The 288,358-nt window shown below is 36.3% G+C and overlaps 2 protein-coding genes and 1 long non-coding RNA gene across 5 annotated transcripts; 1 reads left to right on the top strand and 2 right to left on the bottom strand.

The window, feature by feature from the left end:
- Positions 1–104,236: 104,236 nt before the first annotated feature.
- On the bottom strand, positions 104,237–226,335 carry LOC147915186 (uncharacterized). Its single transcript, XR_015554492.1, has 5 exons — positions 226,084–226,335; positions 223,847–223,943; positions 146,033–146,099; positions 120,269–120,342; positions 104,237–104,640 (listed from the first exon to the last, which is right to left on the bottom strand). It is a non-coding gene; the product is annotated as an uncharacterized LOC147915186 (long non-coding RNA).
- A 161-nt stretch (positions 226,336–226,496) lies between these two features.
- Positions 226,497–236,186, top strand: TTC14 (tetratricopeptide repeat domain 14). Of its 2 annotated transcripts, XM_004424689.3 has the most exons (12): positions 226,497–226,657; positions 227,130–227,254; positions 227,360–227,559; positions 228,516–228,600; positions 228,763–228,892; positions 229,210–229,365; positions 229,786–229,857; positions 230,525–230,644; positions 230,749–230,871; positions 232,911–233,028; positions 233,973–234,082; positions 234,890–236,186. In XM_004424689.3, exons 1-12 carry the CDS (start codon positions 226,497–226,499, stop codon positions 235,806–235,808), a joined length of 2,319 nt encoding a protein of 772 aa, XP_004424746.1. In that variant the 3' UTR covers positions 235,809–236,186. The 2 variants fall into 2 exon arrangements, 1 of the variants encoding a protein (XP_004424746.1); XR_015554491.1 differs by lacking the exon at positions 234,890–236,186 and having other exon boundaries at positions 232,911–233,547; positions 233,973–234,883.
- A 2,112-nt stretch (positions 236,187–238,298) lies between these two features.
- On the bottom strand, positions 238,299–281,784 carry CCDC39 (coiled-coil domain 39 molecular ruler complex subunit). 2 transcript variants are annotated; one of them, XM_004424688.3, is made up of 20 exons: positions 280,959–281,783; positions 274,116–274,235; positions 271,990–272,136; positions 270,700–270,858; positions 269,852–269,944; positions 269,631–269,759; positions 265,692–265,883; positions 262,955–263,058; positions 262,522–262,654; positions 259,739–259,933; positions 258,617–258,781; positions 255,679–255,816; positions 253,822–254,030; positions 246,982–247,105; positions 243,512–243,671; positions 242,986–243,092; positions 242,047–242,187; positions 241,722–241,901; positions 241,479–241,564; positions 238,299–239,869 (listed from the first exon to the last, which is right to left on the bottom strand). In XM_004424688.3, the coding sequence occupies exons 1-20, from the start codon at positions 281,046–281,048 to the stop codon at positions 239,710–239,712; spliced, it is 2,832 nt and encodes a 943-aa protein (XP_004424745.1). In that variant the 5' UTR covers positions 281,049–281,783; the 3' UTR covers positions 238,299–239,709. The 2 variants fall into 2 exon arrangements, with proteins under 2 accessions (XP_004424745.1, XP_087296099.1); XM_087439973.1 differs by lacking the exons at positions 262,522–262,654; positions 262,955–263,058 and having other exon boundaries at positions 280,959–281,784.
- Between the last annotated feature and the right edge of the window lie 6,574 nt (positions 281,785–288,358).

Genomic DNA, 288,358 nt, shown 5'->3' with positions numbered 1-288,358 from the left:
CAGGAACTTCAGCAGGACCGTTACACTAAAGAAATGATGCCCAGTGGAGGTAACAGGTAGGCTCAAAGGAAACAATGGTGCCTAGGGGACACAGAGGCTGTGTCCACCCAGTATCAGCAAACTGCAGAGATTTCAATGTCCAACAGGAGGTGGTGAGGCATCTTCCCCCAGTTTTCTAGGCAGAGGAGACCAAAATGGCATATGTGCAAATTATTATTGGGTTTGGTTGCATATTAGAGAAAACTTGACTAACAGTAGTTTAAACAGATAATAGTGTATTTTTCTTACACGCCAAGAAATATGGCATGAAAGCTAGCTGCCGCAATGGTTCAGCCACTCAACCATGACATCAAGGATGCAAGCTTTTCCAGCTTCGTGTTCTGCCATTCTTAGTAATTCAGCTCTCATCCTCACTCCTATAGCTCATGATCGCAATACGGATGCTGACATTTAGACACAAGATTCACATCTAAGCCAGGAATAAGGGAGAAGTGAAAGAGACCATAATAGAGTGTGTCTCTTTCCAATGGGAAAGCAAAAGCTTTCTCAGAACCACCCCAGAGCATATTTATCCTTGGGTCTCATTGGCTGCAGCAGTGTCACATGACCACTCATGGCTACTGGAAAGCTCGGAGAGCTAGGAACAGATCAGCCATAATTGGCTTAGACTAATCAACCACCCATCCCTGAGACTGAGTATATCGCCATTCTGAACAAAGTCAGGATTCTGTTAGCAACGGAGAAAGGGAAAATTGGAGTCAGTGGGTAATTAAAAGGGTATGCCACTGCCAGGTATCATGGGATGGGAGGTAAGTGGGAAGCAAAAGAAGAAGTAAACAGTGGCCATCATCTTGTAGCTGACAGGACCTATCTCTGAGCACACACAGAAGACATCCACCAGAAGTATCCTAGGGAAAAAATGTGGGCAAGAGGAAAGACTTTTAGATGGTAAGTGATCGACCCTATAATATAGGTTGGGCAAGACTCCTGAATATATTAGTTCTTACCAGTACTGGGCCATAAATTAAACTCAGGCTATAACAGAGAAGATACAAACAAAAACCAGTTTACATGAACGTAAGAGAGGAGGCTCTAAGTTTATCCAGGGCAGGGATAATAGTCACATTTCCTCCTTCCCACCACACTGTTGTGCCTGCCTGAGAATTTTCAGTTTCACTTTGGTTTGAACTTTAGATCCAAAGACTGCTGATAATGTTAGGATATTCAGTAAAGTACTCATTTTGAGGGTTTGGGCTATTTGGGGATCAATATAAAGAAAGAGGAAAGATTCATTTATTCCATTTGTAAATTTGGGATAGGAAATACCAAATCTAGAGGATAAAGAACATAGCCAAGTTGTTTTTTCTCCCAATATCAGAGTCGCCATCTATAAATATATTTTTCACAACTTGAAATTAGAAACAAAAAGAAAGGATGTTTTGAGTTTTTAATTTTCTAGGGTAGGTACATTCTTTCAAAGTTATTTGAGGATGCATGTTAGTAAAATTGAAAGTTGTTCTGGAATATGAATGTTTTGATCATGAATGGTTGTACTGACCAACAAAGTTTTAGTTTTACTTTCATCTCCTACTGCCTCAGTTTCCTGCTACTTTGAGGTAGATTAGTAGGGACTCCTTCTGTTGTAAATTATATAAACACTATTTATAGCTTAAGTGCAAGAAAAAAAAGAGTCTATTACCTCACACAAATGGAAGGTCCACAGCTTGAGCCAGGGTTTCTCTCTATTCATCCAGCCCTCATCTCTTTTTTACACTATGTTTTGACTTCATTTTCTCCTTCTTCAAATGGCCCTTCCATGTAGCCAAAGAGGATGAATGAAATCAACTCTAGTTTACGGTATCCTCATAGCTCTTGATCTGAGAGGAAGAAAGTCCTATTTTCTCCCAATGTCCCCATATCACATAAAAGGGAAGACTCTGATTGGCTCTGTTTGGCTTATTAATCCATCACTGAAGGAGGGAGATATACTATTCTTATTGAATGAATCTGGATATTGAGCTCAGACCAGTGAGTAAGGGGAGGGGGCAGGGTTCAGCCCACCTAAACCATATGAAAAGGAGGAGTTTCCCAAAGGGAAGAATACATGTTAGATTAAAAACAAAGCAAAACAATAACAGCAACAAACAGAGGACTGCTCATGGGGCAAATTAGTATTTCATGGAATCTAACAATTAAAAATATATAGGTATTGTTTATCTTTTGCCTAACTTAAAGAGAATATAATTGCAGTCATCATCAGAAAGTCCTAGAAAAACTATGAAGCCATAAAAGACTCTCACTAATTTAGATCAGGTTAGTGTAATAATAATAATAATAATAATAATAATAATAATAATAATAATATCTACTAGCACTGAATGGCATTCTGGGCCAAGCATTATATTAGGCACACTATTTTTCTTCCATGCAATCCTTAGGGCAATTACATTTTTCAAATGAGGAAAGGGAGGCTTAAAGAGGCTAAGTTCCTTAAAGTCATGAAGCTAGCTAGCGGCAGAGATCTGGTTTTAAACGCCTACTCTTTACAATAAGATTCATTATCATGAACCATGAACTGGTTGAAATCTGTTCATGTTGTCTGAGATGTTCTGAAACATCCTGAAATTGTCCTGTTGTTTTCAAGGGCATAAGCTAACAGCTAGAGAAATGTTACTCAGCAGAAGTCTTTGGTCTCTCTCTTTACTTTATAAATTTTATTTTATATTTATAAACTTAATAAATATATGAGAATGACTGGTAACTACCATAAGACTGTCCTTTCTCTAAATTAATACTTAAAGTATTTGTTTCCTTAAATAATTTAAACAACACAAGATTAAATTGTACTATCTTTGATAACATATTTGTTAAAATTGATCTCAGTCCTTGTCTACACTTTCACAAATTTGAAATTAATAGAAAGCAAATTAATGTGTTTTTCTCTATTAAGAGAACTAAAAAATAAGCCAATTTCTTCCTTTATTAGGGTGTGTACAGTGAAGTGTTAGTAGAGTCTTGTGTGGAGATATTTGAAAAGATTAAAAAGGAAATTACAAATTAGAAAGAGTTCAACATTAATCTATAAGACATTCTGCTGTTTCTCAGAGCTTCTTTAGGGTCATCATTCAACAATTGACAAATATATATTTGCTAGTTGTGTGTCAGGCATTGGAATAGGAGTTGGGAACCCAATAAGTAAACATATGGGATCCCTGACTTCAAGGAACTTAGAGTCTAGTCTGGGAGATAGATGAGTAGACACATAATTAAACAGAGTGTGAGGAGTGCCAAGCTGGGGTACACACCATGGGCTATGGGGATCCCTAGAAAAGGCTCCTAGGACAACTTAGGTGATCAGGATTGGGTTGGGAAAGTAATCAAGAAATCTTCTTGGGAGGCTCAATGAAGTGAGTTGTGAAGGATAAATATAAGCAGCATATGACAAAGGGAACAGAAACTGAAAGCTTCCAAGCACAAGAGGCAGTGTGTGCTAGGCACCTATCACCTAGAGGAGAGGCAGATGGAGGAAGGAGTAGGGTGGTTAAGGTATTTAGAAGCCTAAAAACAGTTCAGTATAATTTATGGTGGAATGTGGTGGGGAGACAAATGGGGATTGATGGGAAAGACGCATTTGAGTTCCTTCCCACCAATACCAGTAAATAGCATTTTTGAACCCCACTTGCCTATAAGTAGAGAGATTCTACCATCTAAAGAAACAGTAGATAGCTACAAATGTGGAGAACAGCTGCCAACTAAACCAGGCAGGATTATAGGACCACACTTCCCAAAGAGGAACAGTGTTCTGGATAAGGCCGAGGGCAGGGAAAGGCAGAGCTGTTTCAGAATCCTTGGCCTTCTCCTCTCTGACAAGAAATTGTGTTAGTACCCCCGGAAGGCTATTAATAGAAATCTCTAATGAAGAAGGAAAAAAAAGACAGAATCACACGTTTCCCCACCGTACTTAGGGGAACACAGTGCTAATGCCCTCTTGATATAAATAGAACTCTTTCAGAAATAAAAAGTACTTTCATGTTTATGGGAGATTGTGGAAGAGAATCAGACATCTTTAAGACTATGGCCATACTTACAATTAGTAGATTAAACTTTAAGAGGATTTAATTGATATAAGAATGTCTAATATGTAAAGAAAGAAAATATGTGGGAAAAAGTATCTGACAATGAGTACTTCCAGATATGTTCCATGCCATTGTTCCACTCGTGTGACTTGTTCCAGAAATATATTTAAGCCAGTAATAGGAAATTATAGCCACTCCATCTTGGACTGGCCCAAACCACCTTCTAGTTCTTCAACAAGATTCCTGGTATTCAACATTTCTGAGGCCCACCGTTCCCTGAAAACACAAATGGATATGCTCCCCCGGTTGATATTCTTAACACTCTTTCTTGGATGTGATTTTGATACTTGGTGCCTGTCTTGCATACCCCACTACTGGCGAGAAGGTTAAAGATGACCTCGATATAGGATTTATTCTGGACAAGTAAAATCCTTTCCTCCTCCTCTCCTTCCTCAAGAGGAAGATTAGACAATCAGATACGACTAGATGTCTGGTTTCACCATGAAGCAGGTTGCAAAGGTGGCATTAATAGACCACATGGCTACAGAGAGTCCCTGGTTCTCAAAAAGACTGCACTCAGAAAAAACTTTCTTTAAAAAAACAAATCAGGGGCCGGCCCGGTGGCGCAACGGTTAAGTGCACGTGCTCTGCTTCTGTGGCCTGGGGTTATGAGTTCGGACCCCGGGAACGCCCGGTTGCACTGCTTGTCAAGCCACGCTATGGCAGCGTCCCATATAAGGTAAAGGAAGATGGGCATGCTTGTTAGCCCAGGGCCAATCTTCCTCAGCAAAAAAAGAGGAGGATTGGCATCGGATGTTAGCTCAGGGCTGATCTTCCTCACAAATAAATAAACAAACAAACAAATAAATAAAAACAAATCAATCTGACTTTGTGCAGACCCAAGCGTTCTTCTACCCTCAAAAGTGCCTTGCCCATGTTAATCTCCCACTGGGTACAAACCACAAAGTGAGTAAACTTTCTGAGCAGAGAAAAAAGCATTCAGTGCTCCCTTTCGAAGTACACAGATGGGGTGTGAAAAGAATTCTTGCAGAGTACAAAAAACACTAACCATAAAGGAAAAGATTGATGAATTGGGCTACATTAAAATTAAGAATTTCTGTTCATCAGATGACGTGAAGAGAGAGAAAAAGACAAATCACATACAGGGGGAAGATATTTACAAAACATGTAACTCGCAAAGGGCTAGTATCCAGAATATGTAAAATACTCTCACAACTCAATAAGTAAAGGGGTAATTGATGAAATAAAAAATCGGCAAGACACTTGAAGAGATATTTCACTAAAAAGGATATACAAAGAAAAATTAAATGTATGAAAAGATGTTCAACTTAATTAGGTATCAGAGAAATGTAAACTAAAATCAAATGAGATACCATCACACACCTTCTGGAAGGGCTAAAATTAAAAGGACTGATAATAATATGTGCTGCTGAGGGTGAAGTACAGATACATACACTGCTGATAAGAACAAAAATTTTACAACCACTTTGGAGTGCTGTTTGGTAGTATCTATCAGTACATTATGACTGTAAGTATGGACTATGGTCTAGTAGTTCCACTCCTACATACATATCCAACAGAAATGCACACATATGCACACAAAAACCATGTATAAGTATGTCTATGGCAACATTATTTGTAATAGCCCTAAACTGAAAACATCTCCAAGGAATTTAAAAATTGTGGTATATTTAACAACATGGTTAAATTGGACTAATATTATGTTGATGGGAAAAAAAGCCAGAAACCAAACAATAATAATAAAAAAACCCAAAAAGGGAAAAATTTATCTATAGATTAGATATTAGAAATTAGGATAATGATTACTATGGTATGAGTGGATATGAGAGGATATGACTGAGGCTTCTGGTATGACTGGGTGCTGGTAATATTTTATTTTGTGACCTGGTGGTGCTTACATGGGGTGTTTATTTTGTGATAACTTATCTAGCTATATATTTATTTGTATTTTTGCTGCATATATATTGTACTTTAGTAAAAATGTTTATTCTTAAAAAGAGCACAGAAGTAGCTTGACCCTTAGTTGTTATTTAAATAATTCCCTGCACTTCTGCCATTCAATGCTCACTTGCCAAATCTGGTCGTGTTTGCAGTGCTGACAGAACTAGAGCAGGAGAGAGAATCCCTACATAGTCTGGCCTGCAGCTAGTTGGGACTCCTTGACCTTCAGGGGGAAGGTGATGGTTAGCTGTCAAATTAACATCTATATTTTTAAACCTTAACATATAAAAAGGGAAATATGGCTTAATTACATCCCTAAATGAAATGTCATCAATGGCATGGTAAAGACATCGATGCTGAATCTTTGTAAAATAAAAATTGCTTGACAATGTGAAAATATATATAATTTTGCCGCAGAATGAAAAGTGTCACAATTTTCCAGAACTAAGTAGATCAAGAATGTGTGTGATATCAGGGAAATAATTGGGCCCTGGTGGGATTGAGCTCCGGACAAGGCAAACAGTCTGCTTCCTAAAATAATTTTCATGTCTCCAAGGTAACATCACATAATCAGTGCTGGTTTTTCCATAGCATGCTTAGCATAGCAAAAATATAAACAGATTGTTCTAGTTTACAGATGAGACATTTAAAGAGCTTAAATTTCTATCTACTCATTTAGTTATGAAAACATAAATTATTAGATAAAAAGGCTGAATTCAGAGACTGCTTATCACCTTCAGGGTCAAGTCATACGGTTCAGCATGGAATGTGAGGTTCATCACCATCTGCTTCTTGCAAACTTCTCCATCTTCTCACCTTCATGTCTTCCCACTCCGTCCTCTCTTGACCCTTTTCGTACTCCAGTAGTTGCTAACTACTTCTAGTTCCTGAACATTTGCTCCTCCAAACTCCCAGGCTTTAACTCTCTGCATTGACAAGCCCTTCCCTTAATTATCTGCCTGGAAAGTTTCTATTCATCCTTCAAAAACTTCCTCAGTCTCAGAGATTAATCATTCCTTCCTCTATTCTAACTTCAAAGTGTTTCTGTTTCCATCGTTGATCCTCTGACAGTATCTTTTTTCCCTTCCCTCCTTCGATATTTGGAATTCCTTGAAGATAGGGATTATATTTTATGCATCTTTATACACCAACTCATGCTGTTCCAACAACTGGAGCATGGAAAAATGCTAAAAAATATTTACTGAAGGGAACTAAAAAAACTTGCTCTTTCACAAGCAATTCGCTGAAGAAGAAATTCAAATACCCAATTAGCATATTAGAAAATCCCCAATCTCATTATTATTTAAACAATTTAAAGTTGAAATAATATACATTATTTTCTTCCTTAAAGTTAAACCCTTAAAAAAATTATAATACCTGGGCTGCTGCTGATATGCTCAGTTTGTTACTTCTTATGAACTTTAAAAAAGTTTATAAACTTCAACCTGTAAATATATGACTAGATGTCTACTCTTATGAGACAATCAAACAATGTGGGTATATATTTATGCACTAACATATATTTCCAGTGTTATTTATAATAAAGAAAATGGAACTTTGACAAATGGCCACACATTAAGGGAATAATTTAATCCCCTTAAATAATCTGTGTGATACATCTCTACGACGGAACATGGTGCTTTACACTGTGTTTAATGACATGGAAAAATGCTTATAATATAAAGTTACCCAAAAAAATGAAATATCAAAATGCATATGTATACACAGTATCATTTTAATTATATAAAGAAAACTGTTGATTAAAAAATTAAAGGGAAAATATACCAAAAAGATAGCAGTGGTGCCTCTAAGGAGTGAAGTTAAGAAAAATTTTTTCTGCTTCCACATACTTTCCTCTAGTTCCTAAATTCCTATAATAATCTGGCAATCAGGAAAAAAACTGACCCTTCCAATTATGCTTTCTTATATATAAATTAAAAACACAAAACAAAACCCTTTTCAATTCAAGTAAACTCTGGATAGGGCATCCCAGATTATTAATAATTTTAAAACACAGTTTCTATTTTAAAATCATTTTTTATTACTCTCCAGTGACCAGTGACTAGAATTGGTCACTAAAAGGTGGAGCATTTCCCAGAGAAGAGAAGAACATGAATCAATAAATATTTCTTAAGAATGTGGAACCAGATGGTGGGACAAACTCTCTCACATATTTCCTTAGTTAACTGCCATGGAAATACTACAGAGCAGATAATATTATCCACAAGTTGATGGTTGTCCAAAATCACTCTAGTGTGTGACAAAGTCAGATTTTAATTCCTTGACTATCTGCTAAGAAAAAAGTCTTGTTCATTCTATTGCAATTAAATAACACTCTAAGCAAAATAAGAGTTCACAGCCTGCTTTAATGAAGAGATAAAAATTATTAGTAGTGAGTCATAAAATTTGCTTACTTAAAGCTTTTTATTAAATGGATTTAGTTTGCTCCCTGAATCATAATTTACACAAATCTTTTCAGCAAGGGAAACCCCAGCAGAGAAGGAATGCCTTGAAAGCAAGGACTGTGTTATTGGTGTTGTGAGTTTGTCATCCTGAGCCCAGCCCGGAGTCAGAGGCAACTGTAGGGACCCAATAACAGCTTCATGAAGTAAATTAATTAGATCTTTCAGCAGGAACTTAAATCTTTCCAAGACCAAATTACCCCAAATTTCAAAATAGGACAAACTATATAAATGTGGTTTTACTGTGTTTCCTCATGCTTACTTTTGTGAGCATATTTCTTAACCATGAGAGTGGGTTTTATTGTCAAGAGATAGGTCTCCCTTAAGATTTTAGTGCAGCCATTAAAAACTCTCTCTTTCAAGATCTATGAAAAATTACAACATCCCATTTTAGCAGCCAGGATTAAGGGCTATTGAATTTAGTCTCTTCTAGAAACACTTGTTCATTGATTTTTGTGGCCATTACTACAAACACTGTCTTGTCAGGGGCACCTGGAAGTGACCAAGATTTCAAAAAAACAATTCTAGATAAATGTGAGCTTTGAGAACTGCCCCTTTGAGCCAGCTTTGGGTACTGTGCTGCTTTTGATAAAGATTACTGGAATTAAAGCAGAGCCCAAGATATGATTTGATGGCCAAATTCTCTTCAGAATCAAAGTTTCTTCCTCTTTCTAGGAAAACAACGCTTTGAGGAATATTTCTAAAAGGGGAAGGGGGAAAACATGTCTTGAGCTCCTACTATGAACCAGGCACTGTATATACATTATTGCATTTGGAGTCACAAAACTCCTATGAGGTAGATATCCCTCTTCTCATATTGTAGATGAAGAAACTGAGACTCTAAATGTTAAAGCAATTACTCAAGGACTCACAGCTAATAAAAGGTTGAATGGGGTTCCGGAGCTGTTTCTTTGCTTTCAGATACATTCTCTGTCCTCTCTCTGCCCTACTTTCTACTAGAGGGAATTACAATTCCTAGCTTCCATTGTTGTGGCTTCTGGATATATTCAGCCATAGGGTGAAAGGGTTGGGATCTGGTGGAGACTGGGAGGTCACAGAAAAGAGGATAGTCCTCCCTCTCTTGCTTTGCCTGGGCTAACCATTCCAGAAGCAGCTCCTTGGTGGCTCCAGGTCTAACAGGTCTAGCTATAGTTCTAGCTCCCATTAGATGGCCTCAGTTTGGGGCTCTGATAATCCACCACTTCCCAGCACTTCAGCCTTAGGGGTTATTGCTTCTGCTTTTTGCTCATCTCTGAACTGCCTGCCCCGCCCCCTCTCCCATCAGCTTTTCAGCCCTTTCATCAACTGTATAAAATTTTCTACTTTAGGGGCTGGACTGGTGGCATAGCAGTTAAGTTCGTGTGCTCTGCTTCGGCAGCCTGGGGTTCACAGGTTCGGATCCCTGGTGCGGACTGATGCATCACTTGTCGAGCCATGCTGTGGCGGTGTCCCACATAAAGTAGGGAAAGCTGGGCATGGATGTTAGCTCAGGACCAATCTTCCTCAGCAAAAAGAGGAGGATTGGCAACAGATGTTAGCTCAGGGCTAATCTTCCTCACAAAATAACAAAAAAAAAATTTCTTCATTAAAGCTCTTTAGCATTGAAAAAAGAAAGAAGGAAAGAAAAAAAAGAAGGAATGAAAGAAAAGAAAGGAGAGGAAAATAAAGGAAAGAAAGGAAAAGACAAGACTAGAAAAGAAAGGAAAGGAAAGGAAAGAAAAGAAAAGAAAAAACACGATAAGACCTGGGTTGGTTTCTCTGTTCCTGACACATCCTGACTGATAAAGATTCAAATTTGAGTCTGTTTGATGTTTTTGCCTAGCTCTCTCTTCATGATAGTACACTGCCATCAAAAAGGGGATAGTTTTTTTAAAGGATGAATGTGTGGTCACACATTAACATATGACAAGAATTTCTGTCTTCTGACTCCATTTCATTTACCCCTTAGGGTACCTGAAGGTTACTGTAAATATTCAATAAGAACTTGATTACCTTTCTACCTTGGTCCCAACATAGACACAGATGAAAAGAAGTTAATCTTGTTAATTTGCTGTTTTCTTGTTTAACCTAAGGAGTAACTCAAGGGTCACAAGATTTATGAGCTTATTTTGCAGAAGAAAAAGAATGCCTTTAAGGAAGTTATGACCATCAGATAACCAGCCCCCAGCTGCCACAGATGCCCAGAAGTCTGGTTGCCCAAGGGCTCGTCTGGAGTGAAAGGAACATGGACTTCACCTTTGTTTCTCTGAAACCTCACCTTCCAAGCCCCATAACTCTATAAAAACCCCCTGCTTTATTCTTTTGTTAAGGCAGATTTGAGAGATCATATCCTGGGGCCGGCCCCGTGGTGTAGCAGTTAAGCACTCGCCCTCTGCTGCTGGCGGCCTGGGTTCGGATCCTGGGCGAGCACCGATGCACCGCTTGTCAGGCCATGCTGTGGTGGCGTCCCATATAAAGTGGAGGAAGATGGGCACAGATGTTAGCCCAGGGCCGGTCTTCCTTAGCAAAAAGAGGAGGATTGGCATGGATGTTAGCTCAGGGCTGATCTTCCTCACAAAAAAAAAAAAAGAGAGAGATCCTATCCTCCTGCCTTCTTGTTTTGGCCAATTTGAATAAACCTTTCTCCATCTCCAAGCACCGATGTCTCAGTGACTGGCTTATTGCGCATCCGGCACATGAACTTGAGATTAAGAGGTTTAGTATCACCCTGACTATGTAATGTCTTGTCACTTTATGCATTTTTTAATAGTTTTATGTAACTGGAAACTATTATTGACACAGCTATGTTCAAAATATGTTTGTGTATAAGTTAGCTACTGCAGGATGGGCTGGATTTTGGCAGAGAAGCATATGGAGCCCAAAAAGTATGCCACATAACTATGGATTTTAATATTTTATTAAGACTCATTTCCCTTTGACCCACCAGTCCTGTAATTTGTAATACTGTAAAAAGCTGAACCTGAAGCTTTTGCTTCATGTTGTGAAAAAGAAGACTCAACATTCATAATTGTCTAACCCACAAGCAGTCTAAAACTATTTTCTCCAAGGTTTAGAATGCTTTCAGGTAAGTGAAGATGCTCCTTTTCCTGAAACATATGAAATAACCAATTTGTTAAATGAGCTGGACTCAGGAGAGTGCCAGTAGAAACCAATCTTATTTTCCTTCCCCTTCAAACCACTCAGCAGCCTGGGTTTCCCCCACTGTTAGGATGATACATTCCCCACGTTCCATAGCTTTTGTAATCACTCTTAGATGATACACAGATACTTTCTTTGTTTTTGTATTAAAAAACTCAGATAATCCACTCCAAGTCTAATAATAACCAAATCCTTCCATTAATTAATTTAACAAATATTTGCTGAATACTTGCTTACCTGGTAGTATTCTAGGCTCGGTGGTTACAGCAGTAAATAAATCAGACATAAAACTTTACCCTATGCAGTTCACATTCTGGTGGGTAGATAGACAATATACACACGATAATTAAGCAAAGTATATCGTATGCTAGTGATAAGCGCTAAGGGAACTGAATTTTACATAGGTTGAAGAGAAGGGGACTTTTCAAAGTTTTCAATACCTCACTCCCAGCTGCTGACCATGCTTTCTATTTTCCTGAGAAAATTGAAGCAATAAGAAGAGAATTTCCACAACCTCCCACCACTACATCCACCCATCTACTCACATCTGTGCCCATATAATCTGCCTTCTCTCCTGTTAATTTGCAAGAACTGCCCACGCTCGTACACAAATCCAACCCCTCCTCTTGTGCACCAGACCCAATCCCCTCTTGCTTACTCAAGAACATTGCTTCAGTTGCTCTCCACTCTCTTTCCTGTGTCATCAATTTTCTCTTGCTCAGTAGCGTGTAAACATCTCTCATCTTAAAAATCCTCTTAGAGTCCACTTCTGCCTCCAGCAACCACCCCATTTTCTTTTAGAGCAAAACTCCTCTCCTTGTCTATACTCTCTACCCTCAACAACTCTCCTGTTTTCTCTAGAGTCGCTTCATATGGGCTTTTGCCTCCACCACTTCACTGAAATTGAAAGATCACCAACAATCTTCATGTTGCTAAATACAACGGTTACTTCTCAATCCTCATCTTACTTCCCCTTCACCACGATTTCACAAAGGTCACCAGGTCACCTCCTTAGAACACATTCTTACTTGGCTTCCAGGACACCACACTAGCCTGCTTTTCTTTCCACATCTCTGGAAGTGCCTTCTCAGTCTCCTTTGTTGTTTTCTCCTCATCAACCCATCATCTAAACATTGGAAAGCCTCAAGTCTCGGTCTTTGAACCTCTCATTTTTTTCTACTTACACTCACTCCCTGTTATCTCATCTAGCATCATGGCTTTTTATACTACTAATATCCTGAAGATGCTCAGATCTGTATCTCCAGCCTTAAATTTTGCTTTATTTAATTTTGAAGGGGATAAAATTCTTTTTTCATTTTTACTTATACTTTTCCCCAGATTTCTTGAAATATAATTGACAAATAATATGGTATAAATTTAAGGTGTACAATGTGATGATTTGATACATGTATATATTGTGAAATGATTATCACAATAAAGTTAGTTAACACATGCATCACCTCACATAGTTACCTTTTTTTTTGTGGTGAGAACATGTAAGATTTACTCTCTTAGTAAATTTCAAGTATACAATATAGTATTATTAACTATAAAGTAATATAGTCACCATGCTGTACATTAGATCCCCAGAACTTATTCCTCTTATAACCGAAACTTTGTACCCTTTGACCAACATCTCCCCATTTCACCCAACCCCCAGGCCTAGCAACCATCATCTATTCTCTGTTTCTATGAGTTTGACTTTTTTAGAATTCACATATAAGTTAAATCATATAGTATTTGTTGTTCTCTGTCTGGCCTATTTCACTTAGCATAATGCCTTCAAGTTTCATCCATGTTGCAAATAGCAAGATTTCCTTCTTTTTTATGGCTGAATGGTATTCCATTATATATATATATACCACATTTTCTTTATCCATTCAATACATATACCACGTTTTATTTATCCATTCATCTGTTGATAGACACTTAGGTTGTTTCCATATCTTGGCTGTCGTGAATAATGCTGCAATAACATGGGTGCCTTATCTCTTCAAGATAATGGTTTTGTTTCCTTTGGATATATACACAGAAGTGGTATTCCTAGATAATATGGTAGCTCTATTTTTAATTTTTTGAGGAAGCTCCATACTGTTTTCCATAGTGGCTGCACCAATTTACATTTCCACCAACAGTACACAAGAGTTCCCCTTTCTCTGAATCCTTGCCAACACTTGTCTCTTGTGTTTTGGATAATAGCCATTCTAACAGGTGTGAGGAGATATCTCATTGTGGTTTTGATTCGTATTTCCCAGATGATTAGTGATGTTGAGCATCTTTTTATTTACCTATTGGCCATGTGTATGTCTTCTTTGGAAAAATGTCTATTTAGGTCCTTCGTCCATTTTTTAATTGGATTATTTGTTTTTTGCTATTGAGTTGTATGAGTTCTTTATATATTTTGGGTATTATTCCCTTATCAGATATATGGTTTGCAAATATTTTCTCTTATTTGGTAGGTTGCCTTTTCATTTTGTTGACTGTTTCCTTTGCTATACAGAAGTTCTTTAGTTTGAGGTAGTCCGACTTGTTTATTTTTGCTTTTGTTACCTTTGCTTTTGGTGTCATATCCAAAAAATAATTGCCAAGACAAATATTAAAAAGCTTTTTACCTATGTTTTCTTCTAGTTTTATGGTTTCAAGTCTTATGTTTAAGTCTTTAGTGCATTTTGAGTTAATTTTTGTGTATGGTGTAAGACAGTAGCCCAATTTCATTCTTTTGCCCATGGATATCCAGTTTTCCCATCACCATTTATTGAAGAGACACTCTTTTCTCATTGTATGTTCTTAGCATCCTTGTCCAAGATTAGCTGACTGTATATACAGGGGTTTGTTTCTGGTCTATGTGTCTGTTTTTATGCCAATACCATACTGTTTTGATTACTGTGCTTTGTAATACAGTTTTAAATCAGGAAGTGTGATACCTGCAAGCTTTGTCCTTCTTTCTTGAGATTGCTTTGGCTATTCAGGATTTTTTGTGGTTCCATACGAATTTAGGTTGTTTTTTCTATTTCCTTGAAAAATGCCTTTGTAATTTTATAGGCATTGCATTGAATCTGTAGATGGCTTTGGGTAGTATTGACCTTTTAATAATATTAATTCTTTTGACCCATGAACATGGGATATATTTCCATTTATTTGTGTCTTCTTCCATTTGTTTCATCAATGCCTTATAGTTTTCAGTGTAGAGTTCTTTCACCTCTTTGGTTAAATTTATTCCTAAGTATTTTATTGTTTTCAATGCTATTGTAAATGGGACTGTTTTCTTTACTTCTTTTTCAGATAGTTCGTTGTTAGTGTATACAAATGCAATTGATTTTTGCACGTTGATTTTGTATCCTGTAGCTTTACTGAATTTATTAGTTCCAGCAGTTTTTTGGTAGAGTCTTTAGGGTTTTCTATATACAAGATCATGTTATCTACAAACAGAAACAATTTAACTTCTTTGTTTCTGATTTGGAAGCCTTTTATTTCTTTTTCTTGCCTAAATGCTCTGGCTAGGATTTCTAGTACTATGTTGAATAGAACTGGTGAGAGTGGGCACCTTCAGCCTTAAATTTTAGATTCATAAATCCAAGTGCCTATTCAACATCTCTACCCAAATGCCCAATAGACATCTCAAAACTCACATGTCTATATCAGAGTTTCCTTCTCCATCCCAAAATGTTCCAATTAAAGTTTTCTTCTCACTCTACCTGCAGGCCTGTTTGAAGGGAGGTGAGGATATAGTTGGCTTCTCTTCTTTCCTCATTCTACCTCCTCCTCACTCCCTAGCTCCACTCTAGGATTGAACAGGATAGAGAGGAGAGGGAAAGTGGCAGGAAAGATCTTCCTTGACCATCATGTCTCTTGTTCTGTATTCAGAAAATTTAGTATAATATTTCATGATAAATTTTCAAAAAGAAAATGAATGAGGGGATAGAAGATGAAAAACCAAGGAACTACCCAAGAAGTTACTTCCACAATTCATGTGAGACATAACAGTGGCCTAAACTAACAAATAGTCATATGAAGAGATAAAAATGAAGAGGTTGGTGAAGTTCTCAGGCAGTAAGTTAGCCAGGAGGTGATGATTGGTTGGAAATAAAGAGTGAAGGAATGAAAAAAGTCAGAATGATTTCAGGTTCTGACTTCAGAGTCTGGGTGGATACTAGTGACATTAAGATAGAGAATACATGAAAAGCATACAATTTTGGAGAAAGAGAAATAAATGGTTCAATTTCAGCTATATTGTAAGCTCATGTCTAATATATATTAAGAAGAAAATTGAGAAAGTGTTCATTTAATTTAATTACAGATGATATTTTTTGATATTTTTTTAAAATGTGAAAGAGAGCATGTAGCTATAAGAAAATTAGTCTGCACAATAATACGGCTAGAGGGCTGAAATTTTGCATCGAACCAAACTAAGGACCATCAAATACAGAGTGGCTCCATTTCCTACTCTTGATGGAAGAAACACACTTGAAACAAAAACACACACCATTCTCACAACATTGTCTTTATATAGCTGGGGGAAAAGGAAATCCATTGGTTGGTATATTTTGTTACAGAAATAAAGATGAGGGGTGGCCTGCCCACAGTTACGACCTTTTAACAACTACATGAGGTTTCATGCCTTTCTGTAACGCCAACCCTTGAATAAAACTGGCATCTTCTCCTTATAAATCTCACCCACTCCAACCCCATCCCCCACAACTGACTTTCAAAGAAAATGGTATGTATTTAGGGCACTCAGTGAATAACAACAAAAGTAATACCAGTGTGCCTTCCTGACAACAGTAGTTTGGGGGGCTTTAGGGCCAGTGAAGCCACAGAGAAGCTGAGCTAGAGACAGTTTTGCATCCTGAATCATTATCAAAATTGTGAGCTAAATTCTGATTGCAAAATCTTTATTACTGTGATGTTACAACAATCCAAAAAGAACACAGCTGGATTCCCAGATGACAGGTGGAGCTTACAATTTCTGGCTGAAGACTCAATTTTGCAGTTATAAATCGTGCAAATTTGATGTGGACATCACTGTAAGAGGATACATGTGGAACCCCACTAGGTTATTATTACAGTGACATTTTTCTGGCAGTAAGACTCACTTTATGATTAGAATTTAGCAGCATATGGAGACCCCCCTATAGGGAAACTTCTCCACACAGAAACTTTCTGGAATTTGATTAGCTTAATTTACTGAAATTTTAGTTTTTAGTTATGGTAAACAACAGCAGCATTAAAACCCTACAATTTGGCCCCAGCCTACATTTCCAGTTTTAACTCTTTACTTATCTTCCTCAAATTCGCACTTCAGCTGAAGTCTTCTGCTTACTGCCCTCTGATCCTGGATTGCATTTTCCTCACCCTGTTCTATCTGCTTTCCTTTCCTAAGCCCTTTGAGATCCAGCTCAAATCCTGACTCTTCTTCCATAAAACGTTGCTTGACCTCTATAGTTTGAAGTGAATCTTACTCCTTTTGAATTCCTATAATAAATAGAGTAAATTAGGGTAAATTTTTGTAAATGGTAACACACATAACAAATGTTTGATATATTATTATGACACTTAACATCTCATAACTCTATTGGAAAATTTTTTCTGTTTATGAATTTATATTCACCTTCTGTTTCAGGGGACCTCAAGACTACCTTACTAGAACGACTCACAGAACTCAGAAAAGCTGTTATATTCATGGTTGCAATTTACTGCCATAAAAGGATAAAGATTGAAATCAGAAAAAGCAAAAGATGCATAGGACAGAGTCCAGGAGAAACCAGGTGCAAGCTTCCAGTTATCCTCTCCCATTCGAGTTGTACAGACAGCACTTAATTCTCCCACGAACAATGTGTGACAACATGTATGATGTATTGTCAACCAGAGAAGCTCACTAGAACCTTGGTGTCATAGGTTTTTATTGGGGGTCAGTCACGTAGGTAGTCCATGGTTATATGAATGACCAAACTATTCAGTCTCCAACCTTCTCCCCACCCCTAGAGGTCAAACTGATACCACATGGCCTAGGGGCCCAGGAGAATAAAAACAGGCATTCACCATAAATTTCATGGTTAGCATAAACTATCTGGTGTGGTCCAAGGTCTCAGGTATACAAAGATACTCTTTGCAGGCAGGATGTTCCAAGGGCTCAGAGGTTGTCTTCCAGGAGCTGGTCAAGGGCCAGTCCATTCTCTGGAATGTGCAGGGTTTGAACATGCCAACATCACTAAGTTATCCTTCTACTACACATCTTGTTTGGTGATATTCAGCGCTCCAAGCATATATTATGATTCTTGGGTATCAGTGTAAAGCAGGACCTACATCTTCTCCTTTAGATTTAGTTATTACTCAATAAATATTTGAATTTTTAAAATCATTATATATCTCCTATTCATTACACTTCATATACCAAATATATTGTTCAGCTTTTATTATAGCTTTTCTCTGCAGAGTAACATAGAGAAAGTTGATTCTTGGCCAAAGTCTCCCCTTTATCCTGATAACATATTTCTATAGATATTTTACCTAAGATCATGCAGCTAGAACTACAAAGTGACATTTTTCAATAGAAAGTGGGGATATGAAATGTGTATAGCATCCATTTGCATTGTAAAACTAGAAGAAATAAGTTTGAAACCTCAGCTGTTTCTATGAGGCCTGATGAGTCCCCCATCTACTTAGAATAATGGGCTTATATTGAATATTGCATATATATTTTGATATTTATGTCAAATGCAAAAAAAGGTAAAAAAAAAAAACACAATTCACACCCATCATAAGCAGCCACAGTTAATATTTTTAAAGTAAGAAAAACAAAAAGACCAGAATGATTAGCTTTATGGAAACAAACATGCTTTAGCTAAGAATACTATTATTGAAGAATATCAAATGAGATTCATAGCTGGAGAGTGTCTGGGGTGAGAGGCAGAGTAATATCATGATAAGAGTATGTGACTGTGTATCAGGACTCCTGCTATGACAGGGACAATGTGGTGTGTTCACCACATCTGTAGGAAGACCATATTTCCCAGCTGTCCTGGCAGTTAGGTTGTGACCATTTGACTAATTACTTTGAGTGGAATCTAACAAGTCACTTTCAGTCCCAGGCAGTTAAAAGCAAGTGGAGGCTACATGTTCCATAGGGTGGGACTGCTTGACCTCTACTAGACCTTATAAAATAAGAAATAAACATTTGTTGTAGTAAAGCCACTGAGTTCAGGCCATTTGTTATTGCAGCCAAGCTTAGCCTGGCCTGGCTATTGTACCTGGATCATAGTAACAACTCTGCAATTAGCAGTATAATCAAAAGCAAGATGCTTTAGCTCTTTAGCCTTTAGTGTACTGAAGTATAAAACACATAGTTTAGACCAGCTCTCTCTAAGGTTCCTCTTAACTTAAATGCTCATGCAATTGGTTAAGAGCAGAGGCCCTGTAGGTTCAATTCCTGGCTGTGTCACTTACTGTCTGTGATGTTAACCTCTACCGTCTTTATAAATTAAAATGAGGATATTAATGCTTAATGCAGATCATTGTTTTTTAAATTGCACACAGAAAGCATTTAGCCTGGCATATAGAAAGAATTCTAAAAGTCAAGAATTAACAATTATATCCATAACAGTAATAAGCACAGTGTTAAAAGAAGTTTATAAATGAACTATAATTTTTGTTTTCTAAACATCCTTGACTCAACAATGACATTGTTAATTGTAGTAAGTACCTTTTATATCCATCATTCTTAAACTTTTTCCTAACAAAGAAAGGATAACAAAGTCGGCCCCTCCATTATCGTCCTACATTCATGTTTGTGATACCAAAACAATGAGAGAACTTAGTTCACTATTGTTCATGGAACTCTTAGAGCATGAAGCAAAAGCAAAGAATGTTCTGCTGGGGTGTTCCATAGTGTCAGCACCGGTTTTGATGATAAAGAGAAATAACAAAAGGTTTTCCCCAGGGTGCTACTCCCAACTATGAGACTTAGAGTCAATTTGAATTTCTTTGAATATATCTAAAAATGCCTGGTTTCTATCTGAAGAGTAAGTTCATTGTATCTTTGAAGCAAATATGTAAATATTAATATACCAATTATGTATTAACAACTTTTTAAAAAAATTTAAATGCTGAACAGGTAGTGAGCAGGATGATCTGTGGTCTACTGGGCATCATTGCCCACCCCTTTCTACATCTCCTCTGCATCACAGATAAGATGTCAAAACTACATTTCCCAGAATCGCTAACAATCTGAGTCAGATTCTGACGATGAGAAACATTTAGACTAGATTTTGAGTGGAAGAGAAGCCAGTAATCTCTGCTGGCAGTGTGAGCAGATGCTGGAGGCTAGCAGTGGCCTCTGGACAAAGCCCAAAAAATCATCAACTTCAAGACCTCAGTTGGAATACTTAAAGTAACATCCGTTTTTCTGATTGAAACCTGACCAATATAGACAGTATTTGTAATATTAGTGAAGAACCTAAGATTTTCTTGGAACCACTTACAAAAATAGATTAGGAATAAAAATTTAAAGCCTATTAGAAGATTAGAAAATTTTCAACCCTTTCTCTTAAAATACATTTTGAACTATACTCAAGAAATTTTATTTGATTGCAGTTTAATTCCCTTTTGATGGTATATAATGTTCTTTCTTTACCTTTCTTCCTTTTTAAGCCTAGTGTTATTTTTGAACTATTGTACAGACTCGTAAAATGAACCTGGAAACAACGAATACCCAACAATAGAAAATTTAAATTATCTGTTATAAATTGTATTTGGCCTGTTTTTACAGATTCTTAAAGGTGCCTCAGCAGTGATAGGGTACCAAAGAGACTAATTTTTAAAATTTTTTCCTAAGGTCCCTTAGATCTGCAAATTAAATCAAGAAACATGTATTGAGCACCTATACTGGTTTTGCTCTCTAGAAACTTAAAATTCAATCAGCAAGAAAAACACAAGCACAGAAATGTAGAAAACAATAAAACATATTTAAACAATACTTCAAGACAACAGTAAATAAAATGTTGCAAGGTAATGGATGATTCATTGCTCACATTACCTACCAGAAGACTCAGAGAGGCTGTAGGGTCCTTCCACACACTCTTCCTCTGCCTTGATATTATCAGCGCTAAATATCCTGTGGCCCTTCTCTAAAAGTTCTGCTCAGTGTCTTGGTACAGGGTACTAGCAGAGCTCATCATGACAGAAGATGCAAAGCCAGCCAGGCTCATAGCAGTAATTGTTAGTTAATGATATGACAACTCTGTCTTGCCTAACTGTCCTCTCTTTCTGTACCTTTTTATAAAGGTATACTGCAGGATCTCTAGGTCTTGTTCAGCTGTTAATTACAGGCAAAGACGAAGAGGCAAGAAACCTCAATTATAAACAGAGAAAAAAATTAATCTGTTTGCATTAGTGTGGGTGTTAATATTGCACAAGAAACTATGACTGAGGAACCATGATCACCCTACAAAATATTTCCAAAGGGCATGAGATGTTACAAGGAGAGGTCTTCAATGGGCCATATGTCGATGATTAAATCAAACATGTTCAAGACACAGAAATCACCTACATATTAATATCCTCTCTCATAGTTAATTTCTCTTTTACCTTTAATACTTCTATTTTGTACTTTGCATTGAGTGAGCCTTGACCCTATGGACAGAACTTCACTTGTTAGTGGACTGCAGAAGTCACCCTTACTACATCACAGGCTGAGACAAAGGGTTAAATTAAAAGAAAAGGAAAACAAAGAAGCTGCCCTAGTTACTCCAACTCAGCTGATTTCCCTTTATCCACATACTCAAGGCACTTTGTATGTCCATTTATCCTTTCTAATCCTTAATGATATGGAGTATATTTATTCACTGAATATGGGGACAAGCACAAAAGTTCCTTGAGTTTTTCCCCAGTTATGTACTCCTCCCACCTGCTAGTTCCATCCTTAAGTCAAATTCCAAAAGTAATCCAGATTTCAGGAAAGAGGGAATTTGGCTTGATTCCAATTGTCTGGGTCTCACCATCTGGTAAGTAAATAATTAAATAGAAGATTTGCAATTCATTCTCTACCATTGACAGAGGACACCTCCAGGAAAGAAAAAAAGATGACCTGGTCAAATATCCTTGTAAACATGCTAAGGCTAATGACTCCTAGCAAACAAACTAATGGCATTTGCTAGCACAACAGTCCTCATCTATAGAAAGATATATCTGTTATAAGATTATTTATGGTAAACATACCTGCAATCTGTGGATTTATAGACATGGCTTCCTAGAAAATGTCATATAAACTATGTAACTATCTGAGTATAAAATGGAGGTGTTCCATGATCCAAATAGCTCTTCCTCCATAGTGACTTAACTGCACACCTCGTTGGAGACGTCATATATTAATCTGGGCCCAGGGAACATTCTGATGCAGCAAATAAAAGGACCCAGTAAGGTGCACTGACTATTTCAGATCTCTCCATGTTTCACCTATGTCTCATGAGTACTTGTGTCCCTGAAATCACAAGTAAAACTTATTCCTGGCCGAAATCTCTGATTCATGTATCTGATTTGATAATCCAGTTCTTGGTTTTATCTCACCATCCAATCATACTTTTCACTTCTCTGCCGCTAGCTTTGAGCCCAGCCCTGAAAAAAGTATTCTACTTAATTCCTGGGGACTCTGACCCTGCTCTTATCTCAGCTCTGCTAACTAGCTTTTCCCTGGTTTTTGTCTCCTGAAACCCTCTCTTGATAAACTTGTTGAGGACCTCAGACTTTGCAGGACCAAGTTGTTGCATTTTTCACACCAGTTTCTCCCAGAGATTTGAGTTTTGTCCCACAGCCTAGCACAATGACTATCAACTTTGTATCTGTGGAAAGACATGACTAGTTTGGCTTACATGTTTGGCTCTAAGAATAGCACTCACTCCTGAAGTTTGTGGGCTCTTCCCATCCTTTGTATCTCATGTTGTACCCACATTGGATTCCTTAAATGCTGAATCCTCCAGAGGACTCTGCCAAACTATAGGTATTATGTTCTGCTGTCTCTTCAACACCTGTGGCTGGCCTTCTTCCCCACTAGATAGTAAGAGTAATTCCAGATTCAGCCCGCCTTAATCTGCCACTGTTCTTTTATGTGACAGGAACCATATCTTACAATTAATTTATATCCCACCTAGTCCACAGAACACATGATACTCAATAATTGCCTATGGATAGAGAGAAGATAAGGAACCCACATAATGACTACAAATTACTTATACCCTCTATGCAACAGGCACAGTGTTGAGGAACATTACTATATGTAATTTTAAATCCTCAAAAAATACCCTGAAAATGGACCATCGTTTTAGTGATGAAGAAAATGAAATTTAGAAACGTTACCTTTTTCCAAGGCTTTCCAGCTAATAGAGCTGAGATGCAGAGACAGGCCTTTCTGGGTTTAAGGCCCATACTTGCTCATGACACTACAGTGTCTCCATTTGCATTATTCTTTATTTGATTATCCTCCAATTTTCTCCAGGAGTTAAGGTGAAGTAAAGGAACTTTATCAATTGAGTGTTGAGAATTCAACAGAAGCAAGCAATGATTTGATTTACGATATGAAGAAAGATGGCACAAGACACCTGGGATCTAGCAGCAACAGAGGCACAGAAATCACTTCATATTAATTTCTTTCCTACTTCATTTAAATTCCTTGCAAAGAGGTTCTCACCATTGTTCAAATTGCTTTGTTTCCTCTTTATTGTTTTCTAACACAATAAAAAAAATTCAGTCTAATCATGGGCCACATGGTTTTCATTCGGAGGGTCCAAATCAGGAGAAGTCACATAGCTCTGGACCCACCCTAGAAAAATTATTTACAATTATTTACACTGGAATCCTGTCAGTAATGGATTTTCACACTCATCCACAGAACCTAATTCAGAGGCTCCTTAAGTGAGAAGTTCTATTTTTACATTTAACCACTGAAGAGAAAGCATAGTTGGCAGAAATATCTTAAAAAATGAACATGAAAATGTGCTGATCATTAGTTAAACAAGAGCATCTACCTTTTAAGGCAGATAAATGTAGAAACCCATCTGCCCCAATCCTTCTGGGGTCTTTGAGCAACCCCAACTAATTTAAGTCACTAGACAATACATTTTGGCACTAGATCTTAGTTTCCTGAATTTTATATATATATATTTCAGTGCACAGGAAATGTGCATTAGGTGCTTAATAAACGTTTCTTAACAAATGTGTGTCAACTAAAGTGAAAATATCTCTGCCTCTGGAAGAAGAAAGGAAAAGGGTGGAATAAGTGAGAGAAAGAAAGAAGGTAACAAATGACCTCTTACAATTTCTCTTTTTTCTAAGGTTTCGCCGCAACTATTTGATATAATTCATTTATCCAATGAACATTTAATACCTACTATGTATTCAGAGGGGAGTAAGATGTGATAAGAGAGACATCATCTCTGTCCTTTGGAAACTTACAGCCTATTGGGGGAGATAGTCAATAAGCAACAGCAAAGATTAAAAAGGAAAGTTCTATACAGGAAAAGCAAAGGATGCTATGAGATCATCTAACAAACAGACCTACTCTAACATGGAGAGTTTGGGAAACCATCCATTAGAAAGTGACATTTAAGCTAAAAAAAGTAGGAATTAGTCAGACCTCAAAATCTGGTAAGGAGGCTGAAGGAGATTAAACAAGTATCTAAGTAACATTTGAACTTTTATGAACAGTTTAACTATATATCCTTAATTTAAAGAAAATAAAAATTGATACAAATGTTGCACCCTTCTTAGATTTGTTTTTATAGCAGTATAGCAATTCTGAAACTTTTTTGTGTGTATCATAAAACAGAACAATTAAGTAAACATATTGATGTTAGGAAACAAGTTTCTTACTGCAAAAGGAGATACAAATGGAATAAAGGTAATAAAAAAAGAACGCTACGGAGTTTGGATTGCAATGAGAAACTTCAGTATAAATGTGTGTGTGTGTGTGTGTGTGTGTGTTGTGAGGGCTGAGTGTGTGTTTTTTAGTTTTCTTTGCTGAAAGGAAGCAATGAAATCCACTAGCAAGGAGCACAACTAACACATAAATCTCTATTTCTAAATGCCTTTCCACACTAAAAGGATCTAGAGCTCCTTTGAAAATATGGAAGTGCTCAAAAATAGGGGGACCTGATAAAGGGACCAGGAACCACTTTAAAGAAGCCCCTACTGGCCACATCTGGAGCAATTTAAGCTTCAAACTAAAGACAATCACCCATTGAATAAAATAAGAATTCATGACTCCATGTTAATGATTAGACAGACAGACAGATAGAGAGAGACAGAGAAACAGAAGAGACAGAAAAGGTGTTCCTTACAATAGACCACCAGCTAATAAATATAGAGATAACAACAGAGTTAGAATATTATCATTTTTACAATCACAATACATGTAAAACCTTCACTCAGGCAAAACTAATAACTGGCTGCTAAATATAAAGCCTTTGAAGGTAAGGGCTACTGAAAAGAGGAAGAACCAGCACAGGGTCTTGCACCTGGTAGAATTTATATGTATATAAATTATATATATAATTTTATTTATATATATTTATGTATATATTTTTATTACACATATATTTACAACTATTAATATATTATAAATATACAAATATATATTTGTAGAATTTAAACTTATCTGTCAAAGAAAAGCCCCTGAAAGAATGCCCTTGTTTTCCATCCATGAACTGACACAGGAGAAGGACTGCGCCTCTCTTCACATGCCACGCTTCAGTGCAAACCCAGTGGCCAAGTACCAAGCAGGACCATTTGTTCTGTTACACAATATAGGCACAGAGCCCAGGGCCTCTGAGCTTTTCAAGGGCTTACACAAACACTGGAGACATGAAAAATATACATGCATCGGCCTTAAAATATGAAAAGGAGCAAAGTCTAAATCTATAAATATTTAATTAAATATTTAAATAAATTATGTCAACTTCATTCTTAGAGCTCACAAACATTGTCTTTATATTTGAAAGCAATATTTAGTTTAGACTCTCTCATTTCATTAAGAATTCCCCAGTATACACAATTATTGTGAAGAAATCAAAACTAATCTTATTTAAATGAATTACTTAAAACTCTTACTGCTTCTATCATCTCCTGTAGGGTTTCCTTGCATGTAATGATGGCATCAGTCAAGATAGGTAAGGTAACATGGATGGATGAACATTTAATTTATGCACAGTTAAGTCAGTGAAGAATACAAGGTCATTAGTAGCCAAGAAGTTTCTAAGCATGTAGGCCCCAATTTAACCCCGACATAATATCCCAAATTCTCACCCTCATCCTTTGCTGCATAAACCCTTTCCAAAAGCCCAAGAACTTCTTTTCAGACTGTGGGGACGGGTAGGGGGTGGGCAGGTTCATGTGTGGTTCTACCTCAAATTATTAATTTTGTTATTTTCAGGAGGGCATTTCTCATTATAATAACACTATCATGATATAGGATTTAGTTACCAAGGTAGCCAGAAGGAATGATTGTGTAGCTTATTCTTCATTAGCCTCTCTCTTCCACTTGGTCAAAATCCAACTGTGTTCTTGGTTTAATCTTCTTGTGATGGCAAGAACACTACAGTTTTCAGTTTCCTTCTCCTTATTTTGTGTGTTGTTAGATATTTCCACCCTACACACTTTTCCTTGAATTTACTAATAATGCATTTTATTTTACCTATCAAGCCTTGATACCCTTCTCTTCTTCAATGTAATAAACTCTCTTTTTGACCAATTTTGCCATTTTACAGTAGCCAATTTCAAAATCAAAATTTGTAATGTTTTTCAATTTTACTGGTAAAATTATATTTAATATGGAATGTGAATGTATGCTGATATTTTGATATGATGCAGGTTTGGGCTTCTAAAGTAAGAGTGCCTAGGGTCTACAAAGGTCTTTAAATGGCCCTGAAGCTAAGGAGTCAGTTAGAAGAGTTCATACAGTTATTCAACAATTAGTTGAGAATCTATTACATTCCAGAAACTCTATTAGGTGTTATGGGGCATACAAATAACTGTAAAATACTACTTATGTCTCTTAGGAGCGAACAATATAATTGGGGAGTATGGAAGTAACTGACTACACATTCACCAATCTTTGTTCTCATTCTTTAGCACATCACTAAACTGCTATCAGAGCACCCCTACAGTTAGATGGACATAGGACTGAGTTTGTCTAGTGGAATGTGGGCAGAAGTGATGCATACCACCTCCATACTTGGCCACTAAAACCTCATTGGAATATCATCACTCTCTCTTTTTTCTTAAAGTGTTGACTGGATGTGGAGGATCCAGTGGAGGCTTCTGAAGCCCTTGGGGATAGTGGTTACACTAAATGGAATGAGCCTGGGTCCCTGAATGACTGCGTGGAGCAGAGTCTTTCTCTCCCACGCCTATATACTGTAAAAGGAGCAAGAATTAAACTTTGGTTGTTTATACTACTAAAATTTGAGGCAGTTTGTTACAACAGTTAGCATATCTTGAATAATATTGGGAGATTAAACTTAATCTCACACAATTTCAGTTTTTAAAAACTGTTGTTTAAACAATACAGAAGTTCAAAGCACTAGGAATAATTTCAGTTTGGAAGGGTGAAATTAGGGACAGTCGTTCTAACAGGGTAATACCTGAGTCAATTGCTGATGGATTGTCACAGTCCCCACCACATACAAATCTCCCCACCTTATTTCTCCTCTCTCATCCTTTTCTTGAATGTGTACCTTCCCATTTCATTTTTCTTTCTTTTTAGCCTTAGTTTTCCAAGTGTCTGAAAATCATCTCCACATACTACACATTTTATCTATCTCTTTAGGTTTAGACTTTTAAATTTACAATCATCTTTTTATGCAGAGAATATTAATTCTGTTCATTACATATCACTCCCATTTACATTTATTCTTAACTGTTGTATAAAGTCCTCTAGCGCCTACAAAGCTTTGCTCACATGTATTGTTTGAGTTATTTTATGTATTTAAAAGACAGACATTTATTGAACACTAACTCTATCATGTACCAATCTAAGGGAGAGCTAGATTATAGGAATTAGTTTAACAGTTAAAGACATGAGCTTCTAGGTCACATTTATTTCGAGTTTAAATCCTTGTGCTACCACTTACTATGTGATCTTGGATAAAATATTTAAGCCTTAATTTTCTTATCTCTAAGGTGGCAATAATGATATCTGCCTGCTTCATAAAATTGGTATATGGCTTAAATGAAATAACATATATGAAACACCAAGTTTACAATAGGAACTTGATGAATAGTAGTTACCAATGTTATTATTATTACCATGGTTACAATTAGTATTAACACAGCTGAATTTTTAAAATCCCTGCCCACAAGGAGGTCAGCATGTAGCAATGACCCTATAATTAGTCAAACTCAATAAAACATCATTACTCCTATTTCTTGACTAAATATTATGTCTAAACCTTTAGAAGTTCTCTGTAATCTTATAATCCCAGAGCAAATCAATCAAGTTGAAGTCATTTGTTTTCATAAACAGTTCAATTTCTTTTAAGTCTATAATTTTGCAATATTTTTATAGCTCTGGTCCATTGTATTATTCTTCTTTCTGGTGACACTATGATTTTAAGTGAAGAATTGCAGTGGAATGACATTTTTCATCATTGTTTTAATTTTTTTAGAGATAATAAATATGGTAGGCATAGATAGATTAATATCAGAGTGTGCTTAAGAGTGCCTATCTAAAAATATATCAATCACCTGCTGTATTCTGGCCAGGAATTTGGAAAAATGTCTCTTGACTCTGAATGCTAATTAAAGGCTTAAATTACGATGACAATTCTTAAATGGTTTCCTTGCCTTCTTTCAATTCATCCTTCACTCCACCTTCTTAGTGATCTTTAAAAAGGCAAGTCTGATCACATGACTCCCCTGGTTACTCTTTCCCTCCTTGGTCATAAAGTCCCCGTGACTTTGTATAGCACATAAGGCCTTCCATTAGGTAATCTCACTCCCCTTTTCAGTTTCATTTTCCTCCATATTTCTCCAACGTCTCAACCAGATGGAACTATTTGCAGTTCCTAGAATATATAATGCTTTTGCTCAAAATGTTTCTGTCTAGAAGGCCTTTCCCCTTGTTTGCCAAATAGCTACACGGATTGCAGGACTCAATTTAAGTCACATCTTCTTTTTGAATTCTTTCTGTACACTTCTATTCCTTTCATCAAGTAGAATTGCACTCGGATGCATTTGTGCCCAATTGTTCCCTGTAATAACTTATTATACCCATTTGTGTTTATATCTGTCTTGCCTACTAGACTGTTGACATTATGAAGGTAAGGTAGGGATTCCTCCAAGGAATGAACCTTGGTGGATCCTGCCTAGATGAGCATTTCATGGCTCTAGACCATACCTCTAGCTTGTCATGCTCAGTATGACATAGCAAAGGGAAGAGACTTAATGCTTAAGGGCAGGGCCTTGGAATGAGACTTTGGTTCCAGATCTGCCATTTATTAACTGAGGGGCCTTCACCAAATTACTTAAGCTTCTAAATTTCATTTTCTCATCTGTAAAATGAAGATGATAATAATAATACATCCTCACAGTATTTTAGGCAGGATTAAATGAGGCATTGCCTAGCACTCAACGAATATGATTATATTATTATTATTATTATTATCCTTTCTGTGGCTATATAATTTGTTTTAGAAAAATAAGAAAATGCATACATTGTTTAAAGAGTGACATATAAATCCATTTGGAGGAGTAAATTTTTTTCCTGTTTTAAATGCAGCCAAAGAAAACCTAGTAATTTTATGACAACCTTTTCTAATGTACAGGATTCGATTTTTCCATTTGAGCTTAAAGTAAGGAATATACCCCCCACCCCCCACCATTAGTTTGATGTAAATTTAGATTATGAGACACATTCTTTTACCTGATGTTGGATTTCCAGTCTACTAAATTGGTCACTTCATGACATATTACTTTTCTTTCTTCTTCCCTCTACCTAGAATTACCTTTCCCCCCATAGTTAACACTCCTTCTCGAAATTCAGCTCAGTGGTTATTTCAGCTAGGATGTTTTCCCACCATCTCCATCATTATGATTTTTTTTATCTCTTCTCTGTGTCCCGTAGCACCATATGTATACTCCTATCATAGCATTTATTGTTGCATTGGAATTGTCTGTTTACTTTTCTGTCTCAACTAGACTACCTATTCCTTGGGGCAGGGACCGTAATCTTCACATTCCCAGATGAGCAGCATCAACATAACTCTTGAAGACTTCTTAGAAAGATAAATTCTTGGCCCCACCCCAATCCTACTGAAACAGAAACTCTGGGGGTGGAGTTCAGGAATCTCTGTTTTAACAAGCCCACCAGGGGCTTCTGATGCACACAAAAGTTTGAAAATTTCGGCTCTACAATAATGAGAGTGAATAATCTACAACTACACACAACAAAATGGAAGAATTCACAAATATACTGTTAGTGAAAGAAGCCAGACACAAGAAGAGTTTGTACTGTGTGTGTGTGTGCGTGTGTTTGTGTGTGTGTGTATCCATTTATATACATTCCGAAAAACAGGCAACATTAATCATTGTTATCAGACTGTAGCATAGGTGGTTACCCTTGGTTAGTCTGGCTACATAATTTGCAGGGCCTAGTACAAAATGAAAATGCAGGGGCCCTTATTTAAAATGCAGTCCTTTAAATACTTTCCATATATCTTGGGCTCTAGAACTTTTACTCTCCCAATTGTCTACTGTGGGATATATTAACTTTATCTTTAGCATCAAAATTATTTGTGGTGCATTGATAGCAACATGGAAGGAAACTGGAATCATGGAAGGAAAGTGATCCATAGAACAAGAAAGAATTTGGTAGAAACTAATAAATGCTCAATAAATGCCAAATCTTGTTTTATTTGAAACAGCAGAGTATAAAGCAACTTATCTAAAAATCCATGAAGTACGTGCAGCCCTTTGATTTTCTGCTATTATATAGCATAATATATTATTTTACAGGGCTTAATAGACATAGTCTTGTCATTCTTGTGCCAGACATCTAGGACAAACAGTAACTGCAAGAATTGGAATCCTGTGTGTGAAAGTTAGCAAGAAATACAGCCATGTTTCCAGTAGAAAATGTGTCAGTAATCAGTAATTTCCAGAGAACAGGTTTTATGAGGGAGAAAATGGGAGACCACATTAGCACAGGCATCATTTTGAGGCTAAAAGAAGATGCCAAAAGGAGAGAGAAGGAAATGAATCAGCTTCTTCTACATATTTTTCCACAAGACCTTTCAGGATTTAAGCATACTAATATGCCCCAGGCTCAAAGGATAACTTACTTTCAAAATCATAAACACAGAGAGCTGTTTGCATCTGAGAGAAGCCTGTCACAGCAATCTGGGGTGTGACATATTTGCCTGAGATTGGTGTTCCCTCAGGGGAATAAAAAGATGCTATAGTTGTGAGAATTAAGAAGACATCAGTCTCCTTGAACAGGCAGCTCTAGGCTGGTATCTTTTGGGGCAAGGTAGGGGGAACCTTTATATTCAACCTTTAAGATTCCTGAAATGTAAAGTGTATTAATGATAGGAAGTGTGTATTCTTTTGGATTGTCCTTAAGGCTCATAATTATGCAACAGAGCTCTTTCAGAAAAGACATGTGACTGGACAAGGACTATCTGTATTTTGAATCCTAATATAATAAAAATATGTCCATTAAGTCCTGCAGTTAGAAACATTGCTTATTTCATCCTGTGAGATACACTGCCCATCAAAACAGCTCAATGGCATCTTTCTTCATCATCGTCATCATAATTATCTACCCATCAAGTGGTGCATATTATAAATACAATTGTTTCCTAAAAAAGAAGCCAGTCTACATGAACAAGATACAGACACACACAATCTCATGTATTTTAAACAAACATTGAAAAACCAAATCAATTTATGCCAATAGTTGCAAGAATGCAATGTCATGATTCCAGCCCTTCTCAATCTGTGGAGGTAAGGTCCTAGAATTCTAACAAATGGATATAATTCCGTGAAAAAGAACTCATTGATAAAATGAAATGCTGCATGTCTCAATTTTCATGGTAGGGAATATTTCTTTTCTTTAGTAAAAAAGTAAAACTCTTTATCATCTAATTATCTCAGTGTTTTTGCAGTACCAGGTATATATTGATTATTTCAATAAATCTCCAAGGTCCTTTGTGCATCTAAGTGAAAACCTCATAACTATTTGTACTTTAGTTAATGTTCAGTTTATTAAAATCATGTATCTGATAAACAAAACTTTGGAAACCAATTTTTCAGCATTTAAACATTGATTACAATTTGATTGTTTCTGTACAAAATTGCAATTACAATTTAGCATAATTGATTCTTTTGAGTACTTCAAATCCCTCCATACCAGACGACACACACAGAGGCAATAATTACAAAATGTGTTACTAAGTATGCAATTAAATTTATTCTAAAATATCAACACTGTGGGTTTAATTCATTTCTTTACTTTATGTGTTATACCTTCCTGCTGTACTTACCGTAATAACTTCCCAGAGTTTTGGCCTATTTTGACACTTTCCCAGGTTTGCCATAATTTCAACAGAACAGTCAAGCGCACAGGTTTTTAATGGATTGTTTATTGTTTAAGTTAAGGGACTTGATTTCTTCTCTCAAGATGTTTCAACTCTAAACTTTTAAAATCCATACTTTTCACACAGGTTTTGTGCAACTTGATGTCTTTTCCTAAAGGGTGCTTAAAAAAATATTTTTATTGTGAAAATTTCAAAGAGAAAAATGTAGCAAGTACCACAACCCCTCATATACCCATTCCCTACCTTCAATATCCATCAATATTTTGCCATAATTATTTCATCTCTTCCCTCCCTCCCTTTTTTCTTGAATATTTTAAAGCAAATTCAAGACATCATGTCATTTCACCCTTAAGCACTTCAGTATGCATCTAAAAAGGAGGAGGAAATACAACCTGTATGCTATTATCACAGCTAATAAAGTTAATAATTCTTTGCTAGGATCAAGTCCCAGCCTTTATTCAAATTACCCATTACTTCATCTTATTTAGTTTGTTCAAATAAGTATCAAAACAAATCTACTCACTGTATTAATTAGGTCTTTTAAGTTGTTTTTTAGCCTCTTTGAATCTAGAATAGTATCTTTTTAATTTTCATTCCTCTGACTTGTTGAAGAAACCACTGAGTTGTCCTCTAGAACATCTGCAACATGTACATAATTGACTGTTTCCTTGTGGTGTCGTAGAAATGACTGGTTCCTTCTCTTCAGATATTTCCTGTCGATTAGAAATTGGTGCTAAAGGCTTGATTTGATTCAGATTCAATATTTGAGGTGAAGAGGCTTAAGAATACTACATAGGAGGTGCTGTCTCCCTAACATTGTACCACATCAGAAGGCACATTGGTTACTTTAATTTTAATGGTGCTGAGATTAATCAGCGGGTTAAGAGATTGACCAGCTTGATTCCCTTCACTGTAAAGCTCTCCATCAACATTTCACCCAATATTTCTAGCATCTATTAATGAGCATTGCCTAAACAATTGATTTCATTAGTGTTTGCAAAGTAGTGACTCTGTAGTTCTCTTATCCTTCTGTATTAATTAGCTAGAATCTTCTGAATTCCTTTATTCACAGGCCTATGTAGTTACACTGAAATAAAATTTATTTAAAAAGGCAGGATAAATGCCTATATCTTTCTTTTTAATTACCAATATTTAAAATAATGGGTTGATGTCCAATATTTCCAAGGAGCTTGGTACGTTTCTTTTCTTCATTCCTCCTCCTCCTCCTCTCCCCACCATTAGAAAAATGGCTTCTTTACATTCAATATGATATAATCAATTGCTGTCTTAACTTTGGCCAAAAGGAGTCTCTTCATGTTGGCTCCTGGCTTTTTTTGACATGACCACATTAGTCTTTGATAGCTTCTTTGCTTTCTGGCACAATAAGATATCGCGTGTTCATCTTGAACATTTCCTGCCCCATATATGGAATCAGCCATTTTCCCCAAGAAGCTCTGAATCCTTTTAGTAGAGGAATTTCATTACTATAATTTAGGCATTCTGCATGATCATTGCTCCTGGGTTGTCTTACTTCCATCCCTTTTCAGTGGATGCAGTTGAGAAATATTTATTTTTTATAAAAGGAGAAAAAAAATCATGAGTTCTGCCTAATATTTCCAACTGAAATTTAAAGCCACAGAATTTGTACTTAACATCATTGATTCTCTCTCAGTCTCTCCCTCTCTGAGAATCTTGATTCCTAACAATATTAAATAATTACTTATTTGCTTCTTCCTATAATATGCACATATATGTATATGCATATAGTCAAAATAACATCATTGATATTATCACTAACAATAAATACCTTGACTATAGTTTGAGATTTCTTTGCACTTTACAGTCTATAGTCAAAATGCTACATTTAAGGTCAGTGCAATAATTACTTTCTCTGGATGGTTATGTTACAAAATGTACTTTTAAATTCTCACTTTGCAAGATTTACTATAATCCATTGTCCTGTCCTAATATGTGGACTTGTGTTGTTAACATTATTAAATTTTTATATACTAATCATTATTATTTTCATTAGCAGGGCCATTTAGAGGTTGTGTCTCCCAGGAGATGGGGATTGTGTGAGCTTTAGCCATTAGTTCTCTTCTTTAGCTCATGGGGCTAATTTATCATCTTGAACACACTGTTAAGCCCTGCTCCTCCCTGGTTATTGTGTGTGATCACTGATGCTGATTCACAGCTCAGTTTCCTTCCTGACTGGTTATAATGTGTGACCACTGGCACTGACCAGTCCTTGGTGTAATTGCCACTTTTACCAGGATTGTACTCATAGTTCCCTGTGTTTGGATGGAAATAAGTACTTACTATGCTTCATAAACAGATGTACATTAAGTAGAACTCACAACACACACAAATGTATTAGCATTCCCCAACATTTAAAAATAAATAAAAAATCAAACATGCCCTATTCCATTCCCTCTTCTTTCTTTGGTACAACTATGTTTTGTATATTTTATATTATTACGAACTCATGGCCTTATACAGACTCAACTTATTGCAATTAACCACAATTATCATCATGGTATTTTGATGCTTCTACTATCACAACTTTGTCCTTTAAGCACTGCCACAATATCCTTTAAAATGTCCTTGTTTTCTGGCAACAATTTTTTCCAGAACTATCTAAATTGTTCTTCCCCTAAGACCAGGAATAAGCTATCCTACAGAGTCTTGGTTCCTTTCAGAGGAGAATAATATTTCTAACAGATACAATCTCTCCTCTACCCTTTCCTCTTAGCTTTACCATTCCAGTTACCACCAGCACCATTTCCAAAATGCTACCATTCTGTTTCTCTGTGCCTGGGGGCTTTTTCTGGTGGCTGGGTTCTACTTTCTGATTGGTAGGCTGGAAGTGCCAGAGAGTTGACATTACCTGGGAGCAGTGTTCAACCAACGACTCATGGAAGTTGGGTATAAATACTCCAACTCCCTCTTCCACAGGTAAGATAATTCTGAAGCTTGAATTCCACACTGACTCCCAGAGTTCCAAGTTACCAGCAGTAATAACTTGTAAGACGTGTACCCTCTATCAGCTTCCTTCCCTTTCCTATTTCATTTTTTTATTCCTCTCTTTGTACTGGAATCTTTGCCTCAGTGCCTGCTTCTGGACCAACCTAGATTACATATTAGAGATCAAAACCTGGACACCTGAGTACTGATGGTGGACAAAAAAGTCCCGCTGCTGGGGCTGTAGTGACAGAGCTGGAAAATACATGTCCTTTTTCACTGATTAACCCTGATTTTATTTTCCAGTTTAAACTTTTATGTTGTAAGACTCTACCTTTCTTACAGTGTGCGGTTTCACTGACTGATAAGACTTTCTTCTACTTTAACAATGGATTGTTAATAGATGTCTGATGATGCCAATGTGATGATAATGATAGAGATAATATCTATGACCTAAAGAACTAAACTTTTTCAAAGAATTCATTTAAATTCAACTAGCATTTATGAGTGACTTATGTGTCAAATACTGGGCTAAGAGCTAGGAACACAAAAGTAAAAAAGTTGACATGAGTACATAAATTAGATATTTGCCTGTCAGAAAGTTGGAGAATTAAAAAGGCCATGTTTTGACATTTATAATCCTATAAAGGTCACATTTTCACACAAAAATGATTCTTTTGTATTTTAAAAAAAAAAAGAAGAAGATGACTATTTAGGAGAAAGACAATAGTGTTATTTTTTTCCATACTTAGAGATAACTTATGGTGAGGGACTTTCTTATCCTGTCTCAAATCTTGTTAAAATCCTCATTAACCTTAGAAAAAGTATTTTTTATAGAAGATGCTAAATTGAGTTCATAATAAATAACAATACATAACTTCCATTAGCATTTCAAAAAAATTCAGTCCTGTCAAAAGTGTTTCTCTACTTGAGGGCTGTGTATTTTAAAAACTGCTGAGGAGCAAGTTTTAGGTGTAGACTAAACTGAATTGCAAAGTATGCAGAGCAACTGTAAATTCAACACTGGGGCATTTAAAAAATATATTTGTGCTGATTATTCAGTTACAAAGAGGAAAGCATACATTTCTTCTAGCTTACTTCCAGGCAATATATAGAAATACATAACCATACATAATTCACTAAGGAACATATTCAGAATGAAACGTCTAGATAGGAGAGGGTCCTCATTTCCCTATCCTAGTCTTAAACTTCTTTTATACTTAAACTTACAATTAATTCTTCTAATTATTGGAATCTTCTGTGGTGTTTACTTTTCAGAGAAACGTCACTTATGGCTGAAACACTTTGATTCCTGCCTATTTTCTGTTCCCAAGAGATATTCTTCTTTTCTGAACCTCTTATCATTTCAGTACTTTGGGAAACAGTATGTGCTAGCAACAATTCAGAAACATCTTTTATTGCCCTTCCCTCAAAATGATGCTTACACATGTCAGTTTAAATAAATTAACATTTGACTGATGCATTTGGCAGTAGCAACAAATTCAGATGCCAATACATGGACTGATTCCATCAGAAAATACAGTGTATTCTTGTGTTTTCATGCTGCTAGTAAGCATTAAAAAGTGGTAAGATCTTGTTTTTTCTTGTTCTCATTTTTCACAGTGACATTCACAGGCCTATACCTACTGTCCTAATAAATATAGATGAGTTTGATATTATATATTCCACACAGAAATGCAGAAATAGAGGAAGAGTAGAAGAGGCATTTTCCTACTCATCAAGATATGAGTATCCGTGCCTCATTTTTTATATTTACCCTTTTTTCTCCTTGCATTACTTATTTTTTTCTCAAATAGAATTTAGTTTTTAGAGCAGTCTTAGGTTCACAGCAAAACTGAGTGGAAGGTATAGACATTTCCTGTATACTCGCTGCCCCTACACATGCTTAGCTTCTCCCATTATCAACATCCCCCACCAGAGTGGTACATTTATTACAACTGATGAACCTACATGGACATGTCATTATCACACAGAGTCCATAGTTTACATTAGGGTTCACTCTTGGTGTTGTACATTCTATGGGTTTAAACAAATTTATAATGCCTTTTCAAGAATGTCATATAGTTGAAATCAGACAGTATACAGCTTTTTCAGTCTGGCTTCTTTCATGTAGTAATACGCATTTAAGGTTCCTCCATTTCTTTTTATGGCTTGATAGCTCATTTCTTTTTAGTGGAATAATATTGCATTGTCTGAAGATACCAAAGTTTATCTATCCATTTACCTACTGAAGGACATCTTGCTTGCTTCCAAGTTTTGGCAGTTATGAGGAAAGCTGCTGTAACATCTGAATACAGGTTTTTGCATGGATATAAGCTTTCAATCCTTTTGGGTAAATACCAAGGAGTGTGATTGCTGGATCAAATGGTAAGAATATGTTAGTTTTGTAAGAAACAGCCAAACTGTCTTCCAAAGTGGCTGTACCATTTTGTATTTCCACCATCAATGAATGACAGTTCCTGTTGCTCCACATCCCTGTCAGCATTTGGTGTCATCAGTGTTCTGGATTTCGGCCATTCTAATAGGCATGAAGTAGATCTCATTGTTGTTTGAATTTGCATTTCCCTGATGACATATGATGCAGAGCATCTTTTCATATTCTTATTTGCCATCTGTGTATCTTCTTTGGTGAGGTGTCTGTTAAAGTCTTTGGCCATTTTTTAGGTTTGTTTTCTTGTAGTTGAATTTTAAAAGTTCTTTGTATATTTTAGATAATAGTCTTTTATCAGATATGTCTTTTGCAAATATTTTCTCCCAGTCTGTGGCTTGTCTTTTCATTCTCTTGACAGTACCTGTTGCAGGGCAGAAATTTTTTAGTTTAATGAAATCTAGCTTATCAATTCATTCTTTCATGGATTATGCCTTTAGTGTTGTATCTAAAGTCATCACCAAACCCAAGGTCATCTGATTTTCTCCTGTTATCTTCTAGGAACTTTAAAGTTTTGTGTTTTTAGGTCTGTGATCCATTTTGAATTAATTTTTGTGAAGAGTGTAAGGTCAGTGTCTACTTTCATTTTTTTGCATGTGAATGTCCAGTCATCCCACTACCATTTGTTAAAAAGACTATCTTTGCTCCATTTTATTGTCTTTGCTCCTTTGTCAAAGATCAGTTGACTACATTTACCTGGTCTATTTCTGAGCTCTCTAGTCTGTTCTAATGATCTATTTGTCTGTTCTTTCATCAGTACCACACTGTCTTGATGACTGTAGCTTTATAGTTAGTTTGAAGTCAGGTAGCTTCAGTCCTACAACTGTATTCTCTTTCAATATTGCATTGGCTATACTGGGTCTTTTGCATCTCCACATAAACTTTAGAATCAGTTTGTCAATATCCAGAAAATAACTTGCTGGGATTTTGACTGGGATTGTGTTGAACCTATATTAAGTTGGGAAGAATTGACAGCTTGACAATATTGAATCTTCCTGTCCATGAACATGGAATATCTTTCCATTTATTTAGTTCTTTGATTTCTTTCTTCAGTTTGTAGTTTTCCTCATATAGATCTTGAACATATTTTGTTAGACTTATAGCTAAGTATTTCATTTTTGTGGGTGCTAATGTAAATGGTATTGTGTTTTTAATTTCAAGTTCTACTTGTTCATTGCTGGTATATAGGAAAGCAGTTGACTTTTACATATTAACTTTGTATCTCACAACCTTGCTATAATTGCATATTAGTTCCAGGAGATTTTTTTGGTCACTCTTTTGGGTTTTCTACATAGATGGTCACATCATCTTTGAACAAAGACAGTTTTATTTCTTCCTTCCCAAACTGCATACATTTTATTTCTTTTCCTTATCTTATTGCATTAGCTAGGAATTGCTCATTACTTCTTCTATCCCTTTTCCTTTCTAAAGATCAATTTGGTGAGGAAACAATTGAAATTATTTAGGCTCTTGATATAAGAGAAACAAAATCTAAAATTTCATTTCAGATTTGAAAAGCTTTTTGAAGTTCTTATTGCCCAAAAATATTTCTAATATCATATTAAATAGAAACTTAGACTGAGACCTAGTTATAACACAAATTAGGGTAAATAGATGGATGACAGACATAAATCTACTGAATATCATCATGAATCTAGAACTTTAGAGATAGTAAATATATAGCATGCAGGCTGTCATTTCTCCATCCTGAACTCCTGGCGGACATTGTTAATCAAACTCATCATTCTTACCTGCTGAATTTAGACAAGGCTTCTGCACAATGTTCCCAGTAGCACCAATCCCTAGGCCAAGACTTGTTCATGGAATGAAATTATTTACCATCCTTGAAGTACAATGTAAACAGTTTACAAAATAAATTTTGATTCTTCTTAATTCTCAGAGTATAGCTCAATTAGAATAAAATGAAATATGGAAGAGTTATAAAAGTAGCGCACATTTTTCCCTGCATTCTAAAATTGTAGAGATTGCTGTAGCTTTTGAGTAAAAATCTTCTGAGTTTCTTCCCTGTCCTAATGATGATAAGAAGTGAAAGTAACCCAACCCCAAACTGGTAAGAGCCATAAATAAACTATTTAGTAAGTGTACATATAATGAATAAATTGCTTTTCCTAACAACCCATGCAATGACCATGGATAATGTTATCTCAAGCCAAGTTTAAATCTCTGGGCACTGTAGATCATTCTGAGCAGAGCTAAAGTGATGTTCCCATTTATTTTTCTTCTCAGGTTTCTATGGAAACACCTTTTAAGGTGGCCTTTGCCAGAAGAGAATATTTTGTTTTATTTTTAAATAAAATGATAACAAATGCTATTTACCTATGCAAAGCAAAAATTCTTTATAGATTTCTGAATCCAGGCTAAAATATGATTTCATCATTTGTTTGTCTCCCAAGAAAGTCAAAGTTATAGAGTCAACACTATTTAGGGTTTGCGTGTATGCATTTGAGAAGAAAATTATTCCTCGTTCTTCAGTTCAGGAAATGTATTATTTGTTTTGTTACACTTATGAAGCTACTCTATATTTTCACGCAAAATTCCAGACAATACACATTTTAAGGCATGGCAAATTTCACAAACTCTGATAAATTTTCAGTTCAATTAAGTTTGACTTTTAATGGTTCCTATTTATTCTTAACATGGAATCTATCTTTAATAAAAACAAAACAAACACAAAACACACATAAACACCTACATGCACACAGTTGTCTATCCCAGCTATAAAAATAAGGTCCTCTTCTGGGGTATAAACTGAGCACCTATGTAAAGTAGGCTAGTTCTCTTAAGAAAATGGCATTTTCAGAATAAAGGGTTTATGTTCATTCAAAATTTTACTTCCTAGAATTTCAAAATCAAATGAAGAAGTCTATGTCTACCTTATCCATAGCATTCAGGTATTTTTATTTAGATATTAATCATGTCCAGTATCAGCCTTGGTCTATCCTCCCTAAAAAAATCTTGTTGGTCAGTCTACAAGTAGCATACCCCTTCTGATCATTTTAGTTGTCCTTTTCTTGAGGTCCATTTACTAGACTTGTATACAATATCTCAGATGCAAATGGACAATCACTTTATTCAAGAATTAGGACAACTTCTGTTAGAAAAACAGAAGAAAAGTGGAATGTGAGGTAAGAAACACAGAAGCCTGCATCTACATTATTATGTCTAACATTGAGAATGTCAAAACTGATTAATCAAGAATAGCAGAATAATTACATTATTTAAATGTATTAAAATAACACTAGAGGGACACAGACAGAGGCATAGAAGATGGCTGCCTCTTAAGCAGGATCAGAGAGAAGGGAAAGATTGAGTCAGGAACTGCTCTTATTATAAGCTTCTTAGTACTACTGTACTTGTTAGACTATGTACACATACTATTTTGCTAACAACTTTAAAAAGTGAACTGGCATAGTAAAAGTAGGGGAGGAAACTCATCTGCTATTTTTGCCCACATAAACAGATATGTTAGGATATGTATCAATTGACAAGGATATTCAATTCATAAATAATACAAGGTCAAATGCAAAATGGATATTTACATTGTCCTCCTTCTTTCAGTTACTTTTTATCTTTTAATTTAAACATGTTGAATAAGACAAGTTTTCTCAAGAAGCCACCTTACTATATTTTTTTCTATGCAGAAAAATATTCACCTATCCCTCCTTTGGATTTTTGTCCCAAGCCATCTCTCTATCTATAGCAAACGTTTGTCACTCACCTCCCAATCCTACGGTAACTCATTTTCCATAAATCCATTTGCCTCCTCAGAGAACTCCAAAGAATTAGGCATAATTTCTCCTTATTGTTATATTTATTTAAATTTATTAAATATATACCTATTTAATATTTCTCTCAATTGGCTATACTTATATAAATGCTTTTAAACTAATCCTCCCTGAAAACTCTACCATCTTGCTCCATGAGGCATACTTGTATTTCCTTCACCATTTTTTACCAGTAAGTGTTCTTTGTAGAAATGGTCAACCTTTCTCTCATTTGCCTGTATGCTGTCATGCCTCACTGTTTTGCTCCCTTTGCAGCCAGGCCTTGTGTGGCCCACTTCTGTGCATCCTCTCAAAGATTCTGCATCCACAGCACTGATCTACAGCTCCTGTGACAGTGTCTTCAGTCCTCTGTTGAGGGCTGTGCCTCGGGATAATGTAAACTGTCACCCGTCCATTGTAACCTCACAGTAGGTAGCAATAAAGAATCAAAATAAATTAACCTCAGCCTCTATGTGCTGCAGTACATTGTCCAGAAGTTGTTCCTAATTCCTTCTTTTCATAAAATTTAAAGACAGCATAACACCAGCAGAGCAAACCGTTTCACCTTTATCCCCACAGCTAAAAATACGTGACCCAAATGTAGGTTTAAAATTGAGAAAATGAACTTTCTTTCAACTGGGATGGTTGAAGTTTTTAAGACACAGTAACTAGTTGTGAATGTGATAGGCTTCAAACAGGAGATGAGAAGTCAAAATCTTTCATAAAATAATTTTTATTACAGAAACATCAGTCTGGTCCATTAAAATGCAATATATGAAAAGCCAATTTACAAAATAAATTAGGTATTGTTTTGCAATACAAAACACTTTCATTATTTGAAAATTTTTACTCCAAAATTGTTTTAGAAAATGAGTTCCCTAAACATTTAAGATTTTCCTCTCCCTAGATCATTGACCACTCTAACTACTTTGACCAAGAGGATAAAAGACAGAGAATTCTAAATCTATTTTATTGTGAAGCATTGCTAATTGAAGGCACTAAAAAAAAATCCAGTTGCCAAAATTAAATTTACACAAATTTTTAACAACACAAGTTATTGTATAAAGCAGAGGACACAGATTTGTCCAAAAGTAGACAACTAGTCTTTTTTTCCCTCATCTTTCCCTCTTTCTTCCTTTCCTGTCTTTTTTATTTTTCTTTTTTGAGACAACATTTAAAATTTCAGAGCTATCACGTAAAAATCTGGACTCCTGGCTTCTCCTCAGAAAAATCGGAAGATCTGGCAACTCATGTTTCTATTGGCAACTAGTTGAATAGCTGAGTTCTCTTTTCTGTACACCCTGAATACCCCAGTTCTTAGAGGCTCCTTCATACACTATTACATGCCAGATCCAGCCAAATTCACTCATTTAAATTACCGTCTTAATGTCTATAGGCATTTATTTGATTTTGTGAACACTAATTTCCTAAATAAATTAGTTATGGTACTCACAGATCATGATTTTAATAGTTGCAGGAAGTTTTAATAGTTACAAGAAATCCTATTTATTGGCGATTTAATTGATCAATCAACAAATCATCCATAAATGTTAATTTTATATTTAAATTGATAGTGGCAGAAATAGAGCTCTTATGTAGAGCAAAAATAAATAAGTAAATAAATTGAACTTTTGTGTAACTCAATTGAAAACCAAAACTAGCCAAACAGTATATTTCCTTGTTTTACTACTAATCTGATATACTGTCCTCTGGATTAGTCGCCTAGGGCTGCCATAATAAATTACCATAAACTTGATGTCTTAAAAGAACAGGAATTTATTCTGGAGACTAGAAGTCTGAAATCAGGAGCTGTCAAGGCCATGTTCCCTGGAAGACTGTATGGGAGAATCCTTCCTTGCCTCTTTCAACTTCTGGTGCTTCCTGTTGTTCCTTGGTTTTGCAGTAGAACTCCAATCTCTGCCTTTGTCTTCACATGCCCTTCCCCTCACTGTATCTGTGTTTCTGTGTCTTTTTTCTTATAAGGATACTAGTTATTGGATTTAGGATAAACTCTAAATCCATATCAAGTCACCTTGAGAGCCTTAACTTGATTACATCTACAAAGACATATTTTTATGTATTTTATGTATTGGAAATCTATTTCCAAATAAGGTCACGTTTATAGGTATGGGGAGAGGAGGGAAGGGGTTAGCACTTGGACAGATCTTTTTTGAGGGTTACAATTCAGCTCACTACATACTGATTTTTCACAGATTTAAATAAATTTGTGGCCCATTTTGGTTTAAGTATCTCAGCTCTAGTCACTTTCCAATTCAAATTCACATATTTAATAAAGTCAAGCTATAAATATGAAGTTTTCCTTTGGTTTCAAAACTAGGATCTCTGCTGAATTATAATTAGTTGCATCTAATAAGCCAGTTCTAAGCCACAAGACTAAGCTAAAGTAAAAGAAGGCTTATCATTTAAGCCACAGTTTTTAATTCAGAGTACTTACCACTTTTCTCTCTTTGACTGGGGTTTCTCAAGATGGGTACTTGGCCCCTGCAATGCATGATGGAGCAGCTAATGTGACTTTGACTCTGTGAGAACCAACTGATAAGTATTCAGGAATTCTGAAAGCTAGTAGTAGCTTGAAATTGGCCATACTAGTAGTATTTACATCACAAAATTTGGCAAACACTACAAATTAGGGGTCCTACTCCCCCGAGAACCTGCTGTTAAATAATTGCCAGCACACCACTGCCTGCACGTTATCAAGTGGTCCACAGATGGTTTGGCAGTTTCAGAAGAAAAAGTAATTATTTAGTTTTGCTCACCTACATTTCATACATGTGAAATGCAAGGTTAATTATTACTTTCCCCAAAATACTGTTGCTTTTTAATCATTATTATTTCCTTAAATGATGTTCAAGAGCAACAAGGATAGCTACAGTCAAAGTTAAGGTGAATTAGTCTCAGCTAACGAACTTTCACATCATTTGCATAAAGCTAGCATTTTAAATTGTTACAGTGTTGTATCTACAAAAATAGATCAGTGACTAAAAGTAATTCAGAAAAGTATCAAGTAACAGCAAAAAGGGTAACAGAAAGGTTTCAGTTCAGAATGTCATCAGATGTATGAACAGTACGCTAGTGCAAATGTGGAAATTGAAAGTGTGTGCACTCTGACAAAGATTCTATAATGATTATTTGCAAATAAAAAACACAACTACAAATACCTAAAAAGTAGACTTTGTTAGCCAAGAGATCTAGTCACCTCTACCCTTCAGCGTCTTGTCTACTATGAGACTTTGTGAAACTAACAAAGTAAAGAAGCTCTCCTATTTTCAAAGACAGCACTGTGACCTTTCTAGTAAACCAATTACCTTTTACCAGCAAAAATGCGTAACAATGTTTCCAGCATGAAATGATTAACTTTATTATCAGCTTTTGTTAACTTTGTTAATTAACTCTGTTAATCAATTTAAGGAGATGTGACCAAAACCACAGAGGCATCATTCACATTTAAACTCCTCATAGGAAAAGGGATAGATGTTCTGTTATTACTGGGAAGCTTGTTAAATTAGCTACAAAGTTAACAAGTATCACATCCACAGGGAAAGCAGAATGAGCTCTAGGTAAAATTCCTTTATCAAATGGCACTATTACATGTCATTTAATATTAATTACATACAGTGTGCGGGAGCAAATGCTGCGACATGCTCCTTGTAAGTAAATGTGCACTCGTATCAGAACTGATAATGCAAACCGTGTGTGTGTGTGTGTGCGTGTGCGCGTGTGTGTGTGTGTGCACAGGAAGGAGGAGTACTGCTGACAAATAAAGAAATTGCACCCAAATGCCAGACATCATACTGCCTTATTCATAGAGAACTGCTGGCAGTCACCAACCTACCTTCTCATCTTGACTCAGTATTGAAGGAAATGATTCAAATTGCAAATATGGTCTAATTAATTCAACAAACTTTTATTGTATGTGACAGGCACTGATTGTGGGGGCTGGGAATACATCAGGGATGAAAGCAGACAAAATATTCTGTCTCATTTAGGTGTGTGTGTGGGTGTTTGAAGGGAAACAGACAATAAACCAAATAAATAAGTGATTTAAGTAGTTGCTATTTGACCTACAAAAATGACAATTTCATATAGTTCAACTTAATATTTTAGAAGATGATAAATATCATAGATATAAATAAAGCAGGGCAGAGGGAGAGAGAGTTTTGGGATGGAGTGGGGGTGAAGGAAAGGGCAGTGGGAGGTAAGGGAAGGATTCACTGGTATGACCTTCTCAGTGAGCTGTGCAAAGAAACTGACAGAGAGAACAGGACTACTTTCCCCACTAAAGAATGCTAGCTGTTGAAAGAACTATAAGTATTTCTTCATAAATTCATACCAGAAAAGATGGTTTACTTCAAGTGGCTTGCTCAAGCTATATGTTTCAAAGATATGTCCTGTATCTTGAACAGCCTGAACTTATCACCTTTGGCCAAAATGATACAATTTTGATATTGAGATTAGGGATATCAGGATTTCTTAAGAAGACAAGTGGTGGGACAAGCAATTTGACTGCCAAGAGTCCAATGCTTGCCAGAGAAAGAAATTGGGCCTGTTTGTAAACCAAATCCCTCAATAGAGTATGGGTTATACTTTCAAAGCTGAGTACTACATAAAGAGTGGATTGGAAAACCACTGGCTACATCTCCCAAGTTGAAGCTTTCAGGGTTAGTTAACCTTGCCTACTTAGCAGCTTTCAGAATGCTCAAAGTAGACTTCAGTGAAAAATTTCCTCATATTTCTGGATCTATATGCAGTCTGAAAATCTGGAACTATATGACAGTGCCAACAAATACTTGCTGCCATTTCCAAGAGCCTATAATTATGATGAAAGAACTCAAGTTAGTAGAAATAAAGACAAAGACAGGGAACCAACACCATACAGAACATGACCTATGGCTGCAGCCTTCATATTAAATAAATACATTCGAGTAAAATGTTGTGAACAGCATCATCCTTCTCACAGATTTGATAAAGGTTGCAGTACAGTGCTTGGTTAAGGGCTCAGGCACCAAAGTCTGGATTTTGAGTCCCATTTAACTAGCTGCATGGCCTTGAACAAGTTATTTAACCTTTCCATGCCTCAATTTCCATCTGGGAATGAGCATAATAATGCCAACCTCACAGGGTTAATGTGACTATCACATGGGTTAATATACATAAAAAACTTAGTGCCTGGTATGTAATAAAGTGCGTTAGAGCTTGGTATGCAATAAGAACTATATAAGTAACAAGACCTCCCAGGTTGTTGTGATGACTTGATGTATTTGGAAACACAGCAACCAATGAGAAGCACTATGTGTATGTAAAAATCTATTATAGCTGAAAGACACTATGTGTATGTAAAAATCTATTATAGCTGAAAGACATGATAAAATCCAGCAGTATAGCATAATATTTTTATTAATTAACTGCCTGATATGCTTTTAAAATAGGCTTTTCATACATTTTTGGCTGTACACTCTTTAAACACCTCTTGATATGATAACGGTTTTATAATATAATTTTTTCATAGTAAGTAAAAAAAATTCAGACCTTCCTCTAACATGATTGATTAGAATTTTTTTTTAAAGGTAATTTAGAATAGTTTCTTTTAGCTTCACAATTTGTTTTTGGCAGTGTCATGTATATTTTTGGAATTATTGTCATATTTGAAAAAACCCTATCAAGTGTCTTTCCTATGTGTGCTCTACAATCTCAGAGCATTTCATGTTTTCCAGTTTAGAGACTAAGCTAACATATTCATTGACTTAGTGATACCCATTGATCAGTTTGTCCTAAAATTATGTTATCTTCATCAATTTCAGTACTTATATCAAATTAAAATATTAAAATATTTTCCCAATGTGTTCATGTGATGCACTCCTCTTCATTATTTGGGTTATTAAACAATCCAAAAGTCTAATTCATTGTTTCTACTCAAAATTTATCCTGGAAATTTATCCTAAAGTGGGATGGCTAGCAATAACTTATTTATATAAGAAAGTGACCGCAAGCCACATAAATATATTTCACAAAACTGAAACTAAATGTGTTCTCAACTCAACTTACCTTTAATTGGATCCCAAAAATAACCCTGGCCACTCCAATGCTACCTGATACTAGAAGTGTGACAGAGGAGAAGTCAGAGTGGAAAGAGACAGTAGTCTTGACCAATTGCTGTTGAAATATCTCATTTTTTAAAAATTTAACAAAACTTTTGACTATGTGAACACGGGCTTGGGCCCCTTCTAGGATTTTTGGAAAGCTCCCATACAGATGAAACTTAGTTTCATTAGCTTCATAGCAAATCCCTCTCTGAAGATTTAACTCATCTACCAACTAGAAAAATAGCTCTCTCACCTTACTACTTCCAATGGCCTTGGCAGCAACCGATACATTCAGCTCTGGATAAATGTTTGGTGAATGAATAAAATAGATTGCACTATGATTAATATAATTAATGAGAATTCAATTAGTCATGTGGTAATAACAATATAAAAGATATTTTCAATATACGAGACAAAGCAGTATGATGTAATGGTAGAGCATGATGATGGAGCCAGGATCTCTAGCTCCATCATATAAAAGCTATGTGTTTCAACCTTTTCTGTGCCTTGGTTTCCTCTTCTGAAAATGGAGATCATACTAGTAGCCTACCATGTAGGGTTGTAAGAATTAAATGTATTAATGCATGTAAACTGGTTAAAGAGTCTTAACACATAGTAAGCATTTGGTAAGTGTAGCTATTTTTCTTTTTCAAATGAAAACCTTCCCTCTCTCTTTCCAAAAATGTTTTAATGTAGCATAAACAAAATATAATTCAAAGGTTAAAATACAATTAATGCCTGGGATAGTCAAAATGATGTGTAAATTAAGAATAAGAAAAATAATAAAGCCAGGGATGAAATCAGTACATGAAATGAAACATGTCATATGACACAAGTGTTCCTTATACTTGAGTGAAGCAGGGAGCAAATCCGGTTCTATGAACCCTGTAAATCAGCCCAGTCTGCTGAAGAACACCTTTAGGATATTGCAGCAGCAGATTTTCCTCAATCTGTCCTGCTATTTGGCAAAAGATGCTGGCAAAAATTGTTAGTACTTAAGTCATATATTTCTCCATCTTTCTCATCCTCTTCAGATTTTACATCAGGGAGAAACACTTGAATTAGTCAAGTGTTCCCGAGGGAACTCTGCTCCTCAGTGATTGGCTAAGATCTATCAAGCGGGTGCTAACAGGGATTGGGCATGCTGGATTGGAATGAAAGGAATACTTCTTTTCTACTTCATTTCTAGGTCTTCTTGTGATCCTGTAGGACTAACTGAATATGAAGTCACAGGACCAGAAGAAATGCAGAAAAATGGGCATCCAAACCTAACATCTCTCAACACTTTCCTTTGCAAAATAACGATGGGAAATCTTTAAAGGTACTGTGTGTGATCGACTAGTAAGGATAAAGAGTTTTAAAATTTTATAAAGCCCTGCAGGTTTTCATTGTGCTAACCCAAAGCATCTTCAAAAGCTGTAACATATTTGCTCCCAGAATTATAATTCTCTGCTCTGAAAAAGAAATTGAGGCAATTCCTAATGTATCTTTTTATTATTGTTCCTGTTTCAAATTCTCTTTAAAACGAGCCTCTAAATGTTAGTGCCTCCTCTAAGATAAAAGTCCCCAAGTACCACTTCAAATTTGATGTTTTCTAGTAGAACTTATAAAGAATATCTACCTTCCACTTGAATTACCACTTCAGTTAAGCCTGTTAATGTAAATTATGGTACTCTTTGGAGCCACATAGATTTGCTGAGTACTATTTAGCTGCAGAAAGAATATGAGCTATTCTTGCAGGAATTGATCAATGAAAATAATTCCATCATGTTTAGTTTTGAATTAGTTATTCATGTTATATGCCTCTAATGGAAATCAGGATGCCAATTCTGGATTTTTTGGTTGTATTTATAGGCATTCTGAGAAAAAGATTTTTTTAAAAATTTCTCAGATGATTTTCATGTCCCAACACTAAGAGAAGTCGACTATAGGAACAAAACTTTTAGGTTTCTTTGGAATTAATAGCAACCATAAACACTGATTTTTACCAGCACACCATAAATGAAACACATTTTTTTTTTGCGAGGAAGATCAGCCCTGAGCTAACATCCATGCCAATCCTCCTCTTTTTGCTGAGGAATACTGGCCCTGGGCTAACATCTGTGCCTACCTTCCTCCTCTTTATATGGGACGCCGCCACAGCATGGCCTGACAAGCGACACATCGGTGCGTGCCTGGGATCCGAACCCAGGCCGCCAGCAGCCGACCGAGCGCACTTAACTGCTACGCCACGGGGCGGGCCCCGAAACACATTCTTAATATAACTTTGCCTTTTTTTGAAATTTTTTTGAATTTTTAAATTATAGTAAAATATACAGAACATAAATTTAGTCACTTAACCATTTTTAAGTGGACAATTCAGTGGCATTAATTACATTCACAATGTTGAGCAATCACCACCATATTTCCAAAACTTTTTCATCACTCAAAACAGAAACTCTGGGGCCAGCCCAGTGGCATAGTGGTTAAGTTCACGTGCTCTGCTTTGGCGGCCCAGGGTTCACAGGTTCAGATCCCTGGTGCGGACCTACACACCACTCATCAAGCCGTGCTGTGGTGGCATCCCACATACAAAAAATAGAGGAAGATTGGCACAGATGTTAGCTCAGAGCCAATATTTCTCACCAAAAAATAAATGAATGAATGAATGAATGAACGAATGAACAAAGGAATAAATAAATAAATAAATAAATAAATAAATAAATGGGGCTGAATGCCAGCTCACCAAAAAAAAAAAAAAAAAAGAACAGTCACTCTGTAACCATTAAGTAATAACTCTATTCTTCCTCTCCTCCCCAATCCCCTGATAACCTTTTTTTTTATTTAATAAATGTTTATTAGATGACTAAATGAATGAATTAAAAACCATTGGAGGGGGCCGGCCCCGTGGCTTAGCGGGTAAGTGCGTGCGCTCCGCTGCTGGCGGCCCGGGTTCTGATCCCAGGCGCGCACCGACGCACCATCCCCTGATAACCTTTAATTCACTTTCTGTTTCCATGAATTTGCCTAATCTAGAAATTTCATATCAGTGCAATCATATGCTTGTACTTTAGTTTGGCCTATTTAACATAGTGTAATATTTTCAAGATTCCTCCAAGTCATAGCATGTATAAGAACTTCATCCCTTTTATGGCTAATATTCCATTCTCTATATATACTACATTGTGTTTATTCATTCATCTGTTGATGAATATTTGGGGTGTTTCCACCATTTGCCTGTTGTGAATTAGGCTGCAATGAGCATTGGCATACAAGTATTGTTTGAGTCTTTGCTTTCAGTTCTTTGGAATATATACCTAGTGGTGGAATTGCTAGGTCATATGGTAATTCTATGTTTAACTTTTTGAAAAAATACCAAACCATTTTTCACAATGGGTATAAAATTTAACATTTCCATCAGCATTATACGAGGGTTCAAATTTTCCATATCCTCACCAATACTTGTTATTTTCTGTATTTTTAAAATTATTATTATAGCTACTCTAGTGGGTATGAAGTGGTACCTCATTGTGGTTTTGATTTGCATTTCCCTAATGACTAATGATGTTGAGTGTCTTTTCCTGTGTTTATTGGCCATTTATATGTCTTCTTTGGAGAAATACCTATTCAAGTCTTTTGCCAATTTTTAATTGAGTTGTTTGCCTTTTTGTTGTTGAGTTTTAGTAGTTCTTTATATATTCGGGGATATTAAACTCTTATCATATATATGATTTGTAAATATTCTCTACCATCCTGTAGGTTGTCTTTTCACTTTCTTGATAATGTAACTTTGCCTTTTTAAGAATAGTATTTAAATTTTTCTTTTCTTTCTTTTTTTTTTTTTTGGTGAGGAAGATTAGCCCTGAGCTAACATCTGTTGCCAATCCTCCTCCTTTTGTTGAGCAAGATTGGCCCTGGGCTAACATCCATGCCCATCTTCCTCTACTTTTTACGTGGGACGCCTGCCACAGCATGACTTGATAAGCAGTGCATAGGTCTGCACCAGGGATCCGAACCTGTGAACTTTGGGCCACCAAAGTGGAGCACATGAACTTAACCACTACACCACTGGGCCAGCCCCTAAATTTTCTTTTTGAGATAAAAGAGGATATGAAAGTATTTAAAATACTAATTATAACAGTTATTGAAAATGCTATAAAAGAAATAGATTGTCCTTTCAATTGATTCATTATTCTTAATGTGGAATACATTAATTAACCTGGTTTCTCATATGTATAAATGAAAGCTGGCTTTAATTAGAGCTATTTCTACAATAAAGAGTTTTTTAGAGTAAAAAGGATGGCATTAGAGGAAAAAGTGAACATTTGTTTGATTTACAGAACACTTTTTTCACCTATGCCTGAGGAATCACCTACTTGATTGGAGTTAGACAGTATTGACTAAAAGAGGCTCTGTTATATTGGAGAAGAGAATTGTATAAGGTTTCTTGGAAAGAGACTATATTAAGCCAGTGAATTCAAGAGAATATGCATAGGTTCGTAATATATTGTGGAAAATAAGAAATGATCAAGAAATTGAGTTGTCAGGGCCGGCCCCGTGGCTTGGTGGTTAAGTGAGCGCGCTCCACTGCTGGTGACCCGGGTTCGGATCCCGGGCGCGCACCGACGCGCTGCTTCTCCAGCCATGCTGAGGCCACGTCCCACATACAGCAACTAGAAGGATGTGCAGCTATGACACACAACTATCTACTGGGGCTTTGGGGAAAAATAAAATAAATAAAATCTTTAAAAAAAAAAAAAAAAAAAAAAAGAAATTGAGTTGTGTCCTCATTGTTGGGACCACAAAAGTTAGATGAGCCAAGAACACAGCTGGAATTTACCCAAATGCACAGAGCATATAACTAAGACCAAAATGTGCAAGCTCTACTCCAGGTTTTTTGCTATGAAACTCCCTTCCCATATTAATGATATTATAAATGAGAAAAGCCACCAACACTCGCAGTTTATAGGAATCAGGGATGAAGCTAGCTCTATATCAGAAGGACTGGGCAGAAGTTTAAACAGAGACAAAGGAAGGAAGAGGCTCTTAATTGTAGATGAAAGAGATCATATTGAACCTGTATGCTGAAGAGCTTCATCTTTATTAGAAAATGTTCAGTAAAATCTTTTCGAAAGCATGGAGAAAAGAATTAACCAGAAGTATTGTAAATTACATTAGGAAAACAAGCCCATAAAACAGAAAGCTGATGAAGAGTTATGAAAGCCTTCATAATATCACCCCAGAATCAAAGCCTCTTCTCAGTGAGTTTTGAGAAAGTAGAAATGCAGCCAGACTTGAGAGGATCAGTGGTGTCCAGAGCTTTCAACCATTCCCAAATGCAATGTACCCCTGAAAAGTGCACAGCATGATAGCATCCTAAAAGCATTGTCATTTGAAAAATGAATGCAGCAGAACCTGACACTTTGACACAGAATTTAAAATTGGGGAAGTGTTTTCTAGAGAATGAAACTTTAAAATGTTCTTTTCCGTATCACATAAAGGAACAATCCCTCTCAAATAATTCTCTAAAATATATATAAGGCATCTGTCAAATCATGCTCCAGCTAAAGGTAGGATAAGAAATCATAAATATCTAACATTTTATTCTTTGGGGGTCCTGAGGGCAAAAGAGCATCCACACTCAAGCAAATATACTCATGGTAAAAATCTTTGCATGGTTAAAAAATATAGTAACCCAAAGAAAGTGGAAGGAGGATGTTATCGATACCAGCAGGGTCTGAACCCAGCTAAGCCGTCAAAATGTCTTGTTACAAGTATGTGTATATGTAGCAAGTATGCATGTCATCTCAAAGAGCAAATCCCAATATATTCCAGAATACATGAATTTTCAAGTTTTCTTCTGTGAGAGGAAGAAGAATCTTTTCAAACAATCATGTAGTCACCAATAAAACAAAGGATAAACCCAGCAACTAAATTAAAATGTTGTGCCTGTAGGTGTATGTGTATGCATGTGTGTATGTGATTAATACAGCCATTCTCCCCACCACCACATCACTGCAATACGTATGTAGCCCCAGTGCTCTTTTTGTGTTTACCGGATATCGTTGCTTACTTAATGTTGTTGCTCTGAGATGATGAGGAAAGACTATATCCCTATGAGCAGTTGGTGAGTCTCTCCTACTCCCTGAAAAGCAGTAAGATTAGTTCTGAGACAAGAAGCTGATTTTTGGAAGATATATCTCTAGGTCCCACACTTCTTGTTTCAACTTGATGGAACCAAATCAAGATTAAGGACACTCTTAGATGTTGGAAAAGAAACATCTAATGACACTTTGAGACAAAGACTAGTCAAGAACACTCTGGAGTAGGTCACAGGCTGAAGAGAGATAAGAAGCCAGATTTATGAGCCAGGTTATCAACTTACACATTACCAGCTCCATCTCCTCCACTTGTGTTTTCCCACGTGGTTGGTAAACCTGTTTTTTTTATTTTTTGTGAGGAAGATTGGCCCTGAGCTAACATCTGCCAATCCTCCTCTTTTTGCTGAGGAAGACTGGCCCTGGGCTAACATCCACGCCATCTTCCTCTACTTTATATGGGATGCCGCCATAGCAGGGCCTGACAAGTGGTGTGTCGGTGTGCACCCGGGATCCGAACCAGCGAACCCCAGGCCGCCACAGTGGAGCGCGCACACTTAACCGCTTGCGCCACCGGGCCAGCCCGGTAAACCTATTTTTGAATGTTACTTCCTGGTCTACACAAGAATGCAAGCTCCATGCGGGCAGGGGTGTTTGCCTGCTTTATTAACTACTGCATTCTCCTATGCTTAGAATAGTGCCAGAGCACACTGGGCAATTAGCAAGTATTTGATGAAGCATGACTGGGTTCATCGTGTTACTGGGAAATTAGGGAAAGTTTCCATAGTCATACTTTGATCCATATTTTAGGGAAACAACATTCCTGAGACCAGAGGGTGGGGGTGAGAAATCTTTAAGGAGAAATTAAATCTGGGGGGAAGGAATCACGGCTGTAAGATACAGCCATTCCTCTCTGAAGCTGGCTTTGATTTGTTAAGGCAGCTTTGTGATTGGAGGCAGGGTGAGGGCAGCAAGTGGGTGAGCTCTTAGAGCTGCATTATACAAGCATAATCAACAGTACACGTCAGAAAAAAACTGGGGAGAAGAGGAGAGAAGCAGCTAACTTTAGTCCGGGTGGGGCTCAGGAGACCTTAGATATGTTTATACTCCTAATCTAGATGCTAGGGGAAAGTAAAGAGACACTGTGTTAGGCCCTTCATATACGCCTTCCCATTTAATCCCACAGTAACTCTGTGAAGATAAATGAGATGGTACTTTACTAAAAAGAACACAGATGCTAGAGAGATTAAATAGCTTGCATTAGGTGGTAGAGCTAGAGAATGATTGAGCCTGGATTTAAACTTGGACCTAATTTCAGGGTCCACTTTTGTTACTCCAGGACTCAATATCTTCAGTCTTCCTAACTCTCCAATCTTACACTCTTAAGGTTTTGATCCTTTATTGCACTGATAATAGCAAAATAATTGTTTCAGCCTAGGAATGTGCTGTCTCTGAATTATTATTTTGTGTTTGCGTGAGGTATATGGGTATGAATCTCTGCACCAAGGAAAATTACTGCTCAAGATGTAAGATTAGAAAACAAAACCAAAAATAGACTGTCCAGAGAAGTGAAGAGGTTGCCCTCAATGTCAATTTTTAATTAGAACTGATAACTTATTTAACAAACTCTTCCTTTCTTATGTGCTTTCTAAAATGTTCTTCCATAAATTTAACCTTAGAAAAAATCCAGATTTTTCTGTGTATCTTTAAATGCCTTTGCTAGCCTGTGCAAAATACTTTCTGTGTTCATCAAAGATTCATTCTAGGGAGAGCAATATATCTTGGGGCTATGTACTTCTTTGTATGACTATATTCTTGGGATGCTGCTGATTAACACAAGGAAATTCTACCATTGAATCATTACAACAGGGAGGACTTTGTGTAATCTTCCTTTGAGTCCCCTTTTCATGGTTTATTTGTTTTCACCCAAGCTGTTTCTTCCCTATACATGTCTCTTATCTTCTATTTTCTTTCTTTTTCTATCTTCTATTTTCAGGTGCTTTAATAACAGAAAAAAGTATCTGGGGCACTGACTTTTAAGGCTATTGAAGGATAAAACAATTGGGTATGTAATAACAATGGGATATCATGACTAATTGCTGGCTCTGGAATAAAAATGAAGTTCCAAGAAAACTGAGTTGAAAAATCCTCTCATAATTAATATGAAGAATTTAATTTGGCTATGGATTTGACTCTGTCTCTAATTGTCCAATACCCATGGAAATGAATTTGAGGATTGGCGGACATATTTATTGAGGACCTGCTGCATACCAGATGCTGTGCTAGGAAGTACTTTACATATGCTAGCTCATTACTCCTGACAACAGCTCTGCAAAGTCGTTATTACTTTTATCCTCACTTTATAGTTGAGAAAATTGAGCCTTGGAGAGATTAAATAACCTGCCCCAAATCACACTACTAGAATTTGTCAGAGGTAGGATATGAGTGAGTCATGCTCTAAACTTTTGCTTTTCATTTCCATAGGGAAGAACAGTGTTTTAATTAATTGCATCTTTGAATTCCATCATTAATAACTATTTGTTGAGCAAGTTACCTGCTAAAAATATCACGTCTTCCTATGTACAACAGAAATGTACAAATAGAAGTCATTTTCTAATATCTCAAAATTTCCCCCTTCCTTTCTTTTGTCCTTTTTTTCAGTTGTACTAAGTTGTTTTTCTTTTTTAAAAATTGTCAAATGTATACAGAAGTGTGTATAAAATGAATATGTATAGTTCAAAAGATCATAAGACAATGAATAACCATATATCTAGATTAAGAAAAAGAACTTTACCAGCACCTCAGGAGTCCTTTCTGGGCTCTTCCTTAGTCATAATCTTGTCTTTCCCCTACAGAGGTTACCACTCTCTTCTGTGTTAATCGTTCTTTTGTATTTCTTTTTCATTTGGCACCCAAAATACCCTTAAACATATTTTATTCCACTTTGAACAAATTAATCACAAGAATAAATCTGCTTCTGTAAGAAAAGTCATTATGGCCACAATTAGAGAAGGTTCCCAGGAGAAGACAAACTGAACAGAGTTTCTGGGGCATAGTCTGACTTCAGACAGGGATCTCTGGGGAAATTAGTAGACAAGTTGATAGATAAATGTAGAAAATACAGAGTTTATGCCAAATGGACATCTGGAAGACTTGAAGTATATCCAGGGATAGGACAAATGGAAAAAGTTAGCTCTGTATTTTCTACTTCAAGCTCACCATGGTCTACTTCCAGCTCTCAGGAGCATATCTAAGAAAAACACTTCTGTGGAGTAACTCAGGTGATCATACCTGACCCAAGTAGCAGTTTGGGAAGGAAAGTAGAAATTTCATCAGCACACCGTCTGCACAAGATAAATACAGAATGCTCACTTGGACATTCTGTCCTAGGTTTAAAAGTATATATAGTGGCATCAGAGCAAATATTTCAGTTTCTGCCCACCACAAGAGAGACAGAGTTTGAAATTTGAGTCCTGCCAAGTTATAAAGTCTTGGTAAACATCTTGGGTTTTCCATTGACATCCCAGAATGGCCACATTTTAGGAATGCAAAGTAAGCCCCAAAACTAAAACATTTGCCCTAAAACTAAGGGCAAAACCTAAACAGACTCTCATGAAGAAAGCATAAAGCCAAACCTCTATGGATTCAAGTTAACTGCTGCTAGAACAAACCACAACACTCTTCAGAGGAAGATATCAAAATTAAGTGTCTTTATAACATATCATCTGTAATGTACAATATACAATAAAAAATATCTAGACATGCGAATAAACAGAAAAATGTGACACACAGACCAAAGAAAAATCAGTCAATAAAAAGAGACCCACAGAAAACCAAGAAGTTTGTAACTAGCAGATGAGGACTTTAAAATAACTATGATGACTATGTTTTCACATATAAATGAAAAAATTTCTATAGTGGGAGAAGAACTGGAAAATTTCAGGAGAGACTGAAAAACTGCTTAAGAATAAAATGAAAATTCTAGAACTAAAAAATACGAAATATAATATAAAAAATGTATTGAAAAGATTAATAGTAGATTGGACACAACAGAAGAAAAGATCAGTGAACTTGAGCACAGCTCAGTAGAAATCATCCAAACAGAAGCAGAAAGAGAAGGAGAAACAAAAAAAAAAAGCCTCAGTGACATGTGAGGCATTATCAAGCCATCTAAAATATATGAAACTAGAGTCCTGGAAAGCAAGGAGAGTGAAATGGGGCCAAAAAATATTTGAAGAAATATTGACTAAAAATGTTTCAATATTTGATCAAAAACAGCAAACTACCAACCCAAGAAGTTTAGCAAATCTCAGGAAAGATACTCATCCACTTGAAGAAGACTTCTATGTCTTTTGCAAAATTTTTTATAAAAGATATGGACCACTGTCTTATTCAATATACTTATCATACAGAGGTATGACAAAAATAGTTCTAAATATTTACCATCAAGAAAAAATGAATGTATATTTCTATTTTTCAGGTTAAGATTATTCCCACCGCAAACACTTTAATATTTTTTGCTTTGTCAGGAAACTCAGAGCTGGATATAATGGACACTTGTAGCAACTAAGTTTTTGCTATCCATATCCTCTTTCTAAAAGCTTTTCTTCTGTGTTTTAGTTTCTTCTCCCATATTTCATGCGTGTTTTATGTTAGAGAGACTCCATAGCAAGTGGTATTTGGATTTAACCAGACCTGGATAGGAATTTAATCCTTAGCCTTCTTCACTGTGTGACTTGACTCCTCTGTGCCTTAATTTCCTAATCTGTAAAATGAGGGTAATAAGAATACTGCTATTGCTTACCTTACAGCATTGTTGGAGAATTAAATTATAAAATGCATGTACAGCCCATACATCCTGGTACACAGTAGGATCCCAGTTAATGCAGGCTATGGCTTAGTCATCTCAAATAATGTTTGGTAGTAGCTGTCATGTTGAACATAAATTACCAACAATAAAGTTCATTCTAGTACAAAGCAAATATTTATCTAAAGACACAGTAATATGGGAAATTATTAAATTAATGAGAGATTCTCAATCCTTATCTCTTGAATAAATACTGGACCAACATACATTATGGCCTGAAATGATCCACTAAATTTCTGGGCAAAAGGAACAGTGTATACAGTGGACACAGCACTTGCTCATAAAATAATTGACAGAAAGTTAACATAAACAGGACCTTAGACATCTTTGGGTAAACCTCTCCATTTTACTGCTAGGAAAATATACCAATTTTGTGTATTTTTAATGCACTGGATCTTTAAACTTCATAATTTTTGCTATTTCCTAGAGTTCCACATTGCTTCTTGTGGACCCTAGTTTCCAGTCTCGAATTCACTGGTTTTTAAAAATAGCTAAATCTGAAGGAAGTTGAGTATTTGTAAAATAAGAATAATAGTATCTTTCCTGCCTACCTCACAAGTTCTTATGAGGAAATATTTTAGGAAAAAGTATATGCAAATGGAAAACTAATTCTCATTATTTTTCTCTAGCATTTCTTTTCATCAGCAAACCAAATCCCGGTATTGATCTTCCTAGACAATGAGAGAGTTCCTATTTCACAAAATATAAACTATTTACTTGGTTTAATTTTAAAAGGACAAAACCCAGGAAAAAAGACTATCACGGAATACCTTTATCTATGCTTTTTTTAACTATGAAATGAGCTTGAAACAACTACTATTTAAAGCCTGCATGTGGGGAACAGTGCATATAACGGACACAACACTTGATGTTTTGCTAGAATAGAGGTATGTTTTCTGGTGCCCAGAAAAACTGGTAAATAATAATAGCTCTACTTTGATAAAAAGAAACCAGCAGATAACAATGATCCCATTGTGCTTTTAGTTCTCTTTCCACGTATAAATGGATTGCTTCTTGGTCCATACTCTTTCCTTTTACCTTTCCAATAGCCTCTTATACACGCATTGAACAATGCTGTGTGATAGAACAGAAGAGACGGATTAGCTTACTTTCAGATGCAAGCACTATCTGGATAAGCGTTTGCCAACATAAACATAAACCATCTTTTTCTAAGTATGAATTGCTAAAATTTATTTATTAGATTTTAGAGATGCCCTTTATGATTCATATCACTTCAGAGCAAAAGACGTTTTTTAAAAAGAACAAGCGTTTATGTTGAGAGCTTCCACCTATGTGCCTAGGGACTCCAAAATTGATAACTCTAGACCAGATCACACTTCTGAATGCCAGACCCCTAGTGCTTTTCAGATTCAACATATACAATATTAAATTCATCATCTTTTCTTCCCATCCAAGCCTGCTATTTCCTCTATATTTCTTATCTTGGATTATTCCCACTATTATTGTTTTATTAATCTCTTAATGGAACTGTTGTCTTTTTTTTGGCTTTATTGAAGTATAATTGACAAATAAGAATTGTATAGATTTAAAGTGTACAACTTGATGTTTTGATATATGTATACATTGTGAATTGATCACCACAATCAAGCTAATTAACATATCCATCACCTCTCATAGTTACCTTCTTCTTTTTCTTTTATTCTTCCTTCCTTCCATCTTTCCTTCCCTCCCTCCCTCCTTCTTTCTTTCCTTCCTCCCTCCCTCCCTTCCTTTCTCTTTCTCTCATCTCTACTTTCTTTCTATTTTTGTGGTGAGAACACTTAAGATGTACCCAATTAGCAAATTTCAAGTATACAGTACAGTTATTAACTGCAGTCACCTTGCTGTACATTATATCTCCAGAACTTATTCTTCTTGCATAACTGAAACTTTGTATGCTTTGACCAACACCTCCCCATTTCCCCCCAACCCTGCCCCAGGTAACCACCATTCTACTTGCTTTTTCTATGAGTCTGACTATTTTAGAGTTCACATATAAATGAGATTATGCAGTATTTGTCTTTCTGTGTCTGGCTTATTTCACTTAGCATAACATCCTCCAGGTTCACCATGTCATCACAAATGGCAAGATTTCCTTTTTATTACGGCTGAATAATATTCCATTTTATATATATATATAGACTACATTTTCTTTATCCATTTATCTGTCAAAAGACATTTAGGTTGTTTCCATATCTTGGCTATTGTGAATAATACAATCACCTCTTAATGGATCTTCCTTTCTCTTCATCCCAATACATTATCCATACTGTTCCAAGGCTGATCATTCCAAAACATTAATCTGATCACACAAAACTCCATTGTTTTGAAGCCCCCAATGATTCCATAATACCTATAACAAGAATCTAGTCTCTTTAGTATGATATGTGAGACCCAGTGTCTGGCCTTCTTCTTAACTTTCCCAACTTCAAAATCCTGCACATACTTTGTGTTTCAGTCAGGCTAAACTATTAAAGTTCCTCAAATGGCATACTGTTCCATGCTCTCCTGTCTTTGCACATAGTTTTCCCAGTGCCTAGAATGCCTTTCCCATCTCTCACACCACCTACTCCAACATCTGCCTACCAAAACTTTTACTCATCTTTCCAGACTCAACCCAAACTTTTATCTACTGTGAAGCCTTCCCTGATGTGCCAGAAAAGAAAACTTCCTCCTCTGAGCCACTTTAAGATCTTGAACAGAACATCCTTCTATTATTGCTCTTAACACATTATATTGTAATATCTTTTCACATGATTGTTTCCTTTTTCTAGACCTGGAACTCCTTAGGACAAGAAATGTGTATTATTTATATTGGTTTCTCAGTACTTAGCCGATGCGTTGCATAAGTCAGTCCACAGTATTTACCGAATACATGAGTAAATGAAATTTTTTTAAAATGCCACTTACATAAGAATAGCACTTTCATATACATTTTAACCCTCACCAGAGCCCTGGGATATCAGTAACTCGTGATCACTGTTGTTAGAGAGGGCAGCGGCCCTAATAACAGATCAATATGAAAGAAGTTCTCTTACATCAGGTCTAAGTGTCCAGTGGATGGGTACTGTGATCACAGCTGACATGGCTCAGTGAATAATTTGATACGCTAAAGTAACTGCTGTTACTCCACTTCAGGTTTGATTTTACAGCGAAGTCTGTGTATGTGCTGCACATAGATATTTTTCTTTTCTCAAGAAAGAGACTACTAGCAGCCTGAGGTGAGGCTCCCTCCTCTTCCCAGGATGTGGATCACACTATATTGACATTGCTTGTTCACTATGCAGTTTCCCCCACTGCTCGTGATGTCCTGAGGAAAAGAACTACGCCGTTTTCATCTCTGTATCCCCAGCACTAATCACAGTGCCTGGTGTTTAGTGGGCTCTAATGAAATGTTTTTAGAAAAAAGGAGGGAGTAGAAGGAAAGAGTGCAGGAAGGGAGGAGGGGTAGGGAAGAGAAAGAAAGCAGTCATGCCTGCTTGCTAAAGTAAGAAATGTAAACATTTTTCCCATTTTGCAGATGAGGAAACAAAAGAAAAAAAAAGTGTCCAAGACTACCTATGGACTGATTCACCGGTAACGCTGAGACAAGAACTCAATTATCCTGTCTTAGAGTCCAGAAAGCACATAATCTGGCATCTGGAAAGGAGCAGGCACCCATAAATTGATATCTCTCTTCCCCTTTCCATTGAGACTCTCTGCCCTCTGATAAAGCCAGCTGTGTAGAGTAGTTTTTTCTAATTATTCATTGAATAAAACCCAAGCTTTGCTGAGTATACTCAGAGAGATTTCAAAAGAAATACCTTATTTACAGTATCCTTCGAAAAATTATTTTCTGTTTTCTTGTTCTTCCTCCATTACCAGTCCATCCTTGACTGGTAACGTAGAGGATAGAAAAGTTCTAAAACCAATAAACTGAAAATCGTGAGAGGTCAGTGGAATATATTTCCACTAAAGCAATTTATAGGAAATGAAACCTAGTTACCTTCTTTCTCTGGCTATTATTCTTTTTAACAGTTAAGAAATTTCACATTTAAATTATTGGAAAACATTGAAATTATGTTTCAACAATACTTAGAGACCACATTTTCTTCCCAGACACATTTGCCCACAACATTAGCCTCCCATTTTACACCCTAGAAAAATGCCCCTTCTCTGGGTTCCCTAGCACCCTCTAACAATACATTTACTACATTGTAATCATCTTTTAATCTATTGATTTTTTTCACTAGTTTTTGAGCCCCTTGAGAGGAGGGAAATATAGGCACTATAAAATATTTATTTGAATCAATGTGTATGTATGTGAATATTTAATTTTTCGAATTATGTGACAAAATTACCTTCTCATTATACCATATCTTCTCCTCTCTGACCCTATTTCCTCCTGGACTGTAGCTCTCTTATATTACAGACTATGAATGTGTCAGGAACATAAGCGAGTTGTCAGTTACTTGTATCATAGCAGCATGATTCCAATCATATAAGTCTATTTTGAAACCTATAACACCTAGTATGTAAAGTCTGGTCAAGTAAGAACACATCTAAGTGCTCCCTGTTCTAGTTAATTTTGATAAAATAAAAAATTCCCAGTAGCTCCATTTATAACAAGTTCAAAATTAAGAAAGTAAAATGTGGGGCCAGCCCGGCGGCATAGTGGTTAAGTTTGCATGATCTACTTCGGCGGCTAGGGGTTCACCCATTCGGATCCCGGGTGCGGACCTACGCACTACTCATCAAGTCATGCTGTGGTGGCGTCCCATACACAAAATAGAAGAAGAGGGGCACAGATGTTAGCTCAGCGACAATCTTCCTCAGTAAAAAGAGAATACTGGCAACAGATGTTAGCTCATGGCCAATCTCCCTCACCAAAAAAAAAAAGAGAGAAAGTAAAACGTAAGATGATGACAATAGATAACTCATATTTACCAGCCCAGGAGCCACTTGATTTTTATTTGGAGAACTGCTTCCCAACTCTGAGATCATATAATTTTCTCAGGTTGGCCCTACCTCTGCACTTCAAGGGATTTCATGGGACTATATGACCCAGGCCCAGGAATCAAGCACTAACTATGGTGATTACTTCAGGGAAGAGCTTGGAACCACATTAATGCAAACACAGCCAATCATGGGAAGTGTGTTGGGATGATTATGAAAGAGAAGCTCTCTTCCTGCAGAGGTTGCTAAGAGGATGGCATATATTCTGAAAATGGTGGCCCTTACTGAAGGAGGGAGGGACTTGCCTTAAAATGGGGCCAATCATGAGTAAGACAGAGAGCAGTAATGACATTACTTGGACCTTTGAATATAGCCATACATTACTTTTCAGTTTTGGAAGCCAACAAATTCTCCTTTTTGCTTGAGCTATTTAAATTTCTATAACTGCAATCTGAAGAGTTAAGGCTAACAAAGTTATGGCTTTGTTAGAATTTATGAAATAAATTGAATAGTATAAATCTCATCAGCCCAAATTTCTGGCCAGTTGCTAAATATTATTTCACTGTATTTTTCCTGAATATATTTCATTCATTGTAAATATTCAAACTCACTAATGTATGTCCACCATTTGTAACCCCAACTCTAAAATACTGCCCTAGCCAACTAGAAATAATCCTTCATATTACTGAACTCTTAAAAAACCTTACCTCTAGGAAAAGATAAAAATACTTTCAATTTTCCAAGTATTTATATAGTTGTCTTATTTAGACCAAACTATTATGATTCAGCCAAGTTTTAATTATCCACTTGAATTGTTCCTTGAATGATAAATGATGGAACATTAGACTGTTTCCTTATTTCAATTACTTTGTATTGTAATTATCAAATCAAAATTTTAAAATCAAAATTTATTTAAATCTCATAATTGTATTAGTATTGTAATTACTCATTCTCACACTTAATAATTTTAGTTTTACTTGTAACTTAAATGTAATTTCATTGTCTATATATGAGTTGCTTTGACCTTATTTATGTGTTCATGAATAGTTTGTGATTTCCCAAATACCCATGGAAAATAACTAACAAACAACTGTATCTTTATCTAGTTTTTATACAGTTCCTATTTTGGTGAACCAAGGTGGACTGTTTTAGTATTTGGGTTGTATCTGCACTACAGCTAGATGATTACACTACAGCTAGATTACCTGAAAGGTAAATCTTACAATGAAAATCATTTAGAACTCATATCATCTACATAATTTGCTTCATTATATCAATCCAGGCTCACTTTCAGCAACTCTGTACCTCAAACCTTATACCCAACAAACACCAAACCACTTGCATTTCCTAGCACATACCATGTGTTTTTATGCTTTCTTGCCTTTGGACGTATTCTTCCTTCTATTTGTAATGACTTTCTATCTTTTGTCCACCAAGGGAATGCTTATCTATCTTTCAAGTCTTATTTTAACTATTATCCTCTCAATGAAACCTCCCAGACATCCCCTTACTGTCCAAAGCAAACCGATCATTCCTACCTCTCTGCTAGCACTGAACCTGTCCTGTCTCTATGATTATACTCATCCCTATTGAATTATTTGTTTGACTGTCTCCTCAATCAAAATATGAGCTCTCTGAGGGAAATGGACCAGATCCCATAGATCATTGTATACTCAGAGGCTAGAATGTACCTGGTAATATAGTAAATACTCAATTTATGTTTGAAGAATGAATGAATACATGAATTCATATAGACAGCAAAAGTAATTAATGTATATTTGAGTCATTCAACAATCACCTAATTTTAGTAAAATGTCTTTTATATTAATCAATGTCCTAATTCTATTTCATAGAAAAGTTTTAAACATAAAAATGCGATGTCTGAGCAACTTTTCAATGCAGTTTTGGATTTCAATGGCAGAGTTTGAACTAAAATCCATTAGTTAAGTTTCCAGCTGAGAATGGTATTTTTTGGCTGGAAAATTTAAATGGCGTATGTTTAAGAAGTAGTATGGGTGGTATGGCAGATAATGTAAAAAGATCAAGCATAGTTTCCAAAACAATTAATATATGAGATATACTGGCAAAAAAAATTCTTTAAGCTTACGGAAAGATAGAAATATATATCACACTGAAAAGATAAAATAGTAAAGAATCCATATCTTAAGACACTGCTGCTAGAAAAACGGCACACTTGTAGGTTTCATTTAAAGGCCACAAAAATAGAAGACTCTCCGAGTCAAAAGACATTAAAATAGAAAATGTAAAAATTTCTGTTTCGTCAATTACATAGATGATTGAATGAAGAGATGCATGTTCTGACTCATCCATGATCCATGAGGCAGCCCCATAAAAATGTAGAACCCATGTTTCTGGCTACCTATTCCATAGAAAGAATTGAAATGTTAGATTTACCATGTTTTCTGTCACTTCTATATGATTCAGAAACATTTATGTTGCCCTTGCTATTGAGTAAACACAACTAGGAAGAATGGACTATTTTGTTATTTTAAAATAGTCCTTTTCATATAATATTTCATAAAGAAACAAATTTCTGGGAGTTAAGGCAATGTTTATACTTGACAACAATAGTAAACCATGCCAATAACGTGGTTGACTTAGTATACCATGAAATAAAGGAGCAGGGTACCATTGTCCAATGCTAAAGCTTTCTGATTATTAGAATAATCTATGGCACACTTTTCTGCCTTGTATCTAGTTGGCCATAGCATGTCTCTAGAATTCAGTCTTTTCCAATTAGTCATTCATGTTGTTAAACTAACCAGGATTAAAATAGAAACAATTTGAGATTCAAGAGAAGGAGAAAATAGAATAGGAAGAAAGTTTCTTTCAGTTTAAAATTTTTCCAAGTTTACATACAGCTTTGTCTAATGGTAGAAGCAATCTCAATCAGAAACATTATTTTCTCCTTCGTTCATTAATTTAGGTGATGTACATTTAGCATGGCCACTAGCTGGACATTGTCCTATGTTTGTAAGGGAAAAGGAAATGATAAAAAAAAAAATGCCTTTACAATACTAAGAAGAGTTGCTCTACGCAAACCATAATACTAAAAACTACCACAGATCACCAATAGTTATCATATCTCACCAGTTCTACTATATGCTAAATGATTTTCATACAGTCATACACCACTTAACGATGGGAATATGTCCTGAGAAATGCGTTGTTAGGAGATTTCACTGTTGTGAGAACATCATAGAGTGTACTTACACAAACCTAGATGGTATAGCCCACTACACACCTAGGCTATATGGTATAGCCTATTGATCTTAGGCTACAAATCTCTATGCCATGTTACTGTACTGAATACTATAGGCAATTGTAACACAATGGTAAGTATCTGTGTATCTAAACATATCTAAACATAGAAAAGGTACAGTAAAAGTACAGTATAAAAGATAAAAAATGGTACACCTGTTTAGGGCACTCACCATGAATGGAGCTTGCAGGACTGGAAGTTGCTCTGGGTGAGTCAGTGAGTGAGTGGTGAGTGAATGTGAAGGCCTAGGACATTACCGTATACTACTATAGAATTTATAAACACTGCACACTCAGGCTACACTAAATTTATAAAAAAATATTTTTATTTCTTCAATAATAAATTAACTTCAGTTTACTATAACTTTTTTTTTTTTTTTTGGTGAGGAAGATTGGCCCTGAGCTAACATCTGTTAACAATCTTCCTCTTTTTACTTCAGGAAGATTGTCATTGAGCTAACATCTGTGCCAATCTCCCTCTATTTTGTATGTGGGATGCCACCTCAGCATAGCTTGATGAGTAGCGTGTAGGTCCATGCCCGGGATCCAAACCCATGAATCCCAGGCCACCAAAGCAGAGTGTGCAAATTTAATCACTATGCCACTGGGCCGGCCCCTACAACTTTTTTATTCTATAAACTTTTTAATTTTTTTCAACATTTTGACTCTTTTGTAATAACATTTAGCTTAAAACACAAACACATGGTAGAGCTGTACAAAAATATTTTCTTTCTAAATTTATATCCTTATTCTATAAGCTTTTTTCTATTTAAAAACTTTTTTTTTTTTTTTTTACTTTTTTGTTAAAAACTAAGACACAAACACACACATTACTCTAGGCCTACACAGGGTCAGGATCATCAATATCACTGTCTTCCACCTCCACATCTTGTCCCACTGAGAGGTCTTCAGGGGCAATAACACACATGGAGCTGTCATCTCCTATGATAACAATGCCTTCTTCTGGAATACCTCCTAAGGGACCTGCCTAAGGCTGTTATTGAGGAGGTGTCACTCTTTTCAGAAATATGTCCATGGTAGTTTGCTTGGTTTCTTTCTTTTTTCTTCATAAATTTGCTTGTAAACAGATATTGCATCATAAATATTCCTCTCTATTAATGAAAATCTTTCAGTGCTGGGGTCCGTGTTTTCAAACTTTTGAAGGAGCTTGTTGAAGTCTGCAAAAGCTTCTGCTAAACGCTTCACTGAATTTTCTTGGGAGTTGCTTCCTCAGCTATGCATTCCTGCTCCCGTTCCAACAACCCCTCATTAGCTATTTCCTCAGGAACCACCTCTAGGAGCTCCTTAATGTCAGCCTCATCCACACCCAGGTTAAAGTCATTTGCCATCTCAACCACTGCCTTGTTGATTTTTGCAACCTCCTCATCCTGGGCAAATCCTTTGAAGTCATGGATGAACTTCTTGAGTGTCTTCTTCCAGATGCCATTCATACACTCCTTGGTGACATCACCCCAAGTTCAAGTCAGGTTCTTGATGCAGTCATAGATGTTGTAATCCTTCCAGAACTGCATCAGTGTCTTCCTCAGTTGCAGCAATAGCCTGGACAAAGGTCCTCCTCAGGTAGTAGGCCTTAAAAGCTGCTATAACTCCTTGCTCCATGGCTTGGACCAAAGAGGTGGTGTTTGGAGAGAGGAACACTGCTTTAGTATTGGGATGAAGATCACTAACAAAAAGAGGACGTCCAGGAGCATTAACAATAAGCAAAATTGTGAAAGGTATGTTATTCTCCAAACAGTACTTCTCCATTTTGCTGGCATAGCAATCCAGGAGGGCATCTTGGAAGAGGAGCTAGGTCATCCACGTCTTCTTATTGCTCCTGAAGTACACTGCCAGTGTGTGCTTACTTATACGCTTGAAGGCCCTGGGGTTCTCGCCGTGCCAGATCACAAAGGGTGTCAATTTGTAGCCTGCAACACTGCCCCCAAGCAAGATTGTTATCCTGTCCTTAAAAGCCTTGAAACCGGGCAATGACTTGGCCTCCTTATGGATGAAAATCCTTTCACGCATCCATTTCCAGAATAGGGAGTTTTCATCCATATTGAATATTTGCTCTGGCAAGTAATTTTCCTCCATAATCAGTTTATCTAGAGTTTCCAAAAACTTTTCAGCTGCCTTCACTTCAGCATTCACAGACTCATCACTCACCTTCACATTATGTAATGAATAAAGATTCTTGAATCATTTAAACCACCCAGAGCTGGTACTAAATTCAACATCATAGTCGGGTCCACCCTTTTCTTTCAACATCACAAACAAACTTTTTGCTTTGGCTGTGATCATCATGGTGCTGAGAGGGATTGCTTCTGTGTCTGGTCTTCAATCCAAGTCATTAGACGTTTCTCCATGTCTGATATAGGCCCTTCTCAAAATGTTTTTGTCTTGTTGCCTTCAGTGAAGTAGATCCTTTAACAGCTTCCATAACTTTGTTCTTTTTCTTCAAGATCATAGCTATAGTGGAACAGGACATGCCTGACTGGTGAGCAATAACCACTACTGATTGTCCACCTCTGTAGTCCTTAATCACTTTTAATTTTGTTTCCAGGTCAATCACTCAATGTGGCCTCTTACTGGCAACATTAGCAGTGGATTTTGTACACTTAGGGGCCCTGACGAACAAAAGAACACGAGATTAAATCAAGCACAAGAGAAAACAGGCAATCAAAAGATATAGTCAACACGATATGTATGAGGCTGCTTCCAGTGTAACATGGTATACTCTTTTATAGTAAACTTTTTTTGTAAGTAGAAAGAGTACAGTCTAAAATAAAAATAAAAAGTACAGTATAGTAAATATATAAACCAGTAACATAGTTGTTTATCATTATCAAGTATTTTGTACTGTACATAATTGTATGTGCTATAGTTTTATATGACTGGCAGTGCAGTAGGTTTGTTTACATCAGCATCACTTGAGTAATGAGTTGTGCTATAACATTATGACGACTATGACGTCGCTATGCAATTTTTCAGCTCCATTATAATCTTATGGAACCACCACCATATATGTGGTCTGTCATTGACCAAAACATCGTTATGCAGTGCATGACTGTACATTATCTTACTTAATCTACATGACAATCCTATAATTTATTAATTTTTATGCCCCCATCAACATGATCTTTTAATTTAAAATATCAATAGATAATTTTTTTAAAAATGGTAATTGATCAGGTAGAATATATCTCACAAGCAGAGCAAAAACACAAAGAGATGAAAACCATGAAGGAAAAGTAAAAGACTTGGAGGAACAGATCCAGGAGACTTAAGAGTATGAAAAATCAGAGTTCCAAGGAGATTAAAAAGAAAATAAAAAGTGATGATTAAAGAAATAGTAGAATAAATTTTCCTGAGCTAAAGAAAGACTTAAGTCTACAAGATGGAGAGTAAAGTGGACATTTTCTGCAACAAAATATGACGACAGAACAATACTGAAATGATCTCCCAGTGTGAGGCCTTTGAAAAGAAGGTACATTCTCACTCACTATTAAAAATCCCCCTACTCTAAAGGGACAGATTAATACGCTTATTTTTATTTTTTAAAAAAATCTCCTAGTAGCCTTCTTGTGGCAGTCACTTGTCATTTCAGAAAATGTCAACAAATTTAGAACATTCCTCTTTTTGTAAAAAACAACCTTAGAAATATTTTTTTTAACAACTGAAAAAAACTTGCCATGTCTGTAGACCTCTTGTGGTACAAAATATTTTGTCATTTTCTGTTTCATAACAAAGTATTATTAAAATGCTACAATTTAAGGAGAAATAGAAAATATGAAGAGGCAAATAAATATTAAAGGAATTATAATGGTAGCCAATTTCCCTCCTACTCATCCTCTCTCCTCACCCTCCCTACTATATAACTACCACATTTGTCATATCTATTTTCTTAGTGATGGACACTGAGGGAACTCAAACTCCTTCCTCAAACTCCTTTCCCCAAATATATATGACAACTTAATATATGACACAAGTCACATTTCAATTTAGTAGGAAAAGAATAGTTTACATAATAAATTCTGTGGACTTAATTGGCTATCCATCTGGAAGAAGGCAAAACTAAGTTCATTTTAATATTTAATATTTAAATATAAAAAATTAAAATATTAGAAGAAAAATTAGAAGACTGTCTATAAATTGAGGGGTTTGGGAGAAATTTAGAATAAAAGTAAGAAAAATAAAAATCCATAAAGGACTAGATAGACATAATTAAACACATAAAAATAGTAAATGCTTTTAGAGTGAAGATATTATCAATCAAAGAAAGAAGATAAACAAGAAATAGAGAGAAATATTAGTTACATATCTGAGAGACAAAAGGTTAATATTGAAGAGCCCCTAAAAATTATAATTTATAAACCAGCAAATCAATGGAAAAATGGGCAAAGGATATGAACATGTACTCCACAAAAAAGAAAATCCAAGTGGCTAAGAAACTTAAGAAAAAATGTCTAACATTTTGTCATATAATCTGTTTATTAAAACTAAAAACACAATACCCTGTGACCAAGCTATTTAACTCTTGGTAATCTGTTCTATAGTACTATAACGAATAGCACATATATAGACTAGGATGTTACTTGAATCATTGTGGATAGTGTGGAAAAAACTGGAGATAGCACGACTGTTTAACAACAGAAGAATGATTAAATAAAAAATAAATGGTAGTACATCCATACTATGACATTTTATCTAGTTCTTAAAGACCACAAGTTAGATCTCTATTTATTGACTAGAGAAATATTCACGATGTATTATTAATTGAGAAAAGTACATTTCGGTTTGTATAATACAATTCCATTAACAACAAACAAACATAGCTATATTTTTTTCAACTTATTCTTGTGTATATTTATATGACCATAGAGTAAAGTTAGAAAAACTCATATCAAGCTATAAATATTGGTTACTACACAGGAAAAAAAAAGATTTGATGAAGGTAGGAGTCAGGAAGTGTATGTATATGCAAATTATTGTTTTTTACTTTATACATGTTGGATCTTTTCTCTGTTTATTTATTTATTTATTTATTTATGTTATATATATTTTTTAATTTTTTGTTTATTGCAGTAACATTGGTTTATAACATTGTATAAATTTCAGGTGCACATCACTATACTTCTATTTCTGCATAGATTACATCATGTTCACCACCAAAATACCAATTACAACCCATCACCACACACATGTACCGAATTATCCCTTTCACCCTCCTCCCTCCCCTCTTCCCCTCTGGTAACCACCAATCCAATCTCTGTCCCTATGTGTTTGTTTATTGTTATTATTATCTACTACTTAATGAAGGAAATCATACGGTATTTGACCTTCTCCCTCTGACTTATTTCACTTTGCCTTATACCCTCAATGTCCATCCATGTTGTCAGAAATAGCTGGATTTCATCGTTTCTTATGGCTGAGTAGTATTCCATTGTGTATATATACCACATCTTCTTTATCCATTCGTCCCTTGATGGGCACTTAGGTTGCTTCCAAGTCTTGGCTATTGTGAATAACGCTGCAATGAACACAGGGGTGCATGTACCTTTACAAATTGGTGTTTTCAAGTTCTTTGGCTAAATACCCAGCAGTGGAATAGCTGGATCATATGGTAGTTCTATCCTTGATTTTTTGAGGAATCTCCATACTGTTTTCCATAGTGGCTGCACCAGTTTGCACTCCCACCAGCAGTGTATGAGAGTTCCCTTCTCTCCACATCCTCTCCAACACATGTTGTTTCCCGTCTTGTTAATTATAGCCATTCTGACGGGCGTGAGGTGATATCTCATTGTAGTTTTGATTTGCATTTCCCTGATAGTTAGTGATTTTGAACATCTTTTCATGTGTCTGTTGGCCATCTGTATATCTTCTTTGGAGAAATGTCTGTTCAGGTCTTTTGCCCATTTTTTAATTGGGTTGGTAGTTTTTTTGTTGTTGATGTTCCTCTGTTTAAAACTAGCCTGTGTTACTTTTGTAATTAAGAAAAATAATAAAATGAAATCTTGAGAACAGGCATTACTCTGGGCTCTGTATAGGCCATTCCAAATAAACACAGGTTAAAAAGGAACTTATACATCTTCTAGAGCAATCCTAAAACTTTCAATCCAATGAACAATCTAGAACACAAACAACTTTCTGTTAAAAAGTGTCTAGGTTCAAGTTAATTTTTATTACCAAGGAAAGATAGAGCCATAGTACAATTGTTCTGTCGTGAATGAACACCACTGGGTTTTAGTTTCATCTACGAATAAGTCGAGTCAACTAAAATCTCTTTCCTCTGATGTTCCATGATTCTTCTAGATTCTATAAAAAATATAATTCAGCAAATGTGCAGCCTACATGTATTATGTGATTGGCAGTGTGCTAGGTAATGATCATGCACATAAGGATAAAACTTGACATTTACCCTCAAGAAACTCAGTCCACCAGACGGAAAAGGAGGCAGTTAATTCTACCCATTGCAATTACAAAGTATACAAAAAGGCATAGTAACATCTATGAGGTTGTAACTAATTATCTTGGGAAAAGGTGGCCTTCAAGAATTAACAGGAGTTTATAAAGTGAACCAATATTTCACGCTGAAAGACCAGAATGTACAGAGACAACAGAAGAAGATTTTCTGTGTATGTTTGAGGAATGGTGAGCAGCACAGTGTGACTACAACACAGGGTGCATGGAGAGTGTCAAAATGTGAAGTTGCCAAGCCAGTACAAAGGGTTTCTTGTGCTAAGGAATACGAATGGTAGCCTATACTGGGCAAGTAATTCTCAAACTTTCATATATATAATAATATCCTAGGAGTGCTTATTACAACTCATATTCCTGGAATCTAGCCCCATGGGACCCAGGAACCTGCATTATAACACTCAGGTGATGCTGACAATGAGAAACACTGCAATCAACTCAGTGAAATCGTCAAAGATTTTTAATCAGAATGATGACATTATCAGACCTGTGTTTTAGAGACTAACTCTGGCATCAGTGTAGAGAATGGATTAGAATTGTGGACTGGGAGCTGGGAGACTGTGTTAGAATATTCAGAGGCCATTACCAAAGCATAGTTGAAACGTGATAAAAGTGTGAATTAGGGCACCAGTATTGGAGACAGACATTGGGGCAGTTTTGACAGACACTGGAAGTTAAATGAGCAAGACTGTTGGTCAGTTGAAAGTTGGTGAGGGCCAGGGTGGAGAGAAAATGAATGAGAAAAACAAAAACAAAGATCACACTCCTGGGACAAGACTGGCTGTTCTGAGGCCATGGTAGTGAGTAACTGCCCAAATGAGAGTTAAAAAAATTAATCAAAAGATGACAACTTCCTTCTGTGAATAAACTCCTGAATGTCAGCCAATCAGTCTGACCTGAGAAACCCTGCTTCTACAGCTGATTTCAATCCACTCTTACTCCCGAAAGTCTTCCAAACTCTGAAATCCATGCCTCTCCAAAAGTCTATCAATTTCTCTCAGTGCCTTGTCCAAATGTCTGCTTTGCTAAAGGAGACTACCTTGCTAGCATCACTCTCCCTTACTCAGAGACAGCATGACTATCTAACAACAGAGGAATGGCTGAATAAACAGGTGTACATTCATACTATGACACTTTATCTAGTGCTTAAAAAGAACAAGTCAGACCACTATCTAATAAATTCACCTGTTTGTTTTAGTTATTATGTGGTAGCCTCTTCCTTCAACATGAAGAAGCAATGTAGAAAGGAAAAGAAACTAACATTTATGGAGTGATGGCTAGATGTTAGGCATTTTGTAAGATGCTTTCACTTTTAATCTTCATTTACTTGTTTTTTAAACCCTGTGAAGTATTCTCATTACTATTTTGCATGTGAGAAAATAGAGGCTCTGGTGAAGAAACTCATACAAAATCATAAAACTAATCTGGTCTTGGCCCAGGATTTGACCCCAGGACTTCTGATTCCAAGTCTACTGATTCTCCTGATTTTGAGTTTGATGAACATTAGCTGAGATAGTAAATCTAGGAAGAAAAGCAGATTTCAGGAGATAGTAAGCTCTGTCTTGGAAGTGTTAAAGATGGAGATTGCTAAAGGATATTGAAGAGGAAATGAGTAATAAACAGAAAAATAGATGAAACTCAAGAAAGAAGTTGGGTCAGGAATGATATATTTGGGAGAAACTGTATCTTATGCTGATACAAGGCTAAATGTTAGTCATTCAAAGCGCTAGTAGAGGAGAAATAAACAATGAAAGAGAGGGAGGAAATCATTCTTTAAGGAGAAAACCAAAGAAAATACAGTCACATATGAAGCAAGAGGAGGAAAGTCCTAATAAAAGGAGGGTGTGGTTGACAATGCTAGATGTTGCAGAAAAGTAAAAGAGGATGAGAAATTTAATGAGGCTACTGAATTACATAACTACTACATCTTTGATGATTTCTACGAGATAATTTAAGTCAAGTAACAGGCATATAGACCAGATTTCAATGAGTTGAAGAGCAAAGAGGTGGGGAAGAAGGAGAGACAGTCAGTTTAGATGACTTCTTCTACTCCCGGTAGTGAAGGGAAGATTGCTAAGGTAAAAAGTGGTTTAAGGGGAAAACAGAACTAAGGAAGTTTTTTTTGTTGCTGTTTTTAGAATGGTAAAAACTTGAGCATATCTGGAAGCAAAAGTGAGGAAACCAGTGAAGAAGATGCTTTAGAATTAGGTAGGAGCAGCGGTGGAGGAATTAAGCCTCTGTGTGTGAGCACCTCTTCCCCTAAGGCATGAAGGAAAAAGGGAAAGGTAGCTGAAGTGATGGATAGGTTTGCCAGTGAAGGGGAGGAAATTAAGGGATCATCTTCCTATTAATAAAGACAATCATCTATGCCTAAAGTTTCCTTAATTTTATTTAATCAGAATAGTTTTTCTCAAGGGAATATATACTGAATTTTAAAATAAGAGGTATTTGTGTCAGCAAATTAGGAAGGGAAATGGTTTGAGGAAAACTAGATAGCATGGAGAACTGCAGGAAAAGAATTAGGAGAAGGGGAATTTGAGACCAAGAGAAAAAAATGGGGAGATAAGCTTTGTGTATAGGAGCCAAGAACTTGTGAATACAAAGATAACAATTACTCTGACACTCATTATGATCTTGGACCAATTCCTTAATTTCTCCACCCCTGGGAGTTTACTGCCTAATTATTAGCTTCCGCAACTATAAAACTATAGGGCATGTCAAGTATTGTACAGCTAATAGCAGAATGGTAATATTTGCCGATCTGCCTCAAGAGTAAGGCACAAGAAATAATTGTTCAGAGTTGGTGGGTACACACAGTGATGAATCTGAAAGGAGCAAGAGAGGAGAAATTTACAGAGAAACACTCTTTATCTGAATATATTAATAGTTTTTAAAATATACATTGTTTTCATTAAATCTATTTGCTCTTATTCACTTCTCCACTTCATTTTAGGTACTTTTATTCAGTTGTCTCTATGCTTTACAATAAAAGGTCTTGTCAAAACTTTCTTTGCAATTTACTTTTTCCAATTTCTTTGCAGTTCATTAGAAAACAAAAATCCACTGACAAAAGAGGTTCAGGGTTAAAGATTCATCAATTCAAGCTTTCAGACAAAAGCAAAATTTTTCATAAATGGCCTAGAGCCATTAATAAGTAGTAATCCATTAATTTCTAGAAGGAACCAGAAATGGAAAAGTGATTTGCAGATAAGCTGATTTAAAGCTAATTAGATTTCCTGAATAGCCCACAAACTTTCAATGAGTGCAAAGAATTTCGCTTAAATTAGAATTCTTTGTGGAATTCAGTTTAAGAGAAAACTAGAAATGGGACCATCAGAGGAGAACAAGTGTCATTTGATTTATGAACAGTTTATCACAGTTGTGAATACATTTGTTTGTTCTATGATTCGCCTTGGTTTTATAACATTTTGCATGTTATTTGTAATATAAGTTTAAGCAATATAGAGAAGAAATCCTAAGAGGTGCCATATTGGAAAAAACACTGATTCAGGAATTTCAGAGAGAAATAACTATTGGTTCAATGCTATTGAATTGGCAGTGGTTGTATTTATCTGATACTTTTAGTTTAAAATATTGTGTGGCAGCTGGGCAGGTGTTAAAAAGATTAAATCCCTGTGACAGAGGAAATAATTGACTTATCTGTGTCTTGAAGTAATTATTCTAGCTATAAAAACAAAGCCAAGAATTAAGATATAACTTATAATTTTAGATTTTGAAAAAATTTTTTTTTCTCTCATAAAGAAAAAAAGTCAACACAGAACCATGAAGGAAGCATGTACAATTCCATCATCAGTGGGTATATGTGATGCTCATGTAAGGGATCACTTATCTGGCTACCAAACAGGTCAGTCACTAAATAATTACTCAGTGCTCAAAATGTAACAAGGACTGTTAGAGAGTAGAGACTCAGATTCTGGTTACCAGAAAGGGCCAGTACCTGCGGAGGGACCAAGAGATCATTAACATTGTCTGTTCACTCCAATGAATATCATTGATCTCTTTTTTAACAATACCTGAAGAAGTTGTTTAACTAGGGATTTCTTAAGAATAGCAAAAGGAATTAACTGAGAAAAAATAAAATATGACAGTCTAAACATAATTATAAATTAAATTTAAAATATCAATTTGTAATTATTTAAATATGAATTTTAGAGTTATTCAGTTCTTAACTCAATTATCCTTCATTCGTTTCCAGGGTATTGATAAAGCCGCGAGTAACCAGCAATTACGGTCATTTCTTTATTCAGGTTCTGGTCCTGATCTTGTAACTAGTTCTCCTCCTCTTATTCTTAATTTTAAGTTCATCTTATTAAAAATTCAAGCATATTCAACCAATACTTTCTGAACAGCTGACATGCCGGGTACTGCGCTGTCCCCCATGGAATCATAAGTTGTGATTTCCTGAGTTTCTTGAGCTACCATATTATTCATGCCAGACTCATCTATTCTTTCTGTGTCATTGTTGAAAAAACAGTTATATACAACTCTGTCTCTCTGCGGATACTCTAGGTTTAGGTGATAGGTATAAATGTGGGGGATTTTTGTGTGTTTCTTTATGTCTGTCATATCTGTAAGAGTACAGTAGCAGCCGTTAATTTTTTTGTCATTCCTTTTATTAATTTTGCCCTCTTCTCACTCCACGTGGTCCTAGTACCCCTTATTTTAGTCCTACCTCTTTTTCTCTTTCCCCTTCACCCCTCGCTTCATCCCTCTGCATCCACTGCCATAGACAGATTTCTGCCAGATGGGTCCGATCACTCTAGGCAGGGCCCTGTCACCCTATCTCTGACAACAACCTAACAGGGAAAATCAAAGAGACTTAAGGCTGCAGCTTAACCAAGCTCTTATTCAAGGATGTGTTATTCTCTCATGACTACTATGTATGGGTTACACTTAACAGTTTTAAAATACCAAATCGATTCAGTTTTATGTTAGGATGGCAATAAACTCAAATTTTCACCTTAAAATTGAAACTTTTATAATGGCCTAAAGCCCATGGCACTAAATTAAAAACTAAAAAAGAGCCAAGGAAGATAAAAATCTGAAAATTTAGCAGATAAAATGGATTACTATGAAGCTGTGCCAAACGTCTATTCAATATGTGTTGCAAATTAGAAGGAAGCCTATTCCAACAAACTCATACTCAGTAGTTTGGGAGTAAGGAAGAAAAATAAGGAAAGGAACATTTGACTTGAAATAAATGTTCAACCCAGAGTAGTCTGCTTTTTTCCCTTCTCCTCCTTTTTTAAAACATGCTTAAATCTAGATTAGCAGGCCTTGAGATAACCTTAGAGACATGAAATAATCACTGCCTCCAATGATGATTCTATTGTACAAAAAAGAACCTCATTTGCTCTTTTGTTCAAAAGATATTTATTGAATATTTTATCAACTCTTGTGTTGTGCCATAGAGATACAATGACGAGGCAGATACAGACTCTGCTTCTGGGATGAGCTCATGCTTTGGAATCATGTGTGAAGAGGGAAGCACAGAATGCTGGGAGCATCCCTGGAGATGGCACTCAATCCAGCCTTGGGAATTTACCTACGGTTTCCCAGGGGAGACAACATCTAAGCTAAACCCTGAAAGATGAGAAAGAAATAAATTAATCCTATTCTTAGATCTTTGAGATTCCACAACCTTGACAGTATTTCCAAGACATTTTAATATGGAGAGGAGAGAGATAAATAAAACAGTTCTTCTCTGTCCAACATCATCACCCGGATCAGCACTAACCACTTTCTTTTCCTTCTTCCAAAAGTGGCCACAAGAGAGAAACAAGAACAAATTGGGGGATAAATTTGGAAGTTTCTTGAACAGCTTTCTGGAGCAGATCATATCTAATGAGAGGAGCTCTGTCCTAAAACACACACACACACACACACACACACACACACACACACACACACACCCCTTATTAACAGTCAAATACCCAGAAACTTCCAAAGCCAATCTAAAGAGAATTGAAAATTCAAATTGAACACTGGGCTCTGTGAGAGAATTATGTGAATGAATGGTTTATTTCACAACTACAGACCTTATAAAAAAGGAAAGTTTGTTATTCAGAATTAGTCTGAGCCTCTTTCTCTAAAGTTCCTAAATTTTTGATGTGTTCCTTCTGTTTCATTGTGGTTTCCTGAGTTACTTAAACTCATATTCAAGAAAACCAAAGCCATGTATACTGATAATTGTAGTTAGTCATAGAACCATTAGTAATAATAAATGTTTTAGGAGTAAGTTCAGATATTTAAAGGCAGGTGAAAATTTTGCAGACACCACCTCCACAATACCCTCATGAATGACTGATAGGTTGCACTTACCTAATGAAAGCTCTACTGAAAGATCAGTGACAGGGCAAAAGTACAAATAAAAGGTGATGCCTGAAGAAGATGGTATTTAGAGAAATGGATGATTCTCTTACTAGGTAAATGTCTATGATCATCTTAGTTTATTTCAACAAATAGTTCATCATCTTACTCTTTGTCCCATAATAAATTCATTCTGCTCACTTTGAAACTCAATGATCCTTCAAGCACCTCAGCCTTCTCAATTCCACCTTCCCTACTTACTACTTTGAACCTATTATCACTTAGAGTTTCTGCACATTAACAACCCCTACATCAAAATTTCTCCCTCTGACCACCTCTCCTTCCACAAATCTCCATTGACTCATTTGACTGAACCCACTTTTTTTACAAATTTAACACTGCAACCTCTAGATCCTTAACCCCTCCAAATTCTTCTAGGCCGCCTGAAGAGAGAAGGAGAAACAAGATGTGGCCACCACCCTGCCATGCAGATGCCTTATTTACAAACCAAAACTAATCATCTTTCAATACAAATCTGTTATTCCTTATAAATTATTAAAAGATTGCTATGTGCCAGGCACAGTCTGGGCACTGCGGGTACAGCAACGTATTTGTCAGGATAAGCTATCTGATATAACAAAAAAAGCCCAAATTTCAGCAGCTTTAATCAATGAAGATTTATTTCTCACTCACATCACAATCCAATGAACATCAATGTGATGGAATGGGGATGGGCTTTATTCTATACAAGCATTTAGAGACCTGGGCTTCTTCCCTCTAGTGTCGCTGACCACTAGTATCTCTGCCTACTAGGAGAATTGCAAGGATGGTTCTACAGGAGAGGCCTGGAAGTGGAATACCTCACTTCTACCTATATTCCATTGTCCAGAAGTCTGTCACACGGCTTCATCCAACTGAAAGAGAGGCTAGGAAACGTAATTCAGAGCGCCCAGGAAGAAGATGAGATCAGCGTGGTGCACATCTAGCCAGTCTCTGCAACCAGTAATGAACAAAACAAAGCTCCTATATGTAGCTTAAACTCTAGTGTGAAAAGAGAAGACAATCAAGAAAATGTATAACATCATATCAGATAGTGATGAGTTCTGCAAAGAGAAATAATCCAGGGTAAGGGAACACTAGAGAGAACCAGGAAATACTACTGCATTTCATTGATCCTAAGAGCATTTTTTTCATCGCATTTTAACATCTCTGAAATCAGGATACATCTTACAAAACTGTCATATCATCAATTAATTGGCAGCATTTTTCTTTTTTAGTGGTACCCAAAATAAAGGTGCGTCTTATTAAAAATGGCATATGAAACAAGATTTTTTATATAGGGTCATCAGGGAAGGCCTTTCTACAATGACATGTCATCAGAGACCTGAATTAAGAGAGGGATCTAACCATATTAATAGCTAGGGGCAAAGAGCGCTGAGCAGAAGAAATAGCATGGGATGTTCAAGGAAGAGTAAAGACGACACTGTGGCTGAGTGGAGTAGGCGAAGTAGAGAATGGCAGAACCTGAAGCTAGAGAAGTAGCTAAGAGACTAGCGACTTTCAATAAATTATTTCACTTAACTGAGCTTCAGTTTTCTGAACTGTGAAATAAAGAAAATAACATCTACCTGATAGGAATGTGTGAAAGTTAAATTACGTAACATAGTGAAGGAAACAGAGGAACACAAAAGGCACTGACATTCCCTTCCCCTCCTTTTTCTTCTTTACTCCCAGAAGATGAGGACCAATCCAGCAATCTTTTGATCCCCTTATACTACCTCTAACAGAGTAGCAACAATAATACATTTTGGTTTCTCTAATATAATTTTAGGCTTCAAATTTTAAGCTTTTAATGTAAATTCTCATCTATTCAAACACATCACTTCCTACTAACTAACAAAAGCTATACTTAAAAATCTTCTGGGCCTTTTTCTCACAATAAATTCTCAAAGGAAGGCTCTCTAAGTGCCAAACTAGATAAACCTTAATTTTTTTTTTTTCAAAGATGAAGCATTATCTTTTTCCTGTGGTTTTTTTTTTTTCTTTTTTCTTTTTTTTTTTTTTGCTTTTCTCTACTGTATATGTAAACTTCACAGGAAAGGAGAACAAAGAGATAGGTGAGGAAAGCAGGATTATTAAATCTTGAAAAGACTCTCCTATTTCTGTATAAAATTGTGTTCCCATTTCCCTCAACTTCATTCTGGCACCTCAATTTAGTATTCTCTCTTAGCTGTTGATTTTAATTCACTAGAAAAAACATTTGGTGCTAAAATCAAACATTCTACCCAACTATACTATTGATCAAATGAAACTGAAAACTTGGGCCAATGACCTGTGTAGTTAAATGAATTTGTTACATTTTTCTCTAAGATATTCAGGCCTAATTCCAAACATTAGATCACACTTTAATCTTACCTTGGTTATATCATTTCCAGGGCTACAAATTTTTTTATACATTCATAAGGTATAACACCAGCACTAATAACCAAGAACTGCATAGCTTACTACAGTCATGCATCACTTAACAATAAGGATATGTTCTGAGAAATGTGCCATTAGGTGATGTGCAAACATCATAGCGTGTACTTACACAAATCTAGATGGTATAGCCTACTACACACCTAGGCTATACGGTACTAATCTTACGGGACAACCATTGTGTATGAGGTCTGTCATTGGCCAAAATGTCATGCGGCGCATAACTATACTTTAAAAAATCATCACTGTTTTTAGTTAAGAAAACTATAAAAGGACCCTCTATGAACATTTGTTCATTCATTCATTCCATTATTCATTAAAAACATATACTGAGTGCCTAATGTGCTACAAAGTATACAAATATGAAACAAGGCTACTACCACCAAGAAAATGATAATCTAGCATCCATGTACCAAAAATGTATTGTGTCATGAATTATGCTAGGGATTTAGGAATATAATAGCTGAATAAAAAATGATAGCTGATCTCAAATAGTTCACTGCTAATGGGAAAAATATTTAAGTGAATGGTTAGAATGAAATTTTTTTTATACAGAATGAATGTACAAATGAAGTATGGAGAAAAAGAGTAATGCACGGTAAGCTGGACTTATGCTCTATAATTAGAAGTGTCTGGAATCTTAGAAAACTTTTTTTTTTTTTTGCAATCCTAACCCTAAGGAAAACTTTAATTAAAGTAAAATTAAAAGGTGAAAAAATTTCATAATTCTTCATTCTGTACTTTTTGTGAATGAGATGATTAAGCTGCAGATAGATCTGTCCTAATCCCTCAAGAAACAGGAAATGAGAATTCTGCAACGGTCAGAGAGCGAGAGACGGAAGCCAGGGACCCCAGCCTGGCTCAGCCAGGTTTAATCACCGTGTGCCCTTGGGCAAGCTGTTTAAAACCTTAATTTCTGTGCCTGTAAAACAAGGGAGCTAGACTAAGTGATGTCTAAGGTGCTTTCCATTCCCAATATTTCCTGACTCTCAGCTCCCAACAGGTTGTCTTAGTGCTGAGGAGTGGTTAGCTACAGGAAGGCTTATTGTCCTATACATCAGTCTCTATATCAACATAATCGTTTTTTAAGTTGTGCATAAAAGATGAAGTTATGCACATCTCTATGAACAAATGGTCTATTTCATAATCTTATTCATCTGATAAAAAAGTCTTAAAATGTGCCTTGCTAACCTGCTGTCCTTAAGTTCTTTATGAAGAGGGAGAGCTGCTGGATAATGTAGGAATCCCTGCATGCAGGAAGTCTTTAGTATAAATTACGTATTAGAAAAAAATTTCAATTTATTTTATGATCACAGGCCAAAATATTAAACATGTTCAATAACATTACCGCTTTCTGGCACAACTGATCACAAATCATGAGTAATTTTATGAATTAGTTTGGATATTAAATCTAAAGAACTTTTGACTGACAATCCTCACAAATCAGTGTTTAAGATTTATACTCCAAGTGATTATGTATTCCATTTATATTCTGATAGAGGCTCAGATTTACTTCAGATATAGATATTCTACTCTAATAAAGGAACCCTCTGATCAGGATGGTCTAATAAAAAGACCAAAACCCTTACTTAGTTCCTTTCCCAAGCTCTTTCCTTATTTCCCCTCTTACTTAAATTATTCCTTTGGGAAACCAGATTTTAAAATATATTACTACTCTCTGATCTTTTCCCAACAAGCTAAATTGTCAAATATTTCTCTGAGATATATTTATAGAAATGTTTATAAACAAAATTAATGTAGTAGAAAAAACAAGTTGCTAATAAATTCTATGTTTAATGATGGGACACAAAAAACATGAAACTCTTAAAAAAGATAAAAAAGGACTGGCATTTATCCAGTTTTCCTAATTTGGCTTAGATTTTAGATAAAGAAATGCAATATTATAACTTAGCAACTGGACTAAAAGAAGGTACCTGAGGTTTTGTCGTAACAATGCCCCAAATCTAACGATTACAGAATGAGTTTCATTACACCCTTTCACAGTCTTTTAAAACACAGTTCATAGAGGAGTATATATATACATTAGTTTTAAATGACTGATAGATTTAACCTCAAACTATTTTCATAATGTGCTAAATAGCCCAGTAGATTAGATTCGTATTTCTTACTTTAACATGGTCAACTTCAGAAGGATGCCCTTTGCAATGAAGAGAAAATTGCTTTAGACAATATATAATATCAAGGGCAAAAAAAGGTGAAATATGGAAAAATAAAGTGGGATGGTTTAATCAGAGAAGAAGTAAAAACTGAAGTGGCTAAGACTCTAAATTAACTAATATTTCTCCCCTGCATTATTCATATCCCTTGAGTCCCCCCACTCCCCACGCCTAACTCAGTAGCAATAGCTTCATTGCCTGGAGAAGAAGAAAAAGAAAAAAGAAATTTTTGGCTTTTGAATTTCAAAACCTTGGAACTAGAGGACAAAAGAAAAGGATTATCATGATACAACAATCCATAAGAATCCCAGTAAAGCTAAAAGATTAAAAAGTTAGCTAGAGAATAATAAGGGTTCCTCGGACTATAGAGATTAGAGGGGGGAGACTCTGCCTAAACACCTCAGGCCCGGTGTGTTTGGGTTAGTCTGTGCCCCAATTCCTGGGTAAAGCCTGGAGAAGCAGCAAAACTCCAAGGTTCCCCACATCTCCTGTGGCACACACACAGGAGAGATGGCTGTATGAGGTAGCTGGGGAGTCTTCAGATGGTATCCTAGAGATCCCTGTGACACTACGAGGCTCAGGAGCACAGAATGCTTCCTGTGTTCCCAAGAGCAGTGAACCAGCTGCTTGCGAAAAGAATAAGAAGGACCCAGAAGTTACCACCAAGACCAAAGAGGAATGAGGTCATTCCAACAAATGCTGATGTGGGCACCCAACACTATAAAGAGCCAGTGTAGTCTCCCAATGATTTGGCCCTAGGAAAGTCTCCTGGAACTTATATTTAGCCCCAGATAAAGGTAGTTAGTGAGAAGGAATGCCACACTGACTGAAATTATGGTTCTACATTTCCATTAAACTGAGTCTCAAATTAGAAAATGTAATTCTTATAGAAAAATAAAGTTAATATTCTTGCACAACTTTGTTTTTGGACTGAAATTTGTATCTTCTAAATGAGATAAACCCTGTCTGACTCTAATTTAGTCATGCACAGGGCTCAGAGAAGACCCTAAGTGGGGCGGTACAAGATCAGAGCAGAGGAGTGGGGGAGAAGAGCAACGGCAGCCCTGCTGTAATTCTGCAGCTCTTCTCCTGACTCCATCTCAGAGCTCCTACTACCCAGGTACTTTTTGTGTGCCTCTGGCTGGGCTCCAGGCAAATTTTGGCTTAAGCATTTTGGAGATATTATCTCTTTCCTCACTGCAACCTTTTCCTCATTGATAGGGTAGAGATGAGGAAACAGAGGTTTAGAAAGTTACATACTCATTCAAGTTCACACAATTACTAAATGAGGATTTGAACTTGAGTATCCCTGGCTCTGAAGACCATGCTATTTCTAACCCCCAGGTGGCCTCCAATAGCAGGGTGCAGAGTCAATTTTCAAAGAAATGTAACTGAGGGGGAAAAAATACTAGAACTAGATTTGAGGAGATGCTGGTTTTTTCTACAGGAGTGTGTAAAAGGGGACTTCTGACTTGTGGATAGGATAATGCCAGGGAAGGATTTTTTCCATTTACTTATTCATTCAACAACTATTTTTGAGCAAAAAAAATATGCAAAGTACTTTCATCCCAAACAGGGTTGCAACTATAAGTCCCTACTATGGAAGACACTCTAGTGCCAGACTCCTATTCAGGGTACATACTAAGATCCATGAACATTTCTCCTTCCCTCATTGCTCTGCTTCTGGAGACCAGAACTGCTTTACAACACCTGGAAGGAGTTGGCAGGAGGCCAGGGAATGCACTCACTGTGCTGAAGAATGAGGATAGTTCATGACTTGTCTCCTAACTAGTCTCTCTGCCTCCCATCTCTCCTCTTCTCCCATCCATTCTTCTCTCTTTCTCCAGGATTTTGTTTCTAATACATATACTTTACCAGTTTCTCACTTGCTTGGCAGATCCCATATGATGAAGTTCACAGGCTTTGGCATGAGTTCAAGGCCTTTCACTATCTTCCCTGACCTCCCTCCTCCAACGTGCCTGGCACTTCAGCTACACAGTACAACTCTAACTCTGTACAAGCTGTTCCCATTGCCTAAAGAGCCCTTCCAAACCTCCTATTTTGTGCATTGCTCGAATGTCCCCAAATTCTAACTCCTCTAGGGAATCTTTCAGGATAAGCACTTATCACACAGATTATTCCAAATGGACAATACTGATCAGAGGGAGAATTCAGAGGGGGAAAAAATCCACGGCATTGGAGAAGGAGAAAGTCTGAGTCAATTAGGAGAAATGGAAAGTGTAAAGGCAATAAATTCAGAGGAACACATATAGGTCAGCAAGAACTTGTAGAGGAATACATTAAAAATAAAAAATAAAAAAAGAGAGAGAAGCTGAAGAATATTTAAAAACATATGACCAGAAAAGTAAAGTGCTCCAAGAACACTGTTGAACCACATGAAGAAGCTGGGGCTGAAATTCTCAAGGTCCACACTCAGTTTTCTCGGTAATAGACATCTGCCCCAAGCCACTGGCATTGTAATGGGAAAAAACCACATGCAAATAAACTCACAATTAGAGGTAGAGTTACACACACTCTAGTTATCTTCACCTTATGACGAAGGTCTGGGGAAAGGTTTGGAGGGGCCTGTGCCAAAAACAATGAAACATTGAAAGGTGAATTTTGGATTATATATTATAATAGAGCCCATTTCAGTCTTCATATTCATATTTCCTGGGAACAGTGCACACCTCTTGTTTCTCCATGTGCATTTGTTGATGTGAATAATAAGTCAAGTATTTCTTCCTATCCATGAAGCTCATCTATTCTGCTCATCAGCAGAATAGGAAAAAATTTTAAACTAGATTTTGGCTTAAGCATTTTACACACATTATTGCTTTCCTCGCTGCAACTTGCAAACAGCCGAAGTTCATTTTCCCAGTGACCTAAGTTAAGTTGCGGATTGGAAAGGTTGTCACCCCATTACTTAGATTTCTCAAAGAATCAATAAACTGGCTCATGGGCAGGGTCTGAGCTGCTCACTGCAGAGACGCTAGTAACACAATTTGACCTGCACTGAGGGAAATGCAGGGAGACTAGAATAGTGCTTGGCATGACAACTGCAGGAATAGGCTAATCTAATCCCCAGGATGGGGTGTCAGAAAGGGATACAACATTTAAACCAGTAAACATTTGACTTATTACAGCCCCAGCTTCAGAAATGGAGAGAAACTTTCATGGCCCTGAAAGAATCTGGGGATAGATACACGAATGAATAGAATTGGAATCATCTCCGGAAATGGGGGAAAGGATAAAGTTGACCGAGGGCTAGGATCAGAAGGTCCTTAAGCAAAGTTTGGTCAAGGCGAAGAGTGAATCAAAAGGGACCTGAGAGAAGAAGAAAGTTTGCAGAGATCTAGTAAATCATTACAGCAAATTCTGCCCAGGCCACTTGGGTATTGGAAGTAAGAGAAGCTAACCCAGAGGAAGTGGTAGCTACCATGCCATGTCACAAGGAGACTTTCAAGGACAAAACAAGCAAAAGTCTTTCCCCCTCCCTTTCTAGTCCCCAAGAAGGAGAATGGCTGGAAATAGTAGTATACCAACTATGACAAACGGAATATGTCTACCCCTGTCTCTATGTCAAGGTTGTATCCATGGGGACTGTCCTGACCCCGGGATGATGAGTCAAAGATGATGATCAGAAACATTAGCAGCTTTATCTAGGCCTGCATCTGGATCACTGGACTGCCCTAATCAACAACATCAAAGATGAGGGGGTGGCTAGAGAAGATGAGACACCTCAGAAGATGGCCTGCCTCTTTGACAAGGGACTTGCCTTCACAGGAATGTAAAAAAAAATCTCTGAGAATTGTCAGCAATAAAAAGACTGAAAAACAAGGGAAACTGGATAAATGCTAAAGGTTTTAAGAGGAGAGAGTGGGGCAATGCTGTGCTTTTATTGATCCTCTCAGAAGAAACAACCAAAAAGAAGGTTGGTTTCAAGTAAAGTGTTTTAAAGTAAAGTTTTGATACTCTAAGTGCAAAGCTAGTTACAAGACAAAACCTTAAACTCTAAGTAACTCTTTTTTTAAAATTGTGTGGCTTAAATCTCCTTGCAGATAAACTCTAGCCTTTGAGACTCTATGAATGTATGAAAAAGAGCCAACTGGGTTCAAATTAATCTTCAGGATTTCATTGCTTTGAAATGGAACCATAATATTTCCATTGGTCTAGCCAAAGTATTTCTGAAACTTATTTGTAAAACAAACCAGGTAGAAAGATTAGAATTTGGGCTATGCTTATATGAATTTTTAAAGCTATGTATTTTTTCATTTTCAGGACGGACCTTGGTTCCCAAGTATACTGAACTGAAGTGATCTTGAGTTGGTTTTTAGAAGTTTTTTTCAGAAAGGTGACCCTGAATTAATAGGAGTACAAAAATGGGTAAAGGTAGAAAATCTTTCTATAACATAGAAACGAATGGCATTATATGTTTAACCATGTTTATCCAAGAATTATCCTTCAAGGCTGAAGTTCTGGGGAAAAATTATTTGAAGATTATTTTGCAATCTTGGTTTGAGGCTACAGAGTCTGTGTCTTCTAAATGAGAAGGAGTTCTGGCCAGCTCTCCCATCATCTCTAGTAAATATGATTTTTAAGAGATTTACAACTATAAATTAAAAAGGTCCTTTATTTGGGAAATTTAAACTATTAAAAATTTAAAACCTTTAATTTTTTTTTAAAGCTAAAGAATGTAAAGGTGGTAGAAATGTATGGTACAATAAACTCAGATAAGTTAGATTTTATTTTAATTTGATTATTTCATTAGCTGATTTTACAAGTTGAATAGATGTGTCTTTTTTTTTTTTTGAGGAAGATTGGCTCTGAGCTAACACCTGTTGCCAATCTTCCTCCTTTTTTCCTTTTTTCTCTCCAAAGCCCAGTAGATAGCTATATGTCATAGTTGTACATCCTTCTAGTTGCTCTATGTGGGATGCTGCCTCAGCATGGCTTGATGAGTGGTGCATAGGTCCGCGCCCAGGATCCGAACCAGTGAACCCCGGACCGCCAAAGTGGAGCGTGTGAACTTAACAACTATGCCACCAGGCCGCCCCAATATGTCTTTTTTGTAGGATAGATTAATTTGTATGGACTTTAATTTTTAAAGGAAGTTATATAACGTATGTAACTAACATATAGCTAACTTAAATAGCACAGACCGGATAATGCGGTACTGTACTCTATAACAGTTTGGAATACAGAGTTCTCAATATAAAATAATATTCTCTGGTCAGCTTGCTTGAGATCAATCAACCTTGGTCTCCAGAAAAAGAAAGGGGGAGTAATATAATAGAAAATTACATTTAAGCATAATGATTGCACATTTTCCAATCTGGAAATCAGATTAACACAAACAACAATTTAACTACCACCATGGTGCTATGAACAGAGTGACTTGGAAGCTCACTCTGCATTGTCCAGACCCCTCAGTGAGGACCTCGGATTTCTGCATTCTCCCAGTGGGAAAAGCTGCACCTGAACTCAGTTTCCCAGATGTGTGACTCTCTTCCTCCAAGCAGAAGGGTCTAAAACTTCCCACAGGCTCTAAGCTCTCCAGGAGCTGGATAGCTAGATTCCACAGAAATCTACTGAAAATAGCCGACATCTAAATTCAGACTGTCTGGCACCCAAATAGTCTGTCCCTCCCCCCACCCCACTCCCAACTGACAAGATTGCTCTCATGCCTTTCCTTTAAGGAGGAAAGATCCCTACCTTGGAATGTTACCCTCCACATTTTGCCCCAGGCTCCAACTTGCTTCTCTGGATGGGGGTCTGTGTGCCCCTTCATACTGGCTCTCAGGTCCTAAGTTTCCCAATAAAACCTTTTCCTTAACCTATACTAAGTGATGTTGAAAATTCAACCTTAGCTACCTTTTATAACAATCTTCTAAGGACACTTTGTACACAAAGAATGATGGCAGTCTGTGGTGAAGGGGTCTATGCTATAACCACACTGGCGTGGAAAGAATACAGATTATTTCCCTGCCATCATCTGCACAACTACAGTCGATTCTCATTATTCACAGATTCCATATTTGCAAATTTGCCTGCTCAGTAAAATTTATTTGTAATCTCAAAATCAATGCTCACAACTCCTTCATGGTCATTCACGGACATGCAGAGAATGGAGAATAATTTGAGTTGACTGACATGTTCCCAGCTGAGGTCAAACAAGGAAACCTCTGCCTTCTTGTTTCGGCTCTCATACTTTAAACACTGTCCTTTTTTTGGTCTACTTAGTGCCATGTTTTTCGCATCTTTGTGCTTTTTTGGTGATTTTGCTGTTTAAAATGGTCCCCAAGCATAGTGCTGAAGTGCTACCCAGTGTTCCTAAGCGCAAAAAGGCTGTGATGTGCCTTACGGAGAAAATACATGTGTTAGATAAGCTTCCTTCAGCTGCGGGTTATAGTGCTGTTGGCCAAGAGTTCAACGTTAATGAATCAACAATACAGTACACCTAGGGAAAAAAATAGGAAATTTGCTGATCTGTACATGAGGCCGCTCTGGAAGTGCTAAAGTAACATCTATAGTGTGTGATGAAGGCATGGAAAAGATGGAAAAGCAGCTAAATTTGTTGATTTATCAGATGACAACCAATTTAAAAAGTGGGCAGCACTGTTGTGAGGTTGAAAGTCAAAGAAATTTATGGTCATGTTACCCAGGGTCAGGAAAATGTTAAACCCTTCCTAGTTAGTGTTGGCTGCTCACATGTTTCAAAAGGCAGTACGGAGTGAAAAATGTTAGACTTACAGGTAAGGCAGGTTGTGCAGATCAGGAAGCTGTGGAATAATTTTTAAAAGACCTGCTAATTGTTATACAGGAAAAGAGTTATGTGGAAGAGCAGATTTTCAATGACTATGAAACTGACTTATTTCACAAGGACATTGGCAAATGAACCTATATAATGCAAATGGCATTTCAGTTGACAAAATGCTGCAACCACACGCTCCCAGAAACCTAACCCTGTTTTTCCCATAGGAGCAACAGTTCAGTATTCACTAATTCAGTGTTTGCAGCAACTTTATAGAACATAACTATCAGAAATAGGGAGATTAGACTGAGGGTCAATGCAATAAGGAAATGTTTTTCATTTAAATAGAGAGTTGCTGAAATGGTCAATGTTTGAGGATCGACAGAACAGAAATGCTGCTGAGTGTAGTCTGTCTTTGCGGAACAAGAGCATTCCATCAACTCAGCTCTTTTTGGAAGTCCAAATCTTTTTGGAAGATTGGAAAGTCCAATCACTATTTATCTACCTATCTATCTACCTACCTACCTACCTATCTATCTGTCTGTCTATCTATCTGTCTGTCTATCTATCTATCTATCTATCTATCTATCTGTCTATCTTTCTGTCTATATCTGTTCTACCTTATCAGCCTAACAATCCCAAACATGGCAGAGTGTAGGTGTATGGAAACTTTGTGGCCACTCCTCTTTATCTCTAGTAATAAAAGGTAGGGGAGGTCATTACTCACCACTTCCTCTCCTACCTCCTGCAGAACCAATATATCCCCCAAACTCAACATGGGTGTATTCAAAGTTATAAAATTCATAATCTATAGGGTTATGGCATAATGAAGAGATAGTCTTTGGAGTTAGAAGGAGGTAGATTTAAATGATGACTCCATGATAAGACTTTTTACTAAATTATAAAACCTCTTTTAATCTTAGTATTATCATTTCTAAAATCATAAGTACTACATTTCTGCTTCTGGATATGTTAGGCTTGAGATGCTCATTAGATATCCAATTGGATACATCTGGTTGGCAACTGGACTTAAGAGTCTGAGGTAAAGGTAGAGGTCTAGGTGGGAAATATAAACTTAGGTGTTATCAGAATATAGATGGTGATTAACGCCATTGGTGACACATCTTAGGCAGTGACTGTGAATAGAGAAGAGGCCTTAGGACAGAGCTGATGCACTCTAATGTTTAAGGGTCAGGAGGATGAAAATAATCCAGCAAAGGAGATTTAGAAAAAGTAGTCCGTGGGGTAGGAGGAAAACAAAGGGTTAGTGATATCATGGAAGCCAAGTGAATAATGGATATCAAGAAGGAAGAACAATCAACTGTGCCAAATGCTACTGATAGGTCAAACCAAATGAGGACAGAAAACTGATTTTGCATTTGAGTATGTGGAGGTTATTGGTAATAAGCATTGGTGACTTTGAAAAGAGCAATTTTGGTGGAAGTTGGGAACAAATGCCAGATTGGAGTGAAAGGCGAAGAAAGAAGAAAGATGGCAAGTATAAACAACTCTTTAAAGGAGTTTTCTGTAAAAGGCTGCAGAGAAGTAGGGCAGAAGTGGAGTAGGGGCTGAAGGAAGGGTTTTTTAAATATGGGAGATATCACAGTATAGCAATGAGATCAACCCTAATGTTGTAGGAGACAGAGGGGATAGCTGCAGAAACAAAGTCCCTGAGTAGATGAGAGGGATTAGAGTAGTGGGCAGTTTGGCCCTGGATAGGAGAATGGCAGCTTATCCACTGTAATGGGAGAAAGGAAGAATGTTTAGACACAGGTACTGATAGCTTGTTTGATTTGATGTTGGGCAGAGAGAAATTAAAGTATGCTTGTATTATTAAGTAGCTTAGAAGAAGGATATACATGTTCATCAACTCTAAATGTTCATAGGAAATACAAACTCAAGTATGTGTGCTTGAAATCAAAAGCTAATATAACTTTTTTTTTTTTTTTTTTGGTGAGGAAGATTGTTGCTGAGCTAACATCAGTGCCAATCTTCCTCTATTTTGTATGAGGGCCACTGCCGCAGCATGGCTTGATGAGCAGTGTGTAGGTCCATGCCCGGGATCTGAACCCATGAACCCTGGGCCACCGAAGCAGAGCATGCAAACTTAACCATTATGCCACTGGGCTGGCCCCAATATAAATTTTTTAAATCAGTAAAGGGAATAAATAGTTCTGAGAAAATTCGTTCAATCAACAAAAGGCAAGAAATGGTAAAATAATTAACTGAAAGATAAAATGATATTAGTAAGTCCAGACATCCAATAATCAAACTAGGTGTGAATATGTTAAGATAACCTATTAAAAGATGGCGACTCTCAGTTTGGCTAACAAAATCCAACTATGTGCTGTGTACAAAACATATAGCAAAATAACACACACACACACACACACACACACACACAGAAGACAGTTGAAAATAAAGAGATGGTAAAATGACATATCAGTTCACACTTACAAAAAGAAGGCATATTGAGCAATATCAATATTAAATAAAGTAGAATCTATAACAAAGGAGCATTAAAAAAATGAGAGCAACGTTTGCAGTCCAGCAAAATGCCATAACAGTCACGAACCTTTATTTACCTAACATTGTTTTGAGAATATAAAGGAAATCAAGAGAATCGAAATATACCTGATCCATCTCTCTCAGAAAATAACAAACTAAAGAGATTTAAAAAAACACTAAAGATATATAAAGGTTTTGAATATTACAATTAAAAAATAGATCTTTTAAGTATATATTGAACTTTGTGCACAACAGAGAATACATAATCTTTTTAAATACATGTGGATCACCCCCTCCCCAAATTACACAACATATGCATACACATACACAATAAATGTGTGTATATAAATGTATATGTACATACATATACATTAGAAATATACATTTTTCATCTATCTTATATATAGACAGAGAGTATTGCCCATCAATGTTTTCCTGCCCAAACGAGTCTTTATATGCCATCTCCCTCAGCCACCAGGTGCAGAAACCCCTGCCAAGTTGGCTGAGGCTTTGATGAGCCTTACATATTTTACATCTGTATCTATATTTATATAAAATACAGACCATATTCAGGGACTATAATACAAAAATATTATAAATTGATAATAAAAGGAAACTCAAATAGAATATCTTTGAAAGGAATCTAGAAAAACTGGTATTAGTGGTTGACCCTATGGAGAGGAACTGGGAGGCTGGGAGACAGAGGCAAGAGAGAAACTTACTTTTCAATGCATATCCTTTTATATTTGTGCATGTGTTTCCTATGAGAAATAAATGGTAAAATAATAATAATAATAATAATACACAGAGACGAACTAGTCAACATGACTGAAACATAGTTATTTCACTTTAACTTAACCTCAAAACTGAAAAAAAAAAAAATCAGTGAACACATTGTTGGTGGTAGTGTTGGAATTGCTGCTCTGAGACTGTTGTGGGTAATGTGGGATAGAACAAATGAGTAATTACTTGGTATTCTGATTCTGGCATCCTTGTTGTCCTTCAGGTATGGAACTCTCTATGTGGGAGAGAAAAAGGATACAAATGCAAGATAGAAAAGATTAAATAAAAACTATTTAGTTCTGAATTTGAATTCAAAGGATTAGTATGAACTGATAATGCATTTTATTTTCAGGATAAAGAAGAGGAGGACAAGGATGAGGCAGAGGAGAAGGAGGAGGATGAAGAGGAGAAATATAAAAGAATATATATACACACACATATGTGTATATATATATATGTAACAATATAATACATGATATATATATGTTAGCTCTCTCCACAGAAAAGATCTGTTAACAATGGCAGACCTAGAAGGAATATGTATCCATTAGTGCCCAGATTACATTACAAACTTATATTGCATTAACAAACTGAAATTTGAAAATTTCCACAATAATGAATTTTTTATATCTATAATTTAGAAATTTAAAAAATAATCCTAAATAATTTTTTTAGTTCAAGAGGAAATCTAAATGAAAATTATGAAGTGTGTAGAGGGAACAACAATTATGTCATTACATATTGAAACCGTGGGATGCAGCCAAAGTAATATTCAGAGGGACATTTATAAGCCAAAATACATTTATTATTAAAGAAGAAGAACTGAAAGTAAATGATATAAGCTTTTGATTTAATACACATAAAAAAAGAACAAAATAAACCAAAGATTAGACAAGAAGATTCACCACCAGATCCCCCTTCAAGGAGAACCTTTCTGCCCAGGGACAGAAAGGAAGTGTAGTCAGCAGGCAGCCTCCAGCGGCCAGTTTCTTCAGGGTCCACTTGAGTTACAAAGAGCTCCTCTGTCTAAGGTCACACTTCCCCAGAGTAGCCTGCACCTCGTGACTGAGGGAGGCGGGGTACAAAGATCCATTTAACCCCATGAGGACCAGCTCTGATGGCTCATTCTCACCTCAGAGCTCCCTGTGAGGTGCCAAGTCTTGGCTGAGTCTGCACAGCAGCTTTACTTCTCCATCTGCCCAATTCTACTTTGTCTCCCTTCACTTCACAATCAATACAAATAAGAGAACAAAAAGCTGAGTTTTTACAAAACAAAATTAAAAACATAGAATAAAACAGATAAAATTTAGGTAAACAAAAATTTAGAAAGGGCACAAGTAAACAACATCAAGAACTAAAAAGGGGACAAAACTATAGATACAGATATAGTCAACTTTATACTAATACATTTTATAAACTAGATGAAATTCTGTGTTTTCTCTATGTATCCCCTCCCTTGCAAAACAAACAAACCAAAAGATTAAAATTGACAGGAGAAGAAGGAGTTAGTTCAGGAAGGAAAAATGTACTCATAAACATAAAAGTAGCTGATCTACTCCCAGGTATCAGGCTCAGACTTGGTGAGTTCTACCAAACTTTAAGGAAAAGCTAAGCTGTTTTGAAGAACAAAAAAAGATGAGATGCTTTTCAACTCATTTTTGAGATAAGCATAATTCTACTACCAAACCAGATGAAGACAGCACAAGGAAAGACAAATCTTATGAATGTAGATGCAAACTTCTGAAATCAAATATTAACAAATTGAATACAATAGCCAGTAAAAGAATTATAAAATATAACCAAGTAAGTTTTATCCCATAAACACAAGGATAATTTAACATTACAGAATTGATCATATAATATATTATATTAACAAATTGAAGGAGAAAATTAAGCAACAATTTAAATAGATATTTAAAAAGTTGATAGAATTCAATATCTAAAATTTCAATCATATTTTAAAACTCTTAGTAAAGAAGGAATGGAAAGCAAATTTATGAACTTTATATATAGGGTAACCATCAGAAATTTCAGAAAACCTTCATTTTATATTGAAACTTTAAAAGTATCCCATTAAAGCCAGAAATAAGACCAGGATGACATAGCCATTCTACTCCTCAACATTGAAATATAAGCTCCAGCTAATGCAATAAGATCTGGAGCAGGAATAAATGAATAAATAAATGAAGAGGTAGAAGAGATATAAAGATTGGAAAGGAAGAGAAAAAACTGTCATTTTGTAGGTAATATAATAGTCAATCTAGGAAATACAAGAGAATCAAAGGACAAACATTTACAATAGCAATAGAAACCATAAACTACCTGAAGAAAACTAAAAGCAAATGCAAGACATTTATGGAGAAAACTAGAAAACTTTTCTGAAATATATAGAAGAGTTTGCTAAGTAGAAATATAACATTCATAGACAGAAAGGTTCCTTATTGGAAGGATATCAATACTCCCAGGATTAATTTATTAATTCAATGCAATCCAATCAAAATACCATAAGAGTCTTCCTCAAGTTTCTAACAAACTTTTTAAATGCAAATTGAGCAAGAAAAGCCATAATCATTTTTAATACAAATAAGGGAGATATTTATTTATACCAGCTACATATCAAGACAAGTTCTAAAATTAAAATAATTAATATAATATGGTCTTGGCGCAGGAACAAATAGATCCATAGAACACAATAGAGCATCTTGAAACAGAATCACCTATATAAATAAGGGAATATAAAATGTGATAAAGGTGGTACCTCAAATCACGTTAATTCCTAACCTCATAATATTCCCCCACATATAAAAAGATGAGAGAAAATACAAGTAAATATGTTGATGACTTTGAGGTAAGTGATCTTCTTTACCATAGCACAAGAAGAGAAGTCCTGAAGTTAAAAAATAATTACGTATTTTTAAAGATAGCATAAACAAAGTCAAAAAACTAGAAGTAAATATTTACAATATATAATAGCCTAAGGATTAGTATCCTGAGTATATAAAGAACTTTAAATCAATAAGAAAAATATCAAAGATATCCCCTACCCACCCAAACGAGCAGTTCACAGAACAGAAAACATAAATGGAGACATGTATGAAAGAAAAAATCCCCAACCACAATGGTAATCACAGAAACGCATATTAAAACAACTCACCAAAATGGCAAAAATTTAAATTTTGAAATTAAGTATTGGTGAGGATGCATAAAATGAGTAATATCATACACTGCTGATTGAGAGCATAAATTGGTAAAGCCCCTAAGGAGGACAGTTTTCAGTGTCTGTTCAAATACAATATGGCAGACACCTTACATCTAAGCAGCTCCACCATCTCACCTAGAGAATTACACATATGCCCTAGAGGAGTGCTCAAGGTTGCTCATAACAGATTGTGCTATAGAAAAACTGAAAACTACTTAAATATCTATCAATAGGGGAATAGGGACCATCAACCTGGGTCTCACCACATTATGGAATATTATGTAGCAGTTAAAATGAATAATCTATTACTAGGTATGAATTCAAATATATCTTTTCTAAGATATATTGTGAAATCAAAGCAAGTTGCAGATAAGCACCAAAAACATAAAACTATATGTCTGTAGAGATGCATATATATTTTGGTAAAGGCAAAGAAAAAGATCTGAAAGGAATACACGAAAGAAATAACAGAGTTTACTTCTGGGGACAGGGTATTGAATAATGATTTAGGTGCAGTGGTGTGGTAGGCAAAATAATGCCCCCAAAGATGTTCACGTCCTAACCCTGGAGCCTGTGAATATGTTAGGTTACGTAGCAAAGGAGGATTAAGATTATGGATTGAATTAAGGTTACTAATCAACTGATCTTAAAATATGGAGATTATCCTGGATTACCCAGTGGGCCAAGCGTACTTACAAAGGTCCTTAAAAGTGGAAAAGGGAGGCAGGAGAGAGAGAAACAGAGAGATGGCAGCATGAAAAGGATTTGGCTTGAGGGGTTGCTGGTTTTGAAGATGAAGGAAGGGGTCACAAGTCAAGGAATGAGAGCAGTCCCTAGAAGCTGGAAAAGGCAAGGAAATGGATTCTCCCCTAGAGCCTCCAAAAGGAACACAGCCTGCCGACACCTTAGTTTTACCTCAGTAAGACCCATTTCAGACTTCTGACCTCCAGAACTGTAAGATAAACTTGTAATGTTTAAGCCACTAAATTTGTGATATTTTGTTACAGCAAAAGAGGAAACTAATACAAGTGGTAAGAGAAAAAACTTTTGCCTTGCCTGTAATATGTCAGTCTTTAAATATAGAAAACCTATTTATGTGTAATTTCAAATTATGTATAAATTTACTGATGTGCAATTTTCTTTATTTTAAGTAAAGGAAAAGAAAAGGTAGTTGCTCAATGTCTCTGGGTGTTACTTATTCTGCTATTATTATTATTATTACGATCATCGTTATTATTTTATGCTTATGTGTTTTGTTTATTCACTTAATGCTAATACAGCATAATAAAAATTGGCACTGATTGTCATAAAAGAGGAATGTCGGCCAAACTAGTGAAGGAGTTTTGACGTTCATTCTGAAGACTTGTGCATTCTCCAGCTGGTCTCCAGACACGACAGTTCACCTTTTTTAAGCTTCACACTTCAATATCTACTCAACTAAATTGTGTGAAAAATTAACTAGTACTGTATCTGTTAGTTTCTTTGTCAGCAAAAAACAAGTTACCAGGAAAGTTTTTGAAAACCACATGCAGTTTAAGAACATGGAAACATTTTGACTCATTCACCTTTGCTCAACACTTAGATGTTAAGAAGGAACAAAGACGAATCCAGATGGAAATGTTTTAGTGAACAAGTGGTGCTGGTTTTTAGCATCAGCACAATCTATCCCCTCTCTGAAGCTATAACTTGAGCAGCTGCTGTGCTTTGTGAGGCTGCAACCTAATTCATCTGATAACTACAATTACCAAATTTAGGCTTTGCTGACTATGGCGTTCAAAAGAACAGCATGGAGGGAAGACCTACTGAGAACCTCAGAATCGATCCATAGGCTCTTGAAGTAGTTTAAAGTATAAACAACTTCAATTGAAGAAGCAATATAGTGTTCATCATTTACACTTGTATGCAAAACTTCTATTCCTCTTATTTTCAAAAAGCACTTGAGACAAGTTTACAAATATGTAATTAGAAACCAGACAAGTTGCTAAAAGGAGAGTGACAGATGTTACTATACCAACTTGAGAGGAGTTAATTAATGAAATTGGAAGTACTGGCTTTACTCTGGATTTCCTGGCAGCTAAAACCAAAAGGGAAAAACTCTGAAATATATAATGGCAGTATCAGAAATGTTTGTTTCTTTCCAAGTTTCTTATTGTTGATAGAAGAAACCATATCAGTCATTTTTTCAGAGATAAAATTTCATTTGGCACTAATATTAAGGAATAATTTGTGGCATATATCTATAAATGAGAACCACTGGGTAAATCAACATATACCTTTGTCAAACAAGTAGTCATCTATAAAATTGAGAGCATACACAATACCAAATCCTCACTCCATGACATTATTTCTCCGGAGTGTTGGGATAATACCTTTCAGCTATATTGCTTTCTGATGATCTAACTTTAATATAGATAAAGAAGGTAGATAAACTAGAGGAATAGATAATTAATTTATTCACTAAACAGTTTCTTTCAAACATAAGGTTCACAAATTAGTTTTGGGACTTCATAGCTGAATTCTCATATTAGAGCTTTAAGTGCCAATATTCTGTCCTGTGGACTAAATAGGGCTTCAGATATTTTAGAGAATAAGTAGGAGGGACACAGTTCTCAGCTGTGGAAATTTATGGGCATAACTGATGGTAGGCAAACTTCAAAATGAGTATACACTAACTTTAGAAGTAATTACAGTAAAGCATTAACAATTTTCTTAAAATATATATTTTTTTGAAACTTCCTAGGCAGCTATCTTAAGTGCTTGATTAAAACCTTCAAGTTTTCTGCTACATGTGGAAGAAACAATTTGAAATGGGTAGTAGATATCCAATCTTCCTTTCCCAACAGTCCTGGATATCCAATTTAGTGATCTATGCATTCTAAGGATCCTTATTTTGTCACTTCCAACTCATACAACTCAGGCTGGCCAATTAGCACCACCCATTTCCCTGGCTATAGTAATTGTTCAGGAGCGGACGTGTAACCCAGTCCAATTAGAGTGAACCTCAGAATTTCACTTGCATTATTGGGACTAATGTACTCTTTTCAAATCCTTTTTGAAGCTGTAGTGTGTGACTGTGAGACTTGAAACCATGATGCCCATTTTTACGATCATGAAGGTACCTAACCTGAGGGTAAAACTAACACAAGGAGGAGGAAAGAGTAAAAAGAATCACAGAGAAGTGGATCTCAAGACATAATGGGCATCTGGATCAAACCATTCCATCAAACCAAACAACTAGACTTTTTAGTTTTATAAACTAGTAAATTTCCTTAAAGCTATGTTAAGTTGTATTTTCCATTACTTGCAAACAGAAGCATTTGCTAGTTTTTATTTTAGTTGTTATCAAAGAACCTATCCTACCCATTAAAAGAAAATTAAAAACCTCCTTTATGGCCTACTTTTAAATTGAACTACATTCTTATGGGCCCATAAAAATAAGTCAGGAAGAAATGCATCCTCCAGTAGCTTAATAAGAGGACCTTCTGATCAGGTTCTTTTGAATTGCCCATTTAGATATGAGAAAATGCATGCAAAAATAATGATTTTAGTTTTAATACAGTTAAAGCTTCCTTGCTTTGTTCTGACAATAATTAGTCAACAGATTCAGTTTTTTCTTAAGATGTCAGAATAATAAATCCATATTACTAATGTAGAAAATATTGTTTACCTTTATTTTGCCATAATGGGTGACATGGATCCTTTGCACTTCATAAATGAGCCAAAGAATTTCAATATTAAAGGATTAATGACAATGTGGTTAAAGAATTGCCTTTTCCTCTGCCAAATTCCCACTGAAATGAGAAATGGAATGTACAATTTGTCCATTAACTTTGTAAAACAAAAGTGAAAGCTATCCACATGTCTGAAATAGAAGCATTTCTACTATATACATACCAACAGCCTGATTGAGGAAGGCATTGAGGGATGACACATAAAACTCTGCATTGAGAGGATGTGGCATGTTCCAGATAAAAGCCAAAGGAATCCTGAAAAGATGTCCTCTTGCCCCAGATATCCTACAACTCAAGGCTTCAGTCTGAAGAGTCTGATTGACACCACTGAGACACTGGAGCGATACTCTGAAGCTCTGAAATTTCCTGTGCATATTGAAGACCAACCCAAACACAGTAGAGAAAACAGAGCAGAAGGAGCAAAGCAATACTCAAATAATAGTGAAAAACCTTCAAGTAATTGGAAAAAAGCTATGTTTCAGGAAAAATTGTTATTTACAATCCCTTGCTGACTATTAAGGAGGGTTCTATTGTTGGATAGTGAATAAGCCCATAGAAAGTGCAAGTCTTCCGTTCCAGGAAAGGGATAGAAAAAGACATGGGGGTTAGAAAACATGTTGGAGGATGCAAAGGCTGGAGCCAGTGAAATAGAGAAAACAAGGTAGCTGAGAAGTTGTTAGCACCACTCATGTAAACAGTAATCTTTACCATACATAGTAAACATTTTTTTCCTATTATCTTTAAATTAAATCAGGATATAGGGTGTTGCTCCAGTCTCTGATGCATATCCAGTAAAAGAAAAGATTATCAGGAACTAAGACCAGATGTCTGCCTTACCTGGAGACCAGCCTCTATACAACTGGCCTGTAGTCTTTGTTCCGTAAGATGGTTCTTTTGGACGTTAGTCCCCCCCTCTTCCACCTTGCTAGCAAGCTGTAATAAAACCCTTTCTCTCCTACCATCTTGCTTCTCAACTGTTGGCTTGTCTTGCGGCAAATAGAAAACCCCCATTTAGTGCTAACAAAGTGAGAGAGGGTAAAAGATCTCAAATGGGTATTTGGGGAGTAAAATGATGTACTTTCCATAATATAACCATTTTCCTTCATTTCCCCATTAAAAATTTGATAAAATTTATATTGCTCACTAGTGCTTTGGGGGTGTATTTGGTGTTCAGAGATAATACATTGTGCTCATATTGTGCCTCAAGGTTAGTGTGAGGCAAGAACAGAAGCTTCCCATGGTAGCTAACTCATATCTAGACCGCACACAAGGAATTTTTTTCTTTCTCTAAAGAAAAACTTTGGTCTAAAAACTTAAAATCTACACCATATTTGTTATAAGCTAGCTGAAAAGAATAACATATGTAGGCCAATTCTTCTGGAATTCTCAGACTTTCAAGAGAAAGAATCCTATAAGCTTTGAAAGAAAAAAATTTCAGATTATCCTCAAGGAATGAAAGTTAGTCTGATGCAAACTACTCTACAACACTAAACAGTAGAGTAATAACAGAGTAACATCTATAAGTTTCTGAGAGGGGAAAAGAATGCACCTTAAGAATAAAAGAGCCAACCAAGATTTTCCGGGCTAGAGAAGAACTTATTTAACTGTAAAATCTCACTCAGTGGTAATCACTATGAGTCATAATGGTCTGAAAAACCTTAATGGGAGTGTTGGATCACAAAAATAGGCTTTGATTTGAATGAAAAGACATAGGTATTTCTAGGTATTTTGGGGAAGAAGTGATCTTAGAGATGATAATATGTCATGCAAAAGAGTGTGATCAGAAAGCTAAAAAAAGAAATATGAGCCTTGATTGTACATTACCGTAAGAAAATGGAGAGCATTTGAGGTTTAGGAAGAGGAAGTGACATGAAGGCAGTAGTTTTGCAAGATTAAGCTGCAGAGGATGGCCAGATGTAAGTGGAAACATGAGGCCCAAAGGACAATGCAAAGAGTTAAGGCACGACATAATGAGAGCCCAAACCAAGATGGTGACAATGGGGGTATTTAAAAAGAGGTACAGGTGGGAATTATTTTGACATAAGATCTGTTGGGGCTTAGTGTTAGTATATAGAACAAAAATGTGGAAGAAGAGATAAGACACCAGTGTTAGGATACAGGGAAGGGATAGAAAAGTTAATATGTTGTTGGACTACAAGTTCTGACTCGAAAGTTGAACTCAAATTTGTGCACTTGAGATAAGATGCTTCAAAAACTCCAGGCTCAGTAAACTAACAACAAAATACCCAACACCAAGCCCTTGAATTGTTCAGAGTAGTGATTTCCAACCATTTTGTAATAATTATATTGAGAAAGGCAGTAACTGGGAGGAAAAGTAACAATATGTTTAGAGACAAATAAAAGGGGGTTAATAATAATCTCCAAAAGAAGAAAGGGCAAATAGTTAAGGGAGTATGTGCACATGAGAGTTACATAGCCAGGAATTATGTGAAAGAAGATGCAAGAACAAGGAATTAGTAGCCATATGGGAGAAGCAGAGTCAGAGCCATGGGTTCATAACTTGTGTAAAGGAATTTAATTGAATTGCCAGCAGAATTCTTCCTGACTCTCCTAGATTGAGGTTTCCCAGAGAGGTGACCTGAAACCAGCTACTTTGATCAGGCTTTGGCAAATGGAAATAACAGGTGTTCTGGATACTGAAATTATTATCTCCATCCTTATGGAGAGGACTGTGGGAGGCGGGAACTATAAAAGGCAGTGATCCAAGCAGTCTACCATTTTAAATTTCAGTTGACAGGTAAGAGAGAAGAAATTAAAGACAATGCTAAGGTTGAAACATAAATGACTAGGAGAATAATGATGTCATTAACATAAATAGCAAACTCCAGAAGGAAGTTTGGTTTGGAGAGGAACATAAGTTTACATTTAAACCTGCTGAATGTGAAACGGCAGCAGAATATCTAAGTGGAAATTTATTTCAGTCTATTGGAAACTTGGACCTGAAGCCCACAGGACAGGCTAGAACTTTAGGAGAACAATAGAATTTTGGAAATCAGTTTCAAAGGGGGATATTTAAAGCCACAGTATTCTAAGGGAAAAAAAGAGTAAAGATAGAAGAGGGTCAAGGAAAAAACCTTGGGGAAGTTCCACATTAGCAGCAGAAATAGGAAGAAAGTCTTATAGGAGACCGATGAAACATTTGAGAAGCATTGAGAAAACCAGAACAAAGAGATCAATAAAGAAGCTTTTAAACATCAGAACTGGTGGATATGGTCAAAATATAAAGTTTCAACAGAGTGAAGATTGGGGAAAGTTCACTATATTAGTTTGAATCTAGATACAGCTATGATAATAGAGACCCAAATTAACAGTGGTTTAAACAAAGTAGACTTTTATTCCTCTCTTGTACTGGTAATCTGGACAAGAGTGATCCTGCTTTATAAGGCTCTCAGGAATCCAATCTCTCATTGCTCCATTATTCCTAGGATGTTGCTCTCTTCTGTATGGTACCTGATGGCTCCTCACAGTATTCACATTCTAGGAAGTCCTATGGAGAAAGAGAAGGAAGGAGGCTGTGACCCAGAAGTGGCACACTTCACTTCCCTTCATATTCTTTTGGCTAGAACTTAGTCGTATGACTACAATTAGCTGAAATGTAGGCTATAGCTTGAGTATTCATTTACATAACTAAAAATTCTATTATAATGGAAGAAGAGGAGGACAAATATTCATTGCTACTGTCAGTAAATTTCTTTGAACCTCAGTCTGATTTAGATGACCATTCTCTATTTTCCCAAAGTACCTGGGCATACTATTTACCACATTGACTGAATTATTTGGTTTAAACATTTCCCTTTTCAGACCGTCAGCACCTTGAGGTCATGGACAATGACTTATTCACCTTTATATTCCTACTCCCAAAAATAGCACCTGGTACTGATATATGCTAAATACCTCAACAATATTTGATAAATGAATGAAAGAGACAACTTTAAAAGTAGATTTGGTATTGGTACAACTTTTGTAATTTAAGTGATAAAGGATGAAAAATTGTTTCCTCTAGAGAACGTAGGAGTGTTCTAGCATTTTTTCAGATACCATAAAAAGTTTCTGTTTTGAAATTTCCTTGAAATAATTAACATGATAAGCACTGTGACTTGGATAAGGAAGAAAACAGTTTCAGAGGAGAAAATATCTAAATGAATTGATAAAAACAATAAGTAAGGTAAGTACAGGTTGCTCAATATCTACTATGTAGATACACACAGTAAAAACCTATGTCTACAAATTGCACTTTTATTCATCTTTTACTAAAAGCTGCCTCATCCCTGGATATTCTGATCCAGGAAATCCCCATTAGACTGAACTTCTCCAGGGCAAACATAGTTTAATGGTATTTATTTATTCAGATATGATAGCATCTAGCATCTGTCACTGAGTGAGTTTTTTTTTTAGTGAATGAAGCACCATAAAATATATATTTCTGACTGGGTTAAAATACAGGTTTCAACTGGAAGGACATTAATTTGTGGCAAAAGCAGCTTTCACCTATGATCCTAAATTGCCTTGAAATCAAGAGGTGCTTCTAGATGAACAGCTAGCATAGCCGACACTTGGTTTTCGATTATTTCTTTGCCAGTTTGGAAACACATACCCTGAGCTCAAAGACTTTAAAACCAACTTGGAGCCCCAGGAGAGACTCAGGGACAAAACTGGATTAAAGCCTGAGCCCTATAGAAAAAAAAATAAAAGTCTTCTGCAGTCAGTCGCCGGCATGCTGTGCAATGAATAAAAACAAAATCTATATGCAAAAATTAGCACTAGAAGTATCCTTTTCTAATATTGTAAAGATTATACATCTCCAGCCAGCAGCCAAAATCACACTTACTGTTGAAATATTAAAGTCAGTCTCATTAAAGTCCAGAACAAACAAAGGTGTTCTGGAAGTTCTGAAAAGCACATTAAGAAATTGGAAGAAAGTACCAAGAGTATAATTAATGGAAGAAAATATGACCATATATCCCCAAATTCAAGGAAATCATCAAAAGAACTTAGAATTAATAAGAAAGTTATAAAAAGTGGCTATGAATAAGTATCTCTCTATATGTAAACATATATTTACATGTATACACACACATATACATACATATAGATATATATAATATACATATAATTTTACAACAAACCAGCAATAATCAGTTAGAAAATATAATAGAAACAAGATTCTTCACACAATAGTAAACAAAACAAAACAAAATCAAAATCAAATAAATGTAACAATGTCTAGGAGCAACCTTAATGTGATATATCAGATCTATATGAAGAAGATGGCAAAACATACTTGCACAAGAGGGGAAAATATATGTTGTTTCTATATTATAAATTTAGATATTATTGGCTATTATAAAGATAGAGATATCAATTCTTCAGGTTTAGTATAATTTAATAGAAGTTGGTTTAATATAGTTCTGTCAAACTCTCAATATTAAAGATATAATTCTAACATGTAAGTCAATAAGAATATAAAATAAAAATTAGGCAAGTTTTGGGTTGTGGAAGACCTTTCTTAACACAATTATCAAAAACAGAAACCATAAAAGAAAAGATAAAAATGTAAAACTTCTATATAAAAAATACCTATATATATATATAGGTATTTATATATATAGGTGTATATATATATATATATGTATATATATACAGGTATATAGGTAAGATATATACATATATTTTAAATATATACATATAATGGCAAAAGGCAAATTGAAAAATCTTCAACCCTTATAAGTGACAAAGAGAAACATATTCTTATGGAAGACTTTGCTAATATCTTTTATCTATTTTATACTACTTTTTTGCTTTGAGAACCCACACTGTGTTTGGGACAGCAACGTGCTCACCAATTTCTTTTACTCTTGTAGCTACAGTAGCCATGTAACCATGTCTGACCAATGAGATATAAGCAAAATGTCCTGGATGGGGCTTCTAGGAAAACTATGTTTTCCTTATCAATAGGAAGAGTCTAAGTTGACATGAACCTTTTGCCATCCATTCTTCCTCTCTTCCTTCCTGAAATATGGATCTGCTGTCTAGAGGTGGGACAACTGTCTTTTGACCATGAGAAAATAAAAGTCACCCACTAGTAAGAGTGAACCATCAAGGAAAAAGGAGTCTAGTTCCTGAGTGCCTGCACCAGCCTTGGAATACCACTGCTGAACTTGTTATGTGAGAAAAAATACTCTTATTTGATTAAGGCACATTATTTGGATTCAGTTACATGCACCTAAGCTAAAAAAGAAAACTTAATATTTTAAAAATAACAACTTTTTAAAGAAAAGATAAATACCTTGTTAGGGAAAAAAATGAACTAAACACACAACATATAATTTTAAAACTAGAGAAGCTAAACATGCAAAAGATTGAAAATCACTAACAACCAAAAAACTTTTTAAACAAGATGCCATTATTAAAAGATCAAGATGCAAACATTTTAAAACAAAGGATAATATTCAGTGTGGTGGTAGATGCAGAAACTTTGTCATACATCACTGATGGGACTATAAATTAGTAAAAACTTTCATAAGGCATTTTTTTTCAGCATATCTTATTACACTTTAAAATATGCATATTCTTGGGGCCAGCCGCGTGGCCTAGTAGTTAAGTTCAGTACACTCCACTCCAGCTGCCCAGCCTTGGTTCCCAGGTGTGGACCTACACCACTCTTCAGCAGCCATGCTGTGGTGGCGACCCACATACAAAATAGAGGAAGACTGGCACAGATGTTAGCTCAGGGTGAATGTTCCTCAGCAAAACAACAACAACAACAAAAATGCATATTTTTTGACTCAGAGTTCCAAATGTAAAACATAAAGCCATAAAACTTCTAGAAGAAAACATAAGAGAAAATCTGTGCGACCTTGGGTTGGGCGATGAGTTCTCAGATACAACACTAAAAGCATACTCCATAAAGAGAAAGAATTCATAAGTTTTATTTTATCCAAATTAAAACCTTTTTCTCTGTGAAAGACACCATTAAGGGAAAGAAAAGTCAAGCCATAGGCCAACAGAAAATATTTACAGATCAAATATCTGATAAAATTGTTTCTGGAACATATAAAGAACTCAACTAAATAGTTATAAAATAAACAATCCAAGAAAAAATGATGGGCAAAAGAGCCAAACAGTCACTTTATCAAAGAAGATACATGGACATATGAAATGATATTCAACATCATTATTAATTAGGGAAATACAAATTAAAATCACAATGAGATACCAGGATGTACCTATTAGAATGGCTACAATTGCAAAATAAAATCAAACAAAGCAAAAATATCAACTGCTGATAAGGATACAGAACAACAGGAACTCTCATTCATTGAAGGTCAGAATGCAAAATAGCATTGTCACTTTGGAAAATAATTTCTTATACAGTTAAACATACACTTACCATGACCCTAAAATCTCAAGCACATTGAGAATGAATGAACTAGAACTACCTGCAACAAAATGGATAAATTTCACAAACATAATGTTAAGAAGGAGAAGACAGACACAAAAGAGGTCATATTGTATGATTCCACTTATGTAAAGTTCTGAAACAGACAAAACTAGTCTATGATGTTAGAATGGTTATCACCCCAGTATTTAGTTATTTGGGCATGGGTGGTGGATTTATAAGATCTCTGGAGTGCTATTAATGTTTTGCTTCTTGATCTGGGGACTGTTTCACTGGTGATCACTTTGTGAGAACACAAGCTGTACATACATGATTTATAAACTTTTTTGCATGTATGTCCTTCTTCAATCAAAAGTTTACCAAAAGGAGAGTGGGGATTGGTTAAATCATCATACATCCATGCAACGAAATATTCTTCAACCATTAGAAATATTATAATATGCTATTTATATGAAAATATACTCAATAAATAAGTTGTAAAATAATGTGGTATGACCCCATTTTATAAAAAGTTACAAAGTACATAAATAAACAAAGATCTAGACAACTATATACTGAGATTTTAATTTTGATTGCATCATGGATGCTTTGTGTTCTTTGTGCTAGCATTCCTTGTTTAATTCTTGTGTGATGAGTATTATTAATTTTGCATAATAAAATTTTTTTTATTGATGTTTTAATGGTTTTTAACATTGTGAAATTTTGGGTTGTGCATTTTTGTTTGTCCATCACCATATATATGACTCCCTTCACCCCTTGTGCCCACCCCCCACTCCCTACCCCCACTGCCCCTGGTAACCACAGTACAGTTTTCTCTGTCCATGTGTTGGTTTATATTCCACATATGAGTGAGATCATACAGTGTTTGTCTTTCTCTTTCTGGCTTATTTCACTTAACATAATACGCTCCAGGCCCATCCATGTTGTTGCAAATGGGACGATTTTGTGTTTTTTTATGGCTGAGTAGTATTCCATTGTATATACCACATTTTCTTAATCCAATCATCAGACAAGGGACACTTAGGTTGCTTCCACTTCTTGGCTATGGTGAATAATGCTGCAATGAACACAGGGGTGCATAAGCCTCTTTGGATTGTTGATTTCAGGTTCGTTGGATAGATTCCCAGTAATGGGATGGCTGGGTCATAGGGCATCTCTATTTTTAAGTCTTTGAGGAATCTTCCATAGAGGCTGCACCAGTTTGCATACCCACCAGCTGTGTATGAGTGTTCCTGTTTCTCCACATCCTCTCCAACACTTGTTGTTTTTTGTCTTGGTGATTATAGCCATTCTAACGGGCGTGAGGTGGTATCTTAGTGTTGTTTTGATTTGCATTTCCCTGATGATTAGTGATGTTGAACATCTTTTCATGTGCCTATTGGCCATCTGTATATCTTCTTTGGAGAACTGTCTGTTCATTTCCTCTGCCCATTTTTTGATCGGGTTGCTTTTTGTTGTTCAGTTGTATGAGTTCTTTATATATTATGGAGATCAACCCCTTGTCAGATGTATGTTTTGCAAATATTCTCTCCCAGCTGGTGGGTTGTCTGTTCATCTTGATTCTGGTTTCGTTTGTCCTATAGAAGCTCTTTAATCTGATAAAGTCCCACTTGTTTATTTTTTCTTTAGTTTCCCTAGTCTGGGTAGGCATGTCATCCGAAAAGATTCCTTTATAACCAATGTCAAATAGTGTGTTGCCTATATTTTCTTCTATGAGTTTTATAGTTTCAGGTCTCACCTTCAGGTCTTTGATCCATTTTGAGTTAATTTTTGTGAATGGCGATAGCAGATGGTCCACTTTCATTCTTTTGCGTGTGGCTGTCCAGTTTTCCCAACACCATTTATTGAAGAGACTTTCCTTTCTCCATTGTATGTTCTTAGCACCTTTGTCGAAAATTAGCTGTCCGTATATGTGTGGTTTTATTTCTGGGCTTTCAATTCTGTTCCACTGATCTGTGTGTCTGTTTTTGTACCAGTACCATGCTGTTTTGATTACTATTGCTTTGTAATATGTTTTGAAGTCAGGGATTGTGATGCCTCCTGCTTTGTTCGTTTTTCTCAGGATTTCTTTAGCTATTTGGGGTCTTTTGTTGCCCCATATAAATTTTAGTATTCTTTTTTCTATTTCTGTGAAGAATGTCATTGGGATTCTGATTGGGATTGCATTGAATCTGTAGATTGCTTTAGGTAATATAGACATTTTAACTACATTTATTTTTCCAATCCACGTGCATGGGATATCTTTCCATTTCTTTATGTCATCATGGATTTCTTTCAATAATGTCTTGTAGTTCTCATTGTATAGGTCCTTCACTTCCTTGGTAAGATTTATTCCTAGGTATTTTATTCTTTTTGATGCAATTGTAAATGGTATTATCTTTTTGAGCTCTCTTTCTGTTAGTTCATTATTAGCATACAGAAATGCAACTGATTTTTGTAGATTGATTTTGTACCCTGCAACTTTGCTGTAGTTGTTGATTGTTTCTAATAGTTTTCCAACAGATTCTTTAGGGTTTTCTATATATACAATCATGTCATCTGCAAATAGTGAGAGTTTCACTTCTTCGTTACCTATTTGGATTCCTTTTATTCCTTTTTCTTGCCTAATTGCTCTGGCCAAACCCTCCAGTACTATGTTGAACAGGAGTGGTGAGAGTATTATTAATTTTGCATAATAAAAATTTTTTTAATTCATATAGGAAAAAGTTAAAATGGGGCTCTTGCACTAAAAGATATCAAATATGATATAATAATTAAATGGTATAGGAGTAGATGTATGAATAAGTGGAAGAGAATAAAAACCCAGCAACAGAATTTTTAATATGGTGAAAGTAGTACAATAACTATACATCAAAGTAAGGATACTTCATAAATAGTGTCAAAAGAATACTTTGGAAAAAAATAAATTTAGATCTACACTACATATAAAGGAATAAATTCCTTAAATGTTTAGAAGTAAATCTTATAAACAGTCAAGCAATAAAAAATATAGGGCAATACAGGTAAATATCATTCTCTGATTGTGAGGAGACTTCATAAAAAAGACTATATAGGTTTGATTACATTAAATGAAAGGCTCTTGCACTTCAAAAAAATCATCACCAAGATTAAATATAAATAATAAACTTGGAAGAATGTTTGGTATAAATATAGCATATAAATGGCATATGACATTTAATATCTCAGAAAAACTTGTAAGAAATTCATATAGATGCCAACAGAAAAGGAGGAAAAGATCATGAAAGTCACAAATCACAGAAAAGAAAATGTAAATATCTAATAAACCCATTAAGATGGCTACATGAAGCCTAATCACAGAATATTCCTCCCTGAAACTAATGCAATGAACAAAATTACAAAAGAAAAATGTCATGGAAGAAATCTGTTTTCAGTAGCAGCAACCAAACAAGAAAAGAAATAACCTAACAAGTACTTCTACTTCCAGCCAAGAAGTAAGAGGGACCACATTTGGCCTCCCGCCTGAAACAATTAAAAATAGGATGGGGAGGTGGGATGGGAGGCAAAATGGGTGAAGGGAGTCAAAAGGTACAAACTTTCAGCTATAAAATAAATAAGTCAAGGAGATGTAATGTACATAATGTGACTATAGTTAGTAATACTGCATTGCATATTTGAAAGTTGCTAAGAGAGTAAATCTTAAAAGTTCTCACCACAAGAAAAGAAAAATTCTATAACTATGTATGGTGATGGATGTTAACTAGACTACTTGTGGTGATCATTTCGCAATACACACAAATATCAAATCATTATGTTGTGCACCTGAAATTAATATAACGTTGGATGTCAATTATACCTCAATAAAAAAGATAAAAACAGGACAAAATATATGAAACACCACTTTTCAAGACATCAGTTATCAGAGAATAAAAGATAGTGATCTCCTAGAAATGGAAAACAAATGAGGTGTATCCTAAAACTGTTCCAGTTTACTGTTTTGAGCGAGTTCCCAGGTGACTATTCAGCAAGGGAGAACAAAGGCAGAGCCCATAAATCTCCACAATTGAAGAAATGCAGCTCATATTCTGAAGAGACAAAAGCAGCTAGAGTTCTCAAGACATAGACTACCATTAAAGAGACAGCTACACAAAGATTTCCAGAGCTCTTCAGAGGATAAACTTTGAGTCATCAGCTGAGTACTGATCAGTGTATGCTTAGGAGGAAACTACATGAGGCCAGGGAAAGAACCTCACAAAAAGATTACAAGGAATAATCCCAGGAGCTCACAGGGTCAGGAGTAGTTCCTGTTCCCAACAGAGTAAAAAACCTCACAATTCATGGAGCACCTAGCACAGTACTCAAAAGAGTTTTGCCTCAGTAGTAGGGAAAATTAACCTTAGACTAAATATTGCTCTGGTCCCGCCTAACAAAGATTAAATGCAAAACACAAAAGTAATTTAACTGTTCCCAAGTAACTTAACTGTACCCAAAGAATAGAGTTCAAGGATATGTATAGGAATACAAAAATATACAGCCCTCGGGGCTGACCCAGTTGCATTGTGGTTCACGTGGCCGCTTTGGTGGCCTGGGGCTCACAGGTTCGGATCCCGGGCAGGGACCTATGCAGGGCTTATCAAACTATGCTGTGGCAGGCATCCCACATATAAAGTAGAGGAAGATGGGCACAGATGTTAGCCCAGGGCAATCTTCCTCAGCAAAAAGAGGAGGATTGGCAATAGATGTTAGTTCAAGGCTCATCTTCCTCACCAAAAATAAAAAATATATATATACAGCCCTCGACAAGGTAAAATTTATAAAGTCTAGCATCCATTCAAAAATTAACAGGCATGCAAAAAAGAAGAAAAATTCAAACTGTATCAGTGAAAACCAGCCAAAGTGTAATGACACACAAGATAGAATTAGCAGACAAGGTCATCAAAATGGTTATTATGACTATGTTCCACAAATCCAAGAAGCTAGAAAAAAGAAAGCAAATATAACATATATATAACATGTATAATATTTGCTAGTAGCAGATTAGACATTGCAAAAGAAAAGGTTATAGGGCCGGCCCCATGGCTTAGCAGTTAAGTGCGCACGCTCCGCTACTGGCGGCCCGGGTTCGGATCCCTGGTGCGCACCGACGCACCGCTTCTCTGGCCATGCTGAGGCCGTGACCCACGTACAGCAACTAGAAGGATGTGCAACTATGACATACAGCTATCTACTGGGGCTTTGGGGGAAAAAAAAAAAAGGAGGATTGGCAATAGATGTTAGCTCATAGCTGGTCTTCCTCAGTAAAAAGAGGAGGATTAGCATGGATGTTAGCTCAGGGCTGATCTTCCTCAAAAAAAAAAAAAAAGAAAGAGTTATAAACCTGAATACACACCAAAAGAAATTCCAAAATTTAACAAGGCAAAGAAAAATACCACAAACAAAGGGAACAGAGAATCAATAAGATGAGGGACAGAAAAAATATTTAAAGAAAATGGTTGAAATTTTTCCAAATATAATGAAAACTATAAACCCAAGAAGCTCGAGGTACCCCAAGCAAAAGACATGTGCAAGAAAATACACTTAGGCACATCATAATAAAATTGATTAAAACAAATGATAAGAGAAGCCAGAGGATAAAAATATACATAACATAGAGAGGAAAAAAATATAATGACACAATATTTCTCATCATAAACATAATAAGCCAGAAGAGAGAGAAGCAATATATTTAAAGTAATGAAAGGAAAAAAAAAGCTGTCATCCAAAACCTCTATTCCCAGAAAAAAAACTTTCAAAGATAAAGGCTTTTTCAGACATACAAAAGCTAAAAGAATGCATCGGCAATAAACCAATAACACAAGAAATGTGAAAAAAAGTTCTCTAGACAGAAAGAAAATGATGCCAGATGGAAATTTAGGTCTGCACAAAAGAATGAAGTTCACTGGAAACAATAACTACCTGGTAAATACACAAGAAATTTTTCCTTATTATTCAAATCTTTTTAAAAGTTAACCAATTGTTTAAAGCAAAAATAATAACAATGCATTTTAGGATTTATAACAGATGTACAAGTAAAATGTAAACAACAATAGCACAAAGGCATGGAGGAGAGAGATAAAAGTTTATTGTCATAAAGTTCTTATACTACACATGAAGTGATGTGATACTACTTTAAGGTAGACTGTGATAAGCTGTATATTATAAATCCTAAAGCAACTTCTAAATAAAACAACAAAGTATTATGGAAATACATCAGCAAAGGAGATAAAATGAAAACATAAAAATACACAATCCAAAAGAGGAAGAAAAAGAGGGGAAGAAGAACAAAGAACAGATGGATAAATAAATCAAAAAAATAGCAAAATAGTAGATTTAAACCCAACCATATCAACAATCATATTAAATGTGAATGGTCTACACAGCCCAAATATAAAAGTCAGAGACTGTCAGATTGGATAAAAAAGCAAGATCTGACTGTATAATGCCTAAAAGAAACACACTTTAAATATAAAAACACAAATAGGTAATAGTAAAAGAATTGAAAAAAAATATCAAAAGAAAACTGGAGTGATGAAGTAGATTTCAGAAAAAAGAATATTCACAGGAATAAAAAGCATCATTTCATAATGATAAAGGGGTCAGTTAATCAAGAAGAAAACATTTATGTACTCCAAAAAAATGCATTTAGCAAAATCTAATAGTACTGCAAGGAGAAACAGAAAATTCACAATTACAGCCAGATTTCAACCCCCTCTCTCAATAGACAGAATAAGTGAGAATAAGTGAGCAGAATGATATCAACAACGATATTGAGGACTTGAATAATGCTACCAATCAACTTGACCTAACTGGCATTTGTATAACATTTCACTCAGTAACAGTAGCATACACATTTTATTTTCAAGTGTACCTGAATATTTACTAAGATAGACCATATTATAAGTCACAAAATACATCTCAATAAATTTTAAATGATTCAAGACATACAAAGTTCATTCTCCGGCCATAACGAAATTAAATTAGAAACCAAAAGATCTCTGGAAAGATCTCTGGAAAATTCCCTAATATTTAGAAACACATTTCTAAATCACCCATGGATCAAAGAAGAAAGCAAAACACCAGTTAGAAAGTATTTCACACTGAATGAATATGAAGATATACCCAAATTGTAGAAGGCAGCTAAAAGAGTAAAGAAAAATTTACAGTACTACATACTTATACGGGAAAAGAAAAGTCTCACATTAATAATCTCAGCTTTCACATTAACAATCTCATAAAAAAGAGAAAACTAAATACAAAGGAAGCAGAAAAAAAGAAATACTAAAGATCAGAGAAGAAATCAATGAAATAGAAAATCAGAAAGATAATAGAAAAATCAATGAAAGTAAAAGCTGATTCTTTGAGAAGATCAATAAAATTGATAAACCTCTAGTTAGATTAATCTTAAAAGAAAGTAAGGAGACACAAATTATCTTTATCAGGAATGAGAAAGGTGGCATTAATACAGATTCTACAGATTATTAAAAAGGGAAATGGGGTAATATTTTGAACAACATTATTCCAAAAATTCTACAATTTAGATGAAATAGACAAATTCCTTGAAAGACACCAAGTACCAAAGCTCACTCAAGAAGAAACAGATAATCTGAAAACCTGATATCTATGAAAGAAATCGGATTTATAGTCAAAATCTTCTTAAAAAACAAAACTCCAAACTCTCTATGTCTAAATGACTTCACCATCAAATTCTACCAAACACTTAAAGAAGAAATACCAGTTCTACACAAAGTCTTCCAGAATTTGAAGAGGAGATAATACTTCCCAACTCATTTTATAGGGCCAATATAAAATACCACAACCAAAGAACATTGCAAGCAAAGAAATCTGTAGACCAATATTGTCCCCTAAAACATAGATGCAAACATTCTTAACAAAACTTTAACAATCGAATCCAACAACATACAAGATGCATAAAAAGGACAAATATATCATGCCCAATTTGCGTTTGACTCAATAATACAAGGTTGGTTTAACATGCAAATATCAGTCAACATAACTCACCATATTAACAGACTAAAAAAGAAAAAATATATATATATATAAATAACATCAAGAGATGCAGAAAAGAAGTAGAAAACTCTCAGTAAAGTAGAAATAGAGAGGAACATCCTCAACCTGATAAAGGGCATCTACTTAAAACTACAGAGAATATCATTTCTAATGGTGAAAGACTGAATGTTTTAACCCAAAAAAAAAGACCGAATGTTTTCTGCTTAAGAACAAGAGCAAGACAAAAATGTTTATTCTCACCACTTCTATTGAACATTTTACTAGAGGTTTTAACCAGTGCAAAAGGCATGAAAAATGAATAAAAGACATCTAGATTGGAAATGAAGAACTTAAACTAATTGTCTACATAGAAAATTATATGCAATCTACCAAATAACCTACTATAATTAGTGAGTTTAGTAAAGTTCCAGAATACAAGATCAATATATAATAATTAATTGGATTTCTATGTACTAGAAATAAAATTAAAAATCAATGTCATTTACAATACCTAAGGGTGAAGCTGATAGACTACATGCAAGACATTTACACTGAAAAACACAAAATTGCTGAGAGTTAAACAAATGAAAGGAGAGAGATACTATGTTTACGAATTAAAAGATTTGATAATGTTAACATGTCTCTTCTCCCTAAATTGACCTATAGATTGAATGCAATTTCAACCAGAATATCAGTCGGCAATAATTTCAAAAAAAGAAAAGTAAAGTTGGAAAACTAATACCATTTGATTTCAAGATATAATATAAAATCAAGAATAATCCTTAGATTTCCTAGATGAACAACTGGATAGCTGGTTATGTTATGGAATGGTTAAGAAGGGAGGAAAACAAATTAAACAGTGGATCAAGAGTCCATATTGAATGGTAAGTTTGAGATACCTGTGAGCCATCTAAGAGGTAATTTCAAGCAACTGGTTAGACGGAAGAGTCAAAATTAAAGTTCTTGGCTATGTTTAGAAATTTTGGAATTATAAATATAAGAACAGAATTTAAATCTACAGGGATGGGCAGATGAGAGAGTAGATATATTTTTATCATCCCTTGAAGAGGATCTTACTCTGGTCCTTGGATCAGAGTAAAGGCTACTGAGAATAAGCAGTCAGGGAAGTGGGAGAAAAGCAAGAGGAAATAGCACGGTAAGAGACAAGAGTCAAAAATGTTTCAAGAAGTTGTCAAGCGTGCATTGGCTTTGGTAACACAAACATCATTCACGGCATCGTTGGTAGACAGCGTTTCAGTGGAGTGGTGACGGTGGAAGCCAAATTATGTTCCAGCATATACCATTATACCTCCTTGTAATTTTACTAAAGGAGGAAGTAAAATTCCCATAATCTTTCAAATAAATCAGGTCAACCCACTTACACACTCAGCCTCTCAAGGGTAACAAAAGACAAGAAGTAGTAGACGATAGTAAGTAATGTGGATCCAAATTTGCTTTTTGAATCTAGGGAGCAGGGTAGGAGTAGCATCAAGTGGTACTACCTTAGCATCATAGAATCTAAGAAGTAAAGCAAATATTGAAGGAACACCCCAGAGAGAGAAAATAAATAGCATGCACATCTAATCATCACAGCACTTCTTCCTCATGAGCTTGGATAGTCTCTGAGGCCCACAGCATTCCAGGTAGCCCTTACTAGTTGATCACATTTGGCATGGGAATTGAACCCATTCACCATCCCTATCCCAAGTCCCATCCAAGTCCCCTCTCCTTATCTAAGCCCGTTTACTTCACCTCTACAAGACCACAAGCAGTCATTTAGCTTCTACTTCAACAGGGCTAGGCAACTTCTATCTTCTTTTTAGGTTGACAAAAACTGCTCCCAGTACTTTCCACTCCTTAGAAGTTATTGGGACTCCAAGAGCCACCATAATCTTTTTTGTCCCCAAATGTCAACCTTTCAGGTAGGTATTTGAAGACAGCTTATATATTTCCCTAGAATTTTCTCTTCTCCAGTAGAAACAACTTAAGCATCTTTATCAAAGGATATAATATCAAATAGTTTCTAGTCTCATACCACCTCATTCACTTTTACCAGCACTCCCATTTGCCTGAAAAACCTACACACCTCCACGATCATGCTTTACGTGCTCAGGCTGAACTACAAAACTGGAATGCTGGCCCTAAACAACAGAGAAAAGCATCTATATCTAACTTACATGTAGTCCCAGCTACCAGATGCTAGAAGTTTTCCCCCAAGGACAGCAGGGGAGTAAGAACAAGTCTAAAGGGCTCCGTGGGGATAAAGGGAGATCAGGCAAAGCAGGCATACGTTCCAGCTGTTGGAATTCCGGCAGTCTAACTACTGAGCGGAACAGATGATACATTCCAGGACGTTTTTCCCTTGGGCCATGTGAATTTTAGGATTGAAATATCCAGCAGAATAAAAATAGGTTCTGAATAAAATTACAGCATATTGAAGATGAATAAATTTAGCTTTAATAGACTAATAAAAAAGACTTCATTGTCTTTTAGCCAGTTTTTACATAAAGGAAACACTATTATCAACCCCTCTTAAGCAATGCAGAGGAAAAATTTTTACTTAATTTTTCAGGTTTCTTATGAGTTAGTTTACTAGAACAATATGGGGAATTAATCAAAAGAAAAGCATTATATTATATATATTTTATTGCTAAATTATATTATAGATATTATATAGTTTTTATTTCCAAATAGATTTTAAACTACTTAAGGGCAAGGACCATTTTTTTTTCTTTCTTGTATTTCATCCAGTGATTGGATATAAAAGATACTCAAATTATGTGCTTATTAAAATAATTAATGAATAAATTATAATAATTAATTAAATGTATAATAATGAATTCATTCATTCATTAAGGAAATGTAATTAAGGGAAAATAATTAATGAATAAATAAAACCATTTTATAAGCATAGGAAATGTCTTCAATTTTTGATTAGTCTTCCATGTCTATTGCTGGGTCTGCAGAAACAACCAAGAATTTCAAATTATTCTTTGGAAATTGATTTATTTCTCTTGTGTATCCCACTGATAACCACAAGCAGCCTATACAAAGTGAAAGGCATTGAGGCCTTCCATTTGCACAAGACAAAAGGAAGACTTTATTTCTTAATCTTGTCTTCTCTTCCTTGGCTCTCCTGTCTTTCCTAGTAAAGTTTTATGATTATCAGCAGTTTCTCTTAAATAGCATTCTGTTACTCAGAAACCTCAACTGCAGCCATCTCTTTATAGGACATCATAAATGTTTTAGTTACTTTGGGTTGAGAGTTTCCCAGCCTTGCTTTTTTCCTTTTTCTTTATTCAGTGCTTGACCCCATTGCTTCAGTTTCCAGTAAGTCTTGTCACCTCCACTAACAAGAAAGAATGGAGTCACACTGCTTGAGATCTCTTACTTCATGAGGCACAGGTCTGCTGGCCATGCCTAAAGCTTTAAATTCATAAAGCTTCTTGCCTAAGAAGCTGTCGAAATAACATTGGCAGCGGTTAAGTAATCTGAAAAATTAAATTAAAATACTTTCTAAGGGTGAGTTTAAGGAATCTTAGCTTTAATCTTTCTGAGATAAATACTTATCAAAATGAAAAATCCTTTGGATAAAGGATTTTCAAACAATGGGCAAGAAACTAAGGAATGATTTGTTATATTCTTTAGCACACAGGGATATAGAGCAAAGGATGCTATTATTTTTTGAGCAAACAGTTTGAACTTAACTTACGTGAATTGCTACATCTCATCTTTGGCCAGAAGACTCTCCTTGTAAAAGTATCCATGTTATTGTGTCCTTTGATGCTGCAAAGACAGGAATACTTTGTAAGTTGGATATCTCTTCAATCTTATGTCACTCCAGTTTTATTAGTATTCTTTCATGATAATCCTCATAATACTATATATGCGTACATGTGTTTGAGTATACACATATCCATTTATATGCACTCTTGTGAGATGTGAGCTTCTTTTCTTGATTCTTTATGAACCAAGGAGGATCATACCTTTCCCTTAAAAGTAAGCCAAAGAGAATCAGAATATTTTAGTGCTGCAAAGTTCCCCAGAGATCATATAGTTCAACATTTTCATTTTACAGATAAAGTAACTGAGGCCCAAAGGTTAAATAACTAGGCAACTATTACAGAGTGCACTTTAAATGACCCTGCAAGCCTCAAAACAGTTCCTTCACTGGCCTGCAATGACCTTTAGTTCTCTCCTACCTAGTCTAAAATTCCCATCAGTTTCACAATGCCTGGCACTTAAAATACTTATGTCAATTAATCAATAAGGATTAGGTAAGTGGAATCATTGTTCTTTTATGGACATTGTTAAAATTGGGGCTAGAATGAAAAAAATTATGAACTAAGCAGAATTTGTCTTTGATAACCCTTTTGACCTTTTTCTTACCATTCTGCTTTTTCTTTTGCTGCCTCAGAGGACTCTTTAGCTCCTGAAGTCTGCTTCCAGCACCACTGCTATTGAGGTTTTTAATTCCCAGCAGTGACCCAGATCTTTCTATGTTACCTCACTGACTAGCCAAACTTATTTGACTTGTGTTCTATTAATCTATGTAACCAGGTGCTACTATGATAGACTACAATCTAGAGGCCACTACCATTTCTCCAGTCCTTCAAATAACTCACTAATCCATAACTGGCTAGCATTTAAAATATTGAGGAATAATGTAACACTTCCCATATCTCATAGCTTTAAATATTGATCCTTCAAACAGAATAATTCTAGAACAGCAATGACTCATAAGTAGGTATGTCCCTTCCCCAATCCCCTCAACAGCATCCCATCATAATTCTCATAGTTATTACCTTTGTTTTACAACTGCCCCCAGCTGTCTCCCATTAGAACCTATCAACGCCTTTTTCTCCTTGACAGTTCTCTTGTGCCAATTGCAAGGATTCAGGTAAGGAGCATTTTAGTTCTTCATGCAAAACAAGCTTATAAACTTTTTCTCTGGCTAATCTAATGGTCTCTATTTTATAGTACCAATATGTCATTCATCCTTTCTGATATTATGTTTTGTTTGATTTGGTTTGGTTTGTTTTTTTAAGATCAGCTCAAGTTTCTTGATCTTAATGTAGGCAGTTATACTCACCTAGTAACAGTGACAAGAACAATTATAATAACAAACATTTACTGAATACTTCTTATGTATCAGCCAGTTTGCTAAACAAACACTTTACGTGCTTTGTCTCATGTAATCATTTCAACAACACTTTAACCTATATGCTTTTAACATCTCTTGTTTTGTTGATGTGGAAACTGCTGGGAATATGATCTTGGGAAAACTACTTACCTTTCTGGGTTTCTCTAAAATGGGAATGATAATACCAATCTCACTGAGGATTCAATGAAATAATCCACATAAGATGTTTATCACAGTGCCTGACTATAGGAAGTGCTCCCTAAACGTTAGCATTTGTTGAGTAACTTGTTCTGGGTCATACAGCTAGTAAGTGGTGGAGCCAGGGATCAAAGCCAGGCAGTCAGCCTCATATACTCTACTATCTCTAAAATGGTATGCATAAAGCACTCATAAATAATGGTGATTATCCAACATGATTAGCCTTGATTCTGAAGCATGAAAAGAGCTATTTCCTTACAGTTTGCTTTTCCCAGATAAACTTGAAGTTTGACCCCTTAAAATTTTATTTTTAGTTTTGCTATCTCCTTTAACAAATTTAAAATTCTGCAGCAGCAGTCCTATGTTTAGTTAACATTCACTATAAATGCTGACATAGATGTTGTCAATAAAATACCTAAGTCCAAGACAAAACTAACAAAGGCATAATCTTGCAGTAAGAAAACCCACCTTTTGTTTCAGCAGAGGTTCAAAAGGTTTAGAAAGAAGACTAAGGTTTATAGAGGAAATACTGAGACAATCTCTAACTGGCAAGTGTACTACTAAGGTGGGATTGGTGGAAGTAGGGGAGATTTTCTAACTGGTCTTCAGATAAATTGACAGTCCTTGGTTGACCATAAAAAGACAAGCAGAAGTTTGGGGACGTTTCAAAAAGAGGAAGGAATGTTTGATGCTTGGAGCAGAGGATTATCAGTGGCCAGGCATATCCTGGAACAAGTGAGGTTGATGGTGGCTTTTACGGCAAGTCATTTCTCAATATTCCCAAGTGATCCTCATCAGAACGCTGTGAGGAAGGCAGGGCAGCCATTATTACTCCCTCTATTGCTAGTGAAGAAATAGTAGCTGATGAACTAAGGTTTCCCAAGGCCACATACAGCTATTAAAATGAACAACCTGGACTAGAATCTAGGTTTTCTCATTCCCTATTCATTGTTGTTTCCACCAGGTCACATTGATTCTATACCTCTTTTGCCAATTTAGACATGTTTTGATTAAAAGAAAACTAGGAATCCTTCATTTACTAATGGAATCAAATGATATTTTCACCATGTACTAGAGAAATGATTTGAAAATCATTTTATTCCCATTGTCCATTAGAAGGGAGTTGACTATCAGAAGATGAAAGCTGTATACAGTGTTATTTAAAAGTTTCTCCTGTTGACCTCTGGAAAGATTTGCTAATCTGATTTTTGGACTCCCCTAAATATCTCTTACAATCATGAACAAACTGTGCAAGCACTATCCATTTATACATAAATGTATTTTACGTATAAGATATATTTCTCTTATCTTTAACCTTTCTAAGGCTTATTCTGCACTTCTTATTTTCTCTTTGACAGCTAAAGCTATTAGGTGAGAAGAAATCTTTCTTGTAACTAGTGAAGTGGTCAGTTAAACACATAGAGACTTTTTTCCTCTACATACAATCTCTTCTCCATTTTTGTAAAGTCTAGCCTCAAGCAATTTTCTCCTTGCTTAGAAATAGCATGACAAAATGGAGAGCGCTGAGTGGATTGAGGTCATTTAGGTGCCTGAGCAACAGAGCAAGTACCAAGAGACTTGCATAACCGGTTTTAATGAATACCTTAAAAATACATTTGCAGAGTTCACATTCTAAAACCTTTTTTAAATGTCAATTAGCCTCAGTAACTGTAGAAGAAAATGCAAGCTTGGACCACCACATTCTCCATTACTTCATCCTTTTTCTCTCCCCTACCTCTAGCCTTACCAGTGTGAAGATTATTGATGTTGGCAAGTGAATTAAAAGAATTAAAGTCAGCATTCCCAAGAAAATTATATCCATTTTCATTACTGAAATTAGTGGTAATTACTATAATCAATCTTTGGTAATGCAAATACATTTTCTGGAAATTGCAAAGAAACTATAGATTTAAGATTTAAATTAAAAACCTACAGAGGAAGGCTAGTGTAACCTCTGAGGGTTGTTTTTTAACTCAATTCCTTAGTTTTTAGAAAGGAGTATAGTTTATAATTTGCTATTAGCATGCATCAAGAAAAATAAGAAGGGGATTCCAAAGTAGCAAGACTATAAAGGCAAACTAAACCTTTTCTCTGATTACTGTGAATAGTCCAGAGAAGGGAGAAGAGAAAGAACCCATGTGCTGCCTCTTCCTGAGGAGGTACTTCCTTGACTACCAAGAGAAACAAGACAGACACTGAAGCCAAGACATTCCAAAGAGGGAACATGGTTGCCAGGAAGTGCTTTGATCTCAAGCTAAAATTTTTGCGGGTTAATGGAAGTAAAGTGAAGAATTAGTGAGGAAGGTAATGGATTGTACCTTAAACATTTATCTCTATACTTTTTTTTTCTAAATTATCATCTTTAAAATAGTGGTGGTTTAACACTATTTGAGCTCAACCACTCAAAAGCAAAGCTTATTTTTTATACAAAATAAAAACACACAGAAAAATAATAACTAAATCATGGAGGCATGAGAAGAACACTACCACTTAGAAATCCTAGAGAATGGTTCTAGAACTTAAGCCTTTCCTTTTGGAACTAATGACAGCAGCAGCTATTGTCACCTGGTGGCAGCAGAGCTGGGTAGCAGAACAATCTCTTTGAAATATGACATTAACTTCTTGAATAGAGAATTTAAAAGTGAGGACATGAAGTGATATCTAATGAATTGCCAAGACATATTTTTTTTGCCTGGGTTGAATGATGATGTGCTTGTCTGACATCTCTCTCCATTTTCTTTCTTCCCTCCAAATTAGTTAAATCTGAGAGCATGTTGCACTAAGCAAGGCTCAAGTTTTAAGTACGTTTACTTGACTTAGGTGAGAACTACAAAGTAATTTGAGGGTCAATTTGCAGAGCAGTTAATTGGATCATTAGACAACTATCTAATTTAATTACTATAAAAACTCAATTAACAGAGCTGTGAAACAGATGATTTGATAATTTCATCCATATCCTAACTAAACTGAATAGGCCATGTGGTGCACATATTTATTTCTCAGTGATTGGCCATTAAAACAAGCAAGAAAATAATGAATAGTGGACTCATCTGAAGATGGTATTGATATTAACTATGAGGGCTTCCACTAGTGATAAAAAATATACATACAGGTTTAGGATTTTCCCCTCCTTCTATACTACTTGTCTCATACCATAAAACTTCCAAATTACAAGTTAGGACTGAACTATTGGAGATCCAAAATTAGGACTGAATTTTTGGATGCCCACTAATTTTTGGCTATCCTTTACAATAGTAAACTTAAGACCAAATACAAGGAAAAGAAAACTACATGCACTGTAGTCCTACTATGTCAGGAATTTTGACTTGTAGCATTAATTTAATCTTCACAACCATCCAACAAAGAAAGTGTTATTGTCCCCATTGTCTAGAGGAGAAACTTCAGGCTCAGAGAAGTTAAGGAATCAGTCAAAAATACTCAAGTATTAAATGACAGAGGTAAGCATCTCCCCCAACCACGCCCCTTCTCAAGTAGTTTTAAATTTTACTTTTCAAAATGGAAACATCTTATTTTTGCTGATGACATGATCATTGTAAATATTAAAATCATACCAAGAAAGTTAAAGGATCACATCTCTGCTAATTTGCACACACACACACACACACACACACACCCCCAAACACTAACATACAACAATCCTAGCAGCTTCCTGTGGGGAAGCATCCCTCATTATTAAATTATTTTAATTTTTACTGAGCTGAAGTCATATCTGCTTATGCAGACTCTGCAGAAAAAATAAATTTTTTCTTCTTTATTGAAAGCTTTTCCATTACCTGTACTGTATTTAAAAACAATTCTCATGCCCCAACTTAGAAATTTTTTTCTTTAGGCTCACCACACCCAGTTCCTTCAACTCTCTCTCATAGGATAGTATCTCCAACTCTATAGTTTTGCTGGATAATATCCTAAAATTGAACCCAATATTCCAGATGTAGAAATGATCAGCCTACAGGAGAATATTTAACTCTCTTAATTTGGATACTTCATTTTAAAGCACTTTCTTAAGCATATTACCTTTATGACTGAAATCTAAGTTTGCCTTTACTTTCTAGAGCATTTATATCAAATTTTTCACTCCTAATGAGTTTACAGCCAATTGAAACCCCTAAGTATTTTTGCCAGATCTTCTGCTTTCTATATTTGAACAGTTGTTTGTCTTAATCTAATTGTGAATTCTCTACATTAATTCCTGTTGTGTTCCTATTATTTGCCTATAATCCAAATCTGCCAAAATTTTTTGAATCAGTTCTATTATCCAGTATATTATATATCCAGTATATATATATATCCAGTATAACCATTCCAGGTTATGTCACTTCCAGTTGAACCCATTCACCTCTTATGTCTTCATATCACTAATAAAAATGTCAAGCAGGTAAGGACTAAGGTCACAGCCCTGCAATTTGTCACTCAAAACACCCCTATAACTTGATATCAATCCATTAATCAACTGCCTTTGTGCAGCGTGCAACAGTATATTAGATAAAAATCTACTGAATGGTATTTTAAGTTAGCCTAAATTCTGCCATATTTTACACAATGATTGCAGCATAAAATGTTAAAATTATATACAGGTTGTATTCAAGACGACACATGAGCCATCACTTTTTTTGTTCATGGGTATACATTTATTATAGGGTATATTAGAAAATACATCACTGGTACATTGCAAACCTATGACCTTACAGATATTTTCATTTAGGATGAGGCTAAGTTTAAGCCAAAAAAAATGAGTTGATTTAAAGAAAAATTTTAGGTATATAAAAATAGACATGATGTGTGAATAGGGCAAAAAAAAATGAAGGTGTAAAGCAAACGACTGAAACTAGGGAAACGCTGGCATAGAGTTTTATAGTTTTCAACAAACAAATACATTCACATAAAACAACAACAGAGAGTACATGAGAGACATCAACAAATGCCTTACAGAATATATAGCCTCTATTCTCAGTCAATAAGTTTCATGAAACATCAGAAAAGAGTTTACATAATTTTAGTGTCCTAAGAAAACCTTTATAGGTTCCTAGGAATCAACATCTGCCTCTTATCCTTTATGAAATTAAGCAGGGTTAAAATATAACAGTAGAAATTTACTTTTCAGTATTTTCCTAAAGTTCTCACAATCCATCTGTTTAATAATCTGCTCTACAATTGCGTAGGGCCTCAAGCTTGTAAGTCTATGATGTCTGGATACACTTTTACACACATTATGAAAATTGAGACATTGCCTATCTCCAGTCTTCCGACACTTCTACTACACAGAATTCCTCCAAGATACCTAAAAATAGCTCCTAAATCACAGATGGAATTTTTTTGCTACTCTAGCATGTGTGTATTTCATTTGACCCTAAGGACTTCAAGTAATTTATACTATCTTCACGCTCTCATCAATCAGTCAATAAACATTTTGAACATTCACTACGTGCTAAGCAATATGTTTAAAATTGTTTTCCCTTGGGAACTCAGAGTTTAGCAGAGGAGAAAGGTATGTAAATAAATATATATTTATTTACAACATGACAGGTGCTATAACAGAAACATGTATAGAATGCCATATAGACACAGAGGAGAAACCATCCACATTTTTGTGGCTTTAAAAAGGTAGAGATATGTGAGTTGGGTCTTAAAGACTGTCCATGAATTCTCCAAAGAGGGGCATTTGCACAAAAGCATAAGTTCAGTGTTCAGAAAACACTGAGCAGTTTGGCAAAGCTGGAGCTGAAAAAGCATGAAAGGAATAAACAGAGACGAGATGAAAGAAAAGCTGAAAACATATCATGAAGGACCTTGTGTGCCATGGTAAGAAATCTGGACTTAATTCTGTATATCATAGAGAACCAAAAAAAAAAGGTTTTTAAGCAGAGAAATGACATGATTTATTTTTAGAGAAATAATTTGTGGGAGTAAAGAAGTTGTCTTCTTTGCTTGATTGGAGGATGAGGGGAGAAAATGCATGCCAAGCAGCAGGAAGAACTTTTAAGGAGGCTGCTGAAACGATGCAGGCAAACAATAATGAGGGCCAGATTCAAGGTACTGTCCTATTTGGACTTTCAATTCCTGATCTACATCTTCTTCTCCTTCTAGTTGAATAATTACTTTTGATAGAGGAGGTAAAGACAAAACAGGGGACTAATTCTACTCTTTCTCCAGCACCTATAATTTTCCCCAAGTGAGAACTATCACCTTCTTGTTTTTCTACTTAATATAAAAATTCACAAAAATTTTTACACAATCAAAAGCTAGTGTTTTGTTAGCATTTTCCTATGCTTTAGAGTATTCTCAGCTTTTATCCTTCCTGACACTATTATTACACATTTCTGTTACCCTTTTCTATTTGAATTCAGTTACATACACATGGCAAAATTTGCCAGATATCCCCCAGTATGTGTCTGCTTCTTTTTCATTTGCTAAAAGAACTCCCAAATTTTAGGTAGATACACAAATATCTAGGTTAACATTTGCATTTCCCAGACTTTATTATAGCTAGATGTGGCCACCTGACCAATTTTACCCAAAGGAAGTAATAGGAACTAGTATGTGCAACTTGAGTATTCTTATGGGGTGAAGATATCTTTTCCCCTTCTTCCTTCTAGATGGCTGGTATACTATACAAGTAATGGCTGGAACTGGAGCAGCCATATTGGACCATGAGGTGACCTTGAGAATGGTGTTTACATGCAGCAGAGCCACAAAAATGGCTGAACCCATGAGAACCATGTGGAGCACAGACACTGTGCCAATCATGGACTATCCACCTTCAGACTTTAACAGGAGAAAGAAATGAATTTCTATCTTATTTAAGCTTCTATAACTTTAGATTCTTAGTAGCCAGATCTAGTCCTAAGTGACACAGTATCCTTTCTTTTAAATTTTAACCTCTTCCACCTTCTCTTTAAAGATCATAAAGTTCAAGTAAAAGAATAAGTAAAAATATCACTGACACCCTTCCTCCATCTCACCCAATTCTTGCGCTACCATGTAGGTTTATTGGGTGCCTCTCTGTTGCTCCCTCATTGGAATAATCTCAAACTGTAAGGTCAATGTGTCATTTGAAAGCCAGTTGTTACTAATGAGCCATCATTTCTTTCAAATTCACTGGTCAAGGGAGTCTACCTGTCTTTTCCAAAAACAGTTAGAAATCTACACTTTTAGAAAGATAGTTCTAAATTTAGACTGCCTGGATTCGAATCTGGCTCTACCACTAATTTTCTGCATGATATCAGGCAAATTACTTAACCTTTCTGACCCTCAGTTTCTTCATCTGTAAAACTGGAATAATAGTTGTTGTGAGGATTAAAAGAGGCAATTAATGTAAAATATTTAGTACAGTGCCTTGCATATTGTAACTGTTCAATAAGTAAGAGCTATCATTACTTAGTATGACTTAGTGGACCAGACACTCCCTCATTCCCTTTCTTTGGTTTTACAAATTCCAAAATGACGTGGTCACTGTATTCATGGTCTTTCCTACTTCCACATCTCCAAGCATTTATCTCTCACTGACCAGATTAAACTCCAACTAGAGGTTTACTTCACTGCTTCCTCAACTTTCTGAAGGAAAAAAAATTCAGAAGTACACTACCACTCTTTTCATGTTTTCTTTGAACAAGGTGTGTCCTTCATGCCATTTCATTACTCAATTCTAGTTCTAAACCCCATCCCACCATGATCTGAAGATAATAATTACAAACTTGTCTTAATATGCCACATTCATTTTCTTCATTACTTATGTTCTGCATTTGTATGGAGACATTTAAGGCCAAAAGTGCTATTAATGACCTTCTTCCTTGTTTCCTCAAGTGAACATGTATCTTTTCCACTATTGATCTGTCAATGGCAGACCTGTTGTTCTCTATATTATTTGGTTTTAAAGTTTTTGATAAACATGATCTTTAGCTCTAAACTCCTTTTAAATTTAAGTTGAAAACTCTTTGAAAATTCTTCAGATTTCCTTCCAGATTTTGCAAGATATATTCCAACTTTTCCCAGGTGCCCAAATAGTCTAGAAAACTATGTCAGGATACTATATATTCAGTTAGCTATCCACTTGTCATATCTCCTTTTTTTCCACTATTTGAGTTCTCCAGGACTCCAAAGTCACTAATCAAGCATTCTAGGTTTCTTTTGATGGTTTCCTTTATCACCAAAAGTGAGAATGGTCAGCAGTTTCAGTATCTTTCAGCCTCTCTATCTTCCCAGTAGGTCTTCCTGCAGCTACATCCATACTCCTCTTCAATAAAGAGTAAATAAACTTTCACCCTTAAGACTCTTCCTCCTAGGTAATTATAGCTTTATTAAATATATTATAAGCTTTCTTAGAAAACATATTTTTTTCTCTGAATTCCTAATGCCAATTTTGAGGCTTCCAGTTCCAGAGCTAATAAGTAATGGAAAATTATTTTTAAATGTGAAACAATTTCATGGAGGCTTCCAGTCATAGAACTAATAAGTAACGGAACCATAATTAAAAGCCATTGTTCCTTCTACTACACCACATTATCACAGAACTTTAATAACTTCTGACCTCAAACTTTTAAAATCCAGTTAGAGACTAAGAGTAACACACATGGAGAAAATAATAAACAATAAAAGACTGTAATGTATATTATGCTAAGTTGTAAAAAACAGTAAGAGCTAAAATTAGGTCAGTACAAAAATACGGATACAAACCGTAGGAAAAAGAGATTTGCACAGGTTGAAGAGACTAGAAACGATTTCATGAAGAAGGTGGAATTTTAACTGTGACTTTAAGAATAGTCAGCATTAGGTAGGCAATAGCTTAGACGAAGGTTTTCCAGGAAAATTAAGGCATATACTCAGAATATCCATGACATATTCCTAAGACAGCAAGGACATCAGTTTAACAAGAGCAGAAGACATGTATTGTCACCAATGGTGTTTTCTAAGGAGAGAGGACTTACAATATGGCGGACCGTAAGGGTCAGACATTGGAGCCAGCAAAGCACAGCACAGATTTTCCCTAACTGAAATTCCACAAGCATAGCCTCAGCAGTCCACAAGTTTTCTACAAGAATTTTTAAATTTTGTGTTTTCATTTATTTGATTATCTAAGCAAATATATACAGTTTGATAGATAGATTTATCCATATGACCACCACAATAACAAGTACTGCCAAGAGATTTCAGTGCCCACATCAGCTTATGTACGTGATTATGTCGGTGCTATCGAGTTTAATTATTGAGGGTTTCTGAGAACAAAATAGAAGCTGACTCAATACATAAATGATATATTCACACCAAAAGTCTAAATGGCATAATAGCATAATATATGAATAAAGGTTCTGAAGCAGTTCAAATGGAAAAAAATGATATCACACAGTGACACAGGTATAACAAATGCAAAAAAATCTACCTATAAAATCAATACTATATTCACATGGTGAGCACAGAGTTGGTTTCAGCAAAAAATTGTCTCATTAAATTTATGGTATTTGGAATTTTACTAAATTTCCAGGTTTTTTTATATCAAATTTACAAATTTATTTATTTTTTATGCTTATACAAGAACTACAAACATAAGGAGATTACATATAGCTTTCTGTTTATTTATTTTAATTTAATAAAATTAATTTAAGTCAGCACTGGCCAACTATGAAAAATTTTCTTGTCTTTAAAAAGTGGTCTATCTAAGGGACTGGAAATATTGTACATCTTGATCTGAGTGGTAATTACCTGGATGGACATATATTTACAAATTCATTGAACTAAACACTTAATATTTGTGTATCTATATTATACCTCAATGGGAAAGTGAAAAAATAAAACCCAACAAACAAACAGAATAGTCTGTATATTTTTTTTTTACTTTTTGTTTATTGCAGTAACATTGGTTTATAACATTGTATAAATTTCAGACGTACATCATTATACTGCTATTTCTGCATAGATTACATCATGTTCTCATGTTCACCACCCAAAGACTTTCCATCACCACACACATGTGCCTAATCACCCCTTTCGCCCTCCTCCCTCTCCTCTTCCCCTCTGGTAACCACCAATCCAATCTTTGTCTCTATGTGTTTGTTTGCTGTTGTTTTTATCTACTACTTATGAGTGAGATCATATGGTATTTGACCTTCTCCCTCTGACTTATTTCACTTAGCATAATACCCTCAATGTCCATCCATGTTGTCACAAATGGCTGGATTTCATCGTTTCTTACGGCTGAGTAGTATTCCATTGTGTATATATACTACATCTTCTCATCCATTTGCCCCTTGATGGGCACTTAGGTTGCTTCCAAGTCTTGGCTATTGTGAATAATGCTGCAATGAACACAGGGGTGCATGTATCCTTATGCATTGGTGTTTTCATGTTCTTTGGATAAATACCCAGCAGTGGAACAGCTGGATCGTATGGTAGTTCTACCCTTAATTTTTTGAGGAATCTGCATAGTGTTTTCCATAGTGGCCACACCAGTTTGCACTCCCACCAGCAGTGTAGGAGAGTTCCCTTCTCTCCACATCCTTTCCAACACTTGTTGTTTCCTGTCTTGTTAATTATAGCCATTCTGACGGGTGTGAGGTGATATCTCATTGTAGTTTTGATTTGCATTTTCCGGATAGTTAATGATGTTGAACATCTTTTCAAGTGCCTGTTGGCCATCTCTTTATCTTCTTTGGAGAAATGTCTGTTCAGGTCTTTTGCCCATTTTTTTATTGTGTTGTTGGTTTTTTTTTTGTTGAGATGTAAGAGTTCTTTATATATTTTGGAGATTAAGCCCTTATCAGATATATGGTTTACAAATATCTTCTCCCAATTGTTAAGTTGTCTTTTCATTTTGTTGATGGTTTCCTTTGCTGTGCAGAAGCTTTTCAGTTTGATGTAGTCCCATTTGTTTATTTTTTCTATTGTTTCTCTTGCCCATTCAGACATGGTGCTTGAAAATATGTTGCTAAGACTAATGTCAAAGAGCGTACTCCCTATGTTTTCTTCTAGAAGTTTCATGGTTTCAGGTCTTACATTCAACTCTTTAAGCCATTTTCAGTTAATTTTTGTATGGTGTAAGATAATGGTCTACCTTCATTTTTTTGCATGTGGCTGTCCAGTTTTCCCAACACCATTTGTTAAAGAGACTTTCCTTTCTCCATTGTATGTTCTTGGCTCTTTGTCGAAAATTAGCCATCCATAGATGTATGGGCTTATTTCTGGGCTTTCAATTCTATTCCATTGATCTGCTACTCTGCTTTCCAGTCCCTCTAGTGAACTTTTCATTTCCAGTATTGTATTCTTCATTTCTGATTGGTTCTTTTTTATATCTTCCATTTCTTTGTTGACATTCTCACTGAGTTCATCCATTCTTCTCCCAAGATCAGTGAGCATCCTTAACACTCTTTGTTTGAACTCTCTGTCAGGTGGGTTGCTCATTTCTGTTTCATTTAGTGCCTTTTCTGGGGTTTTGTCCTGTTCCCTTACTTGAAACGTATTCCTTTGCCTCCTCATTTTGCCTCTTTCCCTGTGCTTGTGTCTATGTATTAGGTAGCTCAGCTACGTCTCCTGATCTTGAAGAGGTGACCTTATATAAGTGATGCCTTATGAGGCCCGGCAGTGTGCTTCCCTCTCATCACCAGCTCCAAATGTTCCAGGAGTGACCCCTGTGTGGGCTACATGTGTCCTTCTGTTGTGGTGGGGTTGCTCTTCCCGTAGGTGCCCAGGGAGGCTGAGCTGTCCCCCAGTCCAGCTGGTTGTAATGCTCAGCTGCATGTAGTTGTTCTGGGCCCTTCAGTCTCTTTATCCAGTGTGGGGAGCCCCAGCAAAGTTGGCTGCAAGGTCTAATAGCACATTTCTGCTGCAGTTTTTCTATTAAGTGAGTAGGCCCCCAGTGTGGCTGGTTGTTAGGTTCAGGGGCTTACAATTGCTATAAGCCTCCAGCCTATAAGGCTCTTGTCAGCTCTCTGAGGATTGCAGCTGGGTGGGGCTGGCCTATGGCACAGAAGCACCCAATTGTTTCAGGCTTTGGATGGTAGGGCCAATCCCCTATGTGGGTCTTTGAGAAGCACAAGTCTTCTGCAGCTAACAAGCCGCACCGCCCAGAAGTCCACACACACCGTCAACACAGTCCTGCCCCATGTACAGGCCCCGACCTCCTGAAGTGGACCCAGTCTCTCCAAGGCAGGAGCCCCACTCACTCCGCCAACACCCCACACTCTCCACCCGCTCCTTGTGCACACCGTGCCCCACAGAGGTGGACCCACTTGCCAGGCTGTGGAGAATCCAGTCACCAATCTATACAGGCCTACAAGTTGCCCAAGGGCTTACTGTTGGGTGGGGGCCAGTCCCTGCCTGAGCTGGATTAAATTGGTGCTCTAGTGGGTGGGGCTGACCCTGGGCTAGCAGGCCCCAGGGAGAACTCCAATGGCATCTGCCAGCATCTGTGTCAGCACACCCACACCAGGCCACAACAATGGCTGCCGCCAATGTCCCAGTCCCTGGAGAGGTGTCACCTCTCACTGAGATGCACTCAGAGCCTATCGAGTGAGTCTCTTTTCACCAAAAGACTGTGCACCTTCCGTTCTGGTGATTTTAGGTTGCTTTCTGAGATGGTGAATTTGTGCATAGGCCCTTTAAGAGCCGGCTTTAATTTCTTTGTGAACCAGCTTTTCTTGGGGTATTCCTCAATGTTATTAGTAGCAAGCAAAGTCAGATATTATGCCACTCATCTCTGTTGTGCTGGGTCCAAAAAATGCCTATAGGGGGAGTGTTCCCCAGCTCAGGGCCTTGCTCCTCCAGAGAAGGCTGCGTACCTTTGGGCTGCTCCTGGGCGGCCATGGAGCACTGCAGCTTGTGAAGGTGACGTTTTTTCTCTCCAAAAGGGAGTTTCTGCCTCTTCCACCTCAAACAGGATTGTTGTTTGTTGCAGGGCTTCCTCTTATCCAGTTTTCAGCTCTCTCTCAGGGGTAACTTTTCCAAGAGTAGTTGTAAATTGGCTGTGTCCACAGGAGGAGATGAGTTCAGAGTCTGCCTATGCCACCACCTTGACTTCTCTCCCATATATTTCTTGAGTTTGAGGAAATATTGGTAGAGCAGCTTTGGAACAGACAAATTTAGATCCTATTTGCAATTCTGCCTTTTACTAGCTGGGTAACCTAGGACAGGCTACTTAACCAGTACAAGCCCCATTTTCTCCAACTGTACAATGAGGATAATAATAGATCCTTGCAAGATGTTACAAGGGTTATAGAGAGATTTTGTAGGTAAAATACCTAAAACAGACTTAGTATATAACGGTGTTCATTGATAGTGATAAAGTGATAAATGATAGTGAGGAAGGAAGGGAGGAAGGGAGGGGGGAAGGAAGGGATAAACAAGCAAGCTTCAACTTAACATGATACACGCATACATGTGCACACACATACAATCATATATGCATGATTTTGAAGGTTTTAAGCAAAGGAGGAAGAGGACGAGAGCAATCCTTTAAAAACTGCTATCTGACAGTGTTATTAAGGCAGGGATAGAGTAGAAACTGGAGTGTAGGAAGTCTACTAAAAATTCATCATAATTTTCAATAACCAAAGTGTTTAAATCAGTAAATTACATGTCCTGCAGTGAGCTTTTAGAGAGCTTCAAAACTATTCCATCTATATGGATTTTTCTCCAAGCTTCAAAAAACATTTATTAAGTACCTATTTGCTACAGAACCAACAAAAATGGTCATGATTCTGCCTCCCCGGGAACATATGAGCTAAATGGATGGATACATAAAACAAATCAATAAAGTGAAAAAATTACATATTCATTTTAGATTCAAGAAAAGAAATAATGGCTGTGAACTTTAAAAACCCAGGATATCCATCATCAGCACTACTCAGATGCCAGAAGAAGGGCAGGGCTGTTTCAGATAAAGTCTCTCTGAGAAGATGATATCCAAGTAAAACTAGATGAAGAAGCTAGCCAAATGGATGTTTGGAGGAAGAATATTCCAGGTGTATGGAAAGGAGAGAGCCTGGTGTGTTCAAGGAAAAGCAAGGAGCAGAATGAGCTAAAGGAAAGGAATAGCAGAAAATGAGATCAGAGAAATAGTGAGGGACAGATCAAATGGACATACAGACCATGATAAGAACTTTGAATTTGATTCTGAATAAGATGAGAAATCATTGGAGAATTCTTAGGAAAGGAGTGACCTAATCTAACTTGAGGTTTTCAAAGGATTACTCTGGCTGCTGTTTTGAGAAGTGACTGCAGAGGGGGAAGGACAGAGGCAGGGAGAACTTTTGGGAAGGGGATTCATAGAAGAAGAGAGCACATTGGCTTTCTTCTCTTCTCCCCATAGAAGAAGCGCTAGAGAACCACTCTTAAAGACTTAGGGAAGGGGAAACAAATATCTCACTTCCACAGGTGGAGTTTTGCTGAACCCCAAAACTCAGAGGACCATCTTGGTGTGACCACCAAGGTTGGAATGCTAAGAGAAAGAGTGAACCTGCTACATGACCCCTGGAATTTGGGAGTATTTGAGAACAGGAAAATGGATGCTTGCCACCCACCTGAAGATTATGAAGGTGGCTGGAGCTTCCCATGATGGCAGCAAAGAGAGAAGGAGGCAAGGGGTTATAGCCTACTCTTCCCCTACTGAGGCAAGGATGTGAGTTCCTGTGGGCCAATGGGAGACTACAGAAGGTAACCAGGCTCGAGCTACCCCACATAATCTAATTTTCTGCCAGGAATAGAGAAACCCAGGAGAAAGAGAGAGAGGGTATGTCCCTAGGGGCAGGGGTTGAGGTTGGGTCATAAGAACTCAGCCTGGATACACTGGTTGTGTAGTGCCTTCTTTATTAGGAGGCTCTTAAAGGCAGATTACACATAAGACTTTTTTACCTTTTCCTATACTCTCCCTTCACTCACTGTCTACCCTAGAGGAAACAGAAAAAGTAGGAGACAAGTAAAAAATAAAGAGATCTAGTGGAAGAACAGATTCTGCCCCACCTTTACTTCATAAACCCTAATCCCTGCTATACTGCTCCAAAGGCATATTGGGAAAATTCATACCCAGAGGATTGTCTGTCTTCAGGGCCACTGCTACTCATTTCTCATTATAACCTAACTTGCATTACAAGGACTCAAGGTATTTGCATAATATTTATAGACAACACCATAGCCAATTATGGAAATGAGGGTTTCTTCTAAACAGAACATAGAGAAAGAAGGTCACTCCTGTCTTCCATCTAAATGTTGCTGTCTTTATTTGATCTTGACAGCAATTCATCTGCAGCTCCTTGCATAAAGTGTAACAATGATCTCTTTATACTCTGGGGAGACAAAAAATGAGGCAGGCTTTAGAGTTTCAGCTACTTAGTACCCATCCACAGAGAATCATATAAATAAATAATATAGAGAGAATAAATAAATGATAGAGAATATTGATGATTATAGTGTAGATTAATACAGATGACGAATGAATATAGATTCATTCATTCAACAAGTACTTATTCAGTATTTAGTATGTGGTAGGCACTGAGTATTGAGTAGATTCCTTACAATCTGATGGGAAAGGTAGATATTTTAAAAGTAAACAAACAAATCATTATATAATTCTAGACTCAGAACAACACTATGAAGCAAAAGAACAAGATGCAGTGATGGAGAACTCTTTACATTTGGGGGACAGGGGAAACTTCTCTGAAGGATAAAAAGAAACCAGCAGATGAAAAGTTGGAGCAAAGGCCCTGATGTGAAAAAGTGCTTGGTGTTTTCCAGAAATTTTTAAAAACTAGTATAACAAGAACTTAGAGAGAAAAGTAGACAACAGTGTAAGATGCAGTTAGATGGAAAGTCAAGCATGTGCCTTATAGACATTCAAGGCCTTAACAGACTTTCCAAAGCCCTTGTTCAGACTTTATTCTAAGTGTAACGAGAAAACTTTGATGGTTTCAAACTTTGAAGACCCACATTTAAAAAGATCACCTGGGCTGCAGGCTGTGTGGGAGAATGGATTGAATAGGAGCCAAAATAGAGAACAGTAAGGAGATTACTGAAAAAGATCAAAGATGTTGATGTCTTGGATTAGATGGTAGTTAGCCGTGAAGGTGAGCAAAATTAAGCCCTTTTTCCTTCTGATTCTACACGCTTGTGAGGGATAAGCTTATGACAACTTCAACTAACACTTTTATGCTGATGACTCCCAAATCTTTCTCACTGGACACAATTTCTTTCCTAAAATCCCTGTTCCCTGTGCCCTCTCCATATCTGATTACTTAATGGACAGTTCCTTTCAGATAGCACAAATTCAAATGGAATTCTTCATCTTCCCCTCAAAACTTGTTGCCTTTGTGACTTCTCATCATTCTCCTTCCCCATCACTTGGAATCAAAACCTTGGCATCATCTTTGATGCCTCCCTTTCTGTCCAACTCCCATATCCAGGATGGTGAAGCATTAAGAGCATGTGCTCTGGGGCCAGCCCCGTGGCTTAGCGGTTAAATGCGCGTGCTCCGCTGCTGGCGGCCTAGGTTCAGATCCCGGGCGTGCACCGATGCACCATTTGTCAGGCGATCCTGTGGCGACGTCCCACATAAAGTGGAGGAAGATGGGAACAGATGTTAGCTCAGGGCCAGTCTTCCTCAAAAAAAAAAAATTAAAAATGAATTAATAAATTAATTAATTAATTAAAAAAAAAGAGTATGTGCTCTAGAGTTGGAATACTTAGGCCAATGAATTAGAACGGTGTTATAGGACATTTACCTGGTATATGGTTACCATTGCTATGCACATTACATCTCAGGAATTCTTTTTAATTTCAACTCCTGCAAGCCCTAGAATGTGCGGGAATCCTAGCTGATCACACCAACGGTTTCAGGTACAGTCTGTCCAAATCAAATAAACATAGCAGCACTGAGTCAGAGAGTGGATACCTGACCCTCCTCGGTTATGTTGAGAGGAAAAATGTTGTTTCCTAAGTTGACAATGGTTTTCTCAATGAATAGTATGCAGGCTACCACAGTCCTTACACCACAAAATTTTCATATAAAGAGTGAGCTATAGTGGCCCTGGAGGAAGATGAACCTATTTTTTGGTTTTGGTTTTGGTTTCTCAAGAAAATCTAAAAACCTTCCCCTCTAGAGATAGAGCTGAAGTTTCAGAAAGGACTGACAGAGTCTTGGTAGTTATAAGAAAGTGAGAAAGGGTAGGATCACCAACGAAGAACACTTTGAGTGAGAAGAGCCAATGATGAAAGACAGCATGTGTACATAGTGGAGAGGAGAAGGAAATAGAACCTATGAAAGATTCAGGGAAGCAGAGGTCAGACAGAATGCTATCGCCCCTTCCAGATCCACTCTCCACCTGCTCTGTGGTGGGGGAAAGGGTGTATGTATGAACCTGCATGGATAAATCTATGAGCTCTCTTGTCCTCTTGCTTTCAGTTGAGTACACTCAATGGGATGTGCACCAGCAAAGATAAGAGACTCAACTAAAGGCCACAGCTCCTGCTAGCAACAGGCCATTGTTATTACACCCAGATTTCTGTATTACCCCTTGTATTTTCCTTACATCCTGCTCCTACACCTTTATAAATTGTCACCTTATTAAACTCTACTCAAATTATGCAATTTGCATGTGTGACTTATTTCTTGCCAGGATCCTTACTGAGAAGACGTAAGCCATGAGAATAATTATGAAAAAAAGAAAGATTACTGAATTACATGCTTAAAAAGCCAGCGGTTTTTTTTTGTTAAGTGTGGAATGAAGAGGTCTTCAGTGGACAGTCTCACTCCCATCCCAGTTTCTTTTCAGGGCCTGATTAAACAGTGTTTACACTTACTTGAGCTGACTCCAAAGAAATAAGCAAGTGCCTGACTACAGATTTCATTTAACCTAGATCATCTCAGGAAAGAGTCCTACTAATGTCTAAAATAATTGGGGGATGAGGAGGGGAGTGAAAGAGTGTCAAAGAACCACCAAGGGAGCCAATCTTCTTTTATTATTTTGAGAGACAGAAGATTTTCAAGCTCAGCAAGCTTCCCATTCTGCAGTGAACCTAATTAAAGTAAACAGAATTTTAAAATGAACCAAACCCAATTAGGCAGTGGGAGCTAACATTTCTTTTCAATTATTATGTAAGGTCACATCTCATAGTTGTGTGCTAGACACCTTCTCCTTTATTCAGTTTGTCTTCCCATCCACTGCCCTTCCCAGAGCGCCCAAGAACAGAGACCCCAGGCCATCAGATGGTCTGAGCTAGCCCAAACTTCCCTGTCCCATCTCTCTTGTCCTGTGCACAAACAGATGCTATACCACATGGCTAACTCACGACGCGGAGCTGAGGGACAGCGGTGGTGGCCCCTGAAAACAGAGACAGACAGGGAAAAAGTCACACATTTTTTAACGCTAATTCTGCAGCCAGAGCTGATACTCCTTGGCAGTTTATAAACTTATGATATGACTGCTGAGACCACTCTATCATCTGAAAATGGAGAATTGCTACTAGTACTTTCATAACAAAAGAAACAGTCCCTGACAATAATGTCATGTCTATCCTAAGGAAAGTTGAGGGTTTTGAGGGTAGGGGGTGAAGGAGATCAGATTGTCTTATCCACACAAATGAAATATGGTATAATTATTATGTAAATGTTCTAAAGGAAATGTATAGTAAAACTATAGTACAACTCAAACACAGATATCATAATGCATGTTAGTCTAAAAGTAGGATGAAAAATTTTAGTAAAAAAAGTTTTTTAAAATATAACTCATACTACATTCAAGGGATGCATTTGAAGCCTTGAAAATCTATATATTGTTTGCTAGATAATTCATATATAATTATAATGTATATACAATAATTAACATACTTCTTTCAGAATTGGACAGATTTTGTAATAAATATAATGACATTGGAAGAATTGAATATAAAAATAAACTAAATTTCACAAATGTATATAAAACTTCTCACCTCTCAAATACATTTTTCTTCTTTTATTATGTCCATTTATAAAAATCTATCATGTATAAGTTTTCTAACAATAGAGTCTATATATATATTTATCACTCAATAAAAATGGAAATAATTAAAAGGTTATTAGTTTAGTTGGAAATTAAGATTCATGCTTCTAAATAACCTTTAGATCAAAGAAGACATTAAAACAGAAAGCTGCAAGAAAGCATGGAAAGATGAACTCTTCATACCATCTATTTATTTAGCCAATGAACATTTGCTGAGCACTTGCAATGGCAAAGAAAGCATTTTGTTAGGCACGTAGGGGTGTGAAGACAGATGTGACCGTCCTTCTCCAAGGTGAGGCAATCACAGACTAGAGTGGAAATATATGCTAAGGACTGTGGGAATCCAGAAGAAAAAATTATTCATTCTAATTGATCAGAATACAAAAATAAAAAAGTTATATTTGAATAAATCAAAATCCTGGGGAATGTACTGGCTTTGGTTAGACAGAGATAGTGAGGGGAAGAGGACATTCCATGCTGCAGGAAGGCACAAAGACACAGAGGCATGAATGTGGAATGGGTGAAACATAGAAGTACAACTAAACCTGTTAGAAGCTGAGCCTGTAATAGCAGGATTAAAGAGTAAAATAAAGTGTAGATGGCCTTAGAAGCTCAAGCTTTATTGTGCAAAGCTCCTGGAGATCTTGTTAAAAAGAAGATTCTGATTCAGTAGGTTAAGAGTAGGGCCTGAGAGTGTGCATTTCTAACAAGCTCCCAAATCATAACAGTAACGCCGCTGTGGCCAATACTTTGAGCAGCAAGGTGATAAAGCACGCAAGAGTGGGGATCGTGGAGATTTAGTGTCCTTGGAGAAAAGCAATGCAATGTAGCCATTAAAATATAGTCTTTGGAGTCAGACAGATTGGATTTAAATTACAGTTCCTTCACTTATTAGCTGTGCATCCTTCGGCAACTTACCTTTGGAGACATAGTTTCCTCATTTATAAAATGAGAAAGTAATTACCTCAAAATGTTTTTTTTGTTAGTTGTTAGGATTACATGAGATAATCATTGCAAATAACTTACAATAGAACAGAGCAAAAAGTAAATACTTGATATGTAGTGGCATTATTTCCTGGAGCCTATAACATGAGAGAGCTCCTTTCTCTCCTCTGCTGCTCTCCTTAAGCAGGAAAATCACTAGGTTTTTTTTTTTCTTTCCTTTTCTTTTTTTACGCTGCGTCTTTTCTTCATACTGTGGAACTGCTGAAAGAATCATTTAAAAACAAAAGCTATTAGACACTTACTGTATCTTCACACTGTTGAAATTATTCTAAATTAGAGCTAAACTCAAAGTTTTTTTCTTTTTTTATTGAGATATAATTGATATATAACATTGTATTAGTTTTAGGTGTACAATATAATGATTTTACATACATGCATATCTTGTTTTATTGTGCTTTGCTTTATTGCACTTTGCAGATATTGCATTCTTTATAAATTGAAGGTTTGTAGCAACACTGCATCAAGCAAGTCTATACGCACCATTTTTCCAACAGCATTTGCTCACTTGGTGTCTCTGTGTCACATTTTGGTAATTCTCACAATATTCCAAACTTTGTCATTATTATTATATTTGTTATGGGGATCTGTGATCAGTGATCTTTGATATTACTACTATAATTGTTTTGGGGCACCACAAACCATGCCCATATTAGACGGTGTACTTAATCAATAAATGTTGTGTGTGTTCCGACTGCTCCACAGACCAGCCATTCCTCCGTCTGTCTCCCTCTCCTTGGACCTCCCTATTCTCTGAGCAACAACAATATTGAAATTAGGCCAATTAATAACCCTACAATGGCCTCTAAGAGCTCAAGTGAAAGGAGGAGTCGTATATCTCTCACTTTAAATCAAAAACCAGAAACAATTAAGCTTAGTGAGGAAGGCATGTTGAAAGCCAAGACGGGCTGAAAGCTAGGCCTCTTGCACCAAACCAAAATTAGCCAAGCTGTGAATGAAAAGGAAAAGTTCTTGAGGGAAATTAAAAGTGCTACTCCAGTGAACACACAAATGATAAGAAAGTGAAACAGTCTTAATGCTGATACAGAGAAAGTTTTAGTGGTCTGGACAGAAGATCAAAACAGCCACAACATTTCCTTAAGCCAAAGCCTAATCCAGAGCAAGGCCCTAACTCTCTTCAATTCTGTGAAGGCTGAAAGAGGTGAAAGCTGCAGAAGAAAAGTTTGAAGCTAGCAGAGGTTGGTTCATGAGGTTTAAGGAAAGAAGCCATCTCCATAACATAAAAGTGCAGGGTGAAGTAGCAAGTGCTGTTATAGAAGCTGCAGCAAGTTATCCAGAAGCTCTAGCTAAGATAATAAAAGTGGCTACACTAAACAACATATTTTCAATGTAGACAAAACAGCCTTATATTGGAAGAAGATGCCATCTAGGACTTGCATAGCTAGAGAGGAGAAATCAATGCCTGGCTTCAAAGCTTCAAAGGACAGGCTGACTCTCTTGTTAGGGGCTAACGCAGCTGGTGACCTGAAGTTGAAGCCAACGCTCATTTACCATTCTGAAAATCCTAGGGCCTTTAAGATTTATGCTAAATCTACTTTGCCTGTGCTCTATAAACGGAACAACAAAGCCCGGATGACAGCATATCTGTTTACAACATGGTGTACTGAATATTTTAAGCCCACTGTTGAGACTTACTGTTTAGAAAAAAGATTTCTTTCAAAATATTACTGCTTATTGACAATGCACTTGGTCACCCAAGAGCTCTGATGGAGTTGTACAAGGAGATAAATGTTATTTTCATGCCTGCAAACACAACATCCATTCTGCAGCCCATGGGTCAAGGAGTAATTTCGACTTTTAGGTCTTATTATTTAAGAAATACATTTCATAAGGCTATAGCTGCCATTGATAGTGATTCCTCAGATGGACTGAGGCAAAGGAAATTGAAAACTTTCTGGAAAGGATTCACCATTCTAGATGCCATTAAGAACATTCATGATTCGTGGAAAAAGGTCAAAATGCCAACATTAACAGGAGTTTGGAAGAAGTTGATTCCAATCCTCATGGATGACTTTGAGGGGTTCAAGACTTCAGAGGAGGAAGTAAATGCAGATGTGGTAGAAGTAGCAAGAAAACTAGAATTAGAAGTGGAGCCTGAAGATGTGACTGAATTACTGCAGTCTCATGATAAAAACTTTAATAGATGAGTGGTTGTTTCTTACTGATGAACAAAGAAAGTGGTTTCTTGAGATGGAATCTACTCCTGGTGAAGATGCTGTGAAGACTGTTGAAATGACAACAAAGGATTTAAAATATTACATAAACTTAGTTAATATTGCAGTGGCAGAGTTTAAGAGGGCTGACTCCAATTTTGAAAGAAGTTCTACTGCGGGTAAAATGCTATCAAACAGCACTGCACACTACAGAGAAATCGGTCGTGAAAGGAAAAGCCAATTGATGCAGCAAACTTCACTGCTGTCTTATTTTAAAAAATTGCCACAGCCACCCCAACCTTCAGCAACCACCACCCTGATCAGTCAGCAGCCATAAACGTTGAGACAAGACCTGCCACCAGCAAAAAGATTATGACTTGCTGAAGGCTCAGATAATGGTTAGCATTTTTAGCAATAAAGTATTTTTTAATTAAGGTATGTACATTGGTTTTTTAGACATAATGCTGTTACACAGTTAATATACCACAGTATAGTGTAAATATAACTTTTATATGCACTGGGAAACTCAGAAGTTTGTGTGACTCTCTTTATTGTGATATTCGCTTTACTGCATTGGTCTGGAACTGAACTTGCAATATCCCTGAGGTATTCCTGTATGTATATATTGTGACATAATTACCACAATAAGTTTGGTTAACATCCATCACCACTAACAGTTACAAATTTTTTTTTTGTGACAAGAACTTTTAAGATCTACTCTCTTAGCTACTTCCAATTATACAATATATGTTGTTAACTATAATCACTGTGCTGTACATTAATCACTGACTTTTCTGAACAGTGTGCTATGTGCTGGTACTTCCACACTGCCTCCAGGAATGGATAGATAGTAGAAAGAGCAAATTAAGGGATAGGTACACGACTAGAAATTTTTGAATGATTAAGACTTTTAATGATAGGCAAAAGCGTATATTAAAAGACTATAAAATATTGAAGGGATTAAGAAGTTATGGTGCAAGTTTATTTATTTATTTTTTGTGTGTGAGGAAGATCGGCCCTAAGCTAACATCTGCCAATCTTCCCCTTTTTTTGTTTTTTGCTGAGGAAGACTGGCCCTGGGCTAACATCCATGCCCATCTTCCTCTACTCTATGTGGGACGCCGCCACATCATGGCTTGACAAGTAGTGCATCGGTGCGCGCCCAGGATCTGAACTGGTAAACCCCAGGCCGCCACAGCGGAGCGTGCGCACTTAACCGCTTGTGCCACCAGGCTGGCCCCCAAATGGTGCAAGTTTAGATGTCAACTAACTATTGTTCTGCTTAAAACAAAAATGATAGGGAGAGAAGTGATTCATTTCAGAATTTCCCACAAAGGAAATGTGTTCAGTGGATCTCTAAAAGGTAGGTTTGAAAGAATAGACAAATAGGTTGTCAACTTTGTGACACAAAACGTAGATAAGAAATGCCAAATACAGGCCTATGATTTTGCTAAAAGGGAGTGAAATTGTTAAGGAAATCAATATACCAGAATTATAGTTTAAGGATAGCTTCACATTTTTTGTCAAATGGATTGGCTTTGGTGAAAAGAACTAGCCATATTCAGAAAATTCTAGTTATTTTAAAGAAATACTGATCCTTACCAATAGTCATTTTCTCTGATATCGTTATTAAATTCATTCTTAGATAGATAATGTCAACTAGATGCAAATATTTTTTCATATACCTTCATTTGTAACTGTACGCACAGCAAAAAAAAATCTATCATTGTGGAATCTACTAGATTTGGCAAGTATGGGTCACAATTTTGTTAATGGGCTAGATAACTCTGCCCTATAATTGGTTTCAAGTACAAAATAGAACCAAAGAGAAATTGCTATCTAGTGTGATTGTGTGAATTCAAGAAAAACACTTGTGTCTGACCTTGTTTTAGAGGAGGTGGAAACTATAGAAGAAATTGGAAGTAAAGTTCTTACAAAAAAGAACATGCCAATGTTGCAAGTGATTCAATTCAAAAGACACTTACTGGGCATCTTCCAGGCACCAGGTCCCTCAAGGAATTCATGGAAACTTGGCCAATGCTGATGGGATAGCTGGGGGTGGGTAGAAAATCAGTTCATGAAAAAGAAGGCCCCCTTTATTGTTCTATGTTTGTTACATAGGAACATAGATCAATAATAACTATTCAGTCCAGTTTTTCAAAAAGGAACCCTGTATATCAAGGAAGCAATTCTTTCACAAACTTTAAAACGTCATCCCCAATACTCTAGAGACCTTCTAGAGAAAAGTAACCAAAATATGAGACTAGTCTCAAATTCTAATATTTTAATCATCTGAAGTTCATAGCTGATTTCTTCTTCTTTCCAAACATTATATCAGTGCCTATCCCATTAGGGATGTGATTGATCTGGCCAAATAACACTCCTGACATCCAACAGCTCCATCTTCTTTGCTTCTCTCTCTTCCCTCTTCAAGTATGCTCCCTGAATCCAAATGTTCTTCCGGATGAAATGTGAGTCTTCCAGGATAATTTTTCCCTACGTCTAATTCTACTCTCACCAGCAACATTATGTCATTAACCTTTAAAACACTATTGTCACTACTACTACTAAAAAGGAAGAGAAGGAGGTGGAGTGAGAGGAGGAGGAAAAGGAGGAAGAGAATCATTTATTGAACATTTATCATGTTCCTGCCACTGTCTCATTTAATTTTCACTAAAATAAATTGAAGCTTGCTATAATTAACTCCACTTATAGATGACAAAACTAAAACTTTGAGAGGTTGGATACCTTGCCTGAGATCACACAACTTGGAGATACAGGGGCATAATTTAAACCAGCAGTCTAATGCCAGATCCCACATGGCCCTCTTCTTACTGCCTCCCTAGAATCAACTGATCATCTTTGAGAGAGAGATGGGTAAGATCAGGTCCAAGTCAGTTGTATATGAAGGAACCAGGCTTCAATCCCTGGTCCTCTAAATACAGAGCCCACCCACTTAGCCACTACCTATCCCAGCTTCCTGCATTGTGTCTCCAGGAAATTCAATCAACAGAATAATCTGTCCGTTTCTCTGTCTCACTTTGTTAACAAAACCAGAAACAAAGAACTCAGTCATTAATAGCAACTGTATAACTAGGATACCTACTGATTCCTCCAAAAGCCCTTTCCTCAGAAGTTTTGGTTTAGGGAACTCATTGATCCTCCCATCCCCAAAACTGGGTCAGCCAAGCTGCACCATATCCTGGAAGAATTAGATCAGTAGATCCCTGTCAACATTAGTAAATCAATAGCTGTAGAATCCTGAATTTAAAAAGAATAACGTTTGAATTTTCTTTAACGCTCAGAACACTGTAGACTATATGGCACAATTACTGAAAATTCTCAATTGAAATGTGGCAAGTGGAAAAACTAAATGCAGAGCCCCTGATTTGATAACCCTCCTCCCAGACTTCTCATGATTGCTTGTAATAAAATGAATTTCAGAGAATGAAATCCCTCACCCTCAAAGCTTAAAAACCTCTTTTATCAGAAATCTTGACAGTTTAACTTTGGTAGAAGTAAGGGTAGGTAGGCCACAGCCATTTCAGTTAATGCCAGAATTATTTCTGAATATCCTGTAACTCACAACAAGAATTTATTTCTGATGATGATGCATCTGTGTGATAAGACACACCTAGTATTTCTTAACATATGTATTCTCCCTTTCCAGGTCTTAATTCTGTAGTCATTTGATATTTACATGATTAATGAACTCTTTGGAAGCTCAGAAAGCTCAGTAAGCAAAGGCCAGATCTAGAAAGTCTGCAAATCTCCATCCATACTGCATCAGGATTAGGAAGATTACTTCCCTATGATCTCTATATCTCTCCTTCATTGCTTTTTAATTGTAATTTAATACTATTAAATGATAAGAAATAAAGCAAGTTCAAAGCTTATAGCATTCTCAAATTCCTTCAGGAGACAGGCATATAGCTGTAAATGGGAAGGGGTAGATATAAAAACTTAGGAAGTGGTACTGCCTATGAGGAGCTACAGTGTACATAATTGGCCTAAAAAAGCATTCAAGTTTAAGGTTTTAAAAACATTATCCAGCCAAATGTATATATCTGCAGGCTGAATTTGGCCTAGAACCACTAGTTTGAAATGGGTGGTTGTATTTCTAATCAAGAATCCAGCATTGTTGATCATTTATAATTGAGGCTTTCTTCATTATCAATAACTATTTAGATATAGATCTCATAGTTGAAAGTTACTGTTTTCTCTTCCATGTGTTCTGTTACTCCAAGTCTAATTGTTCAAACAGTTAGATCGAGTGCTGAAGATGCTAACAGGGAGTATAGAACTCCTTTCTCTCACTGCCTTCTGGGAGAGTTATCCATAAATTGTACAGACGAAAACGTGCTCTGCTTGCCCTGTGAAACCACAGGTCTTATAGCCTGTAGTGGATTTGATAAAGATTGCTGGGAAGCCAAGAAAAACCAACAAGACTATACCATATACAGCACTCAGAGGAAGCTACACATAAATGCTTCATGTTTTGATCCAATTGTAGACAACTTACTTCTTTAAAAATGTGGACTATGACAAGTTTTGGTAGGAGGCTCTGTACAACAAATGTAGATAAGATTCAGTATTGCAGAATTTTGGTGAATCAAGTAGAGACAAGACATGTTTCCACAGATGATAATATGGCTTCTCTTGATTTATAACCCTGTGATATTCACTCTATGATTTTTAGCCCCAGAATCAGTAGTGAAATCCAGATGACCTAGCCAATGTGTTTTGTACTGGCGCTCAAGAGAGTTTTAATAATATTGATTGTGGCTATGTCCATGACTATGCTATAATTTGAAATCAATATGACCTCATTATCAATCAACCAAAATTGTTTTTGAAACAAAATTCATCTTTGGCAAGACTTTTTAAAAATCTGGCTAATGTTAAGATACTGGCATCTGTTTTTCTGTAGGTATATTGGTAATTTGTATTAATTTTATAAAATGTCCCTTCATATCTTTGCAAGAGTCTTTTGTTTTTAATTAGTTTTAAAACAATAATGGTAATGCTGTTCATGACTTTTTTAAAAGCAAGTCATACAGAAAGATATAACATTAAAAGAAAGCCTCCTTTCCTTCCTCTAACCTCTCCTTCAATCCACATATCTCTTTCCAGAAATTTCCTATACATGTATAAGCTTATATATGTGTATATATTTTAAGCAAATTTAAACAAATGTGAGTTCTGCAACTTGTTCTTTATCATTTATCAATATGATTTGAGAGCTTTTTTCCAAGTGAGCACCTCAGAATTTACTTTACCAGCAATCTATTAATGAACACCTAACTTGTTTCCATTTTTTTTCTATTGCAATCTCTAGCACATATGATTTGCTTTAGTACCAAGTCTCAATGAAATTAGAGTAGATGCAATTTCACAGATGCTAAGTTTATCTGTGTTCTATTACCAGTGCATTACCAAATTATTCCTACAGCTATGCTATATGTAAATCTTAATGGTAGGCACACCCAAGTTATACTGTAATGAAGAAAATATAAACACAATCATGAAAACAATATCACAAGTAGATCAGTGCACTTGTTAAATTTATTCTCTGAATGTATTATTCCACATCATTACAATAGGATTTAGTATATGTTGGTTATTTTAAGGTACAAAAAGGGTATATAAATTTTGCCAGTATGACAGACATATTTAAACCCCCATGAAAACTCTTGGCTATTTTAAAACAAAAGGATTCAAAATCCTTTGTTAACAGGAACAAAAGCAATTGTTTCAGCAATTAAAAGTTACATGATTTTCGGCAGCCTTTTAAACAAAAGGGCACAAATCTTCATTAGAATCATGATTTGATATACAATGGGTGATATTATTGTCTTTATAGTTAAGTGATAATTGATTTTTAATAATATTTTCTGCATCAAAAACACGACTGACCAAAAATTTCACCAAGATACAATAATATTTCAAATATTTTTCTTTGTCTGTTTAGGCCTGTCAATATTCTAAGCATCAATGTAATAGCTCTCATTCTTCAGCAGTTTTTATGTGAATAAATTATAATTCAATATTTTCACCATGTAATTAATTTTATATAATAACTATCCAGCTAGACATGAGACTTCATGGACTAAAAAGAATTTATTGACATTTCTTAATCTAACCCAATTATTTCAAGTGAAAATGGCATCGTGAAAAATGTACAGAAAACACAAAGTTTCAAGAGACCTATTAGAATAATTACTAGTATAATCACTACTTTGAGTAAAGTCATCAAAAAGCAAAATTGAAAAAAATTTTAAACTATCTGCAAATTTGGGACAATTGTTTATTTTTAAAATATTAAGAAATAAATGCAAGCTTTTCTGAAGTATGTTCTTCATTAATTTTTTTACATTTGTTGTCCCTGGATATAAGAGTGTGTGTGTGTGTGTGTGCGTGCATCTATGCATGTGTGTGTATACACACACACATAGATATATATTTGGCAGAATGTTCTATCTAAATTAAAACTAATAAAAAATTACTTCAGGAACAAGATGAAACAATTCAAATGAGGCAGCACAACTCAGCATCACCCAAATGGCTAAAATAGAATAGAAACTACAAAAAAAATCAGTAATTTTGCTAATGTCTAATTATGAAGAAAATGCTTCTAAGTTTGCCTGATATTTTCTGTCATTTATATTGACAGGACATTGTCTATTTAATTATATTGACATAAGTCAAAGTGTACAGAGAAACATTTTGTTTTATCAAAAAGGATGCTATTTGGTTACAATTGAAGGTAGTACCTATGAATGGTGCAATGAACTATTTTGAAAATACAGGAAAGAAGAGGCACATTACATTTTGCATTGAAGTTTTTGTTTTTGTTCTTTCGGGGGGTTGGGTTTTTTGTTTTGTTTTGTTTTACTTCTTAGTGAAGGCACTTTGCAGAAGGCTCCCTAGCTAGAATATGGTAATACTTCTCATTATGACACAACTGATTAACCACTTTAAGTAGGGGGAAATCTTTTATTTCCAATAAGTTTAAACTCTATTCTGGTGGATGACCAATCTTAAACTTCAAAAAACTGTTACTCTAATTTACTCATTGAATATATTTCCCTTCAAACAGACTCAATATATAGTAGTCTATTTTATTTATTAAAATAGCAGTCCTGAACCTTACTTACATTACAGACCCATCAATATCCTAGATATGCCCCAGAACCTTACCCCAACTTTCTCCTCTGTAAGGTGTAGGTCTGGGTCTTTCTCCATCCAATCTATAGTATCAATAAGGAGACCTCGTGGCCCAGTTTGCTTAGGACAATTCTGGTTTACACCTAATGCTTAGGTGTAGTTGATAGCCCCTCCCTCCCTTTCACTTCAAAATAGCCCCAGTTTAGAAAATAAATTATATGATCACTCAGTGTATAAAGAATATGAGAGCTTCAGGTATAGTCATTCTAATGTTTGCCATTGTCATACTTTTTTACCTAATTAAGAAACTTATCAAGAACTACGTATGGCTTTCTAACGAACCCATGTCAGTTTTTGGTTACTTAGTAGGAACCATCTATTACCACTACTTAAATTTCATTCCTATTGATAAAGTTCTCAGATTTTTAATGTTCCTTCAATGCCTTTATCAAAAGTAAAACAACAACTACTTTGCAAATAATAGCCTCTTGATAAGAATTAAAAATAAAAAAAAAAAACTTTCCTTTTGAACTTACTCCTAAATAATGTAATACATTTTTTGAGAAACTAGTGAAGTTTTTTCTGCCGTAGCAGGTAGGAATGTCAACCTCGTCTATGCTTCTTTCACTTAATATATGGTAGCTACTCTGCTGGGCACTTTTTGGGGGTTGGTGGTAAGAACGGAATGGTGAGAGGGAAGAAATTTAAAATGAAGTGTAGAAACTTCCACTTAAATATAATAGAAATTCCATTAAAATGACATTAGAGGAGACCAAAGTAGACAAGGGATGTCAGTAAACTTTTGGAAGAGGGAAAGCCAAGAGAGGAATAGTAACTGGCAAAACGACTAGAAGAAGTTCACACGCCAGTGCTTGCAAGATTGGATAACAAGAAACAAGCCAATTCCTCCCACAGAATCCAAGTATGGAGGCAACAGGAAGCTATGAGACCACATATTTCAGTAAAATGAGGATTCACATGAAGAAAGAGGAGGAAACGGGAACCCAGAAAACAGGGGACCTGAAACAGGAGAACAACAAAGGAAAATGTCAGGATGACAGCTTGCACCAGGCCAAAGAACAGCCATTCAGGTTGCTGCAGGGGATAGAGACCTTCAGGAGAGAGTTCTGCAGGGCTGAAAAGAAAAAGGAACTAACAGAGTGTTTAGAATTGTGTTTGAACATTTGAAAAATTTATTAATAGACTTGACAGATCTGATGAAGCATTTAAAGAGCACATTGAAAATAACTGTCATTAAAATGACTATAGAGTTGTGGCTGAGGAACAACCAAAATAAATTAAAACTATTATAAAACTGAAAAAAACAAACTTTGGAAGAAAAGACTTTGACTCGAAAAAGAATGAAACACCAATCAAGGTGTAAAACTATAAGTTGAACCCAATCAAGTGACAAAGAAGATAAAATATTAAAAAGACTATTAAAGAACCGGGTAAGGGATTGCAAGAATAAATCTCAGATGAGAGTATTGACTTCCAGGCCCCCATGGATAGTGACTATAAGAATGATTCCAGAGTGTCCATTTAAAATTTGGGTAGAATCACACTGGAAATTTACAGTCTTCAAGTCCAGCCTAGAATGTCTGACTTCTAAGCAAATATATTGAAATATCAAGTTTTTCAACCTAATAAAATGTGCTCCTTTATAATGTGACTAAGTGACTTTACAACTCTGGGAACCTTCAGAATTAAGTACAGAAGGCACGGAGTACAACTAACTCTTAGTATTGATGTTTTTTATATTCGCTTTAAGATAATCTGTTGTGTTTGTTATCTAAAATGTTTACAATATCTGAGAAAATCTGACAGATTAAGTGGTGATTTTAAGGTCTCGGATATAGGAGAATTTTGCAAGTTTATAAACAATATCAGGATGTTTAAGATAATGTTCTATAAATTTATAATATTAAGTTTATAAGAATTCCTAAATTTCTCAGGAAGTTTTGTTCACTTGGGTTATAAATCTGTCCTCATGGACATTTGAAAGATAAAAGTATCAAATATGTTAAATTTATGAATGAAATTTTAATGTTTAAGGCAAGAAATTTCAAATGAAATGTATTCAGTTACACTTTAAAAAAAAAAATTTGTCTTAGGGGCTGGCCTGATGGTGTAGTGGTTAAGTTCACACGCTCTGCTTCAGCAGCCCGGGGTTCAAGGGTTCGGATCCCAGGCATGGACCTACACACCTCTCATCAAGCCATGCTTTGGTGGCATCCCACATACAAAATACAGGAAGGTTGGCACAGATGTTAGCTCAGGGACAATCTTCCTCAGGCAAAAAGAGGAGGATTGGCAACAGATGTTAGCTCAGGGCCATCTTCCTCACCAAAAAAATAAATAAATAAATTTGTCTTATTACTTTATAATTAGACTTCTCTGGCCTCAAGTTCCTTGTCTTTGTAAACAATACTGTCTCCTTAACAGCATTATGAAGAAAATTAGAGGTATTTATAAGAAAAGATTTTCTAATCAAAACTAAAAATGCTACACAAGTTTAGATGTTAATTCTGCTTTATAACTATGGTACTCATACAATATGAGGAGCCTACAGAAAGCCAGCAAATTTGTTGAAGGATTTTAAAAACAAGAACTGAAAAAAAATAAAAAGTTAGGGATTAGAATTATTTCTGCCTAAAAAATAATAAAGTAATAGTTTAAGGTGCATACATAGATGAAGGATTTGTATGCACAATGTTTTGGAACAAGACTTTTAAGTATCAATTGATGTGCCTCCCCTCTCCTCCACTTCTCTGTATGTGACCTGTCCCCATTCATTCAGAGACATACATTACCACAAGAATGACTTAGGATCAGGAATTTTCAGGGTTCAGGTTGTTACCTCCAAAAAGCCCACAACAGAGCTAACAGGCTTGAAAGGCAAGGTTTTCAGTTTCAAGAGGTGGGCTCTTAAGAAAAGTGTTTTTTGAGACCAAAAAGACTAAAAGCTTGGTGGTCACAGCACACAGAGTGCACACCATAAATTATAGAATGTGGAAAAAAGAATAATAAGGTAGAAGCCTAGTTTCCCTACACACGTGAAAAAAATATTTTCAAAAAGCCCTTTGGACTAAAAAGAAAGGAAGCTGCAAAGAGAGAGGGAAGAAAAGAAGAGAAGCTGGGCTCAGATATGAGCACCATCTGTGCCACCCACTCTATCCTGGGATGAACTTAGATTCCCTCAGGGAAGAAGGAAAGAGGAGGAGAAAAGAAAAGACTCTTAATTGATGATGTATTTATCAAAAATAAAATGGGTGAGACAAAATTCACAAGTGTCTATGTTGACTTCTCAGTGACTAGATTAAATTCTCCACCAACAGTAGAAATGGAAGCTCAAGAACTAAGTATGATTACTGTCGGGGGAAGAGGGAGAATCTCCCTCTGCCCTTTTCCTTAAGGTTCTTACAGCTGGCCAAATAATCAACAAGACAGGTTAGCAGGAGAAAATAATACCAAGTTTAATAACATGTATACATGGGAGAAACTCAGAAATGAGCAACTCTGTCTAAGCTGCTTGCTTAAGTATTGCAGCTAAAGGCGAGGAGTGTGTTGGGGGCGGGTAGTGGCCTGGGACTTCAGAGGGCAGGAGGACAATCCTTTTCAGGGTCATCTACAGATAATGTGGTCAGGGAGAGACAGAGTTTTTGATAAAAGAGGCTTGGTGCCTTTCCTATTGTAACCTCTATCCTACATTATCTTTACAGCCATCATGATAGAAGATCTGTTCCAGGAAGGAGCCACCATGTCAAATTCTTTAGGCAGTTAGTGGGGGAGGTCAAATGTCCCTCAGAGAAAACAATCAAGGTAAAGAGATATATTTCAGAGTGGCCAAATCTTGATCACCCACATTACAAAGAAATAAATTTCCTCTTTTGCACATCCAATTTTGTAACTATGGAATTTCTACCCACTACAATAGCTTGATGATCTTACTCTTCATCCCCACTGAGACAGAACAAAGAGGAGAAAAACGTATGCTGAATTTCTAATTATTTTATATTTTTAGTTATCTATACTTCTCTAATATAAAACCTTGTGAGTTGACTATATTGGAAATTTCTTTGCTATTTTATTCCATGAAAAATATTCATATAGAGTCATAAAACATCACAGATATTTCTAGGCAATATTTCCCTAAAAATATGAAATAAGTACTACTGGAGATAGGCAAAACAATTTTAGGTGGTACTTAAGTATACATTTTTTATCTTAATATATATAGGAAAAACATTATTTGCAACAAATTATTTCATGGACATTATTGCTTAACACAAGACACAGATACAGTATTTAAGTTTAATGATTTAACTCAATCTAAAGAAGAACAGTAAGTAAATAATAACATATATAAATATTGCAAAAACAGAGAAGGTGGTGTACACAAGACTGAAGTCTGTAAAACACTGTACTAAGGTAATGGATTGATTATACAATTTTAAAAAGAAGGAGAAGAAGGCATGGTTTGATAGAATAGAACTGAACTAGAATTTAGGAAGCCTAGATCACTGTGCCAGATCACCTGTGTGGTTATAACAACTTGTGCAAGTCAATCTTTCTGGTCCTCAGTTTATTCACCTACAAACCAAGGTGACTGAATTAGGTGATCCTTATGCTTCTAATCCTAAAATTCTATTATTTGGATAATAGTTTTCAAAACATTTTTATAGGTATCAATTTTATTTCAATATTACCACACTCAACAAGCATTTAATGAGCATCTTCTATGTGCTAAACAATGTTCTGGGCGCTTGGGATGCATCAACAAACAAAACAGATGCAGATTCTTGCCTTACATTTTAGCTCACATTCTGTGAGGTAAATATTATTTCCATTTTACACGGGAAGAAGTTTAAGGTCATATGTAGGCAATTGCCTTAGATAAGTTAGTAGGAAGCAGAGTTAGGATTCAGACTCAAGGCTTCTGATTCACAGATTGTGCTCTTTCCACACTACACACATTGTAAAGGACATAATTCAACAGGGAAACAACATTGAGAAAAATAGAAACTGCTGCTAACTGAGATGGCTATTAGATAATGTTATCATATGCTCTTATTTAGGGTCTTTGACGATGCTAATCATTTTTTTTTAAAGAAATGAAAACCCTGATGGCACTAAATAAGGAATAGGTCTTATGAAACAGATGGCTTAGCACATGGTAGATTGCTCCTTTTCTTCTTGGCACCTCCTGCTGAAAGAATCTGATATGCGGAATGGTTAGGTATGTTTGACTTCTTGGGTCTTAAACTAGTAGATATTTCTGGAACAGATGCTGCTTCCTTATCCTGATCTCAACAAATTCACAAGTACAATATGCAGCATTTCCTTTTCTGCCACTCTTCTCATGTTGTGTCCAGTTTTATCAACTCTAATTAAAATATTTTACATTGAAATATGGCCTAAAATGAGTCAGGAGTTTCAGGACAAGTAACTTCCAAGAAATTATTGGAAGCCCGCAATCTTTCCCAATGAGATGTATGGCAACCATAACCTTTGGGCAAGTCACTATTGCATTAAATACATCTTCCAAGCAGCAGAATTTATTAGGCAACAACAATGTGCAGGGCACTAGGATAGGTACTGTGGGAGATATAAGGATGATGAGATGTGATCTTGGTCTTCAAGTATTTTACAGTATAAGAAGGGCTTAAATAAGCGCATAAATCATTACAATACAAGGCAGAGTGTGGTAACTGCTATAAGGATGGCTCAAAGAGTTTGGGAATTCAAATGCAGAAGAACTCACTTCCTCTCGGCTGAATTGACTTGGGCTGAGGCATAATAATAGAGTTAGGGTGAAAGCACTTGCTAAGGTCAGACTTTGCAGGATGATGAGGATTTCTGCAACTAGAAATATAGGGAGGACTTTCCAGATAGCACGTGCTTAAGTGTGGAGGTGGGAACGTTTACAGAGAAGTTATCAACTTTGACTAAAGCAGATAAGATAGATGAAGGAACTGGATTGTGACGGTCTTGCAAATCACTGCAAGCTATCTGAGCCTAGATCAGGTTGTAATAGGGAATTATTGAAAGATTTTGTGCAAGAAAGTGACATGACCCATGTTTTGCTTTAGCAAGATTAGTGTCTCAGGAATCGGGTTGAATTACAGGGGAGAGAAACAGAAGCAGTGAGACCAATTAGATAGTTCTTGTTATAGTCCAGAGAAGAGATAATGAGAGTCTGAAGTAGATCTGGCACTTGTTAGAGGAAGAAGGCAATGAATAGGAGACATGTGGAGGAGGTATTCACTATTATTTCTCTATTAAGAGGAGAAAAGGCTGTACCTTTTGTAATAATTGCAAACTAAGATTGGATCAAGGTTGCTAGGGACAATCACTAAGATAGGAGCCCTAGGGTTGATTAACTTTCTTTCCCCTAATTTCACAAATTACTAGAGAATTTTTATATTATATTTAGTATATATATCCAAAAGATTTGAGGGTCTCTTGAGCACTGAATTATTATTTAAACACAACCTAAAAGGTAAAAACCTAAAGCAGAATTCAAAATTAACTTTTGTTAAAATGCTTCATATTAAGGTGCCCTCTGATTTTCCACTGTGATTACCTATGAGCATGTAGTGTCATAAAAAGCAAGTGTTATTAAATATTAATAGATTTTCCTTTAACCAATCTTCTATCCAACAGAATTAACACAAATATATTAAAAATAAATTGAATTTCTTATAGCATGCATCATCCAAGGGTTCTTTAAAAGCAAATCTCTATCTTTAGACAGTTTAGATTTAGAACTAAATCTCTAAGTAAAAACAAATACATAAATAAAAATTGTGCATGGACTCATATGGAATGGAATTCAACTTGGGAAAGAAGTCTTTCTTCGGAGTTCTGACACAACACCATAGAATGGATCCAGGCTAAATTCCCCTGAGCCAGACAAAAGGTAAGGGGTGGTCTGCTATTGCCTAGAGCCCATGAAACAGTTAAATCAGGCCCATATGCTACTAAATCATGCTCCAGTCCATCTCAAAAATTTCAGTCCACTACAGAGAAGGGATCATTTTTGCAATCCTGAACTTCAACCACTAGAAATAATGTTATATCATACCCTAGGTTCTAGCCAAACACAATTATATTCACTCTTCTTGGGACACTCTCCTGAATTCCCCATAAATCCTTCTCATATCTTCATTGATGCAAGTCATCTTTCCCAACTCTAAGCTCCCATGACACTCTATCTGAGCTACATTTTTATGTTTGCCATTTTTTAGCTTTTTAATATTATTTTAAGTATAGGTCATCTCCCCTATAAAACTGTAAATTCCCTGAGGGCAGACTCAAAGTCTTGTTTTCACAGTCCCATGGTATCTAGCACTGGCCTCTTTCCACAGAAATCACACAAGAGGAGATAGTGAAGAAATGTCTAAGCCTTCACTTTGCAAAGAGTACTTCAGTGGTCTCTAATAAAAATTTAAGGAAAAAAAAATTGCTGGAAGATTCTTTAAAACTTGTCAACCTTGTTATGTAAAATTGGATGAAATCTCCTGGGTTTCAGCGTCAATTATCATCACCCAGATCTATCTCAGGCTGGATGAACACTTTTCAAGTAAGACCAAGACTGGTTTTCTCACGTTATTCTTCCTTCCCTCCTCAGCATCTTATCCCCTCCCCCAGGGCCCCATTATAGTTTTTAGAATGAATAATACAACATAATCCAAGTATTTCCTTTTTCACAAATTTAAGTTTTCTTTTTAGATAATCTTGTTTTTCCTTTTTTAGCTTGTCTTTCCTTTATCACAATAACTTCTCCCTTTTACGAAGATCTCTGCCCTCATGGGAAACAATCATCACATTTTGAACTATAAATGGAAAATAATGTTATTATATTGCATTGTGGAGCTTCTGCTCAAATTGCTATTTCTCAGGAATTGAACATAGACTGGAACTCTTTCTGTCTTCACGGTGGCTGTTGTATTAATTCCAGCAAAGTGCTATAGGCTTCCATCTCACCCATTTTAAATCTGTCCATGTAACACTTAATGTTTGTGTCTTGAGCCTAGAGTAATTGCACTGAAATTGCCAGATGGTGCAGGTGATAGATGGACTGCCACCATTTAGTTTCCTATAGACTCTGATCCAGGACCTTTAATTGCCTTGCCAGTTCCTCTCTGACTCTTGCCTTTGGCCACACTGGCGATTACTAACAAAGAGGAACATCTTAAGCCGTCTTTACATGATGAATTTAGTGTGCACAGATGACATATTAAAACAATAAATTGAAAATTAGAAATACAAAAAAATTTAAGTCTGGCTAAGGCCAAGGGGTTACCCAATCCAGCATCTGTTTTCTCTTACAGCTCAGTACATCACTGAGAAAACATTCAAGGTATAGGAAACGCCCCTCAAAGCTTGAATTATTTGTAGTTTCCATCTTTCAACTCAAAGATTTGTTGAGACACTATCCAGTTCCACTGGACCATTAGCTGAAGATTCAAATTATCTGTAGTATTCAGACATCATCTTATAATTTCTACAGGACCTTTCTCTACATTCATGAAATGTTTCAACCATACATTCATTTGTTCTCAAAACTTTTCCAAGAAAGGCATCAGAGTGAGCATTAAATAACTCACAACAGTTCCTACCATAGGTAAGCAACAACAGTGCTGAACAGCTAGGCAAGGCTGTTCTCACTTGCTGACCTATCTTTCTTTTTATTTAAAACCTTAAGATGGTTTCATCTTCTTTTGTGGCTCAGACTTTTGACTATGCTAAAAAGTACAGTAGTGCAGAATACGTATAGTTATTAAGAACATGGCCACTGGAACTAGACTACCTAGGTTCAAATCTTAGTCCTGCTATTTACTGCCTCTGGAGGCTTAGGCAACTGATCTACATTTCCATGCCTCAGTTTCCCCTGTCAAATTAGGATAACAACCTATCTACTTGAAAGCTTGTTGTGAAGAGTTAGTATATATAAAAGGTCCATATATGAAGTATGTAAAGTCCTTAAACAGTGTCTGACACATAGTGTGCTTATTTTTTCTAAGATAGCTAGCTTTATCATGAGGCAACTCACTTAAATATCAGTGATATCATAGGTTATGTGATTTGGTAACTTTCTGGCCCTTACTGAATTTCTAGACAGTTGCCAGACAATTGTGTTTCCTGTTATTGGGGAGGTGAAGACGACTCAGGTCTTTGATAATCTCAGCCATGCCTATGTTGCCAAGGTATCATCTAAGTTCACACTGCCTTTGAATTGTAAATAAAATTAGAAAGACTATCCCTTACCCCAGGTGCTTTGCGAAATCCAATGACTTCTATTAATTTTCAATGACAGTTCCAAATCTCTGATTTTTATGGCTCGGTTCCTGTAGCTATTCTCTTCTGTCTGCTCTATACCAAACCAAATGTGGGACTGAGCCCAATTTCGTTGACTACTCCTTCTCCAAACTACACACTAAGGTTTGTGTTTCTGTGGCAGCCTTGAATGAAAGTTTGGGCTCACAATAGTAGGTTCAATATTACTGTGTTCAGTGAACCATGTCCCCTGGAGATGTGTACTAAGAGGGTTTGCACAGAGCAACACAAACAATTCAACTGGAATATTATCCACATGTATTATCCACATGTATTAACCACCCCAAAGCTCAAATTTCCCACCTCCTTCAGAGACTGCAGCCTCCTGCCATGTGGTTTAGCAGCCTCTCCCGGCAACACAGACACCTTTATCTGCCTCCTCTCCTTCCTCTCTTTTTTTGCTCATCTACACCCAGAAATCCCTGTTCATTTCTTATTCATGCTTTCCCTGGGGGCATCACCTGCCACCTGACAAAGCAGTTTATGAAGATATTTTTCTAAACAAGGCAGTTCCCTTCACAACAGGAATTCTGATGTCAGTTAATAAAATATTATTTTCTCTCTGTTACATTTATATAATGTGTTTTTATCACCACAAAATATGGATTTAAATATATAGTTAATTTAATCTATTTCACAAATATTTATTCAGCTCTGGGTAGGGTTTTCATGAAATTCAGAGGACTCAATCATAGATCCTGCAATGGAGAGATTTAGCTCTTTCTAGCCACTACAAATACAAGGTCAACAGGGATAAATGATGTAAGAGAAGCCAAGATGAAGTGCTATGAGTATTTAGATTCAGATGAACACTTTGAAAAGGCCCAGGCAAATGTTTTCAAGAGGTGCTAATTCCATTTTCAATTTTGAAATGGCTGGTTGTAAGTCAGCGAAACCAGACAAACTATGTAGCAATACAAGGGAGAGTACTAAAGATCACATCTCTTTCAGGGATTTTACAAATTGTCAAAATTTTGAGCTTTATACTCGGAGTAATATCAGATAGTTTATAAACAAATGAAGTTTCAAGCCAGCCCTCATGGCCTAGTGGTTAAAGTTCAGCGCTCTTACCACTTCGGCGGCCTGGGTTCAGTTCCCGTCATGGAACCACATCACTCACCTGTCAGTTGCCACGCTGCAGTGGCGGCTCACATAGAAGAACTAGAAGGACTTACAACTAGAATATACAACTATGCACTGAGGCTTTGGGGAGGGAAAAAAATAAAAAACCAAAAGATAAAATAAATAATTAAAAAAAAAAAAAATGAAGGGGGCCAGCCTGGTGGCGCAAGCAGTTAAGTCTATGCGCTCCGCTGCGGCGGCCCGGGATTCACTGGTTCGGATCCCGGGTGCACACCAACGCACCACTTGGCAAACCATGATGTGGTGGCATCCCATATAAAGTGGAGGAAGATGGGCATGGATGTTAGCCCAGGGCCAGTCTTCCTCAGCAAAAAAAAAAAAAAGAGGAGGATTGGCAGATGTTAGCACAGGGCTGATCTTCCTTACAAAAATAAATATATAAATAAAAATAAAAAATAAAAAAATAAAAAATAAATTAAAAAAATGAAGTTTTGCCATCTACAAATTCCATGTAATTCCTAGGCCAGTCTATGCATGTAACTAAGGCAAATTAATGATGACTATTTAGGCAAAATGTGTATATTAAGAAAAAAGACAAATATACATGCAAGGAAGTTGTTAACTTATAAAATAAATAAAAATTATTTAATACAAAAATTTAATTTTGATCATCCTTCTGTGAAAATAATGAAAAAAATCAAACTACCTAATCAAATATAAAACTTCCATACTAAGCAGCCCTGTTTCTGTTTTGAATGACTCTAAATATTAATAATTTTTTCCTTTAATTGAACTAAAATCTATCTCCTTAAAACTTTTATGCAAGTTCTGCCTTCTGGAATCATGAAAAATAAATTGAATCTGTCCTAAACCTTATCCTACAGGCAAAAGAGGTCTTTGAAAGATTACTTCATCAAAGTCACTAAAAATATATTAATAGAACAGGACCAAATATAGGATCCTGCAGCCTACCATTAGTAAATTCCTTCTTAGTTAACATCATTTTCCACATACTGAAAAAATTTTTTACAGAAACATGCTCATTGATGATAAAGAAAAAAAATACTGAAATATGTAACAGTAAAAGAAAGGTTAAAAAAGATGGCATATTCATTTCATGCAATATTACACAAACACTTGATGTTTATTTAACTAATGTTTACACAAGAGTGTGTAATGGTATAGGGACCTTTGTAGAGTAGAATATTAAGTGGGAGAAAAACTCTAGAGAGACCAAATAGTCATATATTGAACCCTCGAGTTTATGAGTTTATCTGCATTCTCTCACAAAATCCCACTACAATGCCAGTAATTTTCAGAGTCATAAAACCAAAATAACAAAGAATATGGGAAAGAAGAAGACAGCAGACAAGAGATGATAAAAATAAAATTTTGAATTTAAAAAGTAACCAATTTAACATAACAAAAAAATATGGCCGAGGGAACCAAAATGTTAGCTGATTTACACTGTATAATCCCAGAAAGACTCAGAAACTGGAAATCGTACTAAGGTAGGAGGGGTACAGGTAGGACTCATAACAGGAGGATTATTTGGAATCTATACATATACGTGTACATACATACATACTTACTTTTATTTGCTTTTATTTAAAAAGAGAGAAAGATAAACCAAAAAAGAGAAATACCTTCAAAATTTTGAAGGAAAAATATTCTCTACCTAGACTTCTATGCCTGGAAACTATTAATCAAGAGTGAAGGGAAACTAAGGACATTTTCAAACATATAATAAAGTCTGAAAAAGTATACTTCCATGAGTTATTTCTCAGGAAGCCATGGAAGGATGTGTTCCACCAAAACAAGGGAATAAATTTACAAATAGGAAAATGTGAAATCCTAAAAAAAGGGGATCCGATTCAGGAGAAAGGCGAAGGTAATCCTTAGAATGACTGTGAAGGGAAGAAATTTCGAGGAAGCCAGCTGAGCATCAGACTCAGAGAGTAACTCATCCAGATTGAAGCATGAGGTCAGATGGCTCCAAATACATCACCAAAGTACATCACCCAAATATGTCACCAAGAAAATGATGAAACTGAGGGATTGGCTTTTGTGTTTGAATGAATTAATAAGCAATTTACTTAACAACAAGCACATTAAAAACTGAGCAAGTAAAAAAGATCTCCACTGAAAACAAAAAGTTTTACAAAAAAGGAAATATTGAAGAGTCGGACTAGAAATAATATTTATATAATTATCATAGTAGTAAAGACACTAAATATTTATTTAACCAAAAATCGTGACATAACAATATGAGAGAAAACAAAATGGATATAGGTAAGCATATAAGTGGGGGATGGGGTGAGGGAGAGTGCTGGAGGAGGACAGCAAATTCTCATCTTCCATAGTAGGAAGTCAACAGATCTGAAAAATCATATCATCACAGAAAAATTTGTTATTTGTAAATACAAAAGTAAATTCCAAAAGAAATAGCTAAAATAGTTGAAAATAGTTGCTTCTCGGACTGGAAAGCATAGGGCAAGTGACTGCTAATTTTCATTATCAGCCTTGAGGAACCATTTGATGTCTTGACATGAGTACAGCCATGTTTGGCCGTTCCATTAACCTACAGCCACCAGCACAAAAAGAAATATAAAAGCTGCTTTCTGTGTGGTGGGAACTACCCCTTCTCCCACAGAGATAGTGGCAATGTGTAAAAATTTCAAGGCCCTTTGGGAGTCGCAGCCTGGGGCAGACTGGCCATCTCTGCCGGGCTGGGATGATAACCAAGGTAAACAATGCACATACACAACTGCCGGGCTGGGACCATAGCCAGGAGGCTCAGTGCACATATGCCACTGATAACCATTTGTGCATGGGAACAGTGGATGCTTGCCCTGAAAAAAACTCTGTAACTGCTTACTCTGAAAATTATTGATGCTAAAAAAAACTGCTGGAGACTGAGGGCCAGTGAGAGTTCCACCCGTGGAAGGGACACCTTGCCCAGGACATGTGATCCCCGCCCAGCCGTGTTGATTGAAAGGACTCTCCCGGCAGTGGGGCATGGATGTTGTGAGTAATTGATTTGTTGTGAAGTAATTGATTTGTTGTGAACAATTGATTTGATGTGTTCTCTTTTTGGTCAACCTGGTGTTTCTCTTTCCGGTTGATTTGTGTCATTTCCCTTCAGTCGATGTGGATGTTTTCCCTTTCCAGTTGATCTAATGTTTTTCCCTCTCATTATATGATCTATTCGAATCTGCTGCTATCTCAGTCAATGTGAATGTTTTCCCTTTCTAGTCGAGCTGATGTTTTTCCCTCTTACTATTTGACCTATTCGGATCTGTTTGCAGACTATCGCCTTTACTATCCTCTATATAATAAAATATACCTTCAGTCCATTTGTTTGGAGTTGAAAGTTCCTTTTACATCTCCGATCGAATCCCCCGAACCTCTCATAACATTTGATAAGATCTTTTTAAAACAAATGATATTTCCTTATGTTTGGATTTAATGACAATTAAATCTAAAAATGACCTCTAAATACATTACATAGAAGTCCCAAAAATAACAGCAAGAAATATATACAAATGTCAATGAAGTTTATATCTAGATTATTTGTTTTGTTATACTTTTCTGGGTGATTCAAACTTTCTTTGATGAACACATACAACTAATATAATGAAAAAATTTAAATAAAAAGGTACCAAGTTGAGTATAACTTGTTCTTTGAACTCCTAATGTTTCCTAATATTTAACACATTACTTCTATGCACACAAAAATCTACTCTTCAATTTCTCTTCCAGAATTCTTCTATTAATTGTTGTTAAATTCATTATTCTATTCCTAGAAGATGCATCCCCCACCTCCACCCACATCTAACACACACACACACACACACTTTTCACAATTGAAACAGTTGTTATCCATCTCTGCATCCTGTCTATCCCCATTCTGCAGGGCCTTTCAAAATCACCAATAATTGGCCTGTGACCCTATCCACAAGGTCTTTCATACCCTGGGATTCAGTTTAACTAAGATCTGAATTTAAAATAACTCAGCACTCTCCTATTTATCTTTTCACAGCAGTCTAGAGTTTACATTATATTTTCCACTCCAAAGATTCACCTTTTTTATGGGAAGAGGTAAAAAAATAGGTGGATACTCATGTATTTTCACCACAATTACTTAAATTTATGTGAGATTTGAATTCTTTCTCTTCGAAATTAGATTATTTTCAAAAGTATGTTTATAAAGAAGGAAAATTTCATTTTTAAAAAAGTTCATCTTGTCTAAAGCCTTAAAATATCAAACATATCTCTATACTGTCTTTCAAATGCACTCCATTATTTCTCCTCCCACCACCACTGTCTGAGCTCAGACTCCCATCAGCAGTCCCCTGGATCACCGAAATGACCTTAAAACTGGTCTCCTGAGTGCCAAGATTTCCATCTCCAAACCATTATCTGGATTTGGAACACTGCTCCAAATGGCTTTATGCTTTCCTGCCTTCCCTGTCGTCCTTATGATGCTCAAATTGTTCTGATGCTTGGAAATCTCTTTCCCACTCTCATATCTATTACTCAAAGTACTGGATCATTTCTCATGGTCCAGCTCTAATTCCAACTCTGTGAACCATACCCAACTTTTACCACTTGGAATTAGTCTCACTCTCTAGCTATTTTCCCTCTAAAACATTTTTGTACCTCTATTATTATTATTATTATTATTTTATAATTTTATTTATTTATTTATTTTTCCACCAAAGCCCCAGTATATAGTTGCACGTCACAGCTGCACATCCTTCCAGTCTCTGCATGTGGGATGCAGCCCCAGCATGGCCGGAGAAGCAGTGAGTCGGTGTGCGCCCAGGATCCAAACCCGGGCCGCCAGCAGCGGAGCACGCGCACTCAACTGCTAAGCCATGGACCCGGCCCTGTACCTCTATTGTTGTTCTTATCTCAATCTGTTTCAAGTTAAGTATCTTCTTTGAGTCACCCAAAACATCTAGCATAGGACTTTATTCATAGTAGAGGCACAATAAATGTTGAATTAAATTTTAGTTCAAATGGCACAAAGTTCAATCAAGACAAAAGTATCTGATAATACCAAAAGTCAGACCTACAAGAAGACTGCTTACCTTGCAGCCATTGTAACTCTCATCTTTTCATAATTGTTTATTTTTAAATTTATTTATCTCATAGGCATTTGGCAATTGTTTAAATTTCAAGATCCTACTTATTACTTAGTTTAGAGAGATATTAGTTCACATGGGCACATTTATCTTATTTTCTTTGGCTCATTTTTGCTTCATATGGGAAATCTATTTTTCTGATATCTAGATGAAAGAAAATTAGTCTGTCCACTGAGGAGAATAATGCCTTAGATAAAGGAGAAGTCAATTCCTAAATAGCTGTAAAATTCCACCGTTGCACTCCATTTCCTCATAGAACATTTCAGAGAAATGAATAGAGATTAGCTCCAAGGGCTCCAACACTTTATCACATTTTTGGCATTTAATCAAAACATGTAAATAGGAGAGCAAGCCATATTTTGAATTTCAGGTTATTTTTGCAAAGCTGACCAGAACTCTATCACCAAAAATATTGATGAACAAAAAACAAGCTTAGAACCAAGAATACCAATAATAATCCCATAATCCAACTTTTTAAAGTTGGCCTTCCTAAGCCTCCAGTGGAAAGGCCCTGTTTTCACTTTATGAATTGCTACAAAGATGCAATATTTAAATGTCATAGACTTAGTCCGCTAAAAATTTTGCACATACAGTTTTTAACAATATTTTTAATAAAATGTTTCCTGTAAGTGCTTAATTCAACTTAGATGTAGAAACTATATTCTTTCATTTCCTTAAATAAGAAACTATAATATTTATAGTATTTCTCCAAATAATTGGGATAAAATATGTTCAGAATGTCCTCAATTCATTAATTAATACATTCTCTATTAGTCAGGGTTCTCTAAAGAAACAGAACCAAGATGACATAGATATACATATATATACAAAAATAGAGAGAGAGAGATACACATACATATATAAAGAGAGTGAGATTTATTTTAAGGAATTGGGTCACGTGATTGTGGAGATTGGCAAGTTTGAACTCTGTAAGGCAGGCTAGCCAGCTGGAGACTCAGACAAGAGTTGAAGTTGCGATGTTGAGCCTGAAATTTGTAGGGCAGGCCAGCAGGCTGTAAACTCAAGTAGGATTTCTGTTAGTCTTTAGGTAGAATTCCTTCTTCTCCAGAAAACCTCTGATTTTGCTTTTAATACCATCAGCTGATTGGATGAGGTCCACCCACGTTATGGAGGGTAATCTACTTTACTCGAAGTCAGCTGATTATAAATGTTAACCACATTACTAAATACCCTCACAGCAACATCTAGACTAGTATTTGACCAAATCACCAGGGACCATAGCCTAGCCAAGTTGACACATAAAATTAACTGGCACACATTCAGTCAGTATATATTTACTGAGCACCTCTTAGGGGCCTAGGACTACTCCAGACACAGAACTTACTCTCAAGGCCATCACATTATCACATGGAAGACAAACAAGTAAATCAACAATTACATGACAGTGTGGAAAGTGCTACGCTAAGGTGCTAAGAAGGCTAGATTAAAAGCATCGAATTAAGCCACAGTGATTTTGAGAACCATTAGAAGAAATGTAACGATTGAACCAAATTTTGAAACATGAGTAAGAGTTACTGAGCAGGAGAAAGAGGCAGGACAAAGTCATATGCAAAAGTGATCTGTGTGAAAAAAAAGATGCAGGTGCATTTGATTTGTCTAGAGCAAAGGAGGCTGGTGCCACAAAGGCAGAAAATTGAGCTGAATAAGTGGTCAGATGCCAGAACACAAAGAGCTTTATGTGCCGAGCCATGGCATCTGAACTGTATCCTGCAGGCTATGAGAATTTATCTAAAAGGAGTTATACAATCAAATCGGCATATCAGAAAGATAGCCTTGACTGCAGGGCTAAAATGGGGCTGGGGCCAGTGTTGGGAGAGTGGGGGTGGGGAGCAACTTAAAGCAGAGAGACCAGTTTGAAAAGTGGTAACAGATACCAAGAGATAATGAAGCCCTGTAGCAGTGGAGTGAAAAGGAGCAGAGAGATTAGAAGATTTTCGGAGACAGAATAAATAGGATTTAGTGACTGATGTAGGCTGAGGAAGATGGAGGTATATGTGATGACTTCAGGTTTGGGGTTTGGATAGATATGAGCATGATGATGCCATATCAAAAATCTTGGTTAAAGAGATAAAGCATGATGAGAAAGGAAGAATAAGGTGAAAGAAGAAAATAAAGAGAAAAATACTCCAGCAGCTAATACTACATCTTTCTACATCAAGAGCAGATGGTGAAAATAATTTCATATGTTTCTCCCTAATCCTCTAAATTTCCTTATACATGGCCAAACCATGCTTTGTGCAGAACAAAATAGGTTGCCTAATAACAAAGGAAAACTTTAGGGTACATTTGGTACTTAAGAATTTACTTGCAAAAGAAATTACTCTGCTAAAATTACTTTTGTCTCCTCAGAAAAATGTACAAAACACTCCAAAATTCTGAAGAGATTAGGTGACAATTGGGCAACAGGTAGCTTCCTATCCAGAACTTGAAAACAAAATTTCCTTCTGCTAATTAAACAATAAAAGCAACACATATTGAAATGTATCAGAAATATGCAAAATCTTAAAGAAACAGATTGCTAACTGTATTAACAAATCTAAACTATATATGCAAATTGCAAAACTGCATTAACAAATCTAATTCTAAATGTATGCATTTAAATGTAAATGCAAAAATACATTTAGAATTAGAGCAAAAATAAGGTAGTGTTGTAGAAGTAAACATAGGTAGGGGCCATCTAAGCACTTCTCAAGGAGGACACCCAGTGAGGATAAACATCTGGTCTTCTTGGCATGTATATTCCTACTACTGAGATGCATGAATAAAGCTATTAAAACGTGATACGATTAAAAATTCAAGTTAAAATTCCTTTTCCTTTGATTACAGACTCTTTAGTAGGTCACATGCTTAAAATGTGGCTTCTGAAGTAGATATCTATTTTTAGTCTGTCCCATACCCATCACTTCTGAACAGAACTCCATATTCTTCTTCAGGAAACTGCTCCTTCTCTTACTCCAGGAATGTAACACAGCACCTGCCATGTTCTTAAAAACTCAGCCCCTAGTTACAGTAGAAAACAATAGAAGAAAGAGCCAACAAATGGAGAGAAACAGAGTCCTGATGACATCATTTGAGCCCGTGGATCAAACTGTACCTGAAAGCCAGCCATACTTCCTAGACTCTTCAGTTACATGAAGTATTAAATTCCATATTTTGCTTATGCCAGTTTGAGTTTCATTTTCTGGAACGTGCAACCTTGAGTCCTAACTGATATTATGTATCATTATATAATGTTTAGGGGATACACCCCATCTCTAAACTACCCATGAACTTGAAGCTCTATATGCAATGAATTGTTTCTGATCTTATAAAAAATTAACTGAAACATCAAAATTACAATACCAACTTAGGACTGAAGTTAATAAAGCAATCAAATCCGACCTTCAAGTTCATTCAAATCTACAAACAGCCAACTGAAAAGAACACATTCTTCTCAAATTATGGTCTTTTTTTTTAATTGCAAAGTAGAGAAGTAGAGAAAGTTTTTGTCTATTTCATTTGTCAAGTTAGGGAAAATGGGACTGATTAATTTTTTTTAATCTTAATTCACATAGTAACTACTGAGGTTTAGTTTCCATAAAATATTTCTATGAGAAATCCTTGAAGTTGACTATCAGCTTATCAATCTGTAAGTCAAGATGGCTGAAAAAATCTCAGTTTACAATCAGGCAGAGTGGCTAGGAGATCATAAGTGTGATCCTCAAAATACCTCTCAGGCAATTAGAAATGCAAACATTTCTGAAAGTCAAGAACATGGCAGCTTCCTACCCCATGGGAGATTCCATTTTTTTTTAACTTAAGAAAATTACTCCAATGTTTCATTATCGAGTTACTAAAGCATTCATAAATGCAAGTCAGAGACAGGGTAGATGACCTTCAAAAGTGGAATAAAATAAACTAAATGAAATTTAGCTCAATTATGCATTAAAATGTGCTTATGCAGGCACAGCTCAAAAACAAAATAAATTATGTATGGAATTGAATTATGTTACTGCTTTGATATCAAAACCAAAATGTCTCATAAAGTCCACACGTAGGGAGTTGTTAGTAAATACAGCAAAAGAAGACAAGCTTGATTATTTTTGACAATGATTATATTTTAAAATTTATCATAATTTTTATGTAAAGTTTTGTCCAATGGCATTTGTTTTCCCCTTTCCCACTATAGTTTGACAACTTAAATAAATGACTACATAAATTTGATTATTTGAAGTCACATATCAGGATTTAAAATCAATATTCTGTCAACTTTGGAGAACAGGAGTTCTTTATATATAATCCTACATAATCGTATATAATAAAAAATTATAATAAATAATGAAGTCATCCTCAAATTTTATACCATGTACAATCCAACCTCATTAGGGCAGATGCAGAAAAAATTTGAAGAAGAGTTTCTAGCAGAAACAATGTGCCAATATAATCTTCCTCAGTCCAGGTGCCAGGAGACATAGCACTTGAACTGTGTCATAAGAGATCATCAAGCAAGGATGATGGATAACTGTATTCTAAACAGAGGGAACACAATGGTTCTCAATGCAGAGGAGGAGGGGGTGTTCTCCCATAAAACATTTGGCAATGACTAGAGACATTTTTATTGTCACAACTGGGAGGGTGCTGTTGGTATGTAGTGGGTAGAGGGTAGGGGTGCTGCTAAACATCCTATAATACACAGGACACCTCCACAACGAGGAATTACCTAGGCCAAAATGTCAATAGTGTCAAAATTGAGACTGGAGAAAGAAGAGGAAAAAATGAATTAATATGTTTAAAAAATAGTTCATCAGTTATCTATTAATTACCTATTACTCATCTACGAATGACCACGAATTTAGCAGCTTAAAACAACACACATTTAGGGCCAGCCTGGTGGCATAGTGCTTAAGTTTGCATGCTCTGCTTCGGTGGCCCGGGGTTCACAGGTTTGGATCCTGGGTGCGGACCTGCACACCGCTCATCAAGCCATGCTGTGGTGGCGTCCCACATACAAGATAGAGGAAGACTGGCACAGATGGTAGCTCAGGGCCAATCTTCCTCACACACAAAAAAAGTCACCAGAGAAGCCTTGAGAAATATCCACTCCTGGACCCTACTCCCAAAGATTAAAAAAAAACACATTTATTATCTCTGTAGATTTCCCTGGGTCAGGAATCTGGAGACAGATTATCTGGGTCCTCTGCTTAGGGTCTCTCAAGAAGCTACAATTAAGGTGTTGTCCAGGGCTGGGGTCTCATTTGAAGGCTTGACTGGGAAGGATTTGATTCCAAGCTCACATGATGACTAAAGAATTCAGTTCCTTACAGATTCTCAGACTGAGCCCCTAAGTTTCTGCTGGCTATAAGCCAGAGGTTGCACTAAGTCCCTTGCCATGTGGGGCTCTTCATAGGTCAGCTCCCAGTATGGTAGCTTGTTTCATCAAAGCCAGCAAGGAAGAGGATCTGTTAGCAAAATTATCTCTGGTACATCAAGTAGCAAGAATAAATACTCAATAAATAGTTGAATTAAGATGAAATAAACATGAGATATTTGACTGATTGATTAGGCATCTTATTTGTCTGAGAAAATGCTAAGTAATCTGAAGTCTCCATAGATGATATATACAGTATAAACTTGAGCTAAGGCTTTTGATAGAATAAATTACAGTAAAAAACAAAACATTAAATACATGATCATCAATGAACTTTTGAACAAGGCATATTAAAGCCAAATCAAAAGGGCAGTAAGAAAAGGGATCCAATATACATTCAAGCACTTCTACATACTAAGTAATTTTCAGATATTATTTGAGTAAATGGTCATAACAAATAAAGAACTCCTGTAGCTCAACAATGAGAAGACATACAACCCAATTTTTTAAATGAGTAAATAATTTAAATAGACTTTTCTCCAAAGTAAATATGCAAATAGCCAATAAACACATGAAAAGATGCTCAATCAACATCATTAGTCGTTAGAGTAATGCAAATTAAAACCACAATGAGATACTACTTTACACTTACTAGGGTAGCTATAATAATAAAAAAATAAAATGGAAAATAACAAGTATTGGCAAGGGTGGAGAAATTAGAACTCTCATATGTTGCTGGTGGGAAGGTAAAATTAGAACTCTCATACATTGTTGGTGTAGCCACTATGGAAAATAGGCAGTTCCTCAAAAAGTTAAACATAAAGTTTAACCCATTTGTTCCCACAACTCCACTCCTAGACCTAAGCATACTGAAAACTTATGTTTACACCAAAACTTGTACACCAATGTTCATAGCAACATTATTCATAATAGGCAAAAAGTGAAACAACCCAAATGTCTGTCAAGTGGTGAATGGATAAATAAAATGTGATATACCCATACAATAAAAATTGTTGAGCAATAAAAAAGAATGAAGCTCTGATACATGCTACAACGTGTATGAATCTTGAAATATTACGCTAAGTGTAAGAAGCCAGTCACAAAAAAGAAATATTGTTTGATCCCATTTATATGAAATGACCAGAATAGGCAAATCTATGGAAAAAACAGTAGATTAGTGGTTGTCTAGGGTTGAAGGGTTGGGAAAAAATGGAGAGTGACTGCTAATGGGCACAGAGTTTCTTTTAGTGGGGAACAAAACGTTCCAAAATTAGATTGTTGTTATGACTGAGAAACTCTGTAAAGTTGCTAAAAAAACGCTGAGTTGTTGGGCCAGCCCTGACGGCCTAGTGGTTAAAGTTCAGTGTACTCCACTATGGTGGCCCAGGTTCGGTTCCCGGGTGCGAACCACACCACTCGTCTGTCAGTGGCCATACTGCAGTGGCAGCTCACATGAAAAAAAAAAAAAAAAAAAGAGGAAGATTGGCAACAGATGTTAGCTCAGGATGAATCCTCCCCAGTAAAAAAAAAAAAAAAAAAACATTGAGTTATACACTTTAAACTGGTGAATTGTATGTTATGTGAATTATAACTCAATAAAAGTGATTTTTTAAAAACAGATTCTAAATGTAGCTCCAAATTGCTTGCTACTACACCACATTGTCTGCCATCAGGATAGGATATTAAAGTATAGTTATAAGATATTAAGGAAAGAAAAAACTCCATTGAGTAAATTTCATTCCTGAAAAATGCAAAAGGTAAATAACCAAACAGAAAAGGATAAATTCTCAAAATAATTTTCCATGAACATTTTTCCATTTAATTTTTTTTTTTTTTTTTTTTGTGAGAAAGATCAGCCCTGAGCTAACATCCATGCCAATCCTACTTTTTTTGCTGAGGAAGACCGGCTCTAAGCCAACATCTATTGCCAATCCTCCTCCTTTTTTTTCCCCAAAGCCCCAGCAGATAGTTGCATGTCATAGTTGCACATCCTTCTAGTTGCTGTATGTGGGATGCTGCCTCAGCATGGCCGGAGAAGCGGTGCATTGGTGCACGCCCGGGATCCGAACCCGGGCCGCCAGTAGCGGAGTGCGCGCACTCAACCTCTAAGCCACAGGGCTGGCCCCTCCATTTAATTTTTAAAACTGTATCCTTAGAGAAAAAAAATCAGGTCTGGTATTTATATTTCATTTACCAGTTTTAATTTAACTATAAAATGTTATAGTTTAATAAGTTCTAAGATGTTCTTCATTTCTTTATATTCCTTATTCTAGCGCATATTTTGGACTATTCAGAGCCAAGATAAATTTTTCTCTTATTCTACATTCACTAGACCAAAAAATGAGTATGACTTTTATATAAACATCAACCCAAAATTAAGTCCCATGAAAATAAGTTTTTTTATGGGGAAAATCAATAGCAAATTAAATTATCATTGATCAGACATAATCCTCAAAATCTACAGATAATAATGATAAGGAAGGACAAAGGGTGAATTGGCCAAACGGCATGAGTCTCAAAGGACTCACAAAGCTTCCAGTCATCCTCAAAGAGCCATGCAGAAGCAGCCTTGAGCTGAGCCTTTCCCCTCTGGGCTAGCATGTAGTTGTTTCCCTCCAGAGACTGGAATCCATTTCCATCATCTCCACCCTCAAAATATGCTGAGAAATTTAACTTCAATTTCAGTATCCTACCTCTCAAAAATAAAGTAACTGTCATCCAAGTTGGTCTGTTTATGTAATAGCTGACGTCAGTTCTCCTTGAGATCCCAGGGACAAACAGAATAAACCCTTGACACCCACAAGGGATAGATCTTGGTATCTTGGACAATTCCCAATTCTGGAATACCATGCCAGCAAATAATTTTCCCCAGAAATTGCACTAATGTATAACTTTACAAGAACCATTATAAGCACAGCAGTAAGTAGAAAACAGCAAAGCCACATAAAGAAATAATAATAATACCAGTTACCATTGATTAAACATCTTCATGTTAAATATACTTTACCTGTATTAACTTATTTAATCATTGCAAATGCTAAATGGTAGTCTAAACTTGCACAACAGATAAGTGTACCACTTCTCCATAACAACCATTGACTGTGCAATTAAAATTTGTGCCTTGGAAACATGACTATATATTACATGACATTAACCTTTCAGGAGGCTCACAACTAGTTGAGACCATGAATGAATGCCAAAGTTCATAATACTGATAACCTCCCTCATCTCACACCCCCACTTCCATCTCAAATGATACTAGCATTCCAATAGCTCATCATTTCTTCATGACTGGCCTCAGTTCTCTTTCAATGCCATGAGGAAGGGAAAGAAAAAAGTGATAATGCTACCTCTAAGTAGAGTGTCCTCTCTCTCTTACACATATGTACATATATTTATATACATGTGTGTATAGCTACATTTCACAGGTAATATTCAACAATAAGCAGTGCCAAAATTAGCTGATTAATTTGCTGTATCAGTGGGGAAACTTGACCAATGCCCATCAGGATCGCTCCTTCTTGATTCTTGAGGTAGGAATTCCTCTTTTGTGATCTCATTCTTCTTCATTGGTCTTGTAAATTAAAATGCTTTTGCTTCAAGAACAGTAGGAGGGATCTTAAGTTTTTAATCATCATTTAAGGAGGTAATAGTGAAATAAGTATTACCAGTTGAACCCTTCTTTCCAAACAATCCTTATATGGAGACCTTGTTGATATGGGGTTGGAATGATCAGAACCCCATTCACCTTGCCTCCCTCTCAATTCCTAGAGCAGCTACTAGGGGAACTTCAGAGAGCTGCCAGAAATCACTGGTGAAGGCAGACTAAACAGGGAGAGCAAAGGCCTGGGTCAGAGATTATAAAATCACAGCCCCACGGGCTAAATCTGCCCTTTGTGTGTTTTGTTTGACTCATACTCTTTTTGTTTTTCTTTTTCTTTGTTGTCAGCATTTTAAAATTGAAGTATTTTACATAAAATTTCTGGATTCCCACATTTTATTTAAAAATCAGATGATCTGGTTCTAGTGAGCCCCCATTTTCACATGTAAATAATCCGCTAGATCTGTGTGGCAGTGACTCTTTTGCCTATGCTATTTGCACATTCTCTATCACCCCCTCTTATGTTATAATTTATAACTCTAAATTATGTTTCCCACCTGGCCCTTGTAGCCATTGACTTTGTGACCATTGATCAAATTTCTAATAAAAGTTATGCTACCAACAAGCTGATTGACCTTAAGCAAGTCATTAAACATCTTTGGGACTCAATGTCTTCACTTAACATTGAGAAAAAGAGCTTAGGGACATGACATCTTCATCTCTAAGAGTCTTTCTAACTCTAATATTTATTTTAAAATTTAGAATACTCTCTTGTTAGAAATGGACTGCCTGCTATAACTTCTACTATCAGTGAAATCCTATCTTGACTATCATTAAACTAAATTTAAAATAGTCAGTTTTATTAGTGCATTTAACCACAAGAAAAAAATTCACTAATTTAGAAGCACTGGAAAGAAATACACTTCAATCTTAAAGCCCTTGGAAGAGCTTATTCACACCAGACTTGATTTGGAAAATTTTGACTGAATGAGCAGCCTCTCTGAACACCTTGGGACTGTTGACTTCAATTAAATTACAGCTAGTATTGTCCATTGTCTACTTAAAGCCTAACAAAGAAAAGAGAAAGGCGGAGGTATAGTCATTCTCTTCAATTAAATCTTCCACATAACTGATTTAAAAAGTGATTTCACCCTGGATTTACCTAAACTTTCTTTGCCATAATTACTCTACATTATCTAATTTGGATTTGTTTTCAATCCATTATTTCAAAAAATTAAGTCACTTAAAAAGCACTAAGTAATTTTGTTGCTAGTATCTGCCACTTCAGATCACACTCTCAAAAGTATATTGTGTTTTTGCTGGATCAGACTAGAACAAGTGTATACATAACCACTATCTTCTGGGATCATCACGAAAACAATGTCAGATTTTCCAGGAAACAAAACACTGAATAAGCAAACTGATAAGTATATTAATTGTTTTATATTCACTTTTCACTACAGAAGGTCCTTTTTATTTCTCCAAGTGAAAAGAGTTTGAGGCCTTGCCACTCAAAGTGTAGCCAACAGCATTCTGCTGGCGTTTTTTTTTGACTAACCTGGGATCCCAGCTTTTGAACTAAGGACCAAACCTACAAATTATATAATAGTCTATCATACTTGTAATATGAAAGAAATTGCTCTTCCAATTTTGGTTAACAATAGGTTTCTCTATACAAACCATGATCTTAACAAAATTAGTAGGATTTTTAAAATTTATTTTATAAAATACATTTTAACTCAAATGACTCCCTAGTTACCATTTGCGTGTGGATCTTATGTATGGCCACATTAATGCTTTTTTCCAATGCCAGTAGATTAGTAATCCTGACTTGCCAAATGGCAGGCCTTCTATTCTTTCTAATGTCTCTTGGATATTCCCAAGTGGATGGGGAATATCTCACATAGAATTTGCACAGCTTCGTGTTTCTGCTGCCCTTATACTCTGGCTCTTAACATTCCTCTTGGCTAATTCTGCTTGGCCTGGAACCTGCATGGTGGTAATGACCTTTGACATCCTTTGAGATGTCTACTTTCTCACCCAGGTGCCTGGGACACCATTCTGCCTGGCTCCAAGTTCCTGGGATAAACATGACCTGCAACTCTATTCTGATACATCTACCAATACATTTATGTTAACTCAATCTTGACCTCCAGGCCTCACCTGGAAAGAAATGATTTCCATTTTTTCATCTCTTCACATATGACGGCAGAAGGAATCCCAGAGCAGAAATGCTTGGGCTCATAGTGATAAAGTGCTTTCAACTTTACCACACAACTATCTCTCTTCCAGGGTCATAAGTACTCACAACAGTCTGAGCAGGAATAAATTTTAGTCTCACATCTGTATCCTACACTAATTCTCCCTTCCAGTTGTGACAGACACATTCATTTGTTGTAATGATTCTTTTCTCTGAGGAGCCCTAATTACATCTCTTCTTTTACTCTGGTTTCCTTCAAGGACTCCTATGGAGCCACTTTCTATCCTTCACAAATGTCACAAATGTCAGTAAGAGTCTGACCCTGGATCACAGGCAAATCGGAGTATGGAGTTAGAAATAAGGGGTGGACCGGGAGGAAAGTGTTTCATATCACCACACGCTCAGTCCTTATCTTTTTTAAAGATTTTTAAAACTAATTAGTAGCATATTTTGAAGTATTAGAGATATAACTTTATATTAAAATGGTCCTGGTTAGCATCTTGTATGCAAATATTTCCTCAAATATTGAGAGTGCTTTTCTCAAAGTCTGAGACAAATCTCAATGTTATTTGGCAAAAATATAAAGGTAGAATATGAGCCCAATAAACACAGACTTCAAAGTTCACACAGACCATTAAATCTACTTGCAAATTAACATCTAAATAAAAATGCAATCATTAGTCTTTAAGTTTCAATAGTATACATTTTAAAAATGAAAGAATCTTGGATTATACAGGTACAAGGCCAATTACTTCATTTTAGAAACAAGAACTCATAGGGGTAAAGTGACTTCAAAAGTCACCCTGCTTGAGCTCAAACTGAAACCTCCTGATTCTCAGTTTAGTTCTCTTTCCCTTACCTCCATTATCCTATAAGGATAGTCTGAGGGGTTAAAGTATTTTACCACGATGACCCATTCATTCAACCAGCAGACATTTATTGAGCATCTACTGTGTTCCAGATGATGTACAAGAAAGGGTGATCTATCAGGTATGGAAAGCTTAGGTAAAGCTCAGGTCTTCCAAACCTGATGTGTGTTCTTATGCAAGTTGTATATATACGTAAATCTCAGCATCCTCATCCTAAAATGAGGGTTACAGTTAAACCATCTATAAGGTCTCTTTTACTTCTCAGCTTCTGTAATTCAATTAAGTAGCTATACATAGGTTAAACAACAACAACAACAACAAAACATTAATGAAGACAAAGTTTCATAGATACTTCACCTGAAACCAAATGTAAGATGCTCACTTGGCAGATTTAGGTCATTGGATAAAATCTGAGGAATACTTTTTTATATAAAAGAAGAGACTACGATAAATTACCACCTGTCACTGTGTCCAAACAAATCAAAGTACTCATAACTCAAAAAAAAATTTTAGTGCATAGCTTCTATATTCAATAGTTTATCTTTTAGAATTTGGGAAGATAAAATGATTTTAGCCATGCTTCCCTAAAAAACCTGTGTGATAGTTCTAAACATTTAGAATTAAGTCCCCAAAGCATTTTATGTAGAATCTCTAATGGACATCATAAATTAATCTGGCACCCAGTTGAATTAGATTGATGTCATAGATAATCTCTAAGACCAACCTAGGTTTTAGATCTCATACAAGTAGGGTTGAGGAGAGAGGGATATTTTGATGAATTCTTCAATATTTAAAAAAATGCCATAGGTCTGTTTTTGAAATAATCCTAAATATGCTTAAAATCAATAAATAGAATGACTGGCTATTTTATTTATTAAAGTAAAAATAAGAGACCATGTTTAACTCTGGTTTTCTCTTATAAATCTACAACTATGAATCACTGTTAACTAAACCTTTCTTGTTACAAATAAGAAAAGCATGTCCTACGGAGGTGAATTTTTTCAAAAGTTCACACAGTTGAGCCAGAGGTAAGACTGTGGTATTCAATTTTATTCCACCACACTGCCATCCCCTTCTAATTGTTTTTTCTTTTTAACTTAATTGAAGCATAATTGAAGTACAATAAACTACCTATTTAAAGTATACAATTTGATCAGTTTTGACACATACCTGTAAAACCATCATCATAACCAAAATGACATTGTCCAATATCCCAAAAAGTTTTCTCAAGCACCTTTGTATTCCATCCCTCACTCTACCCCCATCCCCAAGTGATCACTGATTAGTTTTCAGTCACTATAGATTAATTTGCGTCTTCCAGAATGTATAAATGAAATTTATACAATTCATTGTATAAATGAAGTCATACAGTATATGGTACTCTTCTTGGCCTAGATTCCCTTACTCAGCATAATTTTGAGAGTAATCTAAATTATTGCATGTATCACTGTTCATTCCCTTTTTATTACTAAGTAGTATTGCATTTTACGGATATACCACACATTTATTCATTTACAAGGGTAGATAATATAAAAACAAAATCACTCAAGAAATAAAATAAGGAGATATTTCTTGCATACCAAATTGGCAAAGGTTTTTGAAACAACAATGTCTAGGGTTGGCAAGGGTAGGTGTGATAAAACAGGCATTCCCATTTATTACTCATAGAACAAACCTTTTAGAAAGCAATTTGGCCATTTATAGTGACAGTCTTAACAACGCTCATAACATTTGACACAGTAATATCACTTCTAGAAATTTTAAAACACTAAATAAATAATCAGAGATAGGGACAAGTATTTTATCTTCAAAGATTTCAACATTACTTATAATGCTAGGAATTTGGAAATAACTTAATTATCCAAAAGTAGAAGAATGGCCAAATTAATTATGGTTCATACTTGTGATAATATGCTGCCAATAAAAATCATGGATGTGAAGAATATTTAACCACACGAATAAGTGCTACTCATATAACATTTAGAGAATGAGACAAAAAGATTATCACAATTTTATAAAGGAAAACAATGTACATTAAAATGTAAGAAGGAAAGATACCAAAAGGTTGAGTGGTATCTGTCCTTGAAGAGTTTACATTTGAGTTGGTAAATATATTGAGTTGGTAGATATGTTACTTGTATCTATTTAGCAATATGCATGTAATATATGACACACAAGTAATATATCAAAGCACAGAGGCTTGACCAACTATCTATCTCCGTACAGGGAATATCTTTTGAACTGACTCTGGAAGAATGAGTAGTTTTCCAGATGGAGAACCAGTAAAAAGGCATTCTTGTAGGAAGAAATAATGAATGCAAAGCCACTGAGTTGTTTATATCCCTGATATCTAGTTCAAGGGCTAAATGTTCAATTAATGTTTGTTGAATACACTAGTGAACGCATTATAAAGAAACATAATTTCTTTTTCTCTGATGGTTCTTTGTTGCCTATATTTCAGTCACATAAAGTCTACTATTTCAACAAAATGATATATTACAAATTTCCAAATTAACTAATTTTATGTCAGTTACATCTTAGAATGTTGCTTCCTAAAATCATCTTGGAATTCCTTAATTTCATCAGTAATTTATCTGTTATTTATTAAAAAGTTAATGTAAGAGGAATTAACTCTGGAAGACCCCTCAGAGAGCCAATCACCACTCCTTAAGAGAATTAATCTTTCTTGCCTTATATTTTAAAGAACAGCTGACATTTAGACCAAAAGCTCTTTATCTACTCACTGACTATAAATCAAAAGAATGACTGTAATTGATTTTGGACACCTTTTGTTTAAAAAAATAAAAACTGCTACAAGGGAAGCTTTGATACAATTTAGGCTTCTTTTAAAAAGATTTGTTTGCTGTTGTTTATTCTTCTTAAAATAATAAAGTGATATGTTGGCAATATCGATTGCAAAATTGATATTAAAAAATCTGTAGAGTTACTTAATTTCTGAATCATTACTTAACTTTTTAACATCCATAAAGACTGAAGTCCATCATCCTTTGTCAGCAATTAGGAAATGGAAGTTTTGGATGGAGACCTGGTAATGTTTTTCCAATCTAATGATATTTGACAGGAAAAATGACTACTGAAAGGAAAAGCAGAGGGATGCAATCTCCATCAAGGGAAGGTTTAAGTCATAGATGGGAATTTAACTTCAAAGAAATATTTATTATTAAAATAATCACAACTGAAAACTTCCTTTTCTAGCCATTTTACTTACTAAATACTCTAAACAGCCCTCTATACTGAGACACGCAAAATGTTGTAGATAAGGCATAGGGCTCCCCATCAGGTGGGGAAGCTAACAGAAGATCTTCACATAAGCTGGATCCCCAAAGAGCTACCCTCTGAATCCCTATAAGGGTGAACAGAATTGGAGGCATCTGTGATAGTGTTTGGGTTAGTTCTGGCACCAAAGAGTACCCTTAAATTGTGAAAGGTACTTTTAATTATGAAATGCCCAACTCTGTTCAAAAGAGCAGAGATGGTCTTCATTCTTTAATGCCACGCCCATGCCAAGGAAGGACCAACTGGCATCACTCTATGCTGTAGGAATGAAGGTTTCACATTAGGATAAATGCGGAGAAAACTGAGTGATCACATGCATATCGATAGTTATCCATGTAGACTCAAAAGACTCTCCACTATTGAAATAAATGCCATATCAATAATGCAAGCTGTAATTAGGTTGGAGGGGGAAAAAAAGTGTCATATTAAATCAATGTGGCTCATTTAAATTGTATTGGTTTTGTACTTTTATTTGTATTTGATTTGCAGGTTTCTTGTTTTATTGTTACATAGTCTTGGAAATCTAAAGGGTTTATACCTAGTTTTATGTTTGTACATATTTTAAGGGTATTTTTTTAAGTAATGTTTTTCCCTCAAAAGAGATATATACATCCTTTGATAGAATATAGAATGTAGCTTTGATAAGGACTAGTTTATCATTTGACTTCTTGTACAGATCCACCCACAGGGTAGATCTGTCACTCTGGCCCACGGCAGTAGGTGTTTCCCATGGCAGTTATGGTGGCCATTACAAGTTATAAAACTAGCCCTCTGCTTTATACACCAGTCTCTATGAATCTGGTTGAAATGGTTCTGCCCTGAGGCAGGAATCCACCTCAAATGAATTAGGTTGAACTATGTGAAACTGCCAGACTTGTAGGTCAAAAAGAGTCAAATATCAGCATTTTCTTATCATGCAACCTAATAATACATGCTCAAGCTTCTTTTCCTTCAAGAAGGAGAGCCTGACCTAGATCAGTATGAATGCATCAAAATAGAGACCTCTGACAGGCAACTAACCTTCCCTGATGCTACCTTGATTTTTGACCAATGTCATTCCGTCAAATTAGAATTAAAAAGTAAACGCTTCTTTTTTAAATAAAAAGAATATAACGAAAAAAGCAACTATTGAACATACATTAGTTCAATATAAAGAAAGGAAAAAATTAGACAATAAAAGTGGGTCACCGTCTTGGGGAACTACTACTTGACCATTGATTAGTGAGACCCTCTTCTTAATAGGCCAGAAATTAATCAATCAGTTGTTTGTATAAAGCAGTGCAGGAAAGATTCAGAACTCCCAGATACATACATCTGTCAGAACGGTTTTTCAATAAATCCTTTTTATTTTTCTATTCAAGACAATATTAAGAAGTAATTAAATATTACCCACACTGTTTGCTCAGCCCCTTCTTGTGAGGGTCCTTTCCTTTTATTGTTTCAGATTTCCCAACAGTGAAGAGCCCCCACCTACATCGAATTGTAGGAGAGGAGCACAAAGAAGAATTTGTCCATAGTTATTGCCTCCTTGAAGATAAGGTGATCTCCCTCCCTGTTTCATACCAAACATGATAATTAGTGACAATATCCAACTGCAACTTTTCTGGTCTCATGTGGGGCATTGAAATGCGCATTCCATTTCCTCCAACAGAAATATTTCAAAATAGCCAGCATGACAAAATCCTCATGATATAAGGCAAGACTTGAAGAACTTAAAGAACATGTTAGATTGTTCTTGTTACCTCCCATATTTAATGTTTATAATTTATCTTTTGGGAAGGAAACACCTCAAATCTTGTGTACAGTAGTTCCATGTCCACTTTGTTCCCAGATTAAAGAAGAATTATCCCTTGACAAATGGCCACTGAAGCCTAGCCTCAGATATATGACATTCCACACTTCCCTGGCATGGCACCAAAGGGCTGAGGTTAAGAAAGAGGATACATATTCATAGAAGAAAAAATGTGATATATTGTATCTATGAAAAAGAGCTGAGTAAAATTGTAATAAATGATAAAATATTCCTGACGTTCTGTAATGCTAAAATTATTCATTTGGTCATTCATTCAACAAACTTTTACAAGAATCTATTATGTAAGGTATCGTGTATTAATACAAATAACATTTATTAAGTACTTACTATGTGCCAGGCACTACACTAGATATTTTACATACATTATCTCAAAATTATTATGAATTAGGTATTATTATTATTATTTTTTTTAATTTTCTCCCAAAGCCCCAGTAGACAGTTGTATGTCATAGTTGCACAGCCTTCTAGTTGCTGTATGTGGGACGCGGCCTCAGCATGGCCGGAGAAGTGGTGCGTCGGTGGGCGCCTGGGATCTGAACCCGGGCCGCCAGCAGCGGAGCACACGCACTTAACGGCTAAGCCACGGGGCCGGTCCCAGGTATTATTACTATTATCCCAATTTTACAAAATAAAAATAGGAAGCTAAAGAGATTAAATAACTTGCTCAAGTTCATAAGCAGCAGTGCTGAGGTTTGAATTTATATCTGACTCTGTTTTCTTTCTACTACACCACAAGAACCATTTAAAAACATTTGAAGATTAAAAGGATATAAATATTTAGAGTGCCTAATAATCCACAAATCAATACTCTGTTAAAGGAAATATGAATCATTTTTAAGTTAGGCACCTAAATTTCATTTGGGGTCAAAAGCATAAATATTAAAGTATCTTTTATGTTAACAGCAATGTTTTCCTAATGAGAAAAAATCTCATCTGCAGCACTTGCCGACAGCCAACATCATGATGAATTTTACAGGGATAACTGAAAAACTATCATTTCATTGGCCAGTGTGGAAATTTCCTGCTGGCTCCTCTGTGGCAGTGGACTTTGGCAGCAGAGTTACCTCTCAAATTGAAAAAGTCTGGAGTCTGTAGAAGACCCAAGACTGGGTACTCTCCTATGTGTTTGCCAAACCATAGCCAGGAGTTGCAGCTACTCAGTTCTCTTATTTTGACTTCCATGTTAGCGGACTAGACCATGATCACTTCATAAAAATATTTGATTACAATTTACTTTTACAATAAATTCTTACTGAGAATTATTAACGCAATCTATATAACAGGGACTTTTGTTCATTTCTTTTAAAATGGCCCCATATGACCCAAGAAAATATAACCAATAATAGTTTGCATATCTACCTTAAGCAAATATGGCACATTTAGGGCCATTTCTCTGACTCAATTTTCATATGTGCTCTAAAGAAGGCATGTGAAGAGAATCTGAAACTACTTCCCAATCCTCTAAATACCTCAGACCTTATCAGGAGGGATATGTGCCTTTTTCACTCTTTTTATCCCTAGTCCCATGCATATGCCTTGCATATCATTGGTGTTAAAATAATAATGTTTGTTGAATAAATGAGCTCTATATCCTTTCAAATCCTTTGGCAGTATCCTTAAAAAATAACAGTAACCTGTGAGTCACAGGCTCTAGCTCTAGTCCTAACAATATGCCAAACCCACCATCTGACTTTTTAAATAAGCCATTGTAACTGACTGCTTCCATGAGAGTCAGTGGAACTGAACGGATGGCTAGGGTGTTAAGGGACGGTACTAGATGTTCCTTAGTATAGCACTAGTGGCTTTCAGCTCATTTCTGAAATGAGCTTGCTTTAGAATGAGCCATGTAGACCAGCCCTTCCACCAGAGATCTCATGAAGAACAAACTAGCCTTTTGGAGGTGATGCTGGGAAGTTCTCCTGAGTGATCCAACCCCTGTAGACCCAGGAACTATGGAGAAGATGAAAAACTCTGGGACCCTGCTGTCAGAATGGACTCAGAAGTTCCAGCAGGAACAGCATACAGTCCAAGGACTAGATGGCCCCAGCTGGTGGACCGACTGTGGGAGACAGAACTGACTTTGGGCAGTGAAAGGAAATATAATCATCAAGATGCACTAGGTATCCTGAGAAGCCAGACAGGTGGGCCAGATGGCAGCTTCCAGAAGAAGTAACCAGTTTGGGCCCTCCTTACACAAACAAGTGAAGCCTACTTAGAGGGAGTCTGACAGCAGTTCACTACATGGAAGTGTGCAGGCAAGTAAAGACTGTAGGCTGGGTTTGGGAGAAGAATGCCAGACTCTAGAGGCAGTAACTACAAATGGCACACAAGGTCAGGGCAGGACATGGCAAGGTTTGACTAATGTTGAGTCTGATAGTCAGGAAATTTCCCAGGAAGAGCTCTTAAAGTCACGCTGCTGCTCACTCCTTATAGCAGCCCTCAGATTCTGTGAAACTGATGAGTGCTTTTCGCTCAGAGAAAATCCATTTATTTTATTCTATTTTTAACTTTCTCCTCAACTCCTAACCATCTATAGCCAAGATTTTTCAAGTGGTTCTATGAATGACCCCTTTGAATAAGACTCAGTGAACACAATTCAAAATGGTTATGGAGCCAGCCCGGTGGCATAGTGGTTAAGTTCGCACTGCTCTACCTTGGCGGCGTGGGGTTCGCCGGTTCAGTTCCCAGGTGCGGACAGACGCACCACTTAGCCAAGCCATGCTGTGGTGGCATCCCATATAAAGTAGAGGAAGATGGGCATGGATGTTAGCAGGGCAGGGCCAATCTTCCTCAGCAAAAAGAGGAGGATTGGCAACGGATGTTAGCTCAGGGCTAATCTTCCTCACACACACAAAAAAATTGGTTATGAGATTATTTAGATCTTACAGTAGTGGTCCAGTAATCAGCACAGATTTCAAGATCATCTGGTCCCCTCTTTTCATTGTACACGCAAAGCACTAAGGTGTAGGGAGGTTAAGTGACTTCTTTGACGTAGCACAACTAGTTAAAGGTAACATTTGGACTAGAATCCATGTCATAAACATATCTAGTTCAATGCTTTTTTTCCCTGCACAGTGCTAGTTCTATTATAATGTGAACACATTTAGCTTTCCTTACTTACTGTTGCCTACCTTGCACAAGACTTCATGAAGTCTATTCTCATGAGAGTGTATTTCCCAAATACTTGCTTATTAATCTCTCTTCCTGAAGTGAATAACTTACTTATTGGACTTCTGAGTCTTGCCTTTCATTGATAAAAACAAAACAAAAAACGTGCAATGTCCAATGGGTTTATACATCTCTGAGCCTATATGGCTCAAAAATTGTTAAACACAATTTATGTACAGTAGTCATTGTCAATAACCAATGACAGCATTACAAAAATCTTTAAGTGGCTTTATTGATAGGGATATTAAATTTGTTAGGATAGGAGAAACTAAGAAATTCACATTAAAATAAAGACAGATATGTATAAATGCAGTGAATATTACCCAAGGAGGCATCCCAGCTCAGCTACTAATTAATTCTGTGACCTCAGTCAACTTATTTAACCTCTGTGGCCCAGATTCCTCATTTGAAAAAAGAAAAAAATAGAAGAGGAAGAAGGAGGAAGGAGAAACTAAATAGCTTAAAAGATTCCTGGATTTAGAATTTAAATGAAGCCTGCAGAGCTCCATGTAGACTGTACTCCAATTTAGAAATAACAGTGTCTAGGATATAACCACGGCTTACGGACAAATAATAGCTAACTTAGAGAAAAATAACCATATGCCAGGCATTTTTCTAAGAGCTATGACTTTATGTCAACTCATGGAATAATTTTCACAGAAACTCAATGAGATAAGTACCATTATTACCATCCTCATTTTCCAGATGAGGAAACTGAGGCATGGAGAGTTAAGTAACTTACCAATGTTACATATACAGTAAGTGGCAGAACCAGGGTTTGAACTCAGTATGGCTCCAGAGCCATACACTTAAAACACTATGTTATACTGCCCCTCTGATGATGGGTGACCTGGCAGGTTTGGGTGGCTGGTAATGACAGAGATTGAGACTTTGGATGGTATTTTAAGGTAAAATAGATAATAACTTCTAATTATAGCATCCTTCCTGGGATTGGTCTCTTAGATAGTTTATAATAGCGAGGCACCAATATTCATCCAGTTGCTCAAGTTAAAAATTAAAGAATAATTCTTGATTTTTGCCTTTCTCTCACCACAAAACTCATCAGCAAGTCTCATTAGGTCTACCACCAAAACAAATCCAGAATCCAACCATTTTCCATCAACCACTGCTACCACTTTGTGCACCTTTATCTTCATCTTCACCTGGAATATTGCAATTATCTCCCATTGGCCTCCCTGCTTTTACACTTACTCTTCTACAGTCTAATCTCCACACAGCATGCTAAGTAATCATTTTTAAAACAGATCACATCATCCCCCTACTCAAAACCCTCCAATGGCTTCCCATCATATTTAGAATAAAATCCAAACTCCTTACTAAGACCTGACCCTACATGATCTGGCCCCGACTACCTCTCCTATTTCACCTTCACTCTTCCTCCCTAACTTCTCCACTAGCTTTCTGGCTGTTCCTCAAATATGCAAATTCATTCCCACCTCAGGCCCTGTGCACCAGCATTTCCCTTTGCCAGGAATGCTCTTCCCAAAGACATTTATATGTTTGTCCCCTTCATATCATTCGGGTCCTGACTAAATGTCTCTTCCATAAAGAGCAATTCCTGACCACCTTATCTAAAACAACTCAACCCTTCATTCATTTCCCCTTATCCTGCTTTTCATTTCTCTTCATAGTATTTGCAATTACCCAAAATCACATTCGTAATTTATTTGATGATAACCTTTTTGAGGGCAGAAACCTAGGGTGTCTTGTTAACTGCTTTCTCTTCAGTGCCGAGACAATGCCAGCTATAACACTAAACGCTCAACAAATATTAAACCAAATAAATTAATTCCTCCAAGCTCCATCATTTTATGATATGATACAGGATCAGTGGAGTAGATTTATATGCTAACTCTTTCAGATTCTGAAGAGACTGGTAACTTCACCACCCATCTATCTTAGGGCAGATTGCCTGGAATTGCCTGGAATAATAGCACCTTTCTTTCCAAATGCAGGTAGATGCTCCTACATCCTCCTTTGGTGCTGCTCCTCTCCTACATCTTCTTTTCCCCAGTGATGGTCAGAGAAGACCCCAAAGATGGTCAGATGCCTTCTTTTTCCTTTGAGATGAACATACTCCCTCGTAGACTCACTATCATTTTTTTTAATGGAATACATTTTGCTATCTGAATAAAACTTCCTGAAGTCTTTGAACTTCTGCGGTGATGTTCTGTATTTTTTCCTACCAAAATATAACTGCTATGTATTCGCTGGATGAGAGTTAACTCATTAGCATTAAACACTAAGATAATTACTGCATTAAAATCCCATGCCATGTGGAAATATAGAAATGAAAGCTGCCCCCTGCTTCCTTTGCTCATCACAATCTCTGGAAACTTTCTAGCCTACCCTGAGAGTTCTCCTTTTTTTTTTTTTAGTGACAAAGGCTACTTGCTCAGCAGTCTTTTTTCCTCTAAGTATTGTCTACTCGTCATTACAAATGATAAGTCACTGGCTAAGACTGAAGTTTGTCAGCTCAGATGGAAACTTTGAAATAATTAATGACAGAGTTTATTTTGTGGTAGATTAGGTGGCATGCGTACACAATGTATGGAAAGGAAAAGCTGCTGCTTCCCGGAACCTGACTTCCTCATCATCGGAGATTAAATAGGTCAAACATAGCTAACTCACAAAAGTTGAAAAAGAAGCCCTTGTTTCTAGTGATAGTTCAGGAAAGTGCCCCAGAAGATTCCAGTCACATGTTCTAAAAGCATTAATCACTCACTTAAACATCTATGGAAATAACCACTATCTAGTGATTTAAAAGACCATAAAATGAATATAACCCATTTTCTTTTCATTAAATATCCCTCTGCAACACCTATGATTTGGCTTCCATATGTACAGGCAAAAATAAAACCAAAAATTTCTAAACTGGCTGATTTCTCAGTTCAACCATAGGAGTTGAAACAAATTAGCTCTCAATTTCCAAAATAGTATTAAAAGCAACAGTCTTTTTTATGTGCTAACTAGGACTGTGCATTTAATTCTCTAGAAATGGACTTGAAGTTGCGCCCTCTGCTAACCTTCTAGTGAGATTAGATCTATACATTTTAAACTCTATTTGGAGGATAGATTACAGTTTCTGTGACTCTGTCATTAAAATAAACAACCCCAAAGCAAAATATAATTACAAGGAACCAAGAAATTAAGATGAGATACTAAGTTAGTAATTCATTCAAAGGACAAGTTAGCATCCCTGCTGTTAGCTTCATTGGTTGCAGACAATAAACTAAAAACTGTAAGCAAATTAAAACAAAGGGAGAGAACATAACTCTTGAGACTCATTTAGGCCATTTTATCACTTCTTCATACCTCTCCCAGAAGATAAAATAGAGATTGAACTGTTGATGTCCTAACCAGGCATGACATTAAAAATATTTTACAAATAATATGGTACCAGCAGCCAGCCCTGGTGATCTAGTGGTTAAGATTCAGCACTCTTACCGCTGTGGCCTGGGTTCGTTTCCAGTCAGGGAACCACACCACCCATATGTCAGCTGTCACGCTGTGGTGGCTGTGTGTTGCTGTGATGCTGAAAGCTATCTACCAACATTTCAAATACCAGCAGGGTCACCCATGGTGGACAGGTTTCAGCTAGAGCTTCCAGACTAAGACAGACTAGGAAGAAGGACCTGCCCACCCACTTTCGAAAAATTGGCCATGCAAATCCTATGACCAGCAGCAGAGCATTGTCTGATGTAGTGCCATAAGGTGACAGGATGGCTCAAAAAGACTGAGCAGGGTTCAGCTCTGCTGCACACAGGGTCGCTAGGAGTCAGAATAGACTTGATGGCACTAACAACAACAAATGGTACCAGCACTGACCCAGCACAATAGACTCCAGCCTGCCTGAGTGAGGAAGTAGGGTCCTTGAGGACCCCTTTTGTGGCAGGCATCAACCATTTAGTTGCTGATTCGGGGGAGGTCTGGTGTATTCCTGGGGAGGGTCTAGGGCAGCCAGTGCAGCAGGGGTGAGTGTGGGGCCACTCAAAGAGGTTGGAGTAGACCAACCAGTAAAAAAGTATTTCAGTATTTTTAACACCTGGAAGAGCCACACAATGCATGCCAACTGAATATTACCCTTCACACTGTGAACTCTGAGTAACTTAGGAGAAAGAGAAAGGAAGGGAAGAGAGGAGCAATGAACATATCGGTCCCTCTAAAATATTTTTTCATCTTGCTATTTCTCTTCCGTTAGTGAGATCCTACTTATTCATCAGAACCCAACTCAAATGTCACTTATGAGGTCAAATTCCTCACTCCCAACACAAATTCCCCACCAGCCTTGTTCTCATTCTCCTCTTACTGTCATTATACGTGTATGTGTATGGGTAATTACTCAACATCTTTCTCACATTAGACTCTAAGCCCCAAAGGCCTTAGACCTTGTCTTAGACCTTCTCTTTTGGTTCATCTTTTTCTTCCCAGCAGCTAAAAAAATACCTGATGCCAATTAAATATTTTTTGAATAAACAAATGAATGGAAAGCTTTCAATTTTAAAATGTTACATACTATATAATGCAAAATGGAAGAGCAATTAATCATAACCTACTCACAGTAAGGGAGAAAGTCGTGCAAGTAAAAAAAAAAAAGATAATGATAAAAATATCTAACGTTTATTGAGTTCTTACTATGAGACACTCACTGTGCTAAGTGTTTCAAATACTACCTTATTTAATCTCTCCAGAACCCTATGAGGTAAGCACTATTTTCATTGTCCTCATTTTGTAGATAAGGAAACTAAGGCTTAGAGGAATAAAGTAAATTGCTAAAATTCCAGAACTAGTAAGTGGTAGACCAGAAATTTGAAGTCAAGCCTGTCAAACACCAGAGGCTGAACTCTTAATCTCCATACATTCTGCTTCTCCATGTTTAATCCATTTTACATGTGCCCCCTTCCTTTGGGGTGGATGAGCTAGCAGACATTTTGTGCTTCTGTACAGGATTGGATTAAGTATGCATAAGAACCAAAGTAATACATTATAAGAAGAGAGAGAACTTGACAAGAAAAAGTGCTTCAGACATGTTCTGGTATCTATTCGATGAGCAGATGGTGTACTTCTGAGAAATATCAGGATATATGAAAGAAAACATTTAGGCAACTGATGTTTATGTGGGTGCAGATTTCTGGCTACAGCAGATGCCTATTGCTTCCTGACATCTGCCATATTCCACTCTAAGTACCAAAAAAACATACAGCTGACAAAGTTGCATGGATTGTGGCTTTGCATATCAATAAGTTGTACTTACTGGTCCTATAAGGCATCATCTAACCAAAAACTCAGAAGCTAAAACTGTTCTCTCAGGTACCATGGCACAACAGAAAGAACATAGACTTTGGAATCAAACAAGCCTGAGTTCACAATCCTGGTCCTGCCATTTACAGGTTGTGTAATCTTGACCAATGTTTTTAACCTTACAGAGTTTAAGTTTCTTCATCAGTAAAATGATACAGTAATGCCTAATCTGCTGGTTGCTCTATGATTCAAATAGGAATAAAGTACCTGATAAACAGTAGGCGCTTAATAAATGCTACCTAACTATCCAAACTAAACCAAAGTTTGGCATAGTTATGTGATGTTTAATTTAATGTGTCAACTTGGAGGGTGTTTTTGAATGAGATTAACATTTAAATCAGTCAACTTTGAGTAAACAGATTACTTATGTGGATGAGCCTCATCCAATCAGTTGAAGGCCTGAATAGAATAAAAAGACTGGCCTCCCCAAGCAAGAGGGAATTCTCTAGCAGACTGCCTTCAGACTTCATCTGCACCACTGGCTCTCCTGGAGATCTAGAAGAGCTGGTGGTGTAGTTCAGTCCAAGTACACAGGCCTGAGAATCAGGGGAGCCAACGGTGTCTGAGGATAGGAGAAGACTGAAGTCTCAGCTCAAGTGGCCAGCAGGAAGGGCAAATTCTCCCTTCCTCTGCCTTTTCGTTCTATTCAGGCCTCAATGGGTTGGATGGTGCCCACCCACATTGGGGTAGATTTACTCAGTCTACCCATTCAAATGCTAATCTCATCCAAAAACATCCTCACAGATGCACCCAGAAATAATGTTTAGTCAAATGCTTGGGCACTCCATGATCCAGTCAAGTTAACACATAAAATTAACCATCACAAAGAGTTTTGGTCATTATTCTGGGGATCTTATTTCTAAGATCTTTTAAGAAAAGTTATAAAATTGAAGACTAGTGATGCTGCTAATAAGGGGTCATTTAAATCGTTATAGTCTGGGCCAGAGTTCAACAAACTTCTTCTTTAAAGGGCCAGACAGTAATATTTTAGGCTTTGCAGGTCAAAAGGTCTCTGTTACAACTACTCAACTCCGCCTTTGTAGTGCAAGAGCATCCACAGACAATACAAAACGAAAGAGCATGACTGTGTCCCAATTAACCTTTATCTATGGATACTAAAATTTGAATTTCATATAATTTCCACAATTCACAAAAGATTATTTTTATTTATTTTTCAACCATTTAAAAATGTAAGCCATCCTTAGCTCATAGGCCATACAAAAAGAGGTTGCAGTTTGCTAACCCCCGGTCTAGGCTGATAGTTCTTACACTGTAGTCTTTGGTACCTTACGAGCTGCAAGGTTCCTCCTGACAGTATCTGATTCAAAACTGTGAGTTCCTTCTTTGGTTGTTGGGGGCTGGATAAATGACATGAAATGCCACAGACTTATTGTTATGTACATTTGAGGATACTTACTAGTAACCTACTAAATGATTTACTAAGCATTATTTAAATTTAGTTATAAAAAATTAAAACTGATCCAATACCAGAATTTTTCCCCACCTCCTAGCCTTTTTGGTTTTTATAAAGATTACATGTTATATCCCCTAAATTACCTCAGAGACATTATACACCATCGTAACTATAGCACACTATACTTTTATTCTATACCATTTACCATAACTGTAATTAATTTGTTTAAAGTCTGTTGCTCTCACTAGACTATAAGCTCTGTAAGATCAGTGGTCATGTCTGTTTTTTTCAGCATTATGTACCCATCCCATAGCATATCTGGAACACTGTAGGGGTTTGGTATACATTTGTGGGCTGAGTGAATGAATTAATTGCTTCTGGTTATTAATTGCTTCCATTCTTATTTTTTAATTACAAAGAACTTTTCATTTAGCTTCAACATCATCAATCCAGTTTATTGATGGCTGTTTGATTACCCACCGTTTGTGACGATGTTATATTTGTCCCCTCAGTCTTTTGGGTTTATAATTTTGCACTGACAGGTCTTTAAGACAAGCCTAAAATGTGGTTCAAATATTCATACTTCTATTGTTAAAACAGTTATATGAAATTCACTCCTGGGATGAGGGGTGGAAGACAGAGGAGGAAGTTTAACAGGGAAACTTTATTATTACCTCCAAGTTCTTACTCCACTGGAAATTGGTCAAAAGGTTTGAGAGCCATTGTATTTGCAAGAGATGTGCATTGTGGATGATAGGGGCATATCTCTTTTAGTTGACACTCTTTGGTTCAGAGGTCATGGACATTTAATTTCTAGAAATTCTTGCTTCTTCTCTACCACAAGGCTAGACTTTCAGAACATTTCTGCTAACCCTCACCTCAGCTCCACTTGGGATGATGTAACTTGTACTAGCTGTTTCTAAGGCCAGAGGTGAGAAGGAAAGAGTCCTCCCAACCCAAGATAATGCTCCCAAGTTATTAGCCCTCTGTGTCTTTTGTTTTTACACACATGCAGGTACAAAATGGAGCTCCAGGGATGATGGTGCAGACCTCCGTGTCTCAAAATCAGTCCTAACGTGACACATAAGAGTTCCTTAGAAAATGTCAGGACCACTGATCTATACTCAACAGCTTCAGATACAGTTTGGTCTAATTAACCTCAGTATTTCTAGCTTAATCAAGAAAGATCCAATTCCAAAGACTCATTTTAAACTATTTCACTAAGGACAGCATTTAGGTAATTTAGGTAAAAGCAAAATTTAAACAGAACAATGAAAAGGAATGTTAATTACTTTAGGGAAATGCGTAAACTCCTACATCGAATGCCCAATGGTGATTTGTTCTAATTGCTCTTTAGTGAGTATTTATTGTGCACATTCATAAGCTGTACATTAGAACTCCTGATGCGGAGATAAGAGGAAAACTGCAAAACTACCAATAAGTTCACCAGATATACAGAATCCTGAAATGCCTTATGTTCTTAACTCCTTTGGCAACCTCTGCAGAAAGTTATCAATGAATCTAAGGACCCGTTCTGCCAGCCCAATGTGATACTCTTGATACGTACTCAGAACTTGACCTGCAACTTTTACACAGATTGACCCAAATTAAAGTTGAAAGAGGTAGCTAAATTGCTCCTGACACTCTAACAAGTCCTCAAAAGAGATAATCTTGTCAAGCTGTGATGTCTAGTTAACTCAAAAAAACTTAAGGAAGAAAGCCTTTTTTATAAGTGTGGAAGTGTTTATAAAGGAGAAATCTACTTAGATTCAAATTGTCACTTTTTTTCTTTCTTTTTTTTGAGAAAGAACATTCAAGTACTGGCAAAAAAAAATCTGTTTTGCCTTCCATCTTTGGCCTAAGTTATGCAAGTTAACATCTCTCAGAAAGCCTCTCCTCCTCTCCACCTATCCAGATCCTACCTGTTCTTCCAATTCCAGCTGAAGCCCTGCTCCTTCCAATTTCTGCCTGAGTCAGCTTCCAAATGCATCAACCCTTATCGATTCCCTTTTTCTCTAAATCATCATTGTCTCTGCTGCTCATTATATCTCTTACTTCTTGGTTGCTTTGCTTTTATTGAACTGTTCCTCTTCTCCATAATCAGATCATAAAATCTAGGAGGGCAAGGAGAGTGCTTTATTTCCTTTCAGACTAGGAGAGGGGTGTTATGAGGAGCTACTCGTAAGATGCTGTGAGAGCACCGACACAGACTGGGGAAGTCAGGAAAGACTGCCCAGAGGGGATATCCCAAAGCAACTTTCTCTCATTCCTAGACCTCTGCTTAACCCAATGATCCAGCAAAGGCTCTGGTTCTCTTTGTCTTCCTTCTGTCTATATTTACCTCCCTTTTTGAAAGCACATCCACCTTATACTTAATCCTTTTGGTTCCGCATTACTGATAAGATTTCGTTTCTTTCTTGTAAGGGCAGAAAGAGCTGAGCTAGAAATAAGTCTGCTACGGTTTCATGGGTACTCTAATGTGTTTTTATTTTTCTCTCAGACCTCTGTATTATGTATGCTGTGGTGTTACTGCATATGGATTGGTTCCAGGTCACCGGTTGGCAAATCTGTACTCCAGTTCCAGAGTGGTATTTCACTTTCAGACTTCACTGTCTGTTGAGAAAGTACATTATTTGTGTCAGAACAGGAGATAAATAAATAATAATGCAGCAGACCTTCCACCCAGGGACTTTTGTGTTCTGCAAGCAAGTGGTATTATTACACCTACTTTATGAGTAGGTGGCTGAAGATGGAGAAACTATGTATCTAAAAAGCATAGAAAGGAACTTCCAGGTTTTGTTTCTAAATTAGAAAAGGGGCTTTCTTCTTCAAACAGATATTTGTAGACCCATGTTCAGAACAGCTTTATAAGACTGAAAAGGTGGATGCAACCCAAGTGTCCATCAATGGATGAATGGATAAACAAAATGTGGCATACACATCCCATGAAATATTATTCAGCCTTTAAAAGGAAGGAAGTTCTGGGGGCCAGCCCAGTGGCATAGTGGTTACGTTTGTGCGCTCCACTTCAGCAGCCTGGGGTTTGTGGGTTTGTATCCTGGGCACGGACCTACACACCGTTTATCAAGCCATGCTGTGGCAGGCATCCCACGTATAAAAAAAAAAAAAATGTAGAGGAAAATGGGCATGGATGTTAGCCCAGGGCCTATCTTCCTCAGCAAAAAGAGGAGGATTGGCAACAGATGTTAGCTCAGGGTGAATCTTCCTCATCAAAAAAAAGAAGGGAGGAAATTCTGACACATGCTACAATATGGATGAACCTTCAAGATATGATGCTAAGTGAAATAAGCTAGCCACAAAAAGACAAATATTGTATGATTCCACTTGTATGAGGTACCCAGAGTAGTCAAATTTATAGAGACAGAAAGTAGAATGGTGGTTGCCAGGGGCTGAGGGAGAGGGAGGAATGCGGAGTTAGTATTTAATGAGTACACAGTTTCAGTTAGGAAAGACGAAAAAGTTCTGGAGATGGAAGGTGGTGATGATTACACAACAATGTGAATGTACCTGATGCCACAGAACTGTACCCTAAAATGGTTAAAATGGTAAATTTTATGTTATGCATATTTTACCGCAATAAAAAAGGGGGGCTTTCCCCATCAATCTCAATAATACTTCTCTCTTCGTCAAAAGTAACAAAAAGATAAAAGACTAAAAATAGGATCCTGCCCATCTCTTCATTCGGCTAACCCCAGCCTAGCTATTCCACTGATGAGTTATACAACTAAGACTGGCCCCTGATTGTTTTCTATTTAAGGTGTTAAAAAAAACAACATAAGCTGTCTAGAGGAAATACATATTTTAATACCATTTTAAAACTTTTCTTTAAATCACTATAACCTTCACATACCAAATAGATTTTTACTTACTCTATCCCTGAATATCTCCCCGACCTTTTGATATCTGAAATTCCATGCATAGGGACATAAAAATTGTATTCCACAATAGAAAATAGGCAATAATATGCACACGTAACTTAGGAAAGGGAACACATTTTCATAAATTCACTAAGCCAGTATGTATGATCACAGTATGTAGGATCTTACAACGTCCTGCATCACAACAACTAGAGAACCTACTAAAATTCTTAGCCTAGACCTACTGAATCAACATCTTTGGGACTGGTGACTTGTAACTTGCATTTTAAATTAGTTCCTCTAAGTTATATTTATGCATACTAAAGTTTGAGAACCAGTAAACTAAAACAGAAGTAAATGATACCAGTATCAGGAGTATCTTTCCCTAGAAAAGTAGGAAAAGATGACCAGATGGGAATCTGATCAAAGGGCAAAAACATTAGACTGAGTACACCGAAATCAAAAGTGTGACACATCTTTGCCAAGCCTTGACCTGTACTCACTGATCCTTAAACTAAGGTAGACAACATCGGATTGCTGTCACAGATTTAAACAACAACACAACAAAGAAGCAAAAGCTTTGATGAGGAGGTGCACCCAAGGGAACAATCTGTCTTTACGAAGTGTTTTTTGGATCTTGAAGGAGAAGCACAGTGTGTCATGTGTCAATGACAGGAACAGGAAGAGGGCACAGTCCCTTGGCATTTTCATCTTTGACCAGCCTACCGCAACTCAGATACGGCTTTGTATTATATAGCATTTATATCTTATTTGAATTGCCTAAGTAACTTCTACTCAGGACCACCCAAAGATCTTTATGCTTTGCTTCCTTGCAGTTTTCTGTCTCCCATCTTCAAGAATTGTGGAGTGTCTTCCTGTGGCCAAAAAATATCTTATAGAAAGTATCAAAGCAATTAAAAGAATGCATAAAGTGGTTTTTGTCTCTCTAGAAACTACTTTTCTATCCAAAAAAAAAAAAAAAAAAGGAAGGGAGGAAGGAGGGCTTAAAATCTAAAGCAACAAAATATTAAATAGTTAAAAATATTGTCAGTGATGCAGAAGCCTTAGTGTTCACACAGCCTTTTTCATAGGCCCAATATGTGTTCTATACAGAGGATTTCAGAGCACTGGGACTGCAACACATTTATACTCAATGTGGTTTGAGTGATAAGGCTCATTTCTCTTCTCTTCAGCTCTTCTAATGTCTATACTGTGCTTTCATTCTGTCTTTTCTGCCTGTATGTCTACATTTAACTCTTTACCTCCAAATAAAGAATGCTGCCTCTGACTGTGACTATATAAGAACAGTTTCATTTTTCATCCTAGTTTCATCCCTGAGATAAAATGATATCTATTAGCAATGAAAATACAAAAGTACTGTGAATAAATCACTTTGGAGCAATTATCTAGGAAATGGCCATCATCACTCCCACTCTATCTCTTAGTGTTTCATACCCATGCTGTACTCCCAGGTACTCTGGGTTCAGAAAGAAGCAGGTGTATGAGCAGCATGTAAGGACATCCATCTTTGGCATCAGAGAGAAGGAATGGATACAAGGGACATGAGGAAGGAAGAGCCTTCAGGTCGGTCTGGGGAGAAGAGGATAGAGTGCAACTTAAATCAGAGATTACAAGCTGGGTGAACTGTAGTGGCTCAGAGTCATAGAAGTCAAGGAAGATAATCAAGAAGATTTCAGTTACATGAAGCAGAAGAAAAAAGACCAATGAAAATGGGGACCAAGAAAAACATTAAGTTTAGAAATTCAAAGGCTATTAATATGTTTCAGTAGAGCCAGATTTTCTTTTTATTGAGGTAACACTGGTTCATAACATTATATAAATTTCAAGTATACATGGTTACATTTCGATTTCTGTGTAGACTACATCATGTTCACCACCCAAAGACTAATTACCATCCGTCACCATATACACGTGCCCTATTATTCCTTTCACCCCTCTCCTTTCCCTCTTCCCCTCTGGTAACCACCAATCTAATCTCTGTACCTATGTGATTGTTTGTTGTTGTTGTTGTTGTTTTTATGTTCCACTTATGAGTGAAATCACACAGTATTTGACTTTCTCTGTCTGACATATTTTGCTTAGCATAATACCCTCAAGTTCCATCCATGTTGTCGCAAATGGCAAGATTTCATCTTTTTATGGCTAAGTAGTATTCCATTGTTTATACATACCATATCTTCCTTATCCATTCATCCCTTGATGGGCATGTAAGTTGTTTCCAAGTCTTGGCTATTGTGAATAATGCTGCAATGAACATAGGAGTGCAAATATCTTTTGGACATCATGTTTTCGTGTTCTTTGGCTAAATATCCAGAAGTGGAATAGCTGGATCATATGGTAGTTCTACTCTATATTTTGAGGAATCTACATACTGTTTTCCATAGTAGCTCTACCAGTTTGCATTCCCACCAGCAGTGTATGCGAGTTCTCTTTTCTCCACATCCTTTCCAACACTTGTTATTTCATGTCTTGTTTTTTATTTTGTTGTTTTTTTTTTAATTTTTTTATTTTTTTTCCCCCCAAAGCCCCAGGAGATAGTTGTATGCCATAGTTGTACATCCTTCTAGTTGCTGTATGTGGGATGCGGCCTCAGCATGGCCGGAGAAGCGGCGCGTCAGTGCGCGCCCGGGATCGAACCCGGGCCGCCAGCAGCGGAGCACGCGCACTTAACCACTAAGCCACGGGGCCAGCCCTCATGTCTTGTTAATTATAGCCATTCTGACAGGTGTGAGGTGATATCTCATTGTAGTTTTGATTGCATTTCCCTAATAATCAGTAATATTGAACATATTTTCATGTGCCTGTTAGCCATCTGAATATCTTCTTTGGAATACTGTCTGTTCAGATCCTTTGCCTATTTTTTAATTGGGTTGTTTGTTTTTTTGTTGTTGAATTGTATGAGTTCTTTATATATTTTGGATATTAATCCCTTATCAGATATATGATTTGCAAATATCTTCTCCAATTGTTAGGTTGTCTTTTCGTTTTGTTGATGGTTTCCTTTCCTGTGCAAAAGCTTTTTAGTTTGATGTAGTCCCAATTGTTTATTTTTTCTTTTGTTTCCCTTACCTAGTGAGACATGGTATTCAAAAACATACTGCTAAGACCAATGTTGAAGAGCATACTGCCTATGTTTTCTTCTATCTTTCATTCTTTTGCATGTGAGCGTCTAGTTTTCCCAACACCATTTATTGAAGAGACTTTCTTTTTTCCATTGTATGTTCTTGGCTCCCTTGTCGAAAATCAGCTGTCCATGGATGTGTGGGTTTATTTCTGGACTCTCGATTCTGTTCCATTGATATGTGTGTCTGTTTTTGTGCCAGTACTGTGCTGTTTTGATTACTATAGCTTTGTAGTATATTTTGAAATCAAGGAGTATGGTACCTCCAGCTTTGCTCTTTTTTCTCAGGATTGCTTTGGCTATTCAGGGTCTTTTGTTATTCCACATAAATTTTAGGATTCTTTGTTCTATTTCTGTGAAAAATGTTGTTGGGACTTTGATAGGGATTGCATTGAATCTGTAGATTGCTGTAGGAAGTATGGACATTTTAACTATGTTAATTCTTCCAATCCAAGAGCATGGAATATCTTTCCATTTCTTTGTGTCTTCTTCATTTTCTTTCAACAATGTTTTATAGTTTTCAGTGTACAAGTCTTTCACCTCTTTGGTTAAATTTATTCCCAGGTATTTTATTCTTTTTCTTTCGATTATAAATGGGACTGTATTCTTAATTTCTCTTTCTGCTACTTTGTTCTTCATGTATAGAAACGTAACTCATTTTTGTACGTTGATTTTGTACCCTGCAACTCTACTGTATTCATTTATTATTTCCAATAGTTTTTTGGTGGCTTCTTTAGGGTTTTCTATATATAAAATCACATCATCTGCAAATAGTGACAATTTTACTTCTTCCTTTCCAATTTGGATCCCTTTTATTTCTTTTCTTGCCTGATTACTCTGGCTAGGACTTCCAATACTATGTTAAAGAAGAGTGGCAAAAATGGGCATCCTTTATCTGGTTCCTGTTCTTAAAGGGATAGCGTTCAGTTTTTCTCCATTAAGAATGATATTAGTTGTGGGTTAGTAATATACGGCCTTTATTATGTTGAGGCACATTCCTTCTATACCCATTTTATTCACAGTTTTCATCATAAATGGATGTTGTATCTTGTCAAATGCTTTCTACACATCTATTCACATGATCATATGATTTGTATTCTTCATTTTGTTAATGTGGCGTATCATGTTGATTGATTTGCGCATATTGAACCATCCCCGTGTTCCTGGAATAAATCTCACTTGATCATGGTGTATGATCTTTTTAGCGTATTGTTGTATGCGATTTGCTAGTATTTTGTTGAGGATTTTTGCATCTATGTTCTTCGGTGATATTGGCCTGTAATTTTCTTTTTTTGTGTTGTCCTTGTCTGGTTTTAGTATGGTAATATTGGCCTCATAGAATGAAGTAGGAAGTGTCCCCTACTCTTCAATTTTTTGGAAGAGTTTGAGAAAGACAGGTATTAAATCTTCTTTGAATATTTGGCAGAATTCACCAAGGAAGCTGTCTGGTCCTGGAATTTTGTTTTGGGGGAGGAAGTTAATTACTGTTTCGATCTCCTTACTAGTAATAGGTCTATTCAGATTCTCTACTTCCTCTTGATTCGGTTTTGGGAGGTTGTGTGATTCTAAGAATTTACCCATTTCTTCTAGATTATCCAATTTGTTGGCATATAGCTTTTCATAGTATTCTCTTATAATCCTTTATATTTCTGTGGTGTCTGTTGTAATTTCTCCTCTTTCATTTCTAATTTTATTTATTTGAGCCTTTTCTCTTTTTTTTTTCTTGGTGAGTCTAGCTAAAGTTTTGTCAATTTTGTTTATCTTTTCAAAGAACCAGGTTTTAGTTTCATTGATTTTTTTCTATTGTTTATGGCACTCTAATTTCATTTATTTCCACTCCAATTTTTATTATTTCTTTCCTTCTCTTGATTTTTGGACTTGTTTGTTCTTCTTTTTCTAATTCCTTTAGGTGTACTGTTAGATTGTTTATTTGAGAGTTTTTCTTGTTTGTTGTGGTAGGTTTGTATTGCTATAAACTCACTTTTAGTATCACTTTTGCTGTATCCTATAAATTTTGGTATGTTGTATTTTCATTTTCATTTGTCTTCAGGTATTTTTTTATTTCTACTTTGATTTCTTCATTGATCCAATAGTTGTTCAGTAGCATTTTGTTTAATATCCACATATTTGTGGCTTTTCCAGTTTTCTTCTTAGAGTTGATTTCTAGTTTCAAAGTGTTGTGATCAGAAAAGATGCTTGGTATTATTTCAATCTTCTTAAATTTATTGAGACTTGTTTTGTGGACTAATATGCGATCTATTCTGGAGAAGGTTCCATGTGCATTCAAAAAGAATGCGTACTCTGCAGTTTTTGGGTGGAATGTTCTGTATATATCTACTAAGGCCATCTGGTCTAATATGTCATTTAAGGTCAATGTTTCCTTATTGATCTTCTGTTTAGATGATCTATTTGTTGATGTAAGTGGAGTGTTAAAGTCCCCTAGTACTATTGTATTACTGTCCATTTCTCCCTTTATGTCTGTTAACAATTGCTTTATGTATTCAGGTGCTCCTATGTTGGGTGTACAGATATTTACAAGTGTTACGTCCTCTTGTTGGATTGTTCTCTTTATCATTATGTAGTGCTCTTCTTTGTCTCTTGTTACAGTTTTTGTTTTAAAGTCTATTTTGTCTGATATAATATTGCTACCTCAGCTTTCTTTTCATTTACATATGCATGGAGTATCTTTTTCCATCCATTCACTTTCAGTTTGTGAGTATCTTTAGGTCTAAGTGTGTGTCTACAAGAAGAGAGACATACATATGGGTTTTGTTTTTTTATCCATTCAGCCACCCTATGTCTTTTGATTGGAGCATTTAGTCCTTTGAGATTTAAAGTAGCTATTGATAAGTATGTACTTATTGCCATTTTGTTACTTTTTTCTGGGTGTTTTAGTAGTTCTTCTCTGTTCCTTTCTTCTTCTCTTGCTCTCTTATCTTGTGATTTGATGGCTTTCTTTAGTACTATGTTTGGGTTCTCTTCTCTTTATTTTTTGTGTATTTATTATAGGTTTCTGGTTTGTGATTACCATAAGGTTCATATATAATAACTTACATAAATGGCAATCTACATTAAGTTGATGGTCTTTTAAGTTTTACCTCTTACTAAGAGCCGTACACTTTTACTCCTCTCACCCCACATTTTATGTTTTTGATATCATATTTTACATCTTTTTTGTGTGTATCCCTTAACCTCTTATCATGGAGATAGATATTTTTAGTACTTTTGTCTTTTGACCTTCATATTAGCTTTACAGGTGGTTAATCCACTACCTTTGCTGTATATTTCCCTTTACCAATGATTTTTTTTCTTTGATAATTTTCTTACTCCTATTTGTGGCCTTTTCTTTTCCACTTAAATAAGTCCCTTTAACATTTCTTTTAAGGCCGGTTTAGTGGTGAGAAACTCCTGTAGTGTTTGCTTGTCTGGAAAACTCTTTATCTCTCCTTCCAATCTGAATGATAACCTTGCTGTGTAAAGTATTCTTGGCTGTAGGTTTTTTCCTTTTTAGCACTTTGAATATATCATGTCACTCCCTTCTAGCCTGTAAGGTTTCTGCTGAGAAGCCAGGAGATAGCCTTATGGAGTTTCCTTTGTGTGTAACTTGTTGCCTTTCTCTTGCAGCTTTTAGGATACTCTCTTTATCTTTAATCTTGACACTTTAATTATAATGTATTTTGGTGTGGGCCTCTTTGATTTCATCTTGTTTGGTGCTCTCTGTGCCTCCTGTACTTGGATGTCTGTTTCCTTCCTTAGCTTATGGAAGTTTTCAGCTGTTATTTCTTCAAATAGGTTCTCTCCTTCTTTCTCTCTCTCTTCTCCTTCTGGGACACCTATAATATGGATGTTGGTATGCTTGACGTTGTCCCAGAGGTCCCTTAGACTGTCCTTGTTCTTTTTAATTTTTTCTTTTTTCTGTTCAGGTTGGTGATTTCCTCTGCTCTTCCATGCAGATCACTGATCCGTTCTGTGTCATGTACTCTGCTGTTGATTCCTTCTAGCGAATTTTTCATTTCCATTATTCTATTCTTCAGTTCTGATCAGTTCTTTTTTATATTTTCCAATTCTTTGTTGAAGTTTTCACACTGTGTTCATCTATTCTCCCAAGATCTATGAGCATCCTTATGACTATTAGTTTGTACTCTTTATCAGGTAGATTGTTTACCTCTGTTTCATTTAGTACTTTTTCTGAGGACTTGTCTTGTTCACTTATTTGGAACAGATTCCTGCGTCTCCTCATTTTGCCTACTTCTCTGTGCTTATGTCTATGTATTAGGCAGATCAGCTATATCTCTCAATCTTGGAAATGTCTTATATAAGAGATGCCTTATGGAACCCAGCAATTGGGTTTGCTTTACCTCTCATAACCTGTTCCAAATGTTCCAGGAGTGTCCCCTGTGTGGGCTACGTGTGCCCTTCTGTTGTGGCAGGGTTGCTCTTGCCATAGGCACATAGGTAGGCTAGGCTGGACCAGCTGGTTATAAGGCTCAGCTGTTTATGGCTGCTATGGTTGCTTTATTGGGCAGGGCAAGCCCCAGTATGGCTGGCTGCGAAGTCCAATAGCACACAACTACTGCTGTTTTGCTGTTAAGTGAGTCAGACCCCCAGTCTGGCTGGTTGCTAGGCTCAGGGGCTCACAGTTACTGCAGGCCTCCAGTGTAGTTCTCTGTAGTACACAGCTGTTTTCAGCTCTCTCAGGAGCACAGATGGGTGGGGCCAACCCCAGGAGTGGAAGCACACAATCATTTCAGGCATTAAAAGGCATGGCAGATCCCCTGCCTGTTTGAGATGGCCAGAGCACAAGTCTGCTGCAGCTGGCATGCCCCACCACCCAAACACCCTGCCTACACAGGCACACAAGTGCACCATGGGCTTGCTGGTGGATGGGGCCAGTCTCTAGGGCGTGCTGCCTGCCTTCACTGTGCTTGACTGAACTGGTGCTCTAGTGGGTGAGGCAAATCCCTGTGCCAACAGGCTAGAGGAAGGAATCCAGCGTCCATGTTAGAACGACTGCACTAGGTCACAATAATGGCTGCCACCAGTGTCTCAGTCCCTGGGGGGTGGGCCCAGCCACCTCTTGCCTCTCTGAGATACATGCAGAGCTTAGTAAATGAGTCTATGTTACCAATGGACTATGCGCTTTTCTTGTATTTTTGTGTTGATGTCAGGAAAAAGTGAATCTGTGCATGGGCCCTTTAAAAGCAAGTTTTTCTTTCTCTGAAGTTTGATAGTTTTCCTGGGGGTACCCCTCATTAGTTTTCAATGCCAGCAAAGCCAGGTATTATGGGATCTCATCTCGGTTGTGCTGACTCCAAAGGCTGGGATGCCTATTGCGGCACAGATCCCCTGCTCAGATCCCCCTGCTTCTCCAGGAAAAGCTTCATACATTTAATACCTTCATACCTTTAATACCTTCATACCGGCTGTGAAGTGCCACAGCTAGGATGTAGTTTTTCCCTCAGCAGAGGTATATTTCTGCCTCTTCCACTCCTGTCAGTGTTGTCCCTTGTTGTGGAGATTCTTTTTATCCAGTTACCAGATTTCTCTCAGAGGAAACTGTTCCAGAGATAGTTGTAGATTTGTTGTGTCCACGGGAGGAGGTGAGTTCAGAGTCCAACTATGCCACCATCCTCCCAGAATCTGCCTCAGTAGACCCAGATATTAGGATAATAAGGAAGTGGGAAAGATGGGTGATATCAGCACTGGCCAATAGAAATATAATGTGCACCACAAAAGTAATTTAAAATTTTCTAGTAGCCACATTAAAAAAGTAAAAAGAAATAAACGAAATTAATTTTTTTTTTTGGGAGGAGATCAGCCCTGTGCTAACATCTGCCAATCCTCCTCTTTTTTTTTTTTCTTTTTTGCTGAGGAAGACTGGCCCTGGGCTAACATCTGTACCCATCTTCCTCCACTTTATATGGGACGCTGGCACAGCATGGCTTGCCAAGCAGTGCATCGGTGCACGCCTGGGATCCGAACCAGCGAACCCCGGGCCCCTGCAGCAGAGCGCGCACACTTAACCCCTTGTGCCACCGGGCCAGCCCCAAAATTAATTTTAATAATATATTTTGTTTAACCTAAAATTTGTTTGCAATTAATATAAAAATTATTATGAATTTTACATTCTTTTCATCTTCTGTCATCTTCAAAATTTAGTGTGTATTTTACACTTGTAGCACATCTCAATTTGGTTGCTACATCTTTCAAGTGCTTAATAGCCACATGTGAACAGTGACTTCCTTAGGGGACAACTCAGAGTCAGAGAACGTAAGCATGCCCCATGCAATATGGTGAAGACAGGAATGGGTCATGGAAGCCAGTAACCAGTGCTGGAAGTGAGGATGAGGTAGCCTAAATGGATTACATGAACTTCCCTCGTATGAGAAGTGGGATGACAATGGCAGATAAATGCTCTAGAAATGACATTATGGAGGAAGGAGCAGTCCTGTGTTGGCAGTTCAAGGCACTAGGAGAAGAATGACAAATGAGGATATGATCACTGTAAGAAGGTTAAAGGGAAAGTAGTCCTATCCAGAGAGAGTCATATTTAAGTTACGTTAAAAGAAATATTTGATCATGAGTAACCAGCAGTGTGGAAATAAATGAAGATCAACCAAATTAAAACAAGCAAAAGCTATTTATTCAGAGCTTTCTATAGCAAACGAGTCAGCCACTGTCACTTGCACTGTGGCAGAGACTGAAAGGTAGGCAGAGGAGTGGGAAAGCTTTGTAGTGGAAAAAAGGGAAGGCTTCAGGTATCCCTGACTGAAGGCTCTTGGCATGGGGAAGCCGTAGGCTGGCTAGCTAGAAGTGGGGCATCCTATGTGATTGGTTAGGGGTATATACTTGGCTTTCCCTAGTTGGTCCTAAATTTCCTGGGCTACTTACTGTAGATAATGGGTTGGTTTCCTGGACAGGTTGCTGCAGACTGTGGGCCAGCGTTCTATTCATACATATGGTCTGGTCATTGTCCATTTGTATATTTAGTATCTCAGTAGCCTTGCTTCTGCTATTCAATGAAAGACTGTCCTTTTGAACGTAGTGTAGCTTAGGAAGGTCACATGTTGGAAGTCAAAAAACCTAAGTCATAATCTCCATTCTTTCATTAACTAGTAGTGTGAACCCAAATTCATCATTAAACTTCTCTATACCTCAAATTTTCTCACCCAAAAATGAAGAGGAATCAAAGGTTTTCAGCTGCAGAAAATACAAAAGGAAGACGAAAGAAAGATGTCAACCACAAAGCAGAGAAAATAACACCTCAATATAAATTAAATATAATTAAACAAGAAATTTTAAATATAAAAAATTGTAAAACTCCATCTAGAAATGAACAAGCAACAGAAAGATGTAAAGTTGTAGCTAACCAAACAATGGGAGAAATTGGGAAAAAAAACACAAAATTATGTCAAAAGTTAAGACGAAATTGCAAGATGTCTACATACCAACACAGGCAATAGGTGAGAATCAAAGGATATCACCTGAAACTTATGAACTAAGAGAAGCCTAAGTAAGGAAAAGTGGTACTAAGAGCATTATATTTAAAAAATTAGTAGAATCAGTATAAAGCTAACCACTAGAAGAAAAAATACAAACTTTCCTAAATACTAAAAGCAATATTAAAAAAGGATAAAGGAAACATAATACAATTGTGGATAACAGAGACCAAAATTATCAATGATATTAACAAATTCAAATGGACTTAACTCATATATTAAAAGAAAAAGTTACTTTAGCTTACAGAGCAAAACCCAACTCTGTGCTGTATATAAAAGAAACCCCTAAAACAAAGTAATTCAGACAGTTTAAATATAAAGAGAGTGGCAAAAGTATACCAAAAAAATGCAAACAAAAAGAAGGAAGAAGTTGCAATCTTAATATCTAAGAAGCTAGAATTCAATACCTGAAGCATTAAAGAAGACAATAAATGACATGTCATTACACAAAAGACCCTGAATATATAACAGTTTTGAATATTTATGTACCAAATTTCATAGCAATAACTTTATAAAGCAGAAACAACAAAAGATGCAAGGAGAAATAACCAGAAACACACAATAACATGCAATTTTAATATACCATTCTCAGTCCAAGACAGGTCAAGTGGACAAAAAATAATTAAAGCAATAGAGGCCCTAAACAACATAACCAATAAAGTAAATTATATGACTATATATCACACTTTGCATCCTTGAAATAGAAAATATATCTTCTTTTCAAGAGAACATAAACATTCACAAAGACAGACCATATATTTCAGTCCAAAGAAAATCTCAATGAGCTTCATAAAATAGAAATGATACAAAGATAATTCTTTCATTTCATAAAGTGGAAATGATACAAAGATAATTCTCTCACATTAAAAATATAGAAATTAATAACAAAATCAAAACATAAATAGGCCTTTCTATCTAAAGTTAAATAACTCTCTATAAACAACTCTTGAGGTAAAGGGGACTTGAAATTCTAGAATTATTTATAAAAATAATGGTAATGAAGACACTACATATCACAATCCATGAAATACAATTAAAGCAAAGATCAGAGAAAAAATCATGGCCTTAAATGGTTACACACAAAAATGAAAGAATGAAAATAAATATCCACTTGAATTAATACAAAGTCATTCCTTGTTCTTGATACAATTTAATATCACAAAGACGTCAATTCTTGATGAGTAATATAAAATTTAACTTGGGAGCAGTTAAAAATAATTAGAACACAGAAAGGAGGGAATATTAAAAATAAAGGCAAAAGCTGAATAACGAACAGAAAAAAAGTAGAACTAATAAATAAAAATGCTGATTCCTAGGAAAACATTCACAAAATACAGAATCCACTGGCTAATTAATCAAGCAAAAAATAAAGAAGCACAAATATACAAAATAAGAAATTACAACAAGTAGATAACCATAAAAACAAGAAATTTTTAAAAATCATAAGAGATTGCATGGCACAACTCTGTGCAAATAAATCGTAAAATCTAGGCGAAATATATACCTTCTGAAAATTGACCCTAGTAGACATAAAATGTCAAACAAACTAATTTCCATAGAAGAAATACAGATAGTTTTTCAAAACACTAGCCCAGAAAAAACACAAGGTCAAAATGGTTTCACGAGGGAATTCTAGCAAACCTCTGAAGATCAGATTATCCCAATTGTTCTACATTCCAAAACACAGGTAGAAAAATCTGCCTATCCTCTTCCTAAATATCTCTTTAACCTGGCCCTAGGATTCATGCCCATTACCATTGCTTGAGCTCAAATCCTCATAATCTTTTGCCTGGACCCTCCATTCCCTCTCCCTCTAATTTTTCCTGCAAGCTAATGCCAGAGGGTTACTTTTTCAAAAATGAAAATATGAACACATTTTATTTACTTTCCCAATTTAAATGTACTGGTAATTGAAGTAATAGGTGTGAAAATTCCAATTGGGAAAACTCTATCATCTTAAACATGCTCTGTCTAATAAATCTGATTATCAATTCAGTTTTTGGGTATGAGGCCTTTGGTACATACAGGCAGTTTCTTTGCGAGACACCATAGAATTGAAAAGATAAGATGGCTGAGGATGGAATTTTAGAAAATACATCAGAGGAAACTAAAGAATAAGACAAAGAATTTAGTGGAGAAAAGCTGAGGGCATGAGACAGATCTTCTCAGTGATTTTACTTACCAGGGGTAGTCAGGTAAGTAACTTTCTTAATTTTGAGAACCTTGTCTCAGGATATTTAGCCAAGGTCACATAACTAGCATGTGATGTAGCTAGAACTAAAGCCCAGATTACAGCCATGGCCAGCATTCTGCATACACTGCCTCTGTCTTCATCCAATAGTCCTCAGTAATCCTATCCTTTGAAATGTCCCGGCTTCTTACACTGCCTCGTGCTGATAACTCACTTCTCTTAAATTAAATTATACTCTCCCTAAGAGAAGGAACCATATCTTTTTGTACTTTTTAATCAACAAAGGTGCCTAGCACAGTGAAGCACTAATTCCTGCTACCAAATTCTTGTGTAATATAAACCATTATTCTAACACATATTTTCTTTCTTCCTTTCCTTTTTGTGAGGAAGATAGCCCTGAGCTAACATCCATGCCAATCCTCCTCTTTTTGCTGAGGAAGACTGGCCCTGTGCCAAGATCCGTGCCGATCTTCCTCCACTTTATGTGGGACACTGCCACAGCATGGCCTGACAAGCGGCGCGTCGGTGCATGCCCGGGATCCGAACCCAGGCTGCCAGCAGCAGAGCACGTGCACTTAACTGCTATGCCACGGGGCCGGCCCCTAACACATATTTTCTTAAACCTTTTAGATTTTTCTGAAGACTGGCACACATTTTTTAAACTGTTTTGCTGCTGAAAGAGATTGAGAGGAAGCATGCTACAGATACATATAAAAATATACTATACAAAGCAACCTTATAGCTTAGATTTTTTTTTCTTAGGTAGAGCAATTTCAAATATTTTGCTCCATTATCACCATTAATAGATGTTATGGTTCAAAAACATATGGCAACCATATCCTTATTATTAGTTAAACTGCTGTCCATGTAAAAAGTGTGCTGTAAGTGAAGAACCAGGAAAACCTAGATGAAGTGAGAAAGTATCTTGATTGACTTAGTAAAGTGTTCTCAACTTAAAGTATAAACAAAATTTTGCTTCATCTTGACCACCGAATATATTCCATACCCTCAGGCTCATATTGAATATCTACCTGTTGTTAATATATTACATATGTTCAGTACAGTTAATTTCTTTTAATATTATATCACTAAAAAAGCTCATCACTCAGACTAATTGAAGAAAAGGCTAACACGGTAAAAAGTTTGAATGATAAATTATGTGAAAGTAATCTTACTCCTTAAAATATACAGAGAAATTACATGACATCTAGTTGAGTTCTTCAGAACCTGCTTCAGTGAATAAATTTGAAATTAGTATATTTATAGCTGTGTCCTTCTGAAGTATATAAAGACTTGTGGAAAGTTTGTTCTCTCAAGTAGTTTCTCACATAAACTGGCAATACTGTTAATATTGTTAATTTGCTTAGGAACCCTTTTTACGTAGATGGTACAAGAAAATTTTGAGCAAGTAATCACAGGATATAAATTCACTGAGTGTAAATAAATGCTTTACTTGCATATAGACTACTGCCATTTAATTTGCTGTGCATTTCTAGATTATTTCTTTATTCATTTATTCACAGAAATTCAAGTAGCCCTCTTTCCAGGACCTGGAGAAGCGAAAATGTAAATTTGTGAGAGCATTGTGATGCTTACATAGAGCTGTTATGGACAACAAAGAAAAAGGATTCCACCATGGTTGCATTAAAAAGTAGTTTCTAGGGGCCAGCCTGGTGGCATAGTGGTTAAGTTCACATGCTCCACTTCAGCAGCCCAGGCTTCACAGGTTCAGATTGCGGGTGCAGACCTACACACCGCTCATCAAGCCATGCTGTGGCGCTGTCCCACATACAAAATAGAGGAAGACTGGCACAGATGCTAGCTCAGGACCAATCTTCCTCAACAACAACAACAAAAAAGTAGTTTCTGAGAGTGACAGACTAGAAAAGAAGCCAAAATCTTAAGTCCAAGCTCATATAGATTCCAATAGCTCTTAATTCCCTTCACCAAAGACTTCCTAAAATTGCATGCATTGCAAAAAGTCTGAATTCTTGTCTTAATACTCAATTGAACATTCACTACCAAGCAATAAATTATTCAAATGGCAAGTCTGATTATGTCTTTCAAAATTACTGCATTTTCCACTTATTTTGAAGATGACAATGAATGGAGTATGTATGTTACTGCCAAAAGGGGGTCTTGTACTCACCACAAAGATAAGCCAACAGTTGAGAAGCAAGGTGGTAGGAGAGAAAGGGTTTTATTACAGCTTGCAAGCAAGGTGGAAGATGGGGGGACTAACATCCAAAAGAACCATCGTAAGGGGGGCACAGAATCTTGACGGAGTTATATAGGCCCATGGGTTATAGGGGAGAGAGTTAGGAATGTTGACCCTCTGGTGTTACAGACTGGGAGTTGCCAGTTGTCTTGGATATCAACATAAAATCCCTGTCTGGGGGTCATCACATTCCTAGGGAACTCAAAAGAACAAAGTTATCATCTTATTCACAGCTGAGTGGGGCCATAAAATTTATAGAGCATGTATATCTCCTGGAGGTTGCATATCCAGCTGGGTTAGTTAATCAGAAGTCATTCAAAGTTACTATATGTTCTCTTTTCTACAATATGGCTTCCCTTAAGTCAACCTTGTGTTGAGCCAGTATCATGTATCACTCAGGTCCTGGAAGGAAGAGATGGCTCCTTCAAACTAGATAATTGAGGAGAATTTAATAGAGAGACTACAAAAGGGAAGGGTTATGGGAAATCAATTAGGAATAAATGTTTTACCCCAGGGCTAGCAATTGCAGGGAGGTATTACTTCATACCATACATCTGATGCCATGAAGGGAGAGAATAGCTACTCAAACCTGGAGAGAGAAGGGCAATTGACAGGATTTATAGCCTTTGCAAGAGGGACTAGCCAACCTATTATGATCTACCAGGGAGAGCCCTCAGGGAACAAATGCCCTGACTTCACTCCTCCGGGAGATTTCCATTGGCTGAACACAACCAAAAGCCAGAAGGCAAAAGAATTTTTAGACACAGTCCAGATAGGTCCATCCCCTGGGAGACAGAGAGGGTGGAGAAGAGTAGAGAGTGAATCTGGAGGGCATATGGAAAATATCCAATATAGCACTCTTTTGCTGCAGGTAACAGAAAATCTAACTCAAGCTTGTCTAACCAAACAAGGGGATTTATTGACTTATGTATTTGAAAACTATAGGGGTAGCTCTTATCTTCAGGCCCAGCTTCACCTAGCATCTCAAAGGATGTCACTGGGACTCAGTACCTTTCCATCTCTTAGCTCTGTTCTCTTCCATGTAGACTTCATTCAAAGTAGCAAGATATCTGATAGCAGTTTCAGGTTGAGGTCCAGAAAAAAAATAGTTAAAGAATAATAAATAAAATAAAAATAATAAAGTAAAAAATACAAGGCCCTTTCAATAGTTTAATCAGAGTTCCTGGGCTTGACTCTCACTGGCCTAAGTCAAATCACCTGCCTATTCCTAAACCAATCAATTAATCAGAAGAATGAAACATGATGATTGGCCTGTAGTGAACCACATGCCTATCCTTAGACTCAATAGTTTAGGCCACACAAAATTCAAGGACAAAAGGTGGGGGAAAGCTGGGTACTGTTACCAAAATTAGGAAAAACAGATGCCAGGCAGCCAAAAGACAACAAATGACCACAAAGGCCTATTTTATAATCCAATTCACTTCTCAGCTCTAATTATCATGATGTTCAGGAATATATGAATCCGCCAATTTGGGCTGAGCAAGTAGCAATACAAAAATATGCTTACAACTTCCACCTTTCTTCTAATTTCCACATTTTATGCCAATGAAGCCACAACACATTTATTTATGTGTATACAGTAATATATACATATATGTATATACTGATATCTATGTATGTACATACAAAACTTCCCATGATGCAATAATTTGATTTGTTGTGCTATTAAACATTTATATTAGCTTTCTAGCTCTATAAGCAATGTGCACAACACTGTGCACATTCTCCTTAGGCTGCTAATTCCTGAAAAAGAGGAGTCATTTCTGTTTTAGTTGTTAGTTTAATTTTCTTCCCAAACTACTGGCATAGGAGGATGAATTAATGAACCAATTTGATGTTAATAATGATAAAATTACACTTTGAAGTATTTTTCTCTGAAAAGGAAGTATCGGGTTTTTTCCCCAACATAAATAATTTTGAAACCCAAAATATCACACTGTCACAGAAATTTAAAGCTAGAAAGGCCCAGATTATTTTAGAAACTGAGAACCAACAAAGTTCAAGTGACCTAAAACTAGAGAGCATTTTAAAATCAAATCTTGGGGGCTGGCCCAGTGGCGCAAGCGGTTAAGTGCACGAGCTTCGCTGCGGCGGCCCGAGGTCCGCCAGTTCGGATCCCGGGTGCACACCAACGCACCGTCTGGCAAGCCATGCTGTGGCGGCGTCCCACATAAAGTGGAGGAAGATGGGCACGGATGTTAGCCCAGGGCCAGTATTCCTCAGCAAAAAAAGAGGAGGATTGGCAGATGTTAGCACAGGGCTGATCGTCCTCATCAAAAAAAAAAAATCAAATCTTGAAAAAATGAAAGCCTATGTCCAGAGAGATTGTATTATGATGAGGTAATATGAGCAGAGCTGCTATATTTTAACCAAGGATATCATATACACTTGCAATCCATAGTAAATTTTATCACATGAGTAGCAAGGGACTATTAAGGCTGAGCTGAGATGCGTATTGCCCTTAAATCATCCTGTTTAGGGAAGAAAAGCTTTAACCAGATAGACATAGGATTCAGTTCTCTCAGATCACTTTTATAGGGTAAATGGAGTTTTTTATTGCAGCTGTATATTTGCTGATAAGACAAAGTGAAGAAAACAAGTACTTAATCATCACATCTTTAAAATAATATGGAAGATCATCTATTTTTAGCTGTCTACTGTTATTTTTTACCTTTCCTCTCAATAATGTACCTACATACTAGTTTTTAAATTGCTTATGTACACAAAGTACATTAGCTTCTCATAGGTTTGTAGGCTGGCTTCATGTTTATTCCTCTACAGAAATGAGGAAATCGCTAAAATTATCCAGTAACGAATCTAAAGCTAAATGCTTAGAAAAGCAACTCGAGAAGCAGGAAGTCATTTTCTTTTAGCTTGTTTAACAAGAAACAAACAGAGATGTACCAAAATGAAAACTCAGTACTATTTAAGATTGCTTTCCCTTTGTCCTCTTCCTCCTCCCTGGTTGTTTTTGAGCTAGGGGACTTAAATAATGCCACTACGACATCCAAGTAGAAAAGTTGTCTACTTTGGATTTTAATTGGTCTCATTTTTGGAAGCTGGTATCTTTGGAGATCAATTGTAGGACTTATCTGGCTTGACTCCCTTCTCTCAGACACTGCAGTCCAGCATTGCCTGTTGTACAATGTCTTGAAAACAGTTGTTTCATATATTTTTTCCAGGTTTTTTTTTTCGGTTGTTTATTGTGGAAGGGTTAGTCTGGCACCATAATCAGTCATAACTGCAAGTAAAAGTCAAGGCTTTTGATTTTCTCCATTTACACTATTACTGGAAATTCCTAAAATAATGGCTATTCTTCTATGTCAGTCCCCAACTGACAAGAGGATCACCATTTCATCATTTGGACCAGAAAAAAAAAACATCAATTAATAATTCATAAATCATACTGTTATACCTTATCCCCAATTTCCATTGATATGTAAACTAGACTGTATAGTCAAATTTTGTTACTACTGTAATGACTATAATCCAGATACGTGATGCAGAGAGATAGGGCTAGAAGACTGATTCACAAAACAGAACAAAAGAGAACTTACTAAAAGAGAGGAAGAAGATGGGAACTAAAAATGACTCCCTGGAGAACAAAAGAAAAGCAACATCCTGAAGAACAAAGGAGCGATTAAATTCTCCTCTTTTCTAATAAAACCAAAGAGAGTTTCAGACTATTAATAATAATACAGAAATATTTTAATTATACAGAGATAATCAATGCTAACATAACTATATTATGTTAACTCAGAATATTCCATTGGGCTGGCCCCGTGGCTTAGGGTTAAGTGCATGCACTCCGCTACCGGCGGCCTGGGTTCGGATCCCGGGCGCGCACCGACGCACCGCTTCTCTGGCCATGCTGAGGCCGCGTCCCACATACAGCAACTAGAAGGATGTGCAACTATGACATACAACTACCTACTGGGGCTTTGGGGGAAAAAAAGGAGGAGGATTGGCAACGGATGTTAGCTCAGAGCCGGTCTTCCTCAGCAAAAAGAGAGGAAGATTAGCATGGATGTTAGCTCAGGGCTGATCTTCCTCACAAAAAAAAAAAAAAAAAAAAGAATATTCCATAAAACAAATTTCCTAGTAAATGGCATAAAAATTTCACTGATTTAGTTCTTATGCCACTAATCCCAAGGGTCCTACATAGACTCTTTTGCTACACAGTAGTTTAGGAAATGAGTTACCCTTAATTTGGCCAGAAATAAGAGCCCATGGCAAAGGCTTGGAAATATTTTAATTATACAGAAATAATCAATGCAATGGTATTTGTTAGTGAAATTATACTATACTATTGTGAATTTTATTCTTCTCTAAATCTTTAAATTTTAACAAGGGTACTAGGTTTTTCATTCTGTGGCACTGATAAAAGCTATAAAAATAATCCACTTTTCTTTCATACCTAAGTCCATAGGTATAGAATTAAGGAATATTCATCAGGATGAAAGCAAAACATCAGCAATAACCATTCATGCTATCTTTTTTCAATTAGGATGTTTCTATGACATGTGTTTATATGTTCATCACTGAATTCCTCGCACCTAGAGCTGCTTGGCACAGTCGATATTCAATAAACATTAGGTGAATAAATAAATTACAACTCTCATATTCATACTACTCACCATGATGCCAATAAAAATGACTACAACAAATTCTGGATCATTAGCTAATGAAAGGTCTAAGTGTCACAGAAAAATAACAACAGAAAAAAACAAAAATCTTTCCTAACAAGATGGTGTTTGGTTTTGTTATTGTTGCAGAAGAGGTTGAAATGTGACCACAGAAATGGGCAGGAAACAGTTAACAGCAAAACCCTAGGCTGCTACAATTAGGAGTGATGTTTTAAAGCTCAAAAGGGAAGTCAACGACTCACGCAAAATGGGAGATCATCTTTTACTCAGCACTCAACATGCAAGTTATTTTGCAGAAATCACCATGGTGGATAAGGAATCCGCTTAAGTTTTAGATCTTGGAAAATAGCAAAATAAAAGCATTACAAGCTTAAAAATTCTGTTGACAAAGGCCCTTAACTGAAATTAAAGCAATTTCAAACCAAAGGGCAATGAAATGTCTACAATTCATATTACAACTCTGATACAAGTACGAAGTGATGATTCAACTCAGATATTGGGTCTGGACAAGTGTAGAACCCAGTAGAGTGATGCAAAATTTCTAAGCATTCCCAGTCCCTTCAGCTGTTCTTCATACAACATACATGGTGTCTAGCTGCTTCATCATCATGGGGTTGTACTGCTCCAAAGAAGCTTCATTGTCTTAAAATGTGGCATTGAAGTACAACACAATTGTAATGGTTAATTTTATGTGTCAACTTGACTGGGCCATGATATCCAAGTATGTGATCAAACATTATTCTGGATGTTTCTGTGAGGGTGTTTCGGGATGAGAATAACATTTAAATTGGTGGATTCTGAGTAAACAGAATGTTATCCATAATGTGGGTGGGCCTCATCCAATAAGTGAAGGCTGGAATAGAACGATAGACTGACCCCCCTCAAGCAAGAGGGAATTCTGCCGGCAGATGGCCTTCAGATTTGAACTGCAACACCAGCTCTTCCTGGGTCGCCAGCCTGATGGCCTTCAGACTTGAACCGCAGCATCAGCTCTTCCTGGATTTCCAGCCTGCCAGCCCACCCTGCAGATTTTAGACATGCCAGCCTCCACAATCACATGAGCCAATTCCTTAAAATTAATCTCTTTCTATATACACACATATCCTACTGGTTCTGTTTCTCTGGATAACCCTGACTAATACAAATATGCAGATATTTGTCCTATATGCACAGAACACCTCAGACAAACCATTCCTAATCACATCTCAGAGATACTATCCTTAGTCACAGATACAATGAAGTCAACAACAATTAACACAGATAAAAGACAAAAACCAAACGTAAACCAGGGAGAAGAAAAAAATAAAGGAAGGAAGAGAGAAAATTACATTTGCTTTTTTTAGCTATCACATCATTTAATTCATATTTGAGCTTAAAGAAAAAAAAACTCCTTTAAAGTTTTTTAAAAAAAGACCAACCCATCTGCTTCTGGAGTATCCAGTTACCATGCTCCCTGCACCTGTCCAGAAAGCACTTTTATTCTAAGTTGAACCAACAACACGGACTTCTTTTTTGGAATACCACCTTTCGTCTGTTGCTGTAATTTCCAAATGACACGTTTTGTTTGCCATAACTACCTCCCAAGCCAAGAGATGGTCCCATTGCCCAGAATCAGAATTTAATTCCAGGTTCCGTTCCACGCAACCTGGTTAATTAAGCCTTGCTCAGTCATACATATGACATATATGACATACTATGTCCCATCCCTTACTTTGAGTGTGATATCTACATATAAATATTTCCACACTGCTGTTCATTCACTCAAGCGTATTTATTTAGTACCTGATATGTGCCAAGCACTGAACTAGCTATTGAGTACAGAGTCATGAACAAGACAGATATGGCCCTACCTTCATGGATCTGATATTTTAGTGGGGAAGACATATAATCAATAAGGAAATAAATTATGATAACTGTTACGATGGAAATAAATGGAGTGCTGTAAGAGAGGTCTTCTTTAAGCTGAGACTTGAAGATAAAAACAAAATAGAGAAAAGTGAGGGAAGAGCATTTTAGAAAACGGCAAGTACAAAAGCTCTTAAGTGGGGAAAACTTCGAGTATTTAGAAAATATCAGAAAATCTATGTGGTTGAATCCTGATGATTGAGGGAGAGGGTTAAAAATGAGGTAGGATACATAGGCAGAGACCAGATCATAAAGGGCTTTACAGTGAATTTATTAGGGCAAAGAATGGACCCCTCCTGTACTTGAAAATCAGATTACCTTCTGAGAAAGTGAAACCAGGAAAGACCAAAGCACAATGCACAAGAATCACCATCCATGGAGTGGCTACAAGCAGAAGAGAAAGTGTGAGTAAGTCGCTAGAGAGTTTGAGAAATATACAATTCCAGAGTGACTACAGTATAGACATAAAAAAGAATGATTAGAATATGATTATAACTTAAGCTGAAACATAATCAATGATCTTGAACCCTGCCTAAAGAAGTAATCTGTTAACAAGTCTGCGGTATTCCTTAAAGGTACCACTCCAGCCATCATTTAACATGTACATGGCAGGAGCGGGGTGGAAGCACAGCGGCTTAAAGAGAGATGTGCAGTTTCAGCACTTGGACTGTTTTCATCGCTGATCAGAAGAATGTTATGGATTAGATCTCAAAATTCACTGTGTCTAATCCCTTAGTTTTAAAGGTGACAAGAGAGGTTTAAGAGATTAGATGATCTGCCCCCAAAACATATAGCTGGGACTCCTGGGCTAAACTGTTTCTACTGTGATAACTCCCAACCTCATGTTGGGAGTACGTATTCATTGTACTACGCCATTTTATATAAGGGACTTGAGCATCCATGGATTTTGGTATCCATGGGTGTTCCTGGAATGAATCCCTGCTGCAGGGACAACTGTAGTTGCTCACGCTCTTAATCTTCATGTAGCCATTGAAACTTCATATTCTTATTCTATGCAATGATAGGTAAATTTTAAAATGAAATTATGTTTCCTAAGAAATAAGAGATATTTGGCCTTCTATACACCTTTTTCTTTTTATTACAAGCAATAGGTAGTTAACTCCAGCCTATACGGCAACCAAAATGATCCTTTTATAATGAAAGTCATAATGTGCCTCTCTGCTTAAAACCCTGAAGTGACTCCCATCCCATCAAGAGTAAAAGCCAAGTTCCTCCAATAGCCTACAAACTCTGCACCTCTGTGCTCACTCTACTCCGGCCACACTGTCTTCCTTGCTGTTACTCAATACATCAAGTACTTTCCTGCCTTAGGACCTTTGCACTGACGTTTCCTCTGCCTGGAACTCTTCTCTCCCAAACAAGCTGAATGACTGATGCCTTCATCTCCTTCAAGTCTTTGTTCAAATGTCATCTTCTCAATGAGACCTGCCCTGACCATTCTATTTAAAACTACTACATCCATCCCTCTGCACTTCCAATGCCCTTTACCTTGCTTTGCTTCTTTTTCTATGGGATTTATCACCTTCTAATATACTACATCATTTATTTATTTATTATGTTTATTGCTCATTGTCTGTCTCTGTCCACCAAAATGTTAGCTCCATGAAGGCAGGAATCTTGGTGTATTTTTTCACTATTATATCCCTATAGTGCCACTATTATATCTGAAACAGTGCCTAACCCTCAACAAATATTTGCAGAATGAATTCATTCATTTAATTAATTGCATTTGGAAATTTGACCACTCTATGTCTACTAATAATCAAATGTCATATATAAAGTGGACAGAATCGAAGTTAAATCTTTACCCAGCTATGCTGGATCTTTCAGTGGATTCCATTCAGGAGGGCAATATACACTAAACCAATAATACATTTCTAGTCTCTGAAATTCTTCTTTGGTGCTGCCATCAATAAAATAAAAAGGAATTATTGTTTAATAATTAAAAGATGATTGATTACTCCTTTTCAAAGAAATGTCCAAACTGGGTATCAAATCAACCCAGAATATATTGACAAGGAATACTATTTACAGTTGGCCCTCTGTACCCACGGGTTTTACATTCACGAATTCAATCAACTGAATCGAAATTTCGATCCACAATTGGCTGAATCCATGGATATTGAGGGTCGACTGTATTCATTGTACTATGCCATTTTATATAAGGAATTTTAGCATCCCCGGATTTTGATATCCATGGGGGTTCCTGGAACCAGTTCCCCATGGATACCGAAGAAGGACTGTATTTAGCATCAATTAAATCATCAATTATTCTTGGTTATAATCCTGACATGTTCCCTTGCATAGTATTCTGAGAAATCAGCAAAAAATGAGAATCTAAGAAGTGCATGCAGGGGCATGCATGCATGTGTGTGTGCACGTGTATGTTTGTATCATTATAAGCAGTCATGACAAAGTACCTGAAGATAAGCACATTGGCCCATTCCAGTATCACACACATCTTTCAACTGTTTTTTCTTCCCACAATCATGATGGCTTTGTGCTGAAATATCCTCATTCTATTTCTAAGTCCTTTTTGTAAACAAAGACAAACATGGAAAAAGTGACTGGCTGATAACAGCACTGCAGATGGCCACTGCGTATGGTCAAGCATTTGCACATCTCTGGGAGTGCTGTGTACATCATACATTTTTTATGCCATACATGTACCAACACCACCACCCCCACTCTGCCCTGGAGTTGTGTAACGTTCACCCCTGGGTCTGTTCAGAACCAACTGGTCTAGATTGGAACTGAAGTCAGTGATCTTTTCTCTTGGAAAAAGTAATTCAAAATTACCGAGCTAATCAATCCTAGGCAATGAGATATGAACTGATTTACATTAAAATAATATGCTCAAAACATTTACCAGTAACTAAAAAATAGAGAAGGTGTTAGAGACCCAACTATCTTAAAATGACTCTATATGATAGATCACAATTCCCCATCCCTGAATCCTTGTTTACTTGGCAGTAAGTTTTCTGATAAAAGGTAGAAAAATTTGACACCTACAATGATCTCATAGCACCCTCAAGTGGATAAACATTAGACTGAAAATGTTTTTCTTGAAGAGGTGTTAGTCAGTGATATGAAAAATAAAAAGAGAAGGTGGTAGAAGCTTCTCAAGAAAAAACTATTGGATGAATGAAGATGTACCAACTCTTGCCAGAAGGGCTCACAGTTTGAATTATTTTTTTAATAATGGGGATGAATTTTTGGTTGATCTAGCCATGGTTTCCATTTAGTATTCCCCACTCTTCCTTGTTATATGTAGCAAAGCTATAATCTAAATCTCTTGCACCATGTGCCTATGAATGAAACCAAGCGGCCCTATTATAGGAAAAAAAGGTTCAAGGCTATCTTTAAATGTTAAGATAATAACAGATACTTTTAAAATAAAATAAATTCCATACATATATATTTACAAACTATATCCTTAAGGAGCATAGTTTCAGCTGATCCTCCAAACTGTGCGGCATGGTAGAAAGAGTACTAGATATACAGTAAGATAACGTTGATTCTAAATTTAGTTTTTGAACAAATTATTAACCTCTGCATATCTATTTCTTCATTTTATGAAACGGCAGAGTAGAAAGAGCAGAGGCTACTAGCTGGTGGCTTCTTAGTGTATTAGTCAAGAATCTTTTGGTTCTAAATCATAAATTTACTCAAACTCATTTAAACAACAAAAAAGTATTTTTTTTTTTTAAGAAAAAAAGAGGGAGGCAAAAAGAAATGCTGAAAAATTAAAGGCAAGAGTATTCACATACTCCTAGGGTCTTATTCAGTTCTACTCACCCTTTCCTGATACTCACAACCCATCCTTAACCCCAGACAAGGATGAAGCTTTGCTGAAATTGTTTACATCAGAGTCAAGAACCAAAAAGAATCTGTCTACAAATATTTCTTATATAGTCATAGATTATTTGTGTAAGTCCTTCCTGAATGGTAATATATATGTTTCTGAGATCCAGATAGACTTTATCTTTTGCATACGGTGTCACTAGCAGCTGTACATGTTATTTTGAGAAATCTGGGGGATCCAAGAAAAGCTACTTTGAGATATGCTGCTTCTGCCCCTGCTTTATGTGGCTGCCTTGCTACACCTAAGTTTTTGTGTTCTTTGCTAAATAAATCAGGCATTTAATCTGTGTGTGTATATGTTTGTGTGTGTGTGTGTACTTGTGCAGAGGAGACAGGAAGTCTCTTCCCACAAATCTATAGCCTAGCTGAAATGACACACTTACATAACTAAAATGTCCATAACTAAAATATCCCTACCTACCTCAATTTCACACTTGCAGTCTCTAGAATGCATCTTTTTCACATTTCTACTTCTTTAATTATATTGCTCTCTCTTGCTGGAATGCACATACTTGCCTTTTCCTCTCCTCTCTTATCCCCATCAACGCCCACTACCGCATTACCCAGGATAAAAGGATCTAAGCAGACACCTAGTAGGTGTCCACAACAATAGTACTCACCACTGTGACGTATTCGTTTCTTCTTATGTCTACTCCTCTATTGGACCACGCGCCACTGAAGAATCAGGTGTTTTTTTCATCTTTTTTTCTCCAGGGCCTAGAGAGTGTTTGTTAAAAGATGTACATATGTGTTTATTTAGAAATGGAATTTGACATGACAATAAAAATAGGCCCAGCATCCAGACACCAAAGGTCTGACTGTCTTGAATGCTCTGCCCTCTCTTCCCTCTCATATATTCACTTAATTATTCATGCTGCTTAATCTGGAAGTTATCTGGAAAAGAATTTTTAAAAAAAATTTTTTTAAGATTTTTTTAAAAGGTCAAACCAGTAAACAAAATATTAGAGCAAGAAGTGAAAAAAAGTGTTTTCTTTCTACGTCCACCTTGAGAAGCCCCATATGTGGGACTGGTTTCGCCAAGATGAGAAGGAAAACTAGTCCCCTCACTTTCTCTCCTCACCCCTTCCAGTCCTACATCAAAGATCCAGTGCTCTGTCTCCTTCAAGTCAAAGGGTATCTACCCCTGCAGAAAATAAATTCAAATACACCCATAACTGTAAAATGTTATCCCCTGCTGCATAAGTGGTATTTGGGAAGTGAAGAACAAGGTTCCCTGTGGCACTTAGCTACTGTGACTGCCTCTATTTAATGCCAGCACTAACCAAAGACAGAAAATCCCAGCGTGAGTTCTGATTACACCTGCTTAAAGTTCATTTTTTCTGTCACTACTGTGTATGGCAAGCATTCAATAAATGTCACTCGATGAATGCTGCTTACCCTCTAAAAGCAGCTACTTTTTCCTATTTTCATGGCCATACCACAGCAATTTTAGATGTTCAAGATCTGGGGTGGTTGAAAGCTACTCTGGTGTTGGAATTAGGAATGAAGAGGAGACAGACTCCATAGTGATGAAGGCATGTGCCACTCAAGAATGGCCTCACAAGGTGGCATTCTCAGACTACGTGCCACTGTCTGGCATCTGGTTCTCAGACACTGGGCTTCTCAGTCCCTCCAGAGATAATTAGATCCTTAAAAACAGATCAGCTCTAACTAAAATCACTTATTTTATTTACCAGAATGTTTATATAGTTCATTTTTAGTGGTCGGCTTTCCTTTTCAGTGACAGTACCCTCTTTCCCAGTAACAGCCATCCTCTACAGTTATAGCTTAACACAAATCATTCTGTACCATTGATTAAACTTTCCTGATGTGCCCATAGTGGCTTGAAATTTACTATCTTTTAAAACTGCATTCTTCTTTCTCGCATCTTCTCAAATCTCAATAAACTGTTTCCCTATTTGCCTGGATTTTCCACAAAATAGTGTGGAGACATGCACTATATTCTGGGCTGGGTCTTCCATCCAGGTAGTGAAACAGTGAAGGGCAAACTGATCTCCACAAAGACATAGCTGGAGAGGGGACAAAATAACTGCCACCATTTATTTTTATTCAAGAGGACTATACTAAGCTACACATATTTAAGTGGTGCAGATTTTAATATATTGAACTAAAACAAAGCCACATTATCTCATAATCAGAGTAAGTTAGGCCTTCTATATGATAAAAATAGTCTCTCCAGCAACTACCTGTGAAGAGCTATTGATTCCTAAGTTGGAATCCTAACTCTAGCCTCTTACCAGCTGGGTGACCCTGAGGAATTTATTGAGACTCTCTGGGCCTGTTCCCTCAATCTCTAAAATGAGAGTATAACGAGGCACAGTGTTTAGGTTCTCAAGACAATAAGCAAGGAGGAAAAAAAGCCTAAGGCACAATTACCTTTGAAAATCACTTTAATTACGTTAGTATATTGATTTTAGTATACACAACACTACATATAAATCTTATGGGCACTAAATTTTGAGAAACCACTTAGATAAACACAAAGAAATAAAAAAGAATGTATATATGCATACATCTAGATATTAAAGTCATTCTGGATTTAAGTTAACTCTAAAGTCACGAACAGTGAATGGAGTATGGATGGAGAACACAGCTCTAGTGCTTAATAAATGTTAGTGTCCTTCCTTTCTTCTGACTTTTAGTCTACCAGAAAATCTCCCAGAGAAGTCGTCTTAATATGGTTATGCCTGAGACGTAGGTAGTGATTTATCCAGCGAGTCCTTTGAGGGAAGAACCTTGGTAACCCGTTTAGGGTTCTCATTCGTTTGGTACACTGGCACTTAGAAGCGCCTCACTAAATTGGAAGAATTATTATTTATTATGAATTATTATTTACCTTAGCTTAGAGCTCGGACCACTTCAATGTAATGATTAAACTACGGAAATTTTAAAAAGCAAACTTCTCACACACACCGCTACCTCGAGACCACAGTAAGACCTTAGCTCAGGAAACGCTTAGCCCAGGAAACGCCTAGCCCAGGAAACACTTAGCCCAGGAAACGCTTAGCCCAATCCTTCCGGCTTCCGTAGTCTCGCTCAATTTCGCGAGATCGAGGCTGAGCTCCGCCGCGCCGTGGCTGGGGCGGCTTCGCAACACTTCCGGCAGGCAACTCCGTAAGTGTTCGTGATGTATGTTTCCGGCGGCTTCCAGGCTGCTTCCTCAGCCTCTGGGACCGCGGGTCTGAAGTAGTGGGCACAGAACGTGGGGGCTAGCAGCCCACCGGTCGTTGGGCCCAGTAATCTCTAGCCATGGACCGGGACCTTCTGCGGCAGTCACTGAATTACCACGGGCCGTCATTGCTCTCCCTGCTCCGGAGCGAACAGCAGGACAATCCGCACTTCCGGAGCCTCCTGGGTTCGGCGGCCGAGCCTGCCCGGGGCCCGCCGCCCCAGCAGCAGTTACAGGGCAGGTAATGGGACGGCGGCGCCGCTGCGAGACGGGGGAGGGGACGCAGCTCGGGGCTCCACTGCCGCACCCGGGCGGCTGCGTCCAGAAGGAGCGGGGCCGTGGCCGTGAGCACGTGAGGACTGCGGCGCTGGTGCGGAGGGCTGGATGGAGGAGGGTCCGCTCTCGGTGTGAGGGCAATGCGGGATGCAGGCTGAACTTTTCTCTGGTATTGCCTAGCAGTGGCACGGATTCTTTAGCTAAAACCCCTGGGGCTTTCGTATCTGGAGCTGCGGGCGTCACTCTTTAAGTTTCCCCGCTCTCCACCTACAGACTGGCGACTGAAGGAATCCCTGGTTAAAACTTTGTCTCGGAGGACGTAACAGCCAGGAGCTTAGAATGACCCGATTGGGCAATGAAAGCCATGAGCAGAAGCTTGGAAGTACTGAAAGGTTTTGCAGATAAACCAGTTTTCATAAATTTTGTTTCTTTTTAAGAAAAGAGAAGAGAGTTGACAACAGTGAAATACAAAAATTCATTTCCAAAAAAGCGGATCTGCTTTTTGCACTTTCCTGGAAATCAGATGCACCTGCAACTTCTGACGTTAATGAAGACAATGAAGGTGAATTTAGTCTTAAAATCTTTTGATCGCGGTTTGGTTTAACAGCACTTCACATGAAACAGAGCACAAGGCTATTGTTAGTAATTTTGTTAATTATTTTTTCAGATCATTATGCAGTCATGCCACCTTTAGAGCAATTCATGGAGATCCCTAGTATGGACCGGAGAGAGTTGTTTTTTCGAGATATTGAGCGTGGTGATATAGTGATTGGAAGAATTAGTTCCATTCGGGAATTTGGGTTTTTCATGGTATTGATTTGTTTAGGCAGTGGCATCATGAGAGATATATCCCACTTAGAAATCACAGTAAGTTACTCACTTTTCAGTCGTTCAATTGCTTCTGTTTTTGGTAAAGACTCATCTCAATGCAAGAATTATGTCTTTCTGCATACAGTTATGCTTTAGTGTGCACTGCTGACATAATTTTGAGAATTAACCATTAATTGGAGAAAAATGAAGTACCTTTTCTTTTTAAAAAATTATTGGTAGTGATAGAGTTACTTACACAGTTTGCTCCTCCATTTCTGGTTTTGGGGGGTTTTTTGGTCCTTTGGTTGGCAGGGGTGGGATCCTTTTTTAAATGCTCAAAGAGGTATCACTGCATATCCTGAGACTGATTAGTATTCTGAGCTTATTTCTTCTAGCTGAACATGTTCTTAATTATGTAGTATTTTGCATTATAAACTTGCGTGTGGATAATTTAGAAACAAATTTCTGTCCTATTTGTATATTTACAATAATTAAATGTAAGTGATTTGTATGATAAGATATTTTGCCCAAGGTGAATAGTCCTCAATTTGAAATAATGTGTCACTTTAAAAGGTTTGATGATTGTTGTCTATCAAGGCAGATAAAAAGGAAAGAAAAGCAGAAGATATCACAAACTGGATAATAGACAAACGGAGAATTCACATTTCATTGTCATTGGGATTTTCATACTTTCTGGACAAATTTTAGCGTTTTTTTTAAATAAGTACAGAATTTTTTGTTTCATAATCCATACTTACATTTGGTTCCTAAAACTAATTGCAAATTTCATGAGATTTTAACTTTTGAACTGACCCAGAAAACTTGTTTTATTGTGCTTGGGCACAGAAATTACTTATAAGTAAAATCTTCCTTTGAATTTAGACTTTAGGGTGCTAGTTTTTTTTTAATGTTCATGTCAACTATTAGCTGTTTTTACTAACAACTGGGATAAAAGAAGACACTTCTCACCTAAGAATGGAATATCTGGTGTTTTAAAATACTTCTCATTGCAGGCTCTTTGTCCATTAAGAGATGTGCCTTCTCACAGTAACCATGGAGATCCTTTATCATATTACCAAACTGGTGACATCATTCGAGGTGATCAGTTTCATCGTATTAATAAGAAAGTAACAGTTGTCAGATTTTTGTTTTTATTAATTTTGAAAATATAGCCCAATGAGAGTAGTGTTTGCAAAGGTTTATTTTTTATGTTAGTTTGCGTTTTCTTGTTAATCAGCATAGTTTTCTTATTTTTTTAAGCTGGAATCAAGGATATTGACAGATACCATGAAAAGCTTGCAGTATCTCTATATAGCTCATCTCTTCCACCGCACCTATCTGGTATTAAATTAGGTGTAATTAGTTCTGAAGAGCTTCCTTTGTACTACAGGTAATTTATCCACTTTTCAACAAGTTAATTGCAAAACAGTTTCTTGACTAGAAAATAGCAAATTTTTACAAGTTTTGCTAACAAAGTAGAATTTTAATTTATTTCAAAATATGCTCATTTTATTTTTATAACCCTTAAATTTCTTCAAACTTGGTAAAAGGAACCAAATCATAATATTGCCACACCTTCATGTTCAAAAATGGTATGAGTATTTAAACCCTATATGATAATGTTATTTCTTTAATAGAAATGGGACATGCTAATTATGTTAGTCATTTTTATATTTTTGTTGATTTTTTTTTTTTTTTTTCTTTAAGGAGGAGTGTTGAACTAAATAGCAATTCTTTGGAATCCTACGAAAACATCATGCAGAGTTCTTTGGGATTTGCTAATCCAGGAGTAGTTGAATTCCTTCTAGGAAAACTAGGAATAGATGAATCTAATCCACCATCTTTAATGAGAGGCCTCCAAAGGTATAGTAAATCAGTGTTGTTCTATTAAGCAGTGAGGTGAACGGTGCTGAGCTCAAAAGCTGCATAACTGAGGGATATATTTCACTCTCCTAAACTTAGTGGCAGCAATGCTCCAAAGGTTGAATGAACTAGATGATCCCATCTCCTTCTGGAATGGAGTCTCTAAGATGTGTACCATGTGACCAAGTAGAGAAAGATGCAGAAAATTTATGAGAATTTTGTGTATATGCTAAAGAAAGATACTTACTGTTTAACAATAATCATCATTTCTGAGAGTTCAAGAATTTTTTTTTGTGGATAGAATACAGATTTCTTGCTTGGGATTCACTTTTTCAGTGTTGAGTTTTTATGTGTCAGGCAGAGTGAAGTATAGTTACAAAAAAAGTATTTATATGGTTTGACTTTTATTTTCTTTAATAGCAAAAATTTCTCTGAAGACGACTTTGCTTCTGCATTAAGAAAGAAACAGTCTGCATCTTGGGCTTTAAAATGGTATGAAGACTTTGTCTTTCAACAATTGCATTATATAGTCTAAAAGTCTAAAAGGTTAGGGTAAGGCAGGAATTCTTATGTCATCATTAAAACCAAATGTGTTTATAGATGAATTAAAATTTTGCCTTTTTGACATTAGGTTTTTTTTCTTTTTTTTTGTGAAGATCAGCCCTGAGCTAACATTCGTCGCCAATCCTCCTCTTTTTGCTGAGGAAGATTGGCCCTGGGCTAACATCCATGCCCATCTTCCTCTACTTTATGTGGGACACCGCCACAGCGTGGCTTGACAAATGGTGCGTCAGTGCGTGCCCAGGATCTGAACCTGCAAACCCCGGGCCGCTGAAGCAGAGCGTGCACACTTAACCACTATGCCACCGGGCCGGCCCCATAGCTTTTTTATAGTTGTGAATGGTATTATGTTGTAAACTTAACACACCTAAGTTTTAGTCAACATTTTCAGTTTTTTTGAAAGGAATTAGTATATTGATACCTGAATTTCATAAATATTTGTTGTGAAATTATCCAAAAGCAGAATGCTTCTTCGGTATATTGAGGATATTGAAGACTAAATATTAGCCAAATTTGATTTGCTTTAAAAATTTATCCATGCTAAAATTTTGTTTGGATATTCTGTGAAATATTTGTGATACTTTCCAAATGTCTTTAGTGTGAAGATTGGAGTTGATTATTTTAAGGTTGGACGCCACGTGGATGCTATGAATGAATACAATAAAGCTCTGGAAATAGACAAACAAAATGTGGAAGCTTTGGTAGCTCGTGGAGCGTTGTAAGTAGATCATGGGTTTTAAGGAATATTTACAAGGTAAATACGATCAAGATTTATGAATAGCTCACAAGATAAATTCCTCTCATTTTGTTTTTTATCTCCAGATATGCAACAAAAGGAAGTCTGAACAAAGCTATAGAAGATTTCGAGCTTGCACTGGAAAACTGTCCAACTCACAGGAATGCAAGGAAATACCTCTGCCAAACACTTGTAGAAAGAGGAGGGCAGTAAGTGTCAGTTTTTGTTTAATAGTAGAGATTTAATATTCAACTATTATAAAATCTTGAACTTAACATGAGGAAATAGTGTCTTTCACTCACTCAATACAGAACACTCTTAGTTTCAATTTTGGTGAAAATCTGGTTTAAATATCGTCCCCTTTAAATTTTGTAACGCTTTTTTCCTTCCTTACTACTGAGGTTTTTTATGATTGGAGATATTTTAGTGTCTCAAGTTCATTGTTCTGTTCTCAGTACATAGAAATATAAGTGTAAAGGTACAAGAAATTAGGTAAGTCTTCTTTTCCTGGACGTACAGTAGAAGTTTTTGTTTTAAGAGAGAGGAATTTAATTTCTAATTCATTTCATCATTCTACTAGTATAATGCCAGAAATATGAATTGAGAGCTCTATAGTGAATTGTGAATAAGATTTCACTCTTACACTCAGCTTATTGCTCTGCTCTGTCCAGTAGCATCCACAAACTCAGATTAAATGGGAGAGCAAATCAGTAAGAACAAACCCTATAACTTACGTTACTGTCCTGAGATGCTGGCATAATACCTGGCATAGTAGCTGTATCATTAATATTTAGTGACTAACAAACTAGTCTAATTTTAAAATATTTTGAAGAAACATAATACTTTAAATATAAATAATTTGGCAACAGCTTGAGTTAATTATTAAAAATCAGTTTATAATTAATAGCATCTTTTTGCTATTAATTTTTTTTAAATAGAATTTCTCTGTTCTGTTTCATGAATTTGCCTGATCATTCCAGTTCGTATGATCATTACAGAATTCCACATTAAAGAGATTTTGCAATATTTGTCTTTAACTCATATGAACTTCTACTTGTACCCAAGTGATTGGAGCAGATTTTTGCTTTCTCACTAGGTAGATAGCTGGTACCTATTTAGATGTGGTTGTCTTATTACCCATGTGTTGGTGTCTTTTAGCTGCGTGAATAGCAATACCATCTATCCAGTTATCTAAGCTAGAAATGTTGATTGTCTTTGACTGATCCCTCACTCCCCACATCCAGTCTGACACAAAAATGATCCCATTGAAGCCGATGGTTTTAATTTGTTTTACAGTAATTACTTTTTCCTACTTTGTAAAAACTGAAAATATTTTGCAAAATCCTTTCACTGCTCTATATGAACACTTTCTAATTGTGATTTTTCACAGCATAGATTTGTGAGCATCATCTAATAATTACCCTATCTACAGGCTGGTTGTGATATACATGTATGTGTTGGTATTTCCAACTTTAAAGGTGAATTTTCTGGGAAAATTTTTCTGTAGAAAGGAAAATTCTTCATAAACTACTAGGAAAAGCCAGCCTGTGTAATTCTGTGCTAAAGCTCAAGATCATACTAAGTTTACAGAGGACCATCAGTTGATCACGTGTTTTCATGTATTATACTAAAATGCCAGTGCTGGCCCTGTAGTATAGCTTTGGTTACCAGTAATGGATTCCTTTTTGTTTGTTTGGTTTTTGTTTTTAATTGAGATATCATTGACATATAACATTAGTTTCAGGTGTCCAACATGATGATTTGATATGTATATATTGCAATGTGATCACCACCATGAGTCTGGTTAACATGCACCATTACACAGTTACAAATTTTTTTGCTTGTGTGTGATGAGAACTTTTAAGATCTACTTTCTTAGCAACTCTCAGATATCTAACACAGTATTATTAAATATAGTCACCACGCTCTACATTGCATCCCCGTGGCTTACTTATCTCAGAACTGGAAGTTTGTGCCTTTGGACCACCTTCACCTGTTTTGCCCACCCCCCACCCCCGCTTCTGGCAACCACCGACCGGTTCTCTATATCTTTGAGTTCGGGTTTATTGTTTGGTTTTATGTGGTCTTTTTACCAAAGACCTGATTTAGGTAATATTCAATCTGGAAAATAGTTTGCTAAACATGACTTTTCCCCAGTAAGTTCTCTCATATAAGTCTCTGACCTGTATGCAATACTTTAGGACTTTTTATTTTTTACAAAAAAGCTAAATCTTCCTTTCAAATTTAGGTTAGAAGAAGAAGAAAAGTTTTTAAATGCTGAAAGTTACTATAAGAAAGCTTTGGCTTTGGATGAAACTTTCAAAGATGCAGAGGATGCTTTGCAGAAGCTTCATAAATATATGCAGGTGATTCTTTATTTCCTCTTAGAAATTTAGTGATATTTGAAAATAATGCCAAAACTTAACTTTCTTCTAGGGAAAACTATTCTAGATTACTTAGTGAAGACATTATAAAAAAGTTTCTTTTTAGATACAGCTTTTCCTAATTGGGTTTGACATTGGTTCATAGTGCCTCTTCTTTTTTATTTGTTAGTACTCAAAAGTAAAAATAGCCTTATGAGAAACATTCCTGTTGCCTAAATTTGGTATTTGGTTTTGAGAACTGTCCTTGTAGTGAGCTTTCCTGGTGGTTACAAAATGCAGTGTTATTACTGTAATTGAGCTAATTATAAAACCCTTTTTGAGAAATATTTTTAACTGTCTTTTCCTGTAATACTGATGATGATGTTTTCTCATGCATTTTCTTCTGAATTGGACCATTGCTGCTGTGTCTGTGACATCTGGTGCTGCTCATCCCCATCCTCAAACTGGAAAATGATTTCCTATGTAATCATGCATCCAACTGGCCTGTGCCTTTTTAAAATGGTTTGTATTTGAACATGGTGATTCCCCCCTCAATTCACCTTAATGGAATTTCTTTATTTGAATCTTATTTATAAAATTTGTGTCCTACAAATTTTTCAATTTTTTTTTTAATAATTTTTCACGTATTTCATTTTTTCCTTTTCTTGCACTCTGGGTCATGGGTACCAATGCAATGGCTTCCCCTCTTTTCATGGAATACCAACTGCAATATGGTCCTCAATACTGTTCTGGCTATTCAATGATTAATGCCAAACACCTGTATGATTAATTTTTATATGTTAAAAATACTTGATTAATGCTGGATATATGGTGATTTGGGTATACCACATCTGGTTTCTGGTTGGGGGGTGGTCTTTTGAAAACTGGGTTTTACATATTCTGCTATTTTTAACGTGTGGTTTTTTCTGATATCTGGGTTCAAAAAGAAATCTTTGGAATTAAGAGAAAAACAAGCTGAAAAGGAAGAAAAGCAGAAAACAAAGAAAATAGAAACAAGTGCAGAAAAGTTGCGTAAGCTCTTAAAAGAGGAGAAAAGGTAAACTATAATATTCAGTATTTTTTGAACTTAAAACAACTACTGAGTTGAACCAAAGTGCCATTTGGAGGTAAAGTAAGTAAAAAAAAGTATTCTAAGTCATAATCAGTGATTCTTGGCAAGTATGTGTACCACAAATTTTTCTATAAAAGAGATTAAGGGAAGTGTAATCTAAGTCTAGAATTCTACAAAATAAAAAAACCTTAGAATTAAAACGTGTGTTATTTTAGTTATCCATATTTTAGGGAGAAATGTTGTAGAAGTGGAGCTGTGATTCTCAACTGGGGGCCAGGGGATATTTTTAGTTGCCATACCTGGTGAAGTGCTACTGGCATCTTAGTGGATAGAGGTCCAGGATGCTGCTAAACATCCTACAGTGAGGTTGTAAGGCACACCACCCCTCCACCCCACCCCTGCCACCACCCTACCCCTCCCAACAAAGAACTATTTGGCTGAAAACATCAATAGTGCTGAGGTGGAGAAACTATGTACTAGAGGTAGCCAGATATAAAACTTCAGTTCTCTCCTTCATGTGTTCAGATGGTCTTAAATTTTTAAGGTAATATTGGAAATGTCACTGTGTCTTTCAGAAATGATGGATTTGCTTATAGTGACAACTGTGTACACAAGTATTTTTTCCCAAAAGTCATGCCTGATGGTAAAATTGGATCTTGTAGTAACTAAGATTATTGTAATAACTGCTTTTATGAAATCTTTAAAGAGAACAAAATAGAACTAAAGTCTTTATGGATAATTAAGAAACATTTTGTACTTAACATATCTGATGAGTTAACTACATTTTTTTAGGCTGAAGAAGAAAAGAAGAAAATCATCTTCTTCTTCAAGTGTTTCTTCTGCTGATGAATCAGTTTCTTCTTCATCATCCTCTTCCTCTTCTGGTCACAAAAGGCATAAGAAACATAAGAGGAACCGTTCAGAGTCTTCTCGAAGTTCCAAAAGGCATTCAGCTAAGGCATCATCAAATCAGATAGATCAGAATAGGAAAGATGAGTGCTTCCCAGTTCCAACCAATACTTCAGCATCTTTTCTTAACCAAAAACAAGAAGTGGAAAAACTACTGGAAAAGCAGGATAGGTTACCATATCAAAAGAAACAGGTAAAAGAGAAAGATAGATGCCCTCTCTCTTCATCTTCAGTTGAAATTCCGGATGATTTTGGAGGTAGGTCTGAAGATCCAAGAGATTTTTATAATAGCTGTAAAACTCAGGCAGGTAGTAGCAAAACAGAAAAGCCATATAAATCAGACAGACATTTTTCCAGTAGAAGAGATACCTCAGATTCCTTCTCTGGGAATTCAGAGGACAAGATAAAAGTTCATGGTTATAGAAGATTTGAAAAAGATACAGAGGGAAGAAAAGAGCACTACAGAAGGTGGGAGCCAGGTTCCGTGAGGTATTCCACTTCACCAGCAAGCTCAGACTACTCTTGGAAGTCAGTTGAAAAATACAAAAAGTATACTTACTCTGGATCACGTGATTTCAGTAGACATGAGCAAAGATATCAATTAAATAAAAATCAAGGAGAATATGAAAGAGAGGATAATTACGAGGAGGATATTAAAACAGAGGTTCCAGAAGAAGATGGACTAAATATCAAAGAGCAGTCAGAAAGTGGAGTTAAAAAAAATTTACCTCAAAATTTACTCAATATATTTAATCAGATAGCTGCATTTGAGAAAGAAAAGGGAAATAAGCCAAAAAATTAATATGCCAAGGGAATCAGCACCATTATACTAAAGGCTGTTAATGAAATTTTTGGGTCTTTTAGTCATAATAGTGCAGCACAGAAATCTCTGCTCCTAAAGTTACTTTATTTGTAGAGATTGCAGAAAGCAAATGCTTTTTAGCTATTCTCAAAGTATATTTGTTTCAGTTGTAGGTCCCCTTTTCACAGCTTGATTTTTAGGCTTTTCATGTGTATGTTTATGTACAGTATTTCTACTCTGATGATTTAAACTTCTTCACCTAAAGATAAATCTCAAAGTATTGTTTTTTCATTATATTATGGTGTATGAAAATTCCTTGGGTCCACCTTTTATCCTGCTCTTTGAGAGAAAATTAAATTTGTGCTATGAACACTTGAATCGTTTTCATCAAGATTATTTCATTCTTTTTTTCTGTTAAAAGCCCTTGGCTTTGGAAAAAGATATATTTAAATGTTCCTTAAGTACCATTTTATATTCATCATTTGTTTAAATATTAAATTTTTTGCATAACTTTTAAAATGGTAGGCAGATTTTCTGTCTTGTTTAATTGGCCTGATTTAATTAAAAATGGTTGGTGTACCAGCTTAGTAAGTACTTTAGAAATAAAGCCATGCAAGTTGAATAGGGGCCCATTTTGCTTTTTTCTTCTTTTTTCTCCCCCCTAACTTTATTGCTAATAGTATATGCATAAGAAATTTCTTAACTTTAAATATTGGCAAGACCTTAGAGACTTGACATTCCAGACAGGAATAGATCAGGATAGAAAAGAATCCTTTTAGCAAAAATAGCAGTGGCAAGAGAAGCACACTATAAATCTGGTTTTCCTCTAAGGGAAAGAAAATTAGGGAGCTGTCCTAGTATTGTAAATGTCCAGTTGGGAAGGCACTGGGCATGTTTTTAAATAGCCTAAAGCTGGCCTGCATTTTTGCTTTTCTTCTTTAACACCTCCTCTCCCCTGATGCTTCCCCCATGACTCCTTTCTCAGGGTCTGAATAAATGAGTAGGCCGACAGAGCCTGGTTTCACTCAGAATAAATCCCAGCAACTAGAGCTGAAGAAGGAAGGGACTTGGATAGTAAAGATCCTCCCCAAATTATTGAAAACAGTATATATTTAGAGAGAGAGAGGAGTCATAGGTGTTTAGTTTATAACAGTCTTTAGAATCTCCAATTTAAGAGTCTAGACAGTGTAAATGACAATGGGCCTTTAATACGATCACTCATGATGATGCTGGATGAGTGTGTTAGCGGGTAGGTGCGTATCTATCTACAGAGGTCTAAGTGAGAGAATAACAGAGGAAGAAGACAGTTTTAGTCCTTGTTCTGTCTCGCAGTTCTTGCCAACAGTAAAATACCAAAACTTGAAGTATAACTAAGTATGTCTATGACCTTCAGACTTCAGTGATGAGAGCCTACTGAAAAAGCTAAAATTTGTTTTGCAGTGAAACAGAAACTGGTCAAAAACCATAAGTAATAGCAGTAGAAATAGGTCAATCACTCAGGCATTAGTTTTTGCACCAAGAACTTTACCTGAAAAGAGTCCCCAGTTCTTTCTATGTATTAACAGCTCTGGTATCATCCCTACATAGTCCTACATAGTGGTGTTTTTAAAGAGTGAAAACTCGCTCTTCACATAGCCCTTCATCTTTAGGAATTCCTAGTATAGTTTGAACTCTCTCTTCACATAGCCCTTGATCTTTAGGAATTCCTAGTATAGTTTGAGAATTTTACATATACCATTTTATTTAATAAAATCTCTTTGAGCATCACTATCAACCAGCCGTAATATTCCAAAGCATCTTTCTGGCTTAGTGTTACATTCAAGCACAAAAAAATTAGGATAATACCTTACACAACAGCCTGCCTGAATTTAGGAATTCCCTCTTCCCCAGAGTTCCTTTCCTGGGACATACTAAACTTAAGCAGAATACACAAGCCACTTTCTAAGGATGTGTTCAGGAAACTCATCACAGCAAAAAAATGTTACTGGAGATTTACTTGTCAAGAATGCCTAGTGATAGCGTCAGCATTATTTTTTCCCTAAAATCATGATGTCTATAAACGTACATACCCAGGCTATGTCTTGGTTTCCATAAGTAGGTGACTTTCTAATGCAGCAGGTGGGTCTGAAGATATCTCTCCAGATTTGGGGATAATGGGGTTGATTCCTTGTCTCACCATTTAGAATTTGGAACTGTTATACTTCAGTAGTTAAATGTAGACTTAGTTAAATGTAGACTTATATGCTAGCCTGATAATCTAACCATTTCACAAATATTGTGCTAGGCTTTGCGTGGTGACTCAATAACAGGTAGAGGTTACTGTGCAATTCCTATATGTCAGATCCTGTGCGTTTCATATATATTATCTGATTATTTCAATAAATTTGTGATGCAGGTAACTTAGTGTCTATATTACGAATGAGGAAAAAAAGCATAGAGAAGTAACTTTCCCAAGATTACAGAGCTAGTAAGACACAATCCCTGTCTTCATAGAACACAGTATTTAATATTATTTCGAGTTCCAAGTAATTTACAGAGTAATACAGGGTGAAGTGTTTGTTAGAACTTTGGTGAACATACAAAGTGACCATAAGATTAATCAGTTTTTAGAGCTTAAATAAATCTCATGCATTAGAACAATGTTTTACCAAAAAATTATATTACCCAGCTTACCCATCTTATTCATTGGACTTGGCTATGCCTTTTGCTGCTATTTCTAAAAATAATAATAATAAAATATTCAAATAATGATCAGGAGAAACAGGTTTACTACCCCTACTGCCTTTCAGAAGGAACTGCAAATGACAGTTCTAAACAGTGACAGTTGTCATAAATTTTTTCCAAGGTTTGGAGATGACAATACTCATTTAAGTACATAGATTCTAATACATTTACTTGAAAACCAGTTTTATCACATTATAATCGTACTCCACACTCTATTCCACGAGTTCAAGTGTTGGGCACATGTTATAATAAAGTATTAACTGAAATAACATTCTAAATCTGGTAGTCGACCTCCACTGTAAAATTTATGGAATTCCTATTGCAAATCAAATCACACCTAGCTTTCTTTAAATTGTTTATTAAATCAAGAAAATCTTGAAAACAAACACATTCTTACTCTTTATGCTTGGTTGTGTGTCTTGAGAGCAAAATCTTTAATCTCTGTGACTTCTTTCAAGACCAGAGTGAAGTAATTCCTAGAAAGTTAAGCTATATTTTCATTGATATACAGTGTTTCTCTCCTATCAGTTGTTTTCTTGGTGGGGAAGTAGGTAATGCTATTTTTTGGTTATAAATTTTAAAATTATACCAAAAGAAGAAACTAATAGGTTTCTCCCCCCAAAGTCTGGGAAATATGTTTCTTTGAATAAAGAAAATTTCAGGATCTTCTAGGGTAAATGAGAATTTCAGTAGTGTTATAAACTCTTTATAGTACAATGAATCTTGAGAAATTTCTTCTTGAAAGATGCTGTTATTTTGGAAATGAATGTAGTTTCATGGCTAGCATGAAATAATGAAGCAAACTATTTTTCAATATAACAGCCATCAAATAACAGTGAAAAACAACATTTTCCCTGTGCTTGTATAACATGTAGCCTTGTTAAGAATCTGGTATTACTGCTTTCCTTCTACGTGAAGAAAATAGTAGGAAAAACACTAAGAAAATTAAACCTTTTTTTAGCAAAGGACCCAAATTGCTTGACTTTTTTTTAAAACAGCTTTTACATTGTCCACTGGATAAAACTTTTGTCTGGTCATTTCGTATTTCTAACACAATTTCAGCCTCTATATTAATCATTATACAGTACCCAAAAGCACAGAGTGGGATTTACTATTTTAAAAGTGTGAGAATTTTGTTTTTGTGTTTACAACTTGTTCAAAAGAGAGATTAAAATGTTTACTTGCTGCTCTTTTTGCTTTTACCATTACTGGAGCTACTGCTAGCACTAGTTGGCCTAGAAGTACTGCCAGTTAGTGAAGGGGCGGCTGGGAAGTTCAGCTCTAATACTTTAATTGAAGCCTGAGAAGCAGAACTACTTGTGGTACTCCTAGATGACCTAGAAGAAAAAACAGAATTATTGTAAATTTAATTAAAAATTTATATTTTAGTAGAGACCCCCCTCAATAGTAAAAGATACCATACTCCCACAAGTAATTAAAGAGATCAAAAAGTACATACTATTCATAGTGCTAATAATAAATTTTAAAAGCATGATCATTAATTAATTATCAAGAAATTAGTTTATAAAAAGGAAAAAGTAAAGAACAGAGTTTGAAACCAGTAGAAAAATAGTCCAACAAATATGTTTCTTTTTTTTTTTTTTATTTTTGCCCCCAAAGCCCCAGTAGACAGTTGCATGTCATAGCTGCACATCCCTCCAGCTGCCGCACGTGGGATGCGGCCCCAGCATGGCCGGAGAAGCAGTGCATCGGTGCGCGCCCAGGATTCGAACCCGGGCCGCCAGCAGCGGAGCGCACGCACCCAACTGCTAAGCCACAGGGCCAGCCCACAAATATGTTTCTATATGAGAAAAATGTTTTCAACTATAATCAATTTAGAGATGGAATCATTAAGCATAAAAGGTAACAAAAAGAAGGGCATGGGAATTTGGGTGCTGGCAAGACTGACTAAAATGATAGGTTATGTAATTTAAGCCAAAGAGAAGAAAGAAAGTGAGAGGCCTATTGACAGGATAAAGTGGTGGGGTCATTTGAAAAGCATAACGAGCCATACCGTTCTAAAATGCTGTTTTAAAAATACATATATTTATCAGAGTACAGGGATGTACATGGCTTCTCAACATGTTTACATAGAATCAGTTTTGGTTTTTTGTGAGGAAGAGTAACCCTGAGCTAACATCTGTTGACAGTCCTCCTCTTTTTGCTGAGGAAGATTGGCCCTGAGCTAACATCTGTGCCCATCTTCCACTACTTTATATGGGACACCACCACAGCATGGCTTGACAAGCGGTGTGTCGGTGCACGCCTGGGATCTGAACCTCCAAACCCCGGGCCGCCGTAGTGGAGCGCGCGCACTTAACTGCTACACCACCTGGCTGGCCCCAGTTTTCTTTTTTTTTCTTCACTTAACCACTATCTTTTAGGACATCCCTCTTTCTCTGAAATCTCTACATGGACTAATGAAAAGTGAGTAAGTGGCTGCTGAATGAATGATCTATCTGATGATAGAATTCTGGATAAAACTAAACTGCAGAGTAAGGAAAAATTTCCTTTTAGTAAAAGAAAGCAGCATAAATAAAATCCTGACTAAAAATTTTACAACTTGGTTTTAATCATAAAAATCATATTTCATTTGTCTATACATGTAAGTTGGTTTAAAAAAGTCTCCCCCTTATATGGTTTAAAAAATTCCCCCACTCAGGGTTGACCATGCTAGATGTAACCTCCAAAATCTCACCCTGCTTTATCCTACTGAAATAGCTGGTAGTCACAAAGCACTCTATGCCCTAATAGAAATGATGACACCAGACAGAAGTTGGAGGGGAAGAGTCTTGCTCTGCTGGTTTCTGCATGTGTGGCTGACATAGGAAGGTAGGTAAGGGTGAGGAGAGCACTGGCAGATCAACAGCTGTGGCGATGAGGAAGTGGCTGGGTTCACTTAGGACAGAAACTGAGTTGAGATGGTTTTTTTAACCTTCCACTTACCTTGCTGATAACAGTGAAGTCTGTGAAGGAGATCTAGAACTCTGACGACCACCTTTAGTACTTGCTGTAGGCAGTTCTAAACCATTCTGGAAGAATATTCAATAGCGATCATTAGTACCACTGCATTTTAGAAGGAGAATATTTTTAATTAGATTTCACTTTATGATGAATAAGAAATAAATTTCTTACTTTCATGAAGTGTTTAAGAAATATTTATATTTAACTAGAAGGTACTCTTATTACCTGTTGAAAGTATGTTTGAAGGATACTACGGATCTCAGCATTTTGTTCTGTGACATCAACTAACATTTCATCAATGATCTTGTGAAACTGTTTCATTTCACGAAGTTTAATGTCTTGTTCCTCTAGTGTTTCATCCTTTGTGTCTTTCAAAAGACGAATTTCCTTGGTGAGTTTTGCACACTGTTGGTCAATGGTAGTCAATTATTATTTAAACCTATTATCCAGAACTTAATATTTTTTAATGAATGAAGGAGGATTTGGGTTTACCATTTGGAACTCCAAAAAATGTAAATATGACAAGTCAGTTTTTAAAAGATACCAATACCTGTTTAGTTACTCTCTCTAATTTTGGCTTCTGCTCCTCAGTTTCTCTACTTAGTTGAAATGAGTAAGCCTGCTTCTCTGATAATTTTTCTTTGACGTTATTTGTTAAATGTTCTATAACTTCTGAAGTATTTTCCATGCTCTGCAGAAAATGAAGTATTAACATGCTTATTGATTAGAATCAAAAATAACTTATAACTTGCATATGTCAAGTATTCATTTAATTTTAACTCATTTATTTTTGTATATAATATACATTCTATTGGTAGATAGTAAGTATAATGCTTTTTTGGATCAAAATTAAAATCCATAATTTTATGGATTATGGTTTAATCCGTAAAACCAAAAGTTTAACAGTTTTATGGATTAAGTTTTGTATATAATTCCATGATAAAGTATTTTTACTTGGTATTTGGGGGAAAAATAAGCAATTCAGAGACTACTGAAAGCATGCATTTTCAAAGATTCATATCCCCTGTCCTTCAACTTTATTGGCCAAAAAAAAATTCTCAATTTTTATATGGAGCCTGCTTAGCACGCACACTGTTTTCTCTCTTTCAGCGATGTGCTTTAGTAACTACTTCCTACTGGATTATTTTTATCCTTCAAACTTTTTTGTTTTAAGGAGCAATGTTTAAGGTGATCTTTAAGGAATTGAATGAAATGAAAGTTCATTAAATAAAGGTTAGTCGATAGATCATAATTAGCTGCTATGATTCATCAACTTATTAACAAGTAATTGTTAGGGGTCCATCCTGTGCTTGCACTGGGATTTTAACTAATTTAATACTTTGATCACTTATTTTTTTCTCATTTAAATGAGACATCTCTTACTTCTCTACAAAATTTTGTCCTATGTACAAGATAACGAGAAAGTAGAGTATTAATAATGATAGTTAACTTTTACTAAGGGCTTATTACTAAAGCCTGTAGGATTTACCTGGATATCTTCCTGTAGTGCTCTGATTTGTCTTTGTTTGTATCTGTATTTTTCATCAGCAGCTCTTTTTTGTTCTTCTAGTTGGATTTTTAGCTCATATTCATCACCTAGAATTTAGAGAATTTTTAGTTTAAATTTTTAACATGCTGTATAGAAAGCAGTCTTAAAGTCTTACATATATTAAACTTCTAACATTTTTTGTTATGAAAAGTTAATAAATTTATTATGTCTACTTGAAAAACAGTATGGGCATGTAGCCATTCTTGTTTTGTCAACATAGAGCAGCCAATGGGTTGCTATTTTGTTCAGATTTGAAATTAATTCCCTAGAGAAGTGATATGCCATATTACTAGAACTAATAATGGAAATAACAACTTAGCACTTATTTACGGAGGGGTGAGGAGATTAGTTTTTCTGACTCAAACATGGTACATTTTTGTTTTCCGTGTCTCATAGTGTTCCTCTTTTTAAAATAAATAACTCTATAGCATAATTCATTAAAAAAAATTTAATAACTCCTACATACTAGATGGAGTCACTTTTTTAAAGGATTGTTTGTAATTGTTGTTGCAGCTGTTCAGCACTTGCAAGGTGTTTTCTAGAGCATAGATTTCTTTTTCAGCTTTGTTGATCTTAGCATCCAAACTGTCACCTTCCCTTTGAAGTTCTTCTTTTTCCTGAGCAGCCTATGAAATACAGAATAGAAATGATTGAATAAAAGTATCTATCACGGAGGAGAATGTCTGTTTTCAGGGCAGGCAATATTTAACTCACAACCATACTAATTTGCCTTGAGGCCTTTGTGCAGCACCCAGCATTTATTTCTTGCACTTCATTTAGAGTAGAAGACCAGATCCTCAAAGCGTTCAAAATAAAGCACATAGGATACAAAACCGTGATGGAAATGTAGTAACTAACCAAAGCTTACATTAAAACTGTCCCACAAAAATTACCAAAAAGTTAAGCAGGTATAAACTTTACTGGGAAAAGAATGCTTCCATAAGCTAAGGAACACTAAAGATTGCCAGCAAACCACCAGAAGCTAGGGCAGAGGCATTGAACAGATTCTCCCTCACAGCCCTCAGAAGTAGCCAACCTTGCTGACACCTTCATCTCAGACTTCCAGCCTCTAAACTGTGAGACAAATTTCTATAGTTGAAGCTACCTAGTTTGTGGTAGTTTGTTAGGGCAGCCATGCAAACTAACACAAGGGGTCAGCAAACTTTGTATGTAAAGGATGAGACAGTAAATATTGTAGGCTTTATGGGCCATTCAGTCTCCGTCAAAACTATACTCATACTTAATACCACTGATGTTGTAGTATGAAAGAGCCATAGACAATACTGAATGAGTTTATGTATTGTGTTCCAGTACTTATGTACAGAGCAGCAATGGGCAGCGTTTGGCCCAGGGTCCATATTTGCTTACCCCTGAAGTACAACATGCAGAAAGCAGAACAGTGGTTAGCACTGCGACCAGATTCCGCTTCCCCAGTGCCAGAAACACACATATACGTGCCCATCAGGAAAGATCAGCTTTGGAGGAATGTAAAGGATAGAAGGAAGGGAAAGAATCTTAAATTGACTAAATTTACATCCTAAGTCTACCACGTTCAAAAACAAGTGACGGTGAACTTCTAATTGACAAGTTTAAGTCTTTCCCAGCGGTCAAACTGCTGAAGTATTATTTTCAAAAAGTTAAAAATTATTCTCAAACAAATATAAAATGAACATGTGTCAAAGATTTTCTTCAATTCATTAATGCAGAAACCAGTAATACATTTAGACAAGTTCAAAAGAATTGGAATAGATTTTATGTACGGAGTCAGAAATCCTAAAATTAAATTTGCATATAGATATGAAACTCATTAACATCTTTTATGGCAAAATACAATGCTTGGGTTATCTTTCCCACAGAGCATAAATCAGTTGTATTTCTACTGGCCAAAATTCATTTGCATTGTTATGGACAAGAATCATATGCATTACTATCAGTTTTCTAAAAGTTAACATCTATCCCTACAGGGTTTGTAAAATAGGCTAGTCAATAGAAAATCAGTCAAGGGTGTGAACTCCTATAGAATCAGATAATCCTTGGAGGGCCCACTAGAAAATGCCAAGTCTGGTGTCACCATGCACTGGCATCATTGCACACCCACTGATTGCTTTTCCCCATTTTCATGCCATGGATAATTTTTCTGAACATAAGCCAGACTGAGTGTAGCTATCAAGAAATAAAGTTTCATTTTTACACATCTGGCACATGTGAAGTGTTATGAGTAAAACGTTTAAATATGCTATACAGTGAAAAATGGGTATAACTGGCAAGCTGTGGACCCTGGAAAAGGTGGAAAGTGCAGTGTGGCATCAGGAAATTGAGAAAGGTAACTGATAGCCTCCATTCATTTAACGTATTAATTATACTAATATTTATCCCGCACCTTCACTGTGAACAGAAGGAATATTCTTTTCTTCATAAAATTTGCCCATTTTCCTAAGAGGTGGATTCTTCATCATCATCATCATCATAACAGCAATAACAATGATGATGGCTAACATTTATTGATGGCTCATTTTGTTTCAGGCACTGTTTTAAGGGCTTTACATATATTTTCTCATTTACTTCACACAACAAAAGTAACAATATTATCCTCATTTTGCAAGTGAGAAAACTAAATTTAACCATTAACCAAATGGTTAAATAACTTATTCAAGGTCACCTACCTAGTCAGTGATAGAACCAAGATAAGGACAAAGGCACTCTAAGACCAGTGCTTAGGTAACTTATCACAGGCCTTGTTGGTAGAGAAACTTAACTGGAATTGCAACATCTACCTTCTTCCCAACACTTAGACTAGAGCCTACTCTTCACCCCTTGGGAACCTTTAAAACCTGAGCGGAGGAAAGTCCTGTTAACATTGGGCAGAAGCCTGAGGTACTATTGACTGATGAGTTATAAGAAGGATTTGAGAGCTGGGACTCATTTCTCATATAGGTTAGGTGGAATTTCCTGAGGCAAAGTGGCAGGCATATCACACTTTGTGTATGTGTTAGCAGCAGCCTCAAAGAAGGGCTACAGAAGGAAACTGGGAAGATTAAGTTGAAGTCAAAAGGGAGGGAGCACCCAAAAGGGCCATCCCCTAAAGGTGTGAATTGGGATATCATCCCACTCCTATCCATATATGATACAGGAAAAATGAGTTAAAGTTAAGAATTTCCATTCCTTCTTTATGGTGTTTTGAGTAACTTCCTAGACCTCTCTGTAAAGGAAACCACACCTGTTCAGGGTAGTTTCTACATGGGAAAGATGAATATAGCAGTACTCATCAAGGGAATTGCATTCAATTCCTGATTCTGAGATTCCCCTTATGGGTTACTAGATAAGGATAACCATGAGATGGCAAACAACTCAAATATTAGAATGGAGCAGATTCACCGGATCTGTTGTCTCCCATCTAATATGAAGGCAAAGGAACAGCCCTCTTCCTCTCTGGATATCCGCCATACCAGGACTGCAGTGGTAAATTGGAGTATAAGATTTCAGAGGTGGTGTAGCTCCAGGTGATAAGGCCTAGGGTGTGGCTGTATGAGTGGGTGGCTATAGTGAAGTCAAGCTTTGAGCCTGAGGTGTTGAACAGGTTGTGACGTGCATGCTAAAGACACCCAGAGTGACAGTAGATCTTAGAGTAAGAGATTATGAATCTTGAATAAATGAGGGGAAATGACATGACACAAATGATAGCAAAAAAAAAAAAATGTCAAACAGTGATCCAGACCTCTCTCTGACTTCATGGACTGGAGGTGTATAAAACTAATAATGCTTCAGTACCCGCATCTAGCAACTAATGTTTTATGGCCCTAATTAAGTGCAATAGCTACTAGAGAGCTATGAAATTTGAAATTTCATGGCAAAAAAATTGCCATTTTGGTTGTTAACAAAGAGCCAACAAAGAAAGGATACTTCATTCTACCACAACTGTAAATCGATTAAGATTACCTTTATTACATAATAGGCCTGTGTTTTCTCCTCTTCTCCTTCAGGTGGCAGCATAACAACAGTAAGAATTTCATATCTATTCTTCAGCTTATCAATTTTACTTAGCCGCTCATGAAACTCAGCACTAATATGGAAAAAAAAAGAAAAATTAAATACTGAAAAATAACATACTTTTTTCAAAAGGACTATAGTGTTCTCATAGAAGACATTTGTATTGCATTACTACTGAAGCCAAACAGGTTAAATATGTTCTCACTTTTCAATTTTATAATTCAGTGTGAAGGGTCTCAGATTTCACCCTATTTGAAAGCTAACAAGTTAGCCTGCCACAGTTTCATGGATACTGGTAGAAGACACAAGATTCCTGGGTCAGAGAAAAAGGACTTTATCACTCATGGCATACCAAGTAGCATGATCTTCCTGTTTGCACTGGCTCTCCTTGCTCCTGAAGTCTCATGCAAGTGAGGAGGGGTTCAAATGGATGCTGCACACACAGGATTACGTCACAGCTGAGGAACTTCAAGTTTAGGTGATCCAAATATTTTATAATGGGAAATAAGCAAACATACCTAACTTTTGCTCCAGAGGAAGATACTACCTCTAGCTTCCAAGGCTGTTCACTATCTAAACATCTTTTAAAAGATAGTCCAATGCAAATCAAAACCACAATGAGATCACCTCACACCCATTAGGATAGCTATTATCAAAAAACAAACAAATAAAAAAAGGGCCAGCCCCAGGGGCCTAGTGGGTTAAGTTTGGCATGTTCTGCTTCAGCAGCCTGGGTTCGGTTCCTGGGTGCGGACCTACACCACTTGTCTGTCAGTGGCCATGCTGTGGCGACAGCTCACATACAAAAAGGGGAAGATTGGCAGCAGATGTTAGCTCAGGGCAAATCTTCCTCAGCAAAAAAAAAATAATAACTATTGGTGAGGGTGTGCAAAAATTGGAACCCTTATGCTCTGTTGGTGGGACTGTAAAATAGTGCAACTGCTATGGAAAACAGAATGGTGGTTCCTCAAAAAATTGAAAATAGAACTACCATATGATCCAGCAGTCCCACCTCTTGTATATATCGAAAAGAATTGAAAGTAGGTTCTCGAAAAGATATCTGCACACCAAAGTTGATAGCAGCATTATTCACAAGAGCCAAGGGGTGGGAGCAACCTAAATGTCCATGGACAGATGAATAGTTAAACAAAATGTGGTATATACATACTATGGAATATTATTCAGTCTTAAAAGTAAATTCTGTCAGATGCCTCATGGATGAACCTTGAGGACATTATGCTAAGTGAAATAAGCCAGTCACAAAAAGACAAATACTGTATGAGTCCACTTATATGAGGTGTTTAAAGTAGTCAAATTCATAGAAACAGAAAGAATGATGGTTACCAAGAGCTGGGGGGAGAGGGAGATGGGGAGTTAGTGTTTAATGGGTATAGAATTTCAGTTTTACAAGATGAAAAAGTTCTGGAGATCTATTGCACAACAATGTGAATATACTTAACACTACTGAACTGTACCCTTAAAAATCGTTAAGATGGTAAATTTTATGTTATGTGTTTTTTTACCAAAATTTTTTTAAAAGATAGTCCAGAAGAGGGTGGGCCCAGTGGCATAGTGGTTAAGTTAGCATGCTGTGGCCCGGGGTTCGCAGTTTCAGATCCCAGGCACGGACCTATGCACCACTTATCAAGCCATGCTGTGGCAGGCATCCCACATAAAATAGAGGAAGATGGGCACAGATGTTAGCTCAGGGCCAATCTTCCTCACCATAAAAAAAAAAAAAGTCCAGAACAGGACAGTTAGCGCCTCACCTTCTAGGCATGGAGAAACACAAGAAGCCCACGGAGAATTATTTCACAAGACTTAGATTCTTATATCTGCTGACTACGTTTTTCCTTTTATTTTAGTAAATTTATATTTTATGAACTATTTTTTAACTTATTTTATAATAATACTAATAATGCTAATAATATCTGCATGGCAACATGGAGAGTGACTCATGTGCCTCCTACAACCTCATGAAAGTGAGCCATCCAACCAAGGTGAAAAGAAATCTTCCACCTACCAGTTTTCATACTCCTAAAGAAAGTTGATGGTAAAATATACTAAGTATCAGAAGTTACAACTTTATTTTTAAATATTCCTGTTGTTTCATCAGAAAATATTTACTCATCCTTTATGTGATTGTCAAATATAAGGCTTGTTGGCCTGTCAGCTTAAGATGTTGGACTGAGCACAAGTATATCTCTCCTCCTTCCTAAAATGGAAAAGATTAAAAGAAAAAAACCCACCACAGCTCTGGGAACAAGAAAGACAATTTCTTCATGAATTCAGGAAAAAAATAGAAACCAAATGGGATACAATTGACAGGGGAAAAAAATGAATATACATACAGAAGATTAATGCAGAAATAAGAGCCATTTTTCACCAAAGAAGTCTGGAGAAAATCCAAACTCAGGGACAAGAAATAAAAAGAGCAAGAGTGGGGGCTGGCCCGGTGGCATAGCAGTTAAGTTTGCACGCTCCGCTTTGGCAGCCCGGGGTTTGCAGGTTCGGATCCCAGGCGATGACCAATGCACCACTTGTCAAGCCATGCTGTGGCGGCGTCCTATATAAAGTAGAGGAATATGGGCACGGATGTTAGCCCAGGGCCAATCTTCCTCAGCAAAAAGAAGAGGATTGGCATCAGATGTTAGGTCAGGGCTAATCTTCCTTACCAATAAAAAAAGCAAGCATGATCTCTGAGGCTATTATCAAGGTAATTAATAAAAGCATTGCTTACAGAACATCTGGGCCACGTTCCTCAACCACTCAAAGTATACAGAGATGTCAGCAGGAATTATTTATGCTCCAATGATAACCCCCCAAATTACCAGAGTTCCTAGCATCATATGTTGGAGCTAGAGAGAAAAGCAAACAAACAAACAAACAAAAATGATGTAATTCCAGGCCTCCATAACAGCGCAGGTTAATAAAAAAGAAAGGCAGTTCCACCCAGGAATGAAATAAAATCTTCATCACCCAAAATAAACTCCTTAAGGGACAAACTCCTTAGGCTCCTGAAGGGACAGACTAGCCAGAGCCTACAATCAGCCTTCCCATTTAGGGGAGAGACATGTTGGAGAAAGAGATCTACCTAATTGAAGAAGAAACCCATACTAACTAGCTATACCAATCACCATGATTATTAATTAAGCATTTGTTAATAAATATAACAGAAAATCAAGGACTATCAGAGATTTATGGAAAGCTAACAGCATGAATGAAAAGAACAAAATGAGCAAAGACAGAACAGACCTAGGAGAAACAAAGATAATGCACGGGATAGACGAGAACTTTCAAAGTGTTCTAATTAGTATCCTCTAAAAGACGAGAGGCTATTGCATCCAAAAATACCCATAAAACAAGAAAGGTCTACTATGAAGAGAAAGACCAACGAAGGAATGAGAGTTCTTGCAAATAATTTCCCCTTTCAATTTAAAAGTAGTGAAGAAGAAAGATTGAATCTGTGATATGGGGGGGGCGGCAGGGAAAGGGGAGGAGACAGGAAGAGAATGAGGAGAGAGAGAATGAGAATATATAAAAAAATGGGATAAAAAGAATAGAAAAAAATGAGAGAAAAGTTAAGAAATCTGGAAGACAGATCTAAGAAGGCCAACATCCATTAAAACTCAGCAACAAATGGGGAGAATAGAGAGAGTGATGTGAGAAAAAAAATTAGAGGGCAGAAAAATATTTTCATGACCTGAAGAAAGACTTGAATGAAATAATTGAAAGAGCTCACCAAAGGTCAAACAAGAAAAATGAAAAAAGATAAAACACTCAGACACATGGAAATTCTGAAACCCCAAGGATAAAAAGATCATCCCAGAGCTTCCAGAAACAAAAAAAACCCAGATTCCCCACAAAACAAAATGAATTAGCCTGGAATCAGATTTCTCATAAATAACACTGTAATCCAGAAGAATAGGAAATAATGCTTTCCAAGTGCAACTGTAATTCAAATATGGGGTAGAATAAGTATGTTTTAAACATGCAAGGACTCAAAAATTTCAGAAAACATCAATTCTGAAAAAAAAAAATTCAAAACAGACTCCAGAGAAATGAAATGGGAATCCAAGAAAATAGGATGACAAAGGATACATGAAAGAATATTAAACCAAGAAACAAGTAAAACATGTAGCTAGGTTGAAATGACTGCTGGCAATTGGCTGTACAGTTTAATGCAAGTTACAAGAAAGGGGTTCTCTAAAAAGTAGAGACATAATATTAAAAACAATAAATAACACCCTGAAACTATAATCAGTGATTTCAACAACACATGAAAGATGGAGAGAGGAAATGCAGCAGTAAAAGACGCTAAAAGTCTTGTTTCTTTTAAGAAGAAAAAAATAATAGGAACTAATTAATCTTCAGTATGCCTAGGGAAATAGGCAGATTAAAGTTTCTTTTGAATTTAAGAATAACCAACAAAATAATTAAAGTTAAGAGTGTATATACTCCAAATAATTAAAGAGGAAAGAAGGGAAAAACAAAATTCAGTAAAACTAATGAAAGACAGGAAAGACAAAAAGAATACCTACCATAGGATCTAGTCCACGTCTAGATATTTATCCAAGAGAAAAGAAAGCATATGTCCATACCGAGAACACATATGTTCATAACAGCTTTATCTGTAATAGCCAAAACCTGGATATAATTCAAATGTGTATCAACAGGTAAACATATATATAAATTGTGGTAGACATATACAATGGAATACTATGACTCAGTGATAAAAAGCCAGGGTCAGGAAGCCATCCTGCCTGCCACCTCTTTTTGTACAGCCCATGAGCAGAGAATAGCTTTTACATTTTTAAATGTTTTACATTGGTTGAAAAAAATCAAGAGAAAAATTATATTTCATGAAAAATGAAAATTCCATGCAAGTCAAATTTCAGTGTCCATAACGTTTTGTTGGAACACAGCCACGCTCATTTATTTGCATATCGCCTATGGCTGCTTTCACACTACAATGACAGAATTGAGTTGTTGCAACAGACACCAAAAGACCCACAAAACCTATAATATTTACTGTCTGGCCCTTATAGAAAATAGTGTGGAACACAGCTAACATAAAACTTGGAGGAACTGTTTTAGCCTTCAAAGTTGAAAATTAATAGCTAAGCATCTATCTCAAGAAGTTAGAAAAAGAACAGCAACATCAACCCACAAAAATAGAAGGAAAAAATAGTAAATGTGAGAGCAGCAATTAATAAAACAAAATGAATTCGCAATAGAAAAAATCAGCAATAGTTGCTTCTTTTCAAAGAGTAACAAAATTCATTAACTACTGACATATCCCACTCAAAAAAGAGAAGTCACAAATAACCAATAACAGGAATGAAAAGCTACAAACATTGCAGCTATTACACAAATAATAAAATGATATTGTGAACCACTTTATGGCAATAACTTTGAAATTTTAGATGAAAGGGAAAATTTTTCCTAGAGAAAAATATAATTTACTAAAACTGACTCAAGAAGAAGTACAAAATCTGCATTGTCCTATAACCAATAAATAAATTGAACCAACAGTTGAAAATCCTCCTCAAAAAACTTCAGGCCTTCAATGACTTTACCAATAAGGTCTTTCAAAATTCAAGAAAGATACAATTCTACTCTTTTACAAACTTATCCAGAGTATAGAAAAATAAGAAACACACAAAAATCTTTTTATGAAAGTAGACATAAGTTTAATAACCTGATAACAAGAGCAGTAGAGAAAAAACAATTACAAGCATAGATGCAAAAATTGTATGAAAATATTACCAAAATCTAGATACATACAAAATGTAATATGTGACAGACAAGTTGAATTTATTCCAATAATTTAAAGTTGTTTTAACTTTGAAAAATCAATTAATACACTAATTACATTAACAGATTAAAGGAGCTATATCATATCAATGAATGCAGAAAAGGCATATAATAAAAGTCAACATCTATTCCTGATTAAACAAATTAAAACAACCTCTTAGCGAAGAATGAAAATAGATGGGAGTTCCCTTAATATTATAAAGAGTATCTCAAAAAACACTACAGTAAACTTCATACTGAATGATGAAACAATGAAAACTTTCCCTTTGAGATGAGGCCGAAGACCAGGGTATCTGGAGTCACCACAGCTATTCAGCATTGAACTGAAGGTCAGATAGCAAGGGCAATAAAGCAAGAAAAAGAAAAGTTATAAAGATTGAAAAAGAAGACACAAAAGACGAAAAAAAAAATCCCAGTTATTTTGGTGAATGAAATACCTAGAAATTAGAATCTACAGATCAATTGTTAGAATTAATGAGTTTAAGCAAGGCTGCTGGATACTTAATATACAGAAATCAACTATTTCTGTATACCAGGAACAGAACAAAAACGAAATGTTTTAAAAGGAAATAACATTGACAGTAACGTTAACAAAAATAACAGGTAGCCAGGAGTAAATCTTACAAAAGATATGCAAAACCTCTAGGGAAAAATAGCTCAATAAATGCAGCTATTGGGTATCCATAAGAGAAAACATGCTATGGGACCCTTACCACAAACTATACACCACAATCAATTCCAAGGGGATTAATGATCGTAATGTAAAAGGCAGAATCTAAAGAATGAGGAGTTAACCATAGGAAAGAGAGAGGAAAAAGCATAGATGTATGGCTAAAATATGTCCTATATGTTATATTAAAAGGCTTTTTTAAACGAATAAGAAAAAGATGGACCTCCAGATAGTGCAGGGAGCAGTCAGTTCTTCTGACATCACCCTAATGTTTTCAGAATTCTTAAAACTCTGATTATTACCTTATGTTTTGCCGTTCTTGATCAACATATCTTATTTGTGATGCAAGCATTGTTTTGTGAACCTTAATTTCTTCAGTTCGTTCTTCCATAGCTGTGTGTAACTTCTGTTTTCTTTTTTCCAGAGAAAGAACTTCTTCTGCCTTACTGTGAAGCATTTCTCGAGTACGTTTAACTTCAAGTTTTAAAAGATTGTCTTCTATCATCAAATCCTATCAATATAACAAAACTGTCAAATATTGAAATAATTATTTGTATACCCAAAGCAAAATAGTTTTCTTTTTTATTTCTACAAAAGTCAAACTTGAAAATATAACTTTTTCTAGTTTGACCATTGACCAGGTTAACTAGGGTCAAATTTAGATTGCTTTGAGTCATGACTCTAGTTTTTCTTTTCTTTTTATTTTAAGAAAAAAGTATATGGCTATTCCAAGTTTTTTATTATAACTCAATTTTGAATTCAAGTTTTACTAAAAAAAAAAAGGAAGAAGTTATTCCTAAAATTGAAACTTACAATATCCAGAATATATATAAAGCCCTATGGATGAGCATTTTTATATTCTAAACTAAATCTCACAAAATAATGTGTAAATAAATTTTTATTTTAAAACAATTCAATCATGAGTAGAGTACTGACACAAGAGTACACAAATAGATCAATTTTCAGACGAGAAAGCCCAGAAACAAACACTCCAGAATATAAAGTTTTACTATTTCAAAACATAGCTTTTCAGTTGGAGAAAAGATTAGATCCCTACATCTCATATGTACCAAAAATAAATTCTAGATGAATGAAAAAACTTAATGTAAGAGATGAAAGCAATGCAGCTGCTAGAAATAGTAAACATTTGTTTGAGTTTTAGTGTGACAAAGAAGTTTCTGAGCACAAAAATTATACAGAGAAAAACACTTAAATATTTGATGTTAAAAAAAGTTTTTAAATCAAAACTCTGAATAAAAATGTAAAGACAAATGGGAAAAACATTCACAATATTTATGACAGAGTTAATATTTTTATATATGAAGATCTTTTGCAAAGCAATTTAAAAATATAAACCTCCCAATGGAAATTTGAGTCGAAAACATAAGCTAGAAATCAAAAAAAAAAAAAAAATTATGGAACATAACATAATAGAAAAAATGTTTTAAACATTTTTATCTAAACATAAATATTTAAAATTTTATGTTTAAACATAACATGTTTTAAAATGTCGCCAATTTAAAAAATGCAGACTAAAAACGATGAGATACCAAGTTTGCCCATCAAATTGACAACAATTTTATAAATAATAATATCCAGCCTTGGTGGTGGTGAGTAAAATGGAATGCTTACACACTGCTTGTAAGAGTTTTAACTGAACTCTGTAGAGGGCAATTGGGCTTAAAAATAGTTTCAAGACACCAAAAATATTCATTCTTTTTGAACCATAATTATACAGCTAGAAATTTATACTAAGGAACGAACTACACAACTGTATAACGATATATGTGCATAGTTCATGATAGTACTATTTAGAATAGCCAAACACTGGAAACAAACACATATCTAAAAAATAGGAGCTGGTTAAATAAATTATGGTGACTTCACGCAACGGACTGTAGGAAGCCTTTAAAGATATTTTGTAAAGAACATTTCATGTTTTGGAAAAGTACAATGTAGTTTTAAAAATTTTAAATACAATATATAAAGCCAATTTTCCTTAAAAGACTGGAAGAAAACAATATAACACTGTTTATCTTGTGTACAGTGATTACAGTGACTGATTTTCTTCTTTATAATTTGCTATATTTTTAAAATTTTCTATAATTAACATGAAAACGTGGTTTTTAATATTATATATGCATATGATTTTATTGCACCTGTTTCAAAGCTTTGGCTTTATTAAGTTCTTTCTCTGATCTGTCATTGAAAAGGTTTAGTTCATTTATTTTGGTCATGAGGGACTGTTTTTCATCACAATTTTTACTATTTGACTTCTTCATAAAGTAAAGGTCATTCTGTAAAAAAGAAAAAGGGTACATAAATATATATATTAAATAACAATATTAAATACATACTACTAAACATATGTTACAATAAATTATATGCTCCATTAAATATTTATGATAATCAGATTTTTAAATCTCACTCTCCATGCTCTAATGTCTCTAATATAATATACATGGATATTCACATAGAAACATTTTCGTTTTCATCATATATTGATGTTGTAGGCTTAGTTTGAGTTCAATTATTCTAGGAAATATTATGTATGGTTACAGTTCAACCTGAATTATTAGGTGATCACCATTTATGGGGAAAAATAAGAGGACGGAGCCCAAGCTTTGGTTCAATACATGGTTCACCTTCTAGAGTTCATTATTCGATTCAACCCAAGTCACAGAAGGTAAAAACACTAACAGTCTGAGAAAGTATAGGGTCTTGGATAACAGTACAAGCTCTGGAATCAGATGGCCTTAATTCCAGATTGGCCATCTGACCCTGGTGGGCAAGCTAATCTTCCTCAGTTTACTCATTTCTAAAATGGAGATGATAACAATTCCTACCTCCCTGGGTTGTTTTGACTATTAAAGAAGTTACTGTCAAAGAGTATATACAAGGGTGTTTGATACATAGAAGTGTCATGTATTATTATTATTACATATCTAATCACATATTGCTAGAGAGAAAAATGCTAGATAAGATCTAATTCCATCAGATGCATAAATGGGTCTTGTACATAACCAGACACCAGTTTTCTAGCTCTAACCAGTTTTTATCCCTCCTCCCACCCAGAATCCAGAACAAGATTTGTGTTCTTAGTCGCCTCTGGGTACCTAAAGCAAAAACTTTCTAGTTCCAAGATCTATCTCTCTCCCTCTTTCTCTCTTTCTTTCTCTCTTCCTCTCTCCCTACCTTCCTCACTCCTCTGCCTTTCTCATTACCTGTATTTCTCTGAAGTATCAGGACCTAAGACTGCAGCAAGACAGTAAGAAGAGGAACTTTTTCTTTTACATAAAGATGTGATTTAATAAAATTAACTTTTAGAATGAAAAAATTTCAATTTAAGGCGATTTTCAAACAGAAGAAATTAGTTTCTATTATGCAAAATAAGAGATGGAGTGGCATGGGAGAGGGAATGCAGAATGACTTTACAATCTGATGCAACTATTGAGAGAGCAAACCTTCGTTAGAAGGGTAACTAGCTTCAATACCTTTAAAAATTTCCTTGCATTTCTATTAATTTATTTATCTCTCTATTAAAATCAGAGTTGGGATAGGCATAAGTACTAGCCGACTGCTTGATGGACTGAGCCGCAGGGTAGTTAAAAGAGGGAACACTAGAACCATCCCCACACAGCAAAACAGACACAATTCAGTCAAGAAACTTTCAGATACAAATGTCACCCTCCTATCATTGTGTAGCATTCATATTCTCATATTCTATATAATTAAAACAATACCATTTATTGAGTACCTACTAAAAGTACTGTGTTAAGATATACATTGCTTCTAATTCTCCCAAATGCCCTAAAATAATATTAAATTTTTTCCCATTTAACAGATGAGTAAACTACAGCTCAGAAAAGTTAAAATGGCGGTAGCAGTATAACCTTGCCATTCAAAACTAGTTCTTTCTGATTCCAAAACATATGCTCTTTTCCACTAAACCAAGGAAACAGTTAAAAAGATATTTCATCAGGGGCCAGCCCAGTGGCATAGAGGTTAAGTTCTCATGCTCCGCTTTGGCAGCCCGGGGGTTTGTGGGTTCGGATCCCAGGTGTGGACCCATGCACCGCTCATTAAACCATGCTGTGGCAGCGTCCCACATACGAAATAGAGGAGGATGGGCACAGGTGTTAGCTCAGGGCCAATCTTCCTCACCAAAAAAACAAAAAAAAAGATATTTCATCAGGCTACAAACCACTCCAAACCAAAATTTTATCATCTTAAAATTTTTAAAAAGTTTTTAAATTTTAAAAAGTTAATAGCTCCCTTTCACCTCAATAGCCCTAAAGGAATTCAGGGCAATTCTTCTTTTAATCACTAGAGGACACTCATCACTAGCCTTTCCAGCTATTTAAATAACATTTAAACCCTTTGGAGTTCTCATCCCATTCAGAATCACGTTCTCACTCCAATCTTACTCTCCAATTAAACTTTAACATCAATTTTATATTACATAGAGTCCCCTAACACAGGTCTTATATTACCATAAACATATTAAAATACCTAAAGATGAAGAACATTTTCACCTTATTAACAAAATCGAGTCATTTGAAATATTGTAACTAAGTAAATATTTGAATAACAACAATAGATGACCCATAAAGGAGCAGCTTCTTTTAGAGGTCATTTCAGAGATAAAGGGAAATCAAGTTATTATGACAGATACAAAAAAGAAAACTGGAATTTATCAGTGTTTTAAATCATGTACTATTTAAGAGTATTCTGAAGTCATATGGGCCAGGGATTAAATCTTAGCTCTCCGTGTACTAGCTGTGTAACCATGGACAAGTTACTTAATCTGTAAAACAAGTAATAATATCTTTCTCACAAGACATTTATAAGGATTAAATGAAATAAAATACTAAAAGCATGTAATATATTTAGCATATAGTAAATGCATAATTAATGATAATATTCTATTCCCATAGTCAGTATAGAAATATGAACATTAGTTCATACATTTGTTATATATGTGCGTAGCTTAGGAATCACCCTATCTGAAGTAAAGTCTTAGGAACATGTTGACTTAAAATAGAATGACTAACGACTAGGATATTTGAAGCATAAAGAGTATTTTGGCTAAGTTACATGAAGCTTCTTGATCTGTGTTTCCAAAAGGCTGCATGTAGATTTTTTCTCTTCCAACGTCTTTTTAAGTTCAACAACTTTTGCTTCAAGAGCTTGTTTTTCTTCTGAATTAATTTCTCCCTTTAACCGTGACATTCGGCGTTCCACTTGTTGAATGTAAAAATCCTGTTACAGTTTTTAAAAATAAGTTAGTAAAGAGAAACAAACAGGTTAAAACCATTTCTATAAATATAAAAACAAAGTAAATACTTTCTTATGAGTTTGGCCTGGGTGTCATCATTTATTAAAGTCACTTTAATCCTTCAGTAATTTATAGAATAAAATCCAAAATCCAAGAGTAAGGAACTCAAAGGGGAGAAACAGCAAACTATTCTTCAACAAACAGGGTACATGACAGTGACATAGAAGTAATCTTCTGAAAATATAACAAAGTCAGCTAGGGCGGTATTTATCATACTACCATGATGAACCACAGTAAATATATTGGATTTACATGGACATGGATATTTGAAGGTATATTTTCTAAGGGATGCAAAAAAAATGATAGAGTCACAAATTGTTCGCCATGAAAGGCTCAAATATGATGAACTTCTAATGAATTATTTTTAAAATTATACTTTAGCATCTGTAATTTTGAGAAACAAAGGAGATATTAGATGGGAAATTAAGATGTATGGCAGGAGGACATTAAGAAATCAACATGAAACAATATATAAATAGAACAAGTAAGGAAAAACTAAAAAAATACTTTTAACCTGCTAGGGGTAGGGGTGGGGAAGGTTTTGTTTGCACAACTAAGAATCAACATATGGTTTTCTAGGTTTCAGATACCCCACTCCTTGCTTTGTTTTACTCCAGGTCCAGTTGTCCTAGGTTCCTTTAAAGCATGGTTCTTCCTCACTAGAGTTGTCTATCCTCTTAACCTGTTTATTTCAGATCGAGAAAAAATAGCTTTTAAGGCCCCTTCCTCTACTACTAACCTAACGTGATATCCCATCTTCAGCATCTGTCTCTCCCTCCAAGGGTGCTTAGCAATCCTCATTTTCCTAGGACACTGCAGGATCTTGACCATTACAACTATAACAAATCAATATGGAAGATATTCATAAGAATAACATCTACCTGACTGTACATAATTTCTTGCTGCTTCAAGGTTTCAAAATCCAGTTTACGTAACTGATTGTTGAGGTGCTTTAGAGAGGAACGGGTTCCTTCAATTTCTGATACAATAGCTTTTTCTTTCATTGTCTCAGCCTGCAATTCCTGAACTTTCTTAAATAGCACGTCTTTCACTATGTTCAATTGAACGTCCACTTCCTGAGGATAAGAATAATAGTGATTAATGAAATGATAATACCTTAAATGTTTTATTATATAAACATTATAACTTAGGGGCTTTTAAATGAACCCTCAACATTTTAGGCCTTGAAAATATAAATCCCTTCCCACAATTTCAGCGAGTCCCCAACATTTCTTGTAGTCTGCTCTATTCCAGTAGACTAGTAGTTTTCTATTCCTGTATCATGCACCTTGATCTGTCATCTTAATTCTATCCCATGTTACCCTAGCCGTAGAACTTGGCCATTCCACTTGTTTCGTTACAAAATAAAATATATTGGAGACACACAGCTTATAAGTTCATGAAGTATACTGAAGTCTTGAGGGTGTTACAGGAAAGAAATCACATCACCCAAACTCTCACCTTCTTTTGGGCACTATCCAGTGGTGAGCAGGTAAATGTTTAACCACCAGCTTTCCAGTGGATGGGAGGTAAGGGGGAAGAGGCTGATTTCCATGGTGTAAATACTCCCATTATGGCCAATTTCAAGTTATTAACATGATTCCACTAAATGCAGAGTTGGGAAGAGATATGCAATAGCAAACCATTATGCAGTACTTCCACTATAGAGATACAATAGATGTAAGTAATGTTAAGTAACCTTAAGAGCATAGATAATAGTAAAATGTAGTAAAATAACTTGGAAGTGATGAGTACTGAGTAATTATGACTTTTGTTTTTAATATAATTAATGTTTTAATCGTGAGTCTATATAATTTACTTTTTAATAGTAGCTATGTTTAGCAGCCAACTTGCAAAATTCCGGAAAACTTAACTATCAGCTCTATGAGCTGGTAGGGGCTGGCCCCAACACACCATTGGCACTACCCCTTATTCGCACCTTGCCTCCAGCTGGCCTCCGTACATGTGCAGCCCTCTAGGAAAAAGAAACCAGTCCCCCATTCCCACTGCTCCTTTCTCAGGAGGCAGATCTGTCTTGACCTCAAGGCTTCACAACCAATGTATTCTAGGCTTCAAATAGATCTACCATAGCAAGATTTATTAAAAGTTATCATTTTAAAATGTTGAAATAATTTCCCTCTGTGCTCTTATACCCAGATAAGCATATTTCCCTTTGGCAACCAATGAACCTTAATATGAAACAAAAGAAGTCTGTGATTGGCACATTTAAATTTCCACAAATCAAGAAATATAAATCTGATGTAATCTTATAAAATGCATTCTTGTTCATATAACAGACAATTTCCATTGGGTTTAAGACCTTTTCAAATAAACACAAAAGATGATAATCAGGTGGAAATCAGTTGTAAAACAAGGGCACCTTTTCAAAGATTGCCTAGCAGAGTTTTAAAGTCAGTGCTTGGTGGTGAATAACAGTACATCTCCAAAACTATAATATAGGATTAGGATTTTTCCAAACAAACAAAACCCGACAGCTACAAAGACCAAGATTATGAATACAACCCTGCTAGAGCAGAATCAGTACACATGCTGCCAATCTTATTTTTTTCTAACTCAGCTAATTTCTTCAAAAATGTCACTAGTTTTTCATTCTGTCATCAAAAGGGCTACTTCATGTGAATTTCATAGTCTTTATAGATTTCTGATAAGTTCTAATACTGTCCCATCTCATGCGCTACAGAAAATCATGCTCTTTGGGGAAAAAAAACAACTTTTTTTTTTAATAATGTTGTATGATTTGGTCTCAAATACCACTTAAGTGAAGATTGCTGCATGACTTCACTACTCAGGAATTTTAAACATACAACAGCACACTGACGAAGCTGGATTCTACACAAATATAAGTGAAACCACCGTTGATATAAGCCTGAGCAAATGGGAGATTTTGCCACCATCTTAAGCTGCCCGTTCTCTTCCCCCCTCAAAAAAAGGAGTAAAAGCAAGAAGTAGTACCTACAGTGTCAGGTCACACAAGTTGCTCTGAGTTTTCAAAGAGGAAATGGTGAATGAGTCTTTTCCAGTTCCTCAAAAATTAGCTTTAATGCTACCAACATGCCAAAGAGATTAAGATAGAAAGGGATGCCAGTAGAGTTAGTAAAGTGATAGCATTTAAGAGCTTGTTTACCAGTAAATGGTGCCAGACTATAAGGAGTTAAAGAGATAGTAGATGATGAAGAAATACAGGTAATGAATGTGGACCACTGGGGGGAGTTTGATACAAACAAATAAACACAACAGATGATAATCAGGTGGAAATCAGTTGTAAAACAAGGGCACTTTTCAAGGTACGTCTGCAATATAAGCACACACATATATATGGACGACACACAGGGACATGGACACAGTAGGTAGGCATGGAGAAGGCATGGAATCTAAGGCAGAGGGGCTACCTTTAAAAGAAGACATCAAAGTTAAATGCTGAAAGTGGAGCAAATGGAGAATCAGGAGCTTAGGAAGAGAACAGGTCACGAACATCTTCAGAAGCAATACATAAAAAGAGGTCCAACAGCCCTGATTATAAATGTGATCACTCCAGAAAGCAGAGCCTCTTAAATGACCTCCTGCTCCTCTGATCTCAACAGTCTAAATAATTCACCATTGCTAAATTTGCTGTGACTTTTTAAAAATTGAAACTAAACTTTACCTTTACACCTCTTTCCTCCTCCCTGAGCATATCTTCCAAATTGGTAGCTTTCTCTTCTATAGACATAGTTTTCTCAGTTATCTGCTTTAATTTTTTTTTTACAATCTGATTATGATTTTTAATTTTGTGTAACCTAGAGAGGGTTTACGAGGAGAAAAGAGAAAACATGTCTAAAAAGTATTTAATGCAAACAAACAAGGAATACTGTATCCTAAGATTTCTTCATATAACTTGAAGGTGTCTTTTGCCATAAACCTTTTATCACCAATATATATTTAATAAGCCATAAAAATATTGCTCCTGAGCCTTTGTGATAAAAAATACAGGAAATTTTTTAATTTAATAATTTAGTGGCTATAATTACTTTAAAAATTTAATAATTTTTCTAGAGGTAGTCAAAAACTATAAACATATTTAAAAGTCTTGTTCTTACCTGGCTGTTTCTTCATGAATATCCTTCTTTATTTTGGAAATATTTTTCCTCAGAGCCTCTAAATCACTAGAACTTCTCCTCACAGTGGCTTTTAAAGAATCCAGCTATTTATTAGTTAACAGACAGAAATTATATATTTACTCTATATCTTATAAATTAATTTCATTACCAAGAAGTTCTATTCCAAACACTTTAATTTCTAACCTACATCACACCCATAAACACAGTAACCATGTTTCTGTAATACATATTAACAGTTTTTCTTTTTGATTTAATACTAAATTTTAAATAACTTGTTGAATAATACTAGCAAATTACAGAGACCTACATACATGTGTTAAAAACACATTAGAGCAAAAGCTTCACAGCAATGGATTTGGCAATGATTTCTTGGATATGACACTTAAGGCACAGACAACACAAGAAAAGATAGACAAATTGAACTTCATCAAAATTAAAAACTTTTGTGCATCAAAAGACATTATCAACAGGGTAAAAAGGCAACCGATAGAATGGGAGAAAATATTTGCAAATCATATATGTGATAGGGGATTACTATCCACAATATATGGAGAACTCCTAAAACTCAACAACAACAACAAAACTCGATTCAAAAATGAGCAAAGGACTTGAATAGATATTTCTCCCCAGAAGATATACAAATAGCCAATAAGCACATGAAAAGATGCTCAATATCATTAATCATTAAGAAAACACAAATCAAAACTACAACGAAACACCACCTCACACCCATTAGGATGGCTACTATCAAAAATAAATAAGTGTTGGCAAAGATGTGGAAAAATGGAAACACTGTTGATGGGAACGTAAAATGGTACAGCCACTGTGCAAAACAGTATGGCAATTCCTCAAAAAATTAAAAATAGAATTACCATATGGTCCAGCAAATCTGAGATAATTGTACACTCATGTTCATAGCAGCATTATTCACAGTAGCTAAAACATGAAAGCAACCCAAGTGTCCATCAACAGATGAATGAATAGGCAAAATGTAGTATATATGTACACACAATGGAATACTTACTATTCAGCCTTAAAAAGGAAGGAAATATTGACCTATGCAACAACATGGATGAACCTTGAAGACAATATGCTAAGTGAAATAAGCTAGTCACAAAAAGACAAATACTGTATGATTCCACTTATATGACGTACTTAGAGTAGTCAAAATATAGAGACAAAGTAGAATGGTGTTGCCAGAGGCTGGTGTGGAGGAAGGAATGGGGAGTTATTGTTTAATGGGTACAGAGTTTCAGTTTTACAAGAACACAAGAGTTATGGAAATGGATGGTGGTGATGGTTGCACAACATTAAGAATGTATTTACTGAACTGTACACTTAAAAATGGTTAAGTTGGTAAATTGTATGATAATGTGTATTTTACCACAATAAAAAAAATTTGGAGGAAAAAAATGAAGTACTGATACATACTAAAACATGGATGAACCTTGAAAACATCACGTTAAGTAAAGAATCCAGACAGAAAAGGCCCCATATTATATGATTTCTACCACCATTCTACTTTGGACATTATATGAAATGTCTAAAATAGGCAAATCCATAGAGACAGAAAGTAGATTAGGAGTTGCCAAGGGCTGGTTGGAGGCGGGAAAGGAGAGTAACTGCTAATGGGTATGGGTTTCATTTCTGAAGTGACAAAAATATTCTAAAATTAGATAGTGGTAATGGTTGCACAATTCTGTGAACATATTAAAAAACACTCAATTGTATACTTTAAAAGGGTGAATTGTGGTATGTGAATTATATCTCAATAAAAAAATTATGAATGAATGAATAAATAAATCCCCGCATTCTTTTCTGCAATTCATTTAAACTTTAAAATTTTTAAGAATAAGCCATTAGCAGTGACATTTAATCTAGGCAAGAAAATCATTTATTTTACTTCTTTAGGATCTGACATAATTATTCTCTTTGGACAGATAAAAAAATCTTTCTTTCTTTATTGAGAAATAAAAAGTATAACAACTTATAGAATAAAATGCTCTACAGTATTCCAGTTTCCCTCCTAAACAGTGGTAACTTCACATAATACAGCCTCAAGGCACAAATTTCCTAAAGATCCCTTTATTGCTAACTAAGGGGATTGCTAACTCTCCCTATGGAATAATCCAGTTGGCAAGGACGCCTGCAAAAGAAGAAAAGAACAAAGCAGGAGAAGTTTGTTCTCTCTTAGTCTGTTTCAAGGTTTTTCATCACTACACTTCCCCACTACCAGACGGAAATATTATTCACCTAACAGAGAAACTGAACTAAAGCAGGTAGCTCCATGTAGAATTTGAGAGTTAAAACCACCATCTGCATGTAGCACTGGACAGACACTTCAAGTTATCACTAATGCCAATATTCATCTTCACATTTGCCCATTTGCTGGTTATCTTTAAATAATTAATGATTTCCACTCTAGACTCTTCTGGAGCCTTTTGCCTTGAATCACTTACAAAACACCACGTATGACAGGCAAATTGGACACTGTACACTCCAGGGGGAGCCCTTCACACCACCTGTGATGTGAACAGCACCCCTCTGTTGCCCTCCCCAAGCAGGGGCTCAATCGGAGTATCCCAAAAGTCTCTCAACATGAAGGGATGTAACAAAAAGAACTAGAAGGCAGTTCCTTGATCAATGGAAAGCCTTTATGCTTATTTTTATAGTAATTTGTCATAAATACACAAACCAGTCTTTTTAGTTGACATACCTCATCCTTTAGCTGATTTCTGTTAGCTTCATGACGCTGATATTCCATTCTACATTTTAAAACTTTACGGTCAGCAACAGAAATTTTTTTCTCATACTCTGTGTTATTTCCAATCTCACTTTCCAAAAACTTGATCTTTTCCTTAACCAAGTTTTCTTTTTCTCTTGTTTCTTGCTTTATCCTTGCTAATGCCTAGGATTAAAAAAATATGTTAAATATATGTTTAACATGGCAAACAAAACTAAAACGAAAAGGAATTTAATTTTTATTTTTTATTATTATATTCAGTATTTATTTTACCAAAACTTCTTAAGAGAATTTTTTTAAAGAGATTATTTTTTTATATGAATATAAACAAAATATTAATATTCTACACACCAATATCTATAAGCTCATATTTTTAAAGGTCTCTATATTTTCTTTCATCTATCTGGTATTTCGCTAAAGAGATAAGAAAAATGTCAATCTCTTATAAACTAAAAGGATATCTAAAAAATATAACAATGTTGAATATTTTTCACATACAAAGTTGGATTGCAATAAAATTTTCCAATTTCACAGGACCAGTTTTTTTCATATTTTGAGAATAACATTTTAGTTATTAGTTTCCATAGGAATGCCTTCACTCAGGTTTTTTGCTGGTCTTGGATACAAAATAAATAGAACATACAAAGTAGTAACTAAGATGTGGACAAAGTACTATGGGAACAAAGAGATGATAAAGTCTACCCATGAGAAATCATTAAAAGGCATTATCTAAGAGGGAGGCCAGCCCCATGGCCTAGTGGTTAAAATTCTGCACACTCTGCTTCGGTGGCCCCAGTTCGCGGATTCGGCTCCGGGGCACAGACCAACACCACTCATCAAGCCATACTGTGGTGGCAACCCACAAACAAAATAGAGGAATGTAGGCACAGATGTTAGCTCAGGGCCACTCTTGCTCAAGCAAAAAAAAAGGGGAAGACTTGCAACAGGTGTTAGCTCAGGACCAATCTTCCTCACCAAAAAAAAAAAAACAACAACAACAAAAAAAGAGGAAGACTGGCAACAGATGTTAGCTCAGGGTGAATCTTCCTCACCAAAAAAAGAAAAAAAAAAGGCATTATCTAAGAGGCTTCATTTGAGTCAGGCCTAAAAAGATAAACAGAGATGCATAAATAATGTGGTTAAAGTATAGGGCAGGAGGGCAGGGAGGGAATGGGGCTATATTGAGAAGGGATGGATACAGATGAAAGGGATGAGGCTGGAAAGGTAGAGGGTAGGCAGAATTAGAAGAAATTCAACTTTTCAATTGCCATGTTAAAGGTCAACTTTTAAGCAATGTGGAACAAAGAAGATTTTCAGGCTGGGAAATAAAAAGATCATATATGGTTTTTACAAGTGATTCTGATGGCAATGTGCTGGATGAATTGGAGAGAGAAGGAAAATTTACCCTAAAATGTATCTTTCAAGTTTCTAAAATGGGGTCCCACCAAACAACTAATCCCAGGAGACTGGGTTGGGGAAGGGTATGTCTTCTGAAATCAGTAAGTTTTAGAAACGCTGCATGTAATAGTGTACATACTAGCATATTCAATAGATATATACAGTTGAGATGCATGCCTTTAAAAAAACATTTCAAATTTGTTTAACCTAGTATTCCCATATGTCCTCTATAACAATCAGCATTCTATAATTGTAGCATTGCATATACTACTGTGTTCATTCAACCAAAGGACAAGTCAAAATTTCCCAAGTTTATATATGTCAAATGATCATTCTAGAATTTCCTGCCTTATATTGATTTTTCTACCACTTAATCAGTTTCTTTAATACCTACTTCAATATTCACATTTTTTAACAGTGTTATCTATTCACAATTAAGTTTTCATACGGGTGATGCTTATAAGTAATATCCCAAAATTTCTACACTGGAATAAAAGCATAACAGAAAAATATTTTTCGTTTTCTAAATAATGTAAATTCTTTTAAGAAGCCAATTTCAGAGTCGGCCCGGTAGCATAGTGGTTACGTTCGCGCACTCTGCTTTGGCAGCCCAGGGTTCGCAGGTTTGGATCCCGGGCATGGACCGACGCACCACTTGTCAAGCCCTCCTGTGGCAGCGTCCCATATAAAGCAGAGGAAGATGGGCACGGATGTTAGCCCAGGGCCAATCTTCCTCAGCAAAAGAGGAGGATTGGCATTGGATATTAGCTCAGGGCTAATCTTCCTCACAAAAAAAAAAAAGAAGCAGCAGCCAACTTCAGGATCATATGGTCAGACTCCTGCCAAAAAGACACTGAAAAGGCAGGAACTGTTTTGGAAGAAGAGGAACAAAATGGTCCAATTTCAAATGAAATCCTCTAGTGGTAAGAACAGCTCTCCCTGGCTCAACAGAACTGACTCACACATCTCTGCTCAACTCTGTCTTCAGTGGAGTCAGGTTGGTATGGAAGGAGTTTCACCACAGAAATCAGAAATGCTACAAATCGGGAGCCAGTTGTTAAGTATACCACCACCTATGGAGCCACTTCTTAGCACCCTCCCTAGTCTCTGACAATACAGACCGCCAGGAAATGTCAACCTGTAAAAAGGAGCCACTGTGAATATGACCAGGAAGCTACAAGTTGTGTATTCTGCCAAATCAGCAGGCTGAGTCAATTTAGCTGTGGTGTTGTACAAGAATGCAGTTGTGGATCTGCAATGTTGGATCTGGCACATTTGATTACACAGAGGAAGCAGTCAGAACTTGATGTTTGAAAGCAATAAGAAGCCAAGAAAGAGAAACCAACAGCAGCATTAAGAATTAAGAGGAACTCATAGTTAAGATTGGTTCTCCCTCGTCCCTCCTAGGAAGGCATAGGCCACTTTGTTGATAAAATGTTGGTTACCTACAAAAATTTAAAATAAAACAATAACATATTTACACATAACAAGTTATATATAACAAGTCAACTGCATCCAGATATCAGAATTCCAAACTCCCAGGGTCCTGAACTGCTTGCCAAGTGTCTTTCCATGGAGTAGATTCAGAATGGAAATTAACACATCTTCTCATCTGCCTTTTTTCCTCCTCAATTCCTTCTCCTTCTCAACTTCCCTAATCTTCCCATTTTTACTCACCACTATGTTACCCCTTAATGTTTTCCCAAAAAAGTTCTCCTAAAATACCTCTGAGGGGCTGGCCCAGTGGTGTAACGGTTAAGGTCGCACGCTCTGCTTTGGCGGCCCAGGGTTTGCAGGTTCGGATCTCGGGCATGGACCTATGTGCCGCTTATCAAGCCATGCTGTGGTGGCGTCCCATATAAAGTAGAGGAAGATGGGCACAGACGTTAGCCAAGGGCCAATCTTCCTCAACAAAAAGAGGAGGATTGGCAATGGATGTTAGCTCAGGGCTAATCTTCCTCAAAGAAAAATACCTCTGAAAGTAGCAAAAGATAACAACACTAGGTCTGTGTTTAATCAGTGAGGAATTCCTCTCCTCCCCTTCTGAGCTTCTACTTCATTATTAGTGCCTCAGTTTCCAAATTGAAACTTTATTGCAGTCTAGGCTTCTTCCTGACTCTCCCTCCTTGTTTCTTGGCTATTCATGAGGCTCATTTCCCTACACCTGTGATCACTACAAAAAACACACATTAAATCCAAGGCAACTTGGACAACTGTGTGTAAGTCAAGCATTGGTTTTACTGCAATAACATTATCTATTGACTTTCTCTTGTTCCACATTTTGGAGACGGCAGGATACAGTCTTCAGCATGATAATACCATAAATAAATAATCTTCATAAAATGACATTTCTAAATGGATATAGAGTCAGCTTTGAAAAACATTTACCAAAACTATTGAATCCTGCTATAAAAGTGACTTTCAAATAACAATGTGATTTACATTTGAAATGAGTTAGATACAAAAGAGACAAATAAACAGCTGAAAATTGCAAGGATCAAACAACTACTTTACCGAGGCACAGTTATCGATGTCTCGATCTCTCTTCTGCATCTGTTCTAATGTGTTCTCCCACTGTTTAATGAGTTCTTGTCTTTCATTATGAACCTTACGAAAATCTTGTGCCGCTTTATCCAATTCTAACTGTCAAATAGAGAGCAAATAACATTTCTGTAAATTTAAGTGCTTTTACAAACATCACTTCGACAATTAAGAAAAATCTTCACTAAACCAACCTGCACACTTAGAGTCTCTGTAAGTTCATTGTCAAGTACCTTTCTTCTCTGATTACATTCCAAAGTCAGTCTTTCTAATTGCAGGGTCAGTGCCTATGATGTAGTTACACACAAAAAAATTCATAATTATCATTTTATTAACTTAAAAGCTGTTAGCATATCTCACATTAAGTATTATTGTATTATAGACACACATTTATTTGATATCTAAAGCAACTACAAAATAATATATATATTCTTTATCTTTTACCCCAACGGACTGCAATGAAAGCTCAATTGTTCTAAAAAGACTTTTCAATACTTTTTAAAGTATGTTAGAAAAAAAGATTAAACAATAACTTGCCATTTAAAATTAATTAAAATAATGCATTTGGTATTAAATCTATTAGAAAATAGCATGTTCCATAACACCAAAGTATTACCAGACTTCATTACAAGTAGATTTTAAGTAATGGTTATAATAATTATAAAAATCAGCAAAAACAATACATAACTATTATTTAGACAGAAGTTCAAATACTTATACATAGTTCTAGTACAAAACTTTCTTTTGTAAAATGCTTTTGAGAACCCTCCTCAATCAGGATTCTTAACCTGTAGTCTACAGATTCCTAAATGGTCAAAGGGCTTCAGAGGATCTGTAAAACTTTCAGCAAAATTTTATGGGTATTTGAGTACAGTCATTTTTCCAGAGAAAGGATACTTGGCTTTATTAGATTTTTAAAGGAGTCCCTGACCCAAAAAAGTTTAAGAACTACTGCTTTAAAATTATAAGTCTGATTTAGGTAAAAAGGTTGACACACTACAGACTCAGAGAAAACCTAACATTACAATTTATAATTCCTCACCCTAATTTTATTGTCATCTTGTTGTGCGTACTTCTGAAGAGTGAGGGCATCACTATCTTTATGAGCCGATTCTTCTAACCAGGCCTCCAGTGCTTGCTGGTCCCAGTTCATTTGACATTTCAAACTGTCCAATTTTTGAGTAGTTTTAAATATGCTATTCTGATTTCCAAAGAGAGGGGGCAGGGGAAGAATACAAAACATTATATACGATAAAAACTAAAACACAACATTACATTCTACATATTAAAAAAGAAAGAAGAAATCCTGTCCCTGTCCCTGCCCTCCAGATGTATATAACATACCATATTTAATTATATAGCTATCATACTTGTATTTTAATTCTTTAGTTGTGAAATACAGGGGAGATGAGTATAGAAAGTTAAGAACAGTAGTTGAGCCAAAAGTGGCTTAAAAAGGCTTTAGGGTAGCCCCTCCAGAGCAATCTCATTAGTCACTCCACCAAAGCCACTTCAAGTGGACATGCAATCTTAGTAAAAATAACATGCCTGATATGCTAACTCAAGCCCATGACAAGTCCCCTTAAGCCCCATTTCCTATCAGATTGCTGCCTCTAAGAGGCCTCTTACAAAGAAATTTTGGAAGCACTTCTAATTGAAATAAATATAGTAGTTAAGGAAATAAAAATATTTCTGTAAATGCATTCATTTAACAAATCTAGATTCATAAAAGAAAACAGATCAATATGCAAACAAATAGAAATTAATATAATAAAATATGTATATATATATACATATAGATATATATATTATGTATGTGCATTTCCATATGTATATGCATATGTAAAGAAAAGAATTGATTTTGGAAAGAGCTCCCAAATCAGGTAACTAAAAACTAAGGGAGAGAGAAAAACAGGTTACAGTAGTTTAATATTAGAGTCACAAGCTGATAAATTAATATGAAAGATAAAAATTTTGAATGAGAAATGAAATTCAAAATTAAAAGTGATTTTCTTCAATGTGGCTTTTAAAAATGTAGCACTTATTAATAAATTACGCCTAGTATCATATAACAGGCAGCCAGCATGGTGCTTTGCACATAGTAAGGCTCAATCAGTATTTGGTAAATGAATACTGGGAAAATAAATGTAACAGTCTACTATTGTTTCACTCAAATTACAGCTCCATGTGCCTTTCATTGTTCAAAAAACAATGTTAAGTAAATGTCAGGAAACTAATAAATGCCTTTCCCATACAGAAAAAAAATCAATGTTTATTTGGTGAGGGAAGAGGAAAAATAGCACAAAATTTTAAGTAGCATTTCAATACATACTTCCTTATCACTTTTCTTTTCCCGTATTGAAGCCATCTCATTTTCCAGTCGCTGGATTTCATCCTTCACTCGTCCCAGTTCTCTTTCAGCAATCATCTTAAAATGTTCTTCGCTTTCAATCTCACGCTCCCTGGCTTTGCAAAGAGACTACAGAATAACATACAAGATAGAAAGACTTTTTAAATTTTAATATTATAAAATATTTATAATAATCCATTAGACAAAAAAATAACAAAGTTCCCACAAAATGCTTAGATTAGGTACTATTAATTTCACTTCTCTGAAACCTACACCACATTAGATTCGTGATTTGTGATTCGTGATTTGTGAACCACATTTGTGATTCGTGTAGTCGATGATGTTTACAAGTTGTAAGAAAGTCAGTTCATGGAATGTGCTAGGAGAAAATGTCAGACACTATGTATTTGTCTATGGAAACTGCAGAAAACCAAAGTTTATATGGTGAGACTTAAAAAGATATAACTCATTATTTAGCTAAAAATAAGAAATGGGGGCTGGCCCGGTGATGTAGTGGTTAAGTTCTCACGCATCACTTTGGAGAACCAGGGTTCGTGGGTTCAGACGTCGGGCGCAGAATTGCACACCACTCATCAAGCCATGCTGTGGCGGCGTCCCATATACAAAAAGTAGAGGAGGACTGGCACAGATGTTAGCTCAGGGACCATCTTCCTCAAGCAAAAAGAGGAACATTGGCAACAGATGTTAGCTCAGGGCCAATCTTCCTCACCAAAATAAAAAATAAAAAAATAAAAATAAGAAGTGAAATTGATTTTAAAATATACTTGGGAAATGGCATGTTTATATGGGTTGATCACATATTCTAATTAACAGAGATAATTTTAAAATAATTATGTAAACACTGATGGTTGTGAATATTTCCTAGGATATATTAACACATAATCATGCCTTTGTGTTAAGTTTTACTTAATAAAAGTTAATTACTTAATATTTGTTGACTACTGATCTTATAATGCTTCAAAGTTACCACCATTAGTATTATTTTTACATTATTAAAGCTGTTAGTGTTGTAGGAAGTTTATTCTCTTTTGTCTCTATTATCCTATTTAATTGAGGTTTGACTATAATGAAATATACCTACAGAAAGTCTCTGTTTTTCTAGTCCCCAGCTCAGTGCTTTAATAACTTGATGAAAAGATGTTGTGCCAGTTTATTAATTACTCAATCATATCAGGACTCAAAAATCCTGAGTATTGTTTTAAAAAATTCATTAAATTTGTAACTTTCTAATGAGATTTGTAAACTATGAAATAGTTACTTATCTATATTAATTATAAATTGGTATTAAAAACATGGCTTTGTACATTTTTAAGAATTACATACATTTTTAAAGAAAGGTAGATGCATTTTTTAAAAAATAGTTTGAGATAGAAGTTAGTAAACTCTCCAATGCTGATCTCCTGAGCTGTCTGATTTGCTGGGCAACATCAAGGAATGAGGTTCTACACATGAATAAATTGTCCATAAAACAGATGCTTTATTTACATAATCACTCTAAGTTTTAATTTTTATTATTTGTATTAATATTTCTAAAACGCCTTATACTTAGCCCAGTTATCGTAAAAGTCTGCTAAATACAATTTAACTTTTGTATTATCTAAGGATTGTCATTATAAATTTCAATTCTTAAACTATGCTCAAATACCATGGTGCCCTAAGGGCTACGGAAATGCGTGGACTCTTTGCCTCCACTCAAAATGGCCCCAGTGGGTTGCGCTAAAAAATTAAAAAGTAGACAGAAACTCTATTGTGTGTTATATTAGGTCTGTTTCTGCTTAAAGCAACCATTTCTCACTGCCAGCACTGTACCCTTAGCATATAATCTGTTCCCTAATATTATATTGAACTGTTTAAATGATGATTTCTCCTTTCAAGTGAATTAATTATTCCTTGAACTTGGTGGCAGTAGTGAGTCCCTCAAAGCTTTTTTTTCTACCTACTTTCAGGTTCAAGGTTATGCTCACAATAGTTTAGTTATGCTAAAGTTTCCTATTACATCTCTAAAATAAAATCACAGATGTAAATGCATGTGAAATGTTCCATGACCACACATGATACAATCAACACGAATTTGAGCATTATTGTACCTGGGTAAATGAGAACTCTTGCCTAACATTTTTGAAGTGAGAAGTCATAGCATTAATTCGATCTTCATAGTCACGTAGCTGATCTTCCAAGCTTGACCTTTCATCCTGCAGCTTTGACAACTGTAAATAATAAATGCTATGATTAACTAAAGTCCTACTAAGTTTTTTACCATATTAAAAGATCTAAGGGCTGGCCCGGGGGCATAGTGGTTAAGTTCACATACTTTGCTTCAGCAGCCCAGGGTTTGCAGGTTTGGATCACAGGTGCAGACCTACACACCACTCATCAGGCCATGCTATGGCGGCATTCCACATACAAAATAGAGGAGGATGGGCACAAATGTTAGCTCAGGGCCAATCTTCCCCAGCAAAAAAAAAGGAAGATTGGCAACAGACATTAGCTCAGGGCCAATCTTCCTCACCAAAAAAAAAAAAAAAGGACAAAGGATCTAAAATCAAAAGTAAATCTTCATTTACTTTGCTTCTTTAAATATCCATTTGAACTTCTAAAATCTACTGATCTTTTAAATGTTATAAAATAGTGTTGTGATTTAGAGATTACTGTGGGAAAATTAGCACCATATTAAAATGGAATAGAAATCTCTCTCAGATTTGCAGCATTAGCAGGGTTCACTGATAAAATGCATTTTCATTACAGCATTACTTAAAGGGAAAAAATGAGATTCTATTCCATAATTAAACCACAATATCTCTAAAGCTAACCAGAGCATAGTAACAAGACATAACAAAAACATAGAGCATGAACCACAAATTTGAAAAGTATTTGGACTCCACGCATAATAGCTCCTCCCTGAACTCCTATTCAAAACCAACAGATTTAGGCTAAGCTTAACAGAACAGAACAACTAACTCTCATGTGCTCAAAATCTGTTTTTTAAATCTATTTTGTGTGTCTTTGACTTAGAACCCTGCGTAGAAACAAAACAATGTAACAAACAAACACTTTAGGAAATTGCAAGATAGATTCTCAGGACCATTAGAATATGTCACCCCTCAAAGCTATATAAAAGCTCAACAAAACAAAAATGTGCTTCCTTATATGCTTCCTTGGGCTGTGGTTCCCAAAGTTGGGGCTACAACCCAGGCAGTGTACAACACAATCCACTGAAGGGCAGAAGAAAATATTTGAATTTTTAACGAAGGAAGAAAGAAAATAAATACTAATTTACTCATTTGTTATGCCCTATATTTCATTAAACTTACTATATTTATCATTTTTTGCTTTTTATTTCATTAATTTCAGTTTTTATTTTAATTCCCTCTTTTGTTTGTTCTTTTTTTTTAATTTATTAAGAGGAGTTCTTAGTTTTTTACTTTTTGTGTTACTGATTCTTATGGACTAAATGTGTCACTCTCAGATTCACATGTTGAAGCCCTAACTTCCAGTGTGATGGTATCTGGAGGTGAGCCCTTTAAGAGATAAGTAGGCTTAAATTAGGACATGAAAGTAGGACCCTCATGATGAAGTTAGTGTCCTTATAAGAAGAGGAGGAGAGAGCAGAGCTCACTCTCTCTGCCATGTGAGGACGCAGCAAGAAGGCAGCCTTCGACAAGCCAGGAAGAGGGCTCGCACCAGGACCCAGCCATTCTGGCACCCTGATCTCAACGTCTAGCCTTCTGAACTGAGAAATAAATGTCTGTTTTTTAAGTCACTCAGTCTATGGTACTTTGTTATAGCAGTCCAAGCTAAGCAATTGATTTAAAAATGAAGGCGTTTGAGACTACAGGTTTTCTCGAAAGTTAAGATTTTTAATGTTTCCCACGGATGTGGGTATGAAGCAGTCTCCTTTATTGTCTTCTCAAAGGTGACTCTTCCCTTTCAATTTCTCTTTGATACAAGGGCTATCCAGGCAAATACTTCTGAGAAACTTGCCTAAGTATTTAAGATGGATGTCTTAGTCAGCTCAGGCTGCGATAGCAAAATATCATAGACTGGGTGGCTTAAACAACAGAAATTTATTTCTTACAGTTCTGGAGGCTAGGAAGTCCAAGATCAAGGCGCCAGTCAATTCGGTTCCGGTGAAATCTGTCTTCCTGACTTGGAGACAGCCACCTTCTCAATTTGTCCTCACACGGCAGAGACAGCTTTGGTTTCTCTTCCTCTTCTTATAAGGACACTAATCCCATCATGGGCTTGTGATGACCTCATGACGTCGTCATGACCTCACTGAAACCTAATTACCTCGCAAAGGCCCCACCTTGAAATACCATCACATTGGAGATTAGGGCTTCAACATATGAATGTGGGAGAGCAGTGGGGGATGGGACACACATTCAGTCCATAACAATGATGATTTTTTAAATTATTTATTATAAAGTCTATTGGCTTATGATCAGACAATGTGACCTATAAAATTTCTTTCACTCATTTTTTAAATTGTGGCAATATACACACAACATAAAATTTACCATTTTAACCACTTATCACTGTACATTAAGTATAGTGGCATTAAGTACATTCACATTGTTGTGCAACCATCACCACCACCCATCTCCATAAATTTTTCATCTTCCCAAACTGAAACTCTATACCCATTAAACACTAACTCCCCATTGCCCTTCCCCCAGCCCCTGGAAATCACCATTCTACTTTGTGTCTCTACGAATTTGACTGCTCTAGGTATCTCACATAGTGGAACCATACAGTAGTTGAGCTTTTGTATCCAGCTTATTTCACTTAGCATAATGTCTTCAAGGTTTATCATTCACTTTTTTTTTTTACATTTTTTTGTATGTGTGTGTGTGAGAAAGATCAGCCCTGAGCTAACATCCATGCCAATCCTCCTCTTTTTTTTGCTGAGGAAGACTGGCCCTGAGCTAACAACCGTGCCTATCTTCCTCCACTTTATGTGGGACACCGCCACAGCATGGCCTGACAAGCGGTGCGTCGGTGTGCGCCCGGATCTGAACCAGGGCCGCCAGCAGTGGAGTGCCTGCACTTAACCACTACGCCACAGGGCCGGCCCCTATCATTCAGTTTTTTGTTTTTTTTTGTGAGGAAGATCAGCCCTGAGCTAACATCCATGCTAATCCTCCTCTTTGTGCTGAGGAAGATCGGCTCTGAGCTAACATCTATTGCCGATCCTCCTCTTTTTTTTTTTCCCCCCAAAGCCCCAGTAGATAATTGTATGTCATAGTTGCACATCCTTCTAGTTGCTGTATGTGGGAAGCCGCCTCAGCATGGCCGGAGAAGCAGTGCGTCGGTGCGCGCCTGGGATCCAAACTCGGGCCGCCAGTAGCGAAGCACGGGCACTTAACCGCTAAGCCACGGGGCTGGCCCTATCATTCACTTTTAATGCATTAAGTTTTTCATTTTGGTATAGTACATGATCCACCTTTGTAAATATTTTATGGACATATTTTTTAAGGTTTATATTCTCTATTTAAGGGATATATTCTATGTTTTTATTTTTTATTGTATTATTAATATCTTTTATATCCTTATTTTTGTCTATTAGAGCTGCATAATTCTGAGAAGCTCAATATTGAAGTATCCTACCATAACTGTATTTTTTCAAGGTCTACTCGCATTTATAATAGCTTTTACTTTTATGTTGTGTTGTTTAATGCATATAGCTTTATGACTTTTATTTTCTTCACCACTTATGACTTCCATCATTGCATAATGAAATCAGAGCAAAAGCATCTGCTTTTTTAATGAAAGCATAATGATTAACTCTCCATAAGCTGATAATTCCCATAGAGTTCCCAAACAACATTTTATTGCCTCTTTCTTAAATATAAAAGGACATGCAGGGGCCACCAGATATTTATTGAAAACTTACATCATGTGAGGATATCAAGATAAACAAACTAAAAGATCCCAGAGGAAACAGATAATTCAGGACGCAAAAGACATAAACTAAACAGACACACACACTCAGAGAGATTGAAAATGATATTGAACTCCTAAAACAAGACCATCTGCTACAAATAAGCAATAAGCTAATAACTTTAAAATTAAAAATATGATTGATATAGTTGTCAAAAAAAAAATTGCAAGCCCTAAAAGCTTCCAGAGATTAAAAAAGTAACCTACAAAGAAATGAAAATCATTCTAATATCAGATTACTCACCAACAACACTGCTGGAAGAGAATAGGGTGATATTTTCCAAATTCTGTGGAAAAATTACTTTTAACTTAGAATCTTCTATCTAGACAAATTATTGTCAAATTACATTTTTGGATTCAGAGTGTTTGGATCCATTCACCCTTCTTAAGAAGACACAAGCAAGTATTCCATCAAAATAAGTGAATAATCCAAGAAAAAAGAAGATACATGATCTAGGAAGTAGAGCATCAGCCCAGTAAGGAATAAAGGGAATTCTCAAGTTAACAGTTGGTAAATAGGCCAGTGGAAAAATAGTCCATACTGAAAAACACAGGACTCTGGAGGAAGGAGCGAGGGACAGAGAAAGTATCTTGATGATCTGATAGTATAATTTAAAGAATATAAACTTAAAGCAGGCAATGCAGGGAATCAGACTGGCACCCAAGGATGCGAGGAATTAACAACACACTACTATGGGCTCTTCTTGAAACAACCATTTGAGGGTAGAGCCCAACCAGTCAAAAGACGAATCCAAATTTAAAAATTCAAGAAAAAAATACACTGAGCAAAAGCAGCTGCATTAAGGACCATTAAATCATTTTTAACATAAAGCTAATACTAAACATTTGCAGTAAATTAAGGGCATTGAATAGAATGAAAATAAAATAAACCTTGATAACATAAAAATAATAAAACCACTATTTTTAATGGGGTAAAAGAAGGTGGAAAGAAGTGTAAGAGAGCTAATTTCTTCATCTTAAAGATGAAAGATGAAAGAGCAGGGAGTCAACCCATAGTGTCTACAATTAAAACAAATAATTTTTTTAATTAAGCCTTTTTTTTTTTTTTTTGCGAGGAAGATCAGCCCTGAGCTAACATCCACGCTAATCCTCCTCTTTTTGCTGAGGAAGACCAGCTCTGAGCTAACATCTACTGCCAATCCTCCTCCATTTTTTCCCCAAAGCCCCAGTAGAAAGTTGTGTATCATAGTTGCACATCCTTCTAGTCGCTGTATGTGGGACTCGGCCTCAGCATGGCCAGAGAAGCAGTGCGGCGGTGCGCGCCTGGGATCCCAACCCAGGCCACCAGTAGCGCAGAGCACTCACTTAACTGCTAAGCCACTGGGCCGGCCCAATAATTTTTTTAAAACAGTAATTGAACCACTTCATCTTTTCTTATGTAGTTTTTCTTAATATTAAAGGAATTTTTTTTAGCAATCGCTATCTCTTATAATCAAGTAATACTGAAATTCAATAGTTCCTTTCTTTTTCTTCTCTTAAATACAAGTAAAATGAAATTAAAAATTTTATGTTAAAAACAGCACATATAGTACAATTCCATTTTTATAATACTCCAGTTTGTCTTTTCTGTCTACATATCTGTAGACCACGATGTCTGGAATACTTCTTTAATGCAGTGATAGTCACATCAATGGTCAACAGTGGGTACTTTTGGGAGGGAATATCTTACATTTTTTATTTTATACGCTTCTGTTTAAATATCTTAAACTTACAAGAGCTGCTTTTTTAATGTCAGAGTTTATTTAGGTGAAGTACTTATAGCCCTCATTATTCTTCTTTTTATTTCTCTGTACTATCTTTTAAAATATATAAAACACTGAGACAAATATTATGACAATAATACAAAAACTTAACATTTGAATGGAACTTTAACCTACATTAATGTCCTTAGAGCTGTATAACAACCCTTTGAGATAATTATTTTACTTATCTCCAGTTTACAGAAGAAGAAACAGGGTCAGTGCTAGTAAGTAGGATCTGAACTCAGGGCTGGATACTTATTATTATTCCTCAGTACTCAACGCTAGGTCTCTTATATTTCCTAATGCCCTTCGTTGAAAAAAAAACCGAAAAACAAAAACTGCAGCCATCTAAATTAGACATAAATAAATACGTCGGAATATTTTGGAAAAAAATTTTTTTTCAAAAAATAGAGTGAAGGATTTTCATTTTCATTTTTCAGAGGAGAGAAAACCTTCTCTTCCATTCTATAAAGTATTATAAATATTTGTTCTTCTTGGACCCTCTTCCACACAACACATTGCCACGTGATGGAACTTTAGATTGACTGCTAAAGGTTTTTAAAAGTTTCCTGAGCTGGTTGCAATTTTATTTTTAACAACTACTCTGCATTGGTTGCTAGCTGGTGTAAATACTCCTTACAACGTAAGGTATTTATCATTCTGTGACAACTAATCCTCTGAAAAGCAGTAAAGTACACATTTTACTTTCTTATTAGAACGTCGCTCTGGAAAACATTTCTTCGAGTCACTTTCAACTTGAAACATCACAGGCAGAAACTCAAAAACAAATGTCAAACAGAACGTGTTTTGTTTATAAACACCGGCAAATAACTGTTGCTACGCAAACCTCAGAAGTCTCTTTGCAAGCCGCGCTTAATTCTGAGGAAGGAAAAAGTGGGCGCGGGAACCAGCCTTTCTTCTCCTGCCCAGGAGGTTGGAAATGAGTGCATGGAGTGGGAAAGGAGGAGGCAGAAAAGATTCAGGCTTTATAGTCCTGAATATCAGTTATCGTTTCAATATTTTTTTAATGCTTAGCAAATACCGAAAAGGGCGGGCAGGTGAGGGAAGGAGATGGCGCCAGAGAAAGAGATGGGACTAGGAAAAACAGAGAAAAGATGGGTTTACGGAAGGAAAAGAGAAAAATAAAAAGGTTGAGGTATTCCTGCCAACCAAAAAGAGCCCACCAACAGACCCCCTCCTTCCCCGCCTTCTTCACCTGATCCTCACCTCATCTTCCAGTATCTTGTTCTCCTCGTTCGCCACCGGGATGGCGAACCCATCCTCCCAGTGCAGCTCCGCCAGGAATTCGCTACTCATGATAGCAAACGGATAGGGGACCTCCGACAGGGTGGAGAGGAAAAATCCGCGTACTCTTACCGCCCGTGAGTAGCGCCGGAGGCACCCTCAAAGCTCCGGGGCAGCTGCCACCGGAGCCCTAGCAACCGTCCCGCGCCCTTAGTTACCAAACAGGAAGCGCTCAGGCCCAGAGGCGAAACTTCCGGTTGAGAACTCCCTCCCGGCATACAGCAACGTATTTCTTCTTGAGCGCCGAGGGAAACGAAGCAACTTACTCCTCCAGAAGTTTGCTGGCGTTGCCTGGCGCCGGCAAAACCTTCCGTCCAAGTGGGGCTCCGGATCGTCCCCCCAGCGTTCCCGGAGGGTGTAAAATCGGTGGCGCCTCCAGTCGCCGGGGGACCACAGGGTACGGGAACGGCAACGGCCGCATCGCCGGCGGAGAGCTAACGAAAATAGTAAACCAGGCTTTCTTTTCAAGCGGTGTTTGTTGAGTTTCATCCACAGAGGACGTCTAGTAGGCTGAAGTAGACTGGTATTTTGAAGCAGAACTCACTCCCCAGATTCATTGCTGGATATTTTGATGTTCGTCTGTTCTCACAATGCTCGTCTGCCCCGTGGCAGCGTCTTAGCTGACCGCAGACGTGGGCTGCGCAGAGAGGGCAAATTCCCAGCGCAGTTTGGTGGTCCCTCCCGCGCCACTCCTACAGTTTTATTTTTCTTTACATTTTTCATTGGTTAACATTTACAATCTGTAATTTCACATAAAAATCTGTATTTCTTCCTAATCTCGAAAAAGGCTAGGAAACAGAGCCCATGTTATGAAAAGGCATTATTCGGCGGAAGAGGCGCCCTCTTTAGGCTGGCAAAAACTTGACCAATTCACTAATTTGAATTTACCTGCTTCGCGCTAGTAGGCGTTTGAGTCTACGGGCTCTGCTGTATAACATCTCAGGACTGGAAAGGACAAAACAATCAACTACTCTAATCCTTTCGTTTTATAAATAAACTGAGGCTCCCTGAGGTGAAGCGATTAAAGTAGCCAGGACCTAAACTAGAATACAGATTTCCTAATCCAAACTAGGCTCTCTACAGTGAGGGGTGGTGGTGTCTGGAATACCCTCTACCACTGTATCGTGAGCATCAATTAATTTTGCTTATCCAGTAAACAGCTATCAATGGCTTTTTTTGCCCTTTTGAATTTTATTTTACCTATACTTTGTTAAAATGTTTATTATAAAAAGTTTATATATATATACACATATATGTGTATATATATATATATACACATATATATATATACACATATATATATATATATATATACACATATATATATATATGTGAATAGAGAGTAGGGTATAATGAACCCGCATATCTCATCACCTTGATTTAACATTCATATTTTGCCATATTAGCTTCATCTATATCTTTTGCTGAAACAAAGTAATTCACAGACATCATGACATTTCACCCCTAACTACTTGAGCATGCATCACTGTTTAATTTTTAATGTTTTTGAACATAAACATAACATCATTATCACATCTAACAAAATTGACAATATCAAAATTCTTCAATGTCTTCTAATAACCATTTTATATTCATATTTCCTCAATTGTTCTGAAAATGTCTTTTTTTACCATACTTTTGAAGTCCCCTCGTAGGAGCTTTGTCTCTTTTTGCTTACATGATTTTCCATATATTTAATCTTATGGATTTAGAAACAGTGTCTTCAAAGACTGGAATTAGCAAGGCATTTTATTCCCTACTTCTACAATACTGAAATTCCCAAGGTGGTGGAGGAGAAAGACTCAGCTGGTAAGGGAAATTTTGACCTGTATGGAATAAAGGAATTTTAGAGCTTACATAAACTTGTAGAAGATCATCTTTTATTTTATAATAGTTTAGTCATTCCTACTAGTGAAAATGTTAGTATCCAGCATATATTAAGATGGCATATAGCTATTTATACTTGAAATTTGTTATGGCAATGCTGCTTTTTAAAATTCTTAGTGTTCTTACTGTCCATGTGTCTTCAGCATTCCCTTTTTAATTTCTCACCCCAGTTCCTACTGTGAATACTGAGGCAACTGCCTTGCCGTGTGCCAATCTGTTGATCCACCCCTCTCAGTGTCAGCTGTAGCTGCCAAATGCAGGATTGCAGCTGTCTTTGCTGTGTACTCCCCTAGGCCCCAAGAACATCAGAAGTCTGGCAGCCAAATCCCTGCAAAGTGTCCCACTTCCCCGATCTCAAGGATGCTATTGCCTGAATTTCAGGATGACAGTTATACAATGTTGAATTTTGGACAAAATGTCCATGCATTCTTCAAATTCCACATTTCTATCTTAAAATGATATCCCTGCTTCTCCACTTCATCACCACCGCATTCCCTCTAACATCCAGTTCTCACTTTTATAATTCTACAACTTCTAGATCATAACTCTATTTGCATTCATTCAGATCTAGATTTGGAAACAAAACCCAGTTTTACAAGCCTTGTCGCTGACCATGAAATATTCAATTTAATCCCCAAATGCTAAGGTAGATATTACCCTTTTACTATTTCACTCCCAAGTAGATAACTTCATCCAAATCAGATTCTTCAGACTAAAGTATGAAGAGATTTTTTGTTTTGCAAAAATAATGTGATCTTGGTTAAAAAAAAAAAATAGAAAAATACATATACCTATAAAGGAAAAGGAAAAGATATCCTTCACCTCCTTGCCAATCTCATCCCCAAGAGGTTGGCACTGTTTGGTGTTTATCCCACCAGCATTTTTAAAATGAAGCTATAAATATATACATACATTAGTTGTTTTCTATAGAAATAGAATCATATTATAAGTATTCTTTGCAAGTTTATTATATATTTTTTTTGAGGAAGATTAGCCCTGAGCTAACATCTGTGCCAATCTTCCTCTATTTTGTATGTGGGACACCACCACAGCATGGCTTCAATAAGCAGTGTGTAGGTCCGCACCTGGGATCCAAACCTGCGAACTCCAGGCCCCCAAAGCAGAGTGCACAAACAACTTCTATGCCACTGGGCCAGCCCCTCAAATTTATTTTTTCACTTAACAATAGTGGCAATGTTACCATGTCAGTACATTAGATCTTTGATCTTTTAATGGCAGCTTGAAATTCAGTATTATCAATCAATTTTAACTTTTTAAACAATGCTGCAATAAACATTTTTATAATACCATATTTCATTAATTCTACAGTATACTTATTTTCACATTTTAATATCTCTGAAATGGAGATGCATCTTTCAATCAGTGGTGTCTTAGATTTGGTGAATGAGATATAAATTTGCACATCTATATAAGTGTTTCTGTATGACATATTCTTAGAAGTAAAATTAATTGAAAATGCATATGAGCAATTTTATTTTGATAGATACCACTAAATTATCTTTCAAAACGTCTTTATATACCAACAGAGTATGACAGTATTCTTGCATACCCTGGATATTATGAAGTATTAAATATTTTACAACCTAAAAATATGGTAGCTCGTTGTTTATTGACAATTCTATAATTATGAGTGAGACTGAGCATCACATTTTTTCTGCTAAGAATTTCTTTATCACATAATTTGCCTATTTTTTTAATTAGGTTGTCTTTTATTGAATCATAGCAGTGCTTTGTATGTTATGCATTGTATTCTTTGTGCATGTGTGTGTGTTTGTGTTCATGTGTATGAATAATATTTTTCTCCCAATCTGTTTTTCAGGGTTTTTTAATTTTGTTTTTAGTATATTTTGCCATGCACACCTCAGAAACTGCTCTTGCTGCCATTAATATGCTTCATTTCCAATGGACATGTTCATCAACTTCACCTGATCTGTGGGCTGCATTTAGCTCAGTTATTCCTTCCCTATTAAAACATTTTCTTCTCTTGGCTTTTATGACTCTGTCAGTTTCCCATTAACCTTCTCTATCTCCTTTGCTGCTTTATCTTGTCCTGCTTGACCTCTTAATATTAGTTTTTCTCAAGACTCAAAGCTGATCCCTCTACTCTTCTCATCTTACACTTGCTTCCTAGGTGATCATAGCCATTTTCATGGCTTTAAATACCATGGCTGGTGTTTTTTTAATTATTCTTATCAATATTTCTCTAGCCCAGATCTCTCTTCTGCACTCCAAACATATACCCAACTGCCTACCTGACAGTTCCATTGAGATGTTTCCTAGATATCGCAAATAAAATCTGATACACAGGTCCAAGACAGAATTCTTTTTTGTGTGTGTGTGTGAGGAAGATCAGCCCTGAGCTAACATCCATGCTAATCCTCCTCTTTTTGCTGAGGAAGACCGGCTCTGAGCTAACATCTATTGCTAATCTTCCTCCTTTTTTTTTTCCCCAAAGCCCCAGTAGATAGTTGTATGTCACAGTTGCATATCCTTCTAGTTGCTGTATGTGGGATGCGGCCTCAGCATGGCCGGACAAGCAATGCGTAGGTGCCGCGCCCGGGATCTGAACCCAGGCTGCCAGTAGCGGAGCGTGCACACTTAACTGCTAAGCCATGGGGCCGGCCCAAAGACAGAATTCTTGATTTCATCCCACATACATTCTAAACCTCTTTCTCAGTCTTCCCTACCACAGTAGAACCAGTACCATATATCTAGCTTTACAAAATCAAATCCTGGCTGTCATTACTGATTCCTTCCTCTTCCTCACCTCCCACCTCCAATACATCACTATTACATCTCACTTCTACCTCCCAAATCTATATTGATTCTAATTCTCTCCTTCTCTACTGCCACCACCCCAATTCAAACGGTCATCATCTCTCGCTGCACTGCTGCAATTGCTCCTCAACAATCTCCCTTTCCCTGAAATCCATTCTCCCTCAACAGTCAAGGCAATCTTTTATTCCCAGTATCTAATTTTGAAATGTTTCTCACAGACAGAAAAGTTGAAATAATTTTACAGTGAGCACCAATATCCCCTTGATCTAGATGTTTCCTACATCCTGCCATGAACTTTTGACTCTTCTTGTATTATCACAGGTCTATCTATCTATTCATTCATTAATCCATGTTATTTGTTGATGCATTTCAAAGTAAATTGCAAGAATCAATTCACTTCCTCCCTAAATACTTCACCATGCATATGTTTACTTTTGTTTACATTCTTTCCTCTCTAAGCAAAATTTACATACAAAGAAATACACAAATCTTAAGTTTTGACAAATCATACACCTGGTTCACCTAAACTCCTCTGAAGATGTAGAACATGACCACCACTCCAAAACGTTCCCACTCGCCTCTTTCCAGTCCATCTCTGCTCTCACCCCCCCCCGACCCCCAGAGGTAACTACTGTTTTGATGTTTTCTCTATCGTAAATTAGTTTTCTCTCTTTTAAAACTTCAAAAAATGGAAAAGTACTATAGTGTGCTACTTTACAATTTATTGCCTCTCAACTCCAAATTCACCAATTTTGTTTAGTCAGTGAAAACAGATATGGGTCCCTTAAATATTGCTCCTTTGACAGTTGGCACAACATCAAGCTTGATCAATAGAGGGCACAGGAAAGACACTGCAGGAGGAAAACAGGTTTTTTTCTTCCTGGTTCCAGTGTGCTCACCTGGCAGGCTCCTGCAGCACGCACAGCTTCTCCAGCATCCCGTGCCTGCATCACAGGCGGTTTCTCCAGCATCAGGCTCCTGCAGTGCACAGTGGCTTTCCAATACCCACTCCAACTTGGGCAGTTTTGCAGCAGAAAGCCTCCAGTGAGACATCTCACCGTTAATAATTTCTCTGGCACCATAGTGAACAGGTTTCCAGCAAGTTCAACCAGCACCACAAAGACTTCTCTGCCCTTCAGTGAGCCCAGCGAGGGGCCTGTTCCTTGAGCACTCTATTTCAGCTTTACGGATAGTGACTGCTCCTTATATGTGCTATTTCTACATTCTTTAGAGTTTTCTTTACCTCTTAACAGCCAACCCCTGGTTACTCCAATCCTCTGTTACAGTTAACAATTCTTTATATTAAACTTTCCCTATTAAATCATTGTGTGGTTTCTCTCTCCTGATTGGACCCAGACTGATACAAGTATATACTTTTTGATGTCAGGCTTTTTTTCACTCAGAATAACATTTTTGCTATACATCCGTATTTAGTATATATTTATGGTGGTATGTAGTTTATTTCTTCTCATTGCTGTGTAGTATTTCCTTACATAAATATAACACTTTGTTTATCCATTCTCCTAACGATGAGCACCTGGATTGTTTTCAGGTTGGGGCAATTATGAATAAAGCTATTGTAAACATTCTTGTACAAGTCTTTTTTAAATACACTTTTTATTTTAGAATAACTTGATTTACAGAAAAGTTGCAAAGATAACACAGAGTTTCCATATATCCCTCATCCAGTTTCAGTTTCCTCTAATGTAATCATTACACAATACTAAGGTACATTTGGCAAAACAAAGAAGCCATCATTGGTACTTTGCTATGAACTAAACTCCAGATTTTCCAGTCCTTCCATTAATGTTCTTTTTCTGTTCCAGGAGTCAATCCAGCGTACTACGTTGCATTTTGTTGTCATCTCTCCTTAGTCTCCCCTGGTCTGTGACAAGTTCTCAGTTTTTTCTTGTTTTTCATGACCTGGACAGTATTGAGAAGTACTAGTCAGGCATTTTGTGGAGTGTCTCTTGATTTGATTTATCTGATGGCTTTCTCCTGATTAGGCTGGGGTTATGGGTTTTGGGGAAGAAAACCATAGAGGTGAAGTGCATGTCTCATCACATCATATCAGGGGGCACGTGATGGTCTCATGACATTACTGGTGATTTTAACCTTGATCATTTTGTTAAGGTAGCATTTGCCAGGTTTCTCCATTGTAAAGTTACTATTTTCCCTTCCATACTCTAAATGATTCACTAAGTTCGGCTTGCCCTCAAGGAGGGAGACTACACTCTACCTCCTAAAGGGACAGTATCTATATATATTATTTGAAATTTTTCTATAGGTAAGATTATCTCTTCTCCATTTATTTATTTATTCAATTATTTATTTATATCACTATGGACTCATGTATATTTTATACTTTGGATTGTAATCCAAACTATTTTATCTATTTTGTTGCTCGATTTGTTCCAGCTTCGGCCATTGGCCGCTGTGTCTCTTTGACGTGCTTTCATCCTTTTGTTTTTTGAGCACCTCCTTGCCTTCTGAAAGGCAATGCAGAATGCTCTAGGCTCATCTTGTATTTTCCCTTACACAGCCCGAGAATTAGCCATTTCTCCAAGAACCCCTGGTTTCTTTTAACGGAGAATGGTATTTAGAAACCAAGATCTAGGCTCTGGGTATGTTTGCTG

The sequence above is a fragment of the Ceratotherium simum genome, chromosome 15, assembly GCF_057802395.1.
Source record: "Ceratotherium simum simum isolate JZ-2026a chromosome 15, ASM5780239v1, whole genome shotgun sequence".
NCBI lineage: Eukaryota > Metazoa > Chordata > Mammalia > Perissodactyla > Rhinocerotidae > Ceratotherium > Ceratotherium simum.
This window is presented reverse-complemented; position numbering and strand designations above follow the sequence as displayed.

Bases quoted from the DNA above. Each gene is read 5' to 3' on its own strand.
- TTC14 (XM_004424689.3), top strand. From the start codon at position 226,497: ATGGACCGGGACCTTCTGCGGCAGTCACTGAATTACCACGGGCCGTCA. The intron at 226,658-227,129 runs GTAATGGGACGG...TTTCTTTTTAAG, and splicing joins CAGCAGCAGTTACAGGGCAG to AAAAGAGAAGAGAGTTGACA. The intron at 233,029-233,972 runs GTGATTCTTTAT...GGGTTCAAAAAG, and splicing joins AGCTTCATAAATATATGCAG to AAATCTTTGGAATTAAGAGA.
- CCDC39 (XM_004424688.3), bottom strand. From the start codon at position 281,048: ATGAGTAGCGAATTCCTGGCGGAGCTGCACTGGGAGGATGGGTTCGCC. The intron at 272,137-274,115 runs GTACAATAATGC...GTTATTCTGTAG, and splicing joins AAGAGTTCTCATTTACCCAG to TCTCTTTGCAAAGCCAGGGA. The intron at 242,188-242,985 runs GTAAATCCTACA...CATTTTCTGCAG, and splicing joins CACTACAGGAAGATATCCAG to AGCATGGAAAATACTTCAGA.